The 288,358-nt window shown below is 42.1% G+C and overlaps 8 protein-coding genes and 1 long non-coding RNA gene across 18 annotated transcripts; 2 read left to right on the top strand and 7 right to left on the bottom strand.

Moving 5' to 3' along the window:
* Positions 1-1,180: 1,180 nt before the first annotated feature.
* Positions 1,181-67,049, bottom strand: LOC134881281 (ryanodine receptor 3-like). Its single transcript, XM_063908497.1, has 97 exons — positions 66,902-67,049; positions 66,208-66,364; positions 65,422-65,586; positions 64,909-65,030; positions 63,875-64,055; positions 62,727-62,862; positions 61,047-61,142; positions 60,635-60,753; positions 59,281-59,414; positions 57,913-58,154; positions 57,096-57,288; positions 55,583-55,799; positions 55,392-55,496; positions 52,826-52,929; positions 51,775-51,858; positions 51,404-51,563; positions 49,880-50,027; positions 49,435-49,637; positions 48,740-48,914; positions 48,197-48,405; positions 47,709-47,908; positions 47,284-47,350; positions 47,041-47,201; positions 46,764-46,929; positions 45,705-45,791; positions 45,082-45,308; positions 43,896-44,703; positions 43,315-43,515; positions 41,945-42,047; positions 41,254-41,385; positions 35,952-36,225; positions 35,654-35,768; positions 35,020-35,173; positions 34,094-34,197; positions 33,869-34,004; positions 33,453-33,639; positions 33,205-33,313; positions 33,002-33,122; positions 32,324-32,493; positions 31,479-31,699; positions 31,130-31,220; positions 30,313-30,453; positions 29,103-29,266; positions 28,891-28,969; positions 28,359-28,448; positions 28,113-28,259; positions 27,545-27,607; positions 27,322-27,397; positions 26,862-26,985; positions 26,587-26,702; positions 26,428-26,495; positions 26,206-26,327; positions 26,018-26,067; positions 25,499-25,559; positions 24,399-24,637; positions 24,122-24,203; positions 23,483-23,613; positions 22,928-23,251; positions 22,363-22,603; positions 22,178-22,265; positions 21,991-22,083; positions 21,403-21,417; positions 20,399-20,569; positions 20,190-20,249; positions 19,963-20,097; positions 19,149-19,261; positions 17,293-17,389; positions 17,051-17,134; positions 16,277-16,386; positions 15,948-15,999; positions 15,805-15,861; positions 15,625-15,724; positions 15,457-15,536; positions 15,307-15,383; positions 15,011-15,084; positions 13,535-13,552; positions 12,764-12,844; positions 12,598-12,686; positions 12,399-12,527; positions 12,176-12,280; positions 10,862-10,943; positions 9,245-10,557; positions 8,771-8,829; positions 8,474-8,645; positions 8,255-8,341; positions 7,986-8,180; positions 7,605-7,735; positions 7,466-7,508; positions 7,242-7,369; positions 7,093-7,153; positions 6,806-6,952; positions 5,587-5,721; positions 5,342-5,498; positions 5,126-5,190; positions 3,922-4,022; positions 3,196-3,247; positions 1,181-2,214 (listed from the first exon to the last, which is right to left on the bottom strand). Exons 3-97 carry the CDS (start codon positions 65,545-65,547, stop codon positions 2,119-2,121), a joined length of 13,758 nt encoding a protein of 4,585 aa, XP_063764567.1. The 5' UTR covers positions 65,548-65,586; positions 66,208-66,364; positions 66,902-67,049; the 3' UTR covers positions 1,181-2,118.
* A 34,404-nt stretch (positions 67,050-101,453) lies between these two features.
* Positions 101,454-149,825, top strand: LOC134881477 (formin-like). 2 transcript variants are annotated; one of them, XM_063908853.1, is made up of 19 exons: positions 101,454-101,580; positions 102,474-104,111; positions 110,943-111,109; positions 115,857-115,977; positions 116,850-116,911; positions 118,601-119,331; positions 121,736-121,877; positions 126,319-126,406; positions 129,677-129,738; positions 129,895-129,983; positions 130,833-130,962; positions 131,057-131,203; positions 131,329-131,388; positions 131,479-131,599; positions 137,489-137,581; positions 141,636-141,687; positions 145,916-146,065; positions 147,822-147,903; positions 148,008-149,825. In XM_063908853.1, exons 2-19 carry the CDS (start codon positions 102,584-102,586, stop codon positions 148,050-148,052), a joined length of 3,870 nt encoding a protein of 1,289 aa, XP_063764923.1. In that variant the 5' UTR covers positions 101,454-101,580; positions 102,474-102,583; the 3' UTR covers positions 148,053-149,825. The 2 variants fall into 2 exon arrangements, with proteins under 2 accessions (XP_063764923.1, XP_063764922.1); XM_063908852.1 differs by lacking the exons at positions 101,454-101,580; positions 102,474-104,111; positions 110,943-111,109 and adding an exon at positions 113,346-115,742.
* An 865-nt stretch (positions 149,826-150,690) lies between these two features.
* Positions 150,691-152,745, bottom strand: grem1b (gremlin 1b). Its single transcript, XM_063908854.1, has 2 exons — positions 152,457-152,745; positions 150,691-152,052 (listed from the first exon to the last, which is right to left on the bottom strand). The coding sequence occupies exon 2, from the start codon at positions 152,049-152,051 to the stop codon at positions 151,503-151,505; it is 549 nt and encodes a 182-aa protein (XP_063764924.1). The 5' UTR covers position 152,052; positions 152,457-152,745; the 3' UTR covers positions 150,691-151,502.
* Positions 152,746-154,339: 1,594 nt separating this feature from the next.
* arhgap11a (Rho GTPase activating protein 11A) lies at positions 154,340-161,615 on the bottom strand. Its single transcript, XM_063909643.1, is given in 13 exon segments — positions 154,340-156,424; positions 156,514-156,628; positions 157,313-157,421; positions 157,907-158,036; positions 158,133-158,306; positions 158,659-158,733; positions 158,958-159,098; positions 159,188-159,351; positions 159,508-159,764; positions 159,840-159,871; positions 159,874-159,935; positions 160,042-160,109; positions 160,949-161,615. Coding segments are annotated over 13 exon segments (2,919 nt in total). The 5' UTR covers positions 161,078-161,615; the 3' UTR covers positions 154,340-154,961.
* Positions 161,616-162,462: 847 nt separating this feature from the next.
* Positions 162,463-165,766, bottom strand: LOC134881854 (actin, alpha cardiac muscle-like). Its single transcript, XM_063909440.1, has 9 exons — positions 165,664-165,766; positions 164,471-164,621; positions 164,252-164,380; positions 163,977-164,087; positions 163,800-163,884; positions 163,353-163,514; positions 163,078-163,269; positions 162,802-162,983; positions 162,463-162,707 (listed from the first exon to the last, which is right to left on the bottom strand). The coding sequence occupies exons 2-9, from the start codon at positions 164,597-164,599 to the stop codon at positions 162,564-162,566; spliced, it is 1,134 nt and encodes a 377-aa protein (XP_063765510.1). The 5' UTR covers positions 164,600-164,621; positions 165,664-165,766; the 3' UTR covers positions 162,463-162,563.
* A 4,227-nt stretch (positions 165,767-169,993) lies between these two features.
* On the top strand, positions 169,994-190,511 carry eif2ak4 (eukaryotic translation initiation factor 2 alpha kinase 4). Of its 6 annotated transcripts, none has more exons than XM_063908539.1 (39): positions 169,994-170,048; positions 170,124-170,350; positions 170,489-170,604; positions 171,031-171,133; positions 171,274-171,447; positions 171,886-171,972; positions 172,071-172,222; positions 172,307-172,407; positions 172,507-172,664; positions 172,796-173,334; positions 173,896-174,011; positions 174,442-174,596; positions 174,692-175,128; positions 175,218-175,290; positions 175,368-175,457; positions 175,541-175,663; positions 175,870-175,974; positions 176,121-176,184; positions 176,278-176,357; positions 176,484-176,585; positions 177,075-177,125; positions 177,203-177,439; positions 178,324-178,399; positions 178,707-178,828; positions 179,102-179,151; positions 179,705-179,873; positions 180,488-180,604; positions 180,726-180,791; positions 180,890-181,060; positions 181,139-181,273; positions 181,376-181,483; positions 181,793-181,921; positions 184,617-184,703; positions 184,900-185,012; positions 185,105-185,160; positions 185,561-185,664; positions 186,037-186,105; positions 186,930-186,974; positions 190,094-190,511. In XM_063908539.1, the coding sequence occupies exons 2-39, from the start codon at positions 170,219-170,221 to the stop codon at positions 190,370-190,372; spliced, it is 5,091 nt and encodes a 1,696-aa protein (XP_063764609.1). In that variant the 5' UTR covers positions 169,994-170,048; positions 170,124-170,218; the 3' UTR covers positions 190,373-190,511. The 6 variants fall into 6 exon arrangements, with proteins under 6 accessions (XP_063764609.1, XP_063764613.1, XP_063764612.1 ...); XM_063908543.1 differs by adding an exon at positions 187,878-187,993 and having other exon boundaries at positions 169,994-170,350; positions 171,886-171,966; XM_063908542.1 differs by adding an exon at positions 187,878-187,993 and having other exon boundaries at positions 169,994-170,350.
* Positions 190,512-191,156: 645 nt separating this feature from the next.
* crim1 (cysteine rich transmembrane BMP regulator 1 (chordin-like)) lies at positions 191,157-226,247 on the bottom strand. Of its 3 annotated transcripts, none has more exons than XM_063908544.1 (15): positions 225,624-226,247; positions 221,641-221,802; positions 221,204-221,377; positions 210,455-210,697; positions 206,931-207,110; positions 204,444-204,647; positions 203,371-203,499; positions 202,868-203,021; positions 200,347-200,468; positions 198,737-198,955; positions 197,065-197,280; positions 195,779-196,012; positions 194,920-195,042; positions 194,405-194,583; positions 191,157-193,438 (listed from the first exon to the last, which is right to left on the bottom strand). In XM_063908544.1, exons 1-15 carry the CDS (start codon positions 225,919-225,921, stop codon positions 193,256-193,258), a joined length of 2,820 nt encoding a protein of 939 aa, XP_063764614.1. In that variant the 5' UTR covers positions 225,922-226,247; the 3' UTR covers positions 191,157-193,255. The 3 variants fall into 3 exon arrangements, with proteins under 3 accessions (XP_063764614.1, XP_063764616.1, XP_063764617.1); XM_063908546.1 differs by having other exon boundaries at positions 195,791-196,012; XM_063908547.1 differs by lacking the exon at positions 210,455-210,697.
* Positions 226,248-233,222: 6,975 nt separating this feature from the next.
* LOC134881211 (uncharacterized) lies at positions 233,223-274,279 on the bottom strand. The gene is made up of 4 exons (XR_010168022.1): positions 274,094-274,279; positions 273,257-273,322; positions 235,534-235,668; positions 233,223-233,502 (listed from the first exon to the last, which is right to left on the bottom strand). It is a non-coding gene; the product is annotated as an uncharacterized LOC134881211 (long non-coding RNA).
* A 385-nt stretch (positions 274,280-274,664) lies between these two features.
* On the bottom strand, positions 274,665-288,084 carry bmf1 (BCL2 modifying factor 1). Of its 2 annotated transcripts, none has more exons than XM_063908978.1 (4): positions 287,851-288,084; positions 285,456-285,652; positions 284,627-284,829; positions 274,665-278,865 (listed from the first exon to the last, which is right to left on the bottom strand). In XM_063908978.1, the coding sequence occupies exons 2-4, from the start codon at positions 285,625-285,627 to the stop codon at positions 278,749-278,751; spliced, it is 492 nt and encodes a 163-aa protein (XP_063765048.1). In that variant the 5' UTR covers positions 285,628-285,652; positions 287,851-288,084; the 3' UTR covers positions 274,665-278,748. The 2 variants fall into 2 exon arrangements, with proteins under 2 accessions (XP_063765048.1, XP_063765049.1); XM_063908979.1 differs by lacking the exon at positions 287,851-288,084 and adding an exon at positions 287,680-287,769.
* Between the last annotated feature and the right edge of the window lie 274 nt (positions 288,085-288,358).

Here is a 288,358-nt window from a genome sequence, read left to right as displayed (position 1 = left end):
CTCCCGACCTATCACTCCTCCCCAGTGTCGCACACCAGTCGCTGACAGGCCGGATACAACTTTCAGCTGCATTACGTCAGCAATAGGTTGACTGTGGGACTCAGAAAGTGGGGACAAGGGTTGGGCTTTGTGGCAAGATAACAAAGAAAATATTACACTAAAACTGAAAGTTCAATCTTATATTCATTTTACACCACCAATATTTCCCATTTAACATTAAAAGCAGTTTACCACCTGAAGAGAACCACGGTGGAATAAAGTGTAAAATGCACACTGGGTTCTGTCATTCTACTTTAAGTATCTGCCTGTGTCCATTTTATCACGGCTCTATGTTGAAGATCAAGTCCCTGAAGAGCTGGAAAAGCCATAGTTTCCCCCCCCAACCAGCCATTTAGAACATCATTACAGGCCTATCCTTATCTTTTGATAGCAAAGAATATAACCTTTAAATTGAGTTTCCTCTGATACTGCTTTTCACTCAAATCCTTTACTAGGACAGTTACAGCTTTTTAAAACACTTAGTGATGAATGTAGATTTTAATCTTGTTAATATATTTTTTTAGAATGATGTTAATGCTAAGTCACTTTACATTTTAGAAATGATTTCCTCTGTGTTGCAACAAATAAAAATCCAGTCAACACGTTAGAGCTATTACAGGTATTAAGTTGAGGAATTGAGGAGGCAGAGCTGCTCTCAGCGGCAGGCTGCAGCGCTGTGTGGTGCCTGAGGTGTGGTGACATGATCCGAGCTGACAGGTGGCACCATGGGTAATGGGGCTAAAACTCCCATCATGCAGCCCATGAGGCTCCATCCTAACTCTCTGACCAGCCCAGAAATGCACGTATACTCACTCCCTGCTACTTACCACAGTGTAATCAAAGCTGCAGGATGGTCACAGTTATATGTGAAGGGTAAAATTTACTTAGAACTGAAGCCAAATGCTGTTTGCACACTGGAGGTATTTTATTTTGAAAGAATTTGGATTAGCTGCAGAGGCAGATGTTGCTGCTGCAGATTTTGGGAATGAGATGACTCACTCTATATTCAAAATCACTTATCCTGTTATTATGTGGAGGTGAACAGATGGAGGAAGGGTTTTAAAAGTTGAAAAATACGTTGAGGGTATATTTACATCGTATAAAAGTCCACAAATCCAAATGAAATGAACAAACATGAATATTTCTTGCACTGATTTCTTTAATTTTTTACTTTAAAAGAAATGCACAGATCAGCAAAGCTACTACATACAAATGGCCATACTATAGCTATTACATTTTGTTCTTTTTTGAAGGTGTTCAGTTAGTTATGCTGCATTCAGCAAAAGCATTGGTCAAATCCAACCAATGCTGTTCTTCCATGTTCAAATGAAAAAGTTCAGCCACAAACTACACATCTGGACAGCTACTTGTATCTGCTCCAGGAGAATTACTGTACTTACATACAATAAAGAAGAAACAAAAGTTTTGCATAGCTTCATTGTAATGTAGATACAGTACTGTAAGGCACTTCATGAAGAAATTAGGCATTTTTTAAATCCTATGTAATAAACATTTTTGCCACTTCATTCTAAAACATCATCTCAATATGCAAGGTTACAACATCTTGAAAAAAAATTCTCATATCACATTTTTGCGCACTATGTAAATCTACTGAACTCCTCCATTTTTCTTTTGGCATTAAGTCTCAAGTTCAACATTTCAGAATATTGAAGTTGGGTTCTTGTGCATAATATGACTGACACATTGTCCCGTAACCCCACAAAACCCAGTGTTTCTCAAAAAGACAAAACTGAAAATTGTGCAATGATTTGGGGTTATGTGGAGTAAAAGGCAACACGCTGTCAAAGACGAGTCCCAAACGAAAATAAGTTTTGATTTCTGGGAAAGTGACAGGTTGTTTCCTCATAGACTGGTACCGCACCAACAAAGGTAAGCCGAAGACGAGCATGAGACATTTCTCTTATTAGATAAAAAAGTAGTTTTGTCTCGTCTCTCCTCAGGCCAGTCTGAAGCGTTGTCGGGATGACTGTGTGTTGTTGTAGTGCAGCAGCTGTATGTAGGACTACATGTTCCAGCAGCCCACATCATTCGAGTAGAGGTAAAGAGGATGCATCTGCTCTATCCAAGCTGATCTTCGTACTGCTTGCGGAAGCAGTCTCCAGCTGGGAAGAAATCCCAGCAGCGCTCCTGGTACATCTTCCACACATAAGACTCCTAGAGTCAGACACATACAAACAATTAGAACTCGAAATGAATTATTATTTATAAAAGTGACAATAGAAACTGTATTTGCTTTAATTTATTATCAAAGTACATGTTGATTGCGGTGTTGCTAGTTTGCATCATTAGCATAAGGCTTAATGGTTACGTTAATGCCCAGTACTTTGAGAGAAAAAAATTCAAACAGCAATTATAAAAAGGACAATATGGCATTAATAATAAATAAAATACCAAAGAGTTAAGAAACAACAACAACAAAAAAGGTTTGTGCTTTGTTATTATGCTCACTTGCTGGATTTCTGTGTATACATTTTGGTTAAAAATGTATGTTGTATCGTTTTTAAGGATAAAAAACCTAACATTTTAGATAGGTACAGTAGATGTGGGTACCCAAGGAGTTGTTGGGTATAAATGTCACTCTGTAAACGGTGTGCAGAAATATTTGAATTGAAAAACTTCCATTTTTAAGCACTGAGCAGTTTTTACTTCCAGGATTCAGAGCTTCAGAGCAGTTTAAAGAGACTAACCAATCATTTGTTATTATAATCATAAATGGCTAAAAATGTGGTTGTTGGTTTTGCATTGTGTGAATAAACTTGAATTACATTGAGACCTTTCATGTTTCTCAACAGATGTAATACTCTTTTAATTGTGAGCTAAATTGAGCTCAATGTTTCTATGGAACATCTGAAAGAAGCCACCGCATTATTTTATCTATTCATTTAGAAACAAGACAAGTTTGTGATAATGCCTAAAATATCTTATTTAATATCAAGTAGATCATAAAAACAGGTCTGTAGTTAAGTTGTAATTAAATATCACACTTTAATTCAACAGTAATATACTATACATTTCCCTTAGAATCATTCAGCCCCAGGAAGACAGACAGCAGCACATTATCTGTGACAGTACAGGGTAAACATCAGGATGATTTAATCCTCAGAGAAATGTCATTTGTGACGAGTCTTACTGTACCTGGCCAGTGTGCTCTGTCTCGTCCTTGTTGATGAGGTACATCAGGAAGAACCTTTAGAAAAATCCGGGACAATGACACAAAACAAAAATCTCAGACTTAAAAAAAAAACAGGACAAGCTTTCTCCTAACTAAATACCTCCAACACCGCATTAATGGAAAATGTCACATTCTCTGTTACTAGGAAACAATTTCATGACGCAAGTGTCAAACAAAATAACAGCATCCAATCTCCATTAGCCAATCACCTGTTGTTTCCCAAATCAAGTGTAAATGGCAGCGGGCCGCTGTATCTCTGCGGGCATCGCAGCCTGCCAAATCCTGATGAATACTGTATGAGGGCATGCCATCACAAACCTATTTTTCAATAAAGTTCATGGCATTAAATAGTAATGAAGCAACATAATGAGGTCGCTGTTGTATCCTCCGGCCAGCTGACTCTTGAGCACGAACGGAAAGAGACTTTTCTATTGTCAATGAAACACTGGCCGAGCGGGGGTGGGGGTTAACACAGCGACAGATGGAAAGAATACCTGAAGGGATCTAATGTTCTGCATTACTGCGGCTATTAGGGATTGTGGGATTGTGTGCTGTAGTAACGTGCTAAGGCCATCAGTCATGTGGTTCAATTACAGAGGAGGCACTACATGTAATTGAGAGACAATTGCGATTATCACATTTGCAATAACAAGTAAATGATATCAAAGGCCTGGAAGGGGAATACTTACAGGTAGTTGGCCAAATTGTGCTCTTGTAAGGTGTGAGTCTCAAAGCCGTGAGGTGTTGTGTCGAAGTAGTCGTTACCGATCCCACAGATGAAGCATTTGGTCTGAGGACAGAAAATGAAAAGATAATTACAACACCTGCTCTCTATTCAGCCTTTTGCATTGTGTTATAAGGAGACTCATTTACTGGCATTGCTTGTACAATGCAGCTTGCCAACAGTTGTCTAAAGTTTTCTGAAGTTTGAACAGAAAATAACGATGATAATAATAGCTTCAGGCTTATCCTGGCTAACTTCATTCAGTCATACTTTAAACAAAAATATGTTTCTCTCTGTCACTGCAACTTTTTGAGGACCAAAAGTATGCTCTGACCTTCATCTGACTGACTGCTGCTGACTGAAGAGAGATGGAGAGCTTCAGAAAAAAAGTAGGCCAGATGTCTAAACTCAACATATCCTGATTGGGAAAGGAATTTCATTTTTGTAACAGACAGTATTTAAGTTAAGGACTCACTTCCTGTTATGTAACAGACTTAATATGATATCATGACAATTTAAGAAAAATGATAAAGATGTATTCCTTCCTCATCCTGTCATGAGAAGTGGTTTAGGTTATTTACAACTGAGAGAGGATGTATGTTATCTGCTGTATTTGTTTGTAGATTTCACAATCATACAGTAAACAAAGTTAATAAAGCCACATTCACAGATGCACTACAGTCCTGAAATTACCTACAAATAATAATTTATAACATTAGTTAAGAACCTAAATATGAGAATTCAAGTGTCTAATCAGAAATCGAATTGACTTCACAAAGTAAACACACAGAGTATGTGTAATGTTCGATTGACTCCCCGTCTGAATGGATCCACTAATTGTCCAGTGAGTTGACAATGAAAAATGTGATGTTTTCTTTTACCATGCAGCTGGCACAAAACCAAACAAAACATCTGTGGGTGAACAGGAAGGGCCATTTACAAAAAATGATTCAGGATTACAAAACCAGTATTCCTGGTAGGTTAAAACACTTCTGACACGGACAATCTCCTGTTGTGTGAGACGTGTAAAGGGAAACTCAAGACATTGTCCAGAGCTCATAAGAAAGAAATGGCTTTAATCACATAATGTTTCTTGAGAGGACAACCCACACCTGCTCCTCCCGATCCCCCTTCAGCAGTGTGTGAGTGAGAATGAAATGTCCACTCACCTCCATGTCCTCTTTCACTTGTTCCTGCTGGTCTCTCAGCTCTCCAAAGGCATCAATGATCAAACCTGCAACCAGAAAGCCCATCATACAAATTGTATCAGCAAAAAACAATGCAATCACAACCTTTAACCCTTCACTTCCTGGAAATAGAGTGAAAGTTTTAGAGGGATATTTTGTCTGGTGGAAAAACACACAAAAAAAAATGCTGAAGCTCACCCTGGATGATGGCCAGTAGGATGACGATGACGAAGAAGAAGAAGGTTATGTCAAACAGGATGCGGTACAGCTCATAGGGGTCACCAGCGGGGTCCTCGATCTCATCCCCGATGCCCCCTCCAGCTCTGACCCCAACGTACATGTGGAATAGGTAACACTGTGGAAACATGGAAGCAGGGTGAGTACAGACCTCAAAGTCAGAATGTTTTGTTTATTTTTTAACATAGCTTATGATTGCTTCTTACAGTCATCATGTCGTCACACTTCATATCTGGCTCATCCTCGTCTTCGCTCTTATTGTAGAACTTCCTGAAGAAGTTGAAGGCCACCACAGTGTACAGATAGACCACAACTGCCAGCAGGCCGACTGTCAACACCAGCTGAAGAGAAACACAGTCTGCAATCAGAAAAATGTCACTACCAACTTCCTGGGGGTAGAGAAACACTAGACAAGCTGCCGGTAAAAAAGGAAAAGTTCAATGAGTTAAAAAACAATCACAATTCTTTACAACAGATTTAAGGCTCTCAGATGCAGCTCCTGCAACGATCAAACTAAACAGCAATAACAGTGGAAGCAGTAAGCTGCATTGGTTTTCCCGCTGTGATTGATCTGCCCGTAGGCAGCTGAGCGTGGGAGGTGTCGCTGATTCCTCGCGGGTATCGCCATTTGCGTGCATTCCCACCCTCGAAGATTGAGGTGACAATACATTTTGATTTGTGCCTGTGGTCAGTTGACATGACAATCCCCTGCAAGAATTTACAGTCAGTGAAATAAAGGGATTGAGCAAATTTCAACTCAAATGCCAAAGGATACTGGGTGAATCTAAATGAACGTGTATGCCATCCTTGCCTACTCTTCTTAGATCTCTCTCTTTTTACTGAGTGCTCCCAATTTCTTCAAAGGTCAACGATGCTGTTATTGGATGTAAAGTTACAAGAATTGAAGGAACACACACAATATTTGCTGAATGACCCATTACTGCTCAACTGAGCATCAGGTTAACATCCATTCCAACACGTTGCACAGAAGGAGACACAAGGGACTAGTGTGATACCTCTGTGTACAGAGTGTGGAGAAACACATTTCCACCAGGAGTAGATGGATCAAATCAGAGTGAAAGGGTGGTTATGGTGAAAGGGAACATTAATGCAGGTAATATCAGATTTTGCCTTAGAGTCATTCTGTACACTGGTGGTTAAAAACGCTAATAGCAGCTTTAAGTTTGTAAAAAAAAAAACAACAACACACAAATCCTGCAGCAGATCAGTGATAGCAGGCTTGTTGTTGTATTACCCACACAATGCCATCTGTGGGGCAGCAACATGCAAACTGTGATAAAGGTGTCTTGTGGTTGCACATCAGGCAGAAAACAGAGATGGTGGTTACAACCCTACCCTGACCACCACTAACTCCGCAGTGCCCCCTGCTGCTCAGAGGAAGAGCTGCATCCTGCTCATGAATACCTGTTTGCCATTATGTGTGACAGAGGAGAGGATGGTGCGGAGGGTCTTGAACCCCATGGCGATGTCCAGCAGGTGAGCGGCGAAGAAGAAGTTGTTGTAGTGACCCAGGATGGACATGGTGGTGTACCAAACTAGATACAGGAAGGACTGGTAGGGAAACACAATGAGAAATTAATCACAATCCATCTGTGCTGTTATAAGATCATCATCAACCCATCCATCAAATCAGTCACCCTGCCATCCATAAAGCCACCAATTTAATCACGCTAAGCTGTATTCAAACTTACATTGTCCGTAAACACCACCCCCAATTTCCACACGTGGTACTTTGTGTCGATTGAGCTCAACCTAGCAAAAAAAAAAGTTGATGTTAAGTGCTTAATATTTTTATGACATATGACATATGACATCTATTTATTTATGTTCCATCTCTCACCATGACACAAGCGAGGCCTCTTTGGCGACAGTTTCCTCTGTAGGGTTGAAATCAAGGGCGCTCTTATCCATCCCCAGCAGCTCTGCTATCCTCTCAGCTCCATACAGGTCTCCGTACTTTTTGATCACCTAGAAAAAGCAGCAAAAACAAAAACAAAGTTCAAAAGTTAAAGTATGGGGTTTTTGGTGTGTTTGCGTAACAGATATAAAAAATAATGCACTTACTTTGCGTTTGACAAATTTATCCCAATAGTTGTTGGGGAAGGATCTGGCAGAAACAGGAAAAAACAAACAAATCCATTTCAATCATTATTAATAATAGATGCTGACTCAGAGGTGAGCAGCTTTACTGTGGTTGACTCACGGAGTATTGATGACCAGTCTGTCCCACTGCCCTTTGATGTCATCGTCTGACGGCTGCTCTGTGATGTAGAGGCCAGCAAACTCCAACTTCCTCGCTATCTCCTTCTCACGTTTGAACACCACCAGGGGCACCTTGGACACAAAGGGAATATTGCTGAACTGTTAGCGCAGTAAAAAAATATGACCCATAATTACACATGTTATGGCGTTGAATATCACAAGTGTTGCTTATCCAGACAGGTTAAAGCGACACAGGTGTGCAAAGTAAACATTTTTGAGATAGTTTATGTAAATGAGAAAAACAAACTTGAGAAATGTATTTCAAACTCAAAAACAAATCTTAAACTTAAGTGTATTTACTGCTCAGTTGATGTCCCTTTACCTTCAGGTAATAGTATCCCACGACACACAGGAAAGAGATGATGGTGTGCAGTATTGCCAGACAGCGAAGCGTTGGCGCCATGTAGCCTGTGCTCTCCTGCAGCACGAAATACTCCAGTGCCCCCTCATCTTCCTCCTCCCCAGTTCTACCCTGACCATTCCAAGGGTCTTCATCGTCTGCGTAATCACCGGTCACCTTAAAAACAACGCTTACAGGTATTTACCAAAGTATATATGTAACCAAGTATATACTTTAATTTGTAACCTTACTTTGTAGAAGAGCAGAATGAAGTTGATGGCAAAGGCAACAAAAAGTGCCAGGAAACGGAGGTTGTAAAAGTTTCTTGCCAGGTAATTCTGTGAAAACAATAATTGTTGTATAGGTTGTATAAAATGTATGTGACCTGCTGATTTCTACTTCCTTATCATACTTAAGCTAACAGCTTAGATTGTTCATATTTTAACGTAACAGTGAGGGACATATCTGACCAGCATCTTGGTTTGGTAGATTTCCAGGCCAGCGAAGAAGCTGGCCATAAAGGCCTCTGGTGGTTCTTTCTTCACGTTGATCCGCTTCTTGGGGACTTTCTTCAGCACTGGGGGGTCAGGAGGGGGATCGTCTTTAGACTTATCATGGTCCTTCTTCTCACCATCCTCTGAACTGCAACAGGATTTTCTCTGTTAGTGTGGACTAATATATGCAATTGCACACGTATTGCATGTGACTCAATCACATAAAACACATATTGGTTGCATTTCCTTTGAGGACAAATTAAGAACACTCACTCTCCTTTCTCCGAGTCAGATTTGTAGTCTCCATTAACAGCTATTTTCTTTGCAGCCAACTAGAACAAAGTACATTGTTTGATCATCAGTCACCCGAAAAGTTTTAAAATTACAACATATAATGTTTCAACCAAAATGTCAATTAAAATAGGCAGCAGGAGCTTAGTATTGGTGGACTTGGCTTGGGTACCAAAGGGCCGTTGGTCCAAGTCCTGGTTGGACCAAAAAGTACAAAGGACATACTTGTAGCTTGAGAGGGGTCAGTCTCCTTCTGGGTACTGCCAAGGTGCAATTTAGCTAGGCACCAAACCCCCAAGTGCTCCATGGCTCTGCAGACCCAGACTAAAGACCTTGTTTTAACCATTTTATGACGGACATTTTTGTTGTAGTTTTCTTTCGGGTGGGACTGTTCCTTTAAGACATGATAGAGAAAAAAGGTACCCTTATTCACCTGGATTCATCAACAGTACTGACCTGTGCTTTCTTTTGCTTGACAGCGCTGGCTATAGACGGAGCATCCCCCACCACCACTTCAGACACATCCCCCAAACCGGGCTCGGCCCCGTGCTTCCCCTCCTTCTTTGGCTGTATGTTCAGCAGCTCAGCCATTAGGTCTGCCTCTCCTGCCTCTCCCTGAGACATCTGACCCATCTCTGCCAACGCTGACGCTTCACTCGCCTCCATCTTCTCCATCTCTAACACATCGCCGTGGATTCCAAACTGGGTGGGGTCTGGCATGTTTCCCAAAATGTCAGTCACTTTCATGTTCTTGGCCCCTTCAACCAGGCCGCCCCCAAACATAGTGGTCCACAAGATGTGAAAGAAACCCCAAACCAGGCTGTAGACAAAGTGGAAGAGGCCGGTGATGATCATCCAGAAGAAAGAGAAGAAGCCTCGCACCATCTCCCGGATGCTCATCTTCCTAAACTTCCTGTACTGCCGCCTCATGCTCTTGAGAGTGAGCATCTGGCGAAAGTGGCACAGGCTTTTTTTCATGGAGATGCAGGCGATTGTAAACGCTGAGGAAGACTCCAACATCACATTCTCCTCCTCTTCCTCCTCCGGCGTATCCACCACACTCTGGTTGTCCTCCTCATCTTCCTCTGGACGCTCCACCGGGTCAGGCTCGGAAATCTGAGAAGCTAGCTGCATCTCGAAGATGGTGTCCTCACAGAAGTTGACAAATAGCTCCATCTTCTCGCTCTCCCCGCCTTCGTTGACAACGTCGAAGATAAACTGCCTCTTTGACTCTTTCACCTGGGGTTTTTCCCACTGGGTGCGACTTGACTCACTAATCTCAAAGTAGACCCTCTCGATGCGCTTGGCTCCCCCCATGATCTCAATTCGACCCAAGTAAGGTTCGAAGTAGCTGAGGACGCTCTCAGCCAGGTCGAGGAACGTTGCTAGTCGAGCATCATGAGGCATATGCTCGGAGAGATTAGTCAGCAACACAGCTACATTGAAACCAATGTCCTTGGCAGGTTCATGAAATCTCTCCACAAACTGCTCGTAGTTGAACATGTCGTTCTCATCAGCCTCGGCACACGAAAGGAGAAACTCGATCTCAGACTGGGAGTACTGCTTCTGGTTCTCCATGGACTTCTGGAAATCTTTCTTTGAGATGGCCCCTTTGCTCTCGGGGTCGTACTCCTTGAAGCTGTCTGAGGTAGTCAGGTCCTTCAACTTGAGGAACATGTCGAAAAACTTCAGGATCATCTCCACGTTGCTAGAAGATTCCACCAAGGTGTCCACCATTTGTTTGCCAATGGTACCATTGACAACATTACCTGTAAGGCAATAGAAAAACACAGACCAGACAAAGAGTGTTAGTAGACCCATAACAAACAATCCTCTCAACGCAGATTAAGCAAAGCTGCTTTTGTAAATATTGGATTACATTACAGGCAAACAAATCAGTTTGATGACAGTCATAAAAGTGGCAATATCCTTTTAAACTATTGAACGTTTTTATTTTGCTGACATGGCTAAGATTCTAAATCTCAATGGCATATTGGTGCTAAAAACAAGATCCAATTTTTAAAAACAGATGATGCCAGGACAACTTATATGGCGACTCATCAAAAAGTAAACCTTCGAGTAAGGAGAGCATCATGACGATCATGTCCTTCTGCAGGTCCAGCAGCTCCTTCAATAATTCAATCTGACTGGAGTCCTGTGAGGAGAAGACAAAAAAAGGGAAACCTTGTGAGTCAAACTGCACTATATCACACAGACTACTGATGGCCTCGCTTTAAGAGAACAGCCATCCTGTATAATATACCTGAGAGATCAAGGCTGCCTCACATTGTGGGGACCAGAATTGGCCCTGCTGGGGCGCAGAAGGACCTTCTAGGTAACATCCATCCATCAGCACCAGGGTTAATGTTATTTTACTGTCTCAGAGCAGATGGCTAGGTCAGTCTGACTCATTTAGGGTCTCTATGGAGTGTGTATTCAGCATGCTATAAATCTGAGGAATACTTTGATGCACTAAATTCAGATCCCTCCCTTCTGCTCTTCCAGGCTTCTCCTGTCCTTTCAATGACCATGAGATAAGGTTAGGTGGCTGAATTTTATCCCATTCCTGGCTTATTGGGCATAGAGGAAATATTGTGCTGGAGTCATACATCATAACGCTGAGTGGAACGACAGATGTAATTGTAACGCAGAAGCCTGAGGTTATCCTTGAGCCTGGAGAGACCTCTAGTGGCTGAACAGATTTTAAATGATTTTCTGGTTGACAGTGACTGATTTCATTGGTGGATCAATCAGATTAAAAAACTAAAATAATAGCTATAATATTATTGAAAAACACTATATTATTTGGGTTTTTTGTGTTGCATTTTAACCTTGCTTTGTAAATGAATAATGTTTTATAGGAAAAGGTATTAAAGGCTAAAGTAATCGGACAAAGTGCCCCCATTAGTGTTTATGTACCCAATGTTATTGGATTATTATCAATGATTTATAAGCAGAAATGCAATCTTCTGGGAGCTGAGTGATTAAGATGCACACCATAAAACCCTTTAATGATGCAGATTAAACACTTGGCTACAAAACTTCCCCAAGATTACATTTCTGCTTACACATTACCCCGATTCAAGTCCAGCTAGCTTCTTCTATCGCACCTCTCTCTCCCTCCATAAATTATTTCTTTATCTATACAGTAAAACACTAATCAAGGTATAAACACAGAATGAGTTGAAGTCATTTTTATGCAAAATGGGAGAGAATTGTGTGTTAAGCGTATACAAATTTAAGTTTTCACATACCTTGGATGTATAATTATCTATTTTCTTCCATTTTAACAGGCCAAAATATTAAAAAGGAAGGTGCAAGTGCTTCAACTGTGTAGGGTATTAATACACAGCATTAGAAAAGATTTATGCAGACAAAAGTACAAACCTGGGATAGCTTCATCTGCATGTTGGCAAAAACATGCAAGAAGCCGACCACTGCGTCCCACAGCCTGCTGTGAGCCAGACTCTGCTGGTTCCCTATGCATGGACCCTGTAGCACAGAGGAGGAACAGAGAGAGAAGGGATCACCACAGAACATCAAAATCAGTCTTTTCAGCTCATGGTTAGAATTATTATATGTTGTGGTGCAGTGTGTTGCGATATTGTACCTGTATATACTCAGTTAAAGAGTTGAAGACCTGCTTGGCCACTGCTAGTGCTTGAGAGAAGTTCCTCTGACCTGCCTCATCTATTATATCCTTACCAGAGTAGTACCAGTAGAAATCACTGATGGATTCCTGAAAGAAGGAGATAATGGTTAAGCCCATTAAGGAACATGAAGGAATATAGGATGTAATAATACCATACCTGGAGTCTTAGCAGGTAGTCTACAGTACTAATGATGATGTTAACTGTGGTTGTATTTCCTGTCTGAGTCCTCAGGAAGTTCTGAAAATCTGAAAAAAGATTGCAAAATAAGATAAAGCATATGCAGCTCTTCTTAATCTTGGTTTATGGGAAAGTGTCCACCTACCATTGTTGTGTCCCTCACAGAGAAGCTGCAGAAACCTAAAGAGATCCTTAGTGAATTCATCATTCTGCAGTACTTTGGAACCTGTGGACAGGAAATGAGATTAACTGCCCATTTCAGTGGTAAGAGGGTCAGATACCTATCATGTTAATATCAGTACAGGCATACAGGAAGGGTTTGCACACTTTTACATTCCACATAGTTGCTGTCTAGGTGTCAAACAGCTTGAAACTATGTGCACTATATTTAAAGTTCAGAACACATAGACAAGTACAGTATAGTGCATCATTTCACAAACCACAACAAGGTTTATAACAGGTATAAAACTGAGCTTTGTTGTTAAACGCAGCAAAGCTTTGTTGTTTCTTACAAACAAAGCTTTGGAAGATTTATTCGGTACTACACGCTGGTTAGTATCATCAAAACTAGAAAAAATAAAGGTCCCACACAAATGGCAAGCACTGACTTCTTACAAAAGAAGAAGAGTGGAGAGATTTTAGTCACTTTGGGGCAGCTAACCATGGACTGAACAATCTATCCGGATGTCAGAGAAGCATGCATGCGTTCCTTTAGTCCAAGGTAAAAAAAAGAAAGTGGTTTTATTGCATTCAGGGAGGAGGAGGAGGAAGAGGAGGAGGGCGAGGAGGAGGAGGAGGAGGAATGGGGGTTGAGAAGGTTCGGTGGGGAATGAGGAGAGGGAGCAAGGAGTTGAACTGAGAGCAATCAAGATGTCAGCATTGCATAGGATGAGTAGAATCTAAACCATGTATTTACCCCGCTCACTCACGTTGACTGCGACCGATGAGATAAAAAACATGATCAGAAGGAAACAAACAAACAAAACAAAAGCAGACATAAGCAAAGGAGAAGACATTTATATTCAATCAGAAAAAGTAGGAACAGGAGAGAGTGATAGCGCTGTATATATATATATCTATCTTTACATACTCACATTGATTTGCGACATTGACATGCGGTTACAATTAAACAAAGTCTTAAAGTGAAGTCTGCTCTCAACGGCAGGTGTTTAGACTACAGGTTACCATCACTTATGCCTGAGCTCATGAGGTGAAATGAGCTGGAATATGCATGAGAAACACATATTTATATACTGTATGCAACCCATCAGATCAAATAGAGACCTCTGATTAAATGTGGATTCTTTATGTGGATGTTCTTGTGGCTGTGAGTGTTTTTAAGTAGCAGACAGGACTTAGACATACAGTAGCACAGGTTTACCTGCATGGCAATGACACTCAACATGACACACGGGAGACAAACATGACATGGAGATGGACTCGCGCAAATGGCAAACTAAAGAGCAGATGTTTTATTGAGCTAATGCTGCGCCATTCGTCTTGCAGCCATTTACAAGCCTGACTTAAAAAGGGACAGCAACGCCATGATCCTGAAGGACACACATCATGCTACAATAACATTTCTGTGTCCTTGGGGAAATCTTTTATAACGAGCACTGTGGTCTGGGCCACATCTGTCACACAGAGGGGCTGAAAACTTCAAGTGTTGCTGAAAAAGGGTCAGTCTACTGCAAATAATAGAATCCCATGGGCTGTTTCATCATCAGCTTACAAGAAGTGAGTTTGGATTGTAATCTTCATTCACAAAAAGTTGCAAAGTCTCACAAACATTGAAATAATCAGAGCATTTTTGACCTAACTGGGCTCCAAAAAAAGAAAGATAATTTACAATTTAGTACGCTGCATCAGCGGCTTACATACTTCATCACCTTAACATATCAGCGTCTGCCTTTCGTTTTATTCCCCACAAAGAGTTTTCTTTAAACAAATAAAATATGGCTTTGAATTTTTTATTTTCACTTTACTGTAATCATTGCTGCATTTAATTTTCTCTCAATATTTATATTTCTTGTTATATTGCGTTTTTAACATTTGTTGGTCTTTCATCAAGCACTTTGAACTGCATCTTTCCATTAAATGCACTATCAAAATAAAGATATTACTAAAAAGACACTCTCAGATCTGCGTCAGTTCAGAATTGATCAACAATACAATGAAGCATATAGCTAACTGGACTTTTTGTACAATGATACAAAGCACCAAATCATACTTTGATGCAATTATCGACTTGTACGTTTCTTATTCAGTTCCACATTAGGGTGATAAATACATTGTATAACTTCACCTCTGTGTGGTTTATAGTTTCGTGGAAGAAGACAAATCAGTCAGAGACAGAGACAGAGAAGTTTACCACTTTAGTGTCCTCACTTACTTGATCCTTCTTCAGTAACCATCCCCAGACCTTCAGCTTTATTTTGTCTTTCAAATGCATTTAAGTCCAGGACACTATAAAAGATAACATACAAGCTTTAGTAATGATACAGTTGTTTCTCGTTGCTGTATTTTATTACACCTACATTTACTTATATAATAAAGTAGATTTCAAAATCACTGCATCCAACACCTATTTTTTGAGTCCGACATGTTGGTAAAGGAGTTGCTTGACTCAACAGAGCTCCACAGAAGACATCTTTCTACGTTATGGTAAGTAGTAAGTAGCTTCACTACCTGCAAGACATCATGAGTCCAGACAAACTTTTGAAAAAGCCAACATCTCTTTTTTCCTTCAGGTAGTCCAGCATTCTCTGCATTAAGATGAAAGCACAATAAATAGTAGCCTGATAACCAGACACATTTTACATGCAGTTTGACGCTTACCTGCTGCACCAGTATGTTTCCCCCGTTGAGGACAGAGATGCCAAGTTTGAGGGTGAAAGTCACCATAGCACCAAGTCGACCTGATGACCACAAATCATACATCATACAGTGGGGATACTGAAGTTTGCAGTAAGAGGAAGGCTGGCAGGTGAGTGTGTCTCTTCCTACCTTTGCTGGCACTGATCATCTGAAGCACCATCTCCGCAGCACCTCGGTCGTGTAGTCGGGCCTGCTGGTACAGCATCTTTTGCTTCTCCATTTCCTTTTCCTGTACGAAATGATGGTACAGTAAGCAACACTTTGGAATATGATTGAGTATAAAGAGTATTCCTGAGAAGTCAACAGCACCTCAAATGTTTTCTCTTTTCCTTCCTCATCTTCTTCTTCTTCACCTTCATCACAACTCTGAAAGAGAAAACAGAGTGTCAGACCTTTGGAACTCTGCCGCGAACAGCATACATTTGAGTTAAAGCAATTTTCAAGATTGGTACCTTTGCCATCATATCTGCATATGCAATATATAAGGGATCCTCTTCCAAAGAACTAGAGGAAAAAACAAAATCACATAGATAATAATGATAATAATAAGCAAGGATCAGCAGTTATTTGTAATATATTTATGCTAAGCAGCAAAGCGACAGAGGAATACTGAAAAACTGCTCATGTTTATCTTTGAGTATGAAATACATAGAAATGATTTAGCTTAATGAAGCTTAGAATCAGCTAAAATGTAGGCCAAAGCTATTGTGAAGCACAGATGGAGAAAAGCGCATTAGTGCCAGTTGGCCAAGTGTGTGACAGACTGTGAGTGTGTATTCACCTGCACTCAGTCAGAGCGTTGTGGCTGAAATGCAGGATGAGCTGGTGAAGAGGGTCTGGCTGCTTTCTGACCTCCTCCTCTTCCTCCTCCTCCAGTTTGGGCTGCGTTTTCTGGACAAACCCATGCTGGTAAATACTGGAGCACTAAAGAGAGTACTAAAGACTTTTACGAACGGGCTACAGCAACATTCAATGGCTACTTAACAAGACACCACTTACCTTAAGAGAATCAGAAAAAAGACAGTAATAGGAAACTTTGAGAGCATGCAGACGGTCAACGACAGGCACAAGCATGGACACAATGAGAGGAGCATCCACACACATACAGCTGATTATGTTAAGCAGGGTGGGAAACGGAGTTAAGCATGACTCCCCATAACCCCTTTTCTGGCTGACTCAATGACAAATCTTTTAACTGTCACACCCTTAACTTCTTATGTGGTGCCCTGTGGCTTTCAATTTAAATAATGTTAAACAGATTAGATGTGTTAAATTTGCATATATTCAATATATTATGGAGAAGGGGCTCAGTAGTTTCAGCGCTGGCTTCATGATAAAATACTGAATTCATTAAACCCTATTTCATAATGCTTTTAAGCATTTTAATCAATCTCTGTGTTAAACTGTAAGCTAACATGGGCCACAAAGTGCAGAAATATTTTTTTAACTTCAGTTTTTTCTATGCATGATTGCAATGCCAAATTCAAGAAACACTTCCATTTCTTTCAGAAATTGCATTGGTGAGATGAAGCATCGAGGCGAGATGCCTTCTTACCGATGTCGGATGGCACACGGTGGTCAGAATACAACGGCTGGCTCTGACATCAGCGCTGATGTCATGCTCGCCAACAATGGGGGTCTGGTTGTAAAACACTGTATGAATGACTGAGTGCAACAAAGTGGTACGAGGTGGAATAGGGGCAATCTTAATGATGACACAAGTAAAGTGTAGAGGGGACGCTCGGCACATGGGTACCAAAAGGAGGCACTCAGGGGTGGGGGGACACAAGTACTTACTGCCAGATCCTGCACTAGCTTCTCCTCAAAAGAGTACTCTTCAGTTTCTATCCATATTCTCTGATAGGCCAGGAGGAAGAGGTTAATAGAGCGATGCCTGAGGAAGGGTGAGAGGAGATTAGCCTGGGTTAGATAGGAGCACAGCGGAGGAGGGGAGGAGACCCTTCAGGAGAGGTTGATGCTGGTTAGTTTAGGGGACTGGCACATCCACCTGGTCACCTGAGGAAACTCATGTAGGGCTGCAACAATGCAATGCAACAAATATGTTTTTATTACTGATTCATTGATTTGACTATAACATGTAGAAATAAAAAAGTGCATAATATCCACTATAGTTTCTGAAAATCCAAAGTGATGTCTTAAAACGTCTTGTTTTGTTAGTTCGAAACCCAAAGAAATTCAGTTTAATGTGACGGAAAAAATAAGAAAATCCTCATTTTTGATTTTGCTGAAAATGGCATTTTCTGCCAATTTCTTAATTAAGAATAAGATTGATTGATTATTGATATACTTTTTGGTCATTCGACTAATCAATACATCGAATAACAGCTGAAGCTCCACTGTCATGTATTCATTAATACACAAATGTGAAGCTCTCCGCCAGACTGTTTGTCTAGTCACAATACATTTATCTTCTCATTAGCAGGAAGCAATTGCAATTCTCGTCTGGAATAATGAGTCGATCTGAACTTTGATAATATTGTGTACCCATTATTCTGCACATCAGTGACAGCTAAAGGAAGAGTTTGACATTTAAGGGTTGGATCTTTATTCATATTTAGCATACAGATACAAGCGTGCGTTCAATCTTATCTTACTCTTGGCAAGAAAGCAATTACGGATATCTCCTAAAATGTCAAACCTTTCCTTGAAGCATAGATAAGGATATTCTAAATAAAGAATTGCATAGAAATGAGTACAGATGCGGACCAGTGGAAAAACCAGTGGGAATATTTATGGGGTTACTTTGTAGCTCAAACCGGAGGCCTGGAGGAAAGGAAAGGGTAGTTAAGAAAGGTGCAGGGTGGAACAGTAGCAACAGTGGATCAGCACTACGTTACCGTCAGCGTGGAGAGCAGACTGTCATAGTCTCTGTTCCCATAAATTATGTCCAGCCAAATATGTCGGAAGGCTTTCAGGAAGTAATTATTATTTTTGTGCCTGAAGGGATGAGGTACAATAGAGTGTGACATTGAGCAGAGAATAAAAGCTGAATAGAGAGAGACAAAAGGAGAAGAGATGACATCTGAATGCTTGAAACTCCGGGAAACTCGACAATGAACAGAAGCTTCACAAATCTATTAGCCCAAACAAAGACAATCAACTGAGCCAACATTGTAAAATACCGCCTAATAATTATAAGTTATGCCGTGTTATATTTCACTGTCAACAAATCTGAATAAATGAGTCATGCTGTCAGGCAGACGGGTGGCAGCGTCTCAGCACATATTGAAGATGGCCACCCCCAGGTTAGGCCTCGTAATTGTTTTCCTCCCAACTGTAGCTCTCTGCCTGGCTTCCTGTGATTGAGTTACTGAGCAGCAGGGCATGAAATTGCCAGTGTCCCTCTTTATTTCTACTCCGTGATAACAGCTGCGGGCTAGACATTTGTCCTACAAACTGAGGGAGGGAGGCTGTGCATTAATGCAGGGTCAGAACCCGAGAAGCGACAGAAATGTGAGTCAGATTTAAAAAGAAGAAGAAACTGTGATCTACTACTAGAACCACAAGGAGCTACTCTGCGTGTGGAGTGTCATGATGGATGTAAGATTAGAAGGCTGCTTAACATGGTTTAAGGATAAAAACTGTCTTAGTAAAGATAGCAGATGGTATAAGTGTGATGCATGCAGTCGTACCTTGGCAGATTATAAAGTGGAGCCATGCGGAAGCAGGCGACAACTGCTCGCTTTCTCTGCTTGGACAACAGCTTTTGCCACACACACTTCTTGGATCTTAATGGCTGCTCCACCTGATGGGAGGAGAAGAAGTCAGTTTAAAGTTACATGATAAATAAAAACTGAAATGGCTTCTACACAAACTCATCTACTTTAACTGAAAACCCCATTTATATGTAGCCCAGTCTTCCAGTTTTTCCTTTAGGAGTTCCTGATTAAGGGAATGCTATTTAAGAAATTAAAGGGATTAATGTATAATATTGTAATACAGATTATTTATTATCCTGCTTACTGTATATTTTTGATGAATGCAGCTTGTTTTCCGCTCCATATTTTTCCAGCCTGTGCTGTAAACGTTCCTAATTAAGGGAGGTTATTTAGTCTCTGAATGGTTTGACTTTGATGAATGATGTTAGTCTTCTAATAAACTGTGTAGCCTTAAATCTGTGTACTCCAGTAAAGTATTGACCTATTTTCTGAAGTCTCTCCGGTTACTGCAATTTGTGTTTTGTCACCCATGTTTAACTAAGTAGAGTGAAACACAGATTTAAGCTTTTTTTGTGGTTGTAACAATGAAAATGCACAAGAAAGATTGGAAAAATCTTCCATGATTTTATATCTCACAATACGTTACACTGAAAAATACACAGCACATTTTATGAAGTGCTATAATGAATAAAGGGGTGAGTGTGGGGGTGAATTATCCTATGCAGATACTCCGGACTGATTAGTTTCATTTGCAGCTCATAACATGTTTGGGTAGTTTAAGCCACACCTGCTCCAGGTTGAAGACAGCAGCAGAGATCCTCTGGATACGGTCCACCACCCTTTCAGGGTCTGGGGGTCCGTCGCTTCTCATCGCAACGTCCTTGTACAGGTTTAGCTGCCACCTCACTGCGGGGTCCTCTGACTGTGAGTGTGTTGCAAAAAAAGAAGTGATACCCAATAAAAGCAGTTTTTTAAAGGAATAATAACCACACAGTCATGGTATTGATTTCTCACCTTTTCTCGAAGGTGCAGATTCTGTCGGATATGATCTTTGACCTCGTCGTCTGTGTCTCTCTATCAAACAATAGCAGGAATAGTGATAAATAGTGATGCATTTAACGTTTTTTGGGAAATGGAGCTGTTTTATATAAGTGTTCTTGTTCAATCTCATAAAGCTATGTTCAATGTGTGACCAATGCACGGTCACATAGAAGTTGTCTCACCAGGAGGTAGCGAGTCTTGGCCAGAGAGATGAGCTCCTGGTCTCCTGGTGTACACATGTTGAGGCCAATCGGCAGCATCTTCTTCAGAGCGGCCACAATCAGTGAGGTCTGGATGGAGTAGAACTCACCACGCCTTTTCTTGTGTTTCCTCTCCTGATCTTGTCCTCCAGACTGATAAAATAAAGATAATAACTTCAAATAACACAACGTGGGGAAAAGTGGCGGCCAAATAAGCTGTTTTTTTTTTTTTTATAAATACTATTTTCCAATTTTTGCCAAGATTAATTTGGCACTAAAGCACTTGCTTTTACAATTTTCACAGATAAACTAACAGTATTGTTTTTGATCTTGTTTCACAGTGAAAGCGCTCACACTGTATTTGAACAAAAGCCAGGGGCCACTGCATTAACAGTATTTTTCAGGACTGGCAAAAAAAAGAACTGTGACCAGACTGAATCTGTGCCACTGAAGCATTAAGAAGTTTCACACCTCAGCTGAAAAGCAGAAGTAAGACTCAATTCTGTAAGAACTGCAAGATGCTACCAGGGAGGGAGATTGCACTTATGAGCCAAATTAAAGCTGCTGGCTCATCGAAAACATGATTTTACATATAAATACAGATACAGTACACTGACACACACACAGTCTAATTACACACCAACTACAACATAGAAATACAGCATGAGGTTACTATTGGCCAAACACACCAGGGTACCACAATCCATCAACTGCAAACACACCAGTGATCACATGATTAGCCGGGCTTCATTACTCCTCAGGAGACGTGTTCCGCCCATGAACCAATGAGGGATGAGCAAACTTACCATGTTACACATGGTGATGAATGGCGGTCACAAATAATCAGGTGACACACGAGAAATATTTAACTACACTATATTGACTAAATAGCACAGCGGCACAAGCTATTGGCTTTTCTGCTTAGCGATCGAGCATACAAGCCAATAAGCTGGCAGTTTGACAGCACATGCACTGCATCACTCTACCTTCTCCTTAAAGGACTGTTTGAGATAGAGACAGAAAGAGAAAGGCAGATAGAATAAAAAAGGATGAGAGGGCAATTAATGGAGGCACACAGTCCTCGCATGGACGTGCACTGCAATGAAAACCATTTGTTTGTCTTCACACTGATAAACAGGCAGACAAGAAATGATGCTTTAAGAATGAAGAAAAAGAGGTGAACGTTAGTTTCCATAATATTAGTTTCAGTTAGTTTAAGTACTGTAAAAAGCATGCATGCAGAAATTCATTCACAAACACTCACACACACACACACGGTCCTAAATCAAAGTCATTTTTAAATGCAGTCTTTTTTGTCAATTGTGATTACACCTAAATCCTCTGAGACTGCTTTGGGCATTTTACATGTTAACATGCCAGCACATGTACACAAAAGAGGAGGTGTTTACATGGCTGAGATGAAATGTTAACATGTACCTTGCTCAGTTTACTGATCCTGGTTAATTATGGCTCTTTTTCAGCTTTCTCACACACATTCAATGGGTTAAAGAGGTGCCATTACACCCAAATAAAAAGGTTTTTTTTCGGCTGCCAGAACAAGGATATAAACCTACCTTAGACATCTTGGTTTTATTATCTCCCGTTAAGAAGGAAAGGTTGTTGATTTCATTCTGAACCACAAAGTTCTGCTCTTCCCTTTTGAAATTCTAGAGAAAAAACAATGCCAAGGAAAGATTAATTTTAATTTATAAAGGATACTTTTATTTATAGCTAAGAATGTATGTAGATAGGAAAACGTACATGTGACTTGCACCAGAGGATAAATATCTCAGCAACCATTCTGAAGAGCTCATTGGAGTCTGCGTCTGGCTCCTTTAGCCACCTTGACCTGGAGTAAACAGGAGAGACGAATACACCCGCCTTATTTTGACTGCAAACACGAAGATCTTTAAATGACTCCATTATCCACTTATCAGTGAGCGAACCTGTTGTTGTCCACATAGCGAATGAGCATGGGATAGAAGGCGTACAGGTCCCTGCAGAGAATGGCAAACTCGTCCAAGATGAGCAGCTCGGCCTCCTGGGTGTCTCCCTTACTGTCCGCCTTCAGCAGCTCTTCCTCAGACACCACCTTCACCGTCTTCTTCTTCAGCTTCTCCAGCGTAGGCAGGAAGTGGCTCTTCAGAAGGTCGGCACGGGCCTTGCTGATGATGGGTTGCACGTACACTGAATGGTAGAAACGTTTAGTTCTATATTTAATGTTTAGGTGTACCAGAGAGTTGAAAGTATTTGAATAGTATTTTCTTTACTTTTAGGTTTCATTAGAAACCGTTTTATATAAATATAGCCTAATATTGAACTTCTCTAACAATAGCAATTCAATTAAGCTTTTACAATGTCATGTTAACTAAATGAAGTAGCTCTTATGCACATTTGTTTTGAAAAAAATACATAAAAAACAAGGTAGTTTGTTTGTAGGTCCTATGGTTCTGGTATTGCTGAGATGGTTAAGCAACAACACCACAAAAACAGAAAGGCAGCTCTTTCCACCTGCAATCCTCTTCATCCAGGAGGCCTCGTCGATGCCCAGGTTGTTGTTGAGGATCTTGAGGATGTTGCCCAGAATGAGGCTGAGGTTTTCGGAAGTGACAGTGGTGCAGCAGATGCTCCCGCCGCTGGCCGGTTGGTTCTCAGGCCCCCTCTCCCACCAGTAGGACAGATAGTTACACAGCATGGGCAGCACCACCTCGATGACGTGAGGCATCTCGGTGTAGCGCGCCCCTGACTCAGCCATATCGTTGATGTCCTTCATCAGACCGTCCAGCCGCGGCATCCCGGGACACATCTCCGCTACTGAGTCCTGTATGCCGAGGACTAAAAACATACACAACCATGTTTACATTGTCATTTTGTTTTTCCTATATTTATGGTATGAGAAGAGATATTTATCAAACTTTACTCAAGCACTGCTCATACGAACACAGCACGGTGATACAAGTCTATTTTCATGCTGTAAAACGTCATTTCAAAATGATAAGGCGGTTGTAAAAGAAAGACACACTATTAATGAAGTTGTATATTTTAAAATATTTGTCTATGACTCACTGGATCGTTCTCTGGCACTCTTGGTATTGAAGACGGAGCAGGGGTTGTATGCGTTGAGCACCGGCTCCAGGAAGGCAACAGGCATAGCCCCAGCCAGGGTGGCCAGACACTGACCGAGAGCTGGAAGCTGCCTGAGGGACACAGAGAGGAGAGGTGTTTGCGTTGTTAAATATCCATCTCACTCAGGTTTTAATCACTCGACACAGTGTATAAGATGTATAAAGACATATGAGGGCCATTGTTTGGTAAAATGTAGAAATTAAGAGCAGGAAAGGCAGTTCTGATTTGTACACAATAGGGAACTCATTAGTGAGGAAGTATAGAAGATGGCAATTCCAGATGCTTTTGACATGGGGAGATCTGGTCTTCTGGAGTGTTTCCTTTTTCCTAAACACGCTTGCAAAGTATCAATACCCCCTTATTATTTGTATGCTTTTTTTCCCCCCTGTTTGTAAGCTTTTACCAAAGATTAACCACTTCAATATCAGGGAATATACACAATTTCCCCCCCATTAATTAACAACTTAGATATTGCAAATTCTGATCTCTCCTCTCTGCATATTACCCCCCTCCCATGGTTCTGTAATATTATTTGTTCACCTAGAATGGCCCTAATTTACTGCTGTAAAGATGAGATACCTTTCTACATAGATGTTTTTCCCAGTTCCCAACGCATAGAGACTGGTCAAGATTCGATAGCAGGACACTTGGACATCATCCACTAGAAAAAAATGTAGATTAGAAGCCTCATGTTAATAGGCAAATTGATGTTTAGAAAGCTTTACATATGTGAATGAAGCGACAGATATATTCCATGGTGTCAGGATGTTAGAAGCATGCAAACACTGCTCTAAAATAAAGTTAACATTGCCACTTGCACAGAATGTTTGATCATCCCTCTGATGTAGGCACTCACAAAGCAGGTCGACTCCAAAGTGGTGTTGAGTGATGTGTTCAAACAGAGCAGTTAAAATGGGGAGCAGAGCGACGGTGGTGTAGTTGATATTCTGTGACACCCCTTTCATCTGGGAGCGGGAGTGAGTGAATTTCCCCAGCTTCAGGTTTTCGAACGTCTTCTCAAGATCCTCTGCGGCGTTCTCAAAGAACGTCCTCAGCCCCAGCCTCACCTGCTCCGAGCCAGACTTCATTACCGTCCTGTTAGAGTAAAAGGCTGAGTGATAAACGGCCGTAAGCAAATGAGCAAATATGCTAAGGTAAGGCAATAATAAACCACTGGATACCCCTTGGTATGCAAAGGACAACAGCCACAGTGGGACGCGGTCACATTATGGAATTACTTCACTCTCATACAGTGAAGGTTTTAAACATGAAATATGAGACGTGTGACAATCAACCCTCAGCCCCTACACTAACATATCCATGATTTATTCTATGAATTATTAGATGAATATTTAAATCCAAGGTGAGTTTGCCAATTTTGAAGACATACTGTTACATTCTGAAAAAGCACAATGCATTAATATGATTAGTCCGTCCGTTGTTGATATTTCACACTTCAAAACATTGCTACATGAGTTACCCTTTGTGAAGCCTTGATGTGTCTCACTCGGAAGGATAAATGAAAGGCAGTCTGTGGGCATCAGCTGTGGCTCCTCAGCACAAACAAGACACATATTGCGTTGCCCATTTATTCTCATTATGTGTGAGCTGCATTAACAAAGAGTACATTGTCTCTAAAGAACACTATAAGCCTCGGGCAACATTTGCCATATGAAATTTGTTTTGCTTGTTTAAATGCCAGAGGACGCTCTTTGTTAATACCAGCTCCTCCCATAAGACAGTTATAACTGTTAAAGAAAATGTTTATGACAAATATGCTCCTCTTAAGGGTTATACTCTACAGCATAGCATCATTAACATTAACAGTGTTCCTCAAACCACTTTTGTTTGAACCCAGTAGTTATCTTTTTATATCATTTAAAATATTTCATAAAACATCTCAAAGGTGCCAGGTCCCCTGTGAGTCTTGAGTGCTGCTGTACTATTTGTACACACCTGGTGTCCAGAGTGTGTGCCAGGATGTGAAGACAGCTGACTATGGTAGTAGAGTCGCTCCCTAAAAGACAACACAAAATACTTTAACATGACGTGTAATTAACCTAATTCAGTTGTTTTTCCTTTAAGTAACTGTTGTTTATATTTAACAGTTAAACAAGCCAGTGGTCTGTAAGATAACATTTGAAGCTACTACTAGCAGCTAGTTAGCTTAGCTTAACTGGTGAAACAGCTAGCCTTACTCTGCCTTAATGCAAGACAATCAGCCTACTAGCATCTTTAAAGCTTGAAGTGTTTTATCTTGTATGTTTAATATATAATTAGTACAACAGATTTAGGGATGAATGTTTAAGTGATGGTGTCTATTAATTTCCCCAAAAAGCTTTTAGGTATTATGTGAACTCAACACTTACATTTTAGGCCAGTGTTATTAAACTAAACTATTCTGTTCATGAGAAACAAACAAAAGTCCACAAGAACCAAATAAGACTGCTGACCAGTCAGTAGTAATCAGCTTACCAAAGAGAGAAATCCTATGTCTGACAAGAGCTGCCAGTTTACAAAACAGGCTGGAGGTAGATAGACATAGGAAGGAAGTCAGACAGTTAGGATGACAGGATATTAGTAATTAAGATTATAGAAAGATTTGAAGTTAAGAAAGGTAAGAAGTTAAAGTCATGCAATATTGCTTTAGGTAAATCTAGTACCTGGTGACCATCTCCTTCTCCTTGTTGGAGGCGTAACCGCTGCTGCTCAGGTTCTTACTTGGGGAGGAGAGGAAGTAGAGCGAGTGGTTTTTGAAGTACTGGTCGATGAGGGGGAGGAGAACCTGAACGAGGACAAAGACAATGACAAGATCACATTGGGTTTATTGCATTTTATTTATAAGGTTATCTATAGATGCAGCTGTATTTATTTAGCATCCTTACTTTGGCGAAAAACTTGATTTCTTGTTCATGAGGCGACCTGTCTGTTTTTCCACTGGCCGCCATGGCCTCTGGATTGAGAAAATACAAACGCACATTCAAATGTAACCAGTAACATTAATTTAAGTCTCTTTTAATTAGCCCTATGTAGTATAAACATACCCAGGTGAGCGATGAACTCCTGAGCTGAGTCGACATACTTGAGCAGCTTCTTGAGGAACTTGTAAGCAAACCTCTTCTCCATGGAGGAGGAGTCCTGATCCAAGTCCTTCAAACCCCTGCGACACATTAAGATGTAAGCCATGAATCAACACTTTAAAATCACTAGATTCCAATGACCCCTGACAGCGCTTACAATCAACTGGAGATGTAATTAAAAAGAAAGGTTTCTACATTAACACGATTTTATTTATGACAGACATCCTGGAATACCTCACCTTGTGATGCTGTAGCCATTGATCTGCAGGAAGCGGAAAAGGTCCAGGGCCTTCTCTCGATCACGGGCCTTCTCTTTGGCTGTCAGTGTGTCATAGGGCACCAACATAGGGTGTGTCCCCCCGCCTGAAACCATACACAACACAGTGTGATGTGAGACTTGATGAGCAGCAGCTCTCTACACTGTAAAGGCAGAAGGTGACTAAAAAGTAGACGTACCACTTAAATTACGTAGCCCTACCCCACTGTGATTCCATGAGCAAGGCAAATGTCTGTGGTTACTTCACACTTGATAACAATAGCACACAAGCTAAACCTGTATGTTCAAGACCGGTTAGGGAGATATATGCATTAGCTCACTATTAACACTGCAAAAGGCAAGTGGCACCTTACATCCACCCACAAAGGCATACTGTCTCTTCTCAAGTGTCTTGTCTATGACTGATTTCATAAGAAAATCACCTCTGCTTCCAAGGTCACTCTTTTTCTTCTTCGCCCAGATATTATGGTAATTTTCAGCCAACACCTCCACCATCCCCTTGGGCCAAAGACAAAAGACACGAATCAGTACATCTCACTGAGGAGCATGTCCCGCCCACGCTACTCATTCACATTCAGGAAATATTGCTTTTCATCTCGTATTCACCGAGAGATTGTAAAATGTAAAAAATGTGAAGTCACTCACCTGCAATTCTCTGGATAAAACCACGTTGCTCATGTCTATCGGGCTCGGATTAAAGCCATTTGCCTGGAAATTGTTCAACAGAATTCATATTTACAGTGACAAACAATGTGTTATTAGATATAAATCAACACTTTGCAAACCACATTTAGCATCAGTTTTGTGTCCACGGCAAAAACCTGTCTGATCTTAAAGGTTACAATTGCATACATTACTGCTGTGAAGTGGTAATATCCTACAAGTAAGAACATGTTGACTGAAAGCAATAATAAGCCTAGGCGAGTAAATGACTGACTGGACAAAAAATATAAATTTGAATTAAACAGGAAATGAATTGGCCAACAATTTTAATAGTTTGCTAAAAATATCCACAATTGTCTCAGTGAATAGCATGCATAAACCTGTTTGTTTAAGAGAAAATCTAAATAATGATTGACCATTTATTTTCAATGTTTACAAGAAGGGGTTTATTATTATTATTACAATGTTGGCAATGAAAGTGTTTTTTTGAGGGCAAACACATTTGATGTGAGTGTTAGCCTGCATCATATTCATATTATTTGTGCTGTACCTGTGAAGTCTGAGAGATCTTTCGCATTTTCTCACTCTCCCTCTGTTGAGACATGCTCTCTCCATCCTTGTTCCTGTCGATGCTCCAACCCATTGCCAGCATACTCTTCAGGGAGTCTCTAATTGGCCATCTGTAAATCTCTTTCTCCTGAAGCACAGAGACAAAAATGGGGTAAAAGCCCAGAAGCCACAATCTTTAGATTATTTCTTCCCCTTTTTTTTCCTTAACAAATCTCACATTCTGTACCTTCTCTGTCAGGGCTTTGTAGATTCTGAGCTGAGGGTGAATTTTGGACTTCTCATCAACACCATCTCCATATTTCCAACCCAGCAGCACCTGAGGCGCAAGCACATACGGAAGTATAATGGGTGAAAGAAATCGTCACAGTCCCCTTAGGACATGATTTATTAATTGAAAGACCGGGTAAGGGATAAGACATAACACATAAAGGAGTCATGGTACATACAGTTCTTGCTCTTCAGTTCTAAACATTTTGACAGTCGCAACAAAGCAGGCTTAGCAGTTGGCACAAAAAAGAGCAGGGGCTTTTCACACACGGACTAGCACAATGGTTAGCATGCCCAGAGGATCCCTTTCAATGGTAACAAAGAGGAAACATCACCAAAGGAAATAATGCTGTGATTTTGGAATAAACAACAATATCAAAATACTAACGTGGCTTTTTTCCGGAAGTTTTGCTTGCCTTTTAAGATGTTTTGCCTTTTTTACACTCGAATACTGTGCAAGTTAATAACAGTTACTTTATCTTTGACCTTACCTTCTCGGCTGACCATTTCTCATGGGCGTGCTCTGCGTATTTGTTGGCAAAGTGCTCAAGCTTCTCTGGAAGAGCAATGCTGGTAAAAAAGGAGTTGGACTATTAGTCAGCTTGCGTATGCAAATGACTCTTAGTGTAATCACAAATATGATATATACAAGGCATGCTGATACTACATTTTGTATTAATATCTGGCTTCAAACAAGGCTTACTTAGCAGTACTGATGGGTTTGGGGTCAAAGTTGCCCTGAGCATCTACAGAAACTGGCTTCTCCACTGTGGTGCTAATGGAGGCGTCCACGTAGTCTGGTGGCAGAGCACCAGCTATTGCACTGAGGCAAGGCATGGCCATCTTGAATAGCTCTGCGTCATAATTCTGTGTGGTGGGAGAAAAGAAAGCTACAGAGTTAATTGAAAACAAGGAGTGTGTTTATTTTGACTGCATTGAAGATACTGTAGGACTTAAATAAAGCTATTAAGACAATTGAGCCAGAGAAGAGACGTTAATGAAGAATGATTCTAAAAGCTAAAGAACCAGCCTTTGGATCAATGATGGCTGTACAGATATTGATGTTTTCAGACCGCCCCTCAGCACAGCCTCGTTTCATGAGTGTGCATTAAGAGAGACACTCTGATTTCAGCCATCTGCATCAGCAACAGACCTTAAGATATGTGTGCCCATGAGTCCCTCGCTAAATCCATATTTATCAAGATTGTGATGAATAAGTTAACTTTCATTCAATTGTTTATCATATTTGTAAAGCATTTGCGGTATTCTACGAAAGGACTGAATAGCAAGTGAGATTACAAATATGATGTTGCATTTTAAAAATCTGATAATTGACTTTTGCCAGAATATTGCTAGAAAATGTCTTTTGTTAACAGTTGGTAGAAAAAAGTTGTTGTAATACTAATTTTGGCCACAAGAGGCTAAAATGCACCAGTGCCCCATGTTCTAAACAGCACTTAAAGCGTTTATGATCTCTTCCAGGTGAGTTTTGAATTCCTCCATTCAAGCCAACACTACATGTGTGTGTTGTGTGTTAACAAGTTATGTAACATTACTGCCATGTTTGTGTTTAGAGTGTATTTCTAAGTAACATAGAAAAGTGATCCTGGAAGTCTTCTTTCCCACTTGCAGGTTTAAAAAAACAAATAAATCAACAACTGATTGATATATTATATACTATTACATGAACCCAGGAGGAAAAAACTATAGGAATCTGACTAAGAAAAATTGATAACAATAATTTGTTTCTCAAATTGTCCCTCAGGGCTTCCGTAAAGTATAATCTATGACAACATTTTAGTTTATTTTTAAAAGGAGTAGATATCCGTCTTTTGAGAATTACGTGTAATGACACAGTCACATTGAAATTGTTAAGGACTCTGATAACAGAAAAGACTTGAGTGATCCCTCACCCTCTGGGACAGAGAATCAAACACTCCCCAGAAGATTTTCTTGGTGAGCAGCAGTTCATCCTCAGATGCTGTGCCGTAGCTGCCCCAGCCCGACGGGAGGCAGTAGTACTTCCAGTTTTGCTCATAGTGGTTGGTAAGCAGCTGGAGGACATACACAGGTCAAAAGTCAACACAAGCAGAGTAATAAACAACAGTTTTCAGTTACAAGCAACACATTATGCAGCCTTTACAAGTGCTCAAAGCACATTGAGCCATGCATCTTTACAACCTCAAATGAAATCAGTAATAAATCATTGTGGTGTCGAACAAATGGTTAAAACAATTTCACAGGCTAGTCACAATATATTACATCTTCAGTATTTTTCTGATGTCTTTCAGACGGATTGAGGCAAGCGCTGGAGCCAACAAGCCTGTAATCACAAAGTCCAATACTTCATCCCCTTGTTTTTCCTCCTGCAGCTGCCCACTATTTCCTCACCAGATGATTAATACTGTGGCTGTGTTAGAAAGGCTCACCTTTAGTGTGTATTTGTGAGTCTTTCTGAGAGACAGAGGTGTACACCAGTATTTTTACATTGAAGGTACACCTCTGAAAAAATAAGTGGAAATAAGATGTTGGTACGTTCCCTACCAATCTAATAAACTAAGGTAGTGAAAAGCCGGGACCCCACAGGCAAAACAAAGTGTTGAGAAGTAAAGAAGGAAACACATGAAACAGCTAAAACTGAAGCATGTAGGCAGACCCAGATGCAAAAAAAGGTATAAAGGCAAGATTCAGGATTTAAAAGGTGTTAAAAGTGAAGAAATTGTTGCCCACTCTGAGAGGCATCTTGCAGTAATCAGTCAGCAAGGGCACGTCAAAGACGAGGCGGTGCAGGAGTTGCTGTAGCATGGAGGGACGAAGGTGCCTGCAGAATAGGGTGAAAGAGAGATAAGAGAGCTGCCCCCTCAAGCTGCCTTTGACCAGAACTTATTCACACTCTGACCACTTTTGTCACACTGATTTAGAAAGTATATCTTAGGAAAGCATGCCCTGAGCTATCATAGAGTAAAGTTAGAAAGCAGGTTCTACTGCTGATCTTTGCTATTCCAGCAGACTCAGGTATAACCAAAGCCCGGAAAAAAAAAGTTAACTCTACTATTAGAGAGTTTCTGATGCCACTCACTTGCAGACGGCCAGCAGGCACTCCTCTATGGCGTCTCTCTGGGCCTTGGTGAGGGAGCGGCCCTTGGAAAGGCGGTATATGGTGTGCAGAGTGGAGTCGATGAGGGTGGCGTAGTGCTCCGTGCCGGCAAAGAGAGGGGCACAGCGGGTGAGGAGGGGGAGCATGGCTGAGCCGATGAAGCGGTTCATGGCCAGGGCTGTCTCCGTGGTACACAGACCCTCCTGTGGAAGGAACGGGTCACAGGTCAGACATCAGGTGACAGTTTGGACAAAACTAATTTAGGATAGCAATAACATTTTTCTTTGGAGAAAATGTTTGTTGTTGTTGTTTATTTTGCTGCTAAAGCCTTAATTGGTCTGGTATGACAAGTGCCTAATATTAGCTAATGTTAGGAAACTTAACATACACATTGCTGGGTAACTCTAAAACCCTTCAGCACAAATTATGATTAAGAATCCTGTCTTTGCCTGTTTTAGCATTGTATTGCTATTAAATAAAGCTGAGTTTTTAATGACCATTTCAAAAAAACCTTCATTGCTGTCTTGGCTGTAATTCAAACCAAACACTGCAGTGTTTTTTTACAACAATGGGACTCAGCTCACAAAATAGCTGACTTCACTGCAGGCTAGGTGCTCAAAACGACTTCCAGTCCCTCGTGTGCTGATGTGCTGTAAATACAATTTTATTAACATATGACGATTCATTTTATGATTCATTTGAACCATAAGTCTGGACTTTATTGATTTGAGTTTAAAGTTCTGTATCTCTATTTTTTTAATGAAGTATATGTTAAAGAGGCCAGCTGTTTATAACGTCTCTCCCACTTTGTTGTAAGCTTTACCCACCGTGTCCAGAGATGTAGCAGCCCTCAGGTCAGGAAGAAAGCCCACTTCGAGGAGATGAAGCAGAAAGCTCTGGTCCTCGATACCATACACCCTGTCCAAAAACAGCACCATGGGGGCCTTGTGGTCCGGACAGAAACACGCCGACATATCCGGCTCAGTCACCGACCCATCTGGGAGGGATGGAGACAGGAAAAGGAAGAAACAACATAAAGAGTAAACCACTCAGGCGTGAAGGAGTGAAAACACCCCACAGTGCATAATGGAAAGTCTTTTCTGTTTAGGAAAGCCATGTGTATTTATTAGGCGGCATGTAGCAGCATGTGAAGGAGAGTTTTTGGCTCCCTCTTGGCCTACTGACAGAGCTTGTGTGGCGTAATCTGGGCAGCAAACGTAGAAGCCGAATCATGCCATGCTTATGCAGATTAATCAATAGAGCAGACAGCTCGCTATTGAAATGATCAGGCTTACTCAGAGCTGTGAGAGTGTGCACTAAAGCGGTGTGCTGATTAAAAAGGCATGAGCGGTGAAATGTAATCAATAACCATCCGCCTTGCACTGAATGGGAAGACTTTTGTCAACCATTGTACCTCCGCTTATCTGGATTTCCTGAAGTAGCATGCACGGGAACAGGATGTGTCCTCTGATGGTGTTTGTATTAAGAGTGACCATGAACATTACCTTTGTTGGTGATTGGCATTTTGAGCGGTATGCTGATGATTCCCACAATGTCTTCAGTGGGCACTAGAGAGCGCAGGATGGCACGAATACGCAGAGCTTCACCTTTCCCCTTGTTGATAAGCTACAAAAGAGAGAATAAAGTAAAATAACAGGCATCTGTTGGAGAAAAGCGACAAATAAATTCATAATTAGTATGCACGTACATGCATCTCCGGTGCGCAGCGTCCCAACAGGTCGATGAGCGCAGAGTAGAAGGACATGATGGCATTGCCCATGTGTACCACCTCCTCCTCATCGTCACCATCAGCAGACCTAACAGTGAAACGGAGGAAGAACGTTTCTAAAGGGCATCACAGAAAAGATGCAAGCGAGGGGGATGAGCTTATCTTTTCCTCAGGATTGTAAATCCTCAGTATTGATTGAGAAGTTTTGCTTGATCTTTGCGGCTTACACGTCAGAGCTGACTCCATGGACAGAGCCCGGCAGGTCCAGCGCCGGCGTCTCAGAGATCTTGATGGCTTCCTTCATGGCAGCCAGCAGGCCGTTCCCCCCCTCCCCCCTCAGGGCGGGTCCAAAACACTCTGGGCGACGGATGAGCAGCTTGACTACAACGCTGGAGTTCTCCTCCACGCTTTCGCCTTGAACAGAGACATAAAATCATAGGAGCTTATACTGTACATAAAATAAAATACATTATTAATGTCTGCAAAAAAAATACATAAACACACCACTATCCCACAGATTAACCTTGAGCAGCTGAATTAAGGTTTTTCCAACTTGTGTCATGATAAAGAAAAATTATAATAATAAACAGAAAAGAGAGTGAAACAGAAAGAAAGAAAGGCCGGATCATAAATGCAGTCGTACCATTCACAAAGACAGCAAACCGCAGGAAGGAGAGGTAACGCTCCCCCTCAATTGGGTTCCAGCCGATGTCTGGATAACCTTTAGCCAAGAGTATTGGACAACTCTGGAGCCCACATCCTGCTAGGTAGTTAACCACCTAAAGGACATACATACCGTCAGATTAAGGACCAATCTATTCTTCCTAAGTTATTTTAAATTGGGTAATAAAAAAAGGGTCAGTCTTACCTTGTCCAGATCAGGCTCCTCTAGCGCCAGAGCAAGGCCGTTGTTGTCCATAACGGAGGAAGCAGCCACATCCAGAGGAGTGGAGCCCCTCATAGCCGGTGAAGCTACAATACAAAGCAGAAGCATCCAACTTCAGTATTTCATTGAAGTCCGTGTCTGTGTTTACATTTCAACCAACAGCAGGGGGTGGTGTTGTCACTGGTAGCGCCAGATGTGGGAGCATCTGGTTAACGTCAGTGTTAAAGGAAAGTGTCCTGTACCAATTTGCATTCAATATCTATATTATTTTTAAATATATTAGGTGAGGGGTCACTCAATATTCGGTGTTAATAGGAACCCGTTTATGTAGCACTATGAATACTATGACCTCATCTTCAATACTGTGGTTGTAGCTTTTTCAGAATTCAAAGTCCCATTAAACTCTATTCTTAGATTTCATTTTTATTTAGCTTTCTGACAGATAACTTGTTGTTACCTGTTTAATGAGCAGTCTGAAGTGTGTGTGTAAGACTGGGTGCATTAGGGGAGACACTCTCACCCCCAAGCGTGGAATCATCCATCTTCTAACAGAATTTGAGATGAGTCGCTCTTTTTGCTGCTGGATTCACAGCGCTCCGATTCACAATTACACACACGTTCTTCTAAGGTGCGAGGCTAATATATGTGAGCTCACAGGCGCAGCACATGTCCTATGATGGCAAAAGGGATGACTACAGTGTATCACACATATAAATGAGAGCACTGGCTGTTTTAGATTTAGTTTTCCTTCCTAGATTTGACTTACCACGCATGCTCCATCCATCTTCTCTAACAACATCCTTTAGCTAGCATGTCTAGTAAAATAATCTTGTTGCTCTGCATCAGTAATTATCTTGTTAATGATAGATATTACGCAGCTAAACAGAGATATAGACAGGAGTACAGACCTAGGCCCACACTGCTGTTTTCCAGCAGGTAGCTGAGGTGGTCGAACATGGCTTTCTGGTTTTGGCGGCTGATCCGGCAGAAGTAGCACAGGAAGCGACAGCAGCTGGCCACCATTTTGGGAAAAGCAATTTCCTGTGGAATAGCAGATAAAGACTAAGTAGGGTCAAAAATCAAGACAACTGAGATTACAAAAGCACACCAAATATAGATGTATTTACAGACCACATATTATCTTAATGTCTACACATTCCTAACAAAGTGTTTGGAGATTTATCCGGGATTGCCGAGTTTATTGTAATGACTTTCTCCAGGCTTGTTACAATAAAGTCCCCCCTGCATGTCTTTGTTCCTAATTAAAGTCTGAAAAGCCTTCACATATTGCCACACTCACTCTGCCCTCTCTGCCCCAATTACCTAACTCTAATGCTGTCAGCCTAAGGAGAGAGCCCACCTACTGGGACCCCATCTTTATTAATGCACAGTTACAAATCATAACACACCAAACAGTACTTAAACAGAAACTTTCTCAGTGAGAAGCATCACTCTTGGTGAGGGCGGTGCAGTGAACTCTGTGGGAGCCTCTTTAATGGCCTGTGGAGGAAGAGAGAAATATAGAGGTAGAAGTTGTTCAACCTGGGACTTGTGTCCTCCAAGCACATTGACCATGACCTCCATAACAGTCTCATGCATGCCCAGGATTCTCATCAGGTTGGGGTGCTGGTAGAATACTTTGTTGTTCATGATGTCACTGGAGAAGATATAAGACATAAAAGATAGATTACTTTAACTGAAAACATCAAGGCATTTTAGTAGTGCGACAAACTAGTTTAAACTTAAACTAGCAAAACCAGGAAAATGATGATGTATCCATAGTATAAAAGTTCAATTGTGATGCAATTAACAGAAGTACGGCTCCTCTAAATAAACTTACGCGAGGCCATCAATCATGAGCTTCTCCTCCTCTTTCCCCATGCGCACAGACAGCAGAGATCTGATTTGACCGAGGGCTGCCAAGAGGTTGATGGTGTCCTGGATGGAGGCAGCACTGATGGTGTAAGTCTTCCTCATGGCCCGGAGCAGCTCCCCGATGCTGTCGTACTGCCTCCTCAGCAGGCTGAACATCTTGCGGACCAGCTCTGAGTCCAGGATGTGACACTCCTGGGCCCAGCTGACCATCGTCTGAGAGATCAGCTCCTTCAGATTGGCTGGAAAGAAAAGGAATAACCATGAGTGATAGTTTTCTGAAAGTCACTTGCGATTAATATTATTTGCTAATAACAATTATATTAAACTAAATTGTTACACTGTGCCCCGGCCGTGGCGCAACTGGCTGGGGCCCCTGCACCGTACGCCGGCGACCCGGGTTCGATTCGACACTTTCCTGTCACTCTCTCCGATTAAAGGCAAAAGGCCCCAACATTTTTTTTTTAATTAAAAATTGTTGCACTGGCAAGAAACTGATTCAAAAAGAGAAGAATGGTTAAAAAGAGGTTGAGATTTCTTGGTTATTGGTCCATAAACGCTAAATATTGCACTACAAATGCAACTCAATGCCCTTTAACATCATGTTGTGTAATGTGTTAACCCTTGAACAATATTTATAAAATTAAAATGATTCCTGTCCCTTTATGTCTTTAAGTATAACAGCATTTTAAATAGTTAAAACAGCAGCAACATTTGTTCTAATGACAGTGGATCAGCTTTAAACACAAAAGTGACATATTAAGAGCTTTTTGAAAGTTATATGGTTAATGCGTTTTTAAAAAACAGTTTAAACGCATGATAACATTCAGCACATAGACGCTGCGCTTAGAAAGTCAATAAAAGCGGCTTCACTTTGTATGATAATGAGAAGCTGATATTTTTGTATCACAAAATAGTATACAATTTACATTTCCAATAAATGGCAGAGAACGTAATTGTGACTGATATAAGGTACATCCCTAAAGCTGAAATATTCTAAATTGTTTTGAAGAGCTGAGGTAACTGCGGAGCTTGATGATAATTCTCTGTGGGTTCATCAAAACAGATTAGCTCTCTCTCATTACACACAGTCATTTGAACAATGGTTAAACGGATATAGGGATTAGAACATTTTACATTTTGCATAGTTAAAATTGTGTTATAGTATTTTTCTACATTATGCTATTATGATTTAGGTGTGGATGACTGTAGATTTACTGTTTAAAAAGGGAATATGGGTTAACACAATACAGGCTCACTTTAAACAGTCAAAGGAGATTAGCCTTTAAATAGCATAGTAGCATAGCATAGCATGCTGTATTGTTTTATAATCTTAACTGCGTATCATTGGATTTAAGAGGAAAATATCATATTACCTTCCTTTCATTAACCGAGGTGACACTAAGGCACTAAACCACACCGTTCACACACACACACACACACACACACACACACACACACACACACACACACACACACACACACACACACACACACACACACACACACACACACACACACACACACACACACACACACACACACACACACACACACACACACACACACACACACACACACACACATATTAAAAAGGCCTCCACTTGACTGGGTGCAACCTTTTCCACACAAGCCATTTTTGACACTAAAACCCAACTCAAAGGCTGCATTCCCAAATTGGCTCTGTGATGCAAAGAAGACCTTGAGCACAGAACAAAAAGATACAGACAGCTCCTTCAAAGTCTTTTGCGTGGCTTGAGTCGAGCTAATAGGACTGCACACGTGTATCAACCACCTCTACAAGCCCCCAGCTTCTGAGGGAGAGGTAATCAGCTGTGTTTGCGAGCTCATTCATGAAAAGGCACATTTCCAGCGAAGCAGAGAGGAAGGCGGTCCTGTTATGCAACAAATAGGGAGGGGAAGTGGTATTAATAGTTCTGTGTAGTACGATATTGCTGCTTCTGTGGTCAAACTGAGATGTCTGTTTGGACAGCTCATATGTAGGTTACCCTTAAGGCTTCATTAAATCTGGATCAATAGGGTGTGTGGGTAAGGGTGCGCACATATATTTGCAAGTCTTTTCTTAAAGGAGAAAAATCATCAGTTTAGCACGTGGAACCATAAAAGATGGAGCCATTTATGCGCAATTGATTCCCTTAAAAGTATTGCAATTAGGTGATTGTGTTTTTAAGACCCCTGTTTCTGTGAGGCTGATTGGATCTGTCGGTCTATTTGACACAAGGCTGTCAATCACCGCAAGTGTCTGTGTGTGTGTTGTATGATGGGTGGGGAGCCAATACAATGTCATAGCCAACTTAAACCAATCCTCCCGGCGATGGGTGTCACAGAAAGTGCTAGCTTGCTCCAAAATGAGAAGCCACATTTCTTCCTCCCAGCCAAGATACTTCACCACACCCGGCTCCGGTTTTGTCACACCATTAAACATGCTCGCTCTTTCCGTCTCGGCCTGTTTTACACCCCCCCAGCACTTTGCCCTCTCTACACCTCAACTAACAAATCAGACTTGTGTTACATTGATGGAAGCCAGCATTTATTTTATGGCATAAGAGTTCACATAGATCCCTATGCTCCCACAACACACATTTCTTCAAGGCAAGCCATCACGTCTGAGCATTAAATGCTTCTGGTGGATAAACCATTCATCAGGGGAGGAAAATTACTTCTGCACCCCTCTTACTTCATCTCTATGAAATAATGGCCTATACGACAACGCCTTTTGTATCTCCAGGGTCTCGCTGTGCAAGAGGAGGAGTTATAGCTGTAGTATCAGCACAGAATATATCATGTCATTCTCAATCTGGCCATTCTACTGCCTCCTGGCTAACCATTTTCTTACATGAGATTTAATTTTAAAAATATAAGAGACCCATGAGCTCCTTACATTGCATACCAAAAAAAAACGCATCCAATTTCAAGAAAATGGATAAACCACAACCATTTCAACATGACGAAACATGCAATTTATACCAAACAAACCATTCATTTAATAAAACTTTTCCCATCATCCCCAGCTCTACTGCCTGTTGTGCTTAATGCCATAAAATACGATAGAATGGCAACATGTTAAACTAAGATGGTGAAAATGGTTAACATTCCTAATCATGTTAGCATTGTCAACATGAGCATGTTAGCATGCAAATGTTAGTATGTTGCTTAGAGTACAGCCTCTCAGAGCAGTTAAAACAAATGTTCCAACATTCAATGTTGTTGATACTAACAACGTAAAGAATTGGCAAGAGCAATCTTTGCTGAACAAATTGCAAATGAGTGAAAGGAGACAGAAGTTGTAAATGCTGTTTGAATTCAATTCTCATTGAGGGCATACAGGTTTGAAGGAGTAGGCTAAATTATCACTATACTGTAAATGCAGTGGGCTACAACATATTGAACCAGGAAAAAATAACCTTTCAATGCTTTTCATTACTCCTAAAAGGATATTAAGCTGGGTAGTAACCTGGGAAAAAACACTTAAGATAAGATAAGACAATCCGTCTGCTCTAAGTTTTCCACTCTCTCTCTCTCTCTCTCTTTGTTTTGTGATGCCTCCAGCTGTTAAAGAAGCAGATGTGAAGCTCCTGAATTGCAGCCGTCACCACAAACCAGCCATCTCATCAATCAGCACACACAGAACAGCCTCAGAGACCACCACCACCCAAAGCACTCTTTTAAGGAAAAATACACACTCCTCTATTTTCATACAGCCTGGTTCCTATGAGATCAGTGTGGTGGCCTTATGTGCTCCACTTCAGGGTCAAACCAAATCTCTGTTGGGAGATTGCCTTTCTGCATCAGGTAGCTATTTCTTCTCAAATAAAACGTATTGTTGCCGGGATCATTTCCAAGAATAGACAGGGATTGTATGGTGTTGTCACGATTCTTAAAACTAGTAAATATCCGTTTTGTAACTCTGTATTTGGGCAATTAAATTCAGATATGTTTAGTTTATTGCCAGAGTAGGGTAATTTTCAAGAAAGGTCATATTATAGAGAAGAATATCCGCCATTAATAGAGACAGATGGTAATAAAATAAACTCGAACTGTGAGGTTTAAATGGCACATTGTCTTCCTCATTAATGGTAAACAATACCAAATAAAATGTATTTTCTACAAGTTAGGTAATCATTTAAAATAAGCTACTTGATAGGTGGTCCCTTAAACACAGTGGCTCTTCTTGAGATAGAAAATTGGATACAACTGGTTCTGCATTCAGACTATTGTGGAGGCCCGGTGTTTGAGTGCAGTGATTGAAATCTTTTTTGTTCCTGTGTGTGTGCTCACAATTGTGTATTTCTTCGTATGCGTCTATGGGTTTAATCAAGTAAAGGATTTGCTTTTTAATCGCAGGCGTTTTCTCCTCTCATCGCTCCTCTGTCTTCTCCTGGAGCGGCTGACGGAAGATGCTCTTCACTCTGAAGCCTCTCTTCCACCCGGCTCCATATTACCATAATGAAATTGAAAAGAAATTGAAATGGAAATGACTGCCACCCGGTGACTCAGTCCATAACACCGGCAGATAAATAGAAGAAAGAGTGAGGGTGCTAGAGCTGCAGTTGGGAGGTCCTGCTTTTAATTCTCGCCTCTCTCTAAGTGAGGAACACAGACAGAGAGCTTGTACAAAAAGAAGTGAAAGAGACCATAAACAAGCAGAGTGGAGTGGAGTGGTGTATATGGATTATTGGTGTAAGAGCTGGTGCTTTCACAGGAAAGTAAAAGAAAAGTAACAGATGTTGCACAAGCAGTCTAGAAGCTGAAAAACTTCAATGTCAAGGGCACTTTTTTATTGACCATGTTTGACACTGCCCCGGTTTAGAGAAGCAGACAGGAGTAAGCATGCAAACTGATGTGTATGGGGGCCGCTTTTAGAAACCTAAAAGAAAGGGCCACATTGGTATGAGACTTCCACTATGTTTAGAATACAATACGCATCCTGACAGAGGACCACAAGCTGTTATCCAAGCTCTCTTCGAAGCTACCAGACTACATTCATAAAAACAGGCATTTTGAGTACCTCACACAGCCCCACTGAAAACAATCAAATGCATTCCTTTAACTGCTTACTGAGCCGTTTCAGTAGGTTGCTATGGTTACAATGCTACAATTGGAACAAAACTTTCTCTAATATGAATTTACATCAGTAATCAAATGCATACAGACAATAAGTTCATCCACATCTTCCTCCTCCAGTCCTGGGTACACTGGTGCAGTGTGAAGATGATTGCACTTTTATAAAGAAATAGAAACTTCCTCACATGGTGCGGCTTGCTGTTTCTCTGTGGGCTCCTCTGCCTTGTGAGACTGGCCTTTGATCTTGTTCACTAGCATCAGGAGGCGACCTTTGATCGATGTGTCTTGCTCGTATTCGTCTTCCTCCATAGGGATTCCTGCACAACACAGACAACAATGGCATACACAGTACATGGACTGAAAACACATCACAAAATATCTCTTCTCTTCCTGTGGGGTTAGCAGACATGTCATGTGTATGATGCATGGTAGTGGTTGTACGGTATGTCCTTTTCCTTAGCAATTTCAAGTTTTCTTTGCGTGTGTTTCAGGTGCCATGGAAGGATGGGACTATGTGGCATGACTGACAGTGCCATTAGATTGGTTGTACCATGGAGGGTTAGCCAATTCATTTATTTTTTTAAAACATCAAGATGTCAGAGCAGTGTGAGAGGCAGTAAACTATAGCTCTTGTGCCAGGAGACAGAGACCGATGCAGAGGAAAAAGAAAGCACAATGGCAGCTCAAGCAATTGATTGAAAATCACTACACGTTTTCAATAATTCCAAATCTATTTTGTTTTCAATCAACGCTGCTAGATCATGCTGCCTTTAGAAAATAACAGCAATAAATTCTACAATTAACTGAGGCAATATAAAATAACAGCATCCTGTAAATGCATGCAACATATTGAACATAATCAATAAAGCAGCTCACCACAGTGTAGCTGCAGCTGGTTGTGAAAATCATACAACTGTTCTTGGATGCCTGATGGACACGGACAGTCCTCGCCCATACTGAAGGTCAGCAGCATGTTGATCTTAGGAATGGACATGTAATAATCAGACACTTACAGTAACAATGCCTGCTAGTTAGGTTTTAAAATATATGAACATTATGTGTTCTCATTCACAGGAGGAAAAAAAACAGCCCAAGAGGCGAATTCTCCCTCAGCACTGACAGGCCAAAGGTCACTATGACAAGTCATTAAAGTGGCTGTGAAGTTCTCAACTCCATCTCCAGCTGTTACCCCAAAGGGGTGCCGCATGTGTGTGTGTGCTCACACTCACTGCAGCAATGACACTACAGAGAAGACCGATGAATTTGCCTCGAGGCTTTTTGTTCAGCACACACAAAAGAGAGTGCTTGCAACATTTTGGAGCAAGGAACAGAACTCATTCACTCTTGAGGCCAAAGTGAGGCAATTTTTACAAAACAAAAACTGAAAAGGGAAACTGATGGGGGGACAGAAATTAGCCATGTATGTGGAAAATTACAGAAATGATGTAACAGCTCCGTCTGAATTATCCAGTTTAATGCATCATTAGAAGCAGTGAGCCTGCAGGCTTTCTTTGCGGTCAGTTATGATAGATTCATGTGAGCTTTGCTGTACGATTCATCAGCTCTATATGATGCACAGTTCCTTCCATTTACCCTCTGTGGCTGATTTTCACCAAAAGGTCAAATAAGCATTAATAAGGTTACATGGCAGACACGCGAGAGTCATCAGAATTTCACAAATGAAGGTGAGCATAAAGCATAAAGATGTCACAACAGTACAGTATGTGAAAAGAGGTGCATATTAACTTATGTGGAGTGCCTGTCTATAGCAGTCTTACTTAAGAGTTAATGTTAAAGAAAAAGATTTTAAAAAATGTTAAAAAAAGATGGAAAAGATTTTAAAGTGGAAAATGTGTAACTTGTAAAATAGTTTTTACAACAGTGAACAGGTACAGTAAGTAGTTTGAATGCAGTTTCCCTTTGTCATTTGTGAGCATAGATTACTCGTTATGACATCAGTACCCGGACCCTAATAAAGAACTAAACTAAAACCTCTAAAAAATGTAAAAATAAAAGTCAATATAATAAAATGCAATAAGCAAAACACTGTAAACTATCCAGAAGTGGTGAGTTGCACAGTTTAGGGCCATGAAAACTTGCTAAGACACAGGGAACTGAGAAGACAATTTTGGTAGATAGAAGACAATTAGATTGTGACTTGAAACGGAGTTAATTTGTTCAGCTTTGTTAAATCAGTGTTTCTAATTGATTTTTCTCCTCAGCAGTAGACTATGGCCTCCTCTCACCTGCTCTTGAGGCGGCGATCTAAACTCTTTGGTCTTCTTAGCAGTGACAGCAGCGGACATGTTGAGGGCCAGCATCAGCTCGTTGTAGCGAAACTTCTGGTTGTACTGCAGCTTGGAGACAAAGCTGTCGGAGAAAGACACGATGGCCTCGATGCGATGCTTCAGCTCGCAGTCGCAGAAATAGTGAAGCAGCTCACACATCTGGGGATCAGACAAGGGGTGGAGACGTACAACAAATAACGTTGCATCACTATTGCGCTCCTAGATACAGCTGTTACGAGCAGGTCTGTTAGGAATACAAACAAACAGCCATATGGCGTTACACCCTCCCACTTATTAAAGAGACATTTAAGAGATCATTTGTTTCAAACAAGTCTTTTCATATGTGACTGACTTCTGAATAGGTCTATTACAGTGGCGCGGTTATGGAGCATGTTATTGAAAGTGCAGCTGTGTTAGTCTTTAGGAGTGAATTTGCACTTGTAGATGTTCATTGATTTTACATATTTTGCAGATTTACTTTCAGCTGTTTACATTAAGGTTTACCACATATAAGATGATTTTATATGTGCTTTTATCACCTGTCGCTTGACAGGCTCAGGCAGCCTCTTCTCCAGCAGTCCTTTCATTGGCTGTTTGGCCTCTTTGGCGGCCTCCTCTTCTCCAGCTTCCACTGCCTTGTCCTCCGCCCCTTTAAGACCTTCTTTGTCCGTGGCCCCCGTGACCCCCTCGTCACGTGTCTCTCTGAAAACATTTGGGTCAATGAGCAGCAAGATCTTATGGACGTCCTCGCTACCTAGCACCCCCATCGTCAGCAAGGTGCTGATAAGTTTCAGGATTGGCACAAACTGGTACTCCACCCCTCCTCCAACAGGGTCTCTGATATGGTGGCCGCCGCCCTGAACGGCCTCCGTCAACATTGAAATTGATTTCTCCTTCAATGCGTCCAAGGGGATTTGGGGGCTAAAGAGATGTTGTTCCCGTTTGGTACTGATGAAACAAGGCGGAGCAAAGTTGAGGCGGGGTTTGAGCGAGGTGCTGAGCCCCACCCCTGGCGGGAGGTGCTTTTTGGAAGCATTGGAGAAGAGTCGGATGGAGCGCGTCTCAGCCGTGACGGGGATAATGAACTCGTCCTTCATCATGAGTCGAGCCTCCTTCGCTGTCTCCAGGTGGATGCTGATCAGGACATTGTAGAAGCCTTCACGTAACATTCCGGACAGGTACTGGTTGTCGATGGTGTACAAGAGCTGTGATTGGTCCAGGTGGCTGCAGAGGGCGTGGGCCACACGGGTGTTGCCCAGAGCGCAGAGGGCACAGTAGAGCTTCAGGGTGTGGTAGTGGAACTTCCTCATGTCCTCCTGCTCAGACAGCTCCATGATGTCGACACACCTTTTAAACAAAAAACAAGTATATTTACAGGCTAAAAACTGTAGGGTTGTAACACTGGATAAAAATGTATTTCAAAGGTTCGCTCTTGAGATGTTGACCTCAGTTAGAGCTGTTTTTATATTACTTGTTTTATGAGAAAGCAAATGCATCTGTTGGCATGGTTACCTAATATTGATGTAAAAATGAATGTGCACAGAATATATTTTAATTGACCATAAAGCTTTGCAAAAGAATGATTATAACTTTAAAAAATATTATGCGTGGGTTTTAAGAAGACCTTTTTCAGCACAGTAAGTGAATGAGGATCAATGTCCTTTGAAGCCAAACTAAGACCCACTGAGTAGATTGCTCATATAAGCGTAAAGATATGTACTGCACCTGTTCTCCTCAGGTATATGAACGGCCAACATCTGCAGGGGCTCCACACACTGGACCACCCAGCCATGTCTCTCATTGACCCGGGCTGTTTCCACCTTGAGGAAGGTGTTGGGCATGCGGCTCCACAGCACGGCATTGATCGTCTGCACATCTAAACGGGGTGGACACTGGGGCACTGGGTTCTTGTGTTCACTCTTAAAGATGGCAGATGACAGGGGCATGGCATTCTGAGGAGGGCAAACAAACTTGGAGTGATTAAAGCGATATTCCTGTGTGCCGATTTTATTTTCTCCTCCAAACAACTGAGACAAGAACACATCCGGTTGGAGGTGCAGACATAAGCATGTTAAAAGTTTAGCCTAGTGGACCTAGCTGGAGGGGGTGTAGCTGCATAATTATGTGTGTGGGCTGCATCTCTGAACACAGAGTGAGGTAGCATAAGGTTCAATGAACAGGAGCATGCTCTGACAGGTAAAAATCTTATTTCCTGAACCTACACCGCATTTGTAGGATTTGGGATTCTTTCTTTGCATTGATATGTTATTGTAGACATCTGAAAGTTGATGTAGGGTTAGGGTTAGGGTTAGGGTTATGTCTGTTAAGGAACAATTAGGGGACTCCACCTTTATTTTAGACAGCTCAAACTGGAAGAGGTTAGGGCTGGTGGGTCGCACAAACACAGCGGGAAAAAGCTTGGTGTTTGGTTCCACCTGGAGCAGAGAAAAGAGAAAGATGTTATTAAAAGGTCCAAACAGTAAAAGCTTAAAAAGCAGCATGACTTGCGGAAAGCAGCTTAATGATCCGTCATGAAATGTGTGTGCATGACTGTCGGAGAGTGTCAGCTGGCAGGATGACTCAACGCCGGGTAAAGCCCTATATAGTTTCAGTGACGCAGGACATAAGAAGATTATGCCCTCCAAAAGGTTCTTTAAGATTTACATTTTTTGAAGTGAACAATACAGACGTCAGGAAATTATGCAAAGACAGAAGACACGTTAATCTCAAGGGCAACGGGATAAACTGCACACTGATAGAAAGTAGTGTGGATTGACAGGAAGTGATGTGACGTACAGGTGGATGGACACTCTCCTGAATAGAGCGGAAAGGCCAACTCAAAAGTAAGCTATTTCTGCAGCAGCACTGCTCTGTCTTACCTACACTAAGAACATGCCACAAAAAAGTCCAAGACCTTAAAAAAGGGTTCAGTTGAATGCTTCTCATTTAGATTATTGTAAACAGGAACTACTTTAAAAAAACAATATTTGTACAACTGCAACCAGTTCAGTACCAGGAGATGAAAGTACAGTACTTAGGTACCTATACTTTACTTTAGTGCTGCCATGTGTGTTACTTCATACTTCTTCTGCACTACATTTCTGAGGCAAATACTTTTATTTGATAACTTGAATTATTTAATAGAATTAACTAACATATTTTGCCCGAAGATGTAAAAAGTAATTCAAATTGTAGATGTAATTATATTACAACATGTGACGAACCCATAATTGCATCATTATTATCATATGTTTTATTTTGCAAAATAGAAACCTTTTACTTTAGATTTTTTTTATGTAGATACTTTATACTTGGAAGTTAAGAGTTTGAATGGATGTTTTTTACGTGAAACAGAGTATTTCTACTTTTACACTTTAGTAAACCAACTGAATACTTCTTCCACATACCTGGTAGGACGTGGTTATCTCCTTGCCGTTGACGGTGAATGTCACCAGGCCGGTGGCGAGGTCTATGAGACAGCCAATCTCCAGGTCAACGTTGGTGCGACTGGAGGCGTGGGCAGCGTTTGTCACATCTCCACACCAAATGATGTAGCAGTTACTCCTCTTCACACTATGAGAGTAAGAATTTCTGTCATTGATGTTATCTTGACACAGTTCATTTCCATCTAAAAAAGGTAGCAGTTAAAATGTAAGAGAAGTTGGTTTCCTTAAAAAAACTCACCTTTCATGAACTCGTCCTCTCTCGTCACCCAGGGTTACAGTGACCGAACGATTTTTACTGAGGTTGAAGTTGTTGCTATAGTAATGGTAGTCGGGGGTAACCCATCCAACCCACACTCCGGCAGGGTCTTGACCAGCGAAGACCCTCACTGAGTGGTAGTACTGTGTTGAAAATCAAGATTTAGCCAACGGTGTAGTTGTTGCAATAAATACGTTATACGAAGTTTAATAAGTTATTGAATACCATAGTGATGCTGCTGTAGTCCACTCGTCTGCTCTCATCACTGTGCCGCACTGACCTTAGAGGATATCTGTCAGAAACGGCATTAAACAGGGGATTAACAAACCAGCTGACGGATATTTTAGTCTTCATTTTTAAATTGGCTAATGTGCAGTGTATAGTTTAAATTAATGATTACTTTAAGTGTCAATTATTGTCTTGAAGAATTGATAAGGTGTCTATGAAATGTCAGAAAAATGTCGATTAGTCCTTAATTACATATACTGTATGGCATCAAATGTGTTGCTTTATTCAATTAACTCAAAGAAACCACAACATTTGTATGAGATTGTCAATAATCTACAAAGCGGATCAGCAAATAAGAATGGTAGGTATGATGTTTTGGAATTGTTTGCAGTATGAAGTCAATTCATGATTGTTTTGAGTACCTGTGTTTGACTTTAAGAGTGTCGTCTTCATGGATCCCGTTCATGTCAACAACAGGACTGGTTTTGAAGATGGAGTGGAACTCTACAGGCATGCTGAGGCGGCAAAACACCATGTCTGCGTTGCTGTTCTGGGTGCCGAATGTCTTGTGGGTGACCTTGAGACACGGGGGGCTGTCGATGGTGCCGTCAATCCTGGTCACCTGCAAACAGTTTCAATGATCAAAGTAGTTAGATCAAATGAAAACACAAATTTGGCAAAATATTAATAAAAAACCTAATTCTATATTCTCTGCACATCTTCACGAGATAACACTTAAACTAAAGATATACTAAAATATTACTTAACTGTCATAAAAAGTGCATTTCTGATACAAGAAATAAAAAACAAAACAAATATTATTGAAAAATCCCGCAAACACGAAATGAACTTTGCTTAATTCTATCACAAGAGTTGTGATTTTGATGAATAAATATGCTTTTGTTCTTACTGCTATGTGGTTGTGGTCCTTCGGCACATTGACGAAAGTAGGCAGACGCTTGCTGAACCACATGGTGACCTCTCGGTTCATGTTGACCGCAAAGGGTTCGAATCCCTCCTGAAGGCCGCACATGGTGTAGTACCTGAAGGTGCTGGCATCTTTCCCCAGATTCATGCGGCCCACCTGAGCCAGGCCGAGGCTGCACACTGGAATAAACCCTGAAGGAGAGCCAGAGGAGGTAAAGTAAAGGAGCGAGAAAATAAATAGCCTCTAAGAACACCCACAGCAGGAGGGGAGGGAAAATCAATCCAGCTTTTGCAAAAAGGCAATTTACAAGTGTCACATTAAATAAGGGTGATTTTGTTACAGGGAGTCACTTATTTTTCACTTATATCCCCAGCATGGTCATTCTAGGTTAATGCTTCTTGCTCTGCATGTGAAGGCTTTATTAAAAGATGATTGGCCAACAACTCCTTATCAGCCTGACACTCCCTGACCTTCTTTAACTGGCTCATGTTACCACACATCTTATCCTCATGTAAACTTTCTCACCATCCTCAGTTTCAAAGTCGGTGAAGCAGAGTTCAGAGCCCTTGCTGGTGATGAGGATCTCTCCATTCAGGGTGAAGATCATAGACTTGTCCTCCATGTTGATCATACAGCCCACGATGTCCCCAGCATGCCAGCAACGGCCGAACAAACGACTGCCCATGTTCAAGCAGTGACCCTGTACAGAAATTATAGAAACGTAAAATAAGCGGCAAATCACAGCAGACTTGTTACAAGAAAGGTCTAAAGTCCTTTGTTTTCAAGCAAGTCGTTTATTTTTTCTGTTTTTGGGGGTGTAAGATATTTGGACTTTTATCTGTACAATATAAATGAAATAAAACGGTGGACAGAAAGTAATTGCTAGCTATTTCAAAAAGCATTAAGGTAAATAACCTTGTAAAATTGCTCTAATTAGTTTTATATAATAATAAAGTGATAATCTTTGGGGTTTGGACTGACCTACAAGACATTTAAAGACATCACCTTGGACTTTGAGGAGCTGGGATAGATTATTTTCAAATAATAATTAAAGAAATAATCAGCCGGTTAATCGATAATAACATTAAATGTAAGTGCAACACTATTTACAACCCCTATAACCATCAAAATACAAAATTAAGGATTAAATTCCTCCTAAAAATATCTTTTTCTGTGGAGTCGTTAAACAGTGCTTAATTGATGATTAGCAAACAGCTTACCCTGTACCCATCAAACACAAAAGCGAGCTCATCCGTGCCAATTTCAACATCTGGCTTGCATCCAGGTCTGGCCCAGCCCACTCTCATGTCTCCTCCTGTTACAGCTTCAAATTCAAAGTACCACTTCCCAGTCCTCACTGCGTACGTCCTCTCCACTCTGAAGAAGCGCACCTTGTCGATGCTCAGCCGCTCAACCACTTGTCCTAAGGATGGAGGAAGAAAGAGTCACGGTGTCAGGTTTAGATTGCTGATTCAAAACCAGCAGAATCTCTAACACTGGAGTCCAACAGAGACTAGTATTAGTCGAAAAAAAAGGAATTGAGAGGCAAATTTCCTTATCCGGACTGGACGAACACACACACGTCAGGACATACTTTTGGACAAAGCATTTTATAATGTACTGTACTGTGCACTTAGATAGGCATACGTCTTGTGTCAAACTAACCGCCTTCCTGGTCCGAGGGCTCGATGTTGTAACCGTAGCCAATCAGTGTGCGGATAGCCTCTCGCAGGCTGTCCCTGTTCGACTTCTTGGTGCGCTCGTCCAGCAGAACGTAGGGAACCAGGCGAGGGTTACGCTTGCTCTTCAGATCCTGCAGAGAGGAGAACATTGTATGCACCCATTTGCAGGTAAAACCTTCTCAACAATACCAGGTTATCTCATCAAGTGTACGGTAGGCCAAATATTGTCACTCCCTTTGATTATGTTAATTGTTCATTTATTGCCATTGCACCACTGGTGTCCACCACTTACTCTGTGGGCCATGGTGCAACTACGAAAGTGTCCTATTGACACTAATTGAGTAGTTTTGCAGAGCTTAATTTGAAATCTTCAGCTGGTTTTGTAAATCACAAGCTGTGTGTGGGGTCAGGCATAACAACTTTTCCCGACACCCCTTGTCAGCCTAATTAAAGTCTTTGTGGCATTTTTCCAAAGTGCTGGTCAGTTAACCAGTCTCATGTTATCAACTTTGACACTTGAACTACAAACATCAAAGAAAATTTGACTTAATATGGATGCCACAGTATGTAATTGACACACCTTAGCTGCTTATAATGGTTCAAATGGCATAGTAGGGACAAATGGAAAAATGGGTCGTTTACTCTAACATTATGCGTCATCTAAATTATACATCTGCTGCTTACTCTGAATCACTAAGTGATTTCACCTGACTCCTCTCTATCCAGACTCTTACTTTCATTATAGTGTAGCAATCATACAGAAAGCCTGTTTTTCCACACTATTAGCAAAGTAATGCAAAACGAATGAGCCATCATTCACTGTAATGTGGGAAGATTGATAACACTTGGTAATAATTTGCAATATTCATCAAATCATTTCTCAATACACAATATAAATCAATGATTAAATTAAATGAAAAGCAAACACACTACACAGACCTTAGCGTTGTTACTTAAAACCTAAAACCAACACACTATGACCAGAAACAAGATTAATTTCACATGGATGACAAATTCTACATTACATCATGTGGCAGGGGACAAATTAATTATTTCAGGAGGGGGGGGATTTATCCAATTTCATGGCAATGGCACCAAAATACACTACAGAGCTTATTTTCGGCACTTTGGTAGATGAGAAGCGGTTCCACTGAGTGTGTTCTGTACAATATGTTCTGTGACTTCTGTGAGAACATCTTGCTATGTATTGAATAATGACATATATCTAGGAAATGTCAGACTAAAGAAGCTGTCTGACATGTGCAAGATAGAGACTGTATAGGAGGGAAATAAATGAACCATGAGGGAGGAACAGAACATAAAAAATTCAGCAGCGAAGCGAGACAGGGAAGAGAAAAGAAAACAGTGACTCTTTTTCTTTATATAATTAAGGGTATTGAATTCACTCAGATTCAAAAGTAAAGCTTAATAAGCATCTCGGGTGCTTATTAATTTCAAATCATTTGTTTTATTTCCCAGTCTACTGTGGACGAATATAGCTGCGTACCTGCTGAATGCCATAAGTCCAGCCCTGTTTGATGCGGTCCTTGGCCCACACATTGTGTGCGTTCTCCGCCAGTTTGTCCACCAGCAGCTCCTGACCTGGAGTCAGTTTTATATCAGACAGATCCAGAGGAGATGGCTTATAACTATTGGACATCATGAAGCTAAAAGAAAAAAGGCAATAAAAAATGTTATGGGATAGTAATAAAAGGTAAATCCACCAGGAATAGTTTACCCACATGTAGAAAGGCCTACGATATTATATTTCCTGTCTATTATTACATGTTGATACAATCACAATCAGTAACAAGCTAAATGTTACGAAGGCAACGGGTGTTTTCATGGATTAAAACAGATGTAAGCATGCACAATTACTTCTTGGGGAGTTTTATCTTTTTGAGGGAGCTCTCAGCATTTGGATTGACCTGAACTACCCGACAGCCCAACGCCAGCAGGGTCCTGTAGGGAGGAACAGAAAGTGATTGAACCAATGAGGCTGCAGAGAGTGTTTAATCCTCACTTTGATAGTCATTACTTCTGATTTGACAGTGAATGTAGTTCCAAAAGCAGCGATTGAGGAGTTGGGAGTGTTCAAATGGAGCAGTGATAGGTTAAATTGTGCATGTCCTAATCAGTCAGCAGGAAAAGGGCCGGGGAATACCCAGAGGAATGCACTAGGTGTAAAGTGCTTTTGATACATTTTCTTCACACCTTGCAAAACGACAGAGTGACAGTAAAAATGAGTTTGGTGTCACTCAGGAAGCCATCAGTGTCCCCCAGATGTGTCTGCCTGTGCCCCAGATCAAGATTAATCGCAGCAAAACCTCCATGTTCTCTTGTATCATTGATAGAGCATTTAGGCCAAGCACTTTAACAAGTCTTTAATATGTGTGCAGAACCAAGAGCACTGGAGAGTGGAAAACTAACAGTAAGACAGGCATGTGCGCATTTATTATTGATTTACAGGAACTAGCAGACAATTATAATCGGGATTGATTTATCTGCCGATGCTTTTATAGATTAATTGATCAACCGTTTGGTAGAATGATAGAAAATTATCTAAAGGATGTCAGAGGTGATGTTGTTAAATGTCCTTTTTGTTTGACCAAAACATAAATCTGTTCAATTCAATATGATATCAAACAGAAAAAACTGAAATCTTTATATTTGAGAGGCTGAAAACAATCAATATTTCATTCAATTGACTTATCTATTAGTCCTTACTTAACTTTAATCATAATGATTGCTTGTATTGGTCATGTCTGAAATGCTTCTCATTGATGAGATGTTAAGAATAATACTTTTTGTTATTCAATATTTGTTGTGGAATTTATCTGTCTGTTTCTCTTTTTGACTCCATCCCTTTCTTTTTCTCTTCAAAAGCAAAAGGACCGTGGAGAAAACTGATCCATAATGCTCAACATACTTCAGGGTTTCTGTCGACATCTGCAGATTGTAGTTCTTTTCAGTTTCTGGCAGCTTGGAGAAATCCACAAGGCACGGATGCTGCCGCTTATTATCATCCCTTATCTGTGAGAAAAAAGAACAGTCACAGACATCATATTTCAACGTCCCTTTGTTGCATGCAACTTTGCTCCACAGTCTACTCACTATATTTGTTTGAACACCATGTGGGAAAGTTGACTAAATATATGCATATGAATTGCACGCCCTTGCAATTCAGTGTCATTGTGAACCAACAAGGAGAGGAGGAGTGCTACTGGTGATAAGACAGTCTACTCTAGTGAACATGAAAGAGAGTTATGAGGAGGAACAAGGGAGCATGTTTTCTTGGGGGAGAGAGAAAAAAGTGTACCACTGGAATACCGAGTGAGAGGTGCGAAGCCTCTCTGGAGGCTGCACCGAATGCCAAATAATCCCTTTGGCAATGCTGCTCAGCGGAGGCGGTATGGCAATTGCGGATGTTTACCAAGAAAACATGCAGGGCTGCGTACAGATATGTAGCTGTGCGTGTGGGTCCAATGAACACCAGCCAGCTCTTTTGTGAATAGTACAAGAACTCTGTGGGAGAACTGTGCTCTGGCAGCTCTTCCTTTTTCAGAATTACATCTGAGGAACAAACAACAAATTAAAAAAATAAGTATTTTTAAACAGGAAGGGCTACATAACAAACTGCACTTATTCTCTCAGCTGTACTGTAGGACGTGGTAGTATAATGGATCTAAATGAATGACAACAACAGAGCACAGATTAAGCTGTACCACAATCAAAATCACTGTACATATATCACTATATGCATTATGGTTATATCTCACTATTTTACAAAATTGTGCCTCTCACCCCTGAGCTGGAGCTATAAAGCGAGATTCACATTTTATGTAAACATCCAAATCAGTGTTGATGTTAAGTGTAGTCGATTTGAGCCATTAATTCTTCAGTGCATGCTATATTGATGGAGAAAGCGAAGTTCACAGTTGCAAAACAAGTTAACCCAGTGCTGTCAAATAACGTTACAGTAACATAAGGTATTGCAGCTTGGTGTTCATAAACAGCACTGAGAACTCTTCATCTGTATTGCAAACTAGTTACGTTTACAACAGCAACAATTGCTCGAATATGAGCAGACAAAGCTCTCGGACAAAGCACGCACTGAGTATTTTTTTCTTCAATTGATTACGTTCACAATTAACACTGCTCACATAACCACAGGAAAAGTGAAACTAAGTCAAACTTCTTGGCAATAAAATACTCAAGCTGAATTGAGCTGGCAAGGATGAAGGTCTATATTAGAGATGAAAGTATTTATATTATACTGAAGATTCTAGCATGCATTCCTTTTTTATTATAGACATAAGAGCTGTGTTCTGTATTGTTGTTTGTGTTGTCATCTGTTTCATTAAGGACAAAACAGGTCAATTCGGCGTTATCTTTTAGCTTATGGACAAAAAACCAAGAAAGTAATCGATTCAGACACAAAACATTAACTATTTACATTTCTGAAGTTATGAATTGCAGGTAAATGAAATATATCATAACAACTATTTGGGGTAGTGATGCCAAACAGCCGTTTCAAAACCAACCTTGAAGAAATAATTGGATATTTTGGGAAATACACTTATTCATTGTCTTGTCAAGAGTTATAGAAAATGGTTAGCTTAACATAACGAACGCAGACAGGGGGAAACAGCTAGCCTGGCTCTCTCTCTCACACCAAAAACCTCATCTCCAGAAAGCCTCTAAGGCTCACTAATTAACACATTGATCTTGTTTGTTAAATCCGTACTAAAAAGTCTGCCGCCTGGTTGTATTTTTGAACTTTAAACAGAGCCAGGCTAGCTCCGTTCCCCTGCATCTAATCTGTGTGGTAAACTAAGATAAGCTAAGAGAGTGGTATTGATTTTCTCATACAACTTCAAGCAAGATAACAAACAAGCATTTTTCCCAAAAAGTCTAAGTGCATCACATAATCAGCCCTTGGGTTTATATTTTCATTACAAATTACATCTGAGAATCAATTCAACTTTGTTTATTAGAAGAAAAGCTAAATGCAGACGATAAGAGTAAAGGATTTCCTCTTGGTTTATTGCTGCAGAGATATTGCCAAAAAACCTTGTTCTGTCCTTTGGTGAAACACCACTTAATTATTTATGACTCCTACTATAACACAGACACAATGACTCCGCTACCTACAAACAAACTTGAATGAGAAGTCTAAAGAAATGGTATGGATGGAAGCGTCAACCATGGAAAATTAGAGTTTTCTTTCCACTTACCCTCTTTTTGGTGTGAACAGCAAATTATAAAAGAGAAAGCAAGATGACGTACAGGTTTTTGATGATTCCATTCTTATACCAGCAAAAATGATTGCATTTAAAGCTGCGTTTTAACTCAAATGTGTTACGAAAGTGCGTAATTTTGACATTTATTTCTCCTCAAACATGGCAAAATGTATGGGTTCTGCTTTTTATCTTTCGAGTGATGAGTTTGTTGTGATGCATTATAAGAAAAAAGATCAAATTGCATAATCTTACCTTGCCATACGACCAGCCCAGCTCTATTTTATTCATCCCCCAGAGTTCATGGATGTTTTCAGCGAGCTTGTCTCGGACCTTATCTAAATGAACTGGCATTACAATCTGAGGGGAAAAAAAGAATTCATTTAAATCAACACTGAACGGCGATTACAGTTTGATGTTTGTTCTTCCATCTCATGTTAGTTTACCTGGCTAGTTTCAACAGGTGTTGGGATGAAGGAGGCCTGCGACATGAACTGCGTTGTCCCGAGCAGATCTCGGACTCCTTCAGCATCCCTCTTGTACTCTTTGACCGGCTCCACCTTCATCTTCTCTTTGGGCAGCAGGGCTTCGTAACATGGAGCGTAACTCGACGGTGGCAGGAACTTAAAGTCACCATGTCGGCCACCCAACAGGAAACGCACCCTAACAAGATACAATGTTCTTAGGTTTATTACTCTGTACAATAAAAAAATGGTAGGAAAAAGATAAGTAAATTAATGGGAAAAACGTGTGTGTAAATATAATTACATATCCAATCATAATTGATGATCAAACAGCTATTAATGGAAGAAGCAGCCAGTGAAAAGTAATCCTACCGTGCAAATGTAACAGTTTGTCTCCTCTAAATCCACTTCAATCAGTTCCAGCCTCTGCTCTAACAAGGGACAAGTTTAGCTCTGAGACAGAGAAACACGTCACAGGCCATCACTGTAAAGAGGCTCTCCTGAGGCCGCCAAAAATAGCTACTGGAGTAGTAGTGGTGACGCAACCGAGCCTATTCTGACTGCAGCCCTCAATTATTGAGCAGGGAAGATGTGTGGCTGTTACTTTTTGGCACGTGCAAATCGGTGCAGATGATCACCCCATTCAGCGTGTCAGTTTCAAGAAAAAGCGGGAAGATGTTTCATAAGCCCTCGCAAAAAGTCGTTACAAGTTGGCACACTGTAGGAAATGCTGAATGTAACACTAATTGAAATGGCTGGATGAATTACCATGAAAGTTGACCTTCATGTTCCCTTAGGATTACTTGTAATACACTTGATTTTCGAATACGTCTTGTAGTTCAATCTTCATACCAAGTCATGACATCTTAAAAAAACAATGGCCTGTTGCTTTAACAGTTGGAGACATAAAAATTTTGTTTACCCTCTTATTTTTTATTGAAAGAAAATCCTGATTTACATGCAACTAGTTTCCCATTCCACTGACAATGTGGTATGCTATAACATTTGAGGATTCATTTTCATCTGCCAATTACGTTCTCAAATAGCCTAAACGACCAGTTTCTTGTTGTCTCTCGGGGTCGAGTGCTCTTCAAAGAGTCAAGGCCGTTAATGCAAAATTCCCTTTTTGCTCTACAAAGACAGAGTCGATTGTGGAATCGCAGAGAAACTGCTGGAGCTTGAAATTTCATTTTAAAGTGTTGTCAATCACACCATCTGTGGTCACCATGGCAACAGAGTAGAATAGACGCCGGCCTTACCTGGGTTCAATCTCAAGCGCCTGAAAACTAATGAATTTGGACCAGAAAAGGTGTGGGATTTGATGGATTTCACTCAGGAGGAGTTGGTGTGAGGGTAGTTGTGCAATATATATTTATATATTTCTATTAATTTCTTTTGGCTTGTCCTTCTAATTTGTATGCTTCTCTTATTCATCAGAGACATTTCAGAGAGTCGATTCCCCTCAGACACACAGGTGTAACAAACAAATACTCACTTGACCCCTGCAGAGAAGCTGACCACGGGGAAGAAGAGCCCGTCCGTGTTGAAATTTTCAAACATGCCTTGCACGGGCTGTCCATTGATCCTGAAAGAGATGCTGGGAGCTCCTAGATCCAAACAGCAGCTGACCACATCCTCTGAGGTCAGGATGTGCTGGTTCAAGGATGCAACCGCCCGCGGGATACGACCTGTTCAGGAGACACACACACACACCATTTTTTGAAAAATACAACCCAGAGAGTGATGCTAGCACAGATAACTTCTTTATATCACAAACAGGACTGAACACACAAGATTGCCCAAACACCCTCTGGGCAAGGAGATCAGCGCTGTGGGGAACTGTCTACCTGGCTGTAGCCCAGGGTTACCACTAATCTTTATTAGCTTATTATTTTATCAGCTGAGCTCTATCTCACACAGGCTCAACCCTGTACTACACTCTATGGGTTTTACTCTTCTTAAACCAAAAGCACGCATTATCTCACTGTAATTTACGTAAAAAATAGCCTGCCAATCAGGACGAGCCTACCCAAATTGGCAGCATCTCAGTCTGTAGGGACATGATGTGGGAACCTTGGCAAGTGTGTGTAGTTCAGCCTGTGTGTGTAGTGTAAATAATACCAGAGTAAAGAACTGAATTATTGGGTTCTTAGTCCTGGATTCATGCAGACCACACAGTATATAAAGGCAGGTACATTCTTCAAAGCTCCACCCACAGCACCCATAAAGTCCAGTAGACAGCAGAGTCCGTGCTTTTAGAACTAGAGTTTGTTCGTTTCACACAAACACATAATTTTCTCTCTCCCACTAACCTGACCAAAGATGGAGTCCATCAAAACCATACGAGTAAAGGTCATCTCCTACTCCATTGCCTCCCCAGCCCTCTCCTCCTCCAGGGTAGGGAGCGTAGCCTTTAGCGTTGGCCCAGCCTACCCTCAGGTGCGAGGGCTCGCTGGTCACGAAGTGGTCCACCTGGTCGATCATCAGCTCGTAGTACCACTTCTTATACTGAGCCGAGCCCTCACTCACCCCCAGGAAAATGTTTGGTCTCATACTGGCAATGAAATGCAACATGATATCAGTAGTTATACCTCAGAGGCAGACAGATATCAGATATTCATTTGTAAAATCTTTTTTTTCCTTCTTCTGAAAACTAATGAAAAAAAATCTGCCCTCAGGACGAGATAATTCAATTTGCTTCTAATGTGTTTGGTTCAGGAAGTTCTGAGTCGATACCTTTAAGCAAGTCAGAGCAAAGCAGACCACTTCACTAGTGTCAAGAAATGATCCAATGAGATTTGTAAGATTAAATCCAAGTTTAAAATGATCTCACCCTCACCACATTGCTTCTTTTCATTGTGCAAAGAGAAAATATGTAAGGAATATATATCATAATAGGAAATTTAAAGACTGAGTACTTTGTCATCGCGCTTCATTGACCAAACTAAACGTCATGTTTGAGCCTGCATGGTCCACAGTCAAATTATGCAGACCCTGTTGTTAAGGGTACATGATCTATGGTTGGCATGTAGTTTAGATGTGTTCCTTTAACACTCAATTACACGGTCCAGTGGAAGACTGCATGTACACACCAACAACAAGGAGGTTGGGGCTCGGAGCCCGGCTACAGCACTGTTTTGTAAGATTCCACTCCAATGTTTTCTTAAATGTTTATCTCTACATGTATGGCAGCCATTCCAGTGCGTGTTGAATTCCAAAACAGAGAAAAATTGCCAAAACATTTAACTAAAAAGACGTACCTATAAAAAATAAAACAAGAGAAACTGATAATGCTGAAGTACTCTCTGCGGCTATATATATATATATATATTTTATATACTGTTTTGACACATCTTAAATGATGTTATCTGGGATGTTTAAATGAATGAACCCATTGCACCTCAATTACAAAATGTAACGGAAGTATAAAGATTCAACTTGAATACCATTATATTAGGAATGGAAATATGTATAGAACCATATTCTTACAATATCGCTCAGTCCCCTAAAAATGTTATACATTGAGGTTATGTTAGGTGAGCTTGAGTTACTGCAGTGACTTCCTGTTTATATTGTTATTAGGAAGTCTTTACGAGTTTACGATTTACCTTTAGTTTTATTGGTGCAATACAGTTTAGTAAATCACACAAACATAAGCATGATTTCTTTGGATTTCTTACCTCTGCACATCATTGACCAGCTGTGTTTGCAGCAGCAGATCTCTCTTGGGCAGCAGGTGATCGCAGATGAGGTTCTGATTAGTTCGCACAGCTACGCCGTTACACACACACAGCGAGCACAGCACATCCAGAATCTAAAGCAGGAAAGGGGAGGCAACAAGGAGGGAAATAAGCTACAACGACAAGAGGAAGAGCAACAGTTCCTTAAACATTCTCACAATGACCTCATTATGTTCTGGATATGAATCCACACCTTTCCAGAAGTTACTTATTATCTTTGTCCCCTTCACTGTCAAGCTATAGGGACAGACCAGGCAACCGCTGTGTAATTACTCAGAGATGCTTATTGGGGGCAAAAACATGTCCAATAAAATCTCTTTGATGTTAGCTTAACAAAGGAGTAGGATTAAATGGGGCGGGAAGCTCAGCCAAGAGTGACAGGCCAGAGCACCTATGCTTTATCATTGGCCCTTTTCTGCTGCTTGGAGAGCTAAATTATAGACTCGGGCTAATTTATGAGCCAGGCCATCTGACTCCTTGCTCCTGATCTCGTTTTCCTGTTAAACTGATTCATATGTAACGGGGACAAACTGCAACTAAACCCCAGGAACCTTCTGTTAAAGATGGAAGTTAGTCTGCTGTTAGAAGGTGAGTACGATGAATTAGTTGATGAAGACAAGAAATGGTGACGAAGATGCCCTAAGGGAACTGTTATGGAAATGAATGTGCATCAAGTGAAGCATTTGGTGAGCCTAATGAGGAGAGAACCGGAGATGACTGGATGCAAGATAAACAGGCACTTGGTGGTTGATGTGAGCACTCGCGCTTCAAGGTTTTTGACAGCATTGGAGTAACTGTGGATATTTTTGCCTAACTTGGAAGAAAAGCTAGACATTTTGGTAGAAAAACGTAATCATTTACTTGCTAAGAGCTAAATTAGAAGATCGATATTACTCTCTTGTGTTTATGTAAACATTTAGCCAAAGCCAGCAGTCGGTTAGCTTAGCTTCTTAGCTTTATGGAATGAGGAAACGTCTATCTTGGCTCGTATAAAATTATGTTACAAAACCCCTCTTTAGCCCCCTACAGTTGTATAAACAGAAATTAGCCATTCAACAGCGGTTTTCTGCTGTACCATTTCTTGGTCAAGAGCTGTTGCCAGGCAACTATTCTTGACTGTATGAAGATGTTTCGGTAAATCTTTAGGGGGGATGTTACCTTATGTGGACAGAGCCTGGATTCATTCTTGGGTTCTCCTTGTACCTCAACTACAGAAATATTATACACAAAAAAGGAGCCCAGATGTGTTGTTATTTTATATCCCTGTAGGAATAGCACTTGACTTGCTCCTTACCTTGTGGTTGCGTCCATGCTTGTAGAGCAGTGATATGATGGACTTGATGTGTCCTCTCTGGATGATGTTGAGGGCCTCTGGGCTCTCAATTAGAATGCAGTGCAGAACTTCCAGGATGCCTGCACAGCCACAAATTCATCAATTAGGTAACACCAGCGGAAAGACACACCAGAGGACACACGTCCAAGAGACATCCACCCAGCATCGATAAACAAGGAGAGCTGCTGGTGCATTCTTTATCATACATTTAAAAGCAGAGGTACCTATATCATTTCAAGGGAAGCAGTGTCATCCTTCTCATCTCTTGAGACTCATGTCCCTGTCAAGGAGGGCTGCATTGCCATTAAAGGAACTGGATAATGATTTCTCTCTGAAAGAGAAATGCGCTTCACTAGAAAGATAACAAGCATACCTGAAGAAGACTCCAATCTTTCCAGCTTGCTAACCAGCCAGTCCAAGTTGTTGGAGAACTGTGTGCAGTTGTTCCTGTTCCCTCTTATTAACGCAGCTGCAGGGCACAAGGAAAGAGTGCATGGGTCACATTTCTTAAGTGAGAAAATTGAGTTTTGGTTCAAAGCCATTTGATGGATCTCCTTCAGAACAATAGCAAAAACAATGTCACCAATGTGGACACCTTAAATGAACGCCTATAGCCAAGGAAGGTTCTGCTCTGACACCCTAATTTATATTCATACAAGATGCTTAAGATAGAGGGAGGGAATGATACCAGGAGAGAAAAGACATACAAGCGGACAAACACACCCACATTTTGTCCTGGAAAAAAAAAAGACAGGGTCATCCAACGCAGACAGACAGGGAAGAAAGGAGGGAGGCATCCAAAATCCACTTAGCACTGCGCTGGAGCAGGTGCGTGAAGGAGGGAAGGGGGGGAAGAAAGAGACGTGGCTTGAAAACTAAAATAAGCCAGGAGGTGACATCAAAGCAAATAAGAGTGTGAAGGACACGTCGGTAGGGCAGAGGGGCTTCAGTGTGTCAGGATGGAGGATAAACTTTACATAAAGAGCATCATAATTCTCTTTTAACGAATGTGACCCAAATCTTGACAGGAAGAAAATAATGCCTGCTTGCAAATGCTTCTTTATGTCACAACTGGTGATGCAATTGTTTCAGCCAAACATCATATTGATCAGACTCAGCATAAATTTCAGGCAGAGACGGATATTTTTCCCTGCCAGATCATTTTAGTAAGATACGTCTATATCTGACAGGGCATATGCTGGCAGTGCAAGAGGTTAAACTGATGATTTGGCAAAGGCATGGCTGATGAAGTGATATTGGAACAGGAAGAGCACATCAAGTAAATACAACAGAGCAAAATGCATCCACCTTTGTTGTGTAAATTTGTGGATTTCTTCATGTCAGAATGTATTTTTCCCCAAATATGCGAGTATGTGTGGTGAGTGATGGAACTAGGTATTCATGGTGTGTCTGCTGCGAATCAGTGATATGTTAAGCTTAAAGAGGATATTATGCTAATTTTCAGATTCATATTTGACTTTTGCGCCTCTAATGTGACACGTTTACATGCTTTAATGTTCAAAAAGGTCTTTATTTCTCTCATACTGCCTGTGCTGCTGCACCTCTATTCACCCTCCGTCGGAAACCAGAGCCCAGTCTGCTCTGATTGGTAAGCTGTCGTTAGAAATGTCCCCGCCCCTTAGCATATCATGTACAATGTCTTGGAGCGTGTAGAGTGTGTGAGAGAAACATTTAGCCTTTACAGACCTTTTACTTTCGAGCACTTTGAATTGCCTTATGTTGAAAGGTGCTATCTAAATAAACTTGCCTTGCACATGCACAAAAACCTATATAGCACACTACAGGAAAGGGAAAACTCCAAAGAGCATAGCAGTGCCTATTTAATTCTGGAACCTCAGAATTTAATCCTCCACTGTGAGATGTCTTCTTACGGCTGGTTAAATACCAGGTCAGCACACTTCTTTATCACCCCTGCAGCCACTTTATCTTCAAACAACGACTCTTGTCTCTGTGATTGATTACAGCAAGGGATCGGTTTTAAGGGTGAGCGTTTAGGTACATGTGTGGCTGTGTGTGCTGGATCGGGTCTTACCCAGCAGCTCATACAGCAGGTTGAGAATGTCTTTCCATGCAGCTCCGGCCTCTGACCCCGCACACTCTCCGAAGTGGGCGGCACTGTTGTATACATTTAGTCGATCGATGCAGTTGGACACCAGAGTCAGCATGCCCTGAAGGAATGCACATTGATCCATCACATGAGCATAACCACGTGAATATAACATGAATTTCAAACACATGCATGTACCACACTGACAACAGCAATACAGTACATATCTTCTTAATAGAAAGCTTTAATTAGTGTGACAACTTAATTTGGTGAGCTCTTATTCTGCAGCGTTCAATTAGTCCACCCTTCTGAACGCAGCCCTGTGGCTCTCCCTTGTCCCATTTTGTGGCTATGTCATGGTGATTTATACTACGGAGAAATATCTATAGTGATCAGATATGCTAAATGGGCGCCGTAAAAAGACAAAATGGAAATTGCTGATGATTTATAATGCCAGGAAAATACCATGAGTCAGCCTTCTACAGGGGAAAATTGACTTTATAATGTAAAATATTAGGGATGGGACAGAGATAGGCTGTTTTGGTTTATTATCATAGAAAGACAGAAGACACAGAGAACATATGACTGATGAATTGCTAAGATATGCATTATTTGCAGATACTGCAACCACATAAAATGTATACATTTATTTTTTTGTTGTCTATCTCATATGTATGCATATAAGCCTGTATGTGTTTAGGGGGAATGGATAGTTGACATTATAGGCCCCCTCAGTAAGGCCGCTGTCGTTATTGATGACATCAATTTATTTCCCAGAGGTTTAGCAGAAAGCGTCAGTGCTCTTGTGCCAGCCTCGTGAAAACGTATAACACCAAAACTGCTGACACCCTCAAATGCAATGCCTTTAGCTCCAAGATGGCATTGAAACACACCACAAAGAATCCATTGCTTTAGCCTTTTCATATTGTTCATCTCCTGCAAGTTTGCCACTGCTCTCAGCTCACTCATATGTGCAGTCACTTAGTAAATTTGCCTCCATCACAAGTCAAACTCTTTCCTCCCAGAGTGCTTTCATTTTTTATGCTGCTCTGCAGAATAGCTCACAATAGTGTTATTAATTGATATTTCATGGCCTGTTGGTTTGCTGTGCCTTCCTTTACGATGAAACTCACTTCCTGTTTGAATAGGTTCTGTCGGTTCTTGAGTGAGCGTAGCTTAATCTGCCTCTCTTCGTGTTCCAGCTCGACGTCAGGGAGCTGGAAGTAGGTGATGAGGTCATTGAGGGTTTGGAGGACCTCCTCCACAGGTAGTGCGACCAGTATCCTATTCTTAACACCAAGACAATCCAGGTCTCTGGGAAAAAGAAAGAAAGGGCACAGTCACACTAACACATCACAAATAACCCCTTATTCAGACATGACCTCAGCATGTGTAGTTAACAAAACATTTACCACAAATAAAATGACATCCCAGTGATTACGCTCTAATTGGGAGGCTGAGCAGACTCCTGGAGGGGCTGTGATGACTAACACAATGTTTAGCCCACAGGTTCATCCATGCTGAAATGCTGATTTCCGCTGGCCTGCTAAAAATAGCTCCTGTCGTTCGTGTAGGAGGGGGGTGCGGAAATGTATGTGTCACAGGCGCCCTGCGGGGGAGGCTGACAGACTCTCACATGTTCCTGCCATTGAGTGCCCATCCCAGGGGACAGCGAGGACTATTGATAACAAATAAGGGCACTGGAAGCATCCACTGACGGGCTCCACAGCTTCTTTTCTCACAGCTGGCAGTGCGTAGTCGTGACGCCGCTGTAAAGTTTGCCTTTTGGAAACGCGTGACTGCACCACTGAGTGAGCTGTCTGGGGCCTTGGCACCCCACTCAGTCAAAACACACAGGCCCCAAGCTTAACTCCCAACTGGGTGCGTTCACAATCTGGAAGGACGTTACATAATTTTTTTGTGGACAGTGTGAGAGTCTACAGGGCTTTGAGATGGCTGGATTTTAGGATTCATCTGTAATTTGATTGTTTTATCATCTCTATTAATTATGCTCCAGCATCATCAGTGTGGCGCTAATGCAACGTGTAAAAACGACAGGACATTTTGCAGATTGCAAGACAAATGTGGAATGTAATTTGGTTTAATTGGGCAATTTGTGCGATCATGTGTGCATTAGTGAGGAACAGCGGTCCAACGTTTGGCATACCTGATGAATCGGTTGAAGAGTAAAGTGGTGTTGCGGATGATCCGTGCGGCACGAGACTCCTCGTGTTGACAGCGCTGCAGGGTCAGCCCATCATCCATGTGACCTTCAGAATGTAGGCACGCCTTGAGAGGAAGAAAAAGAGTGTGAGAGACATTTCCGTTGAGACAGTATAGGGAAAGGAGGGGGGGGGGGGACCAAAAAAAGGAAGAGGAAGTCATTTAATGGAGAGAAAGGGTCCAGCCTGCACTGAGCCACAATGTCTGGATCACAGGTGCTCACACTACAGGCTATCTGGCTTTATTTACATAGTGGACAACATTATCGCACAGCTTTGTCTCTTCTGCCACAATAGCCATGGGAAAAGGCGAACTATTAGACAATAATCTTAACCTATTACCCTCAAAATAATCCTTCGCTGCAAGGAAGCTTATTTACTTCTTTATTCTGTTTGTTTTTTGTAATATGCTGAGCAATTAAAGACAGAGCAGTGTGTGCTTGTTTGTCTCCGCTCACTCGTCTCTTGAGGGGACCCAGACGGGCGGATTTGACATCAGGTGCCTGGTAGGAGAGCCAGAGTCCCGTGGCCACGTGCATGATGAAGCAAAGCGAGTCCCCGTATTTAATCTCCGCCACTCCCATTCCCTCGATGTCCCGCTTGGGACTCTGCTCCAGCTTCTCCTGCACAGGAGAGGAGAAAATGAAAACGTCAAAGCTGTCAGGATGGATCTCATGAGTGTGCTGGCACAATACAAAACATGTGTGCCCATTCAGACACACTGCATGCAGATCTGTTAGTCATCACCTACCAACCAAATGTCAACTACATCTGCTGTTTATGTCTCTATCCATAACAGTGGAGTTATTTTATTATTTATGCTAGGTTCAGATATAACTGCAACCTATAATCGACATGATGGCTTCACTTTTATTCTGCTTTAAAAACACATTGAAAGGGTCACTAAATGGCTCGAAATCACTGGCCATATCTGGACTCCATTACACAGAGTAAGGCTAAATGGACGGTTCGGCAAGTTCAGCTAAATTAACCTCCATGGTGTAGCTTCTCACTGGTCCAATAATTCTTGTAATTTTCATTGTCCTTGGAAAAATGGAGATTTTCCAGTCCAAGGGGAGTGGGCGGTTCATTTATAAAGGTTTAGAGGTGAGCTTATGTAATTCCTTTTTCACTTGTGTTTAATGAGGAAGTGTGTGGTTGATCCCATGTGACACAAGTCACCTTGAGGAACAGCGGGGAATTGAGTGAATACATGATGTGTGCCTTTGAATCCGTGTCCTAACCTTAGAGGCTCTGAAGCAGTAGGCGGTGGCGATGGTGTCAGACCTCTCCCGGTCCTGTAGAACCAACCCTCGATCATCCGTCAGGGCCAAGTAGTGACCGGTGGTGAGGTGCCGCAGTCGGAAGGGCTGGCCCCAGCGGATGTGGCTCCCACTCCAGCTGCCAAGGTCACAATCACACGTTTAAAATAAAGCATGCAAAAATACAAGGAGAAAAAAGGGGTGTATGTCCTAAACCTGGGAGCTTAATATGTGCTAATATTCAAACATTGCTGACAGCTGTTAATTATCTAGCCTGCCGTGAGGTAAAATAATTAGCCAATAACTGAAAACATTTCTCTAATTATGCACTTGTCAAAATCACAGTAGATGTGACATATATAATATTTGACACAGAAAGTAAAAAGGAAAAGGCTGCATCCCTGGGAGGCTGTAAAATACCCAGGATCAAAGACTTGACGGAGAAAAAGGGAGAGCGCGAAAGAAAGAGAAAGAAAAAGGGAGAGAGAATTAAGATATAGAGGCCAAAGTGCACCATTACATCATGGGTGGGGAAGGAAGAAAGGACAAAAGGGTGTAAAAAGAAGAAGGAAGAAGAGAAAATACAAAGGAACAGCTGGGATGGAGGTAAAAAATAGGTACTAAGAAACAGGAAGCAAAGAAATAGATTACAGATCATGTGAAAAACACTACCCACCTGATTCGGAGCGGCTCCAGCCTCCACAAAGACCTGGCCTTGGCTCCGGCTTTACCCGTCTCATAGTTGACTATCCTGGGGATGCCAGACAAGTATGAGTGGGTTGTCTGTCTGTGGATGCTATAAAATGTCTAGCCATCAATTAAACTGTCAAGGTCATTCATACTGGCTTAGCAGCACCTCGTCTTTACTCTCATTCGTCACGCTGATATTCACTGGGAGGATGTGTTATGTAGACATACACACTGGCTGTGTTTACTCTGCCCACCACGGCATCACATCTTTCAAACCGAGACATGTGCGCCCTGATAACTCACAGCTACACTGTCTATCAGAGATACGGGTGACTGGGCACAAAGATAAAAGAAATCGCTCATCACCCCCCCGCTGACAGCTTGGAGTGTGTTTGATCTGCCCCAGAAAATTGTAAGACCTCAAAACAGCTAGCTCCCTTTGCTGAATTTCAAGGACAACAGTAGGAGACAAGCCAAAGTGGGGAAATTATGTCAAATCCCACCTCCGTGTTTGCTTCGCTCTGTTCTAAAAATAGACACCATGTGTGTATGTGTGTGCTTGTGCCCGGGAAGAACACACTTCTCCTGGCACCTGGCTGAGTGTGAATGAACCTTGCCTCTGTTTTGACCCACTTTGAGCCCAACGTCCCATTTTTTCTGTGCCCTACCTTATCTATGTTGGCACCAAGTCGCTTTACTGTAGATAAAAATAACACAGCAGCCATTTTGGCTCCCCAGAGAGCCTTAGTGTCACCCTGGTCAGAGGCATTTTTATCAAATGAGGCGACAGCTGAGGAGCTATCGGTAACTCGCTGGTAATTTAACTTCTGTAATTCAGTTGGGTCAAGCTTTCGCACCTCTGCTGCTCTTCACTCTGGTCGGATCCTGGGATGGCCACCACCTCATCATGTCCATGGAACAGCCGCATCACATGACCACCCAGCAGATACCCTAATGCAGGAGAAAGCAAAGAAGATTTAGATAAAGAGACTCCACAGACATTTCTGTTCCTGATTTTGGAAAGACGTTCAAACACAACTGCAGATTACGAAGCGCAATTTAGCTTTGGAGCGTATTTATGAGGTCCTCAATAAAGTAATCCAAGCAGATGTGATTATTGCATACATTGGATATTCCTACAAGACAAGGAGTTCCTTAACAATGAGGAATAGGATCATATCCCAAAAAAATATACCTTTAGATTTGAAATATTCATATTCTCTTTTTTCAAAAACATCCAATGAGATGCTTCGTAACAAATCTAAAAGCTACAGTCATTAAATTCTGAAACACAGAATTTAGCATTAGGTATTTTGAACATTTGGGGGCCTTTAATTGCACTCTATTTGATATATATAATTGACTTTAATCCGACAGCCTACACCCATATATTCAACTCTACGTGTATATTTTCTTTCTTTCACATCTTAAATTTAAAAATGTTTATGCAGACTTTTAAAAGAAACAATTAAATGTTAGAGGAAGTAGTGAAAACGTATGAAAGCTGGGTTTCAGTGGGTAGGCTCTACCTTCTTCTATGTTGCTGCCGGAGCAGATGGGATGGACGTTCCAGAGGGTTTGCATGAAGGAAGCATCCACCTGGATATTTCCATTGCTGATGGATAAGTGCTGCAGAAAAGAGGAATCTATCAGATGAAGCATTTACATATGTGCATACATCAACGCTGTTGACGGGACATGTGTCAAGCTGTGAAACACAGCCTGTGGAGAAAGATGGAAGGAAGTTTAAATTTTTACTTGCCTGATTTTACTTTCAGAATCAATTATTTCGTACAAAAAACCCTGTCAGAATAATACCATTAAGAAAAAGACGTTTAAAAGATGCATCTCTATTGGATAACCAAAAACAGTTTTGGGTTATACATGTAATGTAATCTGTAGGAAGATTGACACCGGGTTTCACATGTGTGTAATGTTGATTTTGAATCAGGGTTCAGTTAAAGTTTGAAGCTCTCTGCAATCATTGATCCAGATAAAAGCTCCAGTTTATCATCGAGCGTTGAGGGAAGCATAAAATAATGGCGGACAGATGCAGTTGAGTGTTTGGGGATTCATACCAGCCATTCAGATGCTGTGTGTGTGTGTGTGTGTGTGTGTGTGTGTGTGTGTGTGTGTGTGTGTGTGTGTGTGTGTGTGTGTGTGTGTGTGTGTGTGTGTGTGTGTGTGTGTCTACATGGGCATGTTTTTCCTAGTTCTTGTGTGTCCAAAAAACTACTTTTAATGGCAGCTGTGTCCTGATCATCCTCGCTCTCCAGAGCCCTTCGCAGCCCTGAGGTGCTGTCCCCACATACCACTATGTGGGTGACAGATAGACGTTGGTGACAGTAAGGCTATAGTGGTCATCTGGCCGCGCCCTTGTCGCCATGGGGGGGGGGGGGGGGGGGGGGTAAACACAGCCTGGCTGCTGTCACCAACTTCATGGGTCTCAGGGGACATTTTTCCCAGGGTCGCTCAGTGCTTTGAATCATAGAGGGTAGGAAGGCATCTATATAGAATAGAAGCACTCTCTAACTGTCGGTAATTCTTCCCTTCAATTTTTCTCAACAATCCTTCATCCGATTGACTTCACACTTGTCAGGTGTACTACTTAGGATCAAGGAAGTGAAGTGTGAAGTGCAAGCTTTTGAAATCTACAGTACATATATTTTAGTAGTGTGATATGTAGTTGCTGAGTACAGCTCGCTCTTCGTTGCTGGCTACCGTACAAGAGCACATGAAGAAAGGGCAGCTGGAGACGTGACATTGTAGCAAACTCAAACATTTCAAACATTAGCAATGTAGCATTGGAAAGAACAGTATTGTTCCTGCAAAATTCCTGGTGCCAACAAGTTAGCAAATGATGCATAAACTCTAGGTCTGCTAGGGGAGGCGGTTATGTCCTAGCAGGATTATTGTACAGGACTTAAGAGAGCGGAGTGAAGATTTTTGAATGAGCAGTACATAAGAAACTGCAAACAATGTGCCTGTTCCAAAGGCATGTTTTAACAGGGCACTACATTAGTAACAATAAAAGAAGATGGGTACTGCTGAAAAAGTCAGTTCAGCAGTACAAAAGGAAGATTATCGTTATTGATAGCAGGAGGGTGAGGGGATGTGACGAGGATGAAAACGGAGTGAGTCCTTTGAAATGGCACTGGCAGCAGTCTGAAGAAATTGTAAATCCATCAAACATGTAATCTCCAGTTCCGATCAAATGTCCTTGTTAGCAGCCGTGCAGTCATCCAGGAGGTAAGAGTTGTTACTGTAAATGTTAAAAGCATCCTGCAGGAGAGAGGTCACGAAGAGAGCGCAGCATGTGGTATCAGGATTGGGATCATCTGAAATGTTGTTACATCAGGGGAAGAAGACTTGATACCTTCCTACTAAGACATCTTCGATATTACACACACACACACACACACACACACACACACACACACACACACACACACACACACACACACACACACACACACACACACACACACACACACACACACACACACACACACACACACACACACACACACAAGGATCAAACAGCACACAATTAACTTACAAGGTAACGCTCTGAGGACACGCTGACGAGAATAAGGTCATCACCAATCCGCACTTTCTCCCCTTCAGATCTCTGTTTGGAGGCAGGGTGGATCGTCCACCAACAGGCTTCGCCTACAATGATACACACACACATATTCGAACATACGCACTGTCTCAATATTGTAATAGAAACAATCTATTATGGTGAACATCTTTAAGTGCACCACACTGCCACTGCCCCAATGTCATCTGTAATTACTTAAAATGCGATGAGCCGAGGGTGGGCAGAAATGACATCTTGAACAAATATGGATGCATCATGGCAACAATCTTTTTAAGTCATATTGAGGTGACTGGTAAGCTTGCGCACTGTATGGAATAAATAATGATGGGAATGTTCAGCAGAGATGAAATCAGCACCGACAAAAGTAAGGCACTGTGTGTCTACAGTACTCCACTGGGAATATTTACTGAGAAAATAACAAATAAGATGCGGAGGGGGGGCCTGCATACAGCCAAGAGAGATAGGTATAGTGAAATAAGCAAACAGTGAGAACAAGAACAGAGACAGGGACAGAAAAGAGCCACTGGGATTGATAAAAGCAAAATGTACAGAGCTTGTCTTATACCTGTAGAATCCTCCTGCAGGCCGACATCAAAGGACAGCTTATCTGTCTGCGACCTTGATGTCTTCAAACAGGCCAGGTACTGTGGTCAACAAAGCACAGAGCACAGAACTGTCACACAAACAAACGCACATGCAGAATACCTTGATCACATGTTTATGTGCTTGCCATATACTTAAAGGGAAAATTCTCCACCTTTCATGTGGACGTGTAATCAGACTTGATGGAAAATTAACGGTTTGAAAAAAAAGAGGCAAATATGAGTGTAGAGGATATTGTGGACAAAGATCCTGGGCACAATGCATCCTGGTACATGTAGGCCCTGCTCTGACAGCAGGAGAACTTAGCTTTGTCTGTTAATACCAAACGCACTCAGGAATGTATGATTTTAATCAACTACACTTACTAGACTAACTCAACATACACAGAAAATAAAGGGCACATTTTCCCTTCAAATTGATAATGGTGTTTAAATCCTGCTATTGCGATTAATTCGGTTTGAGTTATGACATTAATTGTGTTGGAACTCTTACCATAGAGCTGAAGGAATGCCGAAGGAGGATGGCGTGTCCGTACAGAAGAGTCTTGTGTCCGCCGCTTTGCGCTGCCTAAAGATATGATCAAGCGCACAAAAATGAAACACAAACACACAAATGCGTAGTTACATGTCGGCTCAAGCTCCTGACAGAACAGCCCCAGAGGTCTCACTCCAACTGCTTCAATCTCTGGCACTGAATGTTGACCTCAGTGAGGACCTTCTCGCCAACAAAGATGACCTCAAGCTTGGGGGGGAGCACATATCTCCTGGGGAGGGATATGCCACCCAATCTTGCCAATGAAGACATGCAAATCTGACTTGTCACGGGAGATGGTGTTTCTGGGTCCTGTATCCATGAGCAAACAGGATACGGGGTCATCTTTCCAGCACTCCGACGACAGGAATGTGGGAAGGATGCACAACTACTGTCAGTGTCCGGTGCAATGTGAAAAACTTAAGCAGGGAAGGGCTCCGTCGCTTGTGGGGTTGGGTTGGGATGCAAAAGGGGAAAAATGGTGTCTCTACAGTAAGAGATGCAAAGGGGGTAAAGAAGGATTTTTGTCTATTTTCTTCGGCAAGCATCTCCAGTTTTACTCACCTTCCTTATGAGCCTCTAGGAAGCATTAAGGTAAGAAAGAGTTTCATTACTCAGAACAACTTTTCTTTTTCCGAGGCTGTCTTGCCTTCCTATGGCTTATTTCAGTCTTTGGTACAAATTATTAAAGTCCCCAGAGGCACATTATTTCAAAAAGTCATTTTTTGAGAGGGATCAAGGAAAGCAGGTTGACTCCCATTCTTTGGCAGCTCACAAACTGATGCCATTGGCACAAGATCCATAAATAATTTCAGAACCGATGCCAAACAGCCAAATTTGAGTCATATTAAATCAAAACTGCAACCACTGCAGGACACTAATGATATGTAGTAAAGACTTAAAATCTAGATAAGTAGATTTTTTTCCGATAATGAACTGAGAGGTATATGAATCATGGCAGTGTTTTGTGAAAACACCCTACCATGCGCCGCCTCTCTCCTCTCTTTTTCATTCCCTCTTGTTTTTTCCCCCTCTAGTCCCCTCGATTGGCTACTGGCACAATGGCCATGCTGTGATTTGATTCAGTTGTGTCGTGCAGACTGCAGCACTGGCTTTCAGGCTTTCTTCTGTGCTTCTGGCTACTGCTATATGCTGGCTGAGGTACTGAGCTTAATGCGGCGAGGCACATCCAGCTGCAATCACCACAACCAATAAACCCAAGCCTTCCACAACTCTTCCTTATCCCACGGTTGGGGACTGCATTACACAGATAGAGAGCACACTGAGGAAAATAGCAGCTCATTTCAGTAAGAAAGAGAACCTTCTGCATGTGGAGACACATTCCAGAAAAAATTCGATACAACTTGAGCAACTGAAATGAGTAAAACCGTGTTACACTCAGCTCACTGAACCAGAATGGAAAAGTGGTTGGATCTAAGAGGTGCGAGAAAAAAACAAATAAGTATTGTATCTCCTGTCCAGCTGTTGACCGCAAGTGACATCTTCATGACAATTTAAAGGCATGGCATTTAGCAGGAGGCAGCCTCCTGGTGTGTGAGCCCTGCAGCACGTTATGTGTGTGGCTGCAGTGTTGTGTTTTTTCTCAATGAAGAAAGGGCAAGTGCAGCTACAAGAGGGATGGCAGAGGAAAGGAAACTCTAGCATGCCTGATGTCGCCAGGGCAGCTATCTCTCCTTGACTGACTGATCTCATCATTTACCCTTTTGACCAGCGCTACGCAAATCAAACAGGTCAGTGCTTTTTGGACGAGCAACGAAAAGGTTCACACAAAGTGATCACTGGTGGATACTGAGCTAAAGGGGGGTTGGCATTTGCAACAATTGTAAGTGTGTTTTCTTAGCAGGTCCACTTCAGTCTCTCTGTTTCTAAGTCAGCGCCTTACGGCTAAGATAGCCTGAACTACCAATTTGCTCCAGCCACTGTCCATTGATAAGCCCATCTGTTCAAAGACATATTGATTTCAGAGCCTCGGCCGAGACGTATTCAACCTCCATTTCCCCTTTAATGGCGCTTCCTCCAGTGACATTTCAGCACAGGCAAAAGTGATGAATAGGAAGACAATATCGAAAACAGATAAATGTGAGTAGAGAGAAAACAGTGAGACACAATCCAAATGGTCATTTTAAACCATCTTAAAGTCCATGGGGTCTTTGCTACAAAAGGCACAAATGGTGTGATAAGTTTAGAAAAATATTTCTGAGATGAGTAAATCTTTCAACTACCCTTATAGAAAGTAGGAAACACAACCATATTTAAGTCCAACTGAAATCACAATTAATCACGTTTTGCAGTCCAAAATATTATTATTTTTGAAGTTGTATTTGTATAGCTGTAGCTCTGGTCAGACGTGGTGAGCAGTGGTATTGAAGAATAAGAACCATACCAGCATCTGAGTGGACCAAAGGGACATGTGGAGGTGTTAAATGTGCTGCAGCTGAACGGTTTATTAGGTATCTAGCCCGCAAACTGACATTAGCAGTGCAATTTACCCCAGTGAATTATCTTTTTTTTTGCTGGCCTTACTCAACAAGCTATGGTGCAGGACAAGACATATGTTCAGAAAGAAAAGAATGACCCTTCAGAAAATGACTTTGTGGGTTGTTGATCAAAGTCTGGGGCTCTTGTTTATCTGGTGACATTACTGATGAATGGACATTTTTAATTTGGTTTCTGATTTCTTAGAACACAGGATTTAAATTGCATTGTAAACAGACAAGCAGTTGAATTTCAGTTGGACTTAAAGTGCTATGTCAAGGTCTTCAAAGGATTCTGATGCATGAGGGATGAAGCTGGACTCTCATTTAAATATGTCCTTTTGAGCTGTAATTTAGCATTTAATACTTTGAGCACCCTTTTTCCCCTAATTCCCTGCCAGCTAGCCCTTACACCCTGCGTAGAGGCAGTGGAACCAATGGTCTTGCATTTCTGTCATTCTGTAGCCCACTTTGGCCACAAAGCTCCAGCCCTTAACATTTATCTCAGGAGTTGAGTCAATGAATATGAGCCTCAACAACGGATGATTTACGGAGATTCTCGCCATCGTTAGCCATGTGGCATTAAAGGGTGAAATGGCTAAAGCTGACTTAAGTCAGTGGAGAGCTTTTTTGACTAAATCCTTCATGATCCTTTTCTCTCCAGTGGCAGAGATCTCAGTCTCAGCTGTTTCCATCCACTCATGGCATCTCATATCATACAGTAAAAATGAGTGGGTAAAAAATGATACTGTGACAAATGAGAGCTTATCCTGTGTGGCTGGGTTGGAATAAAACAAATGATACTGCAATGAGCATCCATCTGAATTCCCCTGAGGGCAAGACTAACGTTAACCGGATGATAATCCAGCATCCAGGCGCTCCAGTTCTGCAGCAGTGGGAAGAGCTGTGACATAGCTGATGGCTGTGGGGAACGTTATTCGGAAGTCTATACGAACCTCTATTTGTCTCTGTCAACTCGGCAGGTGCTCAGCCACAATCTTCTCACCCAGGATACACAAAAAATCCATACGATCATCAGTTACTTCAAAGCAGGGCTCTAGTGTTAGCATAAACCCTTGTTTCTAATGATTCCTGATGAAAGACGGGTGTTCTTCGATGATGTGTTACGGAAGATAGTTGAATAAAGACTAAACTACTGCATCATGCATTAGGGATGAGAGGTTAATGGTCTGAGTAGTGAACATACCCATCGGTCCGGGCCGCGTGTCTATCATGAGGAAGATGGAGATTATACACAGAAATTAGAAGATAAAGATGGAAGAGAAACACATTTGTAACAGCAATGAGAAAGAGTAGCCAAGACACCTGCAAGAACATGACTATAACAACATCAGATGGAGAGATTCAGTGATGAATAATGAGTGTTGATAACAAATTCAGCCACAATTAAATGAAAAACTGTAAATCTTCTATCAGCATTTTTATTTGCTTCAATAATTTACAAAGGGAAACATTTAAAAAAGCCGGTTTTCTTCAAGCCTTAGTGTTGATTAAATGGGTTAAAAGTGCATGCAGCACATGAGAAAAAAGCACTAGTAATTCCAGTGCATCCACTTCATCCTCATTAATATTCATTGGGGCATGAACCTCTGTGCAGCCAGGGTCCCAAGGCCACTGTAATGGGCCTATTTTGCCCATTAATCTCTTTAAAGTGACTGAACAAGTTAAGAGTGTTCAACTTAGCTTACTGCAGTCATTACAATAAACTGTTTTACAACCTCCTCTTTTGAACGTATGAACAGAGTGGGACTTACAGCACATGACTCTGGGTGTGTGTGTTTGTGTGTGTTCTCCATCACTCACCCCTTCACTGTTCTGTCCGCTTTTAGCCAGCATCTCCTGTAGCGCCCGTACAGAAAGGGACTGTTCCAGCACAAAGGTGCAGATGCACAGGTCTGGAGGAACATACTGCAACAACAGACAAGTGGTTACAAATCAAGACATTTTCAAGCTCATTTAACCCACTTGGTAAACTCACTTGGTCTCGTATGAAAAAGTTGGTTTATAGCAATAGTGTCAAGCAGCATGAGCTAGATTGTGACAGCCTATAAAAATTCTTAACGAGCCACCAGTAGTACCTTAGAAGACGTACGGTATTAGAGTTTATTCCTGATGTCCGCTAGCAAAAACACATATATTTTCTCTAAACAGCAACCAGAAGGGCTTATTTGCCTAAGTAGTTTATATCATAATGGACTTTTTATTGCACCATCTTCTCCCGCCCTCCATTGAGATTCTAAAAAGGCATTACGTTTCAAGGAGTGTGCAGTTCATTCATTTCTGGATGCTGAAATCTTAGAAACTGTTGTATCATGCTAACATCTGAAACTACTAATATGCAACGTTTCCCACTTCAGCTTTAGACCCAGGAGATACAGAAAAATATTATCATTCATTTTGAGTTGCGTTTTTACCCACCTCGCCAATGGAAGCCAGATATCTTTATGTTTTTGGTGTCTACTAATCCCTAAGAAAGCTATCTTATCTATCTAATTACTGACTAAACCAAGTAAATGATCTTGCTCTGCGAAGAATCCAGGGCAAAGTAAGCTCAGCAAGTGTTTAACTAAAGTTTGCCTAAAGTCTCAAATGAAAAGTTAAGACTACGTTTCTGAATGCATCTGCCTCTGAAAACACCCCAATTTATCAGTCCAACATGCTCCATGACTGAAGCAGCATTAAAGGAATGATGACCACAGCCGACTGTACCGCCTCGCATTAACACAGATTTTGATGGAGTATGTAAAGAACTTTTTGCTTCATAAGCAAAACATCCACTTATAGCCAGAAAAATGAAAAGTGCTCCCTGAATCCGCAGGGATATTCTGATTAGATGTCCACTCGTAAAATATGTGCTGACTACTGCATTACTACCGCACTTGAACCGAGTTTGTCTTAATCAAGTGGGAGATATTCAATAAAAGGTCATTTAAAAATAGATGAAGTGCTCTCAGGTCAATCTGCTGAAAGATAGGTCTTCAGGTCAGGTCTTGGTCATAGCACTATTATACAAACAGAGAACAATTGCGTCCAAAACCAGGACAGGAGAGGATAGGGGATCTACTGACAGAATGAGGGAAGCAGGGATGAAGATAGTATGCAGAACGGCTACAAGATGAATTATTTCAACCTAAACAACCCCACTGTCCTCCTTACGGAGTTCTTAACTTTTCAAAAACTGGTTCAGGTAAAAGCAACCCCATTTGCAAACTTCACACAACCTAGTTTCAGGATGAAGCCACAATAGATGAACAGTCAATACAAGGCTAGCTGACCAACACTATGCACTGAGCCAATCAGCCATAGCAATCTGATCATTAAAATCTAAATCAGGTAGAAGTGTAGATGCCCCAGGCGAGACTGTGAAAATAGCAACACATGCCAGTTTGTTGAATTTCAACAATTATGAGTCTCATTGGCAGACTATTTTCACCTTAATGGTCTGATTGAGCATCTGTTGTCGAGACAAGCAGAGGAAAAAAACACATTTAACAGTTGTTAAGTGCAGTTTTGCAAGTTTCAAAACAAGGTCAGAAGATGATTATCCTAGCTAAGCATAAAGCTTGGATGCAGGGGAAATGACTAGTCAGATACTGAAAACATTTGGAGTAAACTTTGAAGTCAGGTTTCTGGCCAACTGACAATGTATATCCAATATTCCATCCTTTTAGCTTTTTTTGGTCTCCACTCAATACATTTAGCACACCCTCCCCCTACAATCAATATGCAATATAGGCTAACAGATTTTCAGTACGCTGTTTGGGCATTTGTTGATGCCTCTACACTGAGTAGCCTTCCCTCTAGACGTGTTACTATACAATTCAAAACAAAGAGCCTACAAAGCAATCCAGCTCCCCCTTCACCTCTCTGGGTGACTGATGGCTGACCTTTGCGCTCTCCAGACACAGGTCTGTAGTTTGTGTGGAGAGGAAGAATGAGGGTCCAAAACAGCTGTAGAGGATGATGAGTGTCCAGCCCTGTCAAGATGGCCTCTTAGAAGTCAGAGCAGGGAGACAGCTTTACAGCATACCGGCCATGCCATGACGTTTGCTTTATGACCAGTAGTGTGATGAGAGAAAAAGCATAGCTAGATGGTGGACAGGGATGGATGTTGTCTTTATGTCTTTGTGCAGAGAGACGATCACTAAAGGCCAAAGCTGATTGGCCTGAGGCGGTGAACTCATACTTCACCATTCCTTTTCAGCCAGTTGGAGGAGCTGCTGAAACTGGTAGTTTAAGCGGCAAAGACGGAAGACAAAACTGATATTTTACAAACTACTATTGGTCAGTTGACGTACATGAGTGGATCTATTTTGTACACACACAACAAAAACACCCTGCCATTATGGTATGTGGGAATCAACCCTCCGGTGGTCATAATATTGAGTCCCTGACAGGCGAGAGCTGCTGGTCGTACATCAAAATCAAGCAGCTTCTTTCAGGCTGATTGATGTTGCCATTTAAACTGTGCAAACTCTAAATCAACCTCATCCTGCGGTCCTGGTTCTTTGCCCCATTACTAGACTAGTTCACAAAATAAAAGGAGGCATCCAATTTAGTTGTTCAGGCCCGCTTCCTAATTGCCATGTTTGGGTCTTTTTCACCTCTTCATCGTTGATCCCAAAGGTGGAGTGATGTCTTTTCATTAAAAAAAAAAATCAGGCAATGAAGACAAACTGCCAAATAGGGAGAACATCCATCACACCTTTCAGGTGTAATTACCATCCAATATGGGGTGAATGCATCACCTCCCTCTGGGCACAATGCCCCCCCAAGATACACACACATACTTTTTATGAGAGCTGTTGTAGGACAGGAAGTGGTGTGTGAAAGAAGAGATCATACTGAATGCCAGGACAACAACAATCTTTAATCCCCGGTTCTTTTAGTGTCCTTCCCCTGAAACCCTCGCTGTATCTCACACATTTACACACTGGTGTCATAGCTTCAGCCTAATGAATTTCAGAAAATACAAATGGATTATGATTAAAAGACAATCAATGCGGACAGAGCCCATTAGGCCTGCTGTCGACAGGCTTTGCTATGGGAAAACAATAATGCCAGATAAGCAGCAGAGCAACAAGGTGAGAATCTCTTGGGAACACACTCACTCCAACAGCCAATCATCGTTCTGATATTCCTGCCTACTACTGTAGCTTGAACAAATTCGATAAACTATTTTATCATTTGTAACACAAAAATGCAATAAAGTATGCAGTTTCTTGATAACAAAGCCAAACAATTACATTTATCTTAACGGCCGTAATTAAAACTTTACAAACTATCAAATGCGTCAGCAGCTACAGCTCTGCTGCAATAAAGCCTCAGGCAATTAAAGCCAACAGCAGCACTGTTTATGAAACGATCCATCAAACATGTCCAGGTGCATAATTTCTGGGAATTATCATCTGACGGCAGGCCAACCGAGGTGCCACGTCTTTCCAGAACCTTTTAAAAGAAAAGCTCATCAAAAAGACTGCGGTGGATTTAAGCTTTGATGGCGTGCTGATCTGTCGTTTTTGTGCACCCGCTTAGCTTCACTGAATCGTTTCCGGAACAACAAGGATGAATAAAATGGTTGTCTAGTTTCCATGGAGCTATCGCCTGCAAAATATTTTATGTGATGTTTGATTACAGTCTGTGTATGCATGTGTGTGTTTGAACATATAGTTGATTATAAAACAGCAAAGAAAACAAACTCCATCAAATGAAGTAGATGATTTTTTATCAAAAAGAGACACCACACACACAATAACATTCATTTCTGTTTTTTCAGATAAGAGAGGATTAAAGATTGGTGCATACCTTGGCCTCAGATGTGGGCTCCAGGTAACACAGCCGGTTGCCCAGCCCCTCGGCAGCCAGGCAGAACTTGCGATTCTCCTTCTGGATGCAGGCCACGCACTGGAGCACCACTTCATCATCCTGTCGAGAAAAAAAAAAGGACTTAATTCTGTGTGTCTGTGCATGTAGATGCAGCGTGTGGGTGTTTCATGTCCTGAGACAACCCCACTTCACCCACACACATGCCCATCCTAGTTTATTGATCAGGCAAGACTCTTCTGCCACTAAAAGTCTTTTGTCTTTGGCCATTCCCCACTAGAAGGACAACAGGAGACTGTTGGAGCAAAAACAAAACGCTCAAAATAAAGTATGACTCTCTAAAAATGCAAAAGATCTGTACATGCAAAGTTTGCATATTTGTATTTGTATAGAAATATTGGCATTTTTGAAATAGCTTGATGATAAGCAAGTTCTTCAAACTAAATTTGAGTAGTTTCACACAATCAAGTGTAACAATAAAAGAGTTCATTCTAATATACATTCCTCCTGCTTCTTAAAATGCCTGGGCACAGCTAATTGGGAGGATATCCGTCTGAATGTGATGATCACACAGAGAGCAAACATGGTGGATCCCTTTGAGTCGACGCTTTAGGCTGTTTACTCTGTTTATATTGTACAAATGAGGCAATCAATTGGAGCGTTACACTTTTAAAAAGAAAATGATGGTCTGAGTGAATTTGACTATATAAGTATTTATTTGAAAAAGCGGAATTGTGTGGCTTTGATGCCCAATAGTAATTATGTAGGAAATTATGTGTGCATATTTTTTAGCATGTTTTCTTGTTGAACGAATGTATATATTTATTTAGGAAATGTCTTGGACTGCATTTTAATCCATTTATTTGACAGTTAAACTCTTTGTACAGTGTTAAAAGCATCTAAATGCAATACTTACAGAAGAAAAATGTATATTTTTAATCATTTTGGACCTCCACATCCTGATGTTCGTGTTAGAGAATTAAAGTAAGTGACTATTGGAAAGCCTTTTAAATACAATTAAGCATCAGCACAAACGGCCATCGGCACAGGGATAAAGAAGGACTATGTTATAAATAATTAACAACAACATTATCTATAGCTTTGCTATGCTTATGTTAATACAAGGCGTACACAGTAATCCTGGTTAAATAAACTATTTAGATATTTAATGCAGATGAGCCATGTGGGTATTAAGCCTGTTTCTGTCTTTGTGATTTATCCATTACAATTACATACATATCAACAAAGGCAGGTGTAGTGGTGAGAAAACCCCCCAGTTAGCACTCTTTAAGGAGAACTACAGCTGAGAACAAACATCTGAGGCTGCTGTTGTGTGAATGGCTTGATTATGTTTATAGTGTTGGCCCTGTAAACGCTGAATTGGATATAGTTACTCTTTGTGATAGCGGAGCAAGCGGAAATCTGCTGATATGTGCTGCTATGGGATGGGGCGCGGGGGGAGCTTTTGCACAATGGCCAGCTGCATTATTTAATGTACGGGGGATTGTGCTGAGAGCAGAGTGCAGCAGTAGTAGTAGTAACAGTGAAGCCCTCTTTTATAGTGTAGCCTGATGAAGAGAGAGAGCGCTAAGGAGAAAAAGATCATGCATCTACGTGGCTCTGAGTGTTTGTGCATGTATATCTTTGTTTTTAACTTTGGTGCGTTTAAAAGCAGGGCAACAAAATCGACAAAACCTGCATGTTACTACACACACTGACTGGGAAAACATTGTGACCATTTGAATAGATGATTGCCCCTTTGTGACAATACCACAATTATTTGTAATGTAATTAAAATGTTGGTCATCTGATTATATTGACTTTTTGATCAGTATCATGCTACTGTATTTGCATCATACCTTCTGAAGCAACATGCATGAATTAGAGGGTTTAGGTAGTGTTTCCTGTACCTGTATTGTTTGGAGTTTAGATTATTTATGGTTCGGCAAAGCAAGCAAATGAGATAAGAGGATGATCAATCTTCGGTTTCTGACTTGTTTAAAGCATTATCGGAATTTTTCTGCAACTTCATTGTTTTTATGACTGGGAAACTAAAAGTGTCAATAAGTTGAATAAAACTAATCATCTGTACATCAAGCAGTGAAATGCTTTAAAAAATGAGTGTAAATTAAGGAAAAGGTCAAGTCTGCACACCACTAAAGTGAATTCATTGACTAGGTTTCGATCGTCTTGTAGTGAAATTGTCCATCTGCAATTTTTTATCCTCACATAACCAACACTGTAAAACTAAAAGTAGTCTTGGGATCTTCCCCCCCCCCGTTCTTTCCCTAACATGAACGTGACATTAGTTATAATCTTCATGTCATAATTTTATTTTCGGGCTACATCGCCATTGGTCCTTCACTGTAATTTAGAGTCTGTATTTACAGTATAATTACAGCAGAAGGCATATCTAACTGAAAGAATACTGAGTAGATTAGATTGAGCCATTCAAGGGACTGTTATAGGAAAGACTTTGGATAATGCTAACAGTCATGGATCAATATGAAAATGTTATTTATCTCAGATGCAGATTGAAATGAATAGCCCTCTACGGTAAATCAACACTTGGCTTGGAACACGCGATCAGCCTCTCTGGTGAGGCAGCGAGCGCTGGGTTGATTTGGGCAATATAAGGACGGTATCGATCCGCGCATCACATTCCTGTCTGTCTGAGTGCCAGGACACACACACACACACACACACACACACACACACACACACACACACACACACACACACACACACACACACACACACACACACACACACACACACACACACACACACACACACACACACACACACACACACACACACACACACACACACACACACACACACACACACACACACACACACACACACACACTTCAATCAGAGAGGCCAACTCTCATGTCTCTGCCTCTGTCTAGCCTCCCCCCACCACCGTCTCACCCCCACACTGAAGCACAATTACGTATCTGACATTGTCTCTCTGTCTGTCCCTTTTGCCGCCTGTCACCAACCTCTCTTACTCACTCATCCCCGATTGTACCTGGCTTCTACAGAGGAAGAGGAGACACTCACTGCTATCAATCATTCATAAAGTAAAGCTCTATAGTGATGTGTGTCAGGTTGGGAGGAAAGGAGACGCTCTGCTCAATTTGGAGACGGGTCAGTTTCCAAAATCCAAAAATGGGTGATTGTGTTCCTTTTTGCGAGACTGTAAAGCAGAGATGTAAAGATCTCTATAGCAACAATGAAAAAGGTCAGAGTGCTGAGTCGAGAGACGATGACAAACTGGAACTTTGTGTTTCTGTAAGGGGTCAGAAACCCGTATTAAAATCATCACATGGACTTCTCTAATGACTCTCTCTACAAAAAAGATCATATATATTAGTATCATGTTTTTCTAATTCAAATATTGAAATCATCCACCTACACATTATAACCTACTGTTGGTAAACGCATTGAAAACTCAGTTCTAACATTTTCTTCCATGATATTTGCAAGATACAGTTATATTTCTCTGCCCACATCTTACCATTACCAATATCTTACAATGTCTTTATGAAGAACAAACAGTAGGACTCTGTTACCTAGTACAACATCTTAATTTGCAGTGGTATCATGCATTAGCAAATGTTAACAATGCAACTGAGGCAAATTTAGAGCCAATGGTGGCACTAAAGAAATATAAAAATAACTCAATCTAATTGCATGTGCAGAATGTTGTAGAGGCCCTTCCAGCCCAAATGTGACATCAGGGCTTCAGTTCTCTATACTGTAGATTAAAGAAAACACTAATTCATTCAGCCGTCCTTTAACAATGTGAGAAGTGAGCCGAGTCTCCAAGGGCACCTTGAGATTGAATTTCACTCTATCATAATACTCCCACTCTCATACAGTGCCCTCTCAGACATATTCCTTTGTTCTGTGTAAATCATGAATTTGTCATCTCCACTGTGTATAAAAGTGTGTGTGTGCACAACAACAATTCTGTCAAATTCCAATGAGATGTGTGTCAGTAACACATGGAGAATATCAATGAGCAGGGCTGTGATGACACCGTATATTTTCTTGGTTTTAACCAATCATGTGCTTCTGGTACGCAGGGGAATAAAGACATTGGCGGATATTTCTGCATAGTGACAGTTGGGCAGAACAAGTGTGCAGCCCGCTAATCGACCAATGAATTTCTGATTGAGATGAAAAAAAAATGATCACGTAAACCAATAAGTCTGGAGAGTGCTAACCCATCAGTGCTGCCCTGTGACTGACCTTGTAGTGCTGTTGGCATGGACTCACCGACAGTACGGTTTTTAAATAAATATTCATCATTGATGATAATAAGAAATAATTACAGAGTTTAGAGCTTAATGGGTTGTTATGTGAAAAAAATCCTGCTATTATAGCTCTCATAAGTCTGTAATTATTTAAAGATCAGCTGGTTCCTCTCCTCTCTTTTTTCTCTTTATTATTTTGTACACATGCATAGGATTCTAGCCCTCCAGAAAAATAAGATAAGATGTCCAGGGTTTGTGGCGTGTATCTTATTCTAGAGAAGTTTCCCTCTTAAGTGCTGGAGTAAGTAGAAGCAGTGTGAGCCAACGTGATCTCAGGAGAAGCGTTGAGTATCTAAGCCTTTGGTTTAGAGAGATTTCTACAGTGTTTCAGCAGGTAGCAGTGCAGTGAATGCTATTGGTTCATGTAAAAAGACTCTTGCCACCTTATTGTGCACTGCGCAGGGCTGCAGTGTATTGGCAATGTATTCTCAAGTACATCCAGGCACTACAATAACTACTAAATGTCTTAAAGACACTCATAGGCTGCCTCTCTGCAGGAAACAGGATTCTTCCCGTTTTGGTAACAGGGCTGTCGGTTGCACAGACTGGCTGTGACTTTAACTGAGTTGCTCTGGTATTTCATGTGTTGCGCCAATGTCAGTCATAGGCCTTGTGTTACCACTGCTTGCACTATGTTGCATGACATTACTACAACTCAAATTCATTTAGAGAATTTAGTCTACCCCAAGTCTTAGGAATCAATGCTGCAGAGAAATAAACACTGCATAATAAGGTCTACAGTGTTACAACAATTCAGGATCAACATGACAAGAAGTCTCATCATTATTATGTCTCCGCAAAAGGCAATGTGTCCGTCAACAACATCTTCTGTCTTCTCCTGAGATGGTAAATAAAGTTAAAATCCTGAAGCCTGAGTGCACAAATTGTATTGACTCAAACTACCAATCAAAGCTAAAGGGAAGCAAATATAACAGATTTAATAAAGAAAAGGCAATCAGACCTCCCTTTAAGAAATTGCCATTGCTAAGTATTCCTTCATCAATGTAAAGGCTCATGGTGATAAAATCCAGACTCTTTGCTCCCTGCCTCGCTCTTTGAGGTCAGAACAGTTCTGTCTTCTTCATCTTGATCCCGTGCCAAAAACTCAACAGCAAACCGATCTGAGGGTGGCACTGAGTGGCCCTCTGGGAGGAGAGTGAAGAATATGGCAGCACAGCCGAGATGAGAGGAGGAGAAGAGGAATAAGGAAAGGAAAGAAGGATGGAAAATATCCTGGAAGCAAAGCCACACACACACACACACACACACACACACACACACACACACACACACACAGTCCACAGCACTTTCCTCAACTTGCCTTTGTCCTGGTGTGACATGTTTCTACAGTGTACCGGCTAATAAGTGTACCTCATCACCGGGGGCCCGCTGCCAGTCAACACTGTGCACAGGCTGGCTCACACACCGAGACTTTGTCCGGGACAGATTGATACAGCTGGTTGGGCACTGCAGAACAAAATAGAGCTGGGCAGTCCGCTGCACCCCCTACACGCTCTCACACCCACACTCACACTGAGTAGGTACAGAAAAAAGACCAGGTGTTTCCCAGGCCTCTTAGAAAGCTATTTACAGCAGTCACAGGAGAGGACTGCAGTCTATAGTGACGCACTACTTAAACACAGGTGAATTATCAGCTTAACATCTGTTAACCTGCTGGTCCTGGTAGGATTATGCTAATGTTAAATATGAAGTAACAATAGGTAGGGTACATTATGTCCTTTTAGGAGCAGCTCTATCTTTTTTAATTAAATAGAATGAAAAAGACCAGGTGAGATTTCACATAGAATCAACCCAAAGTGAATAATCAGCTCTATTTACCAGACTAAAGCTCCTAATTTCCCATCTTTTCTACAGTATAGTGATCCCATTGTCTCGGAGCACAAGATAGTAATTTCTTCTTTTTTTTTTTTAAATAGTCTATTTGTAGCACTCATTATTAATCTACAGCCAAAACTCACATTAGTATTACCTGAAATTACAAACAGTCGATAATATCATCTTCAATGACAAAAAAAAGTCAGTTGGATTAGTTTTATAACAAATGCCTTTCTTTTATTTCACTACATGGATGCTCTGAACTCTGAAAAAAAAAAATCTTTCAGAGCAGCAAAGCTTTGTTCCCATGACTCAGTGTTGTTTTGTAAATGAGAGCACTAATGCTCATCGCTAGGCACACTGGTGAACATGCTGACCTCAGAGCACAGATAGAGCGAAGGAGAGATTAGAGAGAGGAAGGGAAATGAAGAAAGAATGGCAAACACAAACAGAGCACAATGAACACACACACACACACACACACACACACACACACACACACACACACACACACACACACACACACACACACACACACACACACACACACACACACACACACACACACACACACACACACACACACACACACACACACACATCATTAAAATCCAGAGTGAAACTATAAATTCATCTTGACATCCGCTTAAATTTCAGCCTCCTTTAAAGGCTTTGCTATGGGTGCTGAGGATGACAGCTTTACTGCTTGTTATTGAACACTGACGGTGGAAAGTCCCTGACACAAAATGCATGCAGCTGCATTGTTGACTGCACTGGCATGGATACAGAACGTTGCCTTGGAACATTTCCCTATTTGTACACAGTGGGCTCTACCTGTAGATCATAAATTCTGCAAAAATCAAGTAAAATAAGTTATTGATAAATGCAATTTGCCATGCTTAAACTGACTTTTCAGGCACACATCTGCAACAGTTCCTTTACCACTCCAATGTCTCTACATTAATATTTCAACAGCACAGAAAAATAGCTCAAACACTATTTTATCTCTCATTTCAGCTTGGTTTGAGGTAGGTAATTGGCTGAAAAGTCCATCTTTGGTGGTTTATACTCACAGGTTGGGTGTGTGAGTTTGAGTGTGTAACAGTCATCTGGTGCATATTGCTCATCAAACCTGTACTGCCTAATCACTGTAGGCAATCTAATTACACAATCACCATACACTCACACTATACAGCTGTGAACAGCAGCCACCATATGGACGTGGGCAATCCATCTCTCGGATTAGACAGGTATGGCGATCACTGAGAGCCAAATAGCTGTACAGTGAAGACGGCTACATGTTAAATGGCACAGAATGTTTGTAGCTGCTGTTAGCTTTAACATAACTTAAAAGCTTCAATATTAGTCCATTAAAAATGAAAGTTGCTGCAAGTCATGTGAGGATAAAGTTTATCAAACATGAGTTTTAAGCGAGCCCTGCAGGCAGATCAAACCCCTCCCAGGTCTGGAGGCATTTAGCCTGTCTGCGTGCTTCAGCACTGAAGGAGCAGAGGAGGGCGGTAAAGTGTTTCATAGCACCTTGCAGTATTGCTTCTGCTCCCCGGTGGTGACTTTAAAGGGAAAGGCCAAGTAAGCATTTTCAGCCCTTCTTTTCTTTGTGTTTCCACTGTCCCTACTACTGAACAAAAACCAAAATACTGTGTTGCTCTAAAGTGATTTGACATGAGGCATATAGAGGAGGATTTGGCTATTTTTCCTGACAACCCGATGGCATTGGTGCCATATATGACAGCGCTATAGCTGGAGCTGGTACCAGGGGAACAAAAGGAACAAACTACTTTTCACACCCTCTCCTTCTTTTCCACAAAGTGGCCTCAGTTACTGAGGGAATTGAGACTTTCTGTGGCAGAACACAGAGAATGGAAAATATGCTGGTTCTACTTTTTGACACGCGCAACATGTTTTTTATTTTTAGAGAGAGAGCCTTCTAGGAGGTCCAAAGGGAAAGCAGCAATAACAGGTGCATTTGTAACCATCCTGCAAGCAGTAAGTGAAGCCTGACTCACTTTAACTGTGACAAGGGAGAAAGGCTCAAGTGGGGAGGAGATGAAATTTAAACTTTGCTTTCAGGTCAAGAAAGTGAAGGTACTGTATATGTGACCTAGAATATGAAAAAGGGAGCAGTGATTGCAGGCATTTCAGCACTCCCACATTCTGTGCCCAATCCCTTGGAAAGGATGTTATGTAAGGAGGGGTGTATCAAACTAGAGAAGTTCAATGTCTACATGGTCTGCCTGCCAATGTTATGAAGAAATAGTTTGACATGGTAACTACACTTACTGGTTTTTGCTTCCTTGCTGAGTCAGATGAGATGATTGATGTCGCTCTCATGTCTGTCTATTAACTAAGAAGCTTAGCTTAGATTTGGAAATAGAGGAAGTAGCTATCAGTTTTTTTTCACCATTCAAGAGAAGTCTTCATGCAACGTTAAATGTTAGCTAACTGCTGCTAGCTTGTAGTTGACACCTGGCAAATAGTATTTTTTTTTAGCATTTTGAGCGTAACAAACAGACACCATAAAGAGGGCAGACATCTCTACGGCCAATATCTCCAATACTCGGTAACTCACACCACAAAAATCTATGTTACCTATTCAAAAGCAACCACGTTCATATTTAAGTCATGGTTGGTAATGGAGACAAGATCCAATCACTATACATCCCACAATGCCAAAGCAGAGGGAACATTTCCGTCAACACTTATTCTAACTAAATGTTCTGTTCAAAAACTGGAGAAATAAATGTTAGAAACGTTGCCTCTTATACCCTGTGCTGCAGAGACATGGACGGTATTATACTTATTCCCTAAACATGCAATAACAGTGATCGCAGTGTCAGTTTCTCTGCGATAAAAATACCCATTGTCCTTTAAGGCCTGACCTGACTGAAATTCTTCAGAGCACTCATCCACATGCCTGAACAGAGGAGAGCTGAGATTGAACTACAGCTGAGCCACCGCTGTCAAACTCTATTTGTTCGGGGAGTGGTGACGATGCCCAGGTGAAGGGTTCTGGTGTCAGAGCTATAAACACAGCTGAGACTCAGAGGGCAGGATCACACAAGAAAAGAGAAGACAGAGCTCTAAAACAGTTTGACTTGGGGACAATTGCCAAATTTAGGGAGCATCACCCTGAGCAACATGTCAGGTAAAAGCAACCAAAAGAAACAGACATTTTTCTCATCTGGGCTCGTTGGAAGACATTCTCTTATTACCGCATCAAATATCAACCTGCAGCTATCAGACTTGTCATATATTTCAGGGAAAAGCCATTAAGAGCTTGGTGGGGTACTTTTAGAGTCAGCTCCTTTGCTATACTGCCTCAGATACACTTTTGTAAGTTGAGAGGTAGTGCTACTGGGGGTTGAGAAAAAAGCGAGGAAATGCTGCAGATATTCTCGGCGTGGGGGGGAGCTCAACTATCTCTATGTGAGCTACAAACATACCTAAGCTTGATAAAGTTACAGAATAATTCCAAGTTAGCATGGAAGACTCTCGAAATGTGCACATTTGTTTCTGACCTCTTAGCGTTCTCTTATATGTTCTGGCATGCTCACTTGTTTCTAATGAGTATCCTCACTGTTCATGCACCCCCCCCCCCCAATGAACCTTCAACCGTTCTTGTTTGGCAAGGCAGGATAGTGCATTTCTTTATACTGCACATCGTTGACTCTGCAGCAACAAGACCCAATAAATAGGTTGATATCTCCTTGTCTGGCGTGGTGCAACGCAGTGGTTGTTAAAGAGGTATGAATCTTTTATGAGGTGAGAAACGCCACCGTTGTCAATATCCGATGAAAAGGCTGAGACTTTTGCACCCGCGTAAAGAGGGAATATCAGTGGATTTTCTCAACACAGTAATTGTTGGAGCACCAGATGCAACTATGTTTGGAGATCCAGTAAAAGACTCAATTATATTCCCTCAGTTGAGAATAGGATGCTTCGCTAACATGCACCGGTGCCATTGGGAGCATCATGCCCACAGCATAATGATCCAGTTCTACATTTTCAGAGGATTGTCAAAATTTGCTTCGAAACTCACTAAAGTCAAGAGAGAGACACTTTCTCCTACTAAGTGGGCCTCAACCGCAACAGATTGCAGGAGTAAACACTTCTAAATGGACTATTAGGAGCACAGTGGGGAGACAGAACATTGGACATAATTACTGCAGATACCAGAGCTGCCTTATGTAGGAGGGAGACTGATTCAGAAGCATGGCCAAAAAGTAGTGAGCATTTTAATGATTTCTAACAATGTCAACATGCTCTGAGATTGTTTCTGTGGTAACAAGGCTGCCGGTTGCACATTTAAAGACTGCCTAAAAAGGTCCAGTTGCACAGCATTCACTGTCACTCAGAAAAGTTCTCATATAGTAAACTGATACATCTGATATATCGTATTGGTTCATTAAAACTCCTCCTGATTCTTATCATTTTCTTGCGAGTTCCATCACCAGACGTCAACACCATATATAAAGCAGGTCCACATACTGTAAGCAATTAAAACACATGTTTACAGAAAGCTGTACACTGTTTGGTGAATCCTACAAATTCAGATATGAATCTGTTTTACCTTGCAGAAAGTTTTAAATGAGGCCAACTTTTTCCTTTCTGAATGTATTTAGAGCCATCTGTGCAGCTAATTAGGAAAGAGGAGGTGATTCCTCTGTTTGTTTTGGGTAAAATGGAAGCAAACAGTGACACCTTGGAGGGGGATATAATTATTGCTGTGCAGCATATCCCAGTGTTAAGAGCTCATCATCAAATGATTAAGAAAATAAAGATAACTGAGAAACCTGACAATCCCGGGAAGTCTCACAGAAACAAGCCAACAGATAGTTTTTTCTTATATATAAGCATCTGTTTTTTATTTTCACTGTAGGTCTACCTTCCATATCTCCCACATTCCTGTTTCAAATCAACTTAAAGGAATTGTCTGACATTGTGTGAAATACACCTATTGCTTTCTTACAGAGAGCTGCTTAGCTTAGCACAAATATAGGAAGCAAGGGGAACAGTAAGCCTGGCTCTGTTTTAGGCTAAGTTCACTTAAAAGCTATACATACAAGAGGTGTATATGCGATCCTTTTTTCCCCTTGCTTCCCATCGTTATGCTAACATAAGCTAATAATAAGCTAATATCTGCCCTGTATGGTCAAGGCAGGAAATTACAAAGGGGCACATAATTTCTACAGCCAGTGACTAATGGATAGTCACATTCTTTTGATGTACAGCATACTCAGAAAGTCAGCTTTGTATGTGTTAGTCAACATTAACGGCCAAGAAGAAATGGCAAAGAGAAGCAGAAATGGCCCTGCTAGCTGTATTGATGAGGCTGTAGCTAACAGGCCAACAGTAGCTGGTGGTGGTAGGACCTATGTGGCAAGTGCACATGTGGCAATATGCTATTTGTTTTTTAAACTTAACGTCCTCTAAGTGAATGTGTAGGTTTTCTGCTCAACATACTATTTGTTTCGGTAATTCATTTGGGTAATGTGGCGTTACGCAGACTAAAACGACTAGCTAATATAGCCTCTATTGTCGACAAGATGAGCAGCCCTGTTAGAAAGTAGGAGTGGTGTGCAATAATGTTATGTCTGCATGTTTTCTATATGCTGTCAGGGGAGCTTGTAGAATTAATTACACTGCATTGTTGTTGGTCCAAAGCAGACAAACATAGATATCAGCAGGTGACCGAAGCACAAAAGAAGTTACAGCAAACCGAAAGGGCTCTGACTCATCGATAGCAGGTCTTTTTGTAAAGATAAGGGAGAAAAAACATTTTCCTCTGAATAAAAACAACTAGGGATTGTAGCCAGGGAACGATCGGTCTACTTACAATAGCTATGTTGTCCCTGGTGTGAATAACAACTGACTCATTACAAGTAGAGGGTAATGCATTGGGCTTTTTGAATTTGAATGTAATTAGAAACATACAACAGATACAGTGGGGCAAAAAAGTATTTAGTCAGCCACCAATTGTGCAAGTTCTCCCATTTAAAAAGATGAGAGAGGCCTGTAATTTTTATCATAGGTACACTTCAACTATGAGAGACAAAATGAGGAAAAAAAATCCAGGAAATCACATTGTAGGATTTTTAATGAATTAATTGGTAAATTCCTCGGTAAAATAAGTATTTGGTCACCTACAAACAAGCAAGATTTCTGGCTCTCACAGACCTGTAACTTCTTCTTTAAGAGGCTCCTTTGTCCTCCACTCGTTACCTGTATTAATGGCACCTTTTTGAAGTCGTTATCAGTATAAAAGACACCTGTCCACAACCTCAAACAGTCATACTCCAAACTCCACTATGGCCAAGACCAAAGAGCTGTCAAAGGAGACCAGAGACAACATTGTAGACCTGCACCAGGCTGGGAAAACTGAATCTGCAATAGGTAAGCAGCTTGGTGTGAAGGAATCAACTGTGGGAGCAATTATTAGAAAATGGAAGACATACAAGACCACTGCTAATCTCCCTCGATCTGGGGCTCCACGCAAGATCTCACCCCGTGGGGTCAAAATGATCACAAGAACGGTGAGCAAAAATCCCAGAACCACACGGGGGGACCTAGTGAATGACCTGCAGAGAGCTGGGACCAAAGTAACAGAGGCTACCATCAGTAACACACTACGCCGCCAGGGACTTAATCCTGCAGTTCCAGACGTGTCCCCCTGCTTAAGCCAGTACATGTCCAGGCCCGTCTGAAGTTTGCTAGAGGGCATTTGGATGATCCAGAAGAGGATTGGGAGAATGTCATATGGTCAGATGAAACCAAAATAGAACTTTTTGGTAAAGACTCAACTCGTTGTGTTTGGAGGAGAAAGAATGCAGAGTTGCATCCAAAGAACACCATACCTACTGTGAAGCATGGGGGTGGAAACATCATGCTTTGGGGCTGTTTTTCTGCAAAGGGACCAGGACGACTGATCCGTGTAAAGGAAAGAATGAATGGAGCCATGTATCGTGAGATTTTGAGTGAAAACCTCCTTCCATCAGGAAGGGCACTGAAGATGAAGCGTGGCTGGGTCTTTCAGCATGACAATGATCCCAAACACACCGCCAGGGCAACGAAGGAGTGGCTTCGTAAGAAGCATTTCAAGGTCCTGGAGTGGCCTAGCCAGTCTCCAGATCTCAACCCCATAGAAAATCTTTGGAGGGAGTTGAAAGTCCGTGTTGCCCAGCGACAGCCCCAAAACATCACTGCTTTAGAGGAGATCTGCATGGAGGAATGGGCCAAAATACCAGCAACAGTGTGTGAAAACCTTGTGAAGACTTACAGAAAACGTTTGACCTCTGTCATTGCCAACAAAGGGTATATAACAAAGTATTGAGATGAACTTTTGTTATTGACCAAATACTTATTTTCCACAATCATTTGAAAATAAATTCTTTAAAAATCAGACAATGTGATTTCCTGGATTTTTTTTTCTCATTCTGTCTCTCATAGTTGAGGTATACCTGTGATAAAAATTACAGGCCTCTCTCATCTTTTTAAATGGGAGAACTTGCACAATTGGTGGCTGACTAAATACTTTTTTGCCCCACTGTATGTTAGTCCAACCAATTGTCAGGGAGCATTTATGCTAATGCTAACATGTAACTATTACACTTCAATGAGTTGAGTGAGGTAAATTTACATGAATTACAAATCACTTATTTTGTTCTAACTTTTTACTTCATCAATGTCAACTATGTTCTGAGGGAATCAGATTTCTCCCCCATGTTGGTTGTTGAGTTATGCTCAACATGTTTCCAATCAAAGTCCACATGAGCTTGTGTGGGGAGGAGGTCTGCAAGATTGATGCAAACACAGGAGTTTTATCTAGGAGACTGTGTATTTGTAACCAAAAGAACAAGAAACTTAGGTAATGCAGTAAAAAAAATACCCATCTTGAGTCATACTATGAACTTTCACTAAAGCTAACGCAAGTAGTTTTGTTGACTTTTTGTTTTATTTACATTTCCAACATTTACCATACTTAAACTGCAATGCGGGGACCTGAAATGTACAACAGTGGAACGTTTTGACGCATGTTAAGCATCTAAATTAATTTGTCTTTGGTTATTTTGTTTGTTTGCCTGTGATTTGATCACTGACCAGGCTAAATATCTTTGGGTCAAAGAATATATTTATTAAATAACAATTTAGATGATCAGTTAATGGATTTTGAGTCCACATTAAAAAAGGTAGAGTCATATCAGGGCTGGCCACCCCCTGATTTTATATTAGTTGTGAACATATATGGCAGACATGTTGGATCTCTACAAAAAAAGAGAAAAAAGGGTTCTTCTTTGGAAAAGAAAGCTTCCTACACTGTGTTATTAAATGTTCATGCTCTGAACAGCAGATCCATCAGGCCTGCTTACTGCATGCCACAGACATTACTGAGTAAATTTCTTCATTTGGTAGCAGGATCAATAGCTCATTACAGCAGCTTTGCACCGGGTTGTCTGTAGGCAGGCCTGCTGGCTTAATTCCCTCTAATAGCCTTCTGCTGAACAACACTTCCCCACCAAACCTTTCCCCAAACTTACTTTTCTGCAAGTTGAACTTTTGAACAGTCTGAGGTGATGTTAATGGGAGATATGAGGGAAATCAATACTGCAGTAGGAATATGGAAGTGCGTGTGTGCAGTGCAGAAAGAGAGCATGCATTTGGCCAATATCATGACCGTTATGCATGACATAACTTTTCATACTGTGTAGTTTAATGCAATTCGCTCAGGATAAGTACCACTATAAATCAATGATTTTAAAGTTGCTCAAGTCATTAAGTCACCAATACATAGATGAGAAAAGTCCAGCACTTTCACTTTCCCGCAGCATCCTTTTTTGCATCATGAAAAGATGGCAGATGGCATTGTTCATAAAACACACATCAACATTAAAACAAAATGACAAAAACACCAGACAAGACAAAATGCCCTGTGATCATTTTGTTGAAAATAAGGTATTTTTTTCAATTTCATGAAATCCCTTCTTTAAAAAGTTATTTCAGAGGGAATCTCTGCGCTCGAATCTGCAACAGTATTGTCAAAAAAAGCTTGTGGTTGCTAATGAAACTGAGTCATTACTTTTTTAATTTGACCATGAAATGACAGCAGACCTCATCATAATAACATTAAAGCTCCCCTCCTTAGTGTCAAGTAGAATGTGATGATGTGCCCAACAGAACTCCCATCAGTGGGAATAATTTCATGGGGATCTCTAATAATTATACACGGGGCAGAGTAACAGGAGGAGCAGAAATATGAATATGAAGTCTGGCATACTTGTAGCACTGAAATAAAGGACACACTTGTGAAGAAAGGTCAGCAATACTTTGGAAAACGTGTTGTATATGTGCTGCTTAAGCGACGTGGCCTTACTAAAGATGCTTCTGCACAGTTTCATAGTAAGAATAGTGCATCTCTGACTGCACACTGCAGATCAATGGCACATTTAGTTGCCTCTGCTCCAGTGTGAACCTGTCTGCTACAGCCTCCACCGTCCCAGAGTTTTTCACATCCCTATTTCCAACTGGAGGCAACATTCTCCAGAATACATGCAGCACAGTAATAGGATACACCAAGTACTAGTATATGCCGATAAAAAGCAAAGAAACAGTACATCACAATGGGTGTGAGGAGAATAAGAGCTGCAGGAAGGCAAGAGATAAAAGTAAAAAGCAGGAAAAAGGGAAACAATGAAATGCAAAATATGTCAAAGGTGAAAGAAGAGCACCAGAGGAGAGACACTCAGCAGGATGTTCACAGAAGGAGGAGGAAGCAGCAAGCTCTATAGCACTGGTGGCATGGATTCATAGCATTGCTAAAATGGACACTGCTTTAAAGTATTTTCCTCTGATGTGGTTACTGTTTTGGTCTGCTGGTTAAGCTTGTTGCATTACTTCTGTGTTGCTGCATTGACAGTCATCGCCTGGATGCAAAAGTGAGACCGGTGCCTTCACATAAACAAGCCCAGTGCTGCCACAGTGCATTAGTCACAGCCCTCCTCTGGCCTTTTCAAAGACGCTACTCCCACTCAAACCGCTAATAGATCCCCAGAATCTGATATTTGCCTAGCAGGGAACCTCGCAACAGAGAAGCTGTGCAGCGTGTGCCTGTGCATGGACAATCACCCCGCATGCTGCACCATGCTTTTACTTTATGGGTGTTCTGCTAGGATGGTTATACGGGTTTAAAAAAGCAGAGTGAGACAAGAAAAATGTTTTGCCTTTTTCTTTTTGTTCTCCCAATCTGCTTTAATGACACAACGCACAGCAGGGAGGCAGGCAATTCATTTAGAAAACTACTCTTACATAATGAGCAGCTTGAGCAATGTAACCATAAGATGATATTTTATTCACTATACTGCTTATAATGAAGCTAGTGCTGCCAGAGATGGTGCATCTGAGGACTTCTCCAATTTCTAAACAGGACGAATAAAGGTTTTGTAAAATATGCAGCCTTATTAAAGTGCTCGCACGGCCCCCTTGCACCCTCTGACATTAAACAGCAGTTTGGGGGAAGCTTCTCTCTGACTTTCCTGGCTCACAATCAGCACCGTTCCTCTCCCTGCAACATCAAATTACCCATGGCAGAGATACCCTCGCTCTTTCCCTCTCTTCCCTTCCCCTACTCCCACTGAGTTGGCTTTATAGGCAGCAGTCCGGCAGGGGTAATTTCTGCTCCACTCCAGGGAAATTACTTTGTGCTGTTGGAGAAAACGCAGTTTGTGAAACTGCTTTATCAAGCTCCTCGACTCCAATAACAAGCAACATTTGGATGCCGGCAAGAGAATATACCGCCTCTAGCTACATCTCCTCACAGACTGCCTGCCACTTAGTGCAACCAATGTAAAGCAAGTTTAGAGCCAGTGCATGTATGATTTTGAATAGGCATATGTGCTTGCAACTGAGCATTTGTTTCTGCAGGACTGACTTGAGTCATGTAGATAAATGTGTGCATGTACATACTCGTGTGTATATCTGTTCTGTTCCTCTACACCGAGTAATTCAGATGTGCCTTGCTAGGACTAATGAATAATTTCTGCACTGTGCTCTGCTGTGGCACGTCTGGCGCAGCCTGACTGCACCACACAGCTACAGCTCCGCATTTGCATTCAACACACACATACACACACACAGACGCTTTTACACTCATGAGCACCAAGCTGTGCCCCATCCCACCACCATCCAGCCTGTCAGCTGCTTCCTTGTGTGGAGGGATGCAACAAGCTGCTGCTAAGCCCTTTTTAAAGCAACAGCCGTTTCCTTTTGTCAATGTCATCTCAATTCTTATACCATGGTTACATCTGGGAAAAAATACTCCCTGTGATTCCTACAAATGAGATCAAAGCCAAGCCAAGCTAAAATTATTCATCTCATAACCCATATAAAGCTTGTTCTTGATAACAAAAAAATACTCTTATATGAACAGTGGGCATTTCAGTTCAAGCTCAGAAAAAGGAGAAGTGGTGCTGAAATGTCAGCTCTCGTTTTGGAGCGGCAGGCATGCTGATGTGGTGACCTCTATGTGCCATGGTTAAAAGGTCGGGTGGACTCAAGGACAAATGAGGAGAAGGTATCGGCTTTTCCGACGGAAAGAAAGGGACAATTTAAAGATCACTGCCAAGCCATTCAGTGCTGAAACACTGCCTTAGTCAAGAATTCCTCACTTACATGTTATTCATTTGATACCTTAAGGTAGTGTTAGGAAGTTTCTGTTTTATTTGTAGGTTAAACCATATAGGGTATTACTAGAGAGATGTTTCTATGTCAAATGTGTTTAGAAACTTGAATTAAGAAAAATGACTTTCATTCCAATAAAAACAAGAACATCCCTCCTACATTTATCAGAAGTACAGCAGGTTGCGCATCTGTGAGCAGCCTAATAAAGTGAAACCACAAGCAGCAGTGCCAGAGAAATCTGCAACCAACCACCTCCCACTGACTCTAGGTCTTCTGGAAGACCTCCAGCGCTATGCTCATTCATCTGTCCTAGGTGAACATGTATTTTCAGACATGATATGCCTCTCAATGCATTTCACCGTAGATGAGCAAATCATGTCATCATCTATCTATGTCAACAGTGGATAGTGTACTGCCTTGCTGTAAAACCAGGCATTTTCCGATCTTTAATATATATTTTCAGCTTAAGAAATGCATTTTTAAAAAGCTGCAAATATTTTCACTGAAGTGAACTACTAGAGTCAAGAAAGAAATAGGCTAAAGCTTGTTTAATACTCAATTATAGCCTCTTTTTATGCATATAATACAGTCTGTCTACACTGGCGTTATGTCCAACAGGTAAGACAGCCTCAGTAACCTGCCTTTTGAGCAGCAATACTATATTTATTGCAAAATGTTTTCCTCAGTTCATATTTGCATAGACCTTTGCTGCTGCACAAGCACCCTGGGGTGACTGTCTGGTCAGTATATACTGCCAGGCTACAACATTTGAATATATTATAAACACAGCATGCTCACTGGGTCAGAACTCCATTCATCTTTAAAAAGATTGAAGTGATGCCCCAATAACCCGCCTTTTAATTATGCGAGTTATTTTTTAAAAATAAGGTAAACCACAGTGTCACAACCTGTCATCTCGTAGTGACTACATTAAGGTGCATATGTAAGTTTAACATGGCACTTACTGTTGTAAACTTCTTTACGACTGAGACTGCAGAAAAGACAATAGCTGTCAGTGAGCGATGCGCAAAACAATAGAGCACTATCACCGCCTATAACATCTGCAAGAAAGCAGGGGGTTATCAAAGGCTACGGGATACAATCACATCTGGGAGGAAAGCCAAGTGGCAGGCAATAGACTGTTATAACCCCACACGCAACATGTAATAGAGCTACACATATTTCCACTGCCGCCAGAGCAGCGCTTCAAGTACGAGCGTAAGGAAATCTACTTACAGTTCTGAGGAACTGAATCTCATCCTCTCCTTCTCCACCTTCAGCCATGGCTGCAAAGGAGCCTGTTCAGACTCGGGAAGCCTCCGCTGGCTCCTCTCCCCTATCGATATTAGCATATATAGCTAATCCACGGCCATACAGCGGAGAGACTACCGCAGCATGTGTCACTCAAGCCCCTGTGCTCAAGCCCCGCACACCGCCCGGAGGAGGAGTGTGTGTCAGCAGCATCGGTGGAGCAACTGGGGACGGTGTGGCGGGGAGACAGCGAGAAGCCAAGTCGTGTAGACGAGAAACAGCAGCGGGGTCTTTATCTTCGACGTCACCCACAGACCTTATGAATACAACCCGTGAAAGCGCGAATATTCAAACATTAAACGCGGTGCAATAAACACTATCGAACAGGTATTTCATCCGCTATGTTTTCCTGCACTAACCCCGAGCTACGCAGTAATAAATAATGCTAATTTGAGAACATGTATCGAAATGTGAGTCTACAGTGTGCAGGAAATTCATGGTAGCTTTTTATTTCCACTGCTGGTCCAAATCAGCACCATGGTCAGCATTAAAGACACACTTCTACTATATAAATGTTAAAATAAAATATAATATGTAAAAGGTGTATGCTATGATGTAGCTATTTCTTGTTATTAATATTTGTATTATCGTTATCATTATTATTATTTGTATTAGTATTATGTTACTATTATATTAAGTAAACTGGGGAAAAAAAGGTAATTTCTGAGTAAAACCGAGTTTCCCTTCATAGAGCAGAGTCATAGACAGAACAGCCAGCAAAAGTGACATTTAAATGTTCACATGATAAACTATTTAAAACATTATCATTGGATGAAGGTCATTTAATTATTTAACATGTATGAATAAAAAATGCAATGTAAGTTCTTTTAACTCTTTGGGTGTACTTAACACGCGCAGTGACAACAGTTATCAGTCTGGTCTTTGGTTTCTCAATGTTCAATGAAAGTTGACCCTTAGCCTAACCACAATGAAGCCTAATCATCTCCCCAACTAAATTAAACAAACAATTAATCCCTTATCATAATACCATGGCGCCCTCTAGTGTCAACACTGGGACACAACCCATGCTTTCCTTATTGTGCACGTTTCCTTCTTTCATTTCCTCTATTTTCTTGCAATATCTCCTCTCCCACAATTAAATCATTTGTTCTTCCTCTTTTAATGATTAGATATTATCCGTCTCCAATCCTGTCTCTAATGAACAGTGACAGATCTTAAACAACCAGGGTAATGATAACATTACACGACCTAATTATTCACTTAAAAAGTACTTCATTCAAATCATAAATGTTAAAAACGACTCTCTTGATTGGAAGCGTTTTCTGGTCCTTCTGGCCTATCTGAAATAAGTAGACTACAATATTTAACTGAATGATGTTCTTTCAATAAACACCAATTTGACCATCTGCACATTTTACTGTGTCTCTGTTACACTTATAGCTATCCCCTAAAAATCATGACAGGAAGGAACTGAAATTAGGCTCCCACGCAAATGGTACATGAAATAACGAGTTAAATGGTAACATTGTTTTTAAACAATAGTTAAAGTTATTTAAATGATAATGGAATGAATATCGTGGTTAATAATAAAGTTAAATATGACAAGTCTTACCACAGTATGCAATAACAACCTACATTAATATGCTAAACCTAATCATTCAAAATGAAAACATTAAAATGTAATGAGTAACCCAGGTAATTCATTTTCACCAAATATATCTCTGTATGTGTGTATAGATTATATTTTTGTAAAAATGTCTATGTATTTTTCCTGAATAGTTTCCTCTTGTTCCTTATATTTTTTCTGTCTGTAGCCTATTCGGTTACTCAGTGAATGCAACAATATGTAAAAAAAAACAAAAGTGCATATTTAATATGACAACAAATATTAATTTATGTAAGTTTTAAATATGATTTGCCCCATGGAATAAAAACAACACTGGACTCAGAACATAATGTCCTTGGCAGAGATGAATACTGTATTATTTAAGAAAACCCTCTCATGAATTGAAAGTGTATGACAGCGATACAAACCTTGACCACAAGGTGTCTCTGTTTTGTAAGAAATGGCACCACCTCGGGCCTTTAAAGAGCAGCTACTTTCACATACACTTACCTCTCTGCATGAGTAACACAAAATGCAACTATTAGCCGGGGAAACACTGGAAACTGCTACGACTGTTGAATAAATGAATGTCAGCCAAACTTTGTTTCCCCTTTGTACGATATCCTGACTTAAAACGATCACATGGCCTACCTGCGAGCTGCAGCTGCAATGACTCAAAATGTGGGATGTGACAAACAATAAGAAACCAATCAAATAGCGTTGAGCCGGCGCTGAGTTTATCTATTGGACCAAACTCCTGTCAATCACCACAAGCGAGCCCTGCGAAGCAGCGGTGATCACTGGCTGGCTGCAGTACAGAGATGTGAAGAAATATTTGCCATGCCACTAAATCGGGTAAGTAACTGTTTATATTTTACGAAGTGCAGCTGTGCGTTTACCTGCTTCAGGTGCAATCGACTGTAACGTGCTTTCATCTTCTAATTGAATATACGACATTGAAGTGAAGATGATATGATGCTAATACCGAGATTTATGGATTACATTTTAATTCAGAATACATGAAAGAGAGCATTTTCTGATTTTTAGTTGCAGTGGACAGCATTACACCCGTGGAATAGTTTACATTATGCTGCCATGTTAGAACTTGGGCTCGCTGCAAGGTGACAGTAACCCGCGGGATTATGCTATGATGTAAACAGTTCAGAGATGTTGCCAAATGTTAAGGGAATCCATTGAAGCACATGTAAAAATCTGTCCTTGTTTTGCTTGTAAACACTTAAAACGGCAGCCATGGCATTGGGCTTTGCATGTCGTCACCTTGTTTGACACTCAGGTTTTATGCTGCAGCAGCTTGTGAAATGTTGATGAAATGCGGTTTAAAAATGTTTCATCCACGTAATGCCCAAGAGCAGGATGACGGTCAAATATAGTCAGAATATAATACAATCGTATTTTTGGCCTACTCTATGCAGTATTTGTTTTTATTACGTTCTTAATTAACTAATGGGTTTGACATTGAAATATGAAGGGCCCATTGTTGGTAAAGGAGCAGTTTGTATTGTTATGTTTCCAAACTAACTCTGCATCAGCATAAAAATAGTCTGTAGAGCCCTAGCTGTGTCCTATTCGGTTTTTTGTTGAATGCAATTTTAAAAAGCTTAAACTTTACAAGATATTAACAGTATGGCCTCAAAGTGCATTAACGTCACTATAAGTAGACTATTAGACTGACATGTTGTTGATATATCTTCAGATCACTAACCTGTGTGCTACTTTCTCTCCGACAGTACCTGGAAAGGCCAGGTGATGAATAGCCAGAGATCCTGCCCTGCAGTCCAAGGTGGTCACTGTGTCAGGTGGGCTGACCACTTACTCAGAGTGCTTCAGTGACTATATCATGGCACCCATCATGGAGAGCACACACACTGTGTTGCTGCTTTATGCACCCATCCGTGAGCTAAGCAACATCAGCCTGTATTTTCCCAAGAGGCTGGCCCCTAGCTTCAATTACAAGAGCCGCGCCCCTCATTCAGGAAGGACCTGTAATGACCATGACCGGGGTAAGGAGGATCTCGCAGTGTCCGAACAAAGAGGCCAGTCTTTCAGCTCCTCAGGCGAGCTCCTCATCTGCCAGCAGGCTACAAAGGAGGCGGTTGCAGAGCTCTGCTGGCTGGCCGCAGAGCACCACCAGTTGCTGGCAGATCTCTTATCGCTGTGTAGGGATTGTGCTGTCAAAGTCAGGATGGGTAACCAGGATGGGAAACTACAGGATTACGTGGAGGGTCAGGAAGTTTACCTCGGAAACTACTCTCTCACCGTGTCTCCAGAACACAAGAAATCCACATCTAAGAGCAAAAAGATGAAGAAGTTTGGAGGCAAGAAGCTTGACCCCACAGAGGATTTCCAACACAATAAGATGAAGAAGAAAGTTTCAAGTGGAACTTCATCAAAACAGTCTGGGGCTCGCAAAAGTGGGTCCATATCTTCAACCTCAGTGATGCAGCAGATCCCAGGTACCCCGGCCTCTGGCCATGTCACTGACAGCCCAGTCACCGGCTCTTATGTCAGTGCGGCGAGTAATCCCATCCTGCCCATGGAGGAACCCTTCCAGATTGCTCGTGAGGTTTGGGACTTTATGGAAGACAACCGGACATTCGACCCCGACATTGATTTCTGCAATGACTTCTCAGAGTATGACGGTGAGCTGGGTTATGAGTCGTCCTTCTGCAGCCTGATGGAGGGACTGACCCGGCGGGAAAGTGGCAGCAACCTCCGACCAACAAGACGTTCTGATTCCTCAGGTGAGCCATTATCTGAGAATTCATTGACAGTGAAGTCCGCTCAGCAGCTGTATGGTGAAAGCAACCAGAGTAACAATGGGCCGAGGGTTGTCGCCAAAGTGCAGGATGTGGAAGGGAGCCATTCAAATCCACATCTGGGGACTAGCAGCTGCCAGCAGGGGTTTGGAGAATGGAGAGGACCAAACAGGGACCCTCTCCTGGGTCTCAACAGAGAAAAATTGGGTTACAAGCTTTCTGAGGGGCTACGGTTGCCCCTTTTCCATACCGCCGAGCCTCACCCACCAGCCAGATACCACAAAAAAAGCCCCTCTTCACCATCTCTCGCTGGGGTCTTCAACACATCTTTTCCTGCCTCCAACAGTCTTCACAGCATGTCCCCAGTCCTGTCCCCTCTGTCCTCCAAGCAAGCAAGTCCACAGCTCAACCACCGCATTGTTCTGCTCTCAGATAAGGATGTGGACCATGAAAGAGCCAGCTCCAGCAACACAGATGAGTCCAAAATCTTCACAGAGTCCATCGACAAGAATGGCAACAATCGTACCTTTACCCGACTAGATCTGAACCTCAGGCAGCGGCCAAGCAACTCCAGATGGACTTCCTCCAGCAACTCTACAACAACAACAGGTGAGCTATTAGAAATAAAAAAACAATCCTACTTGGAACACACTGATTCATGTTTGAACTCCCTGCCTTGATGTAAATGTTGAAATAAGTGCTTTTAGCTCTTAGTACCATGAAGCGTTTGTCAGTGTGCCCTTCATCTGGCATTTCAAAAAACAAAACTAGAAAGAGATGCCTTGAAAGAGATGCCTTGAAAGAGATTCTAAAGTGTGTGTCTGTGTCAGCAGTTACTTTGAAGCATTGTAACAGACATCAGTTTTACGCAAACAAAGGGAGTTCTTCTTTGTCACTCTGGCAGGTTATCTAATAAACTAGGTAGACCAGTAAATAAGCATTTCCTGCCAAAATCTCTATGCTAGTCCTGGTATTTGTTAGCTGCTGTGTTCTCGGCCTGGCTCAGGCTTGTGACCACAAATTAAAAACTACCCAGCAGAGTTGAACAAGGGGCAAGCAGGGCTTGAGAATACTCTCACTGATGATTCATTTTAACTCTCTATGTGCCGCAAGGGAAGGCAGAGATTAGTGAATGTCCCAGATCAAAGGCTCAAAGTTGACACATTGTTCGACCTGAACATGGTTCTTGTGCACAGTGTTAACTGAAGCATCGCCAATTTGGATTTTAAGGGATCTGCTGTCCCTCCCATAAACCCTCATCGTCTCCAGTTCACAGGAGGCTGACAAAGGATCAGGGACCCAGCGGGCACAGGGGTTACAGAGAGAAGGATTAGAGTTTCCTTATTTGCAGAGCAGCTTTCCTCTTTTCATAATCTCAACCATTGTATCTTATAGTTGGTTAAAATGCCTTAAATACTCGCAACAATATAATATTTGCAAAGCCATGATAAAGTCTCAAGCCGATCTGCTTTCCTTAAATGGCCATTGGTCACTTTCCATCATTTGACGATGGCTAACCTTGCCTTTCTTACCGGTCTGTATTTATTACAACTGCTCTTCCTGTGACATTTTTGTTCCTTCTTCAGTAGAGGAGATTTCTGTTTTGGCTTAGAGTTGATCCATCCTTTACTGGAATCAATCCAAGTTGATGCTGCTGCTGCTGCTGCTGCTGTTGGCCTGATGCTTTGAAGGAAGCATTAGCATTATTGCGTTACCCATGTCTGTAGCGTGGCTAGTCATCCCTTTTAGTCAGTGTAACACAATCTTTAATTTGCAGCTGCAAACAAATGGCCTTCCATTGTACACTATACCATAGATAATAGTTGGACCTTTTTTAATGTCAGGATAGATGCATTTATCCCATATTCAAGACTTTGCTGAACTTAGGCGTGTCTGTTTTGTTACATCGCAAACCATCATTAGCTCAAGCATTACATCCAGAAATGCTGAACTCAGCAGGAGTGCATGGGAGGAGAGCTGAGCTGTGTGAAGCTAAGCTGACTGGCGGATAGGGGAATGGATAGCCCACCTTTACTGTGAAGATGATTTGGACCGATTCCCTCTGAGATAATGTCCTAATATACGCCTCATATAGGAATTCATTAACGGCACCATCATCATTTTTGCACGCGCAAATTCCACATTTTGTGGCGTCAGTCCACACATTTTTATTAAATTCAATGTTCTTGCAAATGTCAAAAGTGACATTAAGAGCACTGTTTCTTTTAATTTCCTGAGCTGGGTTTAGGAAAATATCCTTAGTCATCATTAGATGTATCTGTGTGATATGATAACCCAATATCTGTCTATGTGAGACTGTAACAGAGCCAGATACACTTACATTGTGACACATCATGCTTTTTGCTGCAGCCTCTTCACAGTGAAGGTTTAAAGCTTTTAATCTGAAAAAATATCCTTTTGTGGATTTAAGCTGTTTACTAGATGGCCCTTTTGTTGCCTGATAATTGAACACGCTTCAGATGTTAACGCAGATTAATGAACATCACAGGAACTCAAATGGGTCACTGTGAAGCCTGGTTCTTCCTGGTTTGCAAATGGCGACCTAATTATGATCCAGGCTCTTTAATCTACGCTTTCTTATTGAAGCTCAGCTCTTATTAATGAGTGTGATTATTATGCAGATAGTAATGGTAATTTTAAGCTAACAAACTATCTTGTCTTATTCATGTGCTAACGTTTCTTGCACTGCAGTCTCATGAAACAGAATATCATTTGCATTTACTGAGTGTATATATTGTTGTTTAAGTGTTTACACAATATCTATGTTACATACTGTATATCTCTTAGTTTTTCTTAAAGTTTGCATTTCTGTTGCTTGTTCTCTTATGCTTCATATGCTATCACCTTTTTGACATAAGCTGTATAAACAGGAGACATTTACTTACATCTAGAAGATATATGGCATTAGCTTTTATTCTGGCCAACTCGTACATAAAGTGCAATGGTTACTTAATTTTTTTTGTTTGTGGTCTTCACACGTTTATGAAGTAAATATCAGGTTCATTAGGAGTCAATATTTACTGACTATCCACTGACTTTTTGTGTCTGCAGTCTGGTGCTTTAAAAGCTTTTACATTGGCATGTGTCTGAATGAGCGAAACTAGACCAAAATGGTGAAATTGTATGCAAAAAAACAAAACAATGCTCCTAAAGCAATATGTCAATATAGAGCTGATGGAGATAATTACTTTCTGTGGGTTCTTCACTGAACCCACAGAAAGTAATTTGCATTGACCACTGTCATAAAAATACTGATAGCTCTTTGGGAAAACCTTTCCAATATAATCTGCCATTAGTGTTTCTCTTTTCCCCCACCCCCCCCCCCCCCCCCCCCGTTTCCTACTTATTTTATTGTTGGACATATGGCAGGCAATACCATAATCAGATTAGCCAATACGTTCCTGCGAGGTCATATGAAACTGATCAGCGCAGAGCATGAGTGTATCACCCCACTCTGTCATTCAACACAAAGTGCCCTGCCATGCAACATCATTCAGCCCAGGGAAGACAAGGGCCAGCTCTATTCACATAATGTAGTGGATTCTGCCAAAACAGGCTAAGAGAGCTTTCCTCCCAGTCTGCTTCACACTGTTTCTCAGAGCTGCACACTATATGCAGGCAAACAGGGCACAAAGGTCCTTCTCATACAGTATAACTTGTTTTCTTTAATGGAGCACTGCTGCACTTGGCCAATGTTAGAAATGTTCCATCTTGTGCTTTTCAGTATGAGCAGCTTTAAAAAAAAAAATGTCCCCATTACTTTAAACTGGAGCAGCTCTAACCAAGTTTCTTGTCCCCCAGTCAGTGCCCTGCCAGGCTCACTCTTTATTCTTCCTCAGTTGTTTATCCTACCTGCGTCCAGAACTTTGACCATATTTCTAAGCTACGTTGCTGCTCTGGCCCTCGGCATGCCTTAACACTCATCCCTGAGTTTCTACTTGTAACTTCCTCTGACATGGATATCAGCACTGCCAGCGAAAACCAGTCAGTCGATCAGCCAGCCCAACAGCTGTGCACGACAAACAAGCCTCATGAAAAAGCAGCTATGTCGGGTGCAAAAGAAACCGGGGGATTTATAAATCCTGCATTTTTCCTGATTTATACAAAAGTCCATGATCCTTTTTCCTGTCTAAAAGTGATGGAGAGGGGTGGAGGCTGCCATATGCACTCAGTATGCCATATGGCCCAGATCTTCTACTTTGAAGGATGAGGTTACAGATTTTTAGTGGATAAAAAAAGGACAGATTGGGCAAAGCTGTTTGAGTTTCTGTAATAAGAATTAGCAACTGTAGCAGCAGAGGAGACAGACTGGTGTTCATTTGTGAAAGCTCTTGATTTAGAAATATGCATATAAATAGTTCTGCTATGTCTGCAGAACTAGGGCTGCACGATATGAGGAAAATATCCGATTACGTTTTTGAATATCATTTTAACGATATTAATTGCAAAGTTGATGTAGTCAGTCTGCATTTCTTCTGCTTTCAGCATAAAGACCAAATGCTAGAATACTAGAAGTTGCTTGTTGAATTAAAAATCTGTTATCTTTTAAACTAAACATTAAACAGAAGGCACCAATTCAAAGATATGATCAATAAGTGTTCCATCTTAAAGTTTCCTACTGATACCTTTTATTAAATCATTAAGTGATTACAGAATAGTTGAAGACAAGTAAAGTGTCACATATACATACAACAACAAAAAATTACCATTAGACTACTGACAAAATAACAAGGGGGGACCAAGCAACGGATACTATCAACTAATTTGTGTAAGTCACACAACTTGGTGGGGTTGAGTTCATGCTGCGGCTTACATTTTTAAGTTTTCAAGCCCTAGTCTGGAATGCAGTGGTCCCTTCATTAATATCAAAGAAATGATCAAATTCCCTTTTAGTGATTTCAGGTCTGCTTTGTTTAGGTGGACATAGCCTCCCCTTAAGCTTCCTCTCACCGCTGGATGAGGGATTACCAGTTGACAGAGTGAGAGGGTGATTAATGACCACAGACGGCACCCACCTGTCAGGATCAGACATGAGATGGCCTCTGATCTGAGGGAAGGACAGATACTTTATTGTTTAACTCATAATGCTTACAGTAGCACATAAACAGTGTGACAGCTTCTCACTCACACGCTGTGATATTTACTGTTATCGTACTGCGTCGGTCAACACATGCAGGTATCTAAAGAAACACCTGTTTGTGCTGTAGGCGTCTCTGTTAAAGTACACTGACTAAAGGGCAGTGCATTATGTGTCAGGTGGTATTTGACATATTGCTGTGGTCTCGGGTTGGGATGTTCCAGTTAATATTAAATTACTTTCCAACAGACATGGACAATCCCATCTGCACCCTGCTTCCCCTCAGTTAGAGACACTGTGATTAACCCTCAGCTTTTAGAGCTCCAGGGAGGGAGATTAATGGCAATATGCAGAGTTTTCCCCAGGGTCAGTGAACCCTGTGTGTCAGTTGTGTGTAAAAGTGCAGTGTCTTCATTAAGCATCCCGAGCAAGCCTAATGCATCTAAGAGTTTCTTCTCTGTATCTGTTAACCGTCTTTATATTGCAGCGTTGTGCATTTATTAACTATGTCGTATTTCTAGCTTACAGCCTTGACATCAGAGCTTCACTGCAATGTATTTGACTACATAGAGAAACACACACCTTCTCCTCTTTATCCAGATGGTGGCAGTGTGGGCCACCTTAGACTTTTAATTAAGCTAACTGATTATTAAGCGCTCATCCACAAAGTCTTTAACTGTAAATAGTAAGGATTTGGAAATCATAGAGGGACATTGTGAACATCAATCAATATCAATAGGTGTCATTTTCTATATGTGATAGTTGAGGTAAAAGAGTTGTTTCTGATCACTATATTCTTCCCTTGGCTTGGACTGGGTTTAATTCTGCTTTTGGACATGTCCCAACCTACAGTCAGCAGTTCCCACTGCGGGACCGTACAGCGCAGCATTATGATAATGAAAAGTTATTAATCTAATCCTTTTTTTCCCTCTGCTGTCTGAATCCTAGATAACTGGAGGGACTGCAGGCGCTGCTGTTGTTTCATAATGACTGATAGGGCTGGAGTACTGAAGCTGAATTTCAATGCTTCAATTTCTGAATCAAGCAACCCCCACCCCAGTTAGTTCTGTGTGTGGGCTCATAACTGAATTAAACTGAAAATAAGCATTTGGCTCAGACTCTGGGGAGCTACACAAGGCGACTTCCAGGGCTTTAGAAGTGGCTGCTGTGCTATGCAGCAGTATGGTAATACTGTATGTCCTTTTCAAGGATACTCATTACAAAGGGAAGATATGGGATATGTTAGCAGCTTACCGAACAGAAAGTGATTTTTCTATTTCTCTGTTTCCAGCTCATAATTCTGCCCAAACAGGTCAAGGTGTTGTCTTACTGCTGGGGGAAATTGAGGTCAACAATCTTCAAGATGTGTATCATCTCTAATCTGTCTCTCTACCCCTCCCTTTTCTTCTTCCTAACCTCACTTTTCCTGCCCCATTTGTCTTAACTTGCACCTTTCCTTCCTTTTATGTGAGACCGCTAATGCGTGCATCAGGGAACGATATATCTTGTTTCGGTGCACGTGAGAAGAATGTGAACTTACATTTGCCACTCCTGTGAGTGGCTCTAGCCTGGTTCCTGAAGTTAATACCATGTGACTTGTTTGGGGATTTGCGCCTGAGGGAGGTTCTGCAGGTTGAGGCTGAGTAGTAAATATTAAAGGCCCAGTGCTCTTAAAAAGCACTGAACAAATCCAACCTCCACAGCAAACTGTGGGTCTATTGATATTTTAAATGTACTTTTATCCAGATTTACCTTCTCTTTTTTTTATTTCAGTCTTCATCTATGGACTTATCTCTTTTTGTGTAACTGCCTTGTCAGGAGAGGGCAGTCTTTCCTAATTTAAATGTGTGTATTTTAACTCCTTCAGGGACTTAGGATGACTTAACATACCCATCTGCAATTCACCTTGTTGTAGTACAGTGGCACTGCTGAGTACGCCATGGCTGTGTTTTAGTGAACAAATCTTGAAAGAAAATCAATATCTGTGTTTGAGCCCAAAGCTCTGCATCCGTTTTTTCCTTATTGGATCAAGTGTGGCTTTCTGCTGGTGGTGAGGATGGGAACAGGGCCGGCTAAGTGCAGATAAAAATAGCTTTGTGCCCTTAAGCCTGCAGCAAAACAGTCGTCTCTCCTGCTTGATGCTAAAAGATACTGATGCCTGCTTTCTAACTGGCTCCACTTTAATTACTCATGCAGGTTACACAGGAAAACAATTTGCCTCAGTCAGTGCTGTTTACTAAGCTTTGTCACACATGATCACACCTGGTATGCTGTTGTGTTTTTCCCTGCTATGGTTCCTTGCGCAACAATTAATCATCCTTTGGTGGTGTTTTTTTGTGTAGACGACTCCCTCTTACGTCAGGATGACATTTGGATGCTGGATGGCGACGACCCTCAGGAGCCTCTTTCCCGCGTTCCACGCCCTGATCACCTCGACTTCCTACGCATCACACCGCCTGAAGATGACATCCTGGGGGACACGCCCTACTGTCCCAAGCTGGAGTGCACGGTGAGGGCCCTCAATTAGCACAGATCAATACAAGCTGCGTTGAGTATTTTCACACCCAAATCAGTGTACCATAGAACTTTTTTTTTTCTTATTTCTTTCCCTCATGGGACTCATAGGGATTTCTCTCCGCTCGGGCATTTAACCACCTGATCATACATTCTTAGAAATGGATTAACAGGTCATGGATTCTAATCTGCAGACTGGGGTCTTAAGCCAAAACTGAGTGAGATCACTCCACTCAAACCTCTTTTATCCAGAGCAAAGACTGGAAAATCTCTCCTTCTTTTGTGGCATTTTCAGAACATTCTACAGCCTTATTTTGAAAGGTTAAGGCTATTAAGAGTAATTAGTGTGATTTCTCTTTTGTTATTGAGCAGTAGTTGCAACACAGGATATGTTGCTTGCCACAGAGCATGTGGTGTAATCCTGCTGTACAGTAGCCTGCAGCAAACAATGTGTCCATGCGTTTGTAGGCTTTAATTATGCTAATATAGCATACGATTTTAAGAGCTACCAAACGGCACTTCTAAGTCATGAGATCGAATGATGTGAAAACTATTTCCATTTTAAGTCTTTCCAGATTCCATCACGTTGTCTGGCAAAGGCATTCATTCCTGTGGCAGATGAGGCAGCTTACCTGGGTGTGGTGTTAGGCGGGGAGTTTGACAACACAAGCTGCGCATTGTATTCTGAAGAAAAAGTAACTGCCCTGACTGTGATAATAATGAGGTATCATACCAGTACAAAGGCCCTGCTGTACAGAAATAGATACTCTTTATTGTGTTGAAAGTTATAAGCATACACACACTTCAGAGTTCTTTGTCTCTGGAATCCATTTTCATGTCGTTAGAAAGAAACACTCCTCTGGTGCACATGATTTCTACTCAATGTATTGTAAACCCACACAGGGAGGGTTATGACGATGACACAATCCAATTATGTGGGTTGACATAATAGTTTTTTAGAAATGTAGTGTCAGGATGATCTGCAAATTGTATATGAATATGGTTACCTCCTCCCTGAGCATATGTGTGTTAAATCTGTGTTCACAGTCTTTTCAATTAGTGGTGCCTTTTTTCTAGTACACAGGGTGATTTACTGTGTGTGTGTATGAAATACAGCTGCTCATAACTTATTTCCTCGACCACAGAATTCCCCTCCTTCTAATTGTAGCTTTGTTTAGATGGGGGAGGGGAATTAAACAACAATCCCTAGCAAATACAATTAATCGTTTAATTGTTTTAACTTCTTTTTTTTAATCGCTTAGACATTTCCAAAGCTAAATTATAATGTGACAAAGAAATATTCAATCACCTAGGAAAGATTTCAGCATTCATGCAGTTCTTTTGCTTGGTTCGTTGCATCCATTTAGACCATATTGAGTTTTGAAAAATGTCCACTATTTGATTCCCAGTTGTCATCTTGAAGCATCATGTATCATCATAGATTGTTAATTATTGTTAGAGGGTGGTCCTTTGACAGGGGAGTCGATTGTATTTGAAAATGTTTAACTTTATGCAATTCATAAAACCAGTTTTCAAAATATTTGAAACCCAGCCTTTAGAAATGTGCCCTGCTCGGGGAGTCTGAAGGAATGCATTCACAGAGGATGACCTTTGGTTCCTAAGGGCAACCACAGAGTGAAGAATTCAGTTTTCCTAACCCCTTTCATGACATTAGAGAGATGAGGACAGGAGCAAGTTAAATCAAAGTTAAGCAATAGCGGACCAAAGTTTCATCTGCTGTTTTATTTTCCAACAAAGAAGGTTAGCTTGAAGTTAGCTTTTTATGAAGCATACAGTCTTTCCCAGTTTATATCAAACCTGACATTGATAGTGTATAGAGAATCAAGGTAAGTGATACAAAATGTCATTTTCTTCCTAGCTGTCCTGCCTGTGTGTTCAAATAATTACAGATGTTAGCAAGAGCTGGCTATGCAGCCAGGCTGACCTTTCACCACGTCTTAAGCCTAATATTGCAGTAGCTCACCGCATAATGGTGCAATTCAGGGCTCTTAGACCTCAGGAGCTCTCCACCTGACCACAGACTAGCTCCCCCTCTGTGTTTACTCTGTTACCTCAGCAGCCATTTTACGGAAGTGAGCAGAGGTAATTAGACACCTGTGGTGCCGGCTCTGCAGGTCCCCTCCCAAGGAGGGAGGAACCTGACAGGAGGCGTCCCCAGACTGGGTAGACCAGTGAGACACTTTTTTTTTTCACAACCTGGGAGCCTTTTTTTTTTAACACACCAGCAAACAGGCTTCCCTGAGAGACAAGTACAGGACAGAGAAAAACTAAAGGGACAGTTAAGCCATGGACTCCAGACTGAGACTGTTGACCAGCGCATAGAGAAGGATAATCTACAACTTTATGGATACAACTGCTCAACTTGACGGAGCAAATGGGAATGCTTCTGTGAAAGGAAGGTGAACTCTGCTCTCCCAGGGAGATTACAATTTCCCGCTACTGAACAGCTTGACTTCACTTGCAGCTTCATGGGAATCTTGCTCGCACATAGGACCCTGGACTGTACTACTGACAACAGAGTGGTAGCGGACTTTACGTTATAAAAGTCTACTTTGTAGAACTGGTTTCCAATTCACTAAACACGAATACAGAATAGTGTTGTTACACTTGGCGCACTCCTGGAGAAGGTAAGCGGAGCTTGGGAGATTTGTCCGCACAAAGGCCTTTTGTCCCCAGCCAGCGTTGGTGGTTGACTAGCAGCAGCTTGGATAACTGGATATGGGGACATTTTCATTGGAAAGTCTTAGCCAGAGTTGCTACCTGTTTGGGTTTGCCTCTCTTTCTTCTCAGTTTGTGTGACACTTTGAGCAAGAATGGAAAATGCAAGTAATAAGTCAGATGGACCAGGGAAGCAGAGCTCCGGTTCTCTCATGAACGTGTTCAGCAGTTTCTTTGGCCAAGATAGATCTGCTTCGGAGTCAGCCTTGCTGACATCTTTCAAGGACCTGTCGGAGAATAACTCTCTTCCTGAAGGCGGTCAAACTACTTACAGTAAGAACAAGCTCCAAGAGAGCGAAGATATGCTTCAGGATAATGTGACTGTTTCCTCTGATACAGGGCACAGTGCTGAGTCATTGGAAACCTGCAAGGAGTCTGGCAAAACAGCATCAGTGGCTTCGGTTGACCTGGATCTGGTCCAGGTCACTAGGGTGGACACGTATAGTGACAATGAGGATGAGGAGGCAGACTGCAGCAGCAATCGTAAATCAGAGAAGCCTGCCATGACCAAGGAGTCTACCCCACCTGAGGAAGATAATAGCAAAGTGGAGCATAATGATGAGCTAAGCGACTCCTCTGAGGAAGAGTACCAAATGCCTGTGTTTAGAACACACGGATTAAGGGGAAGATCCTTCATAGAAGCTATGCTTTCTTCCGACAGGTGCGCCAGCAGAACGGACTCTAATACAGTTCCGCTTTCCGAACAGGACGGAAGCTCTATGAGTCCCAAAGAGAGCACCAGCATTGTGTCTTCAGACATAGAAATATCTACTGGAGATAAAAGTATACACAATGTTGGTTCAAAAGAGGATGAAGAGTTTGTCGGTGTAGATTGTTCTCTGCCTGTTCCTGCCATCCTCTCTGGAAATCTGGCTTTACAGGCCTCAGGAGATGATGCTGCAACAACCTCTCCTTTAAAGGAGGACTCAAATAGTGCAGAAGAGGAGAAGACGGATGACAAAATGGCTAAGGCTGAGGAGAAGATGAAGAAAGAACCTCACTCCAGCAAGGTGTCTTTTTCGGTTTCCTCTATCCCTAAGGCTTCTGATGTCATAGTTCAATCCTCCTCCAGTTTAGAGGAACAGTCAGAATCTGCAGGTGAGAAAACTAAAAAACGTTCCTTGTCATCCACACCTGAAAAGTCCACAGTTGTCACCCAGCCAAGTGCAAATCCTGCTTCACAGCACACAACTGTTCCAAAGACCCCAGAAACAAAAAACACATCACCGCCAGCTTCATCTACCCCATCCTCCCCATCCAGGGGCACGGCGCTCTCTTCGCCCTCTTCCTTTCAGATGCCGGCTCTCTTCAGTGGGCTGCGGGTGCTGAAGAAAGGAGCGTTGGGGGAAGATAGGGAGTCGGTCTCAGAGATCAAGCAGAGCGAGAAGGATGCTGACCTGGCCCTGCTCAGCCTGAAGAAGACGGTAAACAAAGCCAAGCAGTTCCCTGAGCAGAAGACGCCCTCTCCAGTCAGAAAACATGCAGAGCCTAACGCAGTTGTGGACACGAAAAGCACTGTGATGGGACAGCTCAGTCACCTGCTCCACCGAGACAACCGCGCTGAGTCCAAAAAGTCAGTCGTGGGGCAGGAGGCTAATCCTGAACACAGCAGAAAGGAGTCTGAGAATGGAGAAGAGGTTGTTGAGGAGACAATTTTAAGCCCAGAAACATCCACCTCCACACCAGAGAAAAAGAAAACCTCAGACCTGGCCTACGAGACCTTTAGGAACATCTTTGGTCCAAAAGCTGTCAAAAAGGACAAAGTTGAAGACGTTGATCTGGATGCAGTGAGAAAGAAAATCAAGAATGACAAAGAAAACCTGAGGTCTATATTTGAGAGAGCCTCCAAATCGCCTGGCAAGGAACTCAGCAGTCCCACAGAGGCTAATGTATGAAACCCAATATGTTTCTACAAAGATGGGGGGGGGATGATGAGGCAAAATTGTGCTTTGTTATTACATTGCCTGTGTCAACGCTGACTTTTTTGCATTTTCTCCCAACAGACGGAGATCACTTCCCCTACAGACAGTGAGGACCGAACACCAGGGCGTCTTCAGGCTGTGTGGCCCCCACCCAAAGCTAAAGATGAGGAAGAGAAGGTGGGCCTCAAATACACCGAGGCAGGTAAGAACTGCAACTGTGTCTGTCTTTCAGTCAATGGTATTTTTTGAATGAAAAACATTTGATCATTGTGATCACTGAAAGAAAACTAGAGCCACTACTATCGCACCTTATGAGCACGCACACTTTGATATAAGTCATACGATGCTGGCTAAGCATCATGCCCAAGGTGTAATACATCCTTTAAATCCATTTAAGAAAACATTGAGACTGTGTGTGCTCCTTAATGCTGCTGTTTGTTTGGTGTCTGTTTTGCAGCACAACTGTATTGCATGTATGTGTGTAATCTGTAAAAACACTTATTCTCTATTATTTGGTGTCTATTTTAAACTTAAGTTGAACCTGTTGTCAAAAACTGCTCTTCCATAATGGACTGAAGATGAATCAGTTGGTGGGTGATCTTTTCACTTTTGTGCCGTCATTTTAAAAAAAGAAAAAACTGTTGGTTTTAACCAACAGTTAAGCATTTATGTGACCTTAAAAAAGGCTTTGTGAGGCTTTCATTTGGGCCAGCAGTATAATTTAAAACAGGTTGGTTGAGTTGTAAATATGTCCCTTTTATAGATAAAGTGTTCCACCCTTCTGTAAAATCTAACCACTATCATCAGCACATGTCTGTCTTTCAGATTATCTTGATTAGGATTTAACATACCAACTGTGTAGCCAGTAGTTCAAGATAACATAACTCTAACCCAGTCTTCACAATCTATAATTCTCAAGTACATGAATAAAAACACAGACAATGAGCCGGGATTACTGAGTTGAGCTTACACTCCAGCTTACAGATATATTACTTGCGTATATTTTATAAATCAAAACTCTTAGCTGAATGAGTGTTTTCATTAAACATGTGTCTTTGTTCTGCTTCCTCTCAGAGCACCAGGCTGCCCTCTTGCAGCTGAAGAGAGAGTGCAAGGAGGATCTGGAGAGGATGCATGTAAGTTATCATACAACATAAGAAGAAAAGTTAACACACTGACTGAAAACATATTACACTATGGAGAAAACAGTGACAATGCAATGCATTTCTGTGTGAGCAGACTAGTTAACTAGAATATGTACGTGAATAGGTTTTGACAAATAATAAACAAAAGAAACACACACTTAGGACAGGGTAAATAATGTACAGCAATACATTTGTGACAAAAACCCATGTACAGTATGTGTGAGGCAATAACAGCACATTTGAATTAATAAGCCACTATGTATGTTGGAATACGTAGTCTGATATCGCAGTAGACTCTCCTGAACACAAGATGGCAGCAAGTAAGCAGGAAATGATCCAGTGCAGCAGCACGGTTAGGGTTAGGTTACACTTTAAGATGCCACAGGTTTTGAAGTTGACCAGTATTATGTATTATATTCAAATAACCCTGTCTGTCAAGTTTTAATTAATTAATTACTAATGTTTTGTTTTTGTGTTTAAAAGATTTGTAAAACATGTTCCCAGAGAAACCGTTTACATAGGTTAAACAATTAATACTTAAGTTCAGATTAAAATGACTGTTCAATGTATTTCATAGTGTTATTTCCTAATATAGAGGTATGGAATTTAGTTGCAAGCTTACAGTAATCATAGGAGACCCAGAATGGATAATATGCATAATATAGAATCAATCACAGGTTGAGATTTTAATTTTTAACTTTTTATTCTGTGTTTCTGTGGTCTTTTTCTGTGGTCTTTTTCTAGTCTTTTTTAAATGTAGGAGACTATTTAGTGTTAAACTCAAAATTGTAGAAACTCTTATGACATAAAAAGATATGTATATTTTAAAAAATAATTTAAGACCAGAGTAGAAGCATTTAGAGACTTTTACCATTGAAAACATAAAACGCCTAATGTCTTTATGTCTTGAGTTCCAACAAAGAGTTAAACTGAAGTTCATTTTTTTGTGGCATATTATATAAAAATGGAGGCACTTAAAAATCTAAAAGAGAGCACATGTTCATACCTTAGGTAAAGTATTATAATATAACTTGTAAATGTCTTCCAATAGAGTTCTGTGATGGAGATCCCCTGTGACTCCATTATGATGGCTCATTCCAAATCCAATTAAGATATGTCTGTTTTATTCATCAGAAGCAGGGATTGGGAACAGTGCTTCATAGATGCTTTTCTTTCATCTGTCAAGTTAATCAATAGTCAATCTTATTTTATACACTTGGAAAAATAAGAGCACATAGTTGTGGCCATATAACATAGTTTGTACCACTGATAAATTGGTTTATGGACTATTTTTCTTGACAGGTCTGACCTCAGAATTATTTTCTCCGCCCGTTTGTTTCATTTAACGTCAACCTTTTTAAACCACTGAGGCAAATGTACCGCAGACAGCCCACAAGGTTTATTGCAAAAACAATTTCCTTATTGTATCAAATCAACACTTTGCTTTGGTGCAACAGTTTCTTCATTGTTTGAAATGTCAGATAAAAATGCTACTCTCCTCAGGGAAGAATTCAATAGAAATAAAGTTGAAAACAAACCATGAAAGTAACAATTTGTGAAAACTTTGATGAATGATTAAACACTTTAACGCAAATTCAAGCAAGGAACTTGTTGCTATATTATGTGATGGAACTTTAGGTTTTTGTTTTGTCTCTGTCACTCCTCTCTTGTTCCTTACAGTCCGACTTTGAGCTCCAAATGTTCCAACTGCGTGGTGAGCATGCTGTCACGATGTCAATGTTGGAACTAGAAATCTCTAAGATGCAAAGAGACAGGGGGTACAGTGCAGGTCATTTGAGGGGTGAGGTCCGGGACGCTGCTGTGTCCACTTCAGATGACCTGACATCCAAGACCTACCGCACCGTCAGCATCCAGACGGACAGGGAGAGCTTCATTAAGAGCCCAGAGGGGGATGGTGGAGGGCTCGTTCAAAGCCCCAACCTGAATGTGCCAAAAAAACTCAACCTTGACTCTATCGGTCTGAATCTAAAACCTGAAGCAGCCCCAGGGCCTTCTGGACCACCCCCACCCCCGCCACCCCCGCCACCTCCTCCCCCTCTCCCACCAGGCTTCTCAGGACCACCACCACCTCCTCCTCCTCCTCCTCCTCCTCCCCCTCCTCCTCCCCCTTTACCAGGCACCACTGGGGCACCGCCACCACCCCCTCCACCACCTCCACTCCCTGGAGGTGGTCCGCCACCGCCACCACCTCCCCCTCCTCCTCCTGGCCTACCTGGATCTGGCCCACCTCCTCCTCCACCTCCACCAGGCGGAGGCCCGCCACCTCCTCCCCCTATGGGGGGCTTCAGTTCTGTCCAGAATATGGAGAAGGCCCCCAGGAAAGTTGCCGTTGAGCCCGCCTGTCCCATGAAGCCCCTGTACTGGACCAGGATACAGATACAGGACAATAAGTATGTGGAACATCGCTTTTAATCTCTCATGTGTTTTTAAAGGATAATTTCACTTGATTACAACTTGGTTCTTGTTTTCTGTGTTTTGGTTATCATCGCAGCTCGTCATAAAAACTTTTATACTCTGCAAGTAAATTGCAGAGAATGTGGCAGTGTTGCTATTGAGACGTCCAACTGGGAAGGAACACCAGCAGTCAGGGGACCATACTGGTGCTGAACACCAAATTAGCCAAATGTATTTGAGAGAGAGCACAGTAAAAAGGCAGATTTATTGCCCAAACTGTCCATTGTTAACATCCAACACAATTTACAGACTGACCTCCTGCTTCAATCTTGACCTTCCATACTCACCATAATTGTGAACACACAATTCTTCTGTGCAGCGAGGGATAATTGTCGACATTTCGTTGGAGGTCACATTAACCGAAGAAATAAGTGGTTTAGATTATCTGCTTTAACTTTTGACTTGTTTACAGCCACTCTTATTGTTTGACAGCTAATTTCTTGCACTACTGGACTGCAATGTACACATGTTGCCATGTTTTTGGATATCAGAAATGAGTTATCCTTGAGAATTGCAAAAAAAACATTATTAGAAAAACACTATAATATAGTCGCTTCTCACACTTACAATCCCAGGGCTACAAAAAGCCAAGGATTAGTATAAACTCAATTCACATTTGTATTTGTTATTTATTACCGTTACAACTGAATAACCTGGCTCCTCAGTGATGGATTTTGGTGGATATCTGTAGTATGTCATGAATATGACGTCTTAATGGGGTCTTAGTTTAGCTTTGTTCAGAGCGATATCAAAGAAATGCCTTGTGCACCATGCTCCCTCGTCTTCTGGCACTGTTGAGACACTCTGTAATTGTAAGTGGATTATCCAGCCCATTTACAGTGGCTGTGGTTGTTGCCTCCGAGTGCCAGGCTTGCAGCTTTATGGCCTTGTATTTCCATGGCTGGATTAGCGGGGGAAACTGAGTTGTGGTTCGCACTCTCTCTTTCTCTCGGGTCCTGGCCAGCGCTGCCTGGAGGACTGCCTGACTACACTACAGCAGTTTCACGTCAGCTATAAATTTAACTGTAAAGGGCCAAGTTAAGGGGCATTAAATGGGTCAGATGTTTAACTATAGCTGGATCAGCTGTGTGATCTCTGTTAATGGTGTGAGGTTTCTGAGTTATGAGGGGGGGAACAGTATACGGTTTGAAATGATGCCAGGTGTCTGAATTTGAGCCCCAACATAAAGTATGGTTGGCAGCATGCGGGGCAAGTTTTCTTGGGAAAAAAGAAATGGGAAGTTTAAGGAAGGATTCAAAATCATTTACTGTCATAATCTGGTCAATTACAAAGATGTCCAGTGTGGAAATATTTTTTGGTTTTGGATGTTGTTTTCTTTTCCAAGATGGTTTCCTGCACAGTTGGGAGTCGTATTCTGTCTTATTTTACTCAGTCTCTCACAAAGGAGTTCAAAATCAAAGCGTTTTCAGGAGAGACACATTATGTCTTTCACAGAAAAACCTCTTGGCCGCCCCAGATGAATACTCTTACTAACGCAATACGAGGCCAACAGCATGCAAAGACAATTGGACTTACAGGACCCTAATTGAGTTACTGGCAATGCAGTTGATTGTTCTGTTATTTATGCTGCGATAAGCGTGTGAGCTTTTGTGTTAGTGAGCTGTGTCCAGGATCTCTTTTCATTGTAACTGGGCCTTGATTTGGGGGAAATGACCTGCCAATCTCATGACCTCACAGTGGAGATTTAATGTCATTAAACAATGAGTCAGCGACTTGTTAAACAATAGGAAACCAGGATTTAGGCATGTGCAGTGTATTAAAAATGTCGTCATTCCAAGATCTGTTGTTTGAATATGTTTATTTGTTGGTAAGCATTTTATTAATAGACTTAGGAAAGGAAAGCAGACACAGATGGGATTGCACCAGCAACAGAGTGCTTAAATCCTGAACATCCTCTTGACTTTAGACACCTCTTGATCTTATTTCTGCCTCTGTTTGTTTCTTCCACGTTACTCAGCAACTTCTGAAACACAACATTGCCTCCCGTATTTGAGTCCATTTCCCGGGAATGGCCCCATATTGCAGAAACGAGCATGTCTGAAAATGTTGTTATTTTTATCACCTAGCTCATAAACAGAGCTTTTTAAAGTTGAGATTGCAGTCCTTCCTGCCAAGTTTTTGCGGGACAGCGAAATGGAAAATGAAAAGCAGTGGGCAGGTTGAATAAACATCAAATACACTTCCACAAATAGAACACACAATTTGTTTAACTCAAACAAAGCTTGGCCTGTGAGCCATTGTCATAGGGAGTTTTAGTTTCAATGCTTAGATTTATGTAAACATTATAAAACAAATTTAAATTTTCCCTTCATTTTTCAGCAACAACACTCTCTGGGGATCTCTGGAGGAACCAAATCTTGTCAACGCCAATGAGTTCGAGGATCTTTTCTCCAAGGCCACGCCGCAGCCAAAGAAGAAACCCCTATCTGACACCTTTGAGAAGAAAGCAAAAACTAAGAAGGTAGATTAACTGCCTCGTCTCGCTCTTCCTCATATACCTTCTCATTATCTAAATTTTTCCTAATGTTGGCTTTGTAGAGCCAAATTACTTTTTTGCGTTTTCTTCTTGCTTTTGATGGTTATCTTATCCACTTTGTCTCTCGCTGCAGCAACCTGGAGGCATTATTGGCGTTTTTTCTTTTCAAACTTTGTTTAAAAAAGACTTTCTGTATGCTTCCATGTTCAATAATAAATCAAAGAAAGAAATAACAAAGGGTTGAACCGGAGAAGAAATGGATTGTGACTCTCATCAGGTTCTCCTCCAGGCTGTTGCGTGCAGTTGCCAGGTCTTGCACGGGGCCAACACCAGCTATCAGTTTATGGGTTCACTCCCTTGTTTTTTTTCTGTGCAAGCCAAGCTCACTTTGGATTGCAATGAAATGAGGGATTTAGAATTGTGTAGTTTTGTTTCATCTGTGCAAGCTTCAAAGTCAAGTTTTTAAAGATGAAACGAAAGTGAAGATGTGCTTTTGTGCAACATTGATCTACCGCCCTCCCCCCCACTTGTTGATGTCTTGTCAAATGTTGCAACGCTGCACTTCTGCTGTAGCCAGCACCGTGTCAGCAGCCAGGACGCCCTGTGGTCCTCACTGTGGCGTCCAAGCAGTTAAAAATCGGCCACTGCCCCAGACTCTCCCCCTTTAAATCCATACACATCCCCCTATTCTGATCAATTTGTCAAGGCTCCACTGCACTCCAGAGGGCCTGTGTGTGTGTGTGTGTGTGTGTGTGTGTGTGTGTGTGTGTGTGTGTGTGTGTGTGTGTGTGTGTGTGTGTGTGTGTGTGTGTGTGTGTGTGTGTGTGTGTGTGTGTGTGTGTGTGTGTGTGTGTGTGTGTGTGTGTGTGTGTGTGTGTGTGTGTGTGTGTGTGTGTGTGTGTGTGTGTGTGTGTGTGTGTGTTCTGTCCTTCATCTCTCCGTTCAGTCTGGTCACTCTAAAGCAGCAAACTGTCCAACATTTGATCCAACTCAGACAGCCACATCCAGACACAAATCTAGCCAACTGTCTCCTGCCTAGGCTTACATCAGCCTGGAAGAGGATTGACCCCACTAATGGAAACACTGCTGAGACTATTTCATATCAATCTTTGAAAAAAAACTCCTGGCCAACATTTTATTGGAAAAAAGGACATGTATGGTCTGTAGTTAAGATATCGTACACAGGCTGTGGTTGATATCCATGTTTAGACATTTTGTCCCCAGCCCTGTGATTAGACAGGATCCTTAGATTTAATATAAAGGTCTGTGTTTAGAGCCACGAGAGCATTCACAGTCCAAATCAACGATTAAAGAGGGGAAGTGAATACGTTAAGTCATGGTTGTTTTTACCAGTCCAAGTTGCTGGAAAGGTCAAAAAACTTGTTTACTCAATCATTTGTTATCCTTTCAAAGTTTGTATTGAGTAGAGAGAAATTATTTGAGGAAAAAATCATCTGAATCATCAGCTGATGATGTCTTCCAAGAAGTTCAGCTGGTTTACCTTGTGGAAAAGAAAGGAGTGGAAATATAGAACGAAAATAACCAAATATATGGTAGGAAAGGATGAGAGCAGGGTTAGAGATTAGATGCTACTGAGTTAAGGAGGAATGGATCATCAAGATCAACTAAATGTGTTTTATATTTTACATTTTGAGCTAATGTGAAATCATTTTTTATATACTTAAGGCTCTACTTCTTTCTAATTTAAGGGCTTACAATGTGATTTCTCAATGTAGCAATTCTTAATCTGGATCTACAAGATGCAATATTGCAAATGGCAAAAAGAACTGCCCAACGCTGAGCCCATGGTGACATCTTGACATGTCTAAAGTTATGCAATGTTCTATCATTAAGAAAAAAAACGTACAGTGTTTTATGCCTTCTGCATGTCCACCAATACCAGAGGACACTCATACCTGCCTCTTGTTATAATGTTGGCATTGAATCTGTGTAGGTATTTGCGTGTTTTCAATTACCTTGTTTGTTTGTTTGTTTCTCCGTGTGTTTGTATATGCACCGGCATGTGTACGTTTCGGTGTTTCGTGCATCTGTGTGCTTGAACGCACGTGTGTGATGACGGCACGTCCTCCTCACGAGTCATTATGCACTTGCTCAGAAAGTGTTGCCAGATCATGCTAACACCACGGCCCGGGGCAGTGTGTGCGGCAAGAGGAGATGAGTGGGAGGGAATGGAATGTGTGTGTACATTATGCATATGAGCCACTTCCCCACTTTCCAACATCTCCACACTCCCAAAATGTTGAAACTCGGGGGATGCAGACAATGCCTACATGAATGAGATAATCTTTATCATGTGTGCCACAGAGAAATCAAAGCTCTTGTTTACTCTGGAGCCCTTCTCTTGCTGCTGATTAGCATATCAAAGCAGAGGAGATGACATGGAAGACAGCTCTCCCACCCGAGCAGACCGGACTGGACTGGACTGTACTGTAATTGCAGGCATGTGGCTCCGGTCCACTGGCGAGAGGAGGCAATGAAGACGGGGCACCTATAGGAATGAGGGGGGTTGGGAGGATGGGCATGTCGGTGCATTCTTGATTGAGGGATTAGAAGGGAGGCAGAAATGAGGAAATGAATCGAGCTAAAGTTTGTACGTGAGCAAATATGAACAAAAACAGTCATTTCCCCTAAGCACATAAATCAAACCTGTATCAAGTTTATACATAGCGGATCTCCTTAAACAAACATCAGCTTTAACTGGTTTATGGGGATGACTTATGAGCAATCATGGTGCGTTTATTAAAGACATATTTGAAGCTGTGGCTGTGACGTGGGAGAGTGGGTGTAAGATTAACACGGCCGGGGTTGCTGAGTGTATCGTAGGTGGTTATGGATGTGAAGTCTTGATCCAATTGTTATTGTAACATCTGCCTGGGTGATTCCAGACAGATAGTCGGACAGACAGTCACCACGGAGCATGCTGGCTGCTCATCCGTGGTTGTGTAAACTTTCCTCTCGGCTCCGAACCAGCATCCCCCTGCCCACCTCACATAACATCAGCCACCTGCTTCAGCTCAAACTGCCGACACTCCCAGTGTCTCCCCTTCATTATTTTGTTTATTTCCTTAGGCTGCTCGCCTTTCTCTCTTTCTGACCTGTTTGCGTTTCAAACAAAAGTATTTATCTGCCCACAGGAGGGAGACATCAGCTATTTGTTGTACCTGTCTCAGCATCAGCATCACGCGGCTTCCTCCGGTGTTTTGCTCCTCTGAAACCAAGCATCCAGTATCAGTTGTCTTTTTTTCATTAACGTAACTGTTTAGGCTAATTGGCGATTTCTGTAGCCACAGTAAGCGGGAAGGGTTCCTGGACTGCTTTAAGTGTGGCCCGTCCAAAGTGGTTAATTAGAGGTGTTGGGAAAGCCTGGTACTCAGCCGTCTCAAGTCCCTAGAGTGGGAGATCCCCAGTGATCCAGGTAATAGAGCTGGAAGCAGCATGGCACCCACTAACGCCCTGTAATGCAATACCCACTTCTAAGGCTTCGGCCCTCCAGCTCCCACTGGACAGCCCAGTAGCCGACACTGCCATAATAGCTAATGAAGAAGCCTGACACATTAACTTTTAGAGCGGGGCTTTACCTTGCCAAAACTCTCTCTGGCTTTACGGCTAATTCAGTCATAAGTAATTGTGACCATGTGTACGCACAAATAAAAATCCTGTGAATTTATAGTTTGTTATAAAAGCTTGCTCTTCTAGACTGTCCTTTTATGGTGCCACTTTTGCCTTTGTACTTTCACTGCGACTTGATATTTTTTGATTATATCTCACACATGTTCTTCGGTAAACTGGAGGAGGTACTTTTCTGTTTGACTTTGCTCCCTCACTAATGTAACTTGACAAAGTGTGTCCCTGCTACGTGTGTTTGGCATATTTCCCAGTCATTTGCATCACGATGATGGGTTGCGAAAATGTATGTTGATTAGTCTGGTCGTGTGGGTCAACCAAGATGATTCCCAGGCTGCTCTGGGCTCATCATCTATCATCTGTTTCCACAGCCGGGGGAAGTGACTAAGTGATTTTCAACCGGCCACTCATCGCAGAAATTAACTTTTTATTAACCATCTGTTCCTCAGCTTGTTTTATGTCTGTGTTTGTGTAATGAAATTGATGATAAACTCTTGTTTGGAAGAAATCTGGTTGTTTAATTTTGAGTAAAGGTTTAGTAATTAACCCTAACATTATTTGAAATGTGAAACTTCCTACAAAGTTGCAATAATGCATAATACATACATTATTTAGTTTTCCTTTCAATAATGAGCCTCTATACTATATAATTAATTTTACATTTGGCATTAAGCTTAAGCCTTATTTACTGAAATGCATACTTTGAGGTTTATTCTGATTTCCACCAACTTTCTCTGTTACATAATAGCAATTAATGTGTTTTCGTTTTTTTTCTCTACAGATTATCAAGCTTCTGGATGGGAAGCGTTCGCAAGCAGTCGGCATTCTAATATCGAGCCTGCATCTGGAGATGAAGGACATTCAGCAAGGTGAAAAAGTATTTTCCAATGTCAGTCTGTTTGAAATGTTAAGATCTTTGTGCATGTTATGATATAATTTTAATCTCTTTCGAGGAAGGAGCTCCTATTTCAATTCAACAGCAATAAACCAAATTTACATTCCCGTTTAACAATAAATTGAGGATGACTCCTGATGAAATGCAGATGGAGTTATTTTTAGAGATGAGATAGTGAGCCTTGCAGCAGAGAATTATTTCCCAGCTCTTGACAGCTATTCATTTGTAACTAGAGCCACCTTTTTAAATATTAACAATTTTTGTTTCAAATGGAACATGGATGACTTTTCCAGTAACCATGATGAGAAAGAAACTGCCTAGTTTGCCAAAATGTGAGACAGATAAAAGCAGCCTTTCAGTTTTTCCTGTCAGGTTGCTTTAAATACCTCCTGCACTGTTTAAAATCTAATGGTAATCTTTTTCATTTGCATGAATTGATTGCATGCTTGGTTGTTAAGTGGAAAATGCAGGCGTGTGTGTGTGGTACAGTGGCTATGTGTGTGTAAACACATAATACGTGTGTTGGGGACAGCGTAGAAGGGACTGCGGCAGAGAGTGCCTGCCGCCTGCTAGTCTGAGCATGCGGCCAGCAGATCTGTTTATTGTAGCCAGTGACGGTTTCCACAAGCCTAATGGGACTGACACCCCACTAATGATCTAAGCATGTACAAAACCACCTTCCACAGTTAGCAGACACTGCGCTACCACATAAAACCACCTCAAACACAAGCCAAACAGCACATAACACCAGGACGCCCATTTTTTTCTCCTAACCCTTCAATCCTTTTCTCTCTGTTCCACTGTCAGTTTGTAGAGGAGGTTTGATAAAACACCCAGCATGAAGCTGCTTCTTTGTGTCTTTAAGGGGTGTTGGATGTGAAATGGACAATTTGAATCTGACAATGAGGGACCTTAATAAGCACTTCTAAGGCCTCCAGTCTCTTGCCTCGCCTTCTTGCCTCCCCTTTGTTGCCAAATTAAAAGGACATGGGACATGTAATGTAATTAGAGCTTTTAGGGAGGGAGGGAGAAAGGGAAAAAGGGGAGTAGGAAAGGTAGCACTTTGGTTGAGTGAGAAAGGGGGTCAACTGCACCCGCCGGAGTGACTGGGGGACCTCAAGGGCCACCATGGTTCAAGGGCAAAGGGAGGCTCTCCCCCACACACCACCTAACCACACACACACCTACACATGTTCACACACCACACATGCCCTTCCACACCAAAGCTGATGAGTGAAAAGTGGAAGGAGAGGGTGTGAGGCGGTTGGCAGGCAGGCTTTGATCTGTCGGTGTGGAGAGATATCCGGCTCCCCTCGGATCAGAGTGCTCCTGTGCACACTGGAGCAGGCCCCCCTTTGGTGTGTGATTGACGGCTGCATGGCTGAGGGACTGAATAATCCACTCTAATAAGATGTAGGAAGTGGACCTCCAGCATTCTCTGTGATCCAGACGTTTGGACCACATTGACAGCTTCTCTGCCACAAGAACAGCTGGGAACCAGAATGAAAAGTATTACCTTGTTAGCTGGAAGCAGTGTGTAATTGAAAAGACTAGGGCTGTGTTGTTAAAATACTTTCATTTGCCTGTCCCAATATGATAATGATTTGTGTTACTGACTCAAAAAACGTTTTAAACTGTCATACATAAACTCAAATGCTTGAATGTCCTCCATACCATTCATGAATAATGTTAGCAGCTAGAATTAAATACACTGTGATATTAATCTTAATTTAATTCAAAGACATAATAACACATTCATCTCTGTAGAAATGAAATGTTGTCTCCCAGTTCCAATCACATTTACTTGGTCTGGCATGACAAGCATTTGGTCCGGTAGTTTATTGTCTGTTGATGGCAAACATTTGCTATATTTTGCTGTGTAACGAACATTGTGCTAATGTTTGGCTACAACACATATGACCATTTGTTTGTCATTGCATAATTGTCAATATAGTCTCGGTGGCAAAAACATACAAAGTTTTGTTTCAATGTTAGTATAGTAAAAAGCAATTTTTATGTTAGCTAACTTTAGCAAACAGTTGCTAAAGTTTGCTAAAGTTTGCGGAGTAGACCAACTTTCAGACATTGTAGCTGTTATGTTACAAGATATTTGACCATTGAGCTACTATTATTCAATACAAAAATACAATAAGCTACAAACAGTAAATTGGCTGTTATTTAGCAAAAAGTAACCAGTTTTACATTTTTCTTTCTCTTCTTATGCTTATGTCCTAACTTTATGCTATTTGTTGTTAGCAAATTTAAGCTAGTTTGTGCGATATCATTAACCGGCTGAAGTTGGTTTGTGTTTTTTTTTATTTAATTTTTTTAATATACTTTGACAGCTGAAATTACATTAATATCTCTAATCCAAAAGTATGTAGGTGTGAGCCTATTCTACATAGAATACTTTTATATTACTGCATGTTTAGTCACATTGAGTGCTTTGAGAGTAGTAGGTGATATGCTGCCCTCCTCAGCTGACCCCAACCAGACAGCTTTCAACTGACTCTGCAGCACTGGAGCCATCCCTCCTGTCGTGTCCTCCTCCCTCACTGAGCTATAAACCTGTGACACTTCTCAGACACAGAACATGAGTCACTTTCTCTTTTTGCCTTCCCTGCACACTTTTACTACTTGAGTCAGGCTAAACGAACACACAGCCAGTAGTAGGCAAAGCAGGACAAGAAACTTTACAGTTTTTTCACACATCTCAGTTTTTATGTGGCTTATTCATGGTCTTTGCCAGCCTTAATTAACCTTAATTATGTATCTCGCTTGTATCACCATCTCCTGCTGATCTCTAAAAATCATTAGCATCAGCTGTGGTGCTTCTATATGTGAGCCAAGAGGCAATCTGTTTTGAGTCAGTGTTGGCCAAAGCATCCTTGGCGTCAGACCCAGTCTGACCTCCATATATCTACACCCAGAGCCTGGTTTCACCACTTCAAGCTGATATGCAAATTTAGCTATGAGCTAGTTCAATCATGGTTTGTGTGTTGGTGGAGTGTAGAGTCAAATATGTTTTCCTATTAAATGTAGTATGTCCTACTTATAGATTTGCCAAAGATACACATTTCTTTTAGCCAAAGTTTTAAAGAGTTATAGGGCTATCATGAGTTTACAGTGGTAAAAACAAGATTGTTCTCCATGCATTGGCAGCAGTTAAAAGAGGCATGATTTGGCAAAGATATTATCCATTTATAAGACTGACTGCTCATAATAAATACATTTACTGTTCCAGCTGTGCTTACTGTGGACAACTCTGTGGTGGATTTGGAGACCATAGAGGCTTTATATGAAAATGTAAGTATGAAGGAGCGGTCTGTCTGGTTTAATAAAATCAAGTCTCTAAAGTTATCCAAAAGCTTAAAAGAGAATAGAGAGATCATATTATTTTTGTTGCTACAAATTGTTATACATGTTTCCTGTTTTTTCTATGTGTTATGTGTTTTTTCATAGAGGGCCACCAGTGATGAGTTGGTCAAGATAACAAAACATTATGAGAATTCAAAGGAAGATGAAGTCAAACTGCTGGACAAACCTGAACAGTAAGACCAAATTTACTAAAATGTTTTATTTAAACCATGATTAACTCACCTGTATTTCTCAAATAAGTTAAGGTGAGTTTAGGTATTATATTTAGTGCTGTCAGTATTTATTTGCCTGATATTTCACCCAGTTATTTAGCTAAGTATAATATATTAACATGGGTTTTGGAGATTTCCCACAAAACAGACCAATCCCAAATATATGAAAATAAAAAAATAAATGTATTCCAATATTAATCATTTATAAGTTTATTAGAATTAGAAATAGAATATTTTGTACTCCCTCTTTCTTAAAGTCTTTTTTGTCATAAAGTCTTCTCCAACTTTGTGTGTAATGGACATTGCTCCAGTAGTTCCTGTCAGGGTTAAGTAGTTCGGGCCCGTTAACGAGGCCTGGACCCAGCGGTGCCGCTCGGCCTGGCCTTCTTATTGCCATGTTTGACCAGAGCTGTCACTACTGCTGCCCAAGTCATCCCTACTCAGTGTCTCCCTCCATCAGCATGGCCTAATCACACAGGATGTTACCGCTCCGCTCCCCTCTGACACGGCACTGTTTACATAAGTCCTCCTGCATCAGGCCGGAGCTTTCTTTGATCAGTCTCCCTTCACCGCTCGTTGCTCTACCTCCACCTGACCCCATGGACTTTTCAAACCCAGCCGAGCAGCACCGCTCATGACTATCAGCTGCCTGAAAAAAGCAACATTGACTCAACCGGCCTGCGTGGGGAAATGCAGCCTGCCAAGGATCCAAAATAGTTCTTCCTGTTAGACGTTTTGTTTAAATCTGTCATAACACATCACACCCCTTTCTCTTTCACCACCACCTCCTCCTCCCCTTTTGTTTTCCAGGTTTCTCTATGAGCTCTCCCAGATTCCCGACTTTGAGGGCCGAGCCCACTGCATCATCTTCCAGGCAGTTTTCCTCGATACTATCTCCTCCATCCAGCGCAAGGTGGAGATCGTCTCCAATGTCAGCAAAGTAAGAACACCTTGTCCACAAGCACATTTTTCAGAAAGTGTCATTAAGCTGCGTTAAGGTTTATTGACCCAAAGGTTGTGTGTGTCTGTGTCAGGAGCTGTTGGATTGTAACAGCTTGCGGAAAGTGATGGGTCTTGTTCTGGCCTTTGGGAACTATATGAATGGAGGGAACAGGACAAGAGGTCAGGCTGATGGCTTCGGACTGGAGATCCTCCCCAAATTAAAGGATGTCAAAAGCAGGGTAATGCATGCAATGTAATACTGAAAATCTGCCATAATTCCCTGGTTCACTAAGTAAGGCCGTACAATAAAATTAGAGAGATGTATATTCATATCTAGTAAGTAAAATTGTAATTTCGTTATCAGGACAATCGGATGAACCTGGTGGATTATGTTGTTTCGTACTACCTGCGTAACTTTGACAAGGTAAAGAACTGTCAATCACATCAACACAATACTTTGCTGTAAAACATTTGTCACTCATATATACTTTTAAATTTCCCTCCACTGGTGCAGGACGCTGGAACAGATAAGAGTGTGTTCCCTATGCCTGAGCCTCAGGAGTTCTTCCAGGCTGCTCAGGTTAAGTTTGAAGACCTCACCAAGGACATGAGGAAGCTGAAAAAAGATCTGACTGGTAGGACATACCCTGTTGTATATTCATTTTCACTGTGGGTGTTGAGGCTTAAACCGCACACCACATTGCATTTTCCTTTGTTAGGTCACATTTGTTTCATTGTAAATCAGTCAGAGTAATTGTATACATTACCGTCGTTCACCAGCGCAGTTTGAATGTAAATGTTGGTCTCCATGTGATCTTCCTGCCCTGTGTAAAGAAGGGTTGGGGTTGCATTGAAGACCTTGGATGGCCAGAGGTCGTCTTTTTCCCAGTTGTCAGACATTGTATCTCTGAAAAGCCGTGTCATCATAACACCACAACCTCTCATGTTTCAGAAACTATGTCAGAGCGTCTAGCCAAAGTGTAATCCTGCATTTCTTTGTTTTAGAGCAGAAGTTGAATCCAAAAAAGGCGACTTTCAGCCCATTGACGAAACATCGTAATAATAACTGATGCAATGTAAACTTGATTGTGGTGTTCAGAGCTCAAAGTGTCGTGGGTGCAGAGCTTCTCAGCCAGCCAGCCAGTCTTGGCCCAAGCCAATTGGAGGTTAAAGGCGATGCCCCCCAGTGCCCCTGGTGTCTGTGGTTATTTAAATCAACCAATAATACGGCATATGAAAGCAATTAGATATGCTCAGCAGCTTTCCCCTATGTTTTTTAGATTGCTGTTAAAGCCCTCTCCTCTCTGACCCGAGGGAAAAATACAAAGAGTCTACTAAAGTACCCAGACCTACCTCAAGCTGTCACTCATTTATTAGGAAAAATGGAAGACCTGAAGACAATAAATGCAACATAAGGGCCCTCGTATTTGATCTCTGCTGCAGCACAGTCTGGCACAGTAGTCCTCGGGGGTATTAGCATCATAGGGCGAGCGTTGGATTCTGGATGTTTGGCGAGCTCCACCTTTGACTCCCACCATTTTTATCCTCTCCAGCCGCCAGGAATAAATATTTATGCCGGGCTATTATAAACCAGCCTACAGAAAGCAAGTGGTCTTAATTATAATGCTAACACAGATCACTTCCATCCACATTGTGAATTGTGTCTGACACCGCGAGGCTAACACTGACTCACACTTTGGTTTACTCGCTCTGTTTGACTGAGGCGACAAGTCTGTCTGCCCCTCACCTGATCCTGAGGTGGCGACTGCCGTGGTCGGCGGTGTCTCGCCCTCCAGGCTAAGGTCACAGGTCAGGAGACTCTATGCTGCGAGCAGTCTCTAAGCTAGCCTCCTCCATACACGCATAAAAAGGGTGCCTATCTCACACAAATCTCAGCATACTGTATGTAAATTAACCCAGGAGTGGGTTTTCAGATGCTGCGTGTGTGTTTAGCGTGTAGCTGGAGTGATGCTCAGGAGCTGGTCCCCGTCCACTTTGGCTGCCCTCTCCTTCACTTGGCTTGTGCAGAAACATGATCCTCTTTTGATGGGGCTTCCTGTTTGGGGAGAGGGTGATGACCTCTCTGTGTGCTCCTCTCAGGGGGAGAGGGATGAGTGGGAGGCCATGAGGAACCAACCTACTGTAGGGATCCCATAAGTCTTCAATTCAAATCATGTAGTACAATTAGAGTCCATCACCTAAAGAAAACAACTAAACATTTATCAGGCAAACTTGCTCATCAAATTCAAACTTGTATTTTCAGTCCTGTGTGTACCTACATAAAGATCTCTTTAACTGCTGCGTAATTGGACTGGACAGAGAGGCAGGGACGCTACCGAATGAAATAGGATCAAATAAAAAGAAACGGTCAGAGCTCATTTGCTGCTCAGGGGAGTTTAGTGTTTCATAGAAGCCCTGGCCCAGGCTAGGCATTCATCACTGTGGCAAATGTAGACAGTGTCCTGATTTTAAATGGCCTTTAATGTCAGGTTCAGGCAAGGCCTTTAGCCTGAGTTCTGTTTTACGACAGAGGCTCCGCTAGGAATGGCATGTGTGAATTCGGCGTGCTGAGGTACAGTCACCAAATAACAGGTAAATAATGCTAACTGTTTGGGATGTTTGTCAATGTTAGGTTGCAAATGGCATGTGCCTTAAATAATGTATCAAATTTGTCCACATTATTGCTACATTTCATTTCAATTTCGATCAAAACGTTGTTTATTTAACAGTACAACTAAATGAATTAGTTGTTATAGATACATATTGCCCTGACTAACCATGGCATTCCCTCATGAGCCAGACATTTTGCATGATGTCTTTACCTTTCAGCACAGTAATCTCCAACAAAAAGGTACGAAAAGGGGTTATAGTTTGAAGGATAGCGGTTGATTTATGAGGAGGGAAATGGGAGAGAGTGTCTTACATTCTCTCCCTACAGAGGTAGTCTCCTGGCTGGCCTCAATGAGGGGGGGTTAGCTGCCTTCATCCCGTAGAAGGGGGAGCTGGAAGTCTGACAGTCTGCTGGGATTGGAGATAATTGGGGATCAGTGAGAGAATTCACTTTCCAGGTATAAATAACAAAAAATATGCCAGGGATGGAGCCCTGTACTGATTTAACCTCCGATAAAAACATTTTCCAAAGTACCTCCCAATTGAATTAATTTTTTTACAACAGGGCTTGAGATTCACTATCTGATTCTACATGGAGGGATTTGTAAAACTGAAAATAAGAAGTTATTGTTTTAGTTGGGACTGTAATTCTGATGGCAACAAATCTTTTTGTGTTTTCATGTGTTTCTCTGTTTGGTAGTCATCTCCCTCAGTGTTTACTTTTAATACTGATCCAGAGCTACAGAGACAGGAGGTGACGGGGTGTTTTGAGACAGGAACATTTATCACACTGCTAGCTTGCTCATCTTGTGGTGCTCCACAGTCTGCCCATCCTCTGTTTAAGCATTTTTATAATCCCCACACACACACACACAGTTGTGCATTGTCTTGGTGTGATGTGATTTCCTGGTAGCTGTAGTGAGGGGCTTTGGCTCACTGTGGTTAACTCATAAGTACATATTGACATCAAAGGGGCAAATTTTTTTGCAAACCACGCAGGGTAGAGGTCTTTCTTGTTTGTTTTTCTTCCCGTTAACTCTCCCACCGCCCCCAGTTACCCACAGCTGTTGTCATTATTACACAATAGCTGCTTGACTCTCCCCACGTAGGATGTGATAGATTACAGGATGATTCCTCTATAGATAGAATTGCATATGCAAGGGTTTCTTGAGTGCTTTAGGTTACCAGTTCTGATTCAGTCTGTGTTTTCACTCATTGTGGCATTTTAACCTATAGCTCTGGTTGGATATGTCCGCACATGGAAGCTCAAATGTGGCTCATGAAAAGGTAACATTTCTGTCCTCTGTATTTGCTGGCCTAACACATTCCACAAAAGTGATTCATTTTTATCAGGAAGCTTTTTTTTAACAATCCTATGATCAATGATGTCTTGATGGTGAATACATTAGCACCTCGGTTCCAGAAATGGTGAGACCACTGCCTGTGATCTCATCTGTTTTTCTCTCTTAGTAAATGTGTGTGTAGTGTGTGTGTGTGTCTTTGGTAGAACAATGTCCTCTGTGGCTACATGACCTGACTGAGAACCTGACTGGATACAGGGGGAAACACTCTGGTGTAGTCGTCGTTTTAAATTGTAAAATAAGCGTTGTTTTTTTTCGCTAGTCTCAATAGGAGGAAGGAAGCTGTTGGAACAGTTAAAAATAGGAGGGGTGAAGTGTGTATTATCACTTTCTCAGCTGTTGTTACCATTTTGTTACCAACTTCAGTTTTGTCTCATCTTAAATATTTGTATTCAGACATTACCTTGACTAAGAAAATATTAGATTTTTGGTTTATGATTTTTCCTTTTGTTGTATAAGATTTTTGTATTCTGTGTTATTAACTTCTCATCTTAATATGAAAATATAATTTATAGATATGCATAGATCACAAAAAATATTTATTTCGTTATTTGTAATTAATTAATAATATTTATAATTGTGAGTGACCTTATTTTTCAAATTACGTAGCATACAATTGTACTAAACATAGCAAACCAGCATATAAATTTCTATATTTTGACTATAATATATTTGTAAATTGTAAGTCTTAAAATGTACCTATATAGGTATCTAAAAAAATGTATGATCATAATTATGATGCAAAAATGAAACATATTTTTAGGAAAACACAAAAAAATGTTTTTTAAATCAAACAAGTTAGAAGGGAAGAACGGGAAAATGATTGTCAAATAGTTTTTGCATCAAAGCAGAACATCCAAGCAATTAGTTTAAAAACATTAGATACACACTTTTTGTAAAGCAAATTTTTGCTCTATTCATTTCAAATTACTTTTAAATGTGTGAATAAATATAAGGTTTACTGTTTGTGCAGAGCAACGCATTAACACTCACTGCTCCACTAACTCCCCTTGGCTTTATTTGGGACCGATAGAGAATGATATAAACTGGGCAAAGGCCCTTAACGTTGTTCTGTCCAACCATAAACATGGAGTCAGTGGTTTACTTGTAGCAGAATTCTGCTGTTCAATACACAACTTTAAAATCATGACACTGTCTCAAACTGGGGTTTTTATTCTTTACAGCTGCTGTGTTTTTTTTGGGTTTCCTTTTTGCGGCCTTTGCTGTCTGGACCACATTTAGATGCAAGCCGCCTTTTTTAAATTGTAGACTTGCTGTTTTGAACACAGTTTTAATGGGTCCTTTTGAGTTGGGGGATTTCTGGTAAGGAAATGCGGTTTGTCTAAACAGGATATTTTGGTGGTCATGTTTGTATGCCTGTCTGTTTCTTTTTTTTATTTTCAAAACTGCCTGCTCTGACTGTCCAATAAGGGTTTTTGGAATCCGAGCTATGAGGCTGTACATAGTTACTCCTCGTGTTTCCTGTCTGATATATCAAGACAGCCAATAAATAAAACATGTAATGGACTGAGTTCTCCAAGCTGCAGGTGCAGCGGCTCCACGTGCGAACATATGAGAGCCAAAGTCGGATCTAAAAGCTGCGACGCAGTGAAGTGAGACGGCGGGCCAGACCTGTTAATGCTCTTGTTGTGTTGCGGCACTATTATGCTATGCAGTCATAAGCAAGTTAAGGTATTTATTGCGGCCAATAATGACTTGCAGATTGGAGGAATGTGCCGAAGTTCTTTCACCAGACGTCTGTGTGTAAAGTAACCCAGGCTTACAGTGGAGAGGTTCGACTGGAACACGCTCAGTCACGGCTGTTTCCTCTGTGTGAGCTGGCTCATTTGGCACGAAGCCCGTCCACAAACAGCAAACACATCTGTGGCACTCAGATGGACAACCAGGTCGAAGGCAGAATACAAAGCAGAAATGTGTCTTTGACTGCATCTTTCCAGAATACAATAGTAGAACATTGGAAACAGAAACAACATGTACAAATCACACAAATATTACTGATTTGTTCACATGCTTTCCACTATCAGTTGACATCAGTTAGGAATAGAAAAAGGATTAAAAACAAATTAACTAAACTATAAAGTGAAACTATTATTTCATGTTTGAATTTCACAGTTTACCCTTTAGTTGAATTAAACTTCCATTTTACTCCTTGTGTTACGCCCAGCTTTGTCTCCCCCTCATTGGGGGGAGGTAACAAGGGAAGTGTGTTGGTGGTTTTCCATTGTGGCACATCTAGTCAGTCAGTAATTGTGATTATTTTGAGTGTGAAACACATAATGTTCCATACACTTAACAACAAGAAAGTGAGTTTGTACTTTAATAAAATGGCTCTGAAGACAGCCCAAGCTTCTTTCAGGTGATCTTGTATTTCACTTCCCCTTTTATTAATTTGTTTTCAGGCTTTAATTAGCTTATATCCTGTAATGACTAAACTCTTTTCATTTAGTTTCTTTTTTCTTTTATTCCTTTTATTGTAAGGCCTTTTTATCCTTCATCATTTCCATTATTTGTCTCCTCTGCTCTCTCTGACAGCGTGTGAAAAGAACGTGCAGAAGGTGTCCACTAACTCTTCGGAAGAGAACCTCCAGCCCTTCAAGGAGAAGATGACCGGATTTGTCTCTGCTGGTGAGTTGAGACCTTTTATCTGAACATTATCAAAACATTATGGAAACATGAATGATTTATTTTTTGTAAATAACTAGAAAAGTTAACTGCAAAAACATCTCATCACACTTAGACAGCAACCAAAAAACACTTAGACAGCAACCAAAAAACACATTTATTTAATCCTTAATAAGGTGATCGACACAGTTTTGTGTTAGATAAGAAAAGGCACCTTTGCCCAATCTCGTCAATCTCTCCACGCACAGTAAAAAACAAAGTAACTAGTAATAGATGTTTGTCCTCAGTCCTGCTCATAAAATGACCTGTCTTAAGTTGTAAAGGACCCTGAAAGAAAAATCTGTGTCTTCAAAGATAGAGGTTAGGAGCTACTCGTGAAACCACGCTTACAGAGCAAAAATCCCCTTTTTCACCCTGACGCGCAACATGGGACCTTTTTAAAAAGAGAAAGATGTAATTATGCTTTCCGGCATGTCAGACAGTCAGCTGTGTGGTGCACAATCTGCCTCTCAGCGCATGTATATATGTGTGTGTGTTCTTGCTGGGAGAGGGCGTCTTGGTGCGCTGTAAGACAGCATTTGGACAGCAGTCTAAAGGCCTGTAGAAGGGATCACATTGCCTCTAACAGGGTTCTCATGTACTCTCTGCTGCCATAAAGCTGGCAGGGCACCTCTGGCCGCGGCCTTGTAAAGACTGGCCGGCCTCAGTGGATCAGGGCTGTGGACCACCGGGACAGGAGCAGAGCTTCCCCCGGGACACACTGAGCATCTCCCCGTGTGCCCACTTTCGGATCAACACACTGGTCTTCTGACCATTTATTATAGTTGTAGTAAATGCCACCCTAAATATCCGTACTTTGTTTCTTCTATTGTCGAAATAACAGACTGCAAGTTGGGCTACAACACAGGAAAATAAATCCTTCCACATCAAATGTCCCTTTCAACCTTAATGTCTTTATTTTCAACTGAAAATCAACAGTGTAAGAATTGAAACACAAGTGCTTTTTTTGATTCATTATGAAAGATTTCTGAGTACACTTTTGTCTCACTTAAATAAAATAATAGTCCATGCCAGCCATTAGACACAAATTCCACTTTTTCCACTTTTGCTTCATCTAAGCTGTATAGACACAAACCCTCCGCTGCGTTCAAGACATCTTCGTTTGCCGCAGATGGCTCCATCTCTTTCTCCTGCTGTCACATCACTTGTTTCAGATGTGCCTGGATAAAATAGCTTGAAATGACCTAATTAGATGAAAGTTTTATGATGTGCACTTCAAATCAGTAGGTAATTATGGTGCACTGTGTTATCGTGGAGGCTTAAAACTAAGGGATAAAAAAAGACCCAAATATCAGAAATCGACCAGCAATGCCTGTTAATGGAGTCGGGTGGCTTATATTGACTTCTTTAGGAGGGCCTGTATTTAATATTCTTTGCTGCTGCCTCCCTCACCAGTAGTACATATCTTGGCTTTCATGCCAGTATTTGTGTCTTGTTCACCAACTGGGGGCATGCTGACCGGCCGCTATCAACTGTAGGGATAAGTACCTCATACAGCCCCACTTCAATCTGAAATGATAGACTCACTCCATCATTAAGGTGATGAGGTATCTCCCCAAAAGATTGAGCTGTATGTTTTTGGTGCAGAGTGAAACTGTGCGGAGAGTCCCTGTTTATAGTGAAATTCCTGAAAATTGTTTGTTATTTCATACCAAGCCAATTTGTTTTAATGGAAATGTGCCATGACATTGTTCTAGTTAGTGTATCCCCTTAACAACTTCTGAGTAGCGCTAAAGCCTCCCCCGAGCTTTGGCTAGTATCACTAAATATTTGAAAGCTTTTACAGAAATCACTGTGGTTGCCACTGGCTACAAAGCAGCATTGATTTGCAAAGGCACATCTTGAACATAAACTCTCCAGTGGGATACTTGTAAACCTCGCTTTCATAAACAGAATTCCGCGAGCTGTTGCCCGTGCGTTGGGAGGAGCGGGGTTTAATCATTGTGCGTGATGATTCCATGACTTCAAAAGGCAAAACAAAGCAACAGCTCCTCACATCAAAGAGTGGCCGTGGTTCTTAAACTCTGACTCATCAGTGATCGAATACATTTCTCACCCAGGTGAACGCTCAGGAGGCTGATGCCAGATGCATGTGTTTGACACATGATTTGAACATATTGAAATGAAGTGCTAAGGAAAACTTTTTCCTTTTTAAACAACAACACAAAAGTGTACAAGCAAATCAAGACTGGTGTGACTGAGTAGTGCTGACCCATAACCTCGCCTGTGGAGAAGCTCACAGCGGGGCCTGCAGGTGAACCCAAACGGCCCGCACTCTGCCTCTTAAACTTGGCTGTGTGATCTCTACCAGATCTAACAAGGGATACCTCAGAAATCCTAGTGATCGTAAGGGTATGCCTGTGCTAGCCCTGTCCCTGCTTTGAGCCAACTTCTCCCTACCAACAACTTGTATCTCTCTCTATTGTCAGAACTATTCTCTAAGTAAAAAGAAGAAACTGCCCTTGGCGATTTTGTCATCTAATCAAGCACCTTTTTCCTTTCCCTTTTATAATAGGAGCTCTTTGAAACCTTTGGGGATACTCTCCTGGAAATTTTTACATGTTGAAAACAAGGCCATGACTAATTGAAAACAAATTCCTGCTTTTATTCTCAGCTTTATGTAAGTCTCATTTCACCGGCCCTCTTAGGGGATACATGTTTATCACATTATTTGTTTTCAGTGAGTCAATCTTTGTTACCCCGATAACCAAGATTCCACTTGCGTAGACTGCGTAGCTTTTGCATGTGACAACTGTCTAAGGAAGCTATTTTTGATGAAGATGTGAATGTGTGTTTTAAGTAGAGGTGCTGTGGGGAAACAGAGAGCGATGCTAAGGATTTCCACCAAGCATCCCTCCAACACTGCTATCCATCTCTTTGTCTTCTAGCTGCTAGGTATAGCCGCGGTTTGGAAAAGTGTGTCAGAGTTTTAAAGCCCTAATTTATTGTCCGTCTCAGCATGCACATCTCATAACTTTCTAGTTAGCGACTACTGGTTTCATGTTTACACAGGGAGTCGTGGAAGAGAGACTTCACACTCTCACTCTCTGGTTCGCTCTCTCTCTCTCTCCCTCAGCCTCTCGGCTCCAGTGCCACCTCTGCACAGTCGCACCAGAGGGGTACCTCAGGCGCCAGCCTGACCCCCACTGAGACTAACGCCATTGGTCACGGCCCCTCTACCCCCCACCCCCCTTCTTCTATCCCAGACATGGCCACAACTTTCATTCATTAGGTTTACCTCAGCCCCCTTACTCACATACATGTAAAAACAAAAAAAAAAGAGTGAAAGTAAGAGGTAGTTGGTCAGAGACTTAAGCTCACCTTCTCCCAAAAGACCCCCAAACCTGCCTTTGAACAATTTTTTGGAGACTTCCCCCTCTTAAATCTTCAAGTAGGAAAGGTCCCCCATCATTGTAAAAAGGATGAATCTGGAAAAATGCAATAAATCTGAGATCACAGGCACTCTCTGGCCCTAGATAAATTCTTGCACCTCGGTCTGGCCCGCCGCACACATCTGCCTTGCATTTAGACACTTTTACATGGCAGGAGTCCACAGGAGCCTCCAGTTCCCAAGCCTCTCTGCTCAACCCTGCGCCCCTGCTTTCGGCTCTGCTTAGAACATGCACATGTATGTCGACACACACACGCAAAACAGACCACGGCTCCCCGCCCCGAGCCAAGGCGTCACAGGCTCACACTCTCATGCGTCAACGCACAGAAGCACGTCAAACTTTACAATGTGCTTAACTGTCACTTGGATAACACGCTTGCCGTGTCACTGACATCTCAACCCAGAGCCCCTTTCTTCTTCTTTCCTTCGCTTTTAACAACTTTAGGGACGGCTAATGAACACAGCGCCCCCCTCTGGAACCACCAGTGTTCCTGGGATCGGCTCTTATTGGCTTTCAGAGGAAAACTGTGTTCACCTATAGCACCAAAACCCTATTATCTTCCCCTTTATATGTCCTAATTCAATATTTTCTCTCCTTTTCTACAGCTCAAAAGGAGCATTCAGCTGAGGAGGAAAGACTGGATTCAGCGCAAAGAAGGTAGGTCACTGTCTGACTACAACAGCCACAAGATGAGATAAATTTAAAGTTAGGAATGAAACATTATGTTTGGATGCATAAAATGTTTTATTTCTTTGGATTTCATCAAGTGTAGTGAAATGCAAACATTACATAGCAACTATTTAGCATGCTTCACATAGATAACGTATCTGATTTCTGATAGCACTAATGTTTACTCTTCTAGCAGCATACAAATATTAGCAGCAGCTGATAAGGTTTCTAGTAAGATGAAGTAGCTTTTAAAGTATCGTGTTGAGACATTTTCAAACTGCAAACCAACTTTGATTAGACAGGGATTGTTGAAGCAGTTTATTTTACAGAATGAAGCACCTGTATTTCAACTATATATACATTCTACGCCTTTTATAATTGGTGTTAAATACAAATAAATATGCTTACCGGAGACAGCAGCCTCTATCATTACACATGCATATTGTATGTTCAGCCTGAACCGAGTGCTTCTTCCCCATGCAGTTCCTATCATTCTTATCTGCCATGTTTTGTGCAGAAGACTCCAGAGAGTTCTCCGAGAGATTTATAGGCGAAAGACACACTGGCAGCCGCTGAGCTCGCCGTCCGAGCAAAATCATATCTGGAACATTTCATATTGGAAGAAGATGGTGGAGCAGACAAACAAAGCAACTAGATTATTTTGGCCTTGTTTGGATAAAGAGCAGGATTGTTTGCTTTATATCGCAACTCTCCCACTTCCAATATAAATCATGAAACGCATAAAGGAGAAAGTGAGAGACGCTGGACGCACGAAAAATGGGAACTGTAAACAATTAGGAAGTTGATTGCTTTGGACAAAACTATAATTCAGCAAACTGTTCCAAACTGTTCTGTTTCATGTTGCCATTTTTAACCCAAGTGAGAACTGCTGCACTTCTCACTCCTTTTTTCTCCATGTAGTGATAGTTGTACTGACGTGTGTGTGTGTGTGTGTGTGTGTGTGTGTGTGTGTGTGTGTGTGTGTGTGTGTGTGTGTGTGTGTGTGTGTGTGTGTGTGTGTGTGTGTGTGTGTGTGTGTGTGTGTGTGTGTGTGTGTGTGTGTGTGTGTGTGTGTGTGTGTGTGTGTGTGTGTGTGTGTGTGTGTGTGTGTGTGTGTGTGTGTGTGTGTGTGTGTGTGCCCTCTTGTGCATGAGTGACACCACTGTAATGAAAGCATTGAACTTGGAGGGGGAATATTGATCAAACAGGCCCCGCAGCTGACAGCACCTTTTGCATTTAATGAAGTTTGTCTTTAATTTCATCTAAAGAGGGGGCTTTCTGACTGTCGTTAGGTAGAGCAGGAGGGAGGGGAGGGCTCTTTCTCAGGTTCCCACAGAGCCACCTCGTAAAAGTGACACGCTGTTGATGAATATGGGCGTCAGCGGGCTCACCGGGCCTTGGGTGGGCTCTCACATCTGCGCTGGATGAGGGCTCCTCGCACACATCAGCAGCAGTGGCCGCACCGTTGTGGTGTTAATAAAGGAAATAGATAACACATCCTCAGTGCCACCAAATACCTCGGCCTCATGAGGAGTGTCTGAGTTTAGACGCCTGACAGTGAAAGTAAGCCACCAGTAAGAAGGGCTGGGCCAAATGAATCACCATCAGGAAAGTGACTCAAATGATGACTGTCTACAACAATGATGCAACTACAAATTATTTTCAGTATTGATTTAAAGGAAAAAATAATGTTCATCACAATCTCTAAAGAAAAACATCTCTGACCAATATTTTCTGACCACATTTCACTTGTCTTGATTGCATCATCAATGACCGTTTATGACATTAATTGACATACATTTGCCATATTTATTTGTTTGGTATCATATAGCCAATAGAATCAAGCTTACAGTATAGAGTCCTGATCTTGTTTTCAACCATGCTAGATGTCTGGCACAGGTTTGAAAATCCAAAACTGTTGGACTACTAATAATATTGCATTTTGTACACACATTTATGTTTCCCACTGGGTGAAATGTAATACATTTGACGATCTCTTAGTGTTACATTTAGTGTCATAAGCAGGTCAAAATTTAAATTTTCCCAGTACTTTCCTATATAAAAAAAATACCTGCAAAGTGAATGACTAGCTTATTTTAGCAGGCTAACATGCTAAACTCAGATTGGAAAATGGTAAACACACATACCTGCTACACGTCAGCATGTTAACATTGTCATTAGCAGCATGTTGTCATGTAGGCGTTAGCATTAAGCTAAAAGCACTGCTGTTTATGACCTTACAGATCTGCTAGCATTACTTTTTAGTCTTGCTCCAATAGTGTTTCATAGCACATCTAAAAAGTCCCATTGTGCATAACCTTTTCCATATGTAAAACTAAATCTAAAAAAGTACATTTTGTAAACAATAATATTAAACTATTGCCCAGCATTACCAGTCCAAAATATCTTTAAGCTTGATGTAATTGTGTGTACAGTGTGGCACAAAGTAAATTATTTGAGACATTCTTGTAAAAAAAAGGTTATTTGGCTAATCCATAGCGAGTTACGATGCCTTTCCTCTCAACATGCAGTTCTAATTTGCCTGGTTGACGTTTGGGTTCACTGAGGTTTTCTGGTTCTGTCCTCAGTTCCGTCTCATTAAGCTTCCTTCTCCCACATCATGCTCAATTTCATTTGGCCCGACGGCCTCCTCCACAGCCACCAGGCATTCATGGTTTCATAGATGCTAGCTCGTAAGTTACTCTACTCGGGCACTGCGTTTCTGACGATGGCACAAAGCGGCTTAGTGCCTCTGCTGAATCAGCCAACAACATAGAGTCTACTTCTGTAATCGTTTTACTGGGGAAACAAAGGAATGCAGAGTTGCCTGTCCAAATATTTCCCTGATTCTCACGGCTGCTCATGGTTTTGTAATGTTTTTTTTTTTTATAGCTGTCAGTGAGGAATGCCGGCTGTGGGTGCTGCAGTAAACCCTCTCACGGCAATGGCATCATAGCATGGATTTCAGAAGTGTGTGTGCAAATTTAATTGTTCCGCGCTCGCAAATGAACAAAGGCTTGATTTTGTTTATGTTTGGTAGGTATACTTGCGTGTGTGAGTGTGTTTGCATCTGTTTTGAGTGAAACCCTTGTGTATCTGCCTCTTGCCTATGCTTGAGAGGGTAGAAGAGAGAAGGCGCTGTTGCTTGATTTGTGAACGCTTTGACATGATGACCCAGGGTCATGACAGAGAAGAGACTGTGTTCATGATGCCAAAGCAGGCCCGGCTTCAACAAAGCTACCTGGGAAGAATGGTCTGTTTGGTCGATCTAAACATCCCAGAGACTCTGATTTCTTTTGTAGCGTACAGGATGATCTACTGCGCTTTTTTGAGCATCTCAGCAAAATGACGCATCACTGGGAAATGGGAAGCAGAAGCCTATTTTTTCGTCGTCTGTGCAGCATATTGTTTCATTTCCCTCCACATGAACGTGTCTTAGATTAGCGCCACAAAAAGCCACCTAGCATCTGGAGGTCAGAGCCTATCTGGGTGTCAATGGGACCGGGAGCATCCCTTGAATCATAGTTGCCTTTTATCAACCCCTTTGACAGTCAAGGCAAGAAAATGTCTTTTATGTTTGGGTTAGGGAGGGAATCTGAAGCAGCAGGCTGCGTTTCATGCCTTGTGTGTGCTGCTGGGATCCTTGGGAAGAGTTCAGATTTGGTTACAATTGAATTAGGCTGAGGAGCTGGTCCTCAGCAGTGCTACAGTCCCTGTGAACAGAAAACAGAAAATGTGTTTATTAACACAGATCTGATGTTTCAGCCTGTATCATATTCACATCTTTGATAGACTGCCAGCAAGTATGTTGTAGGAGCTATGAGTGTGTGTATGTGTGTGTGAAGAGCAGCAGTCTGTTCTTGGCTGTCTCCGTATCCTCTGGCAGTCTTCCCCTGCAGGCTGTGGAGGTCAATGTGATAATGGCAGCCGCCGCTACTGACTCTCCCCAGTGGCCCAGCAGGGTGGATACTCTCCTTCCAGCTCTGTTTCTCGCCTCTCTGTCTGACTCCACATCCATCTTTTTCTGTGCGCTGTGCCTGAAATTGACCCTTCTTACCCTCCATTTGTCTGTGTTTGGTGGACACCTTAGTTTCCTTTTTTATAGCTTTTTAATATAACATAGTCACTGGCACACAGTATTATTAAGGTCTGAGATCATTTAAAGTGTGTGATAAAGATGACACTATTTGTTCCTCTGTTCTGTTTCCCAATGCAGTTTCCAGGACACAGTGAGCTACTTTGGGGTGAAGCCAAAGTCCGGAGAGAAAGAAGTGGCCCCAAATTACGTATTTATGCTTTGGTACGAGTTTTGCAACGACTTCAAGAACGCTTGGACACGACAAAATAAGAACATCTCCAAGGAGAAGTGAGTTGGACTCTGGTGGGGTTGCTCCTTTTTTTTGTTTGGTTTCTCTGTCGAAGTCACATGATTACATGTAATGACATCCCACAGAGTTATCACAGATTCTTGAAACTTGAAACTGTAAGCCTGTGTTACAAGTGTGCATGATGGGAAATGTAAGATCTAGTGTTTTTGGATCTTCATCCAAGAGAGAGAATTTTTCTTACCCTCTGAAATAGAACCTTTTTTTTTTGTTCCTGTCACATTTTTCTTACTGTTGTAAATCCTCCTTGGAAATGGCACAGTAATTAAATAAGTAAAAATGGCTTTTGTGCAGTACAACACAAAATATAACATCTTTTTTATTGTTAAGACTTTGTTGAATTGCTTTGATAATTTGTTTCTGTAATGGTTTTACAAATTGGGATCTATATATGCAAGACTTTTTCATGTGGCCCCAAGTGTTAGCAATATTGGAGAAAAACAAATTGAGGCTCCACATACTTTACATACTGAACTATTTCCATTTTTACTACCACTATTTACAACCTCTCTTGTCCTCTCCTCTCTGCTGCGTGAACAGCCGGCAGTTAATTCCAGTTTAAATAACTGTTGGTCTCAGGCGACTCGTTCCTGGCTTCCCGGTTGTGCTTAGGAGCGCATCATTCAATGTTTTTGGATTCGCCGGATCTCGTTAGTTCAACTTGTTTATTAATTTTCTAAATTGAAATCAAATAAAGGGAATATTTTAATGGAACATCACATATTTTAAAGCTTAATGTGAAACATCTTTCTCTGTCAGTGGATTTACCTCTCTGCGGAACACACCCTTACCAAACTCAGGCTAAACCATCATATCGTTGGGTCGGCTCCTTGTCTCTGTCACCTTCAGATAGGCGCTTAAAGACCTCTACACATCACACCAAATTACCGCTAATCGTCAAGGGCGATGTGCAGATGCTGAATTACAGCAGAGAGGGAGGCCATCAAAGAGGTGGCCAAACGGGAGGAGCTGAGGCCTCGGCCCTGATCCTGAAGTACGGGGGCCTGATTTTATGATGTATCCTCTGACCTGAGGCCTTAAGTCAGTATGGTGGTAGGGGGGCATTCCAACCAAAGGACAGCAGGCCCTCCTTGCAGCCGCCTAGCTTTACTAGCAAGCGTTATTGGAGAACTGATAATCACTGTAATGATGCTGGACATGCAGCCCAAAAGGCAGGAGGGCTGCATGCGCTGATATGGACTGAAGATTTTCATTACTGCATGCTCTTTCGGGGTTTTAAGTATCATGTAGTGCCTCCATGGCGGGAGACGTATCATGAATCTTACATTTAGTGTCCTACAGGTGATTCTGTCTAAACTGAGCAGATTTCTCAGCCCCGCCGTGTTCTCTCTCTTAATTGTTTACTAGGTAATAGTGTCCCTCATTACTCACAGCTGATGGTGCTTATGTACAATTAACTTTATTTTAAATACTGTTGCACACTCATAAAAGCCAAGTGTTTTTTAAAGGCTGCCTCATTATCTCATCAACTCACTGTCATTCTCTACTGCTAGTGGCTTACGGGGCTTCCGCTGACCGCAAAGTCCTGAGAGAATCTTTGTGTGTGTGTGGCCCCAGGGAGATACTTAAATGTCTTGCCCTTACTTACAGCTTCACAAGGACACAGTGATGAGAGGCTTCTGCATTTGTAATGTTTTCCAAGTTACTTCCAGTGTGTGTGCGTCGAGTTTTAAAGTCCTGCAAATGTAAAGTCAAGGACTTTCTTTTTCCCCATAGGTTAAAGGAAGCTCAGGAAAACATCAAGAAAATCACAGCAGAGAAGAGAGTGGAAACCAAAAAGATCAATGCCAACAGTCTGGTGAGAACTGATCTACATACAGAGATGGAATTTCCTGAAAGCTGCTCTTACTTGTGTCCACGATGAAATGCATACTGAATATTGTTTGTGTTTCCTGCCAACAGAAAGAGAGGCTGCGGCAGAAGGAGGCTGGCGTGTCATCCACCTGAGTAAAATTACAGCTGAAAAGAAACAAGGAGTGGTAGGAGAAGATCGCAGATCCGAAGGCCCGCTTTTTGTGTGTTTTCCACCTGCCTCGACAACAGCGGTCTGCTCTTCACTCTCTCTACAGACTCGCACAAAAACCTTGCCGGGCAACTCCTACTGCTGTTCTCTGTTTACTAACACTCACAGATCCCCACCCTACCCTCCCCTTTTCTGTCTGCTGTATGGACAGGAGCTGGGCCTGCAGCGGGGATGCATGGCTGCCACAGCCGAAGTGATGAGAGTCTTAAAGGCCAAAGATCGATCTCATTCCTCCGGCAGGGCGCGACCTCTGAGTGCCCAGCTTGTGAAAGGTCTCAAGGGGTCAGTGTGATTCACAGCTGACACATCCAAGAGGTTCCTTCTGGATCTATAAGAGCTGAGAAACCATTTGTTTCCTAAATGAAGACGTAAGAGAGCAGAGTGATAACGCTGCTACATTTTCAAAGACGGTGCTCATGAAGAGGAAAATCCCCATTGACAAACGAGAAATCTGTGTCTGGAAGCGGTAAAACCGCTAGTGTTCCTAGCTTATCATTCCCCATGGCTCATTAAAAGTCTTGTAAATATGTCATGTTGTAGAATCTGCAGGGCCCATGCAGCAAGAGGATGATGAATGATCCGCGCCAGGCTTCATGTGCGGATTAAGACATGTTGTGTATAAATGTGTGCGCGGACAAATCGTGGAGGTTTCACTGTATTGTGTAGCAATGCACCAGACTGACCTCTCTGGGTGACGGCCAGAGAAGAGGCCCTCAAACACACACACACACACACACACACACACACAGATGTACTTAAAAACATCAGAAGGAAACAACACACTCTGGCCGTTCACCCACTCTCATCGCGGATATTAAATATAAATTGTTAGTCCTCCATTGAGTGTCAGCGCACCTTTAAGCACTTTACTGCTTGCTGTAGCTGTATGTCGTAGCTCGCTATTATCCACACTCCCCTGGTTATGCTAACTGCGTGCATTTTTTAGATGTCTTGCACTTTTTTTGCACCTCTTTTCCTATGCAAGGGTACGCTTTCCTTGTTGGAATTTTTATGAATTTTACTGCTTTATGAATTAAACATGTTAGATTTTTTTTTTTCTGAGAAAGTCTATTAAAGTGTATGTTTTGTTATCTGAAATGTAAGATGTAACCATACTCCTGTCATTCAAGAAAAGTCTATTTATGTAAGGAAAGATTTATTTTCTGCCAAAAAGCATCAGCGTTGGTCCCTTTGAGGCTGTATTTTTATGAGTTGTAATTGACTTAGAAGCTGCGTGGTTAAATCCGATGAAAGATATATTTTCACATAGATATTGTGCCCGCGATGATTTGTTGAATGTTGTTGAAGATTTGCCTTTTCTCTTTAGTTTTGGAGAGATGAGGGGTGTATTTTTGGGAATTGAGAACATTTTAATATATCACCTACAGCCATTCGAGTTGCTATACCTCAGACAGACTTCTATTATCAGAGAATCCATAAAATTGCACCTTGAATTACTTTTTTTTACCCTCCAAAGTCTTTCACCTGTGCCATTTATTTCGTAAAAAGATCAATATTTAAGGAACTGCTATGTTTTACTTCAGAGGGTTTGACAACTAAAAAAGGCTGATACTGATAAAGGAACTGCTGTAGCCTCTACTCTATGTATGTAACCCTCAGTAGCTCTCATGTAGGTGCTCTGTAATTTTATGGAATTGTTTTAAATTTCGAGAATAAAGTACTGGATGCCGAACAAACTTGAACAACTTCTCTACATTTTCTTCTGTCGACACTTCATTAGGCCTGCAGTGAACCAAACAGATATGGTATTAATGTGAGAAACCTGAGTCATCAAAGAGAATCTGATGATTCGTTCTTCGGCCAGGCTGTGAGTCAAAACGGTTATTCAATCAGGTCTCAGCTTTCGACTGTAATATCTGTTCCGGGAAGACTCACTTAAAAATGAAGTGATAAATTGTGTTTAATCAAGGATTATTTCACCTGGACTTTGTTATAAGAAAACAGTGATATAAGTGATTTACTGTACAGTCTTTTCAAAAACGACATTTATGATGAAATAATTGCATTATGTTCATCAAAAAAGGATCAATAAATCACCAAGAGAACATAATAACTACAAATGTTTGATTATTGACTGTTTAGCTCCGACTGTAGATAAACACCTGTGGCACTTCCTTTTATTCAAACACCAAGAACTTCCTTAAGATTGAGGTCTGGAACATATATAATAATGGTGATATTCAAAATGGATGGCTGAAGAATAATTGCTTATCTAAATACCAAAAAAATCTAAAAAGTTTGAAGCTCATTTAAGTAAAAATGTGAAGATTCCCCATCCTTCGTGCATTCCCCCATTTCAGTCGTCCGACAGATTTGCGAGCCATGTCACAAAATGCAGTGAAGTTCAATTATATAATTCCAAGTAATAATTGGAAAAGTTATCCCATATTTTGTCATTAAGCTGAATGCTTTTACAATTAAATGTGGTCAAACTCTGAGATGCTCTCCAAGCTGGAGAGCAGATGAGGCCATGTATAATTTAACAGTTTAAACACCTTCCTAATTTATATCTGGTTTAAGTCACATATGATATACACAATATTCCAACATCCGTTTATTTTATATTTTCATGGATAATTTAATCATAGGGATAAACAAACCGGTTACATCAAAGATGCCTTTACATTGACAACTATTTAATCTCGATACTGGATAACCCATCACTGAACAGCGTCCGGTTTAACTAACAAAGAAGCCAATTAACCCTAAAAAAAAGTAGGCCCTCAACTTACAAAAAAAAATCACCAATTTACTTGGAAATTCATAGAAATCAATTACCTTCAAACATTCTTGTAACATCGAAGAAAAAAATCACATTTCCATTTACAAATATCCTCATACATCAAATTCCACACAGTGGAAACGTCCAGTCAAGCAAACACATATGCACATTAAAATACAAAGTGTACATTTCCCGTCACAACAAGCGTTTTCTATATTAAATAACCCGGGGTTATGCAGTCCTCTCGGGGGGAGGAAGCCGTGCGTAAAACGTGCCCATTCCAAGTCAGCGTTCCCGTGCAGTGATGCTTGTTTTCAAACTGGTGAGGAGTAAAACACTCGATGGTCTATAAGTTGCATGTCCATATGTGTTCACGCGTTATGCAAGAAGAAACTGCAGCCTACATGTACGAAGCTTTCGTGAATGCATCCTCCAAGTGGAGACAGGCACGTGTTCTTGGCTATGTGACAATCTTTTTTTTCTACCAACAATCCTGTCCGCGAGGGGATATGAAACACACACACACACACACACACACACACACACACACACACACACACACACACACACACACACACACACACACACACACACACACACACACACACACACCAACACCCAAGCCATGTCTTTAGTCCAGGTCTATGGATATACAGCGGCACTGTTTGACGCGCTGGATGCGTTTCTTCTTTGTGGGTGGCTGCTGGTCCGGACAGTTCAAAGTAAAAGTCATGGTGGTAAAACGTTTTGGCTTGCAAAACGAGCAGGACTGGAAGGCACCCTCCTCCCTGCGGATGTGCCTGGGGATGTAGAAGGAGTTGCACTGTCCGTAGCAGAAGCGGTTGATGATGGTGCGGCTGACGCAGCCCTCCTCGTGGATGGTCTGCTTCAGGGGCTGCGTCTTGCACCAGTCCCGTTTCAAATACTGGCGCTCCGTCACATGTAACGCTTCCTGGCTGGACTCCAGCACCTCGTCGGCCGGTGAGGATGAGCCCTGCCTCTGCCGGGACCCGGAGCCCGCCTGCGGAGGCTGCGGTTGCTGTTCCGATTCGTTTGGGTTGCTTTTGTCAGGATGAGGAATGGCGCCTTGTGAACCTCGGTTTCTTTTGGATTCCACGGGCGTGGAGAGCAACCCCATGATGAAAACCATACTGCAGAAGATATGCGTTGAGTTGGCCATCCTTGGGGAGAAGAGGAAAATAATTCATTACCTATGCCGTTTCAACTTTGGATGCCTTACGCACAGCTGTCAACACTTTTACGCTGCGTAAAAACGCGCAGACTGCTTTTTTCATCTTTAATTTAAAAAAAAATGTAAACAGTATCTAAGTATTTGACTAACACATATAATGTTTACCTTGGCCCAATACTTTATTAGACTATTATGCAAAGTAATGCCACCAGATTTAGCCAAAGAAAAACACTTTAATACGTTTAACAACACATCTACATATCCACACATGCACATACCAGTGGAGAAAAAGAATGGCGTTTTGTAATTTCTATAAGCAAGAAACCAAATAAAGTTTAAAGATGGATGAAGACTGTTCTTTGTGTAGTCACACACAGTCCGAGTTTAACTCACCTGCGAGAGCCTCCACTGCTACAAGTGCGATGATGTGATCCTTTCAGTCCTCTCGCGGCACCCTCCGATGTGATAGGCACCTACTGCTGTCGGCCGTACACTGGTGGGGATGTGGATGTTTGGGAGACTGAGCGATCCATAGACAGGGGCCAGGGGGTTTAATACAAATTGCTCCAGCGCCGGACTGTCTCCCTTTTAAATGTCTGCCAGCTGAGATGTGCACAACAGTTCCCTCTACATTATTGGCTAAGCACGATGTAGAGAAAATCAGAACTATCCGCCCCCTCAACACTTCCCTGAACCCACTTCAAGAAAACAGACAACAGAGGAACAGCGAGGGAAGGCAGGGAGGGAGGGCGGGAGCGGGGAGACAAGCCGAGAGCCGACAGGCCGGAACGTTTATGCACACATGGGGGAAAAAAGTATAACTGGAGATTTATTTTATTTATTAAAAGGAACATGATAATAACATAATAGTTCCCAATGTTAAACATTAAAGGAGGCGTTCAAGTTACTCTCGTAAATTACAGATGCAATCTAAGGACAAAATTAATTAGAAAGGTCGACTGTCACATTACAGCACACCTGTAAAGTATACATAGAGCTACATTTTAGTGTGACTGAACACCAGGAATATAATTGAGCCAAAAAGTAGGCTTTTATTGGAAAAAGTAAATGGTCTTAAAACCAGAAGATTGTGAATTTTAGGAACGCTATGGAGAAGTCCAGTAGCCTAATAGACATATCCTTTTAGTTTATTTTAGTCCCAAAACTACGTTTATTCTACATGAGCAGAAAAGTCCACTAAGCAACAAGTTCTATTTGATCAGTTTTAAAATCAAAGTAAAACTACTTTTAGCCGTTACATTTTTATTCAATTAAGAAAATTCAGTTTTTATTTATTTTATAAGTTGTTACTAATTACTAATGCAATTTGGTTGGATATTAAAAAAATATATAATGCTTTAACAGTGTATGCCATTAGGAGAAATGTTGACGTTGCGGTCGTGAAATGCCCCGTGATACTTTGTTTGGTAAAATCAAACCGAACAGAAATAAAGCTTTCAAAAGGTAAATCATTGCTGTATATAAATATAACAAATTACGTGTAAGTATGAAGTCACATTTAGCTCTTTTATTCTTGACAATAAAACTCCAGCACCAACACTGTCGTTGGTTTAACCTTAGAATATGTCTGCCAAGCATCAAACGTGTCTTTATCTTAATACCATAACTAACTAGGAAATAGTATGTTGCAGCATGTTTTCTATCATATATCATGACGTTACAGAAGGGTGAACATTAATCTGGAGAACACATGGCCTCGGCCCAACTGCGTAATACTTGTACTGCATCATGACGCACCGGCCGAAGGTGGAGAATCAGACCAATACAAAGGGAAACTGCACTGCCATCACTGCAGAGATACAAGTAATATAGGCTACTGCTGCCGAAACTGAGGTTTTTAAACATAATTGTTTCCAAGTTCACCCTGCACCTGAAAAGGCAGCCAAGCCACTCATCGCGCTGTGGAGATTTAAATATGAAGCAACGATTTGGACCTCCACCCTTTTACGGTCTACTCTGCAGATTCTATCTGGACCTATCACCTCTCACAAGTCATGCAGTTTTTATTATTACATAAATGCATCTGTGACGCAAGCAATCTTTCGTTCCAGAACCAACCCTATTTTTATTTTTTTAGATATTATGCTGTTATATCAGGATATAGTCGGGATATTGAGAATACATTGCTAAGCCTTCTGTTAATATCAACATGAATCACTAACATGTCAATGTAATATTTAGTCAGTGGTTGCATTACTCCCCCTTGTGGCGCAAACAAGTACTTACTATTAAGAGAAGTGAGAACAATTAAACCCTTATGGTATACCGTTTGATTTTATTGGTTTGATTTTTCCTGAAGCAGTTTACATAGCAAAGCATTTAGCCGGTTTTGTAATTAATAGACTGTGATAGATCAATACTTCTTGGCTTTTTTTGTTTGTTGAGAAAACCAAACAAAAAGGTGCATTTTTTCTTTTTCAGTTCAAGATGAGACAGTGCGGACATATTCTGTAATTAAAAAAAAAAAAACAGCTTCAACGTTCAGTAAACAGTTTTTGTTTTTTTACAAAATCTAGCTAAGGATTAGACACATAATGCATAAATAAAAAAGCATTACGTTGATCTGAAACCATTTCAGTTTCCAGTCATACAATCAATCACATTACACATCATTTGGCTTACACACTACAGTCCAACTACACAGCGTAATGCTGTGAGCTGATATGACAATATTGTAATACTTGTTTTACTAGAGTAAAACAATCACAAGGCATACAAACATTCTCCCAATAAGACCCTTTGACAATACAAACATCACCTACCATAGCTTAAAAAAATAAATTAAAGCCCCTGAAAATATGAATATAAGCGGGGATGTTTAATGTCACTTAGCAGACAGAGACCTGCATAGTATGGAGGAAACAAAAAAGGTTCAAACTATAAATCTACAGGCTTGGTGGCAGACATCAGGCGTACTTGGTTCAGGGGGTTCCTGGGGGACCCTCTGTAATGGCTCATGTCCTTCTCCTCTACCTGCTCCAACAGAGGCTTCTGAGCTCCTGATTGGTCAGAGCTGTCCACGTTGGTCTTTGGCTGGAACTTGTTGGTCAAGTCGGCCAGAGCGCAGACCTTAGCTTTACGTGCCAGGGTGCTTGGCTTTTTGGGAGGGACGGGTGGTGGTTTTTTTATGTGACACACACTGTTTGGCAGTTTTCCCTCCCCCAGGTGAAGCTGGAGCTGAGGGTGAGGGGAGAGGCCGCTCTCGAGGCTCACTGCCTTCATCATCGGACCATTCTGGCTGATGCTGAGGTCTTCCTTTCTTACTGGTCTCCTGCTCTCCCCAAGGAGAGAGTTCATCCTGCGCACGGTCTGACGAACGGGGGTGCGCTTGAACTGGAGCGGTGATCTGACGTGTTTGGCCAAAGCACCTTTGGGGGAGAGAAGAGTGAGCTTGTTGAAGTGATGGATGTGGTCTGCCACCCGACGCTTTTCCGTCTCCAGGCTGCGTGGGGAGAGGGGTTGCTGTTTTTCGGCACCACTCTCTGAGGAAGATTGGTTTTGTACCGCACAGTGTTTAGTACCAATCTTAGGCGGGGTACTGAACTCGTCTCTGAATTCAAGGCCCAACCTGTACGGAGTGGACTGGCGTCCGGAGGGGGCCCACAGTTTGAAGTGGGCCGGACTCTGGATGTCCAGGGCATCAACCAACCGGCTGCAGTTCAGCTGCTCCTCCTCTGCATCACTTTCCCCCACCGTGGAGCTGTTGTGGCTACTGATGGGAGCAGCGCAGAAAGAACCTGCCTCAGCCTGTGCTGCTGGAGTACGGTACGCACCAGACTCAAAAAGGACACTGTCAATATGCAAAGGTGATAAGGCAGCGATTTCAAGCTGGCCAAAGGTAATGTTTTGGTCATAAGCCAGGAGGCTAACAGCTGGGAAGCTGGAGGCACACGTGTCCACAGGAAGGACTTTGGTTGTGGGAGTCTGTGGTTGGGGAAGGATGCCATCAAATGTTTTTGATGCATCTGTCTCCTCAGAGTTGCAGGGATCCTGGAGGTCACTTCTGGACTCTGTGAAGGCCTTCTTTATTTTCATCAGGGTTGGAGCAGTTTGGCTTTGGGCTTCAGTGATAGAGAACTCGCTCTCGAGGCTCTCAGCGCTTGGAGCACAACACAGCTTCTTAGGAAAGCTGGACACTGCTGGGGGCTTCAATACGACGATGGCCGGCTCAGAGTTGTAGTTGTTCTTTAGGCAGATGTTCATGGGGGTGTCGGTGAAGGATCCTCCACGGAAAGTCTGCGCTCCTCCTGGAGTCTCCCCGCTCCATGAGGTCTGGTGGACACTTGAGTCACATTGGGGGGTCAGCAGGTTGTCTTCAGACTTACTGATGTACTTGGTGCCTGTGAAACAAAGTGGGATAACCTAAATACTACAGAACATTACACTAGAATAACAGTATTCTTATTAGATTTTTGCACACGGTACTCACCTTTTGATGCGGCTTTTCTAGGCAGAACAGCTGGACTGAACTCTGTCTCTTCAGTGAAACGAAAGCTGGTAGTGCTCTCCTGCATGGCAAGTCGCCAGCCAATGGACTCGGATACCTTCAACACCACCATGAATGAGAAATGAAAGAAACAGGGAGGAGGGAGATTTAGTATGTGATTTTGTTAAAAGGACACCACAGATGTTTCCCAGAATGCACCATTAATGAGTTAATTCAATGGTTGTAGTGGTTAGTTCTTCAGAGGATGATAAAAGTCACTCAGAAGAAACAATAAGTTGGTCATCAACTTTTTATTAAGTCAAGAATTCACATGTGACTGCATGCATTAGAGAAGCTATGCATTGTAAACAGCTGACCCAATGTATCCCGTAACAGGTTACAATAGATTCTCATTTGTGCTATATAGTGTTTAATAACATTCTTTCACCTGAGTGCTTAACATTGTAAATCACAGGACATATCCTATGGCTTTGTACCACACAAGCATGAACATTAGTTATTTTACATTACAGATATAAGACATTTCTTTTTACATTTTTAAAGCGTTAGTTTAAAAGGTGTTACTTACTGAGAGTAAACTTAGATTGTTACACAATTTTTAAAAAGTGCTAACGTGCAACACTTTACCCATTTAAAAACACCCCGATGTGCAAATGTTACTTGATTTTAATACAGTTAATTGGGGCTATATGCCTGAATGCATTTGATTATTATACATTTTTGCCATCTAACTTTTAGCAATACGAGTGGAATGGGAAGTCTGTCGTGGAACCACACTTACAGCCTCCTTGCTGCTCTTTCCCAGGCTGAAACGCAGCCGCAGAGATTTGCGGGGAGCTTCTTTTTTGCTGACTTTAGGAGAGAAGCAGCCAGCTCTTCCGGATTCAACTCTGAAAACGATACATAGAATAGTCAGCATACGATAGACTTAAAGAGGGCTGTAGATCTGAGGTTAAGGGTTTACAAACCAACTCTGCATATTACAACCCAGTGGGAAACACCTCGCTGTGTGGCAGTGCAGTTTGTGGCATTAATTTGTCTTACATTTTGTTCATTTAATGTAATGCGAAGTAATTTGGAATGTTACTAGGTACATTTACTCAAGTAAGTACTACTCGGACATACTTTACTCGAGTATTTTCATTTTCTGTTACTTTATACTTTAACTCTGTTACATTTCAGAAGTAAAGAATACACTTTTAATTATATAATCCTTGCTTTAACTACTTTTACCTGATTATACTTGGTACTTCTTTGCAAGTAGAAATTGCAATAACTATCACATTACTAGTTATAGTTTGGTAAAGAACCCAGCAGTTCCATCTTCCCTGAGAAACACAACATAATTGAGCTTTAACAGGTAACTAGTCTGTACCTGTTGACAGCATGTCTGTTGCTGAGTCGTCGGCTCTTCCTCCTCACAGAGATAGCGGACATCCTTCTAGACTTCCCTGCTGACGACAGGGGATTGTGGGGAGAGTCCAAGACCCCAGAAGCACTGTAAGCTAGAATAATAAAAAAAAGGAAATATAAATGTTAAACCCCACGGTGCACAGATAGCATAATTGTTGGTGACCATGAGATCAAACAATCATCAATACCTGATCCAGGAGTGGAAGTGGCACTGAACAGAGTGTTGGAGAGTAGGTCTATCCCCAGAGTCTTTTTCACAGATCTATGTTTCTTGTTTGAGAATCCAAAAGATTGACCGGATTCCAGAGGAAGCTTTCGCTTTGAGCTTGGTGTTGCAATCACAGGAGTGGCAGAAGAAAAGACTGGCAAAAATCACAGAAGTAGAATTAATACCTTCAAATGTAAATAATTTGTTGGTTTTATTTAAGATTTCATGTTTTCCTAATTATTTAAGAACATTCCCAGATGATTGTGAGCCAAGGCACTTGAATAGGAATAGGAAGTTGTTGACTGAAACACATGGAACCATGCAAATAGCCAAAGAAAAACAAAAGCCATTTAGAAAAAAAGCATAATTGACATGACTTATCATTCAACATCAAGGCAAATCATTTGCAGAAAGCATTTTTGGTTTGTGTGCATTGCGGATAGATTACTCCAGTAGCATCATGCTTAATGAAAGACAACCTTTTTTAATTCGACCCGAGTACCTACCAAGACTGTCTGACAGGGAGGCATTTGTGGGTGTTCTATTAGTTTTTATCTTATTCAGAGCACCATTGACCATATCTGAAATACGAGACAAACCGAATCATATAAACAGTATTTACAGACTCTAAAAGAATCTGCTTCAAAATGACAATACGTTTACAGTTACTGGGCTCCTTTTTTACTTGTAGGGCATTTAAAAATGTTCCATGTGAAATGTATCGGGCCGATCCAATTTTTGATTTCATTCTTTGAGCACTGCAGCTATCACTATATATTTTTTTAAACGTATGGTAAAGTCTTACCTCCGAAGCTGCGCCTAAGTTTCTTCTTCATCCCCGAGTTTAAGTCCAGCTCTTCAAGTCCATCATGAGAAGGTGACAGGACCCCCGCCTCACAGCCCATCATGGCTGGTACTTTCTCAAGCAAAAACTGTGGTAACACTCCTGTGGACACAGCCAAGTATTTACTGTTAAAACATTACAGTGTTGACTGACATAAAGGCGAGCTGAAGGTAACATGCTTCAGGTCGTACCAAAGTTGTGGGCGTTCTCTATGAAGCAGTGCACTATGGCTGCCTGGAGCTTGAGGCGTTTCTCTGTGTGAGCGTTCATTTTCTCGGTACCGTCTCCTGAGTGAAGGATGTTGGGAGCCAGAATTACAGACAAGTTACTGCTGTCCATCTTATTCTCTGCACTCCTGTGATAAAGCAAATAAAAATGGAAAAACAACAGTAAGGTATATATGAAGACAAGGGTAAGAAGGAGGATTAAACATAATTTAATGGTGAATGGGTGCAAATAATCCAGACGGAAAACATTTTTTAAATGCAACTTGTAAAAATACTTCTGGCACCTCATAGACACATTGTAGAGGAAGTCCAAAAAGTGACGCAGAATGCTTAGGTTTTTCTCGGGTAGTACACAAGACAGCAGCATGGTAGCAGAGGTCCTATCCTCCTTGGCGGGGAGCTGCTGGGCCTTGAGAAATGCCTCCTGCAGCTCTGTGGGGAGCACAGGCTCCGGCAGCTCCCTGAAGAACTGCTTTACCAGACCGGCTATGTCACAGGGGAGTGCAGTGGACAGACACTCCTCGCCCGCATCCAGTTTAGCCTGGACGGACAAAACACATCTGTTCAAGGGTCAAGGTTCCTGAGTGAATGCAAGATCAATTCAGTCATCACTCACCCTGAGTGCTTTCAGGCGGATGACAGAGCCGACTTTCTGAACAGGCCCTCTGTGTCCACGTGCGCCAGCAGCCTCATACATGCGTCAACCAGAAAGCTAAAAAGACAGTGAAATAATTCAAAATTTAGAAGATGTGACAAGATATAACTTGCTACCTGTAGGCTCAAGTTAATGTAAGAATGCACCAAAAAAATCCACTTGCCTTGGCACGCTCCCACATTCCATATTATAGTACGGTAATGTCTCCAGGGAGACCCCGAAAACTTTTGTCTGCGAATAAAGAAAAAAACATTGAATAAAAGGATGTTAACTGCTCAATGTTTTATTAGCAGCATCAAATCCCTCATGTACTTTTTTACAATCTTTTTTTAACATAATGAGCAAAATACTGCATGGTGCTGTGACAAGACAGGGATTTCACTGCCACAAAAACGTTATTCTTAATTGAATGATGATAACTAATTAATTATGATGAGAGGTTTTGTTTAAACCTAAATAAGTGTTCAGAGTAGAAGTATTACACATCAGTTCCTGATTTCTTAATAGTCGTAATGTGTGGCAATTCTTTCCTATTACTACATTTCTAGAGCAAACCTGTAAATGTTGAAGGTCAGTATTCATCTGAATAGTCCCTTTCATCCAACCTTATGACTCAGAGCCAATTACAAGTAAAGAAAACAAAAAACAAGCAGAGCTTTCAGAGATATTTTGCCGTTAGATGCAATAAGGAAGGGTGTCCCATACGTTAGTTTCTTTTGACAAAATAACCCAAAATCCATGTGCCATAAAGATTTATGGGAAAACATCACCCTTTTGTGTATTGTTAGACTTGGCTTTCTCTGACTGGTAAAGAACTTTATGGTGTGAATAATGCCAAACAAAGCCTGTGCACTGACTGACATGAGTGACAACGGCCTGCGAACAAATGGGTCCCATCAGTGGGGGCACGCTTTCAGTAATATGCTAATTAGATTCAATTGCCAAAACAATAGCATGTCCAAGGCCGATACTGTGGTGTATTGGTGGTCTCAACTAACAGAATGTCAAGTCGAAGGTTTCACTGCAAATGTAACGCAAGTACATTGAAAATAGCTTTTATTTAAACTTACCGAGTTGGTGGCTGCAGTCTTACAGCTGACTGCTTTGTTTTTGTTCCAGTTTTTTGTCTTTATCCCATACGCTGCGCGGAGATGTTGCACAGCCACTAGGCGCATCATGTTTTTCTCCATGACTTTCATTTTACACTCCTTTCTTATACTCAAAACGAACTTCGAAACAATTCGTTGACTCCCTTCTGACAGAACCAAACTGACATCCGCAGTTGTTTTGCTTCTGTCCTGTTCCGAGTCTCTCTAACTTTATCACTTTCTGTAAACCTCTCTCGCTAAGTCATCCTCACCTGGCTCGTAATGCTCACACGACGCTTAATCTTTAAAACAGTCCACCTGTAACAGCTACAAGGTTTCCAGACCCAAAATGAGGTCAACTTAACTAACCTGACATGACCATGTAATGGCCAGGTTCGTGCTACTGTTGCAATGCAGTTAGCTAGCTAATGTTAGCCAGCTAGCAAGGCACATTAGCTTATTGCCAAGCTTCGAACAAAAAAAAACCGAAATATCTCCTTGGGGTCACACAACTTAGAAATTGTGTTTACTTCCTCTTAAACGAACTGTATTATTTACATCGATTTAATTTCGTTAGCTAGCTAACTGCATTGTGCTATGATTCGCTCGTCATAGCGGTTACTGGCAGGCTGTCTGTTTCCTCAGAGTTTTCAAACAGCAGCGCTTCCTACGCTTCACGCTGTGATTGGCTGGTAATCGTTTCGAATAACATTGTTCTGGGCGTTCGTTTTAGTAGTCAGGGTAGCCTCGGCGGGCGGGACAGTTTCCATTAGGCCAAATCAATCTTCAAGTGGACGCCTTTTGGCAACCGGTTGACTGTAACAAAACTAGTCGCACCTTTAAATGGTTTATGCACAAAAGTGAGATTGTACTACACGTCTACTAAGATCATAGTTCATATATTTTAACAGACAAATGTCCATATCTGATTAAATTCTAACCAGTAGTTGAGCATTATTTGTACATTCAAGGTATAATGATTGTTTGCATATACATATTACGGTCGTAAAAGCCTGTGTACAGCATTTGGTAGTACATTTTTTCACACAATTAAGAATGCTTGATGGAGTAACATTAAACAGAATGAGAAGATTAAAGTACTGTACGTAAACTGTGATGTAAAACCTAATAACAGACTGTGTATTGCACAAAACCACACTGGTGAGCTTTTCACTGCCCATATTGTTAATGGCCGTATCAACCCAATCCTTCAACTGTTATATAAAGTAAAGTATTTAAAACAAATAAGTAACCAGGGTTAAAAAGGAATGCATGCCAATGTCAGTACTTGTTAAGATGCTGAAGTAAAAATGAATGTTCATTTTTGTCTTCAACCACTAGGAGGAAGCATCAACATCCATGTTTTAGCAAACTCTGATTATTGAGTTGTTGGCATACAGTATGTGAGGCATGTATTGTAATAATATCATGCAGTTAATGTAGAAATATCACAGTTTAGTTTTTTGCATTGCTGTAAGAAAGCACAGTACAGTATAAACTCTCACAAGGGCTTATCTTTATTACATTAGAACAACAACATATATATACAAGAGACAAAAACGTACAAATAATGGATGGTAGGAGGTTGGATGTGTGTTTAGAAGCATTTCCTGTGGACAATGGAGGGGCCTGCCTCATCGTACTCCTGCTTGCTGATCCACATCTGCTGGAAGGTGGACAGGGAAGCCAGGATGGAGCCACCGATCCAGACAGAGTACTTCCTCTCAGGGGGGGCAATGATCTAGGTAAGGAATAAACATAATTTGAGTGTTATTGCATGTTAAAAAACTTCATTGATGAAATCAATGACTTAAAAACCTTTGCAGTTCTCTCACCTTAATCTTCATGGTGCTTGGGGCCAGAGCTGTAATCTCCTTCTGCATACGGTCAGCAATACCAGGGTACATGGTGGTACCACCGGACAGCACATTGTTGGCGTACAGGTCCTTACGGATGTCAATGTCACACTTCATGATGCTGTTGTAGGCAGTCTCATGAATACCAGCAGACTCCATACCTGGTAGAAGACAAAAAATAAAAGATGAGTTTCTCTGAAACAAATACTGCATTGCTTAGAATATACACAAAAACAAATGCAAAGGAGTACTCACCAATGAAAGAAGGCTGGAAGAGGGTCTCTGGGCAACGGAAACGCTCGTTACCAATGGTGATGACCTGACCGTCGGGCAGCTCATAGCTCTTCTCCAGGGAGGAGGAAGAGGCAGCGGTGGCCATCTCATTCTCAAAGTCAAGAGCCACGTAGCACAGCTTCTCCTTGATGTCACGCACAATCTCACGCTCAGCTAAGAAGCAGAAAATTCACGTATTTAGAAACAACACTTGTACACCTCTCATCAAATAATCAACCATAATGATATATACCTACCAGTTGTGACAAAGGAGTAGCCACGCTCTGTCAGGATCTTCATCAGGTAGTCAGTCAGGTCGCGACCAGCCAGATCCAGACGCATGATGGCATGGGGCAGGGCATAACCCTCATAGATGGGGACATTGTGGGTCACACCATCACCAGAGTCCAGCACAATACCTTTAGCAGCAAGAGAAGGACCATGGTTAGTCAGCTATGCATGCCTGTAAACGTCTGCCCCCTAAAGCATGTCTCACATCATAAACTACACAATGCTGCTGACATCTGATGGCACACACCCTGCTGGAGAGGGATTAACACCTGGGACAGGATTCTATCCAGATGACAGACACCTTCAGAGCGTAAATGCTCAACAGTTTCTCCCCTGCAGCACAAATTCCTCTTATTTTATCTCAATGCGTAACTGGGTAAATTGGGTACATATTAAAAAAGCAATGTACTGACCGGTGGTACGACCGGAGGCGTACAGGGACAGGACAGCCTGGATGGCCACATACATGGCGGGAACGTTGAAGGTCTCAAACATGATCTGCAAGAAAAAGCAAGCAGAATATGAAAGGTTAATCTAAATCTGAGAACCAACATGTGGTAATGTAGCGCAGAATATTGACTGTAAAGTACCTGGGTCATCTTCTCTCTGTTGGCTTTGGGGTTCAGGGGGGCCTCAGTGAGCAGGGTGGGGTGCTCCTCAGGGGCCACACGCAGCTCATTGTAGAAGGTGTGGTGCCAGATCTGAAGGAGGAAGAACAGCTGATGTCAGCACTGATACAACTCTCAGCTGAATAAACAACAACAAAAACAAAGGTCCTCTATAAATAAGCAGCTTTTATGACGGCCAGGATGAGGAGGTTCAGCTGCCATGAATGTTGTAAATGAGTCTCACTGTCATCACACACCTTCTCCATATCATCCCAGTTGGTAATGATGCCATGCTCGATGGGGTACTTGAGGGTCAGGATACCCCTCTTGCTCTGGGCTTCATCACCTACGTAGCTGTCCTTCTGACCCATACCCACCATCACACCCTAAGGAAAGAAGCAAGAGAGGAATGTAAGATGTAGGAGAGTACTCTCACTCAAACTTTAGAGATTGTTCAGAGTTTTTTTATAGCTTACCTGGTGGCGGGGCCTTCCAACGATGGAAGGGAAGACAGCACGGGGAGCGTCATCTCCGGCAAATCCAGCCTTGACCAAGCCAGAACCGTTGTCGCACACAAGGGCGGTAGTTTCTTCGTCGTCACACATGATTAGGCTTTATTAGGGTGGTCTAAAATATGAGTAGAAACACAAGGAGGCTTAGGGTGGCTGTTGGGAACAGCTGTCTAAACTGGCCATCAAAGAAAACATAGCACATGGAGGTTTAGGATGGGTGTAAGCGACAGCTGTCTATACTTCCCTCCATTAGAATACATAGCACCAAGGCCTGTTATAATTGAACAATCATAAACACTTTATCACTGAATTGGCTGATGATGTGATGAAGTGTCTAGACCACAGACACATTTTATTAATATATGTATTAGCTGTGATCCAGGGCGCCTTTGAAGACCTGCCAATGCTCTCAGAACTAATCAAAAGTTATTATCACTTCAACACAACCCAACTCAATGGGAGCTATATATAGAAAGCTAATTAGACGTGCCTTTGTATGTTATTTTGGTCTCAGCCTTGTCATTCAACTACTGATAACATATCACCACAGCCGTGATTGTTCCTGGGATATCTCAGAGCTGCTGAGGTAGCACCAAAAAGGGGCATAACAGAGAGACCTGGAGTTATTTTAAGCTCTGAAGCAGCCACACTGTGGTTAACAGGGTCAAACAAGTGACACATGGATCTCCTGCTCTTTCAGGTTCTAGAGTCGGGCCGGCCCCCATCTGTCTGCACACCGTGACACTTTGGTTTTACTACATGGCTCCATGCCCCAGCTGCCTATTAATTTCATTCATTGAAGCATGGATGGATTTGGCCAGCTTCCCCCAAGCTTTTGTGTACCAATCCAAGTTATAATTAGTTTGAGATACTACTGTTTATGTAGTTATGTCAAACACAGAAATGTTCCAGAGCATGGAAAACCACAACATGTTATTACATTAATTTCAACAAACCATAGAAGTCAACCTTGAATAACATGTAACTCCATTTCTACACGTCAGGTACAACATGTGAAACCTTTATTAAGATGAAGTGGCATCATCTATTTATTCATTCAGTTAGGGCTGATCAGCTCAAAGCACAACAATTAGGAATTAATCTAAAAAGGACAAATAACCTAAGAGAATCAGAAGAAACTTATAAAATGTACTCACCAAGGTGCACTGGTAGACGGATGCTTCCACTGGGACAAAGGCTGAGGGTGAGAAGAGCCCCTTAAATAAGACCAGGACTGGGTCGAGGGACAAGAGGCGGGGCTGGGGGTTCACACAAGTCCAAATAAGAGCTGGCAGCAAAAATCAACAAGCCCAAGGAAAGTATGTTTTACATACATGGATGGGACATTTGTGCAGTGATTTCATTGACTAATGAAATGTTTATAAAGTATGAAAGGTTTGGTTAAATTGATATATTAATTGTATTGGATACAAGGAATAACATTAATGATAATGAATGATTAATGCAATTGTTTTCTAAAAGGAACATAAAGAATAAACTATTTCTAGGATGAGAAGTGTATTTCATGAGCTTATAAATGCAATGTTATGCCTTAAAGCAATGCACATTTGTGTTGCAGTATTCTTTCTTTATAGCCCTGGAAACTTAAGTCATCATGTAGCACAAGGGACTAACAATTAGAGTTTTAAAACATTGTGTTTTATGTTACTCTGGTGCATAATGTCTCACTCTGCACATATTTTATAACTCTGAAGAGGGATTATTATACTCAGGCACACTATGATGACCCAGTCAGGACAGCATCACTGGTGCCTTGTTAAGGAGATGAAAACATTACATGTCTCTGAACCATGCTGCTGGTATGTGTGCTCACTGAGCTTCCTCGTCTTGTAGAACAGCTGATCTTAACAGCCAGGCTCTGTGTGGGATCTCACCGTCTGAGTGGCCTGTCGCTGTCAGTGCTCCGAGCTGATTGGCCCAGCTGTCTCCTTTTAGGGTTAGGGTGAGCAACAGAGTCATTAATGTGCAGCCACCAAGGTTTCCTAGCCAGGCGTCTGCAAAGAGGAGGTCCATATTTGTGCCACCCACTTTTCCATGTATTTTCCTTGATGTAAAGTGTACCTTATGAGGTAATACTCTCATTTATGCAGGAATGATACACACATTTAACAGAATATTTGTTCATTCCAGATAAAATTACATATATGGTCAGGGAATACCCATGTATTAGCAATGATAACTAGGTGTTACGGTGAATGTATAATATGTGAGGTTATATCAAAGCTGGAGGTATTTAATAGACCACATACAGAGCCTGTAAATAGCTCTGTTTTCTCTCTATCTCAATAGATAGAGGCTGGATGAAGCATCTCATTGTTTTTTGTTTATGTAAAGAAAGAAGGGACTTTCATAGATTGGATTAATTTTATTTTAAAACATGATAAAAAAGGAGATATGATTCATGATAAGGGTTTTATACTAAGAAAAAGAGAGGGACAATGAGTACTCGTAAATTCTGAAGCCTTTTATACAAAATAAGTTATATACTGTATTACGGGTATTTTGAAATGTTAAATACAATATTTGATGGGACCTGCCACACTTAGCTTGGAAGCTTGGAAGCTTATTGAAATTCATAACAGAAAGCCAGCGTTACAAACCGGGTTTGGGTGCACATTTAACCTGCAATTCCACAGTCACGTAGCATTCCTTTCCATTGTTCAGCCTGTTGGGCCGCAAGCAGAGGTGCACTTTAGGGAGCATTTTAACCTGAAAGTTCAGTGAAGGAATCCTTTTTAATGGGGGATGATCATGTTGGATCACTACAAGTAAAAGTAGTTTTCAGAATCAGATCAGAATCAGAATCAAAATACCATTATTTGTCCCACAGTGGGGACATTTTTTTTATTTGTTACAGCTAAAAAAGGCAAAAGGCAGCTTAATATTACACCCAAGATCCAAAAATATATACAAAAATTACACAATTTTACAAAATACACAAAAATAGACCTCAAAAACAGTTCTGAGGCAGCCAGGTATATATATTGCAGTTATTAACAGATACAGTGGAGGAAATAAGTATTTGATCCCCTGCCAATTTAGTTAGTTTACCCACTTACAAAGAAATGATAAGTCTGTAATTTTTATGGTAGGTTTATTTGAACAGTGAGAGACAGAATATCAAATAAAAATCCAGAAATTTACATTAAAAAAAAGATATACATTTATTTGCATTTATTTGGGGGAAATAAGTATTTGATCCCCTTGCAAACAACAAAAATTCTGGCTCCCAAGGACCAGTTAAATAAGTCCTCTCGCTTTAAGAAAGTACTCCTGATGTCAACTCGTTACCTGGATAAAAGACACCTGTCCACAGTCAATAAATCAGACTACAACCCCTCCACAATGGGAAGACCAAAGACATCTTGTGATCATGGTGGAATTAATGTCTAAGGACATCATGGACAAGATTGTAGACCTGCACAAGGCTGGAATAGAAGACAAGACCACCAGCAAGCAGCTTGGTGAGAAAGAGAAAACTGGTTTGATTATTAGAAGATGGAAGAAGCACAAAATGACCATCAATCGCCCTCGGTCTGGGTCTCCACCATCTAAGATCTTGTGGGCATCAATGATTATGAGAAAGGTGAGGGATCAGCCGATAACTACACAGAAGGGACTTGTTAATTATCTCAAGTCAGCTGGGACCACAGTCACCAAGAAAACTATTGGTAACACACTGCGCCGTAATGGATTCAAATCCTGCAGCGCCCCTGCTCAGGAAGGCACATGAACAGGCCGTCTGAGCTCTGCCAGTGATCCTCTGAATGATTCAGAGAAGGCTTATAAGAAGATGATGTGGTCAGATGAGACCAAAATCAAGATCTTTGGCATCAACTCGACATGTCGTGTTTGGAGGAAGAGAAATGCTGACTATTACCCCAAGAACACCATCCCCAGCATCAAGCATGGAGGTGGAAACATTATGTTTTGGGGGGGTTTCTCTGCTAAGGGCACAGGGCGGTTCACTGCATCGAGGGGATGATGGAGGGGTCCATGTATATTAGAATATTGGCTGATAACCTCCTTCCCCTAAGGCATTTTTAGCAAGGGGATCAAATACTTATTTCCCCCAATTAAATGCATATTAATTTATATCTTTTTTGAATCTACATTTCTGGATTTGTTTTTTTGATATTCTGTCTCTCACTGTTAAAATAAACCTACCATGAAAATCCACCACCAGCACCTTGGTTTCCCTGCGTTGAGCTGGAGGTGGTTCCTCTGGCACCAGAGGATAAAGTCCTGCGTCAGTTTCCTGTACTCCCTGTCGTCCTCATTGGAGATGTGGCTGACGTGACGGAGTCATCAGATAACTTCTGCAGGTGACAGGTCACCGTGTTATGGGTGAAGTCTGCAGTGTAGAGGGTGAAGAGGAACGGTGCCAGCACCGTCCCCTGGGGTGCCCCCGTACTGCAGATAATGGTGTCTGATTGACACTCCCGGGTCCTCACGTACTGTGGATGGTTGGTGAGGTAGTCCAGGATCCAGGAGGTGAGGTGGTGATCCATCCCCGAGAGCTGCAGCTTGTCTCCCAGGAGCAGGGGTTGGATGGTGTTGAAGGCACTAGAGAAATCAAAGAACATGATCATCACAGTACCCCCAGCCTTCTCCAAGTGGGAGAGGGACCTCTGTAGCAGGTTGATGACGACATCATTCTCCCTGATGTCAGGCTGTGTTTCAACTTTTGCCCATCTGCTCTCTAAGAGGCAATGCATTCTGCTAACTACCGTCTGTAGCAACTAGCAACCTTCCATGGATTAGAGGGGTTGAGGTTTCAAAAGTTTTGTGCACTGTGCAGATTGCACAACAATAAGGAAGTAATTTAGACAGTACAGTAGGGTATTTCTCTACTCTATCAACTTGGAAATCTTTCTCCTGAGTCCCCAAACTTTATGGAAGCATTCTTAATCCCTGTAGTGCTACCTGTAATGTTTGTTTTAAAACCAATTTTATAAATCCATTATTGGAGCCCAGTTTCTACATGTATTTTTTCTGTATCTGCCAACATGGTTAAATACCGCAGCACAGTTTAGCTATCCACTTTGATAGCTATAGTTAGAAGTATGTCAATATCACACTTGACCTTTGACCTATACACGCTGCTATACTCCTGTACTGTCTTTGCAGAATGTGAAAAAGTACATTTCTTACAATTAACCTTCTGTGCTGAATTACCCATGTGAGGCACTTTTGGTTATCTCTATTTGAAGTCTGGCCAGCTCTGTAGGCCTGTCACAACGGTTTTATTGCCTTTTTTCCTGCCTTATAGGAAATACACTGCCAGGCCAAAAAACAGGTCACAAACCTGTGGGGGCAGTGCTATGAGCTGGGGTTGCTGCAGTTGGTCTGGTCTATGTTCAGCAACGTTATGTGCCCAAAGAAGATGGATGATTACTGCCCTCTCGAGGCCACTTTTCGACGGAGCAAAGTGATGACGTTTCACCTTCTGCGACACAGCCTGCAACAGCCATGCGCCACTTGGCAGCGTTGTTGTGGTCGTCTGTCGCGTGTGTTATAAGTAAGTGACTTCTACTGACTAGTTAATAATATTGAGGGGTTTATTCGCTAAAGTTTGCAGTGAATTATGTGTCAGAGCTGCGCAGGGTGGCGGTGAGTTCAGCGGCGGAGCCTCTTCCTCCTTCTGTCTGTGAGTGTGACCAGAGAAGTGCCATGTAGTGAGGAAGAAGAATGAGCAGTCAGCAGCACACTCCAGCAGAAGGGACTGAGGACTACACGGTCCAGCAAGAAAATGAGCTAGAAGCTCTCGCGTCTATCTTTGGAGATGATTTCCAGGATCTACGCAGCAAGGATCCATGGAAGGTAGCTACAGACGAAAGTTAGCAGAATGCGTTGCCCTTTAGAGAGCAGATGATGGACGTTTGAAACATAACTACTTTTACTTGCAGTGATCCAACATGGTCATCCCCATTAAAAAGGAGTCCTTCACTGTATTTTCAGGTTAAAAGGCCTCCTCAGGTGCACCTCTGCCTGCGGCCCAACTGGCTGAACAATGGACAGGAATGCTACGTGACTGTGGACTTGCAGGTTAAATGCCCGCCCACATACCCAGATGCGTGAGTACTGACCCCTGACCTTTGGCAGATCTCATGGTCATTATTGCCACTGCACTGCAAGGTATCAACAAACATACTGAGACAAGTCACACTATGCTGTTTTCTAATACATATTTGTTAAGAAATAACTTCGTAATGGTAAGTTATAGTTAATAAATATGTTTATGTATATTCCTGTGTGAATTAAATATAAAAAAAATTAAACAAACGTTAGTGCAAAATAAACATAACAGATGTGATTGATTGTGGATGTCATCTGCGTGATCCCACATGATTGATAATAAATGAGAAGGATGCTGCATATTTCTCTACAGGCCAAACTGTGTTCTTTTAACTTTCCAGGACAGCAGAACAGAGCTCCATGTTGGAGTTGTTAATGCCCTCTCAGTGTTTCGCTTACTAACTGATGTCTCGTGGCACCAACAGGCCTCCGGAACTGGAACTGAATAATGCCAAAGGTCTGTCGAACGAAAACCTCCTGAATCTACAGAGTGAACTCACCAAGCTGGCGGGAGCACGATGTGGGGAGGTGAGGATGCACACACACACACACACACACACACACACACACACACACACACACACAAACACAAACACAAACACAAACACACACACATGGATACAAGTTTATACAACAACCACCTTAACCTCTACCTTCCTGTCCACCAGGTGATGATTTATGAACTGGCAGACTACATCCAGGGCTTTCTGAGCGAGCACAACAAGCCTCCACCAAGCTCCTTCCATGAGGAGATGCTGAAGAACCTGCAGAGACAGCAGGATATACGAGATCAGGAGGAGAAGCAGAAAATGGACCAGCGGCGCAAACAGGAGGAGGAGATGGTAAGGAAAAGAGATTAATAAAAACCTTCATGCTGTAGTTTATTTATGGTTTTGCACTTGTGTTGTATTAGAGTGATTTGGTTGTCCCACTCACAAAAGATCTCAAAATGTATCTTGTGGGAGTGATACATTGAAACTAAATAAGAGCTAATTCCATTAATAGGAAGCAGAAATTCATGATGTTGATCTGATCTGACTACATGTAAAAATGCTGAACAAATTACTTTTGCTAACACCCTATTGGATCGCCTTTGCTGAAAGAACTCTGTTTGACATAAGATCGAAGATGGATTTTTGCATGAAAATGAACTTTAACGATTTATGAATGATCAAGATTGTTGCATTTCAATAATTCTACTAAGCGTTGCAGCACTACAAACTATGCACCCTGTTGGGAAAAACACAGACGACCCACAGAAGTTTTTTTTGTTCTTGTAGCAAAAAGAGATCATGGCTGTTATCCAAAAAAGAGAGGAGGAGAAACGAGAAGAAAAGAGAAGAAAGGAGATTGCCAAACAGGTGTCTGTACTGCACTATTCTCGGTATCCCCCTGCAGAAAAATAAAATCAATTAACCACAGCTGGTGTTCTGATCAACCATTTGTGTGGTGTTTATATTCACAGGAGCGACTTGATAGTATGGATCAGCCAGTCCCTGCTCACTCCCCACTGTTAGGGAAGAGCCCACCCAGCTCCAGCGGAGTTCCTCCTGAACTGATAGAAGGCAAGAGATCTGCCAGTAACCGCCGCCGGACTACCTCCAGTACGCGTCACAGGTACACAGCAAGCCAACTGATGCTTCTCGTTTTAAAGAAACATTGAAATAAGGCATTGAATTACATTTGTATCCCTTTTCCCAGACGTGACACAGTTAATGAAGACATCCCTCGCTCGCAAGAGCTTCTTCACTTCTTCAGCAGCGCGTTTGGAGATCTCGTTGTTCACAGAGGGAAGAGCTTAGGTAAGATTTGTCTGAGTGGATGCAGCAACTAAAGTTTAAAGCTGCTTGATCAACCCTGTAACCATTGGTTACGTAATTGTGTGTTCCTGATTGTGACAGGTGTAAGCGAGAGGCTCCGCCGTGAAGTTTATTATGGATTTGAGGCAAACTCCGGAGATTTTGCTGTGATCTATGAGTGGTCGCTTCAATGGAACAAGAAGATGGGCAACTTTCTAACCAGCCAGGAGAAAGGAAGGATTGAAAACTGCAAAAAGCAGGCAAGTAAAAAAAAGCAGATATTATCATTAAGAATATAGTGGTTCAATAATGTATTTAACCATGTTTAAGATTAAGAAAACCTGGAAAATAGTTTGTAAGTAATAAACCATACTTCTGAATTCCTGTGTAGATCCACGGTGCAGAAAACGAGTTCAACTCCCTCTTGCGGCTTGATCATCCAAACTTGATGCGCTACATGGCGCTGAGCTCTACTGAGAAAGAGGACTGCCTCATGGTTAACCTGCTGGTGGAGCATGTGCCTGGCGTCAATCTGACCCAAAGCCTTGTCACACAAACCCCAATCCCTTTGGACAAACTGTGCCACTACACGGCTCAGTTGCTGGCTGCCCTGGACTACCTTCACTCGAATTCCGTGGTCCACAAACAGCTAGGGGCCTCCAGTGTGCTGGTGGACTCCGAGGGTAACGTACGACTGACGGATTACAGCTTATCCAAAAGATTTGCTGATATCTGTAAAGAAGACATTTTCGAGCAAGCCCATGTGCGATTCTCAGAGGATACGGCGATGCCAACAAAAACGGGCAAAAAAGGGGACGTGTGGAACTTGGGGCTGATGCTTCTGGCTCTAAGTCAGGGGAAGGAGGTGCAGGAGTATCCAGTGACAGTGCCAGCAAGCCTGCCTGCTGACTTCCAGGATTTCGTTCATAAGTATGGTTTGAAGGATACATTACCAGCTTCTTAAAGGAATATAATAGTGTTTAAGCCCATTGACTATAAGTCATGTGCACTAATTACGTGTGTAAGTGATTTTATATGCATGTTGATTTAAAAAATAAATGATAATGACCGAAGCAAATGTAAGATTCAGTACAATAGACCTTATACTAATGATTATTTCTGCAATAGTTTGTTTGATCTATAAAACAGCAGCAAACTGTGAAAAAATTACCATTATAATATTGTAGATTGTTCAACAATAGGTAAAACACCTCAAAATATTACATTTGCTTCAGGTTCGGAACACATAAAGAACAGAGGGGCGGGCCTTGAAAATGTTTCTCAGTATTGTTAAGCATCTGGATTTGTTAATATGCTAAATCATTCTTTGGGCCATGATATTTTATAGATCGTCTGTCTTCCTCTTTGCTGGCTGTGTAAAAATTGAGTTAATTCACATTAACTTGTTTTTACATACATAAAATTACGTTTTATTTCAATTGTTTAGACCTTTTCCTTGTTTTAAATATGGCTGTATGACTTTTGTCATAGGTGTGTGTGCCTGAATGACGCTGATCGCTGGACAACTCAGCAGCTTTTAGAACACTCCTTCCTCAAGCCTCCTTCGCCCAAAGACCTGCCACAGCACCGGGTTGACAGCCCAGAAGGTGATATAAACGTCCATACACCATTTTTAAATGAGGTGGATAACACGTGAGAAACATTTTGGTGAATTTAGCTCACTTAAATGACAGATTTCTACAGACACAATTTAACCATTTTATAATTTATTCTATATATGTCAAATCTTAACAAAACATTTGCATCCCAAAAAGCATGTTGACATCTTCACATTCCTTATTTTCCTATTCGTATAAAGATATTTTTCCTTGCAGCATATATTTACATTGAAAGCAGAGTACACTAATAATATTATAATATAATTGTTATTGCATTGTTTTAAATAACGTTGTTCAGGTATGTTAAGGAGAGGCAGCTGATCCCAGCCCTATAGTTCTGATGTCATACTGTTGTATACTCTCTCTTTCTATCACGACTTTCCAATCGTTATGTCATGTTTTTCTTCCGTCATCTCAGATCCTGTTGTGGACTTTCCATCATCAGTCATCCCGCAGAGCCACATCCTCAACGCTCCGTTCAGCACCGGGGTGCTGAGGCAGTTTTCCCGCTATTTCAATGAGTTTGAGGAACTCCAGCTCCTTGGAAAGGGAGCCTTTGGTGCTGTAATTAAGGTAGGCTCTAAAGCTTTTTTTGATGATGTTTCACTGGCCATTAAGCTGGCTGTTCTCACTTCCTCACTTCCATTTCCCCTTTACTGCAACTCCAGGTTCAGAATAACCTTGACGGTTGCTACTACGCTGTGAAGCGCATCCAGGTCAACCCAGCTAGCAAACAGTTCAGGCGAATCAAGGGCGAGGTGACGCTTCTTTCGCGCCTCAACCATGAGAATATCGTGCGCTACTACAATGCGTGGATCGAGCGGCATGAGACGCCCTCGGGAGGCATGCTGAGCAACACCGACAGCTCTGAGCCTTGGAGCTCCAGTGACAAGCCCCTGCAGCGCAAAGAGCCTCCGAAGCCCATCAACGAGCTGGGCCTCGCCGATAACGTGGAGGACGCTGCACCGCCTCCGGCCCTGTCCAGCTCCGTGGAGTGGTCCACTTCTATCGAGAGGTCCTCCAGCGCCAAATGTAGCAGGCACCAGTCGAGTGATGAAGAGGATGATGAGGACGATGAAGAAGATGTTTTTGGTGCATCTTTTTTGTAAGTGTTTTATTTTTATTTTCGTGGCATAAAGTGCAGCAATACTTTCTCCTGCACAAACTCTTATTACTATTTTGTTTTGTTTTTAGACCGTCAGACAGTGACTCAAGTAGCGACATCATCTTTGACAATGGAGATGAAAGCACAGACGATATGTCCCAGGTTTGAATATTTACACTTTATCTATAATTCATTGGTATTTGTCCATAGTGCAACTAACAGACGGTTTCCTCTTGCAGGTTGAGCTAAGCAAAAGGGCTGTAACAGATGCAGGGGAAAGCACAGACTCGGACCGGCCCCTCCTCATAGCACATCACTTGTACATTCAAGTAAGCTTCACCGTCATACTCCATTCTCTACCACTACAGGTCTCTGCCTCTTAGCTAATGCTGGTTTTTTCTGTTTTCCGCAGATGGAATACTGTGAAAAAAGCACATTAAGGGACACAATAGATCAAGGCCTGCACCAGGACCCGAATCGGTTATGGAGACTCTTCAGGGAAATACTGGATGGGCTTGCTTACATCCACGAGCAGGTGTTTTATCTGTGTGTGTTTATGTGTTTAAGCATGGTTTGAAAGTTAATTATACCATTTGCAAGTGTCCCATAACCTAACGTCACACTTAAATATCCAAGGTATTTATATGTTGCATTTTGAACGGTAATGGCAGTAATAAGGAAGCCATGTTTTTATTTATGATGCAGGACTGAGCAGATCTTTTCATTTATCTTTCCTATTAGGGCATGATTCACAGGGACTTGAAGCCTGTCAACATCTTCCTCGACTCACAGGACCACGTAAAGATTGGAGACTTTGGCCTGGCTACGGACCACCCTGCTAATGTGGTGCGTATTACCCTAACAGAGACAGGCTGCTCTGTGGAGTTAATGCATTGTAAAACATTATAAATCTGTTTCATTGCCTAGCTGAGTAGTTCCAAATAGTAGATTGCATCTACTTAAATGCATTTAATACTGCTATTCTATTTTAGGCTGCAGGCACATTTGAAGTGGAGGAGAGCGGGTCAGCAGTAATGCCCAAACCAGACCCAACAGGTGCAGAGAGTTTGGAAAAATTCACACAGGGAAGAGCTGTTTTTGTACTGATATGAATGTTCTTCTCTGACACATTGCATCACTATTCTACAGGTAACATGACAGGCATGGTTGGTACTGCGCTGTACGTCAGTCCAGAGGTTCAAGGACACACCAAAGCCACCTACAACCAAGTAAGATTTTGATTCAAATATGTTATTTGAGCTTGTGAAGTGGGCTCCATCTGATTTGTTTTTGTCCAGGTTTGCTTCCCTCCTGTGGCAAAGGTTATTAATATTTATCCTTCTTTTTGTCCTCAGAAAGTTGACCTTTTTAGCCTGGGCATCATCCTGTTTGAGATGTCCTACCGTCCCATGACAACTGGATCCGAGCGCATCTCTGTCCTGAGCCAGCTGCGTGCGGTATGTTCAGGACTGGAAGCGATTTACGCTGAAGTCGTAAAGTAAAAAAAATGTCATTGTCTTTCTTTCCCTAAACACTTTTCCTTGATTTTGAAAAAAACCTGTGATGGTCAAAGACAGATTTCTAAAAAAACTTACAAAAAACATACACAACAGTATCCAACTTGATTTACACTAGGCAACTTTATCATGTAAAGACTGATGCTACAGTATGTATGTAGGGCTGCCGCATGGAATTGTGTGACAGAGTTTTCTCTTAGTTGTCCTGTTCCTTGGTAAAAGACATGCCAGTCTACTCTATGCTAAAGGAGAAAGAAAGAAACATTGAAGCACATTTCCTAAGTAATGAGAAAATTCAAACGGCTGTTTTCATGACTGCCACTTCCTAAGCAAAAAATACTATTCCACTCAAGCCCATGTTAATTTGGCTGCATTCAAATTGATAACTTACTTATGACTGACCTCATCCCTTTTCTTTCTACGATGCAGGAGCTCATGATCTTTCCTGAGGATTTTACTGATTATGAGCAGGGAACACAGGTACGACGCTGAAGCACAGCTTTTTATATGAAGCCTTTTCCTCTGACTTCTCAGTCTAACAATGCTCTCCTTTGCAGAGGAAAGTGATAGAGTGGCTGTTGAACCACGACCAGGCCCTGCGGCCCACCGCCCAGGAGCTGCTGAAGAGTGAGCTGCTGCCTCCCCCACAGATGGAGGAGTCTGAGCTGCACGAGGTGCTGCAGCACACCATGGCCAATATCAACGGCAAAGCCTACCGCACCATGGTGGGCCAGCTGTTCGCCCAGAACACCTCCCCGGTCATGGATTATACCTACGACATAGACCTGCACAAGGTGTGGTTCTAGTATATTTTGACTGGTGTACGCATTATTTGAATAATGCATGCAAGGTATTTAGGGAATTAAAAGCGTAGATACATGGTAAGTGGTTTATTTTTGACACATGTTTTAATTGTCTTTTCTTACAATACAAAGACACAAAACAAAACACATAAATACGCACATCAATAAGTATAAAAAAGCACTTGAAGAAATTCGAAATATTCAGATATTAGTGGTACATAGCTTGTTTGGTAACTAACTGTTACTCATCATGGTTTAAAAGGAATAAAATAAAAGACCTTTTGCAGGCATGTACATACACAGGTAGACAGCAATTGTATCCCACATACAAGTGTTCCTTCATATTGTGATCAGTGAACTAAACAAAAAGCAACAAAACAAGAACAGTAGACTGCAAAGCTGTCATCACACTGTCAAATCGTCCCCCTCCAGAAATTCTTGTAAGTGGTTTTATTTATTCAACGTGTGAAGGCAGTGTGAAGGCAAGGCAAGTTAATTTATAAAGCACACTTCCACACAAGGCAATTTTAAAGAATTCTACAGAAAACAAAGTGTTAAACAGAAACTAAAACTAAAATTACATTTAAAAATAATCAATAAAAAGCCAAGATAAATACAAATGAAACAAACTAAAAAATGCTAGGTAAAGTAAGTAAAGTAAAATACAAGAATAATAGGTACAGTGCAGTGTAAGATATGAATGTGAAGTTACCCCTCACCACCTGAAGATGTCACTGCAGACCTTTGAATGGCTGCACACACTCACCACTGCTACCTCTCATCTGGCCTGTATGAACGGCCAGCAGAAGGCCTGGTAGTGCTTACTCGATGTCTCCTGATCCCTAACAGAGGCTGTTTGTTTGGTCTCCCTTCAGGGCAGCTTCAGCTTAAACAGTGCCAAATTGCAGCAGCATGTTTACGAAACAATCACCAGGATCTTCAAGAAGCATGGTGGGTACACTTTTGTTGTTTGAGTGTGCGTGTGAGCCTCTGTTGACTCTCTGCCGCGAATCACTTGGACTCCTGACCCACTGTAAGCACGTTTTTCTGAACCCCAACATCTGCTCCAGCGAGTGGTAGCAAAACAATAAGTGCACTGTGGTGCAGCGCCGATTCTGTGCAGGTGCTAGTGTTCTTTTCCTGCTGATGAGGTCCAGCTGTACTTATTTGTTTATACTCACACGCATCATCTCTTTTTCAGCTGAGGGTTGTGTTATCTTGTGCAGATGTTGCAGTAATACATGATGTTCTTTCTCAGGTGCGGTTCGCCTCCAGACACCGATGCTCCTCCCCAGGAACAGGAAGTTGTATGATGGCAGCGAGCTGGCCTGCTTCATGGATCACAGTGGAATGCTGGTCACACTGCCCTACGACCTTCGCGTGAGCCCAAGAAGCACACGCACCAAACACACGCTCAAGTGTGCATGTCGGCGCTTGCACGCAAACACTAATAACCCAACTATTTGCATCAGCACATGCACACACACATAGTGTGAGACTGCAATCAGCAGCCGCCTTAATATCCTGCTACCTCAGGAAACCCTGAACACTAAATGGTTGTTTCCATTCTGTGATTGATTGCAGCCTGGTATGCACTGACTTCACTGTCATTATACGAGTGCACCCAATGTTTTAACTCTGTTTTTACTTTAGATGGCGTTTTCAAGATACGTCGCTCGCAATAACATAACGCACCTGAAGAGGTAAAGCTCAATTATTTTAAACACTTATATGCATATAATCCTTATCCTAATTCAATGATCTCATCATTTATTAGATAAATGCTCTTTTCGAAATGGTCTCTGCAACCAAGCTATTAGCTCAAAGGATTTATGTCACTGACTTATTAACAATCTAACTTGTGTTGGACACTCTGATATTGCCAATGCCATTTTTGTTTCTCTTTTACTTTACTAACTTTAACCTAGACCCACCAGAATTGTTTTGGACAATCTGTATTTTCTTTTTTGTACATTTTCTACAAAATGTAAACGGTGCATTTGATCCTTAAGCATTAATTTAGGTTATAGTTGTAATGCGACTGTGATATTCATGTCAAATCTTTATTATTAACAATTAGGAAAGAGCTATGTTTTTGTGTTAAGGGGTATGTGTTCAGATTATCTTAAAATATAATACAATTCAAATAAAATGAGGTGTTATTACAAATATCCAACAAGTAAACAGTTCACTTAAAGGCTGATATTCATGTTGAGACTTAACATTGTCTCTGTGTTTCACTCATTGTCTTCGAAGGTACAGCATCGAGCGTGTTTTCCGTCCCAGGAAGCTGGATCGGGCGCATCCAAGGGAGCTTCTGGAGTGCGCCTTTGACATCATCACCCCTGTGACTAACAGCCTGCTGCCTGATGCTGAGACCATCTACACCATCTCTGAAATAGTCCAGGAATTCCCCGTGCTTCAGGTTATACACAGGAACAATCTGTTTGTTACAGTACGCAGTGAGCTGACGGTCCTGATTCACATCCACACACTTTGTTGACTGGCTGGGTGCATAATTGTTCTTTATTTTCCTACGGATGCCTTAAGTGCAGCCTGGACCGATGTTGTTTTTTCCCTTTTGACTTCCCGCTCACATTCCTAACATACCAAAGTATGTCTAAGACTGACAGATTCACACAGTATTTATTATTTGTATAGTAAATCTGTTGTGCACAGCTCCCTGCACTTCCTTCCCTGCCTCCCAGTCCAATCCATGTCCTGTACACACACCCCAGCGCCACGTCAGTCTGCAGTCACAGCTCTCCTCCTTCATGTTTCATGAACTCAGTCACTTTAGGGTCTGGCCTAATCATTCATCCCTCATAGATCCTGTTTGTGATCCTCTCCACCACCCTGCTCTTTGTGTGAAAGCTTTTAAGAATACGTGAGTCAGACCGAATGAGAGGGCAGCCGGACACAACAGTCATTATTCACTTGAGGCGCTCATTGTACAGTAGTGCTCTCAGTTTTGACTGTAATTGCGGCTGAGAGGTCTAAAGGTGTGTGTGTGTGTGTGTGTGTGTGTTGCACCCACAGGAGAGGAACTACAACATCTACCTGAACCACACCAGCTTGTTGAAGGCCATCTTGCTCCACAGCGGAGTCCCTGAGGACAAACTGAGCCAGGCCTCCACCATACTGTGTGAAGCCATGGTCAGTGAAGGTCACACATGCATCACAGATGTTATTCACAGTGCGTGACTGTTGCCTTAACGCTAGTGTGAGCATATATAATAGTGTTAATGCCTTCTTTTTTCCCCTGTATCTTCCCCAGAGTGAAAAGCTGACCAAACGTGAGGTGGAGGCAAAGTTCTGTAACTTCTCCCTGTCGACCAACAGCGTAAGTGTCAGACGGGGATGGACGAGGACCTGCTGTGAAAATAATCAGCAGCAGCGCACTTGTTCTAAACTCAGACATCTCTCCTCTGTTGCGTCCAGTTGCAGACGCTGTACAAGTACATAGAGCAGAAGGGGAATCTGCAGGATCTGGCACCACTGCTGACATCACTCACCAAACAGAAGACTGCCGTCACCCAGCTGGCCAAGCAGGGCCTCAAGGACCTGGAGGAGCTCACAGTGCTGCTGCGGAAACTGGGAGTGAAACTGCCGGTGATTTGGATTCTCTGTGAATGAAGGTTGAAGTGTAGGTTCTCTTTCCTTTTTAAAACATGTGTATCTTCTCTATAGGTGGTGGTTAACTTAGGCTTGGTATACAAGGTGCAGCATCATTCTGGGATCATTTTCCAGTTTGTGGCTTTCATCAGGAAGCGCAAGCGAACTGTGCCGGACATAGTGGCAGCTGGAGGACGCTACGACCACCTGGTGGGTTTAACTGGTGTCTGCCGCGCCACACACGTGACTTTTTTTCCATGTAATGACAAAAATCTGCAGCCAATAATTGAAAAATGTTCTCTGTGCTGCTAGATCCTGGAGTTTCGTGGGCCAGCTTCCACGGTGCCGGTGCCTTCTGCAGTGGGGGCCAGTGTGGCCCTGGACAAAGTCTGCGCTGCTATAGCCAACATGGAGGAGCCGGTGAGACACACAACCACTGGGATCTGACATTCTTAATTATTGCAATGAAGGCGCAGCAGACAGCTACATATTTAAGTATGCCTTATTACAGCAGTCGGCCGCCACACAGCCGCTAGAAACATGTTAATAACAATGATCGCTGTGACTATTCACTCAACGCTGTTATTTATGAAAATGCATCATGTTCTCTATTTCTATATGAGAAAATAGATGATGTGCCTAAGAAAACTTTGTGTCGGTGTGAAGACAACAAGATTACTGCATTATTTAATATGTCTGTTCTTTACATTCTCTGTTTTTGCCTTACAGCCCTCGGTAAGCTCCTGCGATGTGCTGGTGGTTCCAGTGGGATACTCTTCGATGTCCAGAGCCATCAATGTTGTCCAGAAGCTGTGGAGCAATGGTGTCTCTGCAGACATCGCCTACGACGTCTCACAGGTGAGAGAATAAGTAAACAGTTTTCTCGTACAAGAGGTTATGGTTACATTCAGTGTTATTTGCCAAAATGCATTGTGTCAGTGATCTCTCAGAATGGTGTTTAATACATTTTCTTCCAACTGTTTGAAACCAGCATCAATGTTTTCTTGCTAGTTGTTGGCTACTCCCCTTCATCTGCTGTTGCATTGCTGCACATGTTGGAGCAGTAACACCACTAGTAGTTGTAGCGGAAATATTTGTCCTGTCCAATGTATGTCCGAGCAAGGACATAAGAGTATTCATGCTTCTAGTTATCGAAACTCTACATGGCACCAGAGGTCCAAACCTGAATGTATCTCAGCTTTAGGAAGCAGAGTCCACCTCTCAGAAACTCACTTACTGTTGCTTCCGGACCTGCGAAAGGAAGCCGTCAGCAGAGAGGACATGGCTAGAGCAGCATCTGTGTTCAGAAGGATTTCAGTCCGTACACAAATAATTATATAAGTGAGCCCCCTTTTTCTGTCCCTTTGCATCTTTGTAGACCCCTGATCTGAAATTAACCATTGTGTGAAATGTTGTCCTTCTTGTCCTGTAGTAACTTCAACCCGCATACAGGGGGCGACACTGGACGTCCGCTCTTGAGGGGAAAATGCCACTAATCTGTCAGCAACACACTTTATCGTGACAGCATCAGAAATAGTAAACATCGCAGAGAATGAGCTGCACTTTGTTTTTTCACTTGAAAGAGGCTCACTGGCCATATTGGGACAATACAAAGTGGAGTCATTTCTGCAATAATCAAGTCAGGCATCTGTTAGACAAGCTTCCAATACACTTTTATGATACGCTCATGTTAGGGGAAACAGCCGAGATGAGATAAGACCCCTCAAAGTTATTTATTTCCCGGTCCAGAAATCCTGATGCCATGCTTCTGTCACATTCTTCATGTTTATGTGACAAACTGATCTCAGCCTTGTGTTTGTGTTGGTGTAAACGCCCTCCCTGGCAAATTTCAGTATTCCTTTTTTTGGTCTTTATAACCTTTTGTTTCCACTTGTACAGTGCACAAGTGCTTCGCTTTCAACGGTCTTCATTGTCTTTATGTACTGGCACAGGACAAAAGTTATTGGCCACCTTCAGCTCCCCTTACAAGTCCTTACGGGTTAGGAAAGATTGGGTTTGGCTGAAAAAGAGCGGCAAATTGTCAACACTGTTTGTATTTGTAGATTACGTATGCAGGCAGGCGCACTGACTGAGTGGCGAGATGGAGAGAACACCTTGTTCGGACCTTTTCATCCATCCCTCCCCTCTCACTAGACTTTTGTTAACACCTTTCACATGCTGGCCTCTTAACAGGCCACAAATCTGCAGCTTTAATTCATCCTCAGGAGACAGTTCCACTCTTTTCAGATTTTAATTGCCAAATATGGCAAACTCCTTTCCACATGCGGTCAGCTTAGGCGTATGGCCCGGAGCTGCCCACCGGCCCCCTGAGCAATGGCTTAACTTTGACTTAATTTGTTCTGTCAACGATAAAGTTATAAGAAAAGAGGAAGTGGTAGTGCGTACAGGATGACGAGGCAAAGTGACACACACACACACACACACACACACACACACACACACACACACACACACACACACACGCGCTTGTTTAACACAGAAGAGTTTGTTCTGCACTACCGCTGGCTCGTCTAGTGGAGCAGCCAAATGAAACTCCGGGCTGCAAGTTGGCGGAATTAATTGGGCTAACACAAACACACACGTACGTACACAGTGTCATGGTTGAACACATTACCTGAATACACATTGATTTTGGTTGTGACTCCCAGTATGGTGCACACTCTCATTTCAACCAAAACTCTACCTACACTGAGTGTTGGCTGCTTTAGAAGAATTTTCTAAATCAGGGTTCCTCCCAAAATGAGCTCTGATTTCAAAACAGTTTTAAGTTAAAATGCGAAACTTGACTTGTGATTCTTTTAGTAATTAATGGAAGAAAACTCACTGTCAAACTGGTATGGTTAATAAAAAGGAAGGCCTGATGGAAAGGAAACATTCCCTCCTAACTCAGCCCACACTGTGTCCCTCCATGTTGCATCCTCAAGCCCCAACACAACACCAAACAGGAAATGTTGAAGTGAATGGCACACATATTCAGTATGTTATTTATCTTCTCTTTAGATGCACTCATATTTCAACTGATTGCAGGCACTGAAAATCTAGGCGAGTGAGATTTCCCTTCTACTTGGTAATACAAAGCAGGTCTAGTATTAAAATGCCTCCCCAAAAAAACACACAGCCTGTATTTGGAGACTGCCTTTCAAACCAGTTGTTCACATCTTATTAGGTTGTGATTTCACAACTATACAATTCATAGGTACAATTATAAGTGCCGCTACACGCCATTACAGTCAATCCCCGCCGTCAATAAGGGGTGCAGATCATAGGAGCAGATGCTGAAGACCAAGAAACACTTACCAATCAGAGCAGCTTTTTCAGGAAGGTTCTCTTAAAGAGACAGAGTGGAGCAAACGCGGAGCGTTTAACGCTGCCTGTAATTACAGGTATATTCAGTCGTCTGTATAGGAACATCAGACATGTTCAAATGGAAATTCAAAAGTGTGAACCTGGAAATTAGCATAATATAACACCTTAAATCACCACTTCTATTGTCTGTGTGTGAGTAATTGAGCATTTGTCCTTTTGTGTTTAGACTCAGGAGACGTTGATGGAGCACTGCAGGCTGGCCGGCATCAGCTGCATAGCCCTGGTCTCTGACAAGGAGGGAAACTATGTGAAGGTAAACCAGACTAACAGTGCATTAAAGCATTTTGCAGGAATAAATTACATTGAAAAAAACACATTTCCTTTTATTTAAACTGCTTTTTATGTGAGTAGCATTGCAGATTATAATGCTGTCCAAACTGTTTTGTTAAGAGAGAATTATAGAACGGTTCTGAACAGCAGCACATGTTAAAGTCTTTTTCTGTCTGCAGGTCAAGTCCTTTGAGAAAGACAGGCAGTCTGAGAAACGGATTTCTGAGATGGACTTGGTGGACCACATCATTCAGAAATGTCGAACCAAATTCTTAGAGGACAGAAACATCAGGTAAAGACATTTTGGTTTTGTGAGCTGCTCAGACGTCTGCATGATGTAAGGCAGTTTGTTCTTATATAATGTTGTCCTTGTGCCCCTTGCAGAGAAATCTCTGAAAGCATGTCTCAGAACCCTAAAGGATCGCTGCTCAACACCACAGGTCTGATTATCCCTCTCTACCGAACGCCTCTATGAACAGCTTAAACTGGGAATTTGTAGCCTTATAGTCTTACTGAAGCATTCACACCTCTGCTTTTATACAGTTCCGCTTGGAAAATTGTGACTGATCCTATTGTTGAATTTACACTTCTGGAATTGAACTGATTTGTTACCCAGAGTGACGTACGATAAGTGCAAAAAGAGAATAAGTGTTATATTTCACACCAACTTCTGGCATGCACACAGGTAGCCTACAAACGGATATAATTAAATTGAAACACTTTAGCCAGGCAGTTTTCACTGTCATGTCATTGGAATGTGTACATTTGAGATTAAGGTGTGATTTAACCAAAGCCTTGTATTTGGAGGAAATGTGGAAATGGTCCTGCTTCTGTCTCCAGGATCTTCAGAACAACATGGGAGCAGCAGCAGCATGAACATGAATGTGAATGTCATCAGCCCGGACAAAGTTTCTTCTAGTACTCGACGACGCTATGAGACTCAGGTTTGTGATGCACACTCACACACAGTCATGCGCACACACACGTACACTTCTCTTTCCATCTTTTCCATTCTGAAATAAATGATTAAGCCAGATTTTGTGATCTAGTTACCAATAAAAATAGCCGCAAATGTTTGACATTTAAATTACTCTAGTTTATGTCTGCACCTGTTCCTCACAAGATTTCTCTACAGCTTCACAAATGGGGAAAAATGACAGTACACAATGTTTGTCACAAAGAATTTGATGACTGTAACTGAAGGCCAGCCCAATTTTCTTATTTAAATGGGAATCATGGGAACCACCACTATGTACTTTCACCCTTTTCTATTTGTTCTTTTTCTTATTTAGTTCCTTTCTAACTCTCTCTTTCAGATCCAAACCAGATTACAAAATCTCGGTAGCAATTTGCAGAACAAGACCAATGACATCGAGGTTCTGGCAGTAAGTCATTTGTTTATCGTTTTTACCCCGGCTCTCCTTTTTCTGCTCTCCCACCCTTATCTCTTGAATCCATGTGTGAAATCACAGAGCGACAAAAGAGCTTTTTGATAGCTAAAATCGCAAACATCTCTGGGAGCAGCCCTTTTATAGTGATTCGACTCGTGCTGGAATCCCTCGCTGGAGGTTGACATGGCTGTGAATCCGTTCCAGTCGCTACAGAACAATGAACACTAAACAGAAGGCAGTCACCGTGTCATTTGAGGGGATGTAAATGGCTGCCATATTGTGTTTATTTGGGGTTGCATTGAAGATTTATGGCCTGATATTCACAAAGTAAATTATCCAGTGCTTGACTTTTTTCTTAGTTTTTTTTTTACCAATGTAGCCACACATTCTCAATTCATTTGTCTTCCGTATTGGGGTCTGGATTTCATCAGCAGTAAATACAAGTTATTGAAACATAATCACCTTGATTCCCATAAGCAGTGAGTTACACAGGCCTATAAATCTTCGTTGTGGTCAGTAGCCTGCTTGTCTTTCGTTCACATTGAAACACAGCGGTACTCATTTTCCAATGATTATACCAGGAGGCTATTAGACTCTTCCTGTAAAAGGGACATAGTGTCTTTTAAGCCTGGCCACAGTATTGTGTAAGTGGAATTATGGGTACATTTACTGATGTCCAAGTGGTGTGGATTATCTTGTGTTGAAAGAATTGCATAAGCTACTGGCTGATATTTTTAGCTCTATTATAAAAACATTTCTGGAACTGTTAGTACACGAGATAAGGCTCCATTGTGTTTTGCTTGTTTTTCGTCCCACAGGTGGACCTGAACAAGGAAACGCTGGTCAACTTCCTGTCTCTGGAGGTAGGTTCCATACTTGCGTTTATCGAGACCCTTTGGCAGAGTTAATAAAAGGCTACATCCTTATGCTGGAAGGGAGCCAATAGAGGTCAAGATCGCAGACAGGAAGAGGGGATCCCGTCTCCTTCCTTATAGTCCCGATGAGGAGTGGACTGAGGGAACACCCCGGCCTTTTTCCACAGCCAGGGAAATCTGCCAAAGACGTGCATTTCTTTAACAAGGCTCACATACGGGACAGACACATAGAGTTAAGAAAACGCATACTTAAGAGGTGTTAAAATTCACATTCCAAACTCCTGACCAAAGCAGCACCCTGGTTCCTAAGAGCAGAGGTTTTTAAAAGTCTTAAATTATATTGTGCTAAGAAACATGAAGTCTGAAGAACGCACTTTACACCACCCCTCTATGTAAGCAAAGCCTCCATTCCATAAATGAATGGGCCACCTATACAGTCGGCCCCCTTCGCAAGCACATGTGTCAAAGAAAACACATTTAGTATATAAAACGGGTGACAATACACAGTGGGTATAGCCAGGCGTGCAGGAAAGGCCTGCTTTAAATACGGCAAATTACCCCAAGTCACACAAGAAGCAGAGGAAATCTATAAACCCACTGTAGCTACACTTGACTTGAAAAAATATACTCCAACGCTGCAGAAGAAAAAGCCCATTTATTCCTCTAAAATGCCGTTTACTTTTCTGTTCACAAACATAAAGGGAACTGACACCATGTGAGCCGTTGTGTTGGATACTCTGAACAGAGTGTTGACATAGTAAACTAACCTCTACCAGGCTTTGTTTGATGCACTGACTTCGGCCTCTGCATTTCTTGTAACCCGTTCACCTCACCTTCAGTCCTTGCTAATTTCTTGCATTCACACGTGCTCTATCCTTTCTTCCCTACCAGTTTGATAGCGAAGACCAGTTCAACAGCAGCGTGAAGACTCTGCTGTCTCGTCTACCCAAGCAGCGCTACCTTAAGTCCATCTGCGATGAGATACACCATTTCAAAATTACCAAAAAGTGAGTTTTTGTGTTCTTATCAGCAGAGAAAAGAACCAACTTGTTGCAGATCTTTTTTAATCCTCTTTATTATTCCTCCCACACATTGCTAGCTATATCACTTATATTGTAAAGAAAAGAATCAGAAAGTCAAATATATATCTATCTACAAAAGATTGTGCTAATTCAACTCGTAGATGCTGAGATAATTCACCGTTTAAGTGAAACTTTGACCTGATTAAAAGAGGACGTTCCCCAAAGTTTTAAAAATTGTCATCTAGGCACTATGGATGTGTATACCACATTTTATGCACAACTTGAATAGACATTTGACTTAAAAACAAAATGTAAGCCCACTGCTAGCGCTATTGGTAAGGTAGGGAATCACTCCACGTGGTGTTGAAATATTTAAAATAGGGCCACGTGGTGGACTGACACAACCAGAAATACTGTTGTTGTTTTATAATATGAAGAAATGTTTTAATTACAAACTATTTATTTTAACATTCTCAAAGTTCGCTTTTGTGTTCTCTTTGGCCCCACTAGTGCCAACAAGCTTTAGTTGCATGGATGCATTTGGATCTTATTTTCCTGGAGTGTTTGCTTGAGATTTTACTTGGAAATGTGGCCACAAATACCTAGTTGTTAACATGGCAAATGCAAGGGATTTTATGAGTGGGCAAAAGGTTTAATCACCATTGTGTTGCCTTGTTCCATGATAGAAAGAGACTCAACAGACATGATTTAAATGCAAATATTTAAGTTAGTTACTTTTTAGGTTTCTATATTTGAGAAAGCAAAATAATCGAATCACACCACTTCTTAAACATTTTAACATTCACATGTGTCAAAATGTTGTACCCCTGCAAAGTAAAGAAACAGTTTGAACTTGATACCGTGAAGACATAACCCAAGTGAGCGGTGAGCCAAAGACCCCACTGCTCCGCTCATATGTTTCCCACTTGTTATTTTTATTAAATGAAACCTGAGGTAAACATGCAGACTTCCTTTTACGGGCAGCTGCCTCCCCAAATCTGGGAGCGAGCCCACACACTCCAGGTGTAACAGTGACAGTCAGTCCTTCAAAGGCAATTGTAATACAGATAACTACTGCCTTGCAGAATATCAAATCCTCGACTGAGCCCGTTTCCTGAGGTGAAATCTGGAGAAGGATTTGCCTTGTTTGGTCTTCTGAGGTCTGTCTCTTAACACCCAAGTTGATTGACAGAGAGATTTCAGCACAAGGCGGGGGGGGTTAACTTCACCAATTGCTGCGGTTGTGGATGGAGCGCTTAATGTTCCCAAGTTTCCCAGCAGGACGTTGTTTTTTTTCAAAGCCCAGGCTAAATCCCCTGTGTTTGAGTTCCTTGTGTTGTGACGCTGGTGAATGCCAATAGAGAGCAACCCTGTGAGGGATTCAGCGGCTTTTCTCTTTCATGAATGAGATGGTAACGAAAAGGAAAAAAAGATCTTCTCTTTCTGCCTCCCCGTCCGCCTCTCCAGAGCAGTTGGTTTTAATTTCCTGTCTGCTGTGTGTTTGATTTGCCATTTAGTGGGGGAAAAGTCTCTGGTGATAAATACGCGTCACAGAGGCAACAATGGATATATTCATTGTGGTGTTTGTTGTTTTCATCGAATGTGGGGCACAGGCAACTAAGGCCAGATGAGTGGGCTGAAAGGCTCATGCAGTCACCTGGCAGCCGCAAGATCATAAAGTAAACTTATCCCGAGGGCTCCCCGTTCGCTGAGATTTAGTTCTAGCTAAAACCACTGCTGGCATGTACGATTTGTATCTCCACTGCTGTTTTTACACATCTGCAGCAATGCTAGCAGCTCTGTGAGGCTGTTCACAGGCACAGCGATGCTTTGAGCCAACAATGGCAGTGCCAACTAATGGAAATAACGGTAGTAATTGGTACCTTCATTTTGTAAAAAGTTTATCTTTTCTACAGTTTAAGGACTTTCTTACCCTGGACATGGCAGAGTTGAATCCTGTGTTTATTTAAACTGACTGACCTCTGCATCTAGAGAAATTGGATACGGAAACCTTCTTGGTTGAATTTCCCGATTTGTTGTGATATTCTTTTGAATCAATAACTGACTGATGTTGTTCTGTTGCAGGCTGGCCGTGGTGGTCTTGTACAGCTACAAGGACGACTATTACAAGATCCTTCTCTGAAATCCCAGGGGTTGCCCCCCAAGACTATTTTCATCTTTGGACCTACAGAACTTGTTTCAAGACGGACTCGTATCTTTTCTTTTTGGAAAGCAGGAGCCCAAAAAGACGTGTTTACCATGTTGAATGGTAATTCAAAGTCCTTAACTTGCCAGTGTTTTGTAGACTCTCAGATAGAGTCTGGACTCTATTGCCTTAACAGAATTATAGAAGTCGAAAGATAGATTTTTACTGAACATTTTGTGAAGGCAACAATTTTACTTTTTCTAATCGGCAACAAGTTGAATAGTAGGAATAAATGACCTTTTCCCACACAGAGCTGATATTTTGTGTCTATTTTAATACACATGTGAGTTCAACACACCTGCAGCCTCGTTATTGACTACCTGCCTACTGAGTAATACCTCATAAGCTAATACTTAACCCTCTTGTTGCCATCAACTCAGTTATTGCTCAGTTGAGACACGTTGGGCATGTTTGGGGAGTTTTTAGTGGAGTTTGAAGGCTTTGTGTTGCGTATTTGACATATTCAAGGCCTGGGAAACTGACCCTAATGTTTACTTTATTGATCCTTCCGGAAAGCTTCCTCACCTTGAAGTTTATGAGCAAGCTTGGACGGACAAGTCAAAACAACAGCACAGTCTGCGCTGAGGATTATCCAGGTTTCCAGGCCTGCATGTCTTTGTGTTTTCCGGGGTTTTATTAGCCCATTGGATAGATGAGGGCTACTTGTTTTTTTGCTTGCATTAAAATCTCAGAGGACCCCCCCCCCCTCAGAAAACAACCTACTGCCACTGAACACATCTGCAAGTGCTACTGAGATAATAGAACAAGGGAGAACAATCGGATTTAAAGCCATTAAGAGAAGACAAAGTCCCATTTGGGCCAGAACTCAAGCACCAGATGTGAATGCGAGTGAAAAACCACTAACGGATACCATCTTGAATGAAATCACTGCACTGGCATCACTGGGGGATTGTTCCTCTAAATGTCATTTGCACGGGACACTTTGGTTCACACATTTATTTTTCAAAATAAGTGTAAATGTTACAGTTCATCTAGGAAACATATTTACAGGTTTTGCAACAGTGAAATAAATAAGGTTGTATAGAATATAGCAGATAGAAATGGTAAATAGTCTACAATGTACAGCAGCTTTGGCTACCAAAAGTTCATTTTCAAAAAAGAAAGACAATCTCAAACTATAGTTTAGTATTAATAAATAAAGCTATGTGAAAAAATAAATAAGGTACTCTTCTGTCCTACTAATTTAAACTACTTTTTTTTTACACATAGAAGAACAAAGAATTGCGTAAGCTTTTACAGTCGCCTCTTCATTTTAAAGCACATGGTCATGATTCAAACAGACACATCTACAGAGATACTAAAACACTTCAATATAAATTGGTCTCCAACCAATTTTGGCATCAGAAAGGTCTTTGTATTGAGAAATTGGCAAAGGGTTGAGAACTACAATCCAAAACCTTTTCCTATGAAACCCAGGTTTGTTTTCGTAATGCTTCTCAGTTTCTATCCTCTCCTCTGTACTGATCACACTGGTACAGAGCCTGTAGCTGCAACAGCGTGTTCACTTGAGTGGTTTAACATCTCCGAGGGCTTAATATGCCTATCAAATCCCTGATTAGGGATTTTATCCCTACAAGAATCCTGCAGGGAGCTTTCTAAGAAAAAAAACAAAAAAACACTGGCTCCAAAGAAAAGTGCTACGTCTCTTTAACACGCTCTGTAATGTGTACCCTTGGGTAGAGTTACTGGCGAGCTCCGCTTACACTCTTCCACATCACATAATTCACTTGTATTTGAAGATGTGACGCTGTACATATCTGCACATCTTAATAATGGGTGAATAAATTACCGTTTTTAAGTTCCTGGATATGTTTTTACACAGTAATTAAATTAAACAAGATATGCATTAAGGCTATAGAATTAAGGCTTTAAAATGAATCACTAACATTCGGTGTGTGCAGAAGCTCCACATGGCTGTGAATTAAATTATGAGACATGGTATCAAAGACATTCGTCATGCACTCGATAATATGACATTCTTCCTGGATGAACATCATTACACTTTGCAGATTTAATAATGATGAAGTACGACTGAGTCCTTCTGGATGAGACAGAGTGGAAAGATGAAGGTGACTTGCTACCGTATTATAGACACGTTTTGCACGAGTTCACAAATTTCTTTCTTTCTGAGAATTGCTGTTTGTAGTCAGGACTTTTATGAATGGAATGACTCGGGTCATATAAAGGTAGAACAAAGGCTATTATTTTGGAAGCGTGTCCTTCCTGAACTTGATCGCAGGAATGTTTAGACTGGCATCTTCAAAATGTTTCAATCTGGCCCCGCCGAGACACCCATAATAAAAACGAGAGGTGGCCAAGAACAACACTAAAACTAGTACAAATACTGTAGAAATATACAAAAACTAAGATGGAAACCACACATTGTAAAGCAGGGGCTTTGGATCTGTGGGTCTATATAAAGCCTGTTGACTTTTTATGATTTGGCTGCTGAACCCAATTTGATCCAACTGGATTATCAGTTCCTTTGGCCTCCCTGCTGATGAAAATGATAACATCCATGAAGCACTGCTAAACTCAAGAAAGGGAGGGTGGTGCAGCCCAAGCCCAAGCCCCTCTCCTAAAGCTTTTTAATGCTCCTCTTATGGCCTCAGAATTTCAATTTCAAAGGAGGCAATAATAAGCAATAATATTACAATGTTCACAGTCAAAGTCTGATTGTGAGAGAGGAGTCTCTCTGGCTGCCTCCCGCTCTGTCTTAAAGCCCGGAGTGGCTGTGTCCTTTTTATGTCCATCCGTCCATTCACCTCCCAGCATCCCACTCCACCACAGTGATCCAAACACAGAAGAATATGGACACAAATTGAAAGAAGCATAGGTCACTTGCTTTGTCTCTTGTAGAGTGTCCTCAGTTTCACAGACAAATGGGTGGAAAGACAAAGCGGCGGAACCCAAGGTGTGTGTGTACTGTTGCACTAATCACCTTGGAAACAGCAGTAAGAGAGAGTGGGAGGTGTCGGACAGCTCTGATCTGCAGAGTTCCAGAGGTGTTTATTTTTCTTTTAGCGCCAGTCGTTGCTCAGCTTGGCCCTGGGGATGGTCATCTTGTCCCCACAGGTGGAGCTCATTTCTGGAGAGAAGTGGATGATGCCGCAGTCGTTCTTCGCATTCTGAAACTTGTTCTCCTTGGAGGGCTCCATGTAGACCACTGAGTTCTTGTTGACGTGCTTCTTGAGGATCACCGTCTAAGCAGAAAAAAGGAAAGAAAATACATACTCCTTTAGTTTGAAGACATCAGTAAGGTCTAAATAGCTAAAAAAAAAGTGTAATAATTGAGGTTAACTTGCATGAAATGGCTTCTTTATGATGTATATAAGGGCCTTTGTAAATATAATGAAAAGAAATAAAGAGCAAGGGCTGGTGGGTATGAATCAGAAAAAAAAGGAATTTATGAGAATAAAGTTACAAATATACAAGAAAAAACTCAGATATTCTCTGGGAATAACATTGAAAATGTAAGAGTTGCCCAACCTTGCAGAGCAAAGCAGTTTACAATGAAAAATAAATTCTAATCAGAATTTTTACTTGAGAGGTATGTGCTAATGTACTACTTTAACCTAAGAGAATTTCCATTTATATTCTCCTTCAGGTAGACTTGAATCTCTGAATGTTTTCTCAGTTCACCCTAGGGAGTTCTCTCCAACACTCCCCACAGCAGACTGGGCTCTGGTTTTAGACAGAGGGTGAAAAGAGGTGCTGCAGCACAGGCAGTATGAGAAAATAAAGACTCTTTGAACATCAAAGCGTGTAAACATGTCACAGTAGAGGCACAAAATACAATTGTGAAACCTGAAAATGAGGATAATAGGGCCCCTTTAAACCTAATCTCATACTTTTGATTATACTCTGACAAATTTAGATTTTCTGACACTTCAAACTAATTTCATGGTAGAGTTGTAGATTTTATGATAGACATGACCTTTTTCCACTTTAAAGTACGGCTCGAAGGGGAAACTGCATTAATCCTACTTGTCATGACAGCTTTAGCACTAGTTGTAGCAGAAGCTGGAAGATCACAGGAAAACTCCCTGTGACCCACCCCCAGATGAACACTGTCCTCTGTTATTTATACCAGGGAGCCTGTGTAATTCAGCACCATTTTAAGCCTTCAAAACAAGCCGATTTATGTGATTGATTGATAAACTTCTCACCTTCTTTGGTGCACTGTAGCAGGACATCTGCACCCACTTCTTTTTCTTGTTGATCAGTAACGCCACCACGAGAAAGATGATGATTGCTAGCAGAAGACCTGCCAGGATCCAGGCTGCTGATTGGTAGATGACGGCCATCTCTGTATGGCTGGGGTAGTTCTCACCCAAAACTGGATCATCTGTGGGACAAATTACAAAATCGAAATTGAAAACAGATTATGACTTTGGCTAAAGTCCCTGCTCATTACATAACAATGAAAAAGGAACACTTGTTGTCTAATGTTTAGCCAATGTCCATTTGTCATCAGTGTTTTATTTCAGCATCAAAGTATAATTATGAAATATATAACTTTCAGTCATTTATCAAGGCATCTCAAACACCCTTTAGTAGCATAAATATTTGCAGGGATTGGCAGAGAGAGTACAAACAATGGCACCAGTACTAGGATAGGGTTACACAGTGTTTTAGAGGGAATATACAGAGGAGTGTGTGAAGTTATTCAGTGAGCAGGTACCTGTATAAGCAATGATGGGCGGCACAGTGACAGTGGTTATCCAAACTCTACTCTCCACTGTAGTAGGGGTTGTTGTCTTTGGGCCATTGGTGGACAAGATCACCGGCACTGACGTTGTAACTTCTGTTAAGGAATAAAATCATTAATAACATCGCGGCTGTAATGCAAAACATTCCAGACAAACACTTCCAACTGTGCATGAGTGTATAAACTCCCTGGTGTCTCATTGGTAAGCTGTGTTTATATGAATTGTCCCCTTAACTTCCACTGTACCTCTTTGTTGAGGCATTATGTAAAAAAACTGTTTTCCCCAGGGTGAATAACAAAAACAAAGGGCTGAACAATGGGAGCCTATGCCGAGGTTTTCCTCTATAGGAAAAGCTGACATGGAGCTTTGCCTTCCTGTGCCGCCACAGAGAGAGTGTCGCGGGCCGATTCAGCTGGGGACAGGAAACACGTGTGAATGTGCGGATGCCGGAGGAATGTTTTTGCTTGGAGTGGACCGTGTGTGTATGTCACATGGAATGTTGTTGCGAATGATGGTGTTTGCCCATGAAGCGCCAGAGTGGCTGTGTCTAACGAACAAACACATACACATTCAGTCTGGAAACAGGCATTGCCTCAGTTACACCCTCTTTTTGACATGTAGCATTTTGAATTATAACTTTCCCAACAACAGGCTGTGCCTTGTTAAAGTGGTACCACTTATTGTAAAAAAAAATAAAAAACTGGTTGGAATTGCTAAACTTTTTAAATTTGTGGAATTATGATATAAACTACATTTAGAAAATCCAAGTTATGTTTATTTTAAGTGGGGTAAAAGTATTCAAAGCAACACAAAGACTTTAATGAGACACACCTAAATACTCACCGAGACAGTGTGGGCAGCACTGGCCCTTGCGTAACACAGGCACCCTGCAGTTGGCAGCGGGACAGTGCTGAGAGAAACACTGAATGGTGCCGTTGTTGCAGGTGCAGCTGGTGCAGGCGTTGGCCTTCCAGGAGTCCCCAGCCAGTAGAACGTCTCCATCGCTGGTTATGCAGTACTCCTGCTGGCTTTTGTTCACAGGCAGTAAGGGGCTCAGCGTCTCCTCTGTGGAGGCACACAAGAATAAATAGGGTTAATAATGAGAATAGACAAAAGGCTAAAATGTAAAACATATGGCTGTGACCTATGTTCTTGCGGAATGACCTGGCAGTGCAAAGTTATAGCCTAAGATTAGCTTGAGTTATAAATAATTGCTCCAAGAGAGGTCTGATTCTACATGGCTCCTCATTTATCCCAGACGTTTAACATCTCAATCCACTAACATTATCGAGCTTTGAGGGCCGAGATAAGATGCTTTACTGTACATTAAACACAAACACAAGTGACTCCATATGTCAGATGTCAGTTCCATAGGAGGCCTTTATCTCTCTGTCTCAGACCCTCGCACCACCAAAGACTTTAGTCAGCATGTGCACACTGCACTACCCTATTGTACACATTCATCATGGGGCCTGTCAGTGAGATGTGTATTATTCCCACATTCCTGGTGACCAAGCCCATACATATATCAAAGGCTGGCCTCTGACAATCTGCTTTTGTGAAGGGGAGATGCAGCGATAAGGTGGGCCCGGCATTCTCAAGGAGCAGCTCTCAGGCGCAGTCATGCATTGCTGATTTGTGGGCCTCATGCTTGGGAGTGCTTGGGATATGTTGATTCTAAGTCTATGAGAAGAGGCTTCAGTGTTTGGGTACTGTTGTAAATAAAATATGCATGTGGTTTTTTGCACTTTTGCCTTGACATTTTTGTCAAAGGTTAATTCCCATAACCAGACGAATACCGCAGATTTTGTGAAATTAGTTACGTTCTTGCCCCTCCAGCTATAAGGGGAGTTGGATGAACCTCCGGTGTGGGCCACAGTCCACATGTGCTGCTGCCTGCCTGCAGGATCACTATGTAAATCCAACCAGTCCTGGCTAGTTTCTTTATGAATCGGTGGCTTGACATAAAACTGCCTGACAAAGTGCAACATGCAAGACCTTCCAAAACCACATGCTCACACCCAAAACAGATTTAAACTTCCCGTCCAACTACCCCAACTAGTGACTCCTGCTGAGCTTTATCTGAAATTACCCCTGTAGCTTTTGTTTAATGTTACCTTCGCATATGTGGCAACAGGTGTCCTTGTTCCTGATCGGTGTCTGGCAGAGAGCCGGGGGACACACTTCAGTGTCGCACAGGACACGTCCCTTCCTGCAGGTGCATCTCGTGCAGTCATCCAGGTTCCATGTCTCCCCCTCTACATAAAACTCCCCCCCAGGTGCTCTGCACACCACCATGTCCATCCCTTCTGGCTGACCGCTGCCTGACTCGTCTACAAAAAAGGAAAGAAAAAGGAAACGGTCATGTGTCTGCTATCAAATTTAAACATTTATTTAGCCCATTACAATAACTGCTGCCGGATGAAGCAACCATCGTGAGTCATAGGTTACTGGAATAAAGATGCATTGGAGGCCGCGTTCCATTAAAAATCAGCCGAGGGCATTTAGGTTGGTGTCCAAGTTGTGTTTTGACACTAGTTTAGTTGAAAACATCTTTCTGTCCAGCAGAGTAGCAGACATCTGTGAAGAGTTAGCCTGTTGTCCCCTGACTGCAAAGTGTGTGTAGCTTCTGAAAGTTGTAGACATTCTTTAACTCCTAAATATTTGAACAGCCAACTGAGTCACTCCTCCATAAATATCCTGCATGAGTTGGAGGGTTGTGGATAAAAAAACGTGTGGGTGTGGATCAGTGTGCTTTCCATTTAGAGAAACAGACAGAGACTGTAAGACTGAGGGTTTAATTGGCCAACAAGTCTAAAGCCTTAAAGATCCAAAGCTGTTAAAGGAACTGTGCACTGGGACTGTACACTGTGTATTGCCAGATTCTTGTTTGTGTGTATTCATTACTTTTATATTTTGTCTCAGTGAGTCCTAAAAATGTTAACAAAATGTATTATATTAAATGTTGCTACATGTGGAGCCTAAATTCATGGTATTGTTGATTGCTTTACAACAAACTAAAAGAGAACTACAATCAAACCACTGCCTTTGATAGAGAGTAGTTTCCAAATGAGGAAAAGACCGTAAAAAAAATTCCAGCTGATTAAAAACGTGGGTGTCGTTTCTGTATTTTTTGCCATCATCAGTGGTTTTTAACCCTATATGATTGATAAACACAAAAACAGGGCTTAGACTTGTTAAAATGTTCCACATCTTTCAAACAATCAGAGTTGTATTCCAATTTGATGTATTTGTATAGGCATGCAAACAAAAAGTCATAGTATAGCATGTTGTACAAAAGTTGCACAAAAGTCATGGTATAGCATGTTCAAAAGATATGTAATTGTATAGTATACCATTTTTTAAAATTAAGTAATGGATACAATGTAATACAGTATAAGAAAAAAGACAGTATAGTAAATCAAATGTAAAAGAAAATCCTAAAAATATCACAAAAGTCATAGTAGAGTATTCCATGAATGATTTCAATGAAAAAAGTCAAAGTGAAGTTGGGCATAAAAAATCATTAAAAATAATCGTGTTGTACAGCAGTAATTTCCTAGTCATCTAGTCATAGGAAATGTCTTTAAAAAAAGATAATAGAATCAATCAATCAATCAATCAATCAATCAATCAATCAATCAATCAAGCTTCTAACCTTACCAACAGGTATAATGGCCAAAACCACAAACTAAGATCTGAAGTTGTGATATCCAGGAATAAACCTTTAGAAAACAATAGCATCCCTTAAAACTTGATAATATAAAGTAACATAAGAATTGCACATACCTTCACATGTAGGACAACACTGGTCAGGCCTCACAACAGGACTAGAACAGCTGGGCACGGGGCACGATATAAGCACACACATCTCCCTTCCTGAGTGGCAGTAGCAGTCCCGGCAACCGTCGTGCCAGCCATCACCTTCCTCGTACCTGTTCCCATTGGAAGTGAGGCAATAGATGGGCTTCGGGGCCAGGGCAGTGGTGCTGGGGAAGTGGCCACTTTCTAGGGACACAAACATGAAAAGCACAAATAAATGACCGCTGGGGACTCGTGGAAAAGCTTTGCAAAATTACCGAGAGCTACATAGCCTGCTATGGCTCAGAGATCCTGTAAATCGGCTGTGGAAATTTCATTAAGTACATTTATGATTTACAGTAAAATGAACCAGTATTATTGTCTTATGTGCAATTTCATTTGAGGCCAAAGTGAGAGCTAAGTTGTTGTGGTTCCATAAACTGGAACATTCGCCAATCAGGAGTATTTAATCTTTCTTTATTGTGTATTTATGTTCCTATTACCAGCTTATAGACCTTTATAAATATCCAACCATTTTTAACTGACAAAAAACATAATAATTGTAGCTGAGGGACACATTGTTAGACCTCATGAAGGGCCTCAGTTGCCAGTTCCTTGGCCCCAGCATGTGTTAAACTCTTAAAGTGTGTAAGATTCCACTGAGATCAGGAACAAACACACTGAACCGTACAATGACGCAGAGTTCAAGCAGATGTTTTTTTTTTGTCTGTTCTCTTTCATTTAAATCTTTAAAACACACAAATGTTTTTGGAAGTATTTATATGTGTGTGTCCTCCCCTGAATATTTCAACAGCCCACAGAGGAACTGATTCAAGAGTTTCAGCAGGTAAACAGCAGTTTATAGGTCTGTGTGTGTCTCTCTGTTTGTGGAGCGCTGCACGGATCACCTCACCATACAGGTAGACCACAAGTATATTTGAATACAAATATTTATACATCAGATCAAATGTGCCGCAGCATAAATACCACCTCTGCTTTTAACTTAAGGGTTGGGGGAATCTAATTAAAGTTGCACACACAGCCCCCTGGATAAAAGTAAACATCAACAAGAACCAAAACAAGCATACATAGTCTCCTCAGCAGAGCAGCAGAAGGTCACAGGAAATCAAAGCTGCAGCTTAGTGGCAGAAACTCAACTCTGCTTACAGAGCTCCCCTATCTCCTTCCATCTGCTACCCTTTACACTGCTTACAGTTAAGACCTTGTGATGGAACTGTATCTATATATGTAGCTGTGTATCAGGAGACAGCTCTTCATAAACAACTCTTAAGAAGTACCTATGATTGATGTATCAGGGATTATAAATCCTCCATCAACACACCGTCTGTTTGTTTGCTTAGTTAAGTATTTGCGGAACATGAATATCCGAAATGAGCTCAGGGGTTATCAAAATCGTTAGAAAACGTTAACCATTACTAATATTCTCCTGGGTAAAACTAAAAACAACTCTGCTGGGTATCAGACCTTGTAGAATTAAAGATTACTGACAATATAACATCAGTACTACCTAGTGCCGATTCAAATGAAATCATTGGGTGCGGAAAATACCTAAGAGCGCATCTAAAATTGTCACCTACCTTTACACATGCAGATGGAGCAGCCCTTCCTGTTCTGGCGATATCCCTCACTGCAGTGCTTGTCACAGGTGAAGGGGGGACACTTAACACAGCGGCACATCTCACAGCCATGCTTGTTCCTCCTGCAGAGCAATAAACATACACAAGATGAAGCACACACGTAGGAAAAACTCAATTAGTGGAAGAGAATATCAGTAAGTAAACAATACCCCTCCTGTGGAGCTAGTTTACAGATCACGTTGAGACGGATATTTCCAAGATGAACAGAGGTCTGGTGTTGTGATTGAGTGAAACCCAGATGCTCAAGTCTGGTATAATCAACATCTGGACCTGCTTTCCCCCTGCTATATTAGCCGCCTTTGAAGAAGGCCAAATAAAAAGGCAGACATGTGACATCCCTGTGGTTTGCACATCATACCGAACCAGAAACTCTGGAAGGAGAAATCCAAAGTTAATTCAGATGCTTTCAATTCACCCTGCTGCCACCCTTATTGCTCCAGAAGCCTTTGGCGGACACATAATAGCACCAAAGATAAGGGATAATGCAGGCATGTTGATTGCCAAGTACAGACAAACAAAAACAGAGGGCTATGGCGTTCTGAATGCATGTGCTGCTGTAAAAAGTGCACACTTCCCAGCTGTTGGCTCATAAAGCACTCTCTTATCTTATCTAAAAGAGATGTCCTCACAAACAAAGAGAGGAGCTGTATGAAGTGCTAAGGCTGTAAGTAGGCTGTTTGGATCCAATTACCTGCCTAATGAAACATGGACGTGCTGCAGGTTGCTAGATTGTGAAAAACACAGATGAAAGAAAGACCAGTATCTGCACTTATCTGGTTCTATAAACACTCTCTTTATCTCACACTCTCTATCTCAGCCTCACCCAGCTAGCATCCCTCTCAAGCGTCTGGGTAAGTGATGATACCCAGCAGTGGCCTCATTAGGCCTGGGTAATTACTCTATTAATCTTCATATGCCAAGGCAGCATAAATAAAAGAAGTCCTCCAAACCACAGACGGTGCCGTGTCCCATGAAGAGCACGAGCATCTCCAGCTCTGTAAACACAGGAGCCTATCTATGCTGAAGCAGCAATAACTGGCTTCGGCCAGTGCCTCACTGTACAAATACAGAGACACAGAGTGCTGCGACCTTAGAGCGAGGCTTTGTTTAAAGATGGTGTGTGGAATGCCAAGCAGCGCTCTGGGCTCCAGGGGGATAGAGGGGCTTGGGGAGGCACCCGGGGCCCCGGGGCCCTGGGACTGCTGGCTCGGCACAATTTCCAGAGTGCAGCAACTGTGATGACCAGAAAAATGCCATGCATGACCTGTAAGGTGATGATTTTGAGCAATGAAGGATTCAAAAAAGTTAAAACTTTATTCGTAAGACGTGCCCTTAGAATGCCCTTCATCTGGGGCGTAAACAGTGTTTAGCTCATTGTCAAACCCAATTTACTTTCAGCCTGCTTTGGAGGCTTTCAGTTTTGGATATGTGCATTACAGTACTCCTGGGATGTCATCAATAAAACAAGCATAAACACAGAGATCCTTTATGCCCTTTGTTTGTTTGTGGTGGCTGCATGCAGAGGTCCTGTGTGAGAAGAAAGATCTTGATTGTGAGGCTGGCAAGCTCTCAGAGGATTTCAGACTTCTGAGACAAGACCTAAACAGCCGCTTATGAAGGATAAAGCCAGGACTTCTTGCTCTTCTTTTCCCCACAGGGTCCCCATCTCTCTCTCCTTTGGTATCCTGCGCAGACCTAACTGGCCCATCTTGCGCCGTGGCTCCACAAAGCGTGGTTGAGATACCCGAAAGAATCCTAACTGTACATGTTTAATGAAGGCCGCTTTTGTCCTGATGCGCTTTGAGACAGAAAGATGATTTATGAAATAAGAGTGGTGCCTGGGGAACAAGCGGCCCAGTAGAGAGAGCACTTCCAGATGTTCGATCAGGTCAAATGGGATTAGAAGGAGAAAAGTTGCATGGGGCTAAGAGGCTGGCGAGGACCTCACAGCGAATTACTCACACACAAACACAGATTTACAGACCTGGGAATGGCCACCAAGGTAGGCCCTTTGATCTTGGATGCCAAACTACTTTTACATTGGCCCTCTCTGCTTTCTTTTGCTTCGGGGCAACAGTTGATAATACAAGAATTTAACTTCTTATTCAACCATGCATATGTAATTACAGGAGGTGACTGAGGGAAAATAAATTCTGACACTGATAACCTCTTACTTTACTTACTCTTACTCAACAGAATGTCTAAACATTACTATCTATTTAGATTTATCTGATGAGAATATATTAGAAAAGTGTTAAGTTGGGCAGGCCCGAATGGAGTTTTAAACGTTGTATTCTAAGAGGTTTTCAAATCAAGCTTCATCATCATATATCATGACTTCGGCTTCGTTAATTGGGGGAAAATCCTCAATTTGAAGTATTTAAAGCTGAAAACACAGCTGACACATGAGTGTATTTGGAGTTTTGGGATGTAAAACCACTGGGTCACTGGGTGTACTTACACATATCCGTAGGGGCAGGTCTTGGTGCAGGTCAAGGGTCGGCACTTGGGCACAGGAATGGTGCACTCACACACCTCACAGTCAAAATCGTCCCTCTTGTACCCCATTGGGCATTGCAGGGAACAGTATTTTCCCAGGTCAGGGCAGGAATCATCTGAAAGAGTTGAGGGAGAGGTCATGTGATCATGGGTACAACCATCCATCAAAAAGGCACAAACATGAGTTTCTATGGGGCTGATCACAGGAACATTCTTGTGACTTTGCAAAGACTGCAGCCATGTACGCAAATAAGCCGTCACGATTATCAACATGTCTTTGGCAGCCTGCTTGACAGCAACACATTGTTTTAACATCAGCATGAGCAAACGGGTAAATACAACATTGTTTGTCCAGCATTTTAATGCAAGAAGCAGCATGTCAGAAGAAATGTATCACATTCATGCTTCTGCAAGTAGAAACTTTAACACTTTAGGTTGAACATAAAGCCAGAAAAGTGAACTTACTGTTGAGACACTGGCAGAGCAGGCATCCATTGTTGTCTTGTTGGAAGCCGTAGGGGCAGTCGTTCACTGACAGGGAGCAGTTTTCCAGGGGAGGGCATAGCAAGGGGCTAACTGTTTCGTAAGAAGGCTCTGGAGAACAAAAGAGACGATGGAGGGTAAGAACTTTGCATGAGAGCAACAGAAAACAACAACAAACAACAAAATGGGATTTCTTTTATGACTTTCTTTTTTTCTTATATATGTGTGTGTGTGTGTGTGTGTGTGTGTGTGTGTGTGTGTGTGTGTGTGTGTGTGTGTGTGTGTGTGTGTGTGTGTGTGTGTGTGTGTGTGTGTGTGTGTGTGTGTGTTTGCTAGGAACCCCTCAGGTGTTCTACCTCATCGATGCTGTTTGTGCCAACTGTAATAGCTACCTATTTACACTGCTCTTATTTTGAAGAAAACAGTGATTACAGATAAATGTGGAGCAATTACACCAGGGTGGGTCGCACAGTAAGGGGGATTATACCTCTTTGTATTATTGTGAGGAACTGTCTCTCATTAATAAGTTGGGTTTGTCTTAAGAGCATGCTTTATGTCTAGGCCTACCAGTGGAGACAATAAACTCTCCCCTGGACAGAAGTTGGACAGACAGACAGAGGGCCAGCTTTATTGTGAATCCACAAAAAGGATGAGGATCGTTTGAAGCACACACATGGCACCATGGCTATTCCCATCAAACCTCTCTTGCCACGTTCGGTGGAAGGAGCAGCGCAACGAGCTGTAACTAATTACACTCACAAAAAAAAGATCCACTTCAATTATGCAGCCTTCTGCGTTAAAAGCACGGCACAGCCTCGCACACACAGGTGGGTCTCATTTCGGCGGGCAAGGGTAATAAAGGAACACAAAGAACCCTGCAGCTTGAAGAATGCTCCGTGGCCTCCCCTTTAATGAGCCCATGCCGACACGGCCTCTGTAGCAGAGCTGTGGGGCCACAGGAGCCTCCGACATGCAGTATGTGGGCTAAAGCTTACCTCATAAAGATATGAGTAATGTGTTTGATAAATACAGAAGACCAACACTGTTCTCTATACCTTCACAGAAGGGACAGCACTCTCCAGGGATCTTGACCGGATACTGGCAGCTCTGTTTGCAGGCCATAGCAGTGCAATGCGGTTCTCCATCCACACACTGGCAGAAGGTGCAGTCGTCCTCCTTCCACTGCTCCTCGTGCGCCCGCAGCTTGTTATTCACCCAGCAACTGGCCTTAGTGCTGTCCATCGGGAATAATTCCACATCTGAGAGGAGACACAGACACATTGTGGGTTGTAAAACAAAGTGAAGGAAGAGGAGAATCTTTGATGTGAGTCACGTGGTTTGGCTACGATACATTTCATTTAAACCCTAAACTACAGTCCAATATAGCTTACATCCTCTACTGTAATTGAATTAGCAGCAGACGGAGTGAGAGCAGAGCTGAAGGAAGCAGGATACTCCATGAGGGAGCTAACAAGATATGGAAACTGGCTTGTTACCCTGAGCGTTGAATTTAGATGACATATCTACATTTATAAGTGGGGAGAGGCCCCTGGCTTTGTGACAACATACATATGGATTCAGGTTAAAGTGAGACAGACTAGTTATAGGGTATCACGGTGACATCCTGGGAGAGATTTGATCATTGGAAACACAGCAATCCGATGACGTCCATAACTGCTAGACCCCAAAGTGTCCGCTCACCTTTTGGCTAAGAGCTTGAACTCATCCATGTTTCAGCCGTGATCCCTCAGGTCAAAGGCTATGTCAGTGCTTGATAAATTTCAGTCTAAAGCCAAGAGAGCACTTTGTGTTGAAAGCTACATTTTCCAATCTGTAGCCATTAGTCCTAAGTGGGAACCATAAAGTTTGGATGGTTTAAAAGCCAATTTGGGAAGCTATTGTGCACAGCTTCGGGTGATGAATGATGCCTGAGCCCACCTCAGGGAGCATTTTGTTCATTCACGTTTTGTTTACACTGTTTATTGGTTACAGAGGCAGGTTAGAAATAGGTCTCAGCATTTTCTCAGAGCATTAGGGATAAACAAAAGTGTGGTTACTGTATATGTTTATGGTGCCTTACTGAATTTTAGTCAGAGGGAAAGAGGGGGCTGCGTATTATGCAAAACAAGTCCTATTTGCCCAATCTGATCCCAGTTAAGATTTGGCTGCTGAAGTTTTTTTGGGGGTTTTTTTACGTTTTTTGGGGGGGCTTTTTTCCTTTAATCGGATAGGAGAGTGACAGGAAAGTGGGAGAGAGAGTCGGGGTGGGATCCGGAAAGGACCACGGGTCAGGAATCGAACCCAGGTCACTGGCGTACGGTGCAGGTGCCCCAGCCAGTTGCGCCACGGCCGGGGCCGGCTGCTGAAGTTTTGTCCATGTGGCTGTGATTAACCTGTAGATGACCTCTTTTGACCTGCATTTATCGATTTATTTTTTACCAATGACAGATTAAAATGCAATATTCACTTATCTTTTAGCTTTTTTTGGGTCTCCACCAACTCTTGAACATTTTTGATCTCTTTTGAGCTACTAAAAAACAGCACTATGTTTACCAGCTTTACCAGAACAAACTTTTCTGATGTTTCTTATCTTAAATGCTGAAAATAGTTGCCTGCTGGTACTGATGGGAGTGGTAAGAATTAACCATAACAATGAACTGAAAGACACTAAAGCGTCCAGGGATGACTATCTAGCCCTCAACTTTCAAATACTGATTTTCTCTACTGTAAGAAATATTGCTTAGTATATATTTAAGTAGAATCCGACCAGGTAACCTTAAACACAAACCCCTTATCCTGATTAACAGCATTACAGGCAACTTCTCGCAGTGAGCCATGCAGTAGGTAAGAGCAGCTTTCCATAAGTAAAAGATGAAAGCATTCCATACCATCTAAATGCCTTCATATTCCAGGTGTAGCTCCAACACTGACCTAACATGATCACCGCCGCAGTCTTGATCTTTGCCTTCTTCCATCGCTCTCATGCCGATCAACCGCAGCCAAGCGGGAAGAAGTTAATACCGGCTAATATCTCTATCCGTTGCCTTTTTGCAGACTGTAATGTGGTTGCCATATGCGCTGCAACCCAAGTGCACATATCAGAGCTCCTTACCTGGCTTTGAACACATGTGTTTTGCAATTGGGTCCCTCCCCACCATTAAGCCTGATCCAGAAATTACATAGCCAAGTGGTACACTCTGAAAGAAGGATTTCATGTTCTTAAGTCTCCCAGGTAGAAATAAACCCTAGCTGGATTTTTTGTGAGCTTGTTTGCCAGGTATGTTAACAACTATGGAAACTGGTTATATGAGGAAGCCACTAAGTTAGGGGTCACTGGAGGTCAGTGTCTGGCAGGATGGACTTTGATATCACCTCTTCCTCTCCTGCATCTACTTTTCAGTCTGCCTGGTGGCCACATAGGCCATCTCATCAATGCCACATCACCTCAAACATATTTATATAAACAAGAACTCAGTGAAACTTTTTCTAATTGCACAATGAATAGATTGTCCTTAACAAAACAACGAGGTGAATGCATGTACCTATGCAGACAGGGCAACACTCGCCCTCAGGAATGTAGAAGTTTTCACAGTCCAGCTCAGCGCACTCTGCCTTGGAGCAGAAGGATATTCCTCCCCGGCACTGACACAGCCAGCAGGGGTCCATGCGGTACACCTCTCCCTCGGAAAAATCCTTCCCATTGTGGACACACTTTGGAGAAACTGAGGAGAAGAACAGGGAAAAGAGGCATCAGACAGCTGCTTAGACTGAACACCATGTGGGGAGGATAATGCTCTACACACTCTGTCAGGTGTCCATCACATTTGGTGAAGATTAAAGACAAGGGCTTTCATCTCGTGACTTTATGAGAAACAAATGCAGATTTCACATACAAAACGTCAAAATTGATCCATGAGAGACTAGCCAGACTGTATACAATCAATTCCAGCTCCATAAACACATTCATTCATTTTCTGCTATTGACGGAAATGTTTATCTGAACCAAATGGTGCTGAGGCAGACTCTGAGGGTAAGCTTGTGGGGTGGAATGGCATTTATCAGACAATGGAGCCAAGTTCATGAGTAAGAATTTCACAAGGACCTATGAAGTCCTGAAAAGGCATCAGGAGGAGAGTAAAAGAAACTGCAGTGGGTCTGAGACTCTGGCAGAATCTGGGCTCAGGGTGCTGGTGGCAGGTGGAGTAAATCAATGCTCTGGCCTGCATTCCCCGAAAGCATCCAAGCACTTGGAACGTCTTTTGGCTGTGTTCCCTTTACTATGAAACACAATGAGCTTAGCTCCAGCACTGTTAGAAAACCAAAGGTCCGGCCTAGTAAAGACCAGAATACGTTCACAGTTGGCCCTTCAAGTGTCCATGCGTAAATGTGCATGAATAACTACTAGGAAAAAATCCTGAGTCGTAATTTTCCACAGAATGAAACTAATATGATCATTTATTCAAAACAAATGGTGGTTGTTTTGTAGCCAAAGGGAGCAGGAAGATTACAGCATGACATCTCAATGGTAAAACCAGATTACACATTCAAATGTACCACAGAGGTTTGGGTGGCTCGACATTCTTAGATCTGAACAAACCACACAGCAACTATTCATCAAACCCACTCCAACATTAGGGGAGTGAGGCAATACGGTTATGCAAGACTCCAGACTCATTGAGGAGTAGCTACGCTAGTTAGGCGAGTAAATGCACAGATGCAAGCAGATGTCTGGCCAGCGGTTTTTATAAATGAGAGGGGGAGGTTACAGTGGCATCTGTATGCCATACCTTGGAGTGCAGACTTAAAGCGTCTGCACCAATGACCCCATGCCTCCAGACAAGCAGCACTTCACCCTAATACAAAGCAGGTTGACTAAGTGAGTTGAAAGTAGAGCAGAGATTTGTTCATCAATTTCCATTCTCTTCCTCTCTTACTCTTTTACCCCCTTTCCTTCGCTCTCTGCCGATCTGCATTGCGTGCAGCAAAACCAAGCATAGAAAATGCAATAAGCACTTTAGCTGGCCGAAATCAAAAGGCATGGCACCGTTTTTTAACGCTCACAGAAGCAATAGGAAGTCACATGAGGGGACGCTCACATGTGATTTCCGCAGTGTTTGTTAATGGTAATCCCTAAAACAACTTGCGGCACAGAGTCTAAATTCCAGTCATGCTTTGTGATGTTTAGTCTCCTCTAAATTGAGGTGAGGATTTAATGTGGAGATGGATGGGTCATAAAATAATGACCCTTAGCAAGTCTAAATCATTCATAATAGACTGTCACACTGGGGCTTCTTGTGGTTTAGAGGCAAATGAAGCAAAACCACTGTGGGAAAAAAAATATTCCCAGAGAATAATGCTAATGTGATTTATTACAAGTTACAAGTTTTGATCAGCTGTAAAATTTATAATTATAGAAATATGAGTTAACTTTTGTGACCCAAAACAATCAAACTGACTGGTTGCTGTGTATTTAACGCAAACCCAAGCTGAGCACTGAGAACTGTTAGTGTGGTGATCTCAGCCTTGTTGCTCAACACCAGATGCAAGGCCCGCTACAGGGGACATATGCCATGTATTTGCCAGATAGAGTGTTGATTAATAGTAGACCACACCTAAACAGGACCAAACAGGATCCTCTGTAGCATCAGATGACATCAGGTCAGGACTGTGCTGCCAGGTTTGGTCTTCCACCCAGATACAGCCACTGTCCAGCCACCAGTGGAAAGAGTCTATCATCAACGGAGGCCAAAACACACAGGTGGGCTTTATTGTCACAGCACATACTGACCCTGACTAAATATGAGCCCCTCAGCCAAGAGGGCAATGGAAACAAGTTAATCACTCGAAGCCTGACACGCAGAGACAATGGGGGGGGGTTATGGTCTGTTACATTAGAGGTTAAGTATATGGTATTTGAAAGCAAATTACAGTAGCCTTTATAATGTATAACATACAGTATTTGCAGCCAGTGCTTTTGAGGGCCAAATGAAGGACCCGGACAGTGTCTAGGGGGCCCAGTGTGTGTCCTTGTCCTTGTCCATGTCCCTGTCTCTCTGTCTGTGGATCTTTCTGGCACGGCACGCAGTCATGCAGGCCTAATTGATGGTATGGGCAGCACAAAAGGCATCAAGCCCCAGGCCCAAAGAGCAGCAGACACTTGTTATCAAAACACTGATCCCATGGCCCCCACGGCTGCCATTCAGCCCCCGCCGGCCTGCCGGACTTGATTACCCTCCCTACTGGCAGACTGGAGCACATAAAAAGCATTCCCATCAATGAACTGTTGAACCTTTTCCCTTTGGACGTGTGACCAGACAGGAACCCTTTGACACTGCACTTCTGTTGAGCAAATTCATAGCCTAAGCACTTTTCTGGTCACTGAGCTCGTTAAGTCCATTAATTCCGGGACACAGCACTCATTTATGCATGTGGAGGGGCCAGAATGGGAATTTGTTCTGTTGGTAAAACAGCGAATATTTGTTGGGAGTGTAGAGTAAACAGACCAATACCACAGGTCCCCTGCCTGCCTTCCTGATACCCCTTGCTGCCTCTGGGTCAGGGAGCTGAGTTATCTCCAAAACAGAATCTGATTTATCACCAAGTAGCTTTTAAATGCAAGGAATTAGCTTAGGGGTTTGGTACATAGAGTAAGCATAGTAAGATATTGATATGGGATCAACATTTGCATTTAGCATTTTCTGTCTGTTTCCCTCAAGGTAAGACAAGGCTCCAAGAGTATATTTCAGATCAGCAATCTGCTTTAAAAGACTCATATTCCTACAGGCAATAGAAATACTGGTGGATACACCCCCTGCATATGTCTTTGAACCATAGTCACAACCCTGGGAGGCATCGGCTCTGCCTGATAAACAGCGCAACAGTAATTATCCAATCAGCAGCTTTCCTTTTCATCTGTGGACCTTTGGTCAGCAGGGAGGAAAGCTTACTCTGAGGAAAATAATTGCTTCCTCAAAGGCGATGAATCTCACACCGACTGTGCCATTGCTACCCCCAGTGGGAGGCCAATCGAAGCTGAGTGTGTACCGTGCAGTTCAGTGCAAATCACCTTTCTGGCACTCAAAGACATCACAGCAGTCTCCCGGCTGGCCGCTGGCCTCACTGAGCGGCACGGCGCGCTGTCCGCTCGGGCACTGGGGCTTGTGGCAGGCGTGGAGATCACAGGTGCATTTGGGCGGTACGGAGGGGCAACAACCAGAAGGTGGCGTGTAACTCTTGGTCAGAACTGAACCCTTAGGGCAGGAGGGCACCTGCAGACCGGGACACGTCACCCCAGCACACTTCAGCTCCTCTGAAACACACAGAGATCATGCACTTAAGATACAAGTGGCATAAAGTAAGCTAAAAAGGACAGACAGAGCTTTTGCATCCTTTTCTTTTTTCCTATATGAAGACAATCTGTAACACCACCTCCAGCAGTGGCTCAGTCAGTAGGGGCTTGGACTGGGAATCGTAGGGTCTGCGGGTCAAGTCCCCGAACAGACTTGAAATATGGAAGGTGGACTGCTACTTGGAGAGGTCCCAGTTCACCTCCTAGGCCCTGCTGTGGTGCCCTTGAGCAAGGCACCGGACACCTCCAATCCCCCCTCCCCATTGCTCTCCGGGCGCTGCACACACTGCTCCTAGTACTTGGATGGGTTAAATGCAGAAGACCAATTTCACTGTGTGTGCTCTGCTGTGTGCATGTATGTGACAAATAAAGAGGGTTTCATCCTCCGATTCTACCTTCAACTGCACCAGGCTCTGACAGTAACCACTCTGTTCTCCTAAAGGAAAGGAGTTTTTTTTCTGTTCTTACACGTGTGTGCACATGTGTGTGAAAGTTCTTAGTCATGTCAGTCGTGACACTTAAGCACAATGCTACTCGTGTTACAGTCTAAAGGCTGAGTTCAAACAGCCACCCAACACAAACTCTGTGCTCAGATCAGATCCCCACTTCAGTCCGTGACAGCTTCACAGCATCCTGTCAGAGAAGTGAGAGCGGTGCTCTAGACACGACAAGGCTCTCTGCGTATCCTGTCTGCGGGCCTCTGATCCCACCCAGCCAGGCTCACAATCCAAACAGCCCCCCACGCACTAAAACTAGCCATTAATACCAGCCAACCTTCAACAGAGATTTTCTACTTGCCAGTTTAGAATCTCCACTCGCAAAGCATACCAGGATGTGTTTGTCTTTTCATTTGCCAGAGCCAACATAATTGCTCTGATACCCCTTGTTAAAGGGGAAAGAGGTGCGGGGGCACTGGAAATCTGGGCAAGGGGCTCAGGGGTGTATTTTGGAGCCAGTTCAGGAAAAGGAAAGTGGAGTGCCCCTCTGTACCACCATTGTATGAGAACAGTAGCTACCTTACAAAGATTGGATTACCAAAACCAAAGGGACGTGTTTATTTTGGTTCTCAGTGTCGCTGTAATGTATACAGTGCAGCAAGCAGAAGACAAGGATTGGAGGGAGCAAAATCACGTCCTGTCTTATAATTGTCAATCATTGAGTCATTTCCAAGATCCCCTACTGAAAGCACAGTAAATACACTTTGACAGCTGAGAGTGAGAGTGGAAAGGCAGCACCAACCAGTGCAAAAATGATGGATGGGGAAGAGGAAAATCTGGCAATCTAGTTGAATCATTGCTGACTTTCAAAGGACAAAATGTGTCAACAAATGACTGCCTTCAGAGGAAATTAAATAAAGTCATTCATGATTTAGTTACGAGTAATCCTTAACAATCCTTGCATGCATATAGTTTTTGAGGATAAAGAAAAAAAGGATTGATATATAGGCTGAGGTTACGTAACAGGGCTTGGGGTTTTGGCCATGTTTCCAGAAGCTGATTTTATTGATGGGCTTCCCAGACTGGCGCTGGCTCCTGGCGCAACAAGAGTCTCTCAGAGGATGTGCCTCATCTCTGACATTTGAAGACCTGTAAATGGATCCCTCCAGGTTTTCCCACAAGATGGGGGAAACTGAACTGTTGAGCAGTTCAGGGTCCAGACTTCTGATCCTCTGATAATGATTCTGCTCAGTCCCCAAGACCTCTGAATAGTACGGTATACTCTCAACCATCCCTAATACTCTGCCGACACTGGAACTAAGTAGCTTTTTGATGTGTTCCGGACGTAGAATAAACAAGGAGGAGAGGGGCTGTATGACTGTGACTGCTGTATTATGTTGAGTGAGGGCAACATTTCTGATGGATGAAATGGAGGATAAGGGAAACTTTGAATTTTTCTGGCTTCAGATAAATAGAGCCGGGGTGTGAGGTATCTGTACTGTACTGTTTACCCAAGCAACCTGGGAACAGTGAGGACCGCCACAAAGCTCTCATTGATAAACTTTGTAGTTGAATAGTGTCATAGAAAATGAGGGAAAACCCACAAATTAAGGGAGGCTACAACCCTTTTAACGGTTTTTGGCCCCATTCCTAAGCTTGAGTTAAATAAACTTCAGTTGGAAGTGCTGATTGGTGAATGCTTTACTTCCAATAACGTCTAACTATGTCTGCCGCTGCTCAGTTGAAGACTGTTTTTGCATATGAAAACCTCACACTGTTTTAAGCCATTGAAATTGCCCTGGGAGGATCTTCCACGGTGTTCTGCAGTGAAAAATACACAAAACACTTTTGGGTATTGTATGTGTACCAGAGAAGGCTGATTACTCCTTCAGTTGTGATAATGACTGGGGTGAGAGTGCGCTGGGAAAAGCAGCTGGCAGACACACCATTGTTATTCAAATGAATAGAATTGTATCCATCCGTGGAAATGGTCCAGCCCTTGCAGGTCCAATTAATATAATTTTCTAGCTTGCCCATTCATAAGCTCAACAGGCAGACAAAGGAGAGAGAAAGTCAGCAGCAAAAGGATTTCATCCTGTGCTGTTTGTGTTCTATCGCCCTGCATAAATGGCTGTAATTAGAGAGTCAGCGACCACAAGACCAATCTTCGGATCACAATGGAGGCCATATTCCAGCTCGCACAAACACAAAAGGCCTGATTTGCTATTCTTGATAAATTCACTGTAGATGAGGCAACATATGCTCATGGAAACTTATAAGATAACAAATAATAGAAAACCTTTGACCTCAATGCACAACCTACAACAACTTACACACATATACAGACACACACACCTGGCATGGGTCTGGAAGAGGTGGGTTGCGGAAATTGCTTTATTACCACATAATGATCTCTTTTGTTAACAATGCATATTTCTGGCATCTCAGCAGCTCATTGAAGAAAGGAAAACACCTCCTATCTAAATGGGTTTTTCTTCTCCTCATGCCCAGGCACAAGGAGCACAGTCTTTCCCCAAACCAGTGCGGCTTGGCCAGGCAGAGGAGGCTGTGTTGACAGCCTGAGTTTACTCATGGAAAAAACTCACAATGTGAGTTCTGTTCACCAGTTCTGACTTTGGAAGCAAGTCAGCATAGAACAAAGATGTCTCAGTCCAGCTGCCCTCCGTGGGTTTTTTGGTCTGTCCTCAGGTTTTATAAAGTTGCTCCGCAAAAAAGGGACACATCAGGGCCGTCTCTCACGTAAAGCTGCGGGGGCCTGGCCCACTGCCCAGCAGCAGTCAGCATTGTGCACTGTTTGTATCAGAGTGTGTGAGTCAATGTGTGAGGACGCGGAGCAGGTCTGGGAGGGGGTCTGGGTCACTTGGTGGGAACTTCACACCATGGTCAGAAACTTGAGGTAGACAGGCGTAGGCACACAGCCGGCAGGCCTGCATGCCTCACTCACTGGCTCTTAGGTTAAATATTTGCAGATGAAAAACGGGATCGCAGTGTCCTGAGTAACGCCGCTCACAGCTGTGAATGAGCGTGTTTGGGTGAGGTAATGAGTATGTCCACACATAGGTGCACATTTGCACATAGATTTTTTCAAGTGTTTGTGTGTTTGCACAGCAAGTGAGCATTCCATTGAACACACACCCTTTCCTTGCCGTCAGATGGCCAATAAGATTAGGCCACTGACAGAGAAAGCAAGGGAGTGCTATCTGGCTAACGGGCTTGTCCTTTAGAGATCAACACCACGCATGGTCAATCGTTATATCAGGCACAAAATGCATATGAAAAGGCTGAGTATACTCTGCTCCAGGGTGCTCAACATAAGGCACTGCTAAACATACGTGAACAGTCACATGTACTGTCACTTAGAACACAATATACCTGAAGAAAATGACTGTATAGGAGACCTGGGGGGTATACAGCTGCTGGACAAATTGTTAACAAGTTGAGCTATGTAGGGATATGGCCATATGGATTTGTTCCCTTTCAGGGTAAGGAATGGCTGATAATGGATTAAATGTGCTTGGGAACTAAAGGAGTTGGCTTCCGCTGCAGTCGGGCTGTCTTTGATTTTCATGGTTGATGGTCATGCTTGGGTCTGGGTTTTCGGTGTAGATTTTGTGAATGAAGTGAGGGTTAGAGCGAGACATGCAGACTTCCCGTGTGTGTGTCTTGGCTTTTCCCTCTGACCTAATGCTGGAAGGTTTGGTTTAGAGGCTAGTCAGGGGGTTGACAACAATCCCATCATGCCTTAAATGGAAGTGCTTTGTCTCAATCCCCACACATCGATATGTTTCCTCGCACACACTGGGAAACGAGCAGCTCACAGCGTACAGCAGTAGCCATAGCTTTCGCAGACGGCTCACACAAACACACTACGCTGAGATGTCTTGCGTCCCTGCCAGCCGGCGGCGGTCTGGCTTGGCCAGTAATAGCACTGCCATAAAGAGGCTGCAGCCAAGCAGCACTAACAGTCCTTTCACAAGGGCAGAGAGGGGCAGGACAAGGTGGCATAGGAAATGTAGATGTGTGGGAGTAAGGTCAGTTTGTGCCATGGCATCATAGTGGGCGTAATTTCCCCATCTGATAAACCATCTGTGAACTTCCACAACAGCAAGTAAGTTGATAGTCCGACTGCTTTAGCATGGCTTGAGTTTTTACCTGTCATTATAAATTAAATAAGCGGGGGCCGCATTTAACAACACCAAAACTATATCAATCTAAATCTGTTCACAAACTCTCACACACAATTACAATTCAGGCAGCATAATCCAACTCTCATTTATCCCATTGTTTGCCCACTACCTTGCAGAAAGTATTGAGCTTGTATATCATTAAGGGTTTGGATATAGTTTTGTAGCCACCATATACTTCAACTCATCTAATTCTATCTTTTTTTAATGTTAATTCACCATTAAAAGGAATGTTTTCTATATGTATTCAAGTTAACACAGGCTGAGTAATTGATATACAAATGGTCATTTTGTGGATGAAGTATTCCTTTAAGGGATGCTAATCGCATGAATCAACTAAACACTTCCAAAATGCAACTGCTGTTGCTTGTTTTCTGTCAGTGAGCAACCGCAGGGGAATTCCTCTAAAATAACAGTTAGGGACCTTATCATGAATGAAATATGTAAACCATCTCAGAGTGTAAAATTACCAAACACCACCCTACCAAGACCCTGGGGCCTGTACTTGACACAAATACCTCGACTGGTTGGCCTCAGTTGTGATTTCATATCTTCCTGCGTCTCCCCTCCCTCTCCTAACTTATCACATCCATTTTCCCTGACATGCGGCTAATAATCAGTGGCTTCTGATTGAACTATTGCAGCAAAATTACATCTGCGTCTTGAAGGACACAATCCAACTGGACCTACACGAGGCAACATTAGGCGATTGAACGCTACAGTGGTCAAGAGGAGAAGAGATTACGTTTGAACAGATCAGTGTGTGTCACAGGGGAGGGATGAACCAACAAGACCACTGAGTGAGTCAGAGAGAAAGTGGGAGGCCAAACCAATACCATGTGTGTGCTTACTCAAGAGGAGAAGCAATTGTCTGACTGATGTTGGAACACGATTTCTAGCTGTGTGAAGTGTCAAGCTTTTATGCACTAGGACAAGGTTTACTTTTAGTGTCAAATGCTAGTAGGGCATGCTAACACGTCTTAATAACTGTTTGTCAAAGACAATGAGGGGTTGATGGACGCAGGACCGAGCGAATAAAACTCTAACCACAGAGGCTGGTGACAGACGAAAGGGAAATCTGTGCCGGGAACATCTACACAAACAAGATATTTATCACACACAGATGCATGTAGACACGAGTGCTCCCAGATATAGGCTCATCACACTCACTCACGTGATGATATATAAACACATGTATGCATCTTTCCTCTAGCATAGTTGCAGACACTCACATCCTGGTCTTTTACTTAATGAGGGGCCATCAGAGGGGTGGGTGTGTCGCAGTGAGAACTCATAAGCCGCTGAAAAATGTTGTTTACACTTTTCGCTTGTGCGAGTTTAAACTGTCATCTGTTGACTTTGAGATGTGGGAGTTACAAAACAGAAGATACAGTGGGGCAAAAAAGTATTTAGTCAGCCACCAATTGTGAAAGTTCTCCCGTTTAAAAAGATGAGAGAGGCCTGTAATTTTTATCATAGGTATACCTCAACTATGAGAGACAGAATGAGAAAAGAAAATCCAGAAAATCACATTGTCTGATTTTTAAAGAATTTATTTTCAAATTATTGTGGAAAATAAGTATTTGGTCAATAACAAAAGTTCATCTCAATACTTTGTTATATACCCTTTGTTGGCAATGACAGAGGTCAAACGTTTTCTGTAAGTCTTCACAAGGTTTCCACACACTGATGCTGGTATTTTGGCCCATTCCTCCATGCAGATCTCCTCTAAAGCAGTGATGTTTTGGGGCTGTCGCTGGGCAACACGGACTTTCAACTCCCTCCAAAGATTTTCTATGGGGTTGAGATCTGGAGACTGGCTAGGCCACTCCAGGACCTTGAAATGTTTCTTACGAAGCCACTCCTTCGTTGCCCTGGTGGTGTGTTTGGGATCATTGTCATGCTGAAAGACCCAGCCACGCTTCATCTTCAGTGCCCTTGCTGATGGAAGGAGGTTTTCACTCAAAATGTCACGATACATGGCCCCATTCATTCTTTCCTTTACACGGATCAGTCGTCCTGGTCCCTTTGCAGAAAAACAGCCCCAAAGCATGATGTTTCCACCCCCATGCTTCACAGTAGGTATGGTGTTCTTTGGATGCAACTCTGCATTCTTTCTCCTCCAAACACGACGAGTTGAGCTTTTACCAAAAAGTTCTATTTTGGTTTCATCTGACCATATGACATTCTCCCAATCCTCTTCTGGATCATCCAAATGCCCTCTAGCAAACTTCAGACGGGCCTGGACATGTACTGGCTTAAGCAGGGGGACACGTCTGGAACTGCAGGATTTAAGTCCCTGGTGGCGTAGTGTGTTACTGATGGTAGCCTCTGTTACTTTGGTCCCAGCTCTCTGCAGGTCATTCACTAGGTCCCCCCGTGTGGTTCTGGGATTTTTGCTCACCGTTCTTGTGATCATTTTGACCCCACGGGGTGAGATCTTGCGTGGAGCCCCAGATCGAGGGAGATTAGCAGTGGTCTTGTATGTCTTCCATTTTCTAATAATTGCTCCCACAGTTGATTTCTTCACACCAAGCTGCTTACCTATTGCAGATTCAGTTTTCCCAGCCTGGTGCAGGTCTACAATTTTGTCTCTGGTCTCCTTTGACAGCTCTTTGGTCTTGGCTTTAGTGGAGTTTGGAGTATGACTGTTTGAGGTTGTGGACAGGTGTCTTTTATACTGATAACGAGTTCAAAAAGGTGCCATTAATACAGGTAAAGAGTGGAGAACAGAGGAGCCTCTTAAAGAAGAAGTTACAGGTCTGTGAGAGCCAGAAATCTTGCTTGTTTGTAGGTGACCAAATACTTATTTTACAGAGGAATTTATAATTAATTCATTAAAAATCCTACAATGTGATTTCCTGGATTTTTTTTTCTCATTCTGTCTCTCTTAGTTGAAGTGTACCTATGATAAAAATTACAGGCCTCTCTCATCTTTTTAAATGGGAGAACTTGCACAATTGGTGGCTGACTAAATACTTTTTTGCCCCACTGTATATCTTTCACTGTAACGCCAGACTTCAATGATGATACGTCTAAACAATATGATGTTTGACAAACACGCTTCCTGTGGGATTTACTGATCAACATCCACACAGCTGTAGTGTACTTGTTCTGGAATTAAGGCTGTGTTATTGGCAGACTAAATAATCTCAAATATGTGTCTGTGGCCTGCTGCTAGCCATAGTTCAGCACATTTTAAGGGCAGTTCTTTCTCTGTAATATCAGCAGAGAGGATAAAAAATGCTTAGTCACATGCTTTCGACTTAATCTGTTCACTAGACTAGAGCATTTTCTGCAGAAGGTTTGACCATTTTCTGGCTTGTTAATCATGATGAGGTTTACCCAACATACACAAAGGTTGAATGAGTTCAATCAGCTTCAGTCAGGTCCTATTTGGATGTGTCAGTCAGGAGGCAGGAGCCGCCACTTTGCACCTGTCTATCTACCAAACACCTCACAATCCAGATGAGGAAGCTTAACTATCTCTGCCTATAACATTTTTCACTTAGAAGTGTCAATCACAGACTCCTCAGAATTAAGGTTAAAGCACACTTGTTTCTTCTACACATCGTTCAAGGGATTTTCTTATTTCAAGCATTCATTTTACACTGGATACTTTTACACCTTAAAAGGACTGTATCCTGTGCCTTAGGGTCCCAACAATTTCCATCATCAGTCTCAGAAACACCTCCTCTCGCAACTGAGACTTTTTTAATGTTTTTGTTACTCTGTCAGTCAGGTTCACACCTTCTCTCTTTCACTCTCTACATCATTTCTTCTTGTCTTCGTTTCATGACATTTGTCTTACTCTTTTTTTCACTGCCCAATATGTGCATGTTGTCATGAGAAGTGCAGTGCATTATAATAACACACGTTTTTAAAACATTTGATTGTAGATTTAAAAGGTGACATTATCTGGAGTCACAAGCTTTGCATGGTTGGAGGCAATATGCTTCCTTTAACACATAATGAGCAAGGACATAAGGAATTCTTTGTTCCAGAGATATATATATATATACAGTGGGGCAAAAAAGTATTTAGTCAGCCACCAATTGTGCAAGTTCTCCCATTTAAAAAGATGAGAGAGGCCTGTAATTTTGATCATAGGTATACCTCAACTATGAGAGACAGAATGGGAAAAGAAAATCCAGGAAATCACATTGTAGGATTTTTAATGAATTAATTGGTAAATTCCTCGGTAAAATAAGTATTTGGTCACCTACAAACAAGCAAGATTTCTGGCTCTCACAGACCTGTAACTTCTTCTTTAAGAGGCTCCTCTGTCCTCCACTCGTTACCTGTATTAATGGCACTTTTTTGAACTCGTTATCAGTATAAAAGACACCTGTCCACAACCTCAAACAGTCATACTCCAAACTCCACTATGGCCAAGACCAAAGAGCTGTCAAAGGAGACCAGAGACAAAATTGTAGACCTGCACCAGGCTGGGAAAACTGAATCTGCAATAGGTAAGCAGCTTGGTGTGAAGAAATCAACTGTGGGAGCAATTATTAGAAAATGGAAGACATACAAGACCACTGCTAATCTCCCTCCATCTGGGGCTCCACGCAAGGTCTCACCCCGTGGGGTCAAAATGATCACAAGAACGGTGAGCAAAAATCCCAGAACCACACGGGGGGACCTAGTGAATGACCTGCAGAGAGCTGGGACCAAAGTAACAGAGGCTACCATCAGTAACACACTACGCCGCCAGGGACTTAAATCCTGCAGTTCCAGACGTGTCCCCCTGCTTAAGCCAGTACATGTCCAGGCCCGTCTGAAGTTTGCTAGAGGGCATTTGGATGAGAAGAGGATTGGGAGAATATCATATGGTCAGATGAAACCAAAATAGAAGTTTTTGGTAAAAACTCAACTCGTCGTGTATGGAGGAGAAAGAATGCAGAGTTGCATCCAAAGAACACCATACCTACTGTGAAGCATGGGGGTGGAAACATCATGCTTTGGGGCTGTTTTTCTGCAAAGGGACCAGGACGACTGATCCGTGTAAAGGAAAGAATGAATGGGGCCATGTATCGTGAGATTTTGAGTGAAAACTTCCTTCCATCAGCAAGGGCACTGAAGATGAAGCGTGGCTGGGTCTTTCAGCATGACAATGATCCCAAACACACCGCCAGGGCAACGAAGGAGTGGCTTCGTAAGAAGCATTTCAAGGTCCTGGAGTGGCCTAGCCAGTCTCTAGATCTCAACCCCATAGAAAATCTTTGGAGGGAGTTGAAAGTCCGTGTTGCCCAGCGACAGCCCCAAAACATCACTTCTTTAGAGGAGATCTGCATGGAGGAATGGGCCAAAATACCAGCAACAGTGTGTGAAAACCTTGTGAAGACTTACAGAAAACGTTTGACCTCTGTCATTGCCAACAAAGGGTATATAACAAAGTATTGAGATGAACTTTTGTTATTGACCAAATACTTATTTTCCACAATCATTTGAAAATTAATTCATTAAAAATCCTACAATGTGATTTCCTGGATTTCTTTTTCTCATCCTGTCTCTCATAGTTGAGGTATACCTATGATAAAAATTACAGGCCTCTCTCATCTTTTTAAATGGGAGAACTTGCACAATTGGTGGCTGACTAAATACTTTTTTGCCCCACTGTATATATATCTATATATCGTTGTTTATGCTAAGAATAACCTCTGAAAGCTATTATTCAGTAGCGTAAAAGAGCAAAATCTAGCACAGGTTCTTCTCAGGTATAAACTCTTCCATCTACTAAATAAAGTGAGCTGAGTGAAGTTACTGGTCGGCTACTGCTGTGTGGTTTGCCAGTTTTCAGTTGCAGGTCATTTGAAGGTTACCTGCGGCTTCCTGGCACTGGCTGCGGTTGATGTAGGCAAAGTGGTGGTGGCAGCTCTGAGACTCGCACACACAGCCCTCGGCGGTCAGGTTACACCCAGAGAACATGCAGGCCGGGTTGGAGGGTCCAACATACTTCTCTCTGTGTCTCTCCCGATGCTCGTGCCTTCGACCCTCTGAAATCCAGCCGGACACACAAAACCAGTCATCAATGAGTCACAGACAATGGCAGCACTCAAAGCTGAGTGGGGAACCACTACACAAAAACCTGCGCTTGTGTGTCATCACTATGATATGTAAGTAGAATTAGTCACCTCAGACCCACATCTGTCATGGATTAGCTCCTCTCAATGGACAGCATTATTCCCTCTGACTCAAATTCAGAGTGTGCGTGTGTATCTGTGTTTGAACATGTGTGTGTGAGGAGGAGAGGACTCACCTGACTTACTGGCCTTCATGCAGGTTTCTTGATCTGGGTATGTGAAAGAGCCCAAGCAGGAGTGTCTGGCATCGCACACACACTGACCTCCAGCTCTGTCACAGCCCGTCATCAGAGGACAGCGTTCGTCCTCTAGGCCGGCCTCCGGGTGATCAGGGAGCTCTGCAAAGAGGGGGGACAAAAGACATTAAGATAGGGGACAGTTAATGAACACCTTACTTTGACTGGTTTGTCCATTTAAATTCGGAAAACGAGACAAACTGAAATTGGCCAAAAAAACCCAAAAATGTCCCTTCATAGTGCAGAAAGGTTACCCAGCCACGATTGCAACATATTGCCCTAGCTGCACCGCTACTGAAGTGTCCAGAGTACTTCTGTGCTGCCATACCTCCTCCCAGTCCTCGTCGCGCCACGCTACTTCAGCCATTGAGCCCATTTGTTTGCTTTTGTTTCACAGCATGGGGCCCTCCCAGGTTTTCCATTCCTGCTGGCTGCTGGGACGTCCCTTATGTGCCAAAGCCACTTGCACCATACCCAAATGTTGTTCCTTGGCCCCTGAGATGGCACCTTGGGACTCTGCCCAGTTTGGACCAAGCTTCACCATACGAAGGAATGTACGCGGGAGTAGTGCATCCCAACATACACATCACCCAAAACGTTCCTTTAACATGCATGCATGAATAAACACATTTACCCCAAATTATCCTCCTTCACAGTTGTCGAAGTGGACTAAGAGTGGCAGCAGAGTAAACAGGATAAGACAAACTGTAACCCAGAGTAACCTCTTCCCGAGCATTTTGCTTCCAGGCCTCAATCAACAGTGTTGAAGCATGATTGGAGCTTATCATAACACTCTGGCTTTCTTCTGCAAACAGCTACACACAATAATGCACAAGAGGAAAAGGTGAGAATGATTAACCATCTTCTATAAACACGATCACTTCGTAGTATATTTATCAGACCACTGCGGCAGCCCTAAATGGAATAAAGTCTCCGATGATGAAAATACTTTTTCTTTCTCAGTGAGGGTTTTCAGAAATAATAAGATGACTCAAAGTGACTGGAAAGAAATGGAGTGCCATGGCTTTGCTTTCAAATGCTGTAAATCATAATAAAACAAATTTGTTGATCCATATTGATTTAAAACAGATATTCCCCCATGGGAAAAAGTCAGTCTCTTGCTGTAATACCTTGTAGTGAAAGTAAATCAATGTGATTGCAGATTAAAAAAACATTCTTGGAAGTTTCAGTTAGGTTGTGTGGATTGTCCTCGCTGGTGGACGACGCTCAAAAGCACTCTATTAAACACCAGCTGCTATTGAACAGGTGAAGGAAATACCTGCTACCTTTACCCTCAAGCTGTCTGTGCCGTTAATAGCTCTCTCAGACAGCCAGCCTGACTGGCAAAGCACAAGCAGCCTTTCAATAAACCAAACCAAAACTTTCCCTGCGATTTCCTTTCACCTTAAAATGATCCTCCGCTCCACATTTTTCTCTTCCCGAGGCTTTCCTGTGCCTGGGAGGGTATTTTCATTTTAAGGTGGTGTTGGCAGTGGTGCCTGTCTGTGTGTGGTGCTAAATTTGGCTTATAGAAAAAGAGTTAAAGTAAAAAAATGAATAAATGGCTGGAAGGTAAAGAGGTTGTCTCTTTACCTCATTTTACGCTTGACCTCCGTCAACCCAGTTTGTGCTAAGCTGGACTTCCTCAGCCTAGCCCCCATTAGCCTGACCCTGGTCCTGTCTGGCCTTCCTATCTTCTATCTGACATGATTCTTGCCAAGGTCTATGGCTTCATCCCACGGGGATTCTTCTCTTAGCTACTGAGACTGCTTGTCTTGGCCTCCATGTCCAGGATGGGAAAGCTGACCTCTAGAGGCCCTCTGGCTGATAGCGAGCTAAAAAGGAAGTCTTTGAAACATTAGATAATACCAGAGGAAGGGAGAAGTAGAAGGCATGCGAAGGAGGAGTGCAGTGGACATAGCGTCCATGCAAGACAGACTTTCTGTTACGTGGTATGTTAAGTGCTGCTTGAGGTTGGGGAAACTTGCGGGGGAGGATAGACAATGAGAACATCACAACAAATGATTTAGCTGCGAAGACTTAATGATTTCACCTGACTGACAAATGCAAATATGAGAATGTTAAAGGGCTGGATGACTTTTCCCCAGAGCAGGTGCTTAGCGCCTGACAGACTTAACTTGGAACTGCAACATTTGCTTCACAAGTGCCAAATTCATTCATGGAAAAAACTAATTTGAATATCACGGGTATTGCTAATACTGTGGCCCCTTTTTGGCCCATTTAAAGTATTCAAAGGAAAACAACACCAGGATTTAAACACATCCCACTTATCCAGCACGATTCTAATTATTTTTAGATATCATTTTCATACATAACATTTCCAGGTAAAAAAAAACACAATGATGACACATCACCAAGGTATGCTACTTATATAATATGTCACCTGCCACAGGTTGTTGTGTCTCCACATTAAAAGATTTTGACCACCCAGAAAATCAGAACTTTGAGCAGAAAAGCAGGGGATCAGAAAGCGGAAACATTTACCCCCTACTCCTGATTGCGGGTCTAATCACTTTAAGACCCTCGCAGCTCGAGGAGGGAAATCTGGGATCAGCCTCCAGCAGCCTGCCTACTGTGGCCCCTGAAAACACACCGGGAGGTGTTGATTTACCCCCACCTAGGCCCTTTGGGATATTGGGTTTGCGTGTGTCTGATTTAGGGGTCAGCAGCGTGCTCCCAGGCCCCTGGAGCCACAGGACCAGAAGAGGCACAACTCAATCAGAGGAGCCATTAGGTCTCCCACTCTCTCCAAAGCTGTTAATTTGCAGAGGAGATGTCCTCCAGGCGCCAGCCAAACCTGCACACGAGGCACAATCAGCAGCAGTGTCTCCTGGGATGGCCTGGGGCTAGAGACCCCTGGAAAACCTTACTCCAGCCCTGACTCGGACCACCCCACAGAGGGATGATGGGTGGGCAGGGTCAGGGGATGCAGACACCCACTGAGAGCTGCTTACTCTCTACAGTCCTGTAAGTCCATTTCAATCATCCCGAAACAGGCTGGACACAGTGCAGGTGGAGGGGCTGAGGGGGGCTACCAGCAGTTATTTGCTCCTCAGGGGAAGGACATTGCTACTTACTTCATTCACTGTGAGGAACCTGACACCCTGCACAGTTCTTTGAAGTTTAAAAAGTTGATCAAATTGGGGGTAAAATTAGCACATCCACGATATAACAATGAAACTCCATGCTTTGAACAGCAAAGTGGAGTAGGGTATGTGTATTCACAAGATTGCATATGAAATTCTGCAAGGGATTTTTTTGCAATTGTGCCGTCAAACCATTACAACTCTGAGTCACACATTTAAGCTCATGGTGGTAAACAATAAAGAGAAGAAATGGGCCGATTATTATAAAATTATAGTGAGTCAGTGCTCAAAAACACTTGCAGCAACTGTTGGCCAAGTCATTAATAATCCCCAATTTGGACTTCACACTGATTCTAACAGTCAGTTTGGGCTTTTCTGAATTAACTACCTTTTTTATGAATGACACTTTGAATTTTAAGCAAAGGGAACATAACCCTACTGAAGCTAATATGTGACCTAGTGCAAAATCACTCCTGCCAAACCTATTGTCATGCCCCTGAGCTGAGAGTGAATGAAGCATTGAGGAGAAGAAAGAGCAGTTGAACATGACTCCTCTCCTGGCAGTCAAGAGCCCCTCAGACCTGGGGAGCTGCTCCAGGCAGTCAGAGACAAGGTAAACACTGACACAGTCACTGCAGTCAGGACTTAACTGACGTTTGAATAGCGATGCCCTCAAGCCACATAAAGGGGATGGTTTCATACAAAATGAGTTGACACCTACAGCTCTTTTATTGCTTTTAACAGTTCAAAAGCAGCACATTTATTCACCCAGTATTGCCACAAGTTGTATGACTCATAAGAAATGACATTACCCACCTTTACATACTCCAGTTTCAGGGATTGTGGCTGCTTCTGTTTGGTTAAATGAGGCGCAGGTCAGTCCCAGGGCGCAGTAGCCGTGCACCCAGTCCTGTCCGCCGCAGGGTTCCCACTCCAGCCGGGCACACTGGTCACAACATCCGCAGGGATCCCGAGCCAAGCTCTGGCCACCGTCACAGCCGTGCGGGGCTTTGACGAGACATGTCCGGAGTTCACACGGTGTGCAATCATGAGCCGAGAGCGCCCGCACCAGAAAAAGCACGTTTAATAACACAACGGAGCACTTGCTCAACATGTTTCACAACAAAAAAGCCCCTTAGTTTCCCAGAGAAATAGTCCGCTTCTGGTCTGGTGTTAGAACCACATGCTACATGTAACTCCAAAGTTGAAAAGTCTTCCTTTAAAGTTTTGTGATGTCTCGATCGTGCTGTTTTCACACACTTCAAAAATAAAAAAAAAACACCACGAGACAGAAGTGTGCGGATGCGTTTTGAAGTGGCAGCAATATCCAAAGGCTCAGTGTGAGCAGGTAGATACGCAAATCTCGAGCGTCTCAGATGATTTACGTAGAAATTCCGGAGCGAGTCTGTAGAGAGGTTTCACTGTTGCTGCTGACAGCGACGCACGAGAACGCAATCTGAGTCTTAAATTGACATGCAGGCATATACAAATTAGAGGTGCACCCCTCCCCCTGACTGACACAGCCACCGACCAGTCACAGGGAGCGAAAGGAGGGAGGATTTGAACTGATTTATCCCCGCTAGGCTACTCGTCTCCTTGTTGCGCAATGATGCAACTTTGAGTGCCTTGAATGCAAGTTGCTTTTATGCGTCATATAATGTAAAAAGCTGCCATTTAAACTGATAGATAATTACAATTTGTTTGAAGTATTGTTACCTTATAAGAAAATGATGTGTAACTCAACCTTTAGTCCTTACTTCAGATCATATCATTTTATATATGATATAAACTATTTACACATTCCAATAAAGGTGTGTAGACTATAATTTCCCTGATTAAGTTATAAAGACAATGGCAATACAATTAGAATCCATACAGTCATTCTCCTTCAAGATAATATATTTTATGTCACCAAGTGCATTTACAGTGTTGTCAGAAAACCCCTTAATCTCTGTTCAACAATACGGCCATAAAGTCTGTCAAAGCCCCATAATCAAACATTATCAAGGCTGTATATCAGTCCACAGCTTTACGTTTTGTGTGTGCCTGCTTATGTTTGTAGGTGTCCGGTTGTGTATGCAGGTGGCTTTGGAAGAGGCAAAAGGTCATCTGATGTTTGTTGAAGCAGTGTTTGTGTGCTTATATTGGCAGATGGATGGTGTGAGTGGGCAGAGGGCACAGCTGGGGGCTGATTGTGTCAGTGCCAGAGACACTGCAGACCTAGAGAAAGCAATACAATGCGTATAAAAACACAGTTTGTCCCCCATTTCTGCTGCACAAGTGAGCAAGAGCGAAGCAGGCATATTTTTTTTCTTCCCACGGTGACAGATCATGTAGTCCTCAGAACCAGTCGAGTGTGATGGTAACAGTAAGTCTGCTGCTTTAGCTGCCAGCTCTGAGCAAATTATAAGACTAACTGGAAAGTAACAACTTATTAATGGAAATCAAATACAGTATCAAAAGCCTGAAGATTGTGCAATATTAGGGATTTTGGAAACATTTCCTTTTCAAACACCATCACCTGCTGTCAACACACAACAACACCTCCTTCATTTGCAACATCTGCCCGGAGCCACCCGCTCCAACACAAACACAACATCCACGAAACAAGCCCCACAGCACGCATAATCAGCCCTTGCAACACAACTCAGCTCTTGTCCTCCAGCTCTCCCTCCACCCTCCCTTTGCTCCATCCCCACCTCAAAGCTCATGTCAAATGGGCTGACCGACTGACCACTGGCTGGACACCCACTGCTGGTTGACGACAGATCAGACCAGGACTTTGGAGAGCCTCAGGTTCTTTTACTTGAAGAGATTGTGGCACAGCGGCACTGACCTATTTGCCTGAGCGAAGGGCTTTCAACCGGAGCCAGCTGGCTTCTTTCAGAAACCTCTCATCCTGCTATCGGGGAGCAGAGGTTTATTTTATGCAAAGCAAAAAGGTCACAGGGCACATTTCTATCTAGTTATCAGATATACAATGACTCTGGAGGATCATAAAGGAGTCTGCGGAGGGCAGCAGAGGCATCAATTAACAGCAAAATGACTTGGACTACACTAGAAGAAAACCCTCATTAACAGTCTGAGCATATGCCCTGTCTAAAATGTTGCGTGATTTTGGCATTTGGAAAATGTCACTTAATAAATCTGGCGTCAAACACAACCGTGACATTATCCATTTATGACTTGTTTTTATTTCAAATGAGTGCAGAATTAAGCTCAAATAAAGCTTTAAAATTATTCTGTTGAGGGACTCGTTCACTAAAACCACAGGACAATCTGCTCCATGTGAGTCTCTGAATGGAGAAACAGGGGGAGTAGGTGGGGCAGTGAAAGGGCGTTTAGCAGGCCCTGAGTAACAGTAGTGTGTGTGTGTGCTAATGATGTTCTGAGTCACAGATCTCTGGGAAAAAACAGCAGTGCTGTTGGGGCACCAGTTTTCCTGTCTCCTACAAGTCCTTTTTTTTGATGATTGTGATCAAGGCTTGTGGAAAAATACAGATTTGGGTGGGCAGAATCATCCCTGGCCCCTCAAAAATGGAGGGGTCATGATGTGGGACCTCTATCATCTACCCATAGTGCTTCTTGTCTATCCTCTCCACTGGCAGCTGATTTACACCAGCCTGCTGTTGCGGCGTCAGGCTGGTGGTGAGGAGGAGTTTGTGCAAGTAGAGGGAGCCAATGATGGTTTGAAAGTGAGCTCACTGGCAGCAGCAGTCTAAGGGTGTCACAGGGCCGAATGTGGAGTGTGATACCGAGTGCTGAGTGCATGTCGAGTGGAAGGCGTGCGGCACACCTGATTACGAGTCCAAAGGATGGGCTCCGGGATTTTTTGCCCCATGGTTCGGTGTACTGTGCTGGTTATCACCCTTGCTGAGCTTATCTAGGAGCGCATGGTGAACCATACTTTACAGATCCAGGCCAAGGGGGTGGGGGTATAATGGCAATGCATACTGACAGTTAGAAGGGTGTCAATGCCATTAAAACATCCACTAAATCGCCATTGTGTGGAGCATTTAGTATGGAGGCTTAGCAACACATGGACTAATGAATGGTCGTGAGATCATCTGTAAGGTGTGAACAAACCGAAACCTTTTTTTTTTAAAGGAAAAGATTAACAACTCTATGTTTTGTCTTTTGAAACATACAACTGTATTGAGGTAACAAATGACAGAGATGATTACTTCTATTTTCCATTACTGCCATCCAGAGGGACTCACAACTGCTTTTGTTTTTCACTCTCCACTCCTATTTTGTTTGGATTTCTGTAGAAGCACTTTGGAAACAGTCAAAGAAGTCCAAAGAGTATCTCATCATTCAGGAGATCAGAGCTAGATTACAAAAAACTGTGAACTTAATTTCTTTATTCTTGTAGTCCTCCACTCTTTTCCTCTGTCCTTGACTCTTTCCCCTGCCTTTCCTCTCTTCTGCCCCCTCAGTCTGTGTTTTCCCTTCTCTCTGTGAGGTCTGGTCCAGTTGCTGTTTTCCATGCGGCGCTTATAATAATGTGTTTTGACACCGTCAGGCCTCCTGCTGTCTTCCTCTCACTGTCTCACAGAACCCCCTGAGTCAAAACAGCAGCAGTGATACAAAACTACACCCCCCCACCCCCCACCCCACCCCCTTCTTGTGCTGGCTCTACAAGCAGTTCTGCTTGAATGTAAAAGGGTTCAGTGGGTTCAACCAGCTCTACGTTTTGGCACTCGAAATTGTCTTGCAGTTTGTCTATAGGTGGTTTTCTGTGATGTAATGGGGAGAGCGTTAGATTTAAGCAGATTCCAGGTCATCTTGTCAGTGATGTATCCAGAAAAATGTTAATCACTTCTGTTTGAATGCTTTTTCCATTGGTTTTATGAGCAGGGCACGGTCAATTTGATTTGATTTGATAAAGTGTTGGAGGATGAACCATTTGGCTGTCAAAAATAATTGTGTTTGATCAACTCCACTCATAAACTATTTGTTGGATTGCCATTAAATTCTCTTTAGACATGCATGGATCACAGGGGAATTAGCTTTGTGATGTTTTCTGTGAAATATGTCAACAGCCACACAACGGATGGTCCCACACCTTTGTAGACATTTGCGATTTATCTTAATGTTTTAGTGATCCTCACACTTTACCTTGAGCGTCACCACAAGGTTCATGTTTCACGTTCAATGTCAAATGTCTCAACAATTGTTGGATGGATTGCCATGAATCTAGTTACAGACATTCATGTTCTACTCAGGATGAAGTGTAACAACTTTCTTGATCCTTTGACTATTTATATAGCCCTATCCCAAGGTCAAAGTTTCAATTTGTCCAGTTTGGTTTGTGCCTGCCAAACCAACCAAGAAGTACATATAAGCCATGGATAAAGATCTAAGCAAGGCTGGTAGTGCTCTAACTGCATACAGGGTCGAGCTACAACATTTAGCTCTTACCAACTAACTCAACACTTTCTAAAAGCACATACTGCAATGACACATAAGGTTTCTGGGTTCGATTGGCATCAGAAGTCATTATGACTCAGCCTCAGACCCTTCCTTACAGTCATGGCTAAAATCCTCTGGCTCCAGATTACCGGTATGCCCAACTCTAGGCCTCTTACTCTCCCTCCATCCCTCCCTACCGTGAGATCCTGTAACCTTGCGGAGTGAACAGCCACCAGCTTGTTTGACCATTATAAGTGGTATACTTGCTCATCCCTGTAGTTCTCGGGTGGAACGTTAAGTGGACTTCTCAGAAGTTTCAATCTGAAAATCTATGTGAAGATGATGAATTCCTCAGTGGATTGGGTCCTAAAAGAACCCCTGTGTCCCATTCCCACAACACCTGCCTGGTGATAACTTCCCTTTCATACATGGGATTATTAAGACTGTGTAGAACTACTAATGAGCCATTACAGTAAGTGTTGTGAGAAGAGCTGCAATCCAAGTTTTCTACCATGTTGTTAGTTACTTTGAGTGGGTGTAGTTTGAGATATTTGTCATAAAGATGAACTGAACATTTCTTCTTATGTGGGGGTGTACTGTATGTGTGGTCCTCATACAATTTCCAATGGGTCTGAAGTGCATTTTTCCTGGTTCAAGGTTGACATTTAACCAGATCACTGTTGATATGTTACTGCTTTGCATTAATAACATAATACTAAAACAATATTACAGCAAAGTCTCGTTCAGCATTACTTTGGTCTTTTTTTTACAGAACTATTTGATACATTCATTAACTGATGTGTTGTCTTCTTGAGGGCAGGGCAACAATCTGTAACATTAACATATGCTCACTATAAAAAGTTGTTGTTGGCAAATGTGTGAGCAAACAGTTGCTTCTCCACACATCAAGCAGAGACAGAACGTTAACCTTAATTTGGAGACATCCTTCTAGCCACAAACCAGTCTTCTTTTAGCTCTCTTTTTGTAACGGCCAACTCCTGAGGGAAAAATGTACACTTAAGCTGCTAAATGCTTCACTATGTTCACCAGATAGTGGAAAGTGTTGGGCAGATTTCCGATTTCAATTATGTCTCCCAACCTTTTGGCCCTTCTTGCTGGAGATTTTCCCCCTGTTTTTATTATCAGATTATATTATTTACTAAGAGATTAACCAATTGGTAGAAGGAAAAGATTGAAAGTTTTTGTGATTCATTATGATCATTTTTCATATTTATATTATCAGATCAGTCCTGGAAAGAACACAATGATTTAATACTAAGTTTCATATTCAAACAAAAGTAAGTTATTCAATGACACGTTCCTTTATCAAATATCTACTCATTATTTTAAAATGTGTGTGTTAATTTATTGAAAATAATCACCTAGTGAAGCTTTTTATGAATAATACAAATATAATGAACTCTTTCTCCATCAAATCCTGCTCCCCCTCTGCATGTACAAACACACACCTGATTTTACATAGATGGTTTTAGCAGTTTCTGTGGGCTTTGAAGGTAGGATCCTCAGGTAAAGGTGTCAAATTTACAGGCAGATCTCCAGCTGGCAGAGGAATGTCACAACCTGTGTTTCAGCTGTAAATTCTGACATAATTACAGTGCCACTAACTCAACCATTGAGGTGAAACAACCACCTTGCGGGGGGAAAATGATCACTGCTTAATGTTATGTCTGGGACACAGATTTACTCCTGTCTTTGTGGGGGGAAGGTTAGGCGGCAGGAGCAAGAATGTGAGAAATGCGCAAGTTCTCTGACCTTTATGAAGTTGAAGCAAAGAGTTGACATCATTACCCTAGCCGGCATGTGCATGCTTGTCACATGTGCCAAAGGAAAGTAGATACAGGTCAAATGAGGGGGAGAGTGTAGGTTATGTGCTATATAAATACTTCTGTGGAGCCTGGTGTGAGAGATGCAAATTCTTGAGTTCATGGCAAAGGTGAGAATGGATAGATGTGTTTTAAACCTATTCTTAGAAAATTCAAAGTAAGAGAACCCTGATGGCCGAACTTTAACACAAAAAAAGTGTTGGGAAAGCCACTTATTCACTTTCTTCAACGAGTTAGATCAAAATCACTCCAAGACACAATCTTTTAGTCTAACGTTTAAAGACAGAGATAAGCATCCAATTTGAATTTGAGAAGGAAAGTTGTATGCTGGTATGAGCTTGGGAACCAGAGAAAAGTATTGATTAAAATGACCTTTCTTTCCTTTAGGTAGTGCTGCCCCTATCTGGTGAAAGCCATGTAGTGCAGTTTAAGTGCCGTTTTTTGATCCCCCTCTCCTTTGTCACCTTCCTTGTTGATCATGCTCATTGAATCATCCATAACATCAGCTTAGTGATAACCCTCCCACCTGTCATCTCATGTGTGAGAGTAAACATCTCAAGGCAGGAACCCTTTATTTCTCTGGGTCCAGGTTTCTTCTGGCCGAGTACCACTCTCTTCCTGTTTTTCTGCCACCAATAAACAATACTAGGAAGGGGTCAGCTCTGTGTCTAGACGGTGATCTGTCAACTGTGTCTGATACACTTCAGTGTGCAGCTCAACAACAACCGCTATAATCTGTCTGGCCGAGGTCCACGAGAGTACTGAAGCAAGTGTGCAACACTCTAAAACCTTACTGGAAGTTTGCCTCAAACCAAAATAAATATCCCTATCAAACACACACTTGACATGTGTAGAATTAAATCAACAGGACATGTTGAAAAAGAAAAAGATCAGCGTGTGAGGGCATGATTAGATTTGATTACATTAGATTTATTGTCCCCAGGGGGAAATCATTTTCACATCACTATACAACACACTATACATACAATATATAAACAAGAACAACACAACAACAATAACACAGAAAACAACACAGTGACACACATGGCAGTTACGTTCAGCCAGGACTGTGGTTTTCTATGACTACGTGAAAGTCGATTGAGGATTTCGGAGGAATCAAGAATGAATGCAGAAGTAAAGTCGTTTATAAACAACTATTGAATAATTAATTGAATTGTCTCGCTCTTTGTGAATTGCAATTTCCCAGCATTTTCCAAACATTTGAAGATCATGTGGAATTAAGTGCCTTTTTTAAGTTTCAAGCAACTATTGTATTGCTATAAGTAAAGAGGTAAAAATGATAAGGTAGAAAATGTGAGAAATGGTTAAATTGTACTAAAATTCAGTAGTTTATCCTGCAATTGCATGCTGTGTTCAATAGAGGGCAGAATGATACAACTATCCAGTATTCAGGGTTTGCTTGAAGTTACTGTCAACTGCAAAAGAAAAAGGAATTTAATTTCAAGGCACAGTGAGGTGATTATTGATCCGCTCAGGTCAAGAAAGAAAACCGAATCAGTTGAGGGAGAAAGTGTGGTAACTTTGATCATTAGTGGCTTGCAGTGATCACACAGGGCAACAGAACAATGACTGTTTACTGGTGTGAAGATGTGCAAACGATCAACTGTGATGTACCTCATTACTCAGAAAATCAATGTCAAAAACACCCTGCAAACTTTACTTCTAACTATCATCCATGTTGTTGGATTCAGGAACAGTCGATGTTTATTATAAAGTTTAAAAACAAGATGGGTTTTTCCAATTCATGGCGCCTTAACCTTTGCTTTGATATTAATCTGTAGCAGAGAAGAAAAGGCTAGAATCTGATAGATAGAATTTAGGTGTGTTATTCATTTTAAACAATGTCATGGAGAGTGTGCCTCTGTAGATATCAGCAACACCTTGATCTCTTTGATTTGTATCCTCTGACTAATTTCTAAACTGACAGTTGACATGACTAGTCCACCATGCAGGCTGCAAACGATGTGACTGTGTGTGTGTGTGTGTGTGTGTGTGTGTGTGTGTGTGTGTGTGTGTGTGTGTGTGTGTGTGTGTGTGTGTGTGTGTGTGTGTTTGTGTGCGTGTGTGTGTGTGTGTGTGTGTGTGTGTAAGAGAGGGACAGCCAGTGTCAAAGTAGGTATAGGGGCAGACTTTCTGGAGCCAGCTCCCACATGCCCTCTGACTAACTGTCAGTGGTCAGACAGACCTGTCTCTGAACAGATGATATGATAAGAGTGGCAGAAAGAGCATGAAAGGAAGAAAAACAGTGAGAGGGATGGGTGAATAAAAAAGGAGGGGTGATACACAGAAGAGAAGAAGAGAGGTGCGACAGGCAAGAGGGTGCACAGTGTGAGTAAGTCTCAGTGGAGGAGGGAGAAGGAAGAGACAAAGGAGAGGGAGATCAGAAAAAGGAGGGATGCAGAGAGAGAGGAAAAGAGAGGGAAGAGAGCCTTGCCCAGAGGTGTTGTTTCTCTGTCTGCACTCAGCACAGCGAGGCCAACAACAGTGTCATACACAGCTGAAGACATTCACTTGCAGCCAAAAAACACATCTGGATTTCTCATAATGAAATGCAGTAGGCTGCAAAGTTGTCCTGTGCAAATATACGGTAGAGAGCGCAGTCACTGTGAAAATCACTTGTAAGCAGCCACGACAGCCACATTGGTATTGTTTCCACCTTATGAATCCGTGTGTGTTTGTCAATATGGGAAAGTGTACTCCTGGAGCCACATACTGTATCAGGAACTACCACAGGAGAGGTTTTGAGAGTACTTTGCCAAGTGCTTATATTTCTGTCTGTCTGTCAAGAGATTTATTCATGCAACTGTGTAAGATGCAGTTAAAGATGTGTATAGGAGATCATCATGAGGATCAAATCCCAAAAAATCCTCCCACTTTATGTCCTTGGCACAACCTGGTGTCATCATGTGTGTAGATGACTTCAAATTAAAGGCTGACTTTCAATATGGGTGTGATAGAAGAAAAGGTGCTGTATAAGTAGGGGGGTATATCTCCGTGCAATTGAAATTATATTTGGTATATATTTTTCCAACTGTTGCTTAACGTAACAATCGTTCCTTATGGTTCTCCCATGCAACATCTCCAACATGACTGGATGCTGTCGGATGCAAATATGTGTGAATGAGATGTGCAAATAAAGTAGATTATTGATCCATGTTAAACTTTTCAAAATAACATACCATAAATCTTTTTTTAGAGGAGGGTATCATTGTGTAAGTCATAAGTCCAATTGAATATTTTAATGACAGATGTTTGTGTTTTTATATCATCACTATTAGTAGGCACTAACAGATGGATTAATTGCCACCTCACCATCAGCAAGTGAAAGCAGCTTGTATTACATATTTACTGCTTCCAAAACACACCCGATACACTTAAACACACACACACACACACACACACACACACACACACACACACACACACACACACACACACAAACCTACTGCCAAGCTGTCCAATCCTCTGCATGTGCAACATATCCTCCACTTTATTCTCCTCCTCTTTTCAACATCCTTGCACAATACAGAGTTGTGCTCGGGTTACTCGTTCAGGTTGGACCTCTCGATTGCTCCCCAAGGCTATAGGGAAGAGAAGAGGTGGAAGGGGGTTAGAAAAAAAGTTAAGAAGAGGAGATGAGGGAAGTCAGGCCCACAATAACAGTCTGTTTCCTCGCATGTTGGGGCCTGCAGCCTAACCTACTGCACCTGTTGTGGAGGCTCACATTAACTGGAGAGCGATATGTCGGAGAAGGGGGGGTTGCAGGGTGGAGATTCTAGTGTGGCACCTGTAGTGGCCTCAGTGGTGGAGGAAGTATCCAGATTCTTTACTTGAGTAAAAGTACCAATACAATGCTGTAAAAGTACTTATTATTCCGTGGATTAGAAGTAGAAGTCATGCTTTGAAAACTATACAGTTAGCCAAACATCCAATGATTCATTTTTTATGATTTAATAATTAACATAACTTGACAAATCATCTCAGCTCAAATTGTACTTCTTGTTTGATAGTTCAATCATTGTTTTTAAACAGTGCGTCATATTTTGTAAGTTGTATTTTTTAAATCTTAACTAAATCTAACCAATGCTGTCAGACAAGTAAATAAAGTGAGGAAAAAGTACAATATTAGTCCAGTAAAAATGTGTAAAGTTGCACTATGCAATTGAAGTATACTTCACATTGGTTCTTAAGTACAGTACTTGAGTAAATGCACCGAGTGACATGCCTGGCCCAAAGCCAGCTGGGAGGTAGCCAGGCTGGCACACAAATCATTGCACTTCAGTATCCACTCACACCCTCAACGCACTTGACGACCCCTGTGGCCTCCTGCTGACCCTGTGTGTTTATATGTGTGTGTGTGTGTGTGTGTGTGTGTGTGTGTGTGTGTGTGTGTGTGTGTGTGTGTGTGTGTGTGTGTGTGTGTGTGTGTGTGTGTGTGTGTGTGTGTGTGTGTGTGTGTGTGTGTGTGTGTGGTGTGTGTCCCCTCACCACCCCACCTGCCCAGTCTCACTAGGTAATTGGGTAAGTGTGTAATACAGTTGGTCATGGGTATCTGCGACCGGGCTGGGGTAAATGTGACCCAGGCAGCACCACCGCTTGTAGAATATCTGAGAATCTGTTTATGATTTGGGGAGTGCTGTGGGTGACGAGGGGGGGATGGGGGAGGGAGTGAAGCTGTGGTAGCAATCACATTTAATTTTGGTTGGAGCTGCAGGACTGTAATATGAATCACTCAGAACCCCACTTTTATTGGTTTCTGTGTAATCACGTGCATTGCATTTACCAACCTCAGCAGTATTTTACATATTATAGCTTGTTGTCATTGTTTTAAAAACCTAAACATGAGATATTTTATGGGAAACAATGTTTGGTCTCCTATGTATCCCTCTTGACAACCCTAACAATTGTCTGAAGCATTGTAGAGCCCCATTGGCAGAAATACGATCTTTTCAAGTTTCCGTAGAGAGCAGCCTGTCTTGCCAATATTCCTCAGGGGACTGCCGCTATTATATCTCACTAGCTGTCTTCTGCACACCACACCAGCGGAGTGGTTCACTGAAGCCGTCAATTCACACATTCGCATTTTGTGGTCTTTATGACATGTTTTCAACACAGTCTTCCAAGTTTTTTTCCAGGGGAACTCTCTGTATTCGTCTGTCACATCTGTCATTACTTGAGATTTAGTGTCTCTCCTTTTCTCTCTACCTCTCCTATGATTGCCGTATTAACAAGGTTGTGTGGACGCATCACCAAGAGCAGCAAGCGTAGCGTACAGTTTAAAATCCCTTATTGCCTCCGCCAGGCACAGGAAATGAACTAAGCGAGGCTAGGGGCCGTTCCAGGGCATGAATCCACCAGGGGGTTCACGCTAGAGTGATTACGCAACTTCTTATACCAACTAACCAAAACACAATTATCCAATTCCCTTAACTACATATTGCATTTGTATAATAGGTTGCAGTTGTTTTCTTATGTGTTGAGGTAAGTTTTGAAGGAGGTTCCATTGAGAGGTTTTTTGTTGCTCAGATTTAGTAGATGTTTCAGTGAATATGTTACCTTGGTTGTCAGCGGATGCCGGAGATGATTGACAGCCACTGACAGTAAGTAGGTGAAGCATTAAAAAATGCAACACTTGCAGCCCGGCAAACCTGACACAACTTTACACACAAACATGCTTCATGTTGCTTCCTCAGTGTGACTCAGTGAGCATTATCACTGACTAAAACCTCCTCTCACTTTTCTTTTTTCTCCATTCTGTGTTTCCTCACTATAGCACCAAAGTAACCTACCCTGGCTTTCAAGTCCCTCCATCCAGCATGTCGCTTTCTATTAAATGCCTATTCCTTAAGTCCATTCATTTACTTTAAGGCATACACTACATCTCGGTGTCCCTTTCAACTCCTTTTCTCCCCTTCTCCCTCCTCCTCTGTTTGACCAAGTCTGTAGTTATTGTCAGACAAGGCGGTCTCTGTCTCAGCAGTGCGCTTATGTGAATGAGTGCATCTGTGTGCACGTCTATGTGTGTGCTTGCAACTGTTGATATCTGCATGCACGATCATGTGTGTGTGTGTGTACATATGTGTATGTGTGTATTTAAGCTTGCCTGGGCTGAGCCTTGGGGCCAGTCCTCCTTTGTCCTCCCTACCATCTCCCAGAGATGGATGTGTCTCCAGGGAATTGGCCTCAGAAGAAAAGCACCTCCAGCTCGCTCATATTAAATTCTGCTGAGCAAATACAATCTACCAGCATGTTTTTTTCCCCCCTCCTCTTTCTTTCTTTTTAAAAGGAACTAATTTAGTTTGTGCCCATGTGTGTATGGTTGAGTGGAGGACAGATTAGCAAGAGAAAGACATTTCTAGAAATTCACATGTTGAAGTAAAAATAATCTTCACATATATTTGGAAACATGCATTTCTATGTAAGGAGTTATTCCTGGATCTCTTACACATCTTGGAAATCATGCAGCTTCACACTTCAGATGGTTTTGTTGACACATTTGGATGTCACGCAATCCCCTTTTGGCCTATTCTGTCACAGGCCTTGGCGTGCGGTCAGACTCCTGATCCTGTTACAGGACATTTGCTGTTATGGAGTCATAAAAATGTGTGCTGGCCCTCATTTACCCATCCTCACAGGAGAATAACAAACCGGAGTTTGGGAGGGAGCTGCTGGCTTACTCCCTCCCTCTCTTGCCTCCTCTGCATCCACTTGCCTCTCCTCCTCCTCCTTCCACTCCTCCCCCACGCTTAAGTCTCGGCACCTGTGGGCCCGCCCCCACTTAAACTTTTTCTCTCCCCCCTCACTTTGGCAGGACGCCCAATGCACTGACACAATCCCGGCTTGTTGCGTGAGAGGTAGTGCCTTCTCTCTCCATGCTTCACTGATTTGTGTGTGAGTGGCTACACATGCACTTGTGTATGAAATTGAGGGGAGCTTATTTAACGACACGCATCCCTAGTTTGTAGCTAAGAAGCCAGATAAAGAATCAAACTTTTAGCTGAACAACCGATAAGTTTGTCAACTTGGGTCGATTCAACTCTTGCAGCACTAACTACTCTATGCTTCTCATTGCTACTGCCCTGCTTCAGCTCCTTATTTGTCGTCTCTGACTCTGGCTGTGCAAGTCGTTCTGATGTGATATTAAAGTGAGATTTGAATAGCCCCGCACCTGCTCTCCAGTAAAGGGTACTATAAAACAGCTGGGGATGTAAAACTTTATTTCCACGTCCCCATGACCACAGCTTGCCAAGCAGTCCTCCCCCCACACATCTCTGCTGCTCCAGCTTTAATTCTTTGTCACTTCTCTCCCCTGATTGAAACCCCCAGCCAACATGCAGGCTTGCAAAATCACCCTGCCATCTCTCCTTCCTGGCACCCAGGGCTCGTGGCACTGCCCCAAACACATGGCTTTAATAGTCCTTACTCTTTTTTTGGAATCAGTTCTTTTGTATTTCTGTTTCAGTGCACATGTGTACATTCACACGCAGTAACCCCATATCAAGACATTTCTTAACAGAAACAGAACTTTAAGACCGTCTTGTCACGAAGATGTGATGGATTCCCACTCTGCATGCTTTTGCTCGTTGCCGCATGTGGCATTGATTGCACTGTTCTGATCCCACTGTCAGCCGAGCAGTCCCTCAAGGTTAGGCAGTAATGTATCACTCCTGGCCTCAGGCTCATCTACTGTTTCCACTGCGCATCTTCCTTCTGGCCAGAAGAACGGTGTATGGTTTTCATTTGCAGAAATACTGCCAATGAGCAATCATTCTCTTAGGTTTCCTCAGTGTTGACCAGTGTACTGTATAGACTAACTACATCTGTTTCCACTGCAGAATTTGATGTTGCATACACACCAGCAGATAAACACATGGATACAGATAACTAATCCAAAGTTCAGTCAGTAACTTAATTATTCAAAAAACAAAACACCGGCCCAGGATTTTATGAATAAGCACTTTGAGAAATAGCAGTAAAATAAGATTTCAGCGGTCTTGTTTTATTAAAGATTTTGTGTTGAAGTTGTGATGAAACCGACGAGGGAAAGTGTTTTGTTACTTGGTGTGTCTGTGTGATCAGTGCTTCAGAAGCTGTGTGATCTTCAAACAACCAACCATGACCACGAGTAGAGGATAATCCCCATCATGTGACCAAAGAGCAATTTAATTGAAACATGAATGAATGAAGAGCAGTAATTAAAGTAGCAGACCCCACCCCCCCCCATCAAAAGAACCAGGGATGAAATGGCTGCTCTTGAGTCATGCTGGCTGCTTTAATCTAACTCTCTAATTAGGCACCAGAGGAGCAAACGAAGAAAAAAACAAAACCCAAAATGCTTTGTTTCCAGAAATGACTCAAACATGGAGATCCATCTTCATCTGGCTGCAATAACTGCACGTTGTAGTGTATTGTGTCTGACACGAACAACAATTACACAGTGTGTTTGGTTCTCTGGCTGAGGAAAGTTTTCACACAAAGACTCAACAGGCACTGCCAAATGCTGTCAGCTGGCTAGTTTCCAATGAGAACTTCTGTGAGCCAGACACACACACACACACACACACACACACACACACACACACACACACACACACACACACACACACACACACACACACACACACACACACACACACACACACACACACACACACACACACACACACACACACAGAAACATCCACTGCCCCCCTCTTGTAATGTATCACCTGGATGCTGGGCAGTGGCCAGCAAAAGACCCCTGCTGGGACAAGGGATTAGGGTTTTTAAAACAACCCCCTATGGCCAAAAGCCTCCTAATGGGACAGTGATTACTGACTGGTACAATAGGCCTTCAACTGTCTTTATATGTGCGGTGGTGTGCACATATGATTATGAATAAATGCTCATTTGTGCAAGTGTGTGTGTGTGTGCACCCAGTGTGAATTAACCCACCACTACCATTTTTTGCGACTGTTTCCATATTCCCTATTCCAGGCTTCTGCAGCCCCAATATAATGGTCAAACGTAAAATGGCACCAAACGAGATAAAGTATGTGTGAACAGAAGAAACATGTAACTCATAAAAGTAACAAAAATGACATACAAAATGACAGTGATGAAATAACATGATGTTCTAGGTTTACAAAACGGTGAGATTAATATAGGAATTTACATATTTTTTCAAGGGCAGATTAAGTACTACATTTATCCCTGGGGGATATTGCTGACAGTCTCCCTGTTGAGTACGCACCTAACTCATAATATTCTTTAATAATAGCTAAGTAACTCTATTTTCTTCTGCAGACATCTTAAAAACGTGTATTTGGAATGGGAACATACCTACCAGGCTTTAATAGTATCGAGTGTTAATCCTAGCATAATATGCTGGCCACTAGAGGGCAGAAAACCTTAAAGAACCGGGCAGAGCTATGTTATATTGTGGTAAAGAGAAGAAAACATAATTCTTAGGATAATAAACATTCCTACAGAATAATTTTTTAAAACCCAAACAAACTAAAAAGTAAGAAGCTCAGAACATCAATGGCCTAGCTTGCCCAGCTAGTAGCAGTTAGCCGATAATATAGATAGGCTACTAACAATGTTCCCTGTTAGCGTTAGCTTCTCAGTGGTAGGTGAAATTAATCTTGCAGGTAGAAGAAAGCCATCAAGAATCTCCCAAATAAAGTTGCTGTAGAATTTTAAAAAACAAACGGAGCAACAGTAGGTTTAAAACTAGTCACAGGATAATAGTCTAGTAAATAGTAAAAAAGGGACTTGTGTGCTTGTTAAATTTTTCCTAGGCTCATTGGCTGACCTTTTATTTGATGCTGGTCAAGGAACATTATAAAAAAAATTAGCAGCTGTAATCAAGGGTAGAGTTAGCAGTTATTAGCTGTTATTGTTCACCCATCTTTGTGTGTGCAGCAGCAGCGGTCTGACCCCCGGTGCCAGCTGTGAACAGTAGTCCCTCATTAGCACTATTTTCATGTGACCAAGCTACACCGCAAGACACACACACACAAACACACACACACACACACACACACACACACACACACACACACACACACACACACACACACACACACACACACACACACACACACACAAACACAGACACACACACACACACACACACACACACACACACACACACACACACACACACACACACACACACACACACACACACACACACACACACCACATGACCAGATGAAGAGGAACCATTGTTCAGCATCACAGGACCTCTTAACACAGACACACACAATTCACTTTCTGAATTGCCATCCGTGTGACCACCAGAGTTGCCCTTGTTTTAATATTCTGCGGGGTTACATGCTTCCACATGCTTGCACTGACTATAAATGCACAATCCCTCTGTGTTCATGTCTGTAACTATAGTTACTTTGTTCATGTGTGTTTCTAGCATAACAGGGATCAGTGTTGTGTCACACTAATGCATTTAGAGATCTGAAGCACACAGCTCAAGCCCCTTTGCCCAGCTTTCTAGTTTGCCCAGTGTGATGAGGACTCATGGAGCTGTCAGATTTTGGCAGGTGAGACACTGGCAGGCCATTAGCCGGCTGAGCTAAAGCGGGTAAGGTCAAATCCCTGACCTCCAAGTCAGAAGGGGGACCCAGGGATCAGGGGTTAAGAGGTCCAGTGGGGGTGGAGACATTTGACCAGTCCCAACCTTCATCCTCCTTTCTGTGGAGACCAGTCACAAGACAAATATGTTCAACAATGATTTATGGGCTAATGGCCTTTTTTTTTTTCTTAAAACATGATGTGACTTTTGTTCTTCGACAGCTTTTTATCTGAAAGCGACGATTTACGACTTTAACCTTTTTCCCTTATTCCACGTAGTAAAATGTGCAGAAATTCAGCATCCATAATAAAGCGTTTAATAATAGGTTTGTAGGGAACTTACACTAACTGTGCCATTCAGTAACTGTGTCGTGTGAACATTTATACAATATGTCGCAATACTTCCAACACTGTAATTTCTCATTAGCTGAGTAACATTTCAACACTCCAACATGCAGATGTACAGTAAAAACAACAGTAACAAGCAATATGTTAAGGGCATGTAACAAGTCTTTGCTAAAACTTGAGGTGCATTTTTCAACAAACTACAGAAATCATTTGGTCACTATTGTCGCACTTTTTTTACAGGAACTCTGGCAGCTGTCGTCTCTTTTTCACAGAGTGAACGCAAACATGCACAGCTGTGTGACTTGTGTGCAAAACCACAGATACTCAAGGGAAATGCACCTGTGACCGAAAGAGATTATCATCCCCCTGTCAAAGCCTGACCTGAGAACCACATCCCTCCACCAGGCACATACACCCAAAACCAGCATGACACTATATCTGCCCCAGTCCTGCACTCTTCATTTTTGTACATGTGCAGTTATGTGAAAAGAAAGGCAGAGGTGAAGACAGACAGAATGCAACTTGTACAATTCATCAAAAAGCAGCTAAACTCAGCACTATCACCAAGCATGTGCAGCAGCGAATAATACCGCCTCTTGCAGTTGAAAATCTTCAGGGACGTCATTACTGTTCCTGTTTTCGTTGAGGTGCACAGCCGTGTGTCACAATATCGCTTCATTCCCCGTGAAAACAAGCAAGTGCCACACTGTCACTTCCCTTCTTGCACCATGACCCCTGCTGGCATCCTGTGTCAGAGTGATAAGCAATCCCCTGATACCTCCTAGCCCCTCTCAGAACAAAAGAACCACAGGAAGTGGTCAGGCACTTGCCATATAAGCCTGCCAAGAAATGATAATGCTCCATATGTTTCAGGTTGAGGCTAACTCAAAACAAATCCCCTGACTGCGCTGTCCGATCATATACAATTAGGAGAAGTACAACTCACTTACAACTCACTGCCGTTTTTTGGCTTAGGTAATGATGATATACTTGCAGGCTGTCAAATATTTTCAGTCTGATCATCACTCATCAGCACACTCACTGACATGCTCATTTCATTGTTTGTTGTGACTGTGCACACAGGCAGATTGCCCATTCTTTGCACTTTTGAGTGCATTGGAAGTCAAAGTGGCTGTTTCACCTTCGAGAAAACAGTTCTCTATCAATGCTATTAGTCTGATAAATCCTGCTTTATGGGTTGTTAAAGTTACAAACAGGTTATTTAACTGTCAGAGTCAGAGGGGACGGGTCTAATGCAGGGTCAACCAGAGCCAGGCTGTTTTTCTCTCATGAGTAAAGGCTGAGGTCCAGTGGTTAAAGAAAAACCTGCTGGCTCTCAGAATAAAACATTGTCAACAGTGGTGACTGTGGTTGTGTCATGAAAGGACTCTGTTTCTCCAAAACAAATAAATGATTTACTGAGGTCACCTTTATTTATTTATGCCTCACTGGTTAAAAAGTATGTTAACATTTGGAGAAACCAAATTTAAAAAAGTTTAAACAGTGAACGTTTTTCTCTTTATCACCTGGCCTTCCCACACAACCTCATGAATGCGAGAACACATTTTACAGAGAAGTGGGCAAAGGGATGTGGTGTTGATATGGAGTCGAGGTGGGGTAGTGCCACATTTGAACAGCAATCTTAACTTAAGCCAAATAAAAGCCTGTTGAACATTAATCCGACACATTGCCAAGGCAAGCACCCCCAACTGCGTCTGCGGTCTATGTTTTCCCTACCCGTTTAGTCCAATACAAGTCTGTAACGGTATCATAAATTACCAGGGTGAACCAAGAGCTGATTAATAAAACTCAGAGCAAATGGAGGGCAACCCAAAACAGCTGTTTGTGCCTGCATGAACCCATCAGTGAAGGCTTATGAATCCTGAGAAGCCAGTTTCTTTTTTTGGTGGGGTATAAAATCTGAAACTGAACCCGATCCAAAGTTAAAGAGTGCCAAAACCTTTCCACAATATAAAGAAGACAGATGTTGGATCTTGAGATTGTACACTGGCAGATCTGCTGAGTTACGGTCCAAACAGAGGCTCTGAGGGGAAAAAAGAGCTGCACTTGTCAAAAGATTGGAAGGGAGTGTTGCAATTTTAACCAATTGGCTACCTTAAGGTCAACGTGACCCGTAAATAATATTTAAGGCCCACAACCATATCATACCGTGTTAAAAACTAAAGCCAGCTATAAACATAAGGTATAGGATTTCAGTGACTTTCAAAAATGGTGTTTTTTTTTTTTTTTTTCAACTTTTTATTTTTCCAGACTGACAACAAATACATAAAAGTAGTACCACAGACAAATAGATGGTACATTATTGTAAGTCTAGAGGCATTTACGATAAACATTCATAAAAAAAGCACTCATAGCATGAACAGAGGTCACAAGGTGACCTTTTCCTTTTTTTTTGTGTTATACTTTGTTATATCTCATAACTCTCTATAACTAGCAATCTATGACTTTATTGACAACATTAAACCTAAAATAAACACACACTGAACAAAATAAAACCAAAACCAAAATCACCTTAAGGTTGGGCTTCAGTCATCACATACGTTGGCTAGATACATGTATGTTAATGTTACATATGCAACACAGATGTCAGATTGACATTCTTAATTCAGGTAAGGAATGACAGGTGTCCATCTTCGTATAAATAAAGGTACTTTTAACTGAAGGATAGCAGTCATGTTTTCCATTGTATAGACCTGTCTGACTTTTTGTATCCACTGAGCTATTGTAGGGGGGGCTTGGTTTCATCCAGGTAATAGTGATCATCTTTTTCGCAATCATCAGCAAAATATGCAACATATAGCACTGGTCCCTAGTAAACAAATCTTCTGGTGTTTTGTCCAGTAAAAAAAACAAAGGGTCCAGGGGAATATCAGTCCCAAAGACTTTTTCCAGCTCTTCCTTGATATCTTTCCAGAATGTCTGTACTATGGGGCAGTCCCAGAATATGTGGGTATGGTCCCCAACCATAGCGCAGTTTCTCCAACATTTGTTTGTAGCATTATTCTTAAACATGGATACTTTCAAAGGAGTCCTAAAGAATCTTGTCTTCACCTTCCAGTCAAGTTCTTTCCACATCTGACTACCAACCCCCTTGTGGCATGCAGTACAAATATCTTCCCATGGGTCATCATCTATAATTGTGTTGAGCTCCATTTCCCATTGTCTTTTAAAATGTGAAGTGTTATCTGATGTGTCTAGCATCAACCTTTTATATATTTGAGACACTTGGTGCTTTGTTGACACAAGTTGTTGAAAATGATGTATGAAATGGATCTCAATATTAACAGGATCTCTTTTAACACTATCCCAGTCTGGGTGCTTTGTAATGTAGTGTCGTATCTGTAGATATCTATATAAGTCACTTGAGGGCAAGTCAAATTTGTCTTGGAGTTGTGAAAAAGATTTTAAAGTATTTCCATCAAATAATTGATTGATCATTTTTAGCCCATTCTCAGCCCATCTTCTGTAGGCCTTATCAACCACGGATGGGAGAAATTCTATGTTTCCTAGTATGAGCATTGCCCTTGACAAGGCAATATTGCCCTTCAGTTGTTTTTGGACATTGTTCCAGACTTTTAGTGTGTGTTTGACCCATATGTTATCTATTTTTATTTTTTTCTGAGACTTCTGACTAAGAAATGGAAGAGTAGATAGTGATATCCCTGGTAAAGAGTTCTGTTCAATGGATACCCACCCAGTCTCTTCATCTTTGATAATCCATGCTGCTATTGCTCTAAGCTGGGCTGCCCAGTAATACATTTTTAGATTAGGTAAACCCAGACCTCCTTGTCGGGTACCACGGCCCAGGGGGAAGAAGTCGGAGCAATGACCATTCACTCTGACCATTCACTCTGACTTTGGATCTAGGGTTTTTATAAAATATACCAATCCACTTGACAAATGTATTATTAAATCCCATATATCTGAGGGTCTGCTGAAGAAAGGTCCAGTCAACCCTATCAAATGCCTTCTCAGCGTCTAAGCTGAGAAGCATTGACGGGGTATCCCTTTTGGCTGCACATGCTTGCAAATTTAGAGCTCTCCTGACATTATCAACACCCTGGCGATTATTAATGAAGCCGGTCTGATCTGGTTTCACAAGTTTATGTATGTATTTTTGTATTCTCTTTGCTATAATTGAGGTAAGTATTTAAAAATCTACGCATAAGAGGCTGATTGACGATAGGATGCACATTGGGTTGGGTCTTTATTATCCTTGTGGATAACACTTATTATTGCTTCTGACCACGACCCAGGCGGATCCCCCTTTGTTAGTGCATGGTTATACACTTCGCATAAAACTGGGGTCAGCTCATTCACATATGTTTTGTAGTACTCCCCTCCAAACCCATCGATCCCTGGCGATTTATTGTTTTTAAGTTTTAAGATATTTTCTCGGATTTCTTCTTCTGTAATTGGCAAAGACAGCCTATTTGCCTCTTCTGGTGTTAATTTTGCCAGTTGAATTGATTCAAAAAAATGACCCAACCTTCTCGTTTTTTATGTGGGTCTGATTCCTCTTTATATAGCCTTCTATAGTATGTAGCAAAGGCCTCTGATATATGTTTTGGTTGTGTTAATATCTTGCCACTACATGAGCCCTTTATTTTGTGTACTGTCCTGCTGGATTGAGCTTTCCGCAGCTGGAAAGCCAGTAAGCGGCTTGCTCTGTTTCCCATTTCATAGTATTTCCTATTTATGAATCGCAATGCTCCCTCTGTTTGGTAGGTTAATAGGTCATCCAGTTTTTGTCTAGTTTCTTTCAATGTTTGCAGTACTTCCTGCTTCTTAGATTGTTGATGTTCTGTTTCTAATTTCTTAATGTCTCTCTCTAATTAATCCTGTTGAGCAAGTCTTTTCTTTTTCAGCCTGGAAGAAATGGCAATAATGTTACCCCTCATCACTGCTTTAGCCCCTTCCCATAAGATGGAGGGGGAAACAGTGCCATTATCATTTATATCAAAGTAATTTGTTAAATCTCTGTGTATTTCTTCTCTAGTTAGTTCGTCATTTAGCAATGAGACGTTGAGTCTCCAGTATTTGAATTGTTTAATAGGTCCTATACTTATCTTCATGGTGACTGGGGCATGATCTGAAATGGTGATTGGCTCTATTTTACACTGGCCCTGTATAAATCTGATCCAGATATCAAGAACATATCCAGTCTAGAATAACTGCCATGCACCTGTGACATGAAAGTGAAGTCCTTTTCCCTAGGATGTAAATGGTGCCAAACATCTACCAAGCCCAGTTCACGCATCATTTGGCTGAAGAGTAGAGGACTTTCTAGATACAGAACCAACTTCTGCTGGAAGCCTATCCATACTTTGTCTCAGGATGTAGTTAAAATCCCCTCCTATTAATACAATCCCCTCTGCTTTATCTGCTAGTAAAGTTGCTATATCCTTAAAGAAGCCTATACAGTCTTCGTTTGGGGCGTATAAATTCAGCAGTGTTATTTTAATACCATCAATAGTCCCTCTTACCATAACATATCTACCCCCTTTATCATTTACTGTCTGTGTTTTATTAAAGTATACTGATTTATTGAAAAGAATGGCCACTCCCCTTTTCCTCCCCTTCTCAAAAAAATGGTGGTTTTATAAGGTGAAAAGTTAATTGTTAACCTTGGCAACAGCAGAACATTCTCATTTAAATGACCATTTGGTAGATTGTAATGGTCTTTTTTCCATATCACTATATCTTAATCAGTAAACAAAGCTGGCCCAGTTGTGACTGCCTTTATTTTTGGCACTATTTGGGGGCAATCAAACAAAATGTAGGTGTGTAAATGACATATTATCACTTTGTAAAGGTGATATGGCTAGAAAACAGTTTACAGATCCAATGGACATAGATAATCATTAGCATAAGACGACCCCTTTCACATTACACCTTGTTATTTCATACATTTTTAACATAAACATGTAATATAGCATCTTAAAGTGCTAAGAAAATGTAACTTTTCTTATGTTCAAAAGCTCCAGAACTGCCATTAAATGGACCGTGAGGTGAGATCATGACACTGAGTGATAACATCATTTATTGGATATGGAATAATCACAAAAAAACTGTCCCTGATTTTCAATGATAACAGAGACAGAGGTTACTCCATATCATTCTGTTATTGTTAGGTTTCTCCCTTTGCTTCACAAGATGTTTATTTTACAAAGTAGTATATTACTGGTGACTTGTGAAAACATTGAGTCTGGATGTATCACAGACAAAAGAGAAGGGAAGAGATGAAAGGCTAAATTGCATTGGAGATCCCTCTTTAGAACATCAAACAGAGAGTGTTTCTCCCAGCAGTCAGCGGGGCTCCAGGGGGACGGAGTTGTAATTTCCTGGCAGAGAGAGGCTGGACATGTGGGCACTACTCTGCCGACATCAAAGACACAAGACCTCGAGAACACTGACTTTACACACACACACTTTCTGTCACTGACTGTGACATCTTTTCTGTAGCCATTAGTCTTAAACACACTCTGCACTTCTTTTTCTCTTCCACTCACATAATCAGTCTGGTTAAATCACAGGATTTGGTATTTAATTAATGGCACATATAGTGACATTTTGAAAGAAAATATAGAAAGTGAAATAAGTAGTGAAAGTGGAACGAGTTTCTCCTGGGAATCATTTACAGAAATTCAGTTTCTTTCTTTGTTTTCAAAGAGCGTTTCAAAACAGAGGTGTCTTCAAGGCCTGGCACATCATCAATCAAGATAGCTAAATGTGTTGTTAGGACCAGCAGCCCGCAGTAAATCGGAGCACTGTACTGTCTGCAGATAATGATCTTCTGATAGATAATAACTCTAAATTGAGAGTAAGCTAACAACTCACTTCATGAAATAGGGATGGCTTGGCTCTGACTTGTTCTTATAAACAAATGACTTTGTTTTGTAGAGTATGTCTTTAGTAAGTAACAATAGTTTATGGTTTTAAGTGTGTTAAAAGCTGACAGTAGGCTCACTATATGATGATATGTAGCTTTTTCAAGCACAACCGAGTGGCTAGCATTGTGTATGCAGTAGATACTATTGTTACAGCTACATTATGTCATTTGCACCAAAGAGACTTTTAGTTATTTAACCATCTAATAAAGAGTAAATCATTACATATTTCCAGAATTTAACTATGAATGGCTTTGTTGTAACCTAAAAGTGTGTTGACCTTTGACCTTTTTCTGCAAAGTTATAAGCACTAGAGACATATTATTTTTGGTTTTAACTTGCAACCAACTTACAATACTTCACCTTCAGTTTGTAATGTTGTACAAAAGGTTGGTTAGGGCATGATTTTCACTGTGGTTTGGGAATAAGAATTCCCAACTATTTACGACTGATAACTGAACATTACCCCTGCAATAGGGGTAGCAGGGAAAGCTGCTGCAGAGGGGAGGTGTTACACAATGGAAACATGTCATAGTATCCGTGCTTAAACAATATCATGGCTTTTATTACACTGACAGTACACTGAGTGCACAATGAGAAATCCTGGAGCAGATCAGCGCTTTCTGTGAGAACGGCTTTGAAGTGACCATCATGTGCTCCACAGGCATCACACTGGTTGTATATGTACCAGGTGGCTGTGTTATGTGCTGAGGTGTGATGATCTGTGATCCTTAGTCTCCATAATTCACATGACAGCCATGGTTGAATTGCGTGTTGCTGCTAATTTGTTTCTTGGTTAAAATGAAATGAAAGTGGATAAAATGATCTGCTTTTGTTTTTCAGTCTACAAATATTTGAAGAAAAAAAGAACAGGTTGCAGAGCAAAATTGAGTAGGGAAAGAAGTGGGACTGCCATCATTTCATAAGTAGTTACCTATAGCTCTTGTATGAATGAAGTCTTGCCCTATGAGTAGCGGGTAGTCCCATTATTTTGTTGGAACCTTCTAATGATGGGAAAGGAGAAGGAAGGGATAGATTACAATACATAAAACCACATTTTCTGTTCAAGTCTGATAATATTTTTTTGCATTACAACAACTCAGTATTAGGAATTTGTTTGGACAATGCAACAAACAATGTGTTCAGCATAAATGCCTTTGTTCCATGATACTTTGTGTGAGTATAAACAAGGCTTAAAGTTTCTTCCTCAAGGGATATAAAACTGTGCAAACAGTGCAGAGCATTTACAGCTAGCAGCCATATGACAGGATAATTACAGCATACAGTTTTGTCTGGAGGGAAGGATGTCCAAGGCCGCTGGAGCTGCTCATCTGGAACACTCTGTACAAAGATAAGTGGACGAAATAGGCCCCTGCCTCTCTTTCTGTGTTTTTCTGTGTGTGTGTGTTGCTGCCTGCACTTGTGTTTATGTGTAAAGCAATGAGTTTGCCGCTGCAAATATGGCCTCAGGCGCTACGAAACCAGCAAGGCTATAATTTAGGGAGGGAGGCTGCCTCTTGGCCTAACTCGCCTCAGGTAACAGCTAAGCCCACAGATCTGAGTCAGGCAGCTCTGACTGGAGCGGACGGCCAATTTGCTCTGAGCGGAGGCTCTCTGGGAAGGCTTGAGCTGTGAGAACAGCTGGGCTTGTCAACAGATTAATGCATCAACCTGAATGACAGGTCAGGACCGACCTCCTGTCAGCCCACTCCACCACTCACCGCACTCTGTGTTCGAGGAAAGTCTTGCACTCCCCTTTGGACTTTCCTTATCATTCCTCTGGGGACAGCTTTTCCACCGCAGCCCCCCGATGCAAACGCCCAGCTGAGCCAGGTGGCGGTATTGTAGACGCCTGGCCTCGGGGTTTGCTGTTCCAGTTTTTGATGGTAGAATTTTTCCACTGGCACACTTAGCATGTCTCTTTGCGGCTTCTCGCCTATCAGAGTCATGCGTGTCAGCCATGCTGCTAATGCCGCCCAGATGAGGCGAAGAGAGAAGGATGAAGAGGGGGGAGAGGTGAGAAGAAGGCTACATGTCTAAAAAAGACAAGAGTACAGAGACCTGAGCAGTACAAAGGAAATTGCACCACTGCAGGTGTGTGAAAAAAAACCCCAGCTTCACTCTCCTCACCCTCTCTCCCCCCCCCTGAGGCTGTGGTGCAAAAGGTGACCTGCAGATTCATAGCCTGGAGCGGTGCTCGCTTAAAGAGACTATAGCTCCAGTCATAGTGGTCGGACCAGGTCACTCATTCAAACGGATGTCTTTGATGTGTCCATCTTCAAGGAAAAACCAAAGTGTGTTGGTGTGTGTGTGTGTGTGTGTGTGTGTGTGTGTGTGTGTGTGTGTGTGTGTGTGTGTGTGTGTGTGTGTGTGTGTGTGTGTGTGTGTGTGTGTGTGTGTGTGTGTGTGTGTGTGTGTGGAGGGGGGTGGAGGGGGGTGGACATAGGTCAACTTTTCCCTTTGAAGATGTGTTTGCGTCCGAGCCAAGGACAACTTAAAAGAATAAGTCAAATTAGATTGAATGACCGTGGACTACAGTTTAGTTAGGCGTGCTTATAGTCATATGAGTCATTTTTGCTTTCAAGCTTTGCCATAGTTTTTGCTCCTCCACCTGTCCACACAGTTTCACTGTTTGATTTACAGTCTGTGTGACATGGAGAGAAACAAAAGTCGATTTCATTATATATAAACACATGACACAGACGTCTTTTTTTCCCCTCTTGGGAATCTCTTTTATGATGTTTTCCTCCGGGTTACACATCTGTGCAGGTTTATTCTAAGTTGTGATATTATGCATCATTGCAATACCGCAAGCAGCTAGTCAATGCCAAACGGATAAGCCTTATGTTTAAAACTGTTCTCTCGGACTGTCATGCTGCGTGTAATGGCATATGAACACAAACACAGCAGCCCAAATCAATGTCAGTCAAGTTAGAAAAACCAAACAAAGATAAACAGCAACCTTATGAAACAGTATCTCCATGCAATAATGCTGCATGCCCTTCCCTGTATCTCTCTCTCACACACACGCACAATCACACACTGCAGCCTAATGTTTCCAGCGGCTGCCGTGTGGATGCTGTGCTTTGTTCTGAGCGCTCTGACAGTGAGTGGAGGTCTCAGGAGGCGCATGTTGAAGTTGAAAGCTCAACAAGCCCTCTGAAGTGGCTGCCTTTTATGTTGCATGATGTGCTGGAGCTGGAGGAGAGGCCAACACAAGTCCAAAAGACAAACTTATTTCAAAAGCAGCGTATGTCAGTCATACATACCCTCTGCAAAAGTAGAGTCTGTTTCTAACTTTATTAAAGGCTGGATACCTTGTGCTAAATTCAAATTCAAATTATTGCAGATTGAAGCAGTAGCAGCGTGGGTTATTAAAGTGTGGATTCATGCCTCAGGCGGCTTCCCTCTACTGAGGTCAGGGTACATGTCAGGACATGAATCCACCAGAATACGGCTGCACACTGTACTTGGCCGGGAGAATTAATTACTGCTGTGTGTGTACATTCGTGTGTGTCTGTGTGTGTACTCTTTTAGTGCTGACTCACATTGTGGTTACCATCTCAGCCATTTAATAGCCCCCCATGTAATGACTCTCAATATTAGATGCCTATTATGTTAATTGTGCTCAGACGGTGACAGGCCATTTTAAGGCCAGCTTGTTGAGCCTATAAAACATCACAGGAGCGGAATAAAGATGCCTAAAAAATCATCTAAAGTAATATACAACTGTAACATTTTTCTTTCCAAATGCAAGGCCAATACATGTTGCTGAGGATTAAGTTAGTCCACACAATTGATGCCCCTTATCCTTAAATGACACAATGGAGCTGTGTTATTGTCATGGGCATGTTTGTGATCTTGGATGAGATTTCACTAGATTTTGCCAAGAGCAGTGACCTTTCCCCACCAAACTGGCCTCATTCCTCGTTCCTACTTCAACCTTCACCTCTCTTTTCCCCTAATGCTCTTTAGAAGTGCTGCAGAGGGCAAAGCATTTGCATGTTCAAGGAAAAACATTGGTTTAGAAAAACGTCAGAGGAAAAGAGCATTCATTTCAAAAGATTCTTTTAATATTTCCGTGATACTATCTGGCCGTTTTAGAGTGGTGCTTTTGTTGAAATGTGGGAAGGAAAGACAGGAAGTGCCCTTTTTATAAGCAGCTCATTAGGATCTAAAACAATCGGCCAGCCTCCGCTGAGATTAGTCGGGATGACAGAGTCATCTCCTCGGACCATTCAGATGGCTTCAGGCGCTGGAGAGATGCCAAGAGCAAGAAAGGCAGACTAGACAGAAAAAGAGTTATGTACTGTATATGAGGCTGCCATGGCCAGGAGGCTACAAAAAAAAGTCTGAGACCACAAGGTCAAGTGTCACTCCCCTTGCTCCATAACTACCGCTGGGGAAGGCACGTCTTCCCCAAACTCTCCAGTGGAGGAACTCAGTGGTCAATCATCAGAGCCTGCACTGAACCCAGATGTTAGTTTACATGTCTGTTTTTTAACCTTAAAGGATTATTTTGGCCACTAGGGGGCCATCTCCTAAGGGAAATATGTGGTTGTTAAGTTGTTAAATGCACCACTATGTTCACCAGAGAGTTGTTAACTGTGTCTGTCTGCAGCTTGGTACTGGGCCGGTAATGCACCACTAACTGTGCTTTTTGGTTCGCAGGTTTTTAAATCGGGTAATATAAATATATTTGGAGGAAGATTGGCCCTTCCCATGCAAATGAGCTTCATTGTAAAAATAAGCCAATTCCTAAAAGATTAGCGATCATTTAAATGATTAACATCTTGAGAGAGTTGGTTCTGGACAGACTGGGAAATGACATACCGTGAAAATTACATAAAATACAATTCCACGTCTCATGTTAAAATTTACAGCCTGAACTTCTGATGCCTCTGCACTTTGTCAGTCAGGATTTGTACATATTTGGCGCAAACTCACTGGGGGTGACTTCAAGTTTGTTTAAATAATAACAGGTCCAAGAGGATTTTTTTCCTTAATGACTATCAACTGCTATTGAGGAAGAGGCAACCAAAAAAAATAACAGCATAGAGGACAAGTGCATGATGCTAACTTCTTCCTGCTGCCTCACATCCAGTATGTGCATGCGAATCCTCTGTGCATCGGGACATTTGCAGGAAAGACGGACCCTGCCAGTAATGTAGAAAGATACTATGTAGAGAGCAAGTTACAGAATGACAATACATTGAATAAATATAATGGTATCAAAAATAGAGCTTGTCAGTCATAAAGGTGTCCTATTATGGTTAAGGTTTTCCCTTTCTTGTAATGTGTTATATAGGTTTTTGTGCATGTAAATGGTCTGCATAGGCTAAAATTCCAAAGTTTTACAATCGGGACCCTCTAACTTCACTAAATGTCTGGTAGTGATGCTGCTTCTCCTCCTCTTCATGATATACTTACATTAGGCCATAGTTATCTAATGAAAAACTAATATGAATCTCATGATGAGCTGGTCAGCAGTGTGGTTTGGCTACAATGGCTCCACTGTTGAACAATGGTTAACAGATATCCGTGTCATAGTAAAATTACACTTAAGGGCATTCAGTAGAACAGGTTAATTCGACTGATCGTCTGTGTTTAGAAGCCTGAAATAACTGTGACTCATTCAGATCTAAAATTAACTCCTTGTTTTGTTGCCAGGGTAATCAAGACAGACAGTTTCTGTTTAACACCTTATTCATCATGAGTCATTTCATTTTGAGGACTGAAGGTAGCAAACAAATATCAAGAAGATTAAGATGGAAGAAAACCCCAAATAATCCACTCTTTCAATCCGGAGTAGTTATTTAAGATACGGCAGGGATTTAGAATACAGTCAAAGAGTCTCTGTGGTGTTTTATTAGCAGCACAATGTTAAGGGGCCCAGTCCAGATAAGAGGTTCTTTATGTATGGCCTCAGGGCTAGCAAGAAGATATTAAATGACCGAGCCCTGGAGCCTTCAACCCAGCTGTTCACACAAAATATCCACACACACACACACACACACACACACACACACACACACACACACACACACACACACACACACACACACACACACACACACACACACACACACACACACACACACACACACACACACACACACACACACACAGCCAAAGAGGGCACACAGTGGCAATAAAGCTGGGTCAGGTGCAGACGACATGCCAGCACTATGACTTAAGTGTGTGTGTGTGTGTGTGTGTGTGTGTGTGTGTGTGTGTGTGTGTGTGTGTGTGTGTGTGAGCATGAATGTAAAGGCTGTTTTGTATGGGATGTTTACACTCTCAGCTCTTTTGCAGTCCCTTTGTGTCTTCTGTACCTCTCTTGGCTTATTGCAAAATGGGATGCACTATCATCTGATATGAATCACCATCCCAGTGTGTCTGTTTTATTTTTTCCTGACTCTGAGCACACCGCAGACACGAAGTTCAGAAATCACAAATGTTAAAAACACAAATAAATAGCCTTGAATATTTATATTGCACAAACTATTAAGACATATCTATTAGCCTGTTCCTGTGCAGGCTGCTGTCTGTTTTTCATCATGTTTTTTAATTACAGAAAGGGCATTGTAAAACTTATTTTTATATGAAGTCTCACTGACATTAAACTTCTCCTTTGGCCCAAAAGATAAACATTATTTCCTTATCTCTGGCTCGATAGCATTTAAAATTGGCCAATAAATCTGATAATGTGATGTGGGTGTTTCGAAGACGGGAGACAAGACAGACCGTGGAGATAAAACGACAAGATATGAGTAGGTTTCATAATGCTGTCTGCTCGTCCACCACAGACAGTTAATTCAGAGTAGAAGAGGGCATGGCAGGATATCCTGACCTGGCTTGGTGTTAAAAAACTGATGTTATAAAATGGTTAGGTGCACAGGATCAACGGTGTGTTTAAGAAATTAAAAAGCAGAAAACAGATCCAAACAGCCACTAGTTGAATTACTGCACTTCCCCTTTAAGGAACAGAGTGGATGAGCCCCCCTCAAGGGGGCCGAGTCTAGGGCTTTGTTTAAAAACTACACGCTCCAATCTGCTGCAAGACGCTGACTTCAGCAGAAGCCGGGCTGGGGGGTCAGGTGGGGTCGAGGCTGCCACTCACCCGCTGTGAAATCAAAACAGCCTGGGCAGAGCCTGCAGGCTCCGGAGGAGAGAGAAGAAGAGAGAGGAAGCAAGAAAAACAACCTGCAACAGATGCACATACTGCTCAGTTTACAGTGTTCAAACACTACAGATGGAAATAAACTAATAGTTAAATCTGGCATAAATTATCTCTTCTCTTTTTTGAGAATAATGTTTTTTATACATGTTATATATATATTTCATACATACTAATAATTCAACGCTATAACTTTTTACATTTACAAACCGGGCTGAAGTGGTGCAAGTACCAAGAAATAGAATTACAATTGGAATTGATACAGTAACATTTATCCAGCAGGACCCAGTGTTGTTGATAGTGATGTTTCTGCACAATTGAATCTAGGTTTATGAGCCACATTTTTATTAATTAATGTATAAAATACATTTCATTTAATTCCAAGACCGGATTTCCTTGACAGGCCTAGTAAAGTCAAAGTACGACACTTATTTAAGTTCTCAGTCAGCAGGATGTGTCCCTGCTGTGATGACAAATCCTCTCAGCAGTCCTGGATCACTGTGACCTGACACTCATGGCATAACCAGAAACAGACTGCAGGTGTTGTACAGGAAAGCTCTGACTTGTTCCAAATGTGAGCCCAGATCCGTAAATGCATTCACAATCTCTGTTTTTGTTTTTAATTTACCAAAGATGGACTCCTGTTGTAATTTGTCATATACTACTGTAATTCTGGGATTAATTGCAAATGTGATGCACATTTTGGTGCTGTGTTTCTGTTGTGAATTTAAGGGGTTAATCACAGTGCGTGACTCAGTCTGAATAAACTGATAAACTGTACTTATTCTGCAGAGAAAACGTGTCACGATAAACGAGTGATCTTCACCATCAAGACTTCACCTCAAAAGTCAACCTCAGGTCAGCTGATCAGTGCTGAGAAAGGCTGCGAAGAGAGAAATAACCACAGACTTTACCCCCTCGTTACAAACCCTGCAGATGCACACAGGAGATAAGAGTCTCTCTGCTAGAGGATGCAAGTCAACTGGGTCACACTTGCCTCTGCAAAGGACATGTAGTGCTGGCACACACACACATGTTCAGACACACACACACACTAACATGTGGGATACTTGGCCGCAGAAGTTTTACGCGGCACCACCCTGTTCAACTTCCATCTGTCTGACTGCTGAACTTTTAAACCCAGTCATCCTCTTGCCAACATCACAGCTTGTTTCAAACAGAGAAACACTCTCTTCTCTCAACACCAGAAGTGTCAGGATTTTCTACACTCAACCACCCTTAAGCAGAAAGCTATTACAGGCTGTATTCCACCATTTGAGGACAACTGAGCCATGAAGTGACACAAAGTGGAGTCATATCCACTACTGGTGGTGCTTGAGTCACTGTAATTCAAAGGGGAGAGAGGTTCCTAAAGCAATGAAGTTTTAGAAAAGCAGCCTCGGGACTGTTAAATCAAAACCAGTGAATGTAGATGTTCATTCAATGTTTATTTAAAAAGCCACCCCTCTTTTTAGTCTACTATAAATCTCCCAGAGGGCATTAAGCAGGGGAGAGTGGGACATAATAGCATTTACAGTTACAAGTTATAATTGAGAGTTTTCTTTGTGTTCAAGTGACGGTGGGGGAGGAAGTATTCAGATCCTTTACTTAAAGCAGCAAGTGAAACTCTTACAGTAAATGAGTTACTTAGGTTAAACTTAAATAGACATTTGTAATCAGTCAAAGTGTTTAAACCATATATTATATAATAAAATAGCTCAACCCTTGTATTAATGTGATGGCAGTATTTTCCTCTAATTGTTGGTTGATGTGGAGCCAATTTCGATTTTTTTATTTTGTTACTATTTCCAAAATAATACACTGTTTGGTTTCAAATGGTGTGAGTAATGCCCTCACAATTACCCAGCGTTAAAGACAATACTTGTTACCAGACTTCACTCCAAAATGATTAACAACATCAAAAGTGTCAAAACTATTGAAAAACAAAAGGCAAAAGCTAAAACCATTATTTTTTCAAACTCAACAATTATCAATTGTGATTCATTTTCGACTAATAATTTCTGCTCTTGTAAATACTGTTAGGTAGTTTCAAGTAAAGTATCTCATAGTAAACAAATGAAAGACTTGTTTTCACAATGCTACCCCTATCAGCTGATAACAGATAGACAGGCATTCAAGAACCAGGAGTCCTGTCTAAATTTCTTGGTATTGAAGTCTTATAAAAAATGGTCTTTGAACAGTAGCCTGTTTGCTAAATGACACATGAGCACCGTTGTGGGTGGTTACAGGTGAGTGTTTTACAGCAGTGACTCAGACAATCAGAAGTGAAGACCAGAGCTAGGCTTTAACAGGATAGACATACTGTTAATGTAAATGTCACAGAGAGACTACTGGGGCTGTATTGAGCAAAATACGAAAAATAATGATAAGAGAGAGGAGGGGATATCTGAGGAAGGGACAGTATAGCTACTGGCAGGAACAAACAAAGTCCGACACATATAAACAAGCAAACACACACACACACACACACACACACACACACACACACACACACACACACACACACACACACACACACACACACACACACACACACACACACACACACACACACACACACACAAAAATACACACGCCCATGCTGTGATTCATGCAGACAGAGTCAGACTCCAGCAGGGATCTGTCCTCACCAGAAGGCCTCGGGGGAAACCAGACAGAATATTTAAGACAGGCCTCCCTAATCCCTTTAGTTAAACTGAAATCACGCACACACACACACATTTACACACGCAAACACAACTATATTTAGGGGAAGGGATTTAAAAGAAAACAGGATATCACTAAATGTGTTCCCTTGCTTGCATCTGTGTTTGTTTTTCTGTTTGTGCATTGTTAACCCTTTCTTCTTAACTCCACTTGAGAATTTTCCAAAGTATTTTACACTTGAGAAACACAAAAAGAGGGTCCAGAAAGATACAGGTCCACTGCCGCTATTTAGCACATTTTGAAGTGCTTTTGCTACTTTTTATGGCCTCATTATGTGTTGAACACATCAGCACTTTCCTGATACTAACAGACAGATAGGCTTATGGTTGTTATATGTGTGATAACATGTGAGGGAGAAAATCCACAGAGAGAAAAAAAATTGTCCTTGATAAGAAAATGTTTTACTTTACACGGATACACTTCTGTGTGTCTGTGTGTGTGGTGGAATATGGTGGTAGTGGCACTGAGTGGTACCTCCTGTTGCTTCTTCTGCTGTTTGACAGTTTGTGTATGTGTTTGTGCATGCGTAGGAACAAAAGGTCACAAAGCTGACTTTGTGGTCACACATGAGTCCCTCCGAGGTTCAATTTAACAAAACAATGAAAAACGAAAAAACGCTCGTAGCCACCTACACAACACAAGAGAGATAAACAATTTTACTCCCCCTCGCTGATCTCTTATGCTCTCTCTGCCTTGGCTGATGAGAGAGTTGTTATTATTGGCGGAGGGCCTGCTCCTAACTCCCAGTAGAAGCCAGATGATTGTTTTTGCTGCCTGGGGTCCAGACCCTACCTCTCCAGATCCTGTTACTGGAACTGTGGACTTTTGCGCAGCATTCCTGCCGAGAGTTGGATATAAAAAGCCTGAGCCAGATGGAACTGCGCCCCAAATAGTGATTTTAATGTCATTTTAAATAAATCTTCTTTTTACATGCTCTTAGTTTCAGCAGTATTGTGGTGCATGAAAATAGCAGTGGTGGAAAAACATTTAGGCACATACACTGAAGTTCTATACTGAAGAGCAATTTTAGAGTACTTGTGCTTTGAGTATTTCTATTTTCTGATACTTGATACCTTTCCATGAATACATTTAGAGAAATTTAGACTTAAAGGTTGATACCCATGCTTTGCTAACTGTCTAACATCTTGCTAGCAGCAAAATGCTGTATTTCTTAGGCCCTGTTTAAAGCTGGCATCAACATGGTTGGTGGGAGTACAGATCGCCATGTGCACGTACCCATACATTTGTGCACGTACGCATAAATTTGTGTCGTATTGTACATGAACAAACCAAGCAGGGACTTGAAACATTACTCTATAGCGCTAGCAAAACAACTGCATTGTTCTAGATAAAACAGCCCAATAGAACATAAACAACCCAAACAATCTCCTCCCAATCTTTCCATTAGAGTGAGCACTCTAAAAACTTCTTATCAATATTAAATTGGTAAATTGACCTTGATAGGAAAAAGTGCATAAGAAGTGTTGAAAGTCCTCAGAGTAATGGAAAGTTTAAACAGTTTTAAATGAGCAAAAATGTTATCATGCGATTTGAAAGACTGTGTGAGATGTCCAAATGCTCTACAGCAAGTAAGCAGCCTTTGAGTTGATATTGTTATGTCAACAGCTGTTCAACAAGTATCAGAAAGATGTGTATAACTCCAGTGTATAAAGCGGTTAAAATCACTTCATGACAATTACTTCTTGTTCGGATACATTTAGTTAATTTATTAAACGTTTACTAAAGTGAGATTCTGAATGCATGTGGTTTGCTTATCTAACTTGAATAAAGGACCTGTATATTTCATCCACCCTTGAAAAAATAGGGCTTCCATAACCTTTACATAATCTTTCAGACTTACTGTGTTCGTAAATGTTCTCATCTATTAAGTGTTATCTTTTCATCGATGCAATGAAGCTTGCGCCACATTGCGGTATACAACACACACAAGCACACCTGTCACACACGTGTGTATTTTTAGAAGCCGGGCGGAGCAGCTGTTAGTCATTACTCATATCAGTGTGTGCTCCTCCTCTCCATCTCTGACCCAGTGTTATTCTTTCTAAGCCAACGGAGCTACAGTCACTGTAGGACCGGGTTGGCCTAACCTTGGCAGGCTGTTTTTCCTGCTGCGGTGGTTGAAACAACTCATTTGAAATGCTTGTCTAGCTTAATCATTTCCCAAAATCATTGTGCTGAAAATTATTCATCACATAAAAAATAAAGGGAGAAGTTACTGAGGGCCTGTTGATGAATTATTCCTCGTTCTTTACTTTGTTGTTTATAGATGTTGCCACAGTGAAATGAATATGTCGATAGAAGAGTGGGTGAGTGTTTTTGCTTTGGCACAAAAAAAGATTAACCAGTTTTATAAAAACACACACAATCACATAAGATATGCTTACACACACACAAAATCCATCATCTTATTCCCTGCATACTAAGTATCAAGACGCAGAGGTGAGGGTGAAATCGAATGCTCTGCGCAGTTGTGAAAACATGTTCAGAAAACCATTGAGTCTCTCTTAATTGACCCATGCAGAGCATCGGAGATCAAGTCAAGGTCGCTCCACCCCAAAAGGCAAAAAAGAGCTTTATTACCCTTAATTAAGATGGCATTAATGACTTCCCTCTGGGCCTGGACATAAACATCCCGTTAGTGTTTTACAGAGTGCAATTACCCTGGTGGTGCGATTACCTCAGACCGGAGCCTCTGCTGGCTTCCTCCAGCAGTAAAAGCTGGCCAGGAAGACATCAGCTTGTTTAGTTTAAATCCGCAGATCAGGGTTGGACGCAGCAGAGGATAACAAGGAAGAAGAGAGGGGCACGCAGAGTAAGAGACATTTCACAGTAACTCTACTAAGCAGATCCTCCTATTTAATGTAGAGGCAAAGAAGAAAGGGCTTTAGGCGAAAGGTCACTGCACACAAGTCAGTAATCACAAAACAAACCCTGAAGATTCTTGCATGGAGCTGGTATTCAAAGTGAATCCAATCTGATGATCTTTTATTTGTGCAGTCAGATGAGCATCCGGCATGGCTCCAGTATTAACAACCAAGACGCTTTAGGGATGCAGTAGCATTAAATCCAAACCATCAACATCACATATCGTTAATCCACCTCTTGCCCAAGTTTGTCAGTGATCACCTCACAGGGTAAACAAACCCTACAGCAGAATTCATAGCACTTTTGTGCATTGATTGTAATTGACTTTAAAATCAATAATGAGCATGTTCCAGTCTCCCCTGTTTTTAGCAGTAATTCTAAGGAATGGGAAATGATCTTTCTAAACTCAAAAGGTTTACTTGAGTCAGAATGAAGCAATTCAAGGTACAGGGTTTTGTCTAAACCGGGTAAGAGGGGCGCTGCATCCTACGACTAAAACGCAGATTTTCCCCATAAAATGTCCAAAACTGTATTATCACTCCAAAAATATGAGAACCGTGTCAGATAGACCATCAGCTGAGTGGCTGGCAGCAGGCTTATACTTAAACTTTGATTTCTGAATAAATTGTTTCTTTTACTGTCCTTTTTTCTGTAGAGGAAGTAAAGAAATGTATCTCTGGATTTATTTGTTGTTCGAGGTGCAATATATGACTTACCAGATTTAAGACATGAAGAAACTCTTTTTCTCCACTTGGCTCTAATGCATTATTTCGGCTGGAAACTGGGCTGGGGCGTAATTTTGGACGGAAGAGACGTTAGCACCATACTATATTTTTCTAGAAAAACAACCCCAGTATCACCTTTAGCACCAGGTAGTTTCCATGATTTAATTTTTCACTTTCACTTCACTAGATATAGTACCCCCTCAATGGAGGTGGATTCTGAGCTGACGGTGGTAGCGACGCTATATTGTGGTGATCTATAGCTGAGGTTTTGCAGGTTGGCATTTAAAATAATATCAGTCAACGAAATAAAAAAATCGCTATTGAAAGATAGTCTAACATAGAAGTGATGATTCTCTCTGACCATTCAGTGGCCTGCAGTGTTTTACTCTAACTCCACCTATACTGCATACATCATGAATATACCGTATTAGCTCATTCTGAAATATACTGAAGTTTTACCAAAACAAGTACAAGACACCCGGTAATATTCCCAACTTTGCAAGTTAACCAAATAAAAGCACGGTTGCATGTATAGATTATTTTCCAGAAAGTATTCAAGCCATAGGGGACATTTTTTGATTTGTCCAACTTGAATTTTGACCAATTAAAACAAACAAAACCTGATGAGAATGAAACATCATAAAAGAAATATTTGGAGAATTGTGCTCACATATTCCAAACTGAGTGAATTCCTTCAGATGACAAACCTAACAAAGTTGCTCTAAACGCTGACGTCTTGCTTCGATAAGTAAACCATCACAGCTTAAGCATACGATTGAACTCTGTTTGACACGTCCTCACAGGCCTCTGGGCATTGGGGGATTGAGCTCGATTTATGGACCATCCAGTATAAAGGTGTCTGTAGCGCTACAGCTGATAAAGAGGCTGGCCGGGGGGGGGGTAGTCAGATAGATGTTAGCTTGAGGTTGACTGAAAGTTAGTGGGGGGAGGGGGACAGGTTTAAGCTGTGCAGATGAAGTGCCACTCTTTGAGGGGGATTTCCAAGCATGATTTACCCAGAGAGTTGCTAAAGGTCAAGTCATTAACCCTATATTGATAATTCTGCGAAGTTCAGCCTTCAGGCATCAACACTTTGCCAAACAGTGATGCACTCCCAATAAACAGGCTTACTTCTGTGCATAGAGCAATCAATGTGTCACATGTAAACAAATAAGGGTGTTCATGAACCATACATCAAAAGCTAAGGCACATTATAGACAATTATACATCCTATTCCCTATGTAAACTAAAGCCACTATTGCAAACATTGACGAGGTCACAGGGTGCATACTGTGCAGCATAAAATAGTAGTAATAAGCAGTCTCTGTGCTGATTACCACATTAATTCAAACACAACCCTCCTTGTCCAATGCAGTAACATGAGCATGACTTGGCTCTGCAGTCTCCAGGGAGTTGCTGCCATTGTAACGTACTCAAACCTCATGGGCATGATTGAAAGCGTGAGGTTTCGGGGTGTGAGAACCACGTGAGACAAGTTGTTGAGAGGACAAAAACAGAAAGAGAGAGTGCAAGAGAAAAAGGGAGACAAGGTCTCTTGTTTCTTGCTCTCAGAGGCCCAGCTGCTGCAGCTTTCATTATTCAAATGCTGCAGCATGACACTGAATTAATACAGCCATTTGTAAACACTGCTACATAAGGGCCATTGCTGCTCACATTCACTTGGCTTGTGCTGCCAACGCAAACAAGCGAGTCAGATGATCTGCTGTGAGAGAAAATTACAGATTGGAGGAGGAGATAATGTGATAACATTCGATACGTCTTGCACATGAAATACACGGTCAGCATTACTAAATCATGACTAGTTTACCCAACCCTAACATTCAAATGTTTTTTCTAATGCAAACCTGTGCTTCATGAAAATAACTTCCCAAAATCTGGCTTTCACACTCATTAGGTTGTATTTTTGAAGAAAGCCAGAGTCAAATTTCAAAAGATGAATCACATGTCACATTGAGCTTGCTCAATGCTTGCAGTGTTCCATGTTAATTTAATTTCCTGATTGAAATCTGCATTTTTTTCCTGTTCATATCTGCACGAAGTGCACTCGTCCTATCAGACATAAACAACTCCACTGTTATGACAGGATCCCCGTGAGGCCAACTGCTGGCTAGCTGAGGTCAATACCAAGCAGATGACCCGGGGTCACGGCGGGTGGAGGAGGTGCTCTAGGCACTGAGGGTATTTCTGTCCCTACTTGTGATTTCTAATGTTCTAATCTAGGGGGTGCGTGAGAGCAGGCGCTCACCAACTCCCCTTCCCCCACCTGTCTTGCACTCCCCCTGGAGAAAACTTAGAGCTACACTAGGCTGGAGTGGGAGAGATGATGTCCAGACTCTCACTCGACAACTATCATGAGAAGCGATTGTTTGCAATGGAACATCACAGTAACAACAAAGGTATATCGTTTTTTGTTGTCTGGCAGTACTAGGAAGTTCACTGCCAAGTTGAATTGCCATGAGACAAAATGATAGATAGCGAGAGAAACATATTTAAAGAGACAGAGTGAGACCGATTGCCCGCTCCCTCTTGCTGTATATATGCGATTAGTTCAAGAGTTCAAGATCGTATCTGGATAGTTTGTCTTGTGTTGCTAACCGCGGGACGCCACTCTGCCAGCCAGTGCTGGTTTGGGGTGACTGACCATGATGCGTAGATCATAAAACCTCAGCAGTACAGAACGGTTCAGCCTGAGTTCATGGAGGTAGTCCGAAAGAAAGCAAGACAGAAAGAGAGAGCAAAAAGGAGGGGGGAAGCAAAATCGAGCCAGCAGCAATGCTCCGAACTCTGCAGACGCCTGTTCCTTCCAACTCTGCCGCACTGCGATCTGTTTTCAGTCATGAAAATAAACTACATGGAAGTATATATTAACTACATCATGAACAAGAACACTTTTTTTTCATTGCCCACCAATGAACCAACAGACTTACCGGTCCACATTATATTTGTTTTCGGCACCTCTGCATCTAAACATCTTAAAGCAGAGAAAACAAAGATTCCCATTGGACCAATAATGAATAAATGGCTCCCATGTGACGACGGGCAGAGTCCCATTTCGCTCCATCCTCTGTTTGTTTTCCCCACCATTGTAATGAACCCCCCCCCCCCACACACACACACACACTCCTAAAAAGACCCAAACTACCCAGAGGTAAACAAACCCCCCAAAAAACCCAGGACCCTGACTCAGACCCATAAAAACACGACACAAGAGAATAGAAGAGGGGGGGGGGGTGTGTGAAGGATAGAAGCTCATAAGGGCAAACATGGCAGGGCAGGAGGGGAGAGTTTTTGGGCATTCAGTGCATCTGTGTGTGTGTGTGTGTGTGTGTGTGTGTGTGTGTGTGTGTGTGTGTGTGTGTGTGTGTGTGTGTGTGTGTGTGTGTGTGTGTGTGTGTGTGTGTGTGTGTGTGCACAAGTGAACATTGCCTTTACCCCCTTCCTCTGGCTCTGACCCTGGCCCCCTGCCAGCAACAGTCACAGTCTAATTACTGAAATCTGTGTGCCAGCTAAAGGCATTGTAGGAGTCAGTATTGTCTGGGGGCCCATGAGAGCAGTCACCATTCATTCAGGGGTGTCCTCTATTTACTGAGGTGGAACGGCCTTTACAAGAAATCTGTTTTTCCAGCAAGCAACGTGTTTGAGTGAGTCGACTGAGGCCGGCCCGCTAAATGATACAGTGTGACAGTGTGTCAATGCACTGAATAAGGCAACCAGCCTTAAGAGGATCAACTGCGGCTCCACATTGTCATAGTTGGACAGAAAGTTAGCGTAGTTACATACTGTACTTCCAAGTTACTAAAAGAAAAACTGTTACCCCATACGAACTCAGGTCATAGAGATTTCCTTTTCACACCTGGAGCATACAACAGCAGAATGTCCCTGTCATTTGCGATCTCACTTACAGTCAGAATACTGGGTTACTGGCCCAAATTCCTCTGGGTCATGTCTAGATCATTTCAGGGCTGCATTTCATATGTGAAAGGGGCTTACAGTAGTTTTGCTTCCATGTAGACCTCTGGATTTACATTGCACCATCTTTGCACTTCATTACAAACTCTCAGATGCTTGTTATAAATATTCACCATGTCCATTATTGCATCTGTTTTTCACCTTTACGATTGAAGCGTGAGAGCTGATGTAATTTTTTTCCAGGGTGAAATCCCTCCGCTGGTTTTCAGATTAGAGCAGTGCTGTATGTTGGAGCCCAGCAGGGAGCTACAGTTTATATTCCCAAGCATCGTCTTTATCACACCTCTGATTGGATGTATTGAGCCTAATGCTGTTAATCTGCTTGATTTTCAGTGTAAACCCATTAGGAGACATGCTGGAGGTAAGATAACAACAGGGGGAGGTGATACACAACTCTCACTGTTTTCAAGTACAAGCCAACTTCAATGCGATTATCTGGCACGCTGTGATCTTGTTAAACGCAGAAAACTGTCATAGGTCAGGGTGTGCAGAAAACAACGGTGTTAGTCCTCTTGTTATCACTAAAGCTGGAGAGTAGGAGTTATTTACATCTTTGTTATCTAGCCACATCACGCTTGCTTGCTGTTTTCCTCGGGAAACCTTGAAAACACTATCAGGAGGCATACTCATCTGCAAAACAACCTTGATTTATATAAACATTCGCAAGGGAGATGGGAGGGGACTTGTGGTTCTGCGGACACAGTGCAATTGTAACAAGCTGGCAGCTCCATTTATGTCAAACCCCAATGATCAGCCATGTTATAATGCTCAATAGGATGTAATAACATAGTATGCTGGTGGCTTTCGCAGTGGTCAGGCAGCAGTTGAGAGCCCCCACTGCTTTTCGCTCGGCGTGGTGTGTTTCAGTGGCCGCACTCCGTCTGCTGAGACCACGAGGCTCACCACCGTCTCGCTTTGGCGTCGCAGCCGTTCGGTAGGCAGGGCTCATCCTCACCACACTTCACCGCACCACAACACAAGTGCACATATGAAACCCTCACACCCCTCACAAGTCTGCAGAGCGACTTGTTCTGTCTGCCTGATGTTGCAGCGAGAGTAGAACAGTCACACTTTCGCATGCTTGTTGTATGGTTTCACATCATCTTCAGCGGGCGATACTGCAGTTGTTGCTGTGTTTTAGTAAATTATGTCAGGTGTCAGATTTTAACAGTTCTCTCCAGACAAGAAGGTCAGTGCTGTAAAGCTGTAATTAAGTATTATAGGAGTAGACATGAATGTCACAAGGTCAAGTCCACCATATCACATGTAGTTAGCATGAGGTGGTTCACAGCTCTACATGGAGTGAAATAACAAGGAACTAAGGTCCCTTGAGGCCATAATAGTACTTGTAGGTGAACTTTTGTTAAACAACAGCATTCGAATACAAGCGGTGAGCTATTTTCATCATCAGTTTAACTGTCGGGCTGTACTTGACAAATGTTGCACACGACTGCACATTATACCGCTACTTTGTTTTCTTGCCCACCCTCATCTCTGTCTGCATTTGAAATTCATTCAACTGTCTTGGAAGAGAATTATTCATGAGCAAATCTGTTCATTGGAATGGCTTGTCTTGTTTTTGCTTTGCTGCGCTCCCCTGATGGAGTTCTGCAGGGACCGCCTGTCAGAATCACTGTTTCTTTTTCTGCCGTTGTGCCAAAACACCAGCAACAAAAAGTTGGCTGTTTTTGAAAAACAGGAATATAATTACCGCTTCATTACAGATATTATAATAATCCCCACCCCAAAATACCCACCGTCCCATTTCCCCAAAGTTATTAGTGGATTTCTGTGTATATTTTGTTTTTGTTTATCTAAAACAGGGTTTTCATGTCCTCCCGTAGTGGGATCAGGTGACCAAAGGTTAATGATGAGAAGCCAAAAACAATACAATGGGAGTGGGTTTTGTTCTCCTAGCTTCGGTCCCAGGTGGTTCCCTTATTTCAGGTTTCAAACACTTTCGTTGAGAAATACGGGTTCAAGAGTTTACCCACTGTCATCTGGGAATTCGCTTTAGCCAATCAGCGAGCAGAGATAACGACAGTTGGCTGAGACGGCATTGTGTTGAGACAAGATGAACTGGTTGGTCAAAGTCTGGACACTTCTCTCTCAGGAACAATTAAGGATAGAGGAGAGAATATTATACAAAATAGACGAGGAAGGAAAGATTTAAGAACGTCTTTTCCTCAAAGATATTGGCTATTTTGATAAATGATGTGGTGCTATATCCCAGGGACTCAAACATTTGGTAAAAGTATTATGTAAAGAATAATGTTCTTCAAGTGTGGTAGTGGTCACAATGATTGGGGTCGGACTGGGAGGAGAGAAGCCAATCTTTGACTTTGTTTATTGCCATCCAAACTTGGCTTGGTCAGCCGACCCTGTGGCTCATGCAATTGTTTGAGATGAGCTGGCAGCCGGCCAAACCTGGAGTAAATCAGCACTGTCAGTCAGCAACAACAGTCAGCAAGACAAGGAGGGGGGGGGGGGTCATGTATGTTAGGATGGAAAAGGGGTTGGAAGGTTTGTGTGTATGTGTATGTGATAGTCATTCAGATAGCGAAGGAGTGCACGAAAACAGGGCCAATAAGAGAGGAAAAAAAGGGAAAGAGTAGTAGAGAAGTGGGGGATGGGAGGCGAGAGAGGGAAAAAAAGTCAGAGAAAGAAAAGGAGAGAGAGCGAGAGGGAGGGAGCGCCTGGTGCTCTGTTGTGAAACATGAGCTTGGAAAAACTGCTCCGAGTTTAACACTCAACCCAATGTTTTTGCAGTTGTTACTGTTTGGAAGAGGCCCATTGCGTGAGCCGACACACGCACCGAAACCTACACAAACACACACACACACGCACGCACGCACGCGCACACACACACAATTGTCCCGGAGCCCCACCCCTGGTACGCTGGTTGTTTTTCTTCTTTAGCCTCATCCCTCTCTCCACACTCCTGTTATCAAGGTGAGGTTTGCTAACAAGACAGACCGCCTGCCTGACGTCTTTGGCGCCCAGCCAACCTCCTGGGTGAAAGAAAGTAAAAACGCACACACAGAACGGGGCCCGGTTCTTTAGCTCGGAGGCTTTATGCATCCTTTTATCCATGCTGCCCGCTTGCAACGACAGTACATCTGGAAACTGGGCATGAGGCGAGCTCTCATTACTGCCCACCACAGGTCGTGCCAGCGCAGAGGGCTCCTCGTGTGTCCTCAGGAAACCACAGTGACTGCTTATTTTTTTATCTTGCTACAGGAACCTTTTTCCTGCCAATTAGCTCCAAACAATGACCCCGCTTGTTTATACTGTCTATTGAGTGACATCCCCCATCATAATTAGGCCAAGCTTGTGTCTTCCTCAGCTACATGCCGAGTGAATGGATTTTCACACGTGGGGAGAGACAGCTGCCCGCTGTGAGCAGGCCTTACAGGGTGTATCTTTTAATTGGGTCCAAATGGTGGTGGATATGTATCAAGATTTTTTTATAAAGTTGGGAAATGTAATAGAGTTGGAGGGAACAATAGCCAGCACGAGACCGAGAGGACAAGTTCAGCAGGTTCATGTGCTGTGCTCCGAGGATTTTTAAATCCCTCCCCTTGACCACAGGATACTGCTAGTGTTTGTGAGTCAGAGATTTCAGTTCGGTGCATGTGTGTGTGTCACAGCTGTGAGGCCGGGAGTGACTGCTGCTCAACAAAGCTCTGCGCTCTGCTGGGTTGCTCTTGGTAAACAAAGGGAACTCACAGTGCTGTGTGGTGATTGCCCAACCTCTCCTCTGACAGAGAAAATAAAAGAGCCGGGCGAGCGCAGCGGCTTAAAGGAAAAGTGAGGAACGGAGAGTTTTAAAAGTGAGAAAACATCGTAGTTGCAAACGTAGGAAACCAGAACTGTTTATCAGATTATCAGCTACAAAGTGTTAACAGATCCATTTTTGCACGCTCTCCTGCCAGCTGTGATAGGGTGGTGGAGCAGGGCAGAGCAGGCTGGAAGAGGTGGGGGTTGGGGTCTTTGGAAGAGGTGGGGGTTGGGGTCTTTGCCAGAGGAGGTCAGCTGTTTTCAGTCACAGCAAACAGAGTGAGGAGGGGGGTGGTTGCTGAGTTTCTTTGCCCAGAGCATGCCCAGCTGAACCCCGATCCGCCCCGCTCCCCCTGCACAGCGACATGCAACACTGTTGGCTTAGCCGCTTATTCCCATGACAACTGCCCGCCTGAGCACCAGATGTGTGCAGAGGGGAGAAGAAGAATGGAAAGTGTTCAAATATATCCTAGGTATGGTGACACTACTTCGCCCTGCTGACACAAGTAGTGGTTAAGTTTGGTGTCAAATTATTTCTACTCATGTAGGCTATACATCATATCCGCCAAATGCACTATTAAGAGTAATCACTTGACATGAGGGGGAACTGTGTATACGTACACTGTGGTATTTACAAAGTAATGTTCAACAAAGAAGAGAAATCTTCCTAATTATGTTCCAGCTAATTCATAGTAGAGTTTCTGCGTTCAGTACGTTGGTGCTCTCAGTATGGAAAGAGCAAGGTGTGTTTTAGGGACTGTTGAAGGAGCATGGGTGAGTGGGGGGGGGGGGGGGGGGGGGGGGGGTGGCGTCACACATGGCAGATAACATCTTCATTGTTCAACTTAGTTATAGACCTCGCTACATTCACCACAAAACAAAAAGTGTTGTTATTTGCTTGATTTCCTGGAATCAAACATTTATTGTCAGTTTTTATCCAGCTTAGTTTTATGTTTTTGAACAAATAGCACAGTTAGAGGGTCAGACTGATTGGCTGCCAGCAAATTAAAAGAGTCACAGACTCCTTAATGTCATTTTAGACTCATTCAAATGAACTAGACTCCCTTTTCTCAAATCCTGCCTACATTAAACCAGGAAAAGGGTGAGCTCACAGGTGATAATGCAGTAATTGCCTGTGTGTGCTGGATTGAGGAGCTACGTGAAATGGTCTCAGGGCCGGGGGGAGAATATGCGACTGTTGCCTCGGAGCAGGTGCTGAGGAGCCTGTCGACGCTAATACAACTTTATTATCTCTCACGCTGCTACTTTATTCACTTGGTGACACGACACACCACTTTAGCTCAGAACAAGAGGGACAAGTTGAAGCTGCGGTTGAATGCATTGCACTCGGGGACTTTACTTCAAGCAGAAACTCCTCTTCAGCCTGCCTAGAGAGCCGGGCGAGTAGGAGTTAACGGCGTAGGCTGCACTGTTTTCATTGGCTTTGCAGACATAAACAAGAGCCGTACTTGTGTGTGACCCCTGGACCTGACCCCAGAGATAGACGCTTCTCTAATGGGTGTCTCTTTCAGCAGGCGGCCTGGCCAGGGGAACAGAGGAGCCATTGTTTGGCCCAGGGAGAGCATCAGCTCTCACCATTAAAGTGCTGCGTATAGAGGAGGGGACCGTATGAGCAGTAAGGCTGAAGTAAACAGCAAAGGAGACAGGAGACATCCTTGGCACACAGGCTTTAAATAAGGATAATATCACAAAAAAGCTATCCCCTCTGGAGAGATGACTCCCAAGTCTCTGTAGTCACGTGATCTTTATATGTTATGACAGATGTATAAATAGCATTGTTAATTAGCTCCTAATAAGGCTAGAAATTCTAACACATTAACACAAAATGGCTAAGGAGGTGAGCGCAGAATGGTTTTATGGCTCCCATAGCAGACTTAAGTTATGTTGTTATTTTGTTTTAAACCTCATCAACCAAGACACTCTTTCATAGTGTGCATGTGTTTGCATCCGGGGGCCGTAGACAAGGTAGTTCTTTTTGTGAAAGTGGCAAAACAGGTGAGTCAGGTGCCTGCAAAGTGTGAAACCTTACCTGGCATGGATGACAATGGAAGTGCCACGCGTCAGCCCCAAGGGGAGTGGCTTTAAGATGTCTGGTCTAGTGAATAAAAAGGTAACAAGTTGGAATTGTTAGTAAGCATGGTGTAACAAATTTATTGGACAGATATTTAAAAAATATATCATGCTAAATTATTTGAACTTTTTTTTTACTGTGAGAACACTGCACTTTTGCTCTCCACACAAGCCAGCAATAAACACTAAACTTTTATGTTTATACGTGTCAAGAGTAATCAATCACTACCCTGCCCCAAGGGCATCCATGCTGCAGTGTAACTAATCTGCAGGCTCAGCAGCATTGGGCCTTAACCTTTGAGGAGCACAGTAGTGCTGGTAAATCCACTCATTTGCTCTATAGTGGTCTTTCAGTTGTCATGCAACACTTGCTTGTATGTGTGCAAACAGCGACTATTTGAGAGGATTGGAAGCCCCGGTGCTCCCACTAAATTAATGACCTAACCGCAGGGGGGGATGTGATGGCCACAGTCGCTGTCAAACGCCTGGCCAGCTTTAAATGCCTGGCCAGCCTCAGACACATGTCTAATCCATCAGTGGCTTACTTTCACAACACATCTCCTCAAAACAGAGGCTTAATCTCAAAACAGCAATTCCTTTTTCTTCTGCAGAGGTTTTTTGTCCAAGGGTCAGAGCATCAAATCAATGTGTGAAATACTCAACTAACTATAAACCTATATGAATTTCATATCTCTAGTTTTGCAGGAATGTGTTTTTTGTTGCTTGTTTTGCCTATTTGCGTAACCATTGCTCTTACGTTATTAGTGTTATAAAACAGGGACATTTCTCTCTTTACCTCTTGCTTGATCCCTTCTGCTTGTCATTGCATCTCGTTAATTCTCGTTCTAAGGTCTCGCAGGAGTATAACTCAGTTAAATATTCAGCAAGGATTTTGACAATCTTTAAGATAAAATTAAACGTATCTTGTTGTACTGCAATATAACAAAATCTCACAACATCTCTCGACAATGTTTTCAACACGCGTTCCCAGTTATCTTCCGGCAACAAATAATCTCTCGCGAGATTTCAGATACTTCACATAGACTGACACTTGGTTAGGCACATTAACAGGAAAGAACGGTTCAAGCTAAACGTTAACAAATTAGGGTGTTTTGGTTCTTTGCAAGTTTGTTTCATTATATTAATAATGACAGTCATGTAATTAACATAACCCAAGCCTGTCTGTTGAACTGTTCATTAGATTTACATTGCATCATGTATGCAAACGCAGTGTTCTCCCTCAATACTGGACCAATGTCAATAATTAGGAAAAAAACGGAAAGGTACCATTTAAGGAAAATGGATTTGTTTACGGTTATACGGTAGTGTGTGTTTCTGCAAAAATAAATACACTTGATGCAACTTCACACCTTCAATACAATTTTATTGAAAAAAGTACCAATAAACAACAAGAAATCCAGAAAAAGATTTGTAGAGCAAAGCTCCATATGTACAGCATATTGCACTACATAACACATTGTCTTTACTTCCATATTATATCAACAAACCAAAAAATATATATAAACACAAAAATGAGTGCACAGTAGAGTCTCGAAAACACACAGTCAATGTTTACAAAAATGCTACATTTTCGCTGGGTCTCATTTGTTGGTACACAGAGATTGTGTGATATTCAAGACTTTGTTGAAACTGAGCAGTTAAAGGCATATTCCAGGGTTTTTAGAAATACATGTACACTTTATCTGTTCTTCAAAGAAGGGAAAATATTTCAAAGCTCATGAGCCAAGTAAACCACAACCATGAATTGTGTTGGTTTACTCGGTTTTGTTTATACACCACAATGAGATGTGCAAGGAATGTTGCAAGTTCATTTTTATATAAAAAAATGCCCTTGATCTCATGGACTTCAAAAAGGACTCTACCATGTCCTTCTATTAAAAATCATTTTACAAGTGATGAATTGTCCTTATAAAAGCACACCCTTTTTCTTAAGAAAATACATTTTTAAAAGTTTAAAAAAGACCATGAAGAAATGTTGTTAAAAAAATGTAAAATCAAAACCTTCCTCAAAAACTTCAACTTTATATAAAGTGGACTACAAAATTCAAGACACTGACGGTTTCCATAAAATACATGTCCCACTCTAGGGATTCTCCACACTCACATATTATGTGATGAGTGCAGCTTGGGAACCTCATCTAACAAAATCTTACAGGGCACCTCGGTGGCTTGTTTCCCTTTCCAATAAATCAAACAGACCTTCAATCTGAGCCTTCTTCGTCAACGCACAGATATAGACATCCGAAACATGGCAAGATAAGCCCAATAGAACAATCCAGAGTATATCCTATACATTAGCACACAACAGATAAGGGACCCATGGGATCTACAGAAACAAAGTACTTTCCAGTGCATGTTGATTACAACACAATAATCAAAACTTAAGAGTTGAGCACATAAACAAACGCCCTGTGGCTTAATATGAAGGCAACCTTTTTCTGGGTGTTGGAGCATTTCTAATGTCCTGTGTGTCATAAGCACCAGGTGGATGGGTATTAACTCATTCATTACAAAGTAACGGTCATATTCTGTAGAAAACTGAAATTGCTGATTTTCTAAATCATATTTGTTTAATCTACGTATTAAAACTGGAACATCAGGTAGTGGAGATAATAAAACAGGTCTGAATAGGTATGGCCCTTCCCTGGAAAATCCCAACCTCTTACGTAAAATACTCCAACCAAATACCTTTTTTTTTTGTTGAGTATCAAACACCCGTCCTGTAGGCCTGAAAGGTGATGTTTCCTTTTGCATGAAGGGCAACAGCTGAAGTCATGATGAATTTACGTTGGTTAGAATGTATTCCAATGGTGGCAACAGTTACATTTTAGAAATATGGACAAAAAATTGATAAAGTCCTCATCAAAGCTGTGAAGCTCTGACAGAAGAGGTGCATTATGGTCAAACATTGGCCATATTGATTGTATAATAGTGATGTGCGAACATGCCATTATTGAAATCCACTGTAACCAACTTAAGTTCCGACTGACCAAGGCTACTGTTCTTCATAAAGGGACACGCTTCTAACTTCTTAGAGCCTACATCAGATGAGCTATACTACAACAAAAAAAAGATTGAGTTTCACATGCAACCTCAGGTATTATGCAAGCCAACCTGCTCTGCAGTCAAACAACTGAAGCATATAAAAGTCCCAAGACTGAAACCACAAAGAAAATGAAAAAAATAATTGCACACACAGCTGTATACAGTGAAATGGGCAAATATACAAAATAAATTAGATGAAAAACCAAATAAATTACTGATGAATATTAGCCATGTAATAAAAGGAGCAGCACAAACAGGAAGTCGAGAGCCAACGGTGGGATGGGGCGCTGCAGGGACTGGCTCAGCATTCAGGATCCGCAGGAAACTATAACCACAACCACATTCAGTGCACCTCACACGCCTACAACTACATGCTCAGCAGCCCCCGACACCACCACAGGCAGCCAGTCTGCCTCACGCTCCTCAGCCAAACTGTACCTTTATATGGGTGTGCTGAGAAATTGGCCAATTTAACAACTGAAACGAAAATGAAAAAGGACTTTACGATACCTTGAGGGCTTTTATCGTAAATAAATGGGAGGGAGAAACTGCTATTTATCTAACCATGTGACAGATTCTCAAGGTCACTTGTAGCCCACAAAGTCTGTCCCTGAGACACCTTTAGGAGATTGAGAGGAAACCCTAATTATGCAGTGATACACTTGACACATTATAAGGAGCAAGTCATTCCAGACCCCTGATATGTACTGCTTCTTGGGTCCAAAAGTTGGCCTGGGTTCAGCATTGTAGAATATAACAAACAGCATCTTTAACAGTGTCTTTAAACATATTAATATATTTTAACAATAATTACAGTCTTTTTCACGTTTGTGTTTGTGTTTGCTGAGTGGCTAAAAATGTCTGGATCTGAGCACCAAAGACAAAACAAGAGCACCCAATATCACAGAATATAAAATGATGTAAAACCCCATAAAAGTAGCCTGAGATTGAATATGCAGTAATGTTTGGTCTTTAGAACACACACACACAGGCTGTGATAAACAAACCAGGACAGAAACCTTTCGATGGAGGATCTAAAGTTACTCTAGTTAGTCTGAAACTCTGCTGTGTGAAATATCATAAAACAGTCCAGATCCCAAACTGTGTTCAGTCAGGTCTCAGCATTGAATATTTGATTTGGACATGAAGAGTGAATACTTATGAAATGTTGTGGCAAGAAAAAAAGAGTCATAACTGAAAACCTTCATACACTTTTGAAGGGTGTACGTTGTCTAGTGCAAAAACTGTGGATCCAGAGCTCCACTTCAAGGGCATGGAGGTCTGAAAACAATCACATGAACAGACACACAGAGAACTGGAAAATGAGAAGGAATGAGGGAACAACTGAGGGAAGACTTCTTGATTCAATCCAAATTAAAGGAACTATGACTTGGCCAAATTGTTTCTTTATACTTAAGGTAAAGAACACTTTGCTGGTATTAAAGCAAAACCACTTAACTCTGTTATAATTTCGTGCACCGGGGCTAGACCTCTCAAAAGTCAGCACACATTAAACTAAATATCTTTTCATGGAGTTTTCATTGTTATTTCTTAATATGCTACCTCATCGATATATACACATTATAAATTACAGCTAACTGCTTTTTTAGAATTTGTTTCCAATGTCAATAATCCTAATTGCTAATATCAATATTAGCTGTTGAATGCTGGGTCACCAGGCTTGTTTGGGCAGTTACTGATGCAAACTCCACCCTGATGATCAAGAACATCTTAGATTACAAGGGGTGCAGACTTTTCACGAGCAGGAGAGTTGTTCCCAATGTTTTAAAGGGTGAAAGGTAGTAATTACATACCGCAGCGAATGGAGTAAATAACCCAAAAACAGAACGCAACACAAAGAAATAAAGAAAGATAAATGTTCCATTGAGGTGAGGTGCAAAATGCTTTGTTCTGAGAAGTTGCCTCTTTGGAATTTAGTTAAATCAACGTGTCTGGTCGCCCCGGGAAATGTGAGCAGATTCAACCCCTTTCATTTCCTAACCATCCCACCTCATCTCTAAATCGCTCAATACTCATTCTGGCAGAAGACATTGAATAAGGCATTCCCAGGGTCGGTGGAGGTCATTTAAGATGGATACATGTTGAAGTGCAAAAAATTTAACAAGAACCATGTACTATACAAAACCACTACACCACACAGATACCCAAATATGAACATTGTCCTGTAGAGGAAATCTCGGAGCGTCGTGGCATCTTCTTGGAAAGAAAAAAACCTTGTATAAAAGTTGGTTGTCTCCGTCCTGCGGTGACTCTTTGTCTCCTCTTTCCCCCCCCCCCCCCCCGCCTCCAAAAAAAAACAGACCCGTGTTAGATTTGACAGTGCCATTAGGAGTCCAGTTCCTCGGAGAGATGGGGAGACCCCCCTCACCTCCGTCCTGCGCCACCTCCTCCAGCAACGAGCCCCCTGTCGAACAGAAGGCTGAGCAGAGCTGCGGCCAGGCGCCACCACATCCGCCCCTGGTTCCTTTGGTTTCGATGATACTGGAGCAATAAATGGAGAAGAAACAAAGTTAGTGTCCTGGATTTGAACTCAAAAACAAATCAAAGAGTGGGAACGAGTCGCTTGTTTTACTGTGTGCTGGTTGACAGTGAACACAGCGAAAAGGGTCAACTGAAAAGAGTCAAAACTCGACACCGGAACGACGCTGATATTTTCACAACAGTCTGTTCCTGTCCCCGACAATACTTCTGAGAGAGGCCTGCCTTTGTGTGCGGGATCCTGACACAATCCGGGCTTCCCAACAGACATTCCAAACCATAAACACATTCATCATACGGACACACTTTTTTCCCCCTAATCTTCCAGGCAGAGACCTGGCAGCCCGGGAGGAGACTCTCTTTGGGAGCCAATTGGATTGTGTGCGATTAGAGGGATAATGTTATCTCTGTCATTGAGAAGTTGAGATAAGATAATTGCACTGAATAGGATTAGGGGGCTCCTGATGAGAGGCAGGGGGCTCTCTGGAAAAACACGTATCTGCACGAGTGAAGTACAGTAGCTCATCTGTGGACAGAAGGCAGACTCCAGCAGGCCTGATAATGCTGCAGCTGTCAGACTATCACTGCTTTCATTAGAATGTAACAACGTTTAGAGCCTTTTCAAAAAGGGAATAAAAGCTACACAGCAATCTTATGGCAAATAGTAACAGCTTTTTCCAAACAGCTTTTTCATAATGGATTTTTAAAAACATAGACAATGGAGGTAATAACCCATGAACCCACCAACACCCTTCTTCAGGGTGTAACCCTCCGCATACGCCTTCTACTCAGCTCTATATCAATATGTATAAACAGTGCTTATGTTTTAAATGTCACATTGATATACCTGTTTGAATAAAGGGGATTAATTTCCAATAGGGAGCAATGGACCTTTCGTCTTTAAAGGTCTCCTATTATGCAAAATGCACTTTTCGATGTCTTTTATACATAAATATGTGTCCCCGGTGTGTAAGGACTCAAAGTGTCAGAAAATACAACCCTCTCTCTTTTCCTCTTTACGCACATCTGTAAAAACGGGGGTACAAATGAGCTGATCCAGATTTGCTGCCGATATGACGTCATAAGGAACAGGGCTGAAATAGAGGGGGATGAGGCATGCTACAACGGGTGATCTGTTTGGTATTTTGAGCAAAACACTTCAAAGACAAGTTTTGTATAGATATTGCCCTACAATATATTATTCAAATATAGCATAATACGAGACCTTTAAAATGTTGTCTTTCCACCAAAGAGCACCTTTGCTACAATCATCTGAACTTTTTTCTGCATTGTTTACGAGTGCCAAACAGATTAGATGTGCCATATTGACATGCAGTGGTGTCCAAACATCCAGCGAGTTAGCAGCCAAGAACTGCCACTCTGATAAGCCCCAGCGTTTCTTTACTCTTATCATTTTGTGGTGAATATTGCAGCGTGTTGCATAAGCTCCACCAGGTTCCAACCGGCATGTGTGTATGTTACTACTCACTTATTCTTACTTGCTTTTTGATCTAAAGGAAAATTGAGGGGTAAAAGAGAAAACAAATCATGGCAAGGATTGCTAGGAGTAGTGATACAACCAGTTCTCTGTGGGACCTTTTTAATGCTTGCCTTGGGATATAGACACTATTTATTATTATGTGCAGCACAGAGGGGATGAGATGGCAGTAAGAATATTTAAACTTAGAAGTATTTTGCATTCTACCATAACAACATGAGACTAAACTTTGGGAACAAAGAAAAAATATAGTAAGGGTTTGCAGGAGTAATGGGGTGGATAATTACGGTGCAAAGCTTGTGTGTATCCAACAAGCTACATGAGGAGCATTCGTCTTTACGAACAGAAACAGAACATCTTGTGACCTTCTGCCCTCCACCCTATCAGGCGGAGAGAGACAAAGGAGAGAGCGAGAGACAAACAGAAAGAAGGAAAGGGAGAGAGGTGTGCACCGGGCCTGTCACAACTTTAGTCATGAGTCACACCACCAACTGTCAAAAGGAGAATAGGGCTCTAAATTTAGCCAGCGATAGGGGCAGAGTTTAGCCAGATGCTCAGTGTCGTCACTCCGACAGCAGCCTGATGTTACTTATCAGTGTCCCATGTGGCTGTCTGTCAAGCCAGCTGCTCAGAAGCTCTGCCTTATCTCTTGAGCAAACAGGCCAGGCTCAGCAGCAAGACACTCTGGATTTGTCACATCAGGGAGGAGACAGGGAGGCAAGGAAAAACACCAACAAAGAGCAGCGCTATTGGATGATTAATGGACGTTGCTGTGAACAAACATCAGCGCACAACAATGACTGAAAAGCAAATATCCAAAGGTAGCTTCATGTGTTTTCATTTCCACTCCCCCCCACCCCCCTCTACTAGTGCTGAAAGGGGAGAGTGCCGTGCCCTCACTGGAACAGTAGAGAGATAAAGCCGCAAACACTGCATGCGTGCAGACACACACACACACACACACACACACACACACACACACACACACACACACACACACACACACACACACACACACACACACACACACACACACACACACACACACACACACACACACACACACACACACACACACACACCACACACACACACACACACACACACACACACACACACACACAAGCGATATTCAACCCTTCTTTCAACACCTCCGATCGAAAGCGCCAGGAGTAGTCTCTCTTAAAAAAACACAGGGATGAAACCCAACTCTGCTCCTTGCCCTGTGCCGGCCGGAGCCTTCCTGCCATTGTGACACTCATTATTGCCTTGTCTCATATGGCGGGTCCGGCTAGTGTCCGCTATCCTCTGGGGACCCCCGCGTCCCCTCAAGCGCTCTCTGACAGAGGAGCAATTTATCTGTCAGCATCCACCAGCACTCCATCGCTACCTAATCCCCTCCTTTCGCCAGGGGCCCCCGGGCTCCCATGGAGAACGCTCACAGCCACTCTCAAATCCATCACGCTGATGGCAGTTAGAGGCACATGGATGGCTCTGGGACAAGTGTCTGCGCTGAATACACTGCAATCACCTACTGACAGGAGCAAACAGCACTGACACACAGACACCCAGTTATTGAGTGAGGGGTTTTCTTAATGACTGTGTGATATGAGAGTCGGTGAAATGCAGGCAAACAAGTATGGATGTATTCCAGCAAGAGCACATACAAGAGCACGCCAATTCAATTAACTGCACAACAGAAATGTCAATTAAAGCGAATTACATGGAATCACATATCCCTTTCACTGTAAACATATATATATTTTACTTTTTAGTTGGGTTTATTTTCATTTTCTATGATGTTTGTTTTTTACCATTTTTTTCATTTTCACATTATGTGCAATGCCTTGTTTTAACATGCTGCTGTGGTTCTATGGAGGAGATAACGTATATTCTGAAAAGTAAAAATGAATCCTTTGATACGGTTTGGTGCCCGTTTACTCAACTGAAGAAATAAGAACAATGGAAATCTGTGAGAGGGAAGTGCTTTAAGTACTTCTTAAACTGCTGTGACTATGTTCACTTCTTAGGATAATGTTGCTACTGCCCAATTGTTATTGCTTTATTTTTATTCTATTTAATTGAATGTCCTTTATTTCTTTTATTATATATATTTCAATTGAATTTTTTTGTTATGTGATGTTACCTTATCCTATCAAAACCACACAACAGGGTTTTAAAAACAGTCCTCAGCACAAACAGCCACAGAGACTTAAAGTGTCACCACACTGCTCTGCTTGCACTTCTTACTAAAATATGACTCTCTAAAAAGCTCATTTGCTATCACGCTATCTGTGTCCTGTCAGCTCCAGGAAATGATTTCACGGGGGCTGCTCTCACCCTGACTGTCCTCTCCCACCGTTTACTCAACCAGCGAAAAGGAGTTGCAAGCCACTTCCTCATGCCCTGAGCCGGGCCCGCCACCGCCGTGCGTCAGTAGGAACCGACCGCACGCTCACATCTCAGCGACCCGGGCTGTCTATCTGTCTGGTTGTCTGTGTGTATTTGCGAGTGTCACAATACATGAGTCACGCTAAGCTCCAGGGATGTATAAATAACTTGATAAGCTCATGAGAAAATCAGAAACTGTCTCGCACTCTGAAAAAAACAACTGTATCGAGAGCAGGGTGGGGACGTTTAAAGAGAAGTGGAGATAGTTGCTACTCCATCATTTGTGGTTTCCAAACCTACTTCCTTCATATACATGCATCACTATGGACCCACCCCCCCCTCTAGAGCTCTTTTTGGCGAGGGAAGGGGCTGACTCCCTGGAACCACAGCCATCCCCCCTGGGGCGCAGAGCTTCGGGTTTTAACATGTTTTCCTTCTCCCGCCACTTCTGCTTTCTCCTGAGCTTAGTGTGGATGAACGTGCACATGTGAATAAATGCGTGCCTGGCTCTGAAGCACTTGTGCAACAGGAGACTCAGCAGAACACCTCCTGAGGGTTTGTGTATATTTTTGATGTTACAGCCAATGACACAAAAGCATGTCACGGTTACACAACACTCCCACCTGTCACCCTGACCAACACCACAGCAAGTTGTTCCAGGCCAGGCATCCTCCATGCCACTAGCCTCTGCAGCACACAGAGGAAACAGGGGGAAAAGAGAGAGAAAGAGAAATAAACAGGAAGAGGAGGCAGGGGGAGGGCCTGGGGTTGGGGAGGTGGGGGAAGGGTTGTCCGTGTTCAGAAATGTTTTTGGCTTGAGGGAAGGGAGGGGGGTGAAGCGCTGGGCTCTGTAGGTCCTGCAACCTCTCCAAAACAAATATGTGGCAAACACAATAAAAGAGAGCAAACTCTTTTCCCAACATAAATCCTTAAGACACACACACACACACACACACACACACACACACACACACACACACACACACACACACACACACACACACACACACACACACACACACACACACACACACACACACACACACACACACACACACACACACACACACACACACACACACACACACACACACACACACACACACACACACACACACACACACACACGTCTAGTTTGATGGCAGTAGTTATTCTTAATCTGCATCATGGCACTTTTGTAAAGTCAGTGGAAGACCCATATAAGCCACTGATTTATTGAGCCATAATCAAAACAAAACGTAGCGCTATCTTTACTTTTCAGTTAACGACTGAGGCCCAGCTGTCTCCAGTCCACGATAAACAAAAGACATTTAACTGAGCACACAGCTCCTGGTAATCCAAGGGGGCACCTAACTCCAAAATCATTGCAAAGATTAAGAAAAGTCTCACCTTCGCTTTCAAATGAGTTCATGTGCAGTATTTTTTTTCTACAGAAGCTTATGTCACGAGCTAAATGCTCCTATTGCATGAGAGAAAATGAGGGGCAAAACTCTTTGCTGCTGCTATGTTGTAAAGGCGAGGAACTGAGAAGTGTTTATTGTATTTTCCCTCAGAATAAGATTCTGATTGTTATAATAGTATATACTCCTGACTTTACTGCATTTTATTAGGTCAGCTCAGCTTGAGTGTCCAAATAATAGAACAAATCACGGATTTGCATGGTGCCAATCTCAGGTTACAATCTATTAAACACTTTAAAAACTGTCAGGAATATTTATAAGATCTAAAAATCAGGACTGCCACAGGTCACCACAGAGATTCCGTCACTGCTCGGGGTATTATTGACCAGCTGCACTTGTTTACTGCCATCAAACTAGAGGCCCAGCAGTCTGTCTGGAGTCTGTACAGTCAGCAGGATGCACATTTCCTCCTCACCAGTTGAAGGTGTTCCCGGTGAAACTGGTCTCCAATCAGCTGGAGTTTCTGGCCAATAACGGCCTCCACACCGCGGGCCACAGGCTGCTGCCGGGGAAGCTGCTCCATGCCGTTTCGCTCCCCTTCACTGTCTTGTCTCCTCGCTTCCTGATCCCCAACGAGCTCAAAGTGTGCCGGGAAGTGCAATCGAAAACCCGCGTTGCCTGTGGGGTGTCAAGGCTGAGACTTAATATTTTGTCAGCAACCATTTAGAAAGATAAGAGCAGCAATAACATCTGACATTGAGTTTTTTATCTTTATTTGTTGACAATGATGCAACAGGTGGAAGTATTGCTGAACATGCCAGATTGCTTGGTTTTAACCACAACTGTGTTTTTAGTTATCAACACTGAGTCCCTTCGTGTTTCACAAGTCACTCAAACACAACATGACACAGATTGGAGGTCAGTCAGTCGCTATAGAGCTACTTTGGAATGATTTCTGTTATATGGCGCCAATGTCACTTGGCTGTCAGTGATAGGCAGATCCCTGTGCAGTTGCTGCGTGCGCAGGTAAGCGCTTCTGTCACGTCCTGTCACATCACACTGCCAGTCTGGCGCCCTTTGAATAGCAAAGCAGCTGGGTACACTCCATTCAGACCATAAAAGCAACTGTGATCACGACTATCAGGCGCCAGTGGTGAGATTACTGCAGCAGCATTATTTGTTACCCACTCTGACTGTAAGTCTCACATTGTAGATTCGTGCTGCAGTTTTATAACACTGGCTATCACGCACATGGCTGTGTTCCTTTATTTCTTTTATGAAATAAGGTGTGTCGTCAGCCTCACCGTAGAAGAGTGGTCTGGGCTCCTCTGCAACTCCACAGGGCAGCATGCCGTTGTCGGGTGCCAGCGCAGGGCCAGGTGTCTGTGTGCCCCGATCTTCACACTTTATCTCCCTGAATGTGGTGCGCCAGCAGTGGGGGTCCGGCTCAAACACATCATCCTCCTCATCGTCCATACGGGGGCACTTTGAGATCAGCAGCCTTGAAAGTAACAAGACAAAGAAGGAAAGTTTACAGCTGAATGTAGAACAGTGAGTTCATAAATCATTGCCTTCACTAATGATGGTAACCTTGCACGAGTCTGCATTAGGCCTGATGAGATGATCTCAGACACATTCATTATGCGTTCATCCCTCCAAAGCATTCATTATGATTATAGACAACCTGTCTGCTTTATAATGAGTGCCCTCAAATCAATAAAACAACACTGAACAAGTTGGGGGAGAGAAAAAAAGGCACAAGATCCGCCTTCACTTGTGGCAAAGAGCTCAGTGCTTATTTAGACAAATGGCTCTGTTCTTCTCGTGATGAAACCACACGACTCACTGCGGTTAGGAGACTCGGTTGAGCCACATTTACATAAATGGGAGCTTGGCTGACCGAGTTAAAGCAGCCCTGTGGACAGTAGAGATGTGTAGTGGCAAGGGATAATGATGAGACAGGGGTTAAAACTCAATACATTACAATGCAACGCAAAATTGTAAGCAGGTTTTTTCTGAAAATGAACAGACGGCTAGAAGTAAAAAAATCTAAGTTTAAAAAAAGTTTTTAATTTGCATTGATTTATACATTCCCGTCAATGTCTCTACATGTTCTGCGATATGAGCCACTGTGTGCCACAAATCTACTAATATATCTTTATACCAATACTCAGGTGAATTGTTATTTCACACCTGACATCAACCTGGCTTCTTAAATAACTGTCTCATGATTACTAACACATAATTAAACATAGTTTATTGTATTTCACAGCAAACAATTGCAGGTAGTAGAGCGTAATGCATGTTATACTATCAGACATGAACACAATTTGTGAACTAGATTATAAAATACATTGTAAATCCTGGAGGACAACTCTATGGAGGGAAGAATCTCAAGGACTTTAGAATCTCTCCAGTGTCAATGATGTGCTGAATCCTAATAGTGGGTCAAAGAGTTATCAAAATATGGAGGAACTTCAAGTTGCCTCAGTTAACAGTTAACCCCCAAGTCACAATGGAGTTGTAATACAGGGTTAGACTACTACCACACTTCCAAATTAGGGTCCACAGCAAAAGGGTAATGACAGTCTATAAGGAAAATCCGAAGCCACTCTCCCTGCCCTGGTCTGTCAGCTCGCCAGCTCCCAGAGAAGGAGTTCTCATTTCTTCACCCAACATAAGCAGATTGGCCAGTCTCTAGCATGGCCAGACCTCACAATATACTGTGTGCGATCACAATAAACCCTGTGTGTAAAACCACTTAATGCCTTGTTTTGACAAACACAGAGTAAGAACATGGCAGGCTAAGAAGAAAAAATAATAAAGCTCAACTTCCAGATCCCCAGGATAGCTCTCTGCACCGCTCCATTTTTCCAGGCAGTGAGCCGTGTTTGTGTCAGACAGTAGCTCCCCCTGCTGCAAACTGCACAGCCCGAACAAAAGGGAAGGAGGGAGAGTGGGGGTGAGGCACCTCTGTTGACACAGTTTCTACCCACTGGCTTCAGAAGCCTCACATCACACCATTTTCTATTATGTGTTACATTATGAACAACGACGTTAAATAACACGAGCTCCTCAAACTCAAAGCGGTGCTGGAGTCTCGCGATACCTTTTAATCCCCCCATAAAAGCAAGATAAACGTAACAAAAAGAATTATAAACATACATTAAATCACATAGAAAAACACACGTGTGGTGATTTTAAATCAAGTAAAAAATAAAGACACATTTGAAATACATGTTTAGAGTGGGCAACATAGCCTGCATTTACATGATGTAATTCCACGTTTACACACGTACATGGTATTCATCTGTGGTGAAAACGGCTGTCCTGTCATTTTAATGCAGATTGAAACACGACAGAAACATTCGCCGCAAAAACAGAGCTGCAAATGTAGTCCATTCATAGACTCAGCTGTAAACCGGGAAAGCCGGTCAAATTCAAATCTTTGTTATTTGAAATACAGGCTTAGTTACACTTAAAACTGTATCTAGCAGGGCTGCATTGACGTTTCGATACAATAATTACCTTAACGCTGTCGAAACAAGTGTTTGCAGATGCTTGAACGACAACAGCGACACGTTGTTTGTTGCTTCTTCCACGGACGCGGATGTTATTTAACGTTAAAGCTCGTGCGGACAAGCTGCTGTTAAGTGCGTAGCGAAGAAAGACACTTAAATGTGTTTTTGAGGAACTTACCACAAAGGTGGGCTTCGTTTATAAGGTTGTCTACGCAGAGAAAAAGGGGGCAACGAGTTCAATATCCTGGCAAGTCAAGCGAGTTTAGTCCGTGTCAGCTCCACGACTACTTCCATTCTGTGAAGGAAAATGCAGTGAGCCGATTTCATTTCGCAGACGTCAGCTCGACACTGACTCCGCCGCCGGGGCGTGGTGCAGAAAGTTAGTAAATAAAACCTCCTTGAAAAGCAAGGGTTTCTGTCCTCCGGACTGTATGCATCACGGAGGAGGCGGAGCCACCCACTTTAAAGGTCATTACATTCAGACCCTGTAACCAATCGTCTTGTTTGTTGTTGTCCCGCCTTCTCCAGCGCGTATTCAGACACGTGGACGGGAAATTCCCCGTAGCACGAGACCGCTTTCACTCTTCTACTGTCCGCGCTCATCTGTTCTGTAAAGTGCTCACATGCACTAAAGATAAACACTAAAGATCCACACAAGTGTCTACAATGTTTTGATAGGTGAGGTA

Source organism: Eleginops maclovinus, chromosome 19 (assembly GCF_036324505.1).
Source record: "Eleginops maclovinus isolate JMC-PN-2008 ecotype Puerto Natales chromosome 19, JC_Emac_rtc_rv5, whole genome shotgun sequence".
In the NCBI taxonomy this organism is placed as follows: Eukaryota; Metazoa; Chordata; class Actinopteri; order Perciformes; family Eleginopidae; genus Eleginops; species Eleginops maclovinus.
The sequence above is the reverse complement of the archived record's forward strand: the minus strand, read 5'-3'. Positions and strand labels throughout refer to the sequence as shown.

Excerpts from the sequence above, each read along its gene's own strand:
- grem1b (XM_063908854.1), bottom strand. The coding sequence starts at position 152,051 with ATGGCCAACTCAACGCATATCTTCTGCAGTATGGTTTTCATCATGGGG.
- crim1 (XM_063908544.1), bottom strand. The coding sequence starts at position 225,921 with ATGTTGAGCAAGTGCTCCGTTGTGTTATTAAACGTGCTTTTTCTGGTG. Across the intron at positions 210,698-221,203 it reads CCAGTGCCAGGAAGCCGCAG|AGGAGCTGAAGTGTGCTGGG; the intron begins GTAACCTTCAAA and ends TGTGTGTTTCAG. Across the intron at positions 193,439-194,404 it reads GCTACAGTGCACCAAAGAAG|ACGGTGATCCTCAAGAAGCA; the intron begins GTGAGAAGTTTA and ends TTTTCTGCTTAG.
- eif2ak4 (XM_063908539.1), top strand. The coding sequence starts at position 170,219 with ATGAGCAGTCAGCAGCACACTCCAGCAGAAGGGACTGAGGACTACACG. Across the intron at positions 170,605-171,030 it reads CCGCCCACATACCCAGATGC|GCCTCCGGAACTGGAACTGA; the intron begins GTGAGTACTGAC and ends TGGCACCAACAG. Across the intron at positions 184,704-184,899 it reads AGGAGGGAAACTATGTGAAG|GTCAAGTCCTTTGAGAAAGA; the intron begins GTAAACCAGACT and ends TTCTGTCTGCAG.
- LOC134881477 (XM_063908852.1), top strand. The coding sequence starts at position 113,949 with ATGGAAAATGCAAGTAATAAGTCAGATGGACCAGGGAAGCAGAGCTCC. Across the intron at positions 126,407-129,676 it reads GATGAAGGACATTCAGCAAG|CTGTGCTTACTGTGGACAAC; the intron begins GTGAAAAAGTAT and ends TTACTGTTCCAG. Across the intron at positions 131,204-131,328 it reads TAAAGGATGTCAAAAGCAGG|GACAATCGGATGAACCTGGT; the intron begins GTAATGCATGCA and ends TTTCGTTATCAG.
- LOC134881281 (XM_063908497.1), bottom strand. The coding sequence starts at position 65,547 with ATGGGAGTGGCGGAGATTAAATACGGGGACTCGCTTTGCTTCATCATG. Across the intron at positions 48,915-49,434 it reads TTGTGTTTGATGGGTACAGG|GGTCACTGCTTGAACATGGG; the intron begins GTAAGCTGTTTG and ends ATTTCTGTACAG. Across the intron at positions 8,646-8,770 it reads TCTGACTCGGAGAAAGGAGA|TTCAGAGGATGGTGAGAAGA; the intron begins GTGAGTGTTCTT and ends ATCCTGTTGCAG.
- bmf1 (XM_063908978.1), bottom strand. The coding sequence starts at position 285,627 with ATGGACGATGAGGAGGATGATGTGTTTGAGCCGGACCCCCACTGCTGG. Across the intron at positions 284,830-285,455 it reads GCCCAGACCACTCTTCTACG|GCAACGCGGGTTTTCGATTG; the intron begins GTGAGGCTGACG and ends GACACCCCACAG. Across the intron at positions 278,866-284,626 it reads ACCGGGAACACCTTCAACTG|TATCATCGAAACCAAAGGAA; the intron begins GTGAGGAGGAAA and ends TTATTGCTCCAG.
- LOC134881854 (XM_063909440.1), bottom strand. The coding sequence starts at position 164,599 with ATGTGTGACGACGAAGAAACTACCGCCCTTGTGTGCGACAACGGTTCT. Across the intron at positions 163,885-163,976 it reads ACAGAGAGAAGATGACCCAG|ATCATGTTTGAGACCTTCAA; the intron begins GTACTTTACAGT and ends TTTTTCTTGCAG. Across the intron at positions 162,984-163,077 it reads CTTCCAGCCTTCTTTCATTG|GTATGGAGTCTGCTGGTATT; the intron begins GTGAGTACTCCT and ends GTCTTCTACCAG.